Source organism: Colius striatus, chromosome 6 (genome assembly GCF_028858725.1).
Source record: "Colius striatus isolate bColStr4 chromosome 6, bColStr4.1.hap1, whole genome shotgun sequence".
Taxonomy (NCBI): domain Eukaryota; kingdom Metazoa; phylum Chordata; class Aves; order Coliiformes; family Coliidae; genus Colius; species Colius striatus.
Genome location: NC_084764.1, coordinates 7,541,391 through 7,783,357, shown reverse-complemented (window position 1 = coordinate 7,783,357; position 241,967 = coordinate 7,541,391). Strand labels below are relative to the sequence as shown.

Here is a 241,967-nt window from a genome sequence, read left to right as displayed (position 1 = left end):
ATAAATATTCCATGCCTTGTAACATGGTTGTTAAGCAAGCCAGCCTCCCTCTTCAGGCCAAGAATTATTCTAAGTTGGTGTTTAGAAACTGTCAGTCTTAGACAGCATTTGCTGTAGTTTAAAATTCTCATTTGATGAGGGCAGTCCAGTTATTAATGCTCAGTTATGCCTATGTTTTAACATCACTGATGACCTGAAGGACAACCTGTTGAGCCATTTCAGTCCCTGTGCTCTGAAATGGGGCTGAATTGTTTGCCTTGTATATCAGACACTTGTAGAAGCAGCTTCTCTACCTAACACTCCATATACAGCTTTTGAAACAGTTTCTTATTCTACAATGAGTGAATGTTAGTAGAAAGCTTGCTTTGATTTCTTATAATATCTTCACTTTCACCCCAGTTTATAGAGAAATACACTTTTGGAGTATATTTGATGTTAATTCCTCATGTTTGAATCTAAGATCTGGGCTCTGTGATGTATCTCCCAAGCATTGGTGTTGAAGGAGGCAGCCACTTCCTTTCCCATTTACTTTCTTTGGGTCCCTGGAGCTCTGTGCACATCCCTGTTTGTGTGCCCAGGTTTGGCAGTCCTGACAGAGTGGTTTTCCTTCACCAAGGGGCAGCACTGATTTCTCCAGGTGTTTGGACAGGGCAACACTCCAGCCTTTATGAGTTCATATAAGCTACATTTATTTCTACTGTGTTAAGAGTGTTCACGCTGCAAGGGAAAGTTGGAGATGGGGACTGGACAGAAACTTTTAACCCCCCAAACCTCAGCCTGTGGAAATTGCAGCTCATTTGAATAAAGCTGTGGCACGAAACTGATGGTGAGGCCCCAGTGTTTGACACTGCTGTGGAAGAACAGTTTTATCCACTTAACTGTCTTGATTTCATTTTATAATGTGAGCAAATTTGGTCTGGCAGAAGACCAAGGTTTCCTCCCCAAGAATAAAATGACTTACAAGAGAAATGCTGTAACCCGTGGAGCTCCCTTGGGCAAAACCCTTTTGTTGCTGCTGTCTGCTGTGTTCTGCTGTCTCTCATGTGTCAACTGTCGTGCTGCTGATATCCAAATCGGGCTGAGAGTGGGGAGGCATGTGGCATCATTCCTCCCTCTGTCCTGAGTGCCCTGGCTGCACTGGGAACAGTTGGCATAGAGGTCAAGTTTCTTTGTCAGCTGGGAACTTGTGAGTCCTTCCTTCCTCCCCCTACCTCCTCCCAAAAAAGTCACCTAGCCAGGTGGCAGCAGATTGCAACCTCCTGCCTGCTGGGACAGCAGGAAATGGCTTAGAGCAGAGGAGATTCCAGCCCACATCTCCTCAGGAGATCTTGCTGCAGGGATGGTTTTTTCCTCTAGGTAGAAATTTCTTCCTGAATGTGGTAAGTGGTTTTACAGTTCTCAGAAGGACATGGGCAAAAGGGAGGTCTGAGAAATCTCAAGCCTGGTGCTGTTCTCATGGCACCTAAGGATTTTTCACTAGAGACCAGGGCAACTTGAAAATGTCTGTGATTCAGCTGTTTCTGCTGTTGGAGTCAAGCATAGAAGGTAACTTATTTAGAATGGTAACTCTATAGTTAGGTTCCACTCTTTAACTTAAAAGATAGCTGGGAGAACCTTTCTCCTAACTAATTGGCAAACAGTATTTCTACAAAGATCTCTTTTCCAGTTCTGAGGCTTTCTTCCTACCCAGGACTGCTTTGACACTACAATATTCCCAGCCAAAAGCTTTTAAAAGAAAAGGTTTAAACTCAGAGTAAGAATACATCACATTAAAGGAAACTGCACTGCTGCTTTGAAAATAAAGCTTTATACCTACAGAGAGGATTTTGTGGCAGAGAGGTTGCCTGGGGCTCTTGGTTTTGCCAAGACTCACTCACTTAAACATGGAGCAGTCTGTCAGTGGAGCTGGTGCTGAGAGCTGCTTTGCCTACAGAGCACCCCTGCATTTTGTTTTCCATATTCCCTGTTTTCCTACTGTGCCTCCTGAACTGCCTCCCACAGCCTTTGCCTTTCCCCTCTCACTCCTGTTGTTTGCTCATATTTGTCTCTGGTTTCCTTGTGGAATTTTTCTCTCCTGTGCTCACTGCTGCAAGTGTGACCCTTTTCATTTTCTCTTTTTAATGTAGAAGATACAAACTCTGGGTGTACTTTTTTTCCCGTGTCTTCATTCTGAAATGTTCTTTTGTCAGCAGAGTTATGTGTGTCTCTTCCAAGAAAAGCTGAAGAGTTACCTTCCTGGAAACTGTTCATTGTCTGTGGCTTTCAAACAGATGGAGTCTACCAGTTCCCTCAGTTATTCCAAAACAGCTGTCACCTTTGCTGAAAGGGAGTGGCCTCTGGGCTCCATGGTGAGGTGTGGATGATGGAGGCTGTCTTTGGTGAGGCTGGATGGTGGCCTCCCAAGGGAATGGGCAGGATGGGGCTGTTCCATCAACAGTGTGTAGCTGTTCTGTTCAGTTCTTTTAACAGCTGTATAAACACTATTAACTACCCACATCAGGAATGGCTCTGTCTCCACACTACTTGCAGTAATCAGAATACTTGGATATTCAAGGCCAAACTCTTGGTGAGGTTAGAGTGTATCTTTTGGGCCAGCAGGTTGATCTGAGCAGACACCATTTAAAATCAATAGCAGAGTGCTGTTGTTTCTCCTCTTTAGGTTTGGTTAGCTTTAAAGCCATAGATGATTTTATTCCTCCTGTGTCAGATTTTCTAGCTATTAGATTTTCCACTTGTCATGACTGAGAGGCTTTACTATAGCTACATACAGTAATGTATAGCTGCCATGGTAATGTAGGAGGAGACAAGGGGCCAGGAAGGGCTTCAGAAACCAGTATTGTCATACCATAGTCTTGCCAAAAGGCTGTTCTCCTGGGGTTTGGGATACAAGAAGTATGATGGGTGCTGCAAATCTGTCCTCTTCAAGTGCTGCTGCTGCTGACTTCACTAAAAAGCATTTAACACCCATTTTGCCTTTTCTGGACAGAAACCTTTTCAGAGTGGCTACGAAACCTGACTCACCACGTTTTGTTTTCCAAGTGCTGCTTTTCCATCCTTGAGGTTTCCATAGCAACCTGAGGCACTGCTTTGAATTGGAGCTCACTGCTCTGGCCTCCCTACTCCTAACTACTGCTGAGATCTTGTAGGTATCATCTCCTCTCCTTGGCATGCCCAAGAGTGGGGTGATGTAGGGGCTTGTAAGGGTTATACAGGGGCTCAGCAGTGGTTGCTGTAAGAGCACTGGCCCTTCCCAAGGGCCATTCACTCTGATTTACCTCATTATCCTGCCATGTAACATTCAGTACAGCTTCCAGGCTTCCTTCCAGAGCAGTTTAGCAGGCAAGTCTTTGGTGGCTTAGGCTGGGGAAGCCCATCTTGGGAGAGATGAGGAGGCCTTGCTTTCAGTAAGGAAAGTGGGAAAGGTATGGAAGAATCTCCAACAAGTGAGGAGCAGGGAGGTCTGTCACATGGCCCCCATTGTTTGGTTGAGATTTCCCAACAGAAACAAAAGCTTGGCTGTGTTTGCACAGGGAGTTTTGCTGGCTGAGCAAGACTTGGAGCAGAGTCTTCAGGTCAAAGGGATCATCCAGACAGGCAGCGCTCGCTTAGTCCTAAGTGATGCCCAAACAAAAGTTGTTTCTGCCTCTAGGTGTGTGTGCAGCTGCTTTGCTTTTCACAGGAGGGTGTTATTTATTGTGTCTCTGTAGTCCTGTGGTGGAGATGCCACATAGATACGCATCAAAGAGTGGGTTGATGTTACAGCTGATCTCTGAGTTACTGGTGCCAGTCCTCTGCCCCAGGCATATGTTTGTGCTGAGGCAGGCTGCAATGCACAGTGGCTGCCCTTGGGAGGTAACCTGGTGGAGCATAAGCCCTTAAAGCAGAAAAGAGAAAACAAGCTGCTTGGCAGAAGCCACAGGCTAGGAGAACCATAGAATCCCAGAATGGTGGGGGTTGGAAGGCTCATGCAGCCCAAACCCCTGCTAAAAGCAGGTTCCCCTGCATCAGGGAGCACAGGAACATGTCCAGGAGGATTTGAGAACCTCCTGAGAAGGAGCCTCCACAGCCTCCCTGGGCAGCCTGTGCCAGGGCTCCCTCACCTCAGCACCAAACAAGTTTCTCCTCATGTTCCAGCTTGTGTCCATTACCCCTTGTCCTGTTACTGGACACTATAGAAAAAGGTGTCACCCCATCCTCCTGACATCCACCCTTTAGCTACTTCTAAGTGTTGATGAGATCCCTTCTCAGCTTTCTTCAGTCTGAACAGCCCCAGTTCCTGCAGCCTTTCCTTGCTGGAAAGATGCTCCAGTCCCCTGATCAGCTTGTTGGCCCTGCAGTGAGCTCTCTCCAGCAGTTCCCTGTCTCTCCTGAGCTGGGGAACCCAGAACTGGGCACAAGCCTCACCATGGCAGAGCAGAAGGGGAGAAGAACCTCCCTTGACCTACTGCCTCCAGTCTTATTAATGCCTGCCAGGACACCACTGGCCTTCTTGGCCATGAGGGCAGTGTATCCCTCAGAGAACTTGCCCTCTTAGCAACTCCCTGGTCTGTTGGCAAGAGCTTCCTCGTGGAAGAGACTTGTAGAAATATTTTTCCTGAGCTGCTTGCAAACACCCCACTGGGACCTGAGCCTCTGGTTGACACTGACTGGTGCCATGATAGATGTTTCTGCCTTCCAAGGTACAGTAAGTGCCACTGGGGAGTTTCATCATGCCTTATTGCATAAGGCCACTCCCTCATTTTATGCTTCAAGGGACAAATATTGTGGCGCTCAGGGGGAGGAGAGCCCTGGACTCAGGGTATGGTGCAGAACGAGCCTAGTCTCCTGCCTGTGGAGTTTTCCAGTGCTGCAGTGAAATCTCTCCCTGCTGCAGACAGGAGAAGAGCCAGGCCCCACATGCTGCCAGGTAGGATGTCCCTTGGCCTGGGCCAGGGAACAGGGGACATCTGTCTTTAGGAAAGTATTTCAGATGTTGGCTGCGTGCTGCTCCCTTGGCTGCCTGACCAAGGGGATCAGAGGGGTAATCTTTATTGTAGGATTGCCCTTGGGCAGTCAGCTCCTGGGGCTGCCTGGGCATTCACTGAGCATTTTTATTAAAAGGAAAACACGCTAAAAGGCTGCAAGTCCTGGCTAGGAACATGGGAAAGGGATATGGCAACCTTGAGTGCATAGCCCTTAAAAGCATAGAATCATTTGGTTGGAAAATACCTTTAAGATCGGAGGTACTTGAGACACCCCCAGCACTAGTAAATCATAGAATCATTTCAGTTGGAAAAGACCTTTTAAGATCATCAAGTTCAACCACTATACGTTGGCAAGGCCCACTCACCCATGGCCCTCAGCACCTCAGCTCCACGGCTTTGCAATAGCTCCAGGGATGGGGACTCCCCCACCTCCCTGGGCAGCCTGGCACAGGGGCTGACAACCCTCTCAGGGAAAAAGCTCTTCCTCAGCTCCAATCTCAACCTCCCCTGGGGCAACTCGAGCCTGTTTCCCTGTGTTCTGTCACTCATTCCTTGGGAGAAGAGAACCCCCACCTGACTACAGCCTCCTGTCAGGGAGTTGCAGAGTGTGCTCATGTCTCCCCTCAGCCTCCTCTTCTCCAGGCTGAACACCCCCAGCTCCCTCAGCTGCTCCCCATCACACTTGTGCTCCAGCCCCTTCCCCAGCTCCGCTGCCCGGCTCTGGACACGCTCCAGCCCCTCAGTGTCCCTCTGGCAGTGAGGGGCCCAACACTGAACACAGCACTCGAGCTGCAGCCTCACCAGGGCCCAGCACAGGGGGACAATCCCTGCCCTGGTCCTGCTGCCACACCAGTGCTGACACAAGCCAGGATGCCCTTGGCCTTGGCCACCTGGGCACACTGCTGCCTCCTGTTCAGCCAACTGTTAGTCAAACAACTCTTGGTGTTAGCGCATTGGTGAGTGCTGGAGAGAGTGAGCCTTGGCTGCTGAGTTCTGAGTTCAGCTGCACTGGGTGCCAGAGCTCTTTCCTCAGGACAGTGAAAAACAACAATGGGCTTGTTTTACAGGTGGCAGGCTCAGAGCAGATTTCATCTGGCCCTTGCTGAGCAACTTGGGTTCCTCCATCAGAAAGGTTCAAGTTTAAATCAAATCTGCACATGTGCATGCAGAGAACTAAGCCAGGGAGGCTTACCTGTGGCTTTCAGCAGCAGTTTGTATCAAGTGCCCGTTTCTTTGCTTTGCCCTTTGCTGTTTGTAAGCCAGTGTCTGTTAGGTTGCAGTTAGCTGAACATTTTTTATACTGATTTCAGGGTATGTGAACTAGATTTAAGAATAAGCCACAACTCTTATCTCCACTGCCTAACTACAGCTCTGGCCTTTCTCAGGTTCCTTGTTCTGTACAGAGACGTGGATCTCTCTCTCTCCTCTTCTTGCTCTTTCCTTTCCCTTCCGTGGCATTCGATCTGAGGGATAATCATTAAGAGGCCATGTGTGCATTTCCTATAATCACCTTTTAAACAAGTGACTTGGTGCTGTAAACTAATTTCCACGGTGCATTAGTCATTTCTCCTCCTCTGAAACAGGCAGTTTAACTTCCCAAGGCCCCACAGCTGTCGAGGGGATATTTTCTGTAAAACCATGCAGCATTTGAAACGTTCCCAGCCCCGAGCAAAGGTTCCCCCCTCAGCTCCTGAGCAATGTGACTTCAGCCCTGTACTATGCAGGAAAGAAATCTGCTGGGATGATCCCCATGGCAGAGAGTTTCTGTAACCTATACCACGAGGTCACATTTCAATCCTGGGAGCAACTGAGATTAAAGTCATGATTTAAACCACTGGAGTAAATATAGGGTTTGCATTAGCGCATTGCAGACCTGACTTGGGGGATTATGTCACAGGATATTTTTTTCTGTATTGTCTCAAATCAAATCTTAAGGCCTCCTGGTTATTACCATGGTGATGTTGCTCCAACTCAGCACTGAAATTTCCCCTGAGCATTTTATAATGAGAATTAAGAGGGAATTAAGTGTTTGTTCTACCTGAAGGGAAACTAGTTTGCCCTTATGCTGAACTTCATGAAACCAGATGGGCAGTTTGGACCAGGGATTCATGTGTTAAGGTTTCAGACATCAAGTCAACCGGCCTTTTTGGGGGCAACAGAATCTTGGATCCTCTTGTCCCAGGGCAGATTAAATTTCTTAAGGATGTGAAATGCTTTACTGCCAGAACTGTTAGCTGTGTCACCCCACAGCTAACTTCTGCAGGATAGACAAGCTCAGGAGTCCTCTGAATTGTTCTGCAGGCTCTTCTTGGAGGTAGGAAGCGCTGTTTGGCCCTCACCAAGCTACAAATCAAGTTGTCAGGATCATAAAAGTTGTTGCAAATGGGGCTCTTTGAGAGAAGGGTGTCCTACTGCAGTTAGGGAGGACTGTATTGGCTAAATTTAGCTGTGAAAATAAACAGTAAAAAACACAGCCTTCTCCAAGCTGGAATGATTCAGTTTGACCAAACAGAAAATTGTTCCCTTATTAAGCTAATTGCATCTCCCAATAAAAAGACTTCAAACTAAACCTGGCCCTAAAGCTGCCTCAAGGAGCCAAAGAGACAAGAAATTGTAGCCAGATGCTTTGTCAGGCCAAGGCTGTGGATGTCTTCTTTTTGCTGGCAAGAGGTGAAGCAGCCAGTTCTGGAAACAAGGTAATGAGAGCTCTGGGTCCCCTCTGCCCCAAAGCTTCGTTGTTCTTGTGCTTTAGTCCATGTGACACAGGGCTGTAATCGCAATGGTTTGTTTTCAGTGCGGGTCCTGAAACGTCGCTGCTGCTGGGGGAGCTGGGAAGGAGGAGGGACCCTGCACAAGTGCTGCCCCAAGTGGAGACTTTCTGATGGTGAGCTCGACAGACCCGGTCCCTTTGTGTGTGCTGGACTGTGGCACAGGGGGTGTGTGTGCTGTACGTGAGCTGCTGGGGTTTTTTCAGAGCCCTTGTTTACCTCTGCACAAAGAATGTGTTTTATGACAAAATGCAATGAGCTCAAGCAAGCTGTGGATGGGCACCAGAGCCAGGGCTGCTGAGGGAAGCACAGAGCTGTCAGGCTGGAGTGATGGGCTGAGGCCAGTTGCATGAGGTTTAACAAGGCCAAGGGCTGGGTCCTGCCCTTGGGCCACACCACCCCCAGGCACCGCTCCAGGCTGGGACAGAGGGGCTGGAAAGCTGCTGGAGGGAAGGGGTCTGGAGGTGTTAATTGACAGTGGCTGAACATGAGGCAGCAGTGTGCCCAGGTGGCCAAGGCCAATGGCATCTTGGCCTGTATTAATACTGGTGTGGCAGCAGGACCAGGGCAGGGATTGTCCCCCTGTGCTGGGCCCTGGTGAGGCTGCAGCTCGAGTGCTGTGTTCAGTGTTGGGCCCCTCACTGCCAGAGGGACACTGAGGGGCTGGAGCATGTCCAGAGCCAGGCAGCAGAGCTGGGGAAGGGGCTGGAGCACAAGTGTGATGGGGAGCAGCTGAGGGAGCTGGGGGTGTTCAGCCTGGAGAAGAGGAGGCTGAGGGGAGACATGAGCACTCTCTGCAACTCCCTGACAGGAGGCTGTAGTGAGTTGGTAGTCAATCTCTGCTCCCAAGTAACAAATGACAGGACATAGAAAAATGGCCTCAAGTTGCACCAAGGGAGGTTTAGATTGAAACTGAGGAACAAGTTTTTTCCTGAGAGGGTTGTCAGCCCCTGTCCCAGGCTGCCCAGGGAGGTGAGGGAGTCCCCATCCCTGGAGATACTTAAAAAGCACATAGATGAGGTGCTGAGGGATATGATTTAGTCATGGGTTTGGCAATGCGAGGGGAGTGGTTGGACTCAATGATCTTAAAGGTCTTTTCCAGCCAAAATGATTCTATGATTTACCAGTGCTGGGGGTGTCCTATGTACCCTGTGCTGTGCTGCGTGTGCCTCCCAAGCACAGGCCTACTGACCACCCAGAAAACCTCAGGGCCTCGAGTACACCATCCCTGTCCCCTCCAGCACGGACCGGGATTCCCCATGCCATTGATAAGCCTCTACTTCCTTCCTTCTTCCTAACCGAGCTTCAAGAATATCCCTGAGTGGGCGAAGCTATAGTGGAGAATATCTTTATGGGAATAGTCTAACATTAGACCTGAGGAGGGGACAGACTAACCATTTCAGGCTCTTCCTCCCTAATGCTTTTCTACTCCACTTCCTTCTAGCTCCTCTCTATTCCTATCGTACGTTTTTCTTACGCTCGTGGGTTTCTGCACCGCTGAGGCTCCTCAGCACACGCAGCTTTACAGCGTGGTCCCAGCCCTCACTAATTTGCAAGCTTTTGTTTTTGGCTCAGTAATGCTCAGATGCTGGTTTTTGTCTGAGGATCTGACTGCGTCATCTCAAAGAGGTATCACAGAGCCCACGTGGGAATGGAAACTTTTAGGATCCTTCCTAAAAGGAAAACAAACCCGAAGTCCCTCTGAAGCAGGCGTTTAAACTCCATCAGAGGTGGTAGAACGGGGAATGAACTCCCAGTGTCTCGTGTTCTGTGTCACCCTCTGTGTCTGATGGTTTCTTTTTCAGCACTTGGCTCTGTGACGGCTGTAGGTTCACGCTGGGTCACTGTAGCGTTGGGGTGTTTGAGGTGGGGTTTCCTTTAACCTCGTGTGTGTTGAGCTGAGTTGAGGGTAGCGACCCCTGCGGAAAGCTGACGTGACAGGTCTGTCAGTGTTCTTTTACAGCCGTAGAAAACAGGGTACTGATTAAAACACACAAAAAAAGCTGTGAGATGTAGGAAGCTGAAGCATCGCTGTGGGTCTCCGGGATGGAGCGAGGCCTCGGTCACCTCTGAGGGGCAGACGAGGGATGTGCCGGGGTAAGGGAAGTGGGGCAGGCTGCCTCAGCGCCCGTGTGGCCCCGGGGAGAGGAGAAGGAGAGTCCCCGGGATGGGACCGAGCGAGCAGCCTCCCGGGCTCTGCTCCTCGCTCTCGGGGGCCTGGCTGGGGAAGGGGAGGGGAGACTGGGGGCGGCAGTATTGGAGAGACGTCAAGCGGAAGGGAAGCGCTCGGTCGGCTGCGAGTGGGCTCGGCCGCCGTCTGAGCATGCTCCCGGGGGCTGCGACGGGTATATAGCAGCGGAGGGCGCCGGCGGCAGCAGGAGCGGTTGCGCCGAGGCAGGGGGACACGGCACTCCGCACCGTACCGCTCTCCGGTCCGCTCCGTACCGCACCGCGCTTCTTCGCTCCGTACCGCTCTCCGGTCCGCTCCGTACCGCTCTCCGGTCCGCTCCGTACCGCACCGTACCGCTCTCCGATCCGCTCCGTACCGCTTCGTACCGCGCCTCTCCGCACCGCACCGCTCTCCGGTCCACTCCGTACCGCATTGTACCGCGCTTCTCCGCACCGTACTGCTCTCCGTACCGCATCGTACCGCGCCTGTCCGCGCACCGTGCTGCTCTCCGGACCGCTCCGTCCCACGCTCCAGTCCGCTCCGTACCGCCCCTCGCCGCACCGTACCGCGCTCCGCACCGCTCTGTTTTCGTCCATCCCGCGCGTCTCCGCGCCGCACGGTACCGCTGTGATCCCCGCCGGGCCGCAGTTGCCCGCCGGAGCCCCGCTGCCCGGCACGGCCGAAGCGGCGAGCCCCGCTCCGCCGGCCCCGGCCCCCGCGGCGGGCGGTCCCGCGGGCGGAGGGATGGCGGCCAAGCCGGCCGAGCTGCTGGGCGTCTGCTCCAGCTACCAGGCGGTGATGCCCCACTTCGTCTGCGTGGCCGAGGAGTTCCCCCCGCCCGCCCGCCCCGCCAAGGCGCCCAGGGGCAAGCTGCGGCGGCCGCGGCAGTCGCGCTTCAAGACGCAGCCGGTGACTTTCGACGAGATCCAGGAGGTGGAGGAGGAGGGGGTGTCTCCCATGGAGGAGGAGAAGGCCAAGAAGTCCTTCCTGCAGTCGCTGGAGTGCCTGCGGCGGAGCACCCAGAACCTCAGCCTCCAGCGGGAGCGCCTCGGCAGCTGCCGCCTCCGCAACAGCCTCGACTCCAGCGACTCGGACTCGGCCCTCTGAGGGCTGCGGGACGCGGCGGGGCCCGGCTCGGGACCGACCGGGCTGCGGGATGTTTTCTAAGAAAGCGCTTGTACCTTCGTTTCTATTTGATTGTATGAAACTGTCCGTTCAAAAGACAAAAAATAATGATCTTTTATATTCGTTAGAAGAAATGAGCTGGTTTAGATGCATTGAGCTGCTGGACTTTGTATTTATTTTTCCATTTAAACCGTTGACTGCATTAATTTAATATGTTTCTACCTGAATGTCTGGTATTATTTCCATAAAAGAGTAATAAAATCTGATATATTTGCACAGTACATCTCAAACTGTCCTTATTTAAGGGACCTGACTGTCCTTCAGCTCCTTTTACCCCTTGGAGGGCAAAAGGGATGTAAAGGCTGTCAGCAGCAGTAGCGCTTTCCTCAGGGATGCTGCACAGAGAGGTTTTGCAGTCTGTACTGTCAAGTACAAGCTAATGACTGATTTTAGGCAACTTTATTTGCTTTTTGGAGGCCTTTGTGTTAACCTGAATTGACGTTTAAGGAACGTGCATAGTCGGTTGTGCCCGAGAATTTTCATGCTTGAAGCACCTGTATATCTTTGGCTCTTCTCCCCTTTCCCTTCTGACCTGGCTGTTGTTTAGTGCTGCAGATGTGTTTGGTAGTTGGGTATGATGCAGTTTTATTCACAAGAGTGAGCTGTGGATGTGGACAGGCTTTGCTTGGCATTGAAGAGTGAGGTTACATTGATGTGGTATAGGAGAGCAGCGATGAGGGGCTTCCATGTGTGCGTGCAGGCACAGGCAAGGTTTAGTAAGATTTTCTGTCTGTGGTGCATGTGAAGCTCTCCACAGAATGAAAAGCAAGTTCCTTGACTCAGAATCTTCTCCCTGGATTTTCTCCATTCTCTTGAGATGTTTCTGTGCTAATAGTGTTATCCTATGGGAGTATCTCTCTTCAAGGCAAACCTCTGGCAGCTGAAGCTCCCCGGTGGTTAGGTTTTAGCTGACAGTGTGCTGTAGCCTCAACTAATGTTTCTCTGGTGAGATTTTTCTGGGGAGTTACATCTTTTCTTGTGTCCTGGCCTGAAGTGCAATCGCAAATAGGGATAAACAGGCTGCCGTGAGCTTGTCAGGGGAGGTAAGGGCTGAGGCAGAGGGGATGGATGGATGTGATGCAGGAGGAGATACAGGGTGCCTAGTTGGGGCTGTCAGCCACGTTCTTGGACCCTCCAGGCACCCAAGTACAGCAGATGACCTGTGTGAACAGCACAGTGGTGGCTCCCACCTCTGGGCACAACTGAAGCCTGTCTCTCAAGCCTAAAACTGAAGAAAATCAGGAGATGTGTGTGGGGAGGTCACATAGTTGTGGTCAGGACCTTCACCAACTTTCTAAGTACAGGAAGAGTTTTAAAATACTGTCTTGCAGTAGGAGGGCCAGCTGACCTCCAGAGCCAGAGGAGGCTTCTGCGTGCCATTCAGCAGGTAAGGAAACTGGTCTGGGCTCTGCCCCAGCCTTTGTTTAAAAAAAACCATTTAAACCATCAAAGCATAAAAGCTGTCCCCTGCATGGAGCCTGTGAGACAGCTCATCTCCCTTTGCATCAGACCCAGTGGCAGTACGTATAAAACCTCTGTGCACAAAGCAAAGCAGCTTGAGCTCCAGAACAGCTTTCAGCCAGGCAAATCTTACTCAGTAAGAAATAATTGCTCACCAGCAGCTGGGCTAATTTTCCTCAACAGCTTCCTAACGCTGTTACAATTCTGGGAGTGGGTTTGAAGCATCTCTGGGAACTCTATAGGGAACTCTACAGCTGTGTGCCTGAATGTTGTGTAACACCCACGGTGGGCTAAGGAGCTCTGTGTGATTCCCAGAGGCTGTGTAGCATCCTCCCGGTACTGCAGCCTTCAGGCTGCTTGTGAGCCTCTATTTTGCTCTGGTACAAATCCCTGTGATACACCAAGTGTGTGGTAGCTTCAAGATGCTGTGAGTGCACCATCCTCTTCTCTGCTCATTGTTTCTGTTAGGCAGCTGAGATCACTGGTGGGACAGGGACACCAGCAGCAGAGCATCAAGTAGCAAAGGGGCAAAATACCCACGTTGCCTTTTCTGTTTCAAGAGACAAACATAGATGTTAACTTAGAGGACAAGGAGGGGTTGAGAATCTATTGTTAGCGTAGTATTTGGGGAAAAGCCATATTCCAGTGGTCAGGCTAAATGAATAAATTTCTCTTCAGCTGTTCTTTGTTAACATTTTTCTGCTCCATCTCACAGTGAATAACATGGGAGATGCCAGTGCTAAGGATAGGTGAGCGTTTAGCTTCCAGTTATGATTGAGGGAAAAGGGTGAAAAGTCCCAGTGTGTTTGAGCTGTGTCCTGGAGAGGCCCCTCCTGAATGCAGCTGGAAAAATAAACCTTCCTTACAATCTTCCTATGCAACTCATTTTGAAGATTCCTCTTGCCCAGTTTTTTAGCAGCATGGCTATCTATCCTGTAAAGATTGCAGGAAGACCTGTTAAACTTACTTTATGGAGGGTAATGACTAGATCAAAGGGATATGAGTCTGTCACCCACTCCCTAGGCTGGAAATGTGAGTTGTACTTTTCCCTTCAGCAGTTCACAGCTTAAAAGCATCTGAACAGATGCCACTTGGGGTGATGCTCAGCATGGCAGTGAGCAAGCACAAGCATCCTTTGGCTGCACAAGAGGCAGATGGGAGCAAACTGCTCCTGGGTCTCAGAGTGGAGGGGAGAGTGAGCCCTCTGGGGAGACCTTCAGCCCTATTTCTCCAAATCTCAGGCAATCACATACGATTTGACTTCAGTGGCACCTGCGTTGCATTCTTGTATCACTTCACGTGTAAATCCTCCCATTCTCTGTGGCGAGAGCAGCGCCTGGTGGGGTGAGTAAAAAGCTTGAACTTGAAAACAATTCCTTTATTCCCTTCCTGGTTTGCATCCAATCCCCTTCAAGCTCATCAGCATCTTTCAGCTGTGCCCGTGTTGAAGTGCTGTGTTAGTGTAAAGCTAATTGTGCTGGTGCGGTGGATCTATGCCTCAGCTCTGTACCTTGGCCTGAGAAGCAGAGAGAGGATCTGAGTGGTGCAGCATCATTGCTCTCCTGGCATTAGGAAAGAATTAAAATTCCCCTGTGCATCTCATGGATGTGCTTTTTCTACCTTTTTTCCCCACAAAAGTTTTGGTTAAGTGTGACTCAGTAATTCATGCAGGATATCTGGTTGCGATTTAGTGTCCACCCCAAGGGGCTGAGGACAGTCTCCTCTCTTAGCTGTGTGTACACCATTTCTGCTGCTGGATGGCTTCTCTCATTTCTGGGTTTCCAGTGGCCCACTTGAGGTCACTTAAAGAGTGGAAGGAACAAATCTGAGAAGGTGCTTGTAATTCTGTGCTGGGATTGCAAGGATGTGTTTGCTTTAGGAGCTGGTTGAGGCTGGGGTTCCTCCTGACCTTTACCAGTGCTGTGGGGCTCATCCTGGAGCAACGTGGTGGGTAGAGTGTGGAACACTGCCCTGGGGAAGAAACACCACACAACTGTCCTTGTGTGACCTCCAAAGCAACAGTGTACTTGTGGGACCCACCAGAAACTGCAGCCTACATTTAATCATGGAACCACAGAATCCCAGAAGGGTGGGGGTTGGAAGGGCTCTCAAGCTCATCCAGCCCAAGCCCCTCTCCTCTGCCCCAGTGAGGCCTCATCTGGAGTCCTGTGTCCAGTTCTGGGCTCTCCAGCTCAGGAAGGACACGGAACTGCTGGAGAGAGGCCAGCACAGGGCCATCAAGACGCTGAAGGGACTGGAGCATCTTCCTTATGAAGAAAGGCTGCGGGAACTGGGTCTGTTTAGAGGAGACTGAGGGGGAATCTCATTAATATTTACAAATATCTAAAGGGTGAATGTCAGGAGGTTGGGACATCACTTTTTTCTGTGGTATCTAGCAACAGGACAAGGGGTAATGGGATGAAACGGGAACACAAAAAGTTCCATTTAAACTGTGAGGTAACGGAGCCCTGGCACAGGCTGCCCAGAGGGGTTGTGGAGGCTCCTTCCTTGGAGGTCTTCAAGACCCGCCTGGACATGTTCCTATGTGACCTGATCTAGGTGAACCTGCTTCTGCAGGGAGGTTGGACTAGATGATCTCTAAGGGTCCATTCCAACCCTACCATTCTATGATTCTATGTTTCTTTGAGACTTTGAGAGTTTGGTGTAAATCACACTGGGTCAGATGCCGGGTTTGGCCACACTGGTGTCAAAAGAGCTGTGGTCTGTGCTTTGGAATTGATCTGGATTTGCTCCTCTAACATTCATGCTATGTGCTTTCCTTCAGCTCCTCTGTACTGACAGGAGACTGCAGAAGCCTTTCTTCGAACCCCAAATGAGGTTCTCCTCGGTCTGATTTCAAACAGAACAAGGTCTGCTGTGATAATTTACAACTCTGTCTCAAACAGAGATTCTTTGTTTGGAAATATTTGTATTGAAGAGGTTGAAGTTATTTATTAGGAAGTGGTGAAAGGGAAGTTTTCTTCTTTGTCTTGGTTTAAAACTCAGTTGTTATGGTGGAAGATGTTTTATTTCATTTTTTTAGTTCCTTGTGAAGAAAATGACCTTTCTTGGGCAGGATGGAAGGGGACTGGCGAGAAGGGAGGGAGGGAGAGAACACAGCTCGCTTGTGAAACAGCTCTTGGCAAGTACAAACCCATGTGAAGGATGTTTATGTGCTTGTTACTTTTAATCTTGGGTTCTGGCAAGACAGTGTTTTCCCTTTGAGAAGTATTTGGAGGTCCTGACCGTGATCGTTAAAGGATCCGTTTCAGTCTCTTTTCTCAACAGCTTCTAATGTCTGAGGGAGCCTGCACTTTGCTGACTTGAATCTCAGTGAGGAAACTCAGTGAGGCAACATGTTTTTTCCACTGTTCCTTATGTAAAGGCAAACAGAAAGAAAGCAGCATCAGAAACAGGGGTTATTGCTCACACTTACTGTGCAGCATTTACTATTCAGCTAAGTTGGATGCATTTCCCCTGTGTACAGATGGCATTTTTGGGCTGGGAACACAAGCAGGGGGATTTCAAGGAGGTGTGGATGTGGTATCATGGTGAGCTGTGCATCTTCAAGGCACTCTGGGCTTTGGAGATAGGTTGGCTGGGTGGATTAGGAAAGGGTGGAAAGGCACGGGAGCACTGAAACCTGAAAGGAAACAGGTCTGTCACTTTCAGGAGAGGCAGCTAAAGCAGAGTTGTTTGGGAATGGAGCTGCTGGAGCAGACCCAAATGGTGAGGGGAGAGGCAGGAAGGAAAGAAAGAAAGACAAGAATACCCAACCTCAGAGTGAAATTGAATGTGGCCTGTCTTCCTAAGAAGGCAAACAAGAGAGCCTGTTTGTAATCAGCTTCCATTAGAAGCACCCCTGAGTTTATGCACCCTTGGGATCCAGTGAAATGCAAGGAAGCTTGTCTGCTTTTTGTACTTCTGAAGCATATTGACATTTTTATGTGACATTTTTGTTTGTTTCCCAGAATAAATGCAAGAGTTATCAACCAACTCCTCCTTTTCCCAGAAAAACAACCCAAAATAACCAATTCACCAGCTTTCACCAGCTTCAGTGGTTGAGTTATTAATTTTATGGATGTGACTATGTGTGTGTTTACTCCTGGATCAAGTGCTCCTATGTATTTTTACCACACAGAAGAAGCAAGCTCAGAGCAGGGGTGCTGGTGGTTGGGGCTCCTCAGGTTTACTGCTTGTTTGAGGACAGAAAATGGTCTCGTGCTCACAGGGAGTGCTGCTCCCAATCCTCCTCTCAGTGCACTGTGAGGCCCTGAGCTGGCTGCTTCTCTCTGGAGCTCAGCTTCACAGAGTCACAGAATGGTGAGGGTTGGAAAGGCCCCCCAGAGCTCATCCAGTCCAACCCCCTGCTAAAGCAGGTTCCCCTCCATCAGGGGCACAGGAACATGTCCAGGTGGGTTTGGGAACCTCCCAAGAAGGAGCCTCCACACCCTCCCTGGGCAGCCTGTGCCAGGGCTCCCTCACCCTTACAGTAAAAAAGTTTTTCCTTGTGTTTAAGTGGAACTTTTTGTGTTCCTGCTTATGTCCATTACCCCTTGTCCTGTCACTGGACACTGCAGAGATAAAAGTGTCACCCCATCCTCCTGACATTCACTTTTAGGTACTTGTAAGTGTTAATGATTTTTCCCCTCAGCCTCATCTTCTCCAGACCAAACAGCCCCAGATCTTGCAGTCTTTCCTCATAGGAGAGGTGCTCCAGTCCCCTGATCATCTTGGTGGCCCTGTGCTGGCCTCTCTCCAGCAGTTCCCTGTCTCTCTTGAGCTGGGGAGCCCAGAACTGGACACAGGACTCCAGATGAGGCCTCACCAGGGCAGAGGAGAAGGGGAGGAGAACCTCCCTCTACCTGCTGCCCACACTCTTCTTGATGCCTCCCAGGATGCTATTATCCTTCTTGCCTGTGAGGGCACGTTGCTGGCTCATGGTTAGTTTGCTGCCCATCAGAATTCCCAGGTCCCTCTCCTGGAGCTGCTCTCCAGTAGGTCAGTGCCCATGTGGGAGAGCTGGGAATGGCTGGGCCTTGGCTGGTGCATCCCTGCAGGTGCAGGTCTGTTGCTGTGCAGCTGTGGGAGATGCATTAGGTTGGTGAATGGAGCAGAACTTGGATTTCTTCCAAGGATAAATTCCCACCAATCGGATGTCAGGATTTATAACACTCACTGCTGCATGGGGAGATGATCTGTGTCAAAGAAGGAGGCTCTTAATTAGCTGCAGGTTCTTGCACGGAGCCCAAGCCCCTCTGGTCCAGGCTCGGCGACTGCATGCAGCCCTGGCTGACCAAGCTCACCTGCCCTTTAGGAACACACATTTTATGCTGCTCAGCAAGTACTTTGGGGAACCAGAGAGAATCAAAGTGTCCCTAGGATTTGAGGCTGAGAAAGCTGATGAATGGTATTTCCATGTTACCAGGCTTGCATGCAGCCTTCTCAGGTGTCCCATCCCTTTGCTTGGGAATCTGAGCCTGATGGCTCTCCTCCTTCTGTTCTGTAGGGGATTCCGTGGTGTTTCTGCATTAAACAGGCTTATTTTGTCAGCACAATTGGCAGTCAGGAACAGGGGGAAGGAGAGCTTCATGCAGGAATCTGAGAGAAGAAGGTGACATTGTATCTCAGCCAAACGCAGTCACTTCAGGAGCTTAGCAGAAAGGAGCTGACTGGTAGGACAACAAAGTACATGATGGCTGAGTAAGTCAAGCGAGAGAGGAGCAGCTCTTTATGTGAAGGAAAACCTGAGGTAAACACCACAGCTGAGTAAAGAGTGCCAGTCTCAGAGTTGTTTCCAGGCAGAGATGTCATTCCTCTGTAGGGTCCGTATATGACTGTGTTGGAGATATTAACGAGGACGATGTGATGGATGAGCTGTTCTGATGGGAAGAGAGTGTACAAAGGTAGGCAACAAAGCAAGAACAAGAAATTTCACCCAATCTCATCCCAACTGGGTAAATTTACAAAAGGGCAGGATGATTCTGATATATTTTGGTACTATAAGCAGTGCTTCCTTGAACAACAAAGTCCCAACACCTATGAGCCTTGGAGAGCTCTTGGTTTAGCTCACAGAGTACACAGATGCACTAAGAAGGCACTTTGCAGTAGAGATCATCAAGCATTCCAATTTCATGGCTCTGTAGGATGAAACTTCCTCCTCCCAGCCTCTAGAGTAAAGCTGCATTTTCAAGGATAGAAGTTAAAAGAAGTCAAAAGAGTGAAAACAGCTTGCAGATATCTAGGCTCTGGGTATTAGGAGTCCATGATAAATGTAACTACCAGAAAGACTTTTCAAAAAGAATAAAAATAGCTAGCATAGTTAAATAGTAGGTTAAAGAATATTATTAGAAGTAAAAAGATAACCCTGCAAAAAGCATCAGTCATGTCCAAAGGGGGAAAACAGAAAGGATCATAAATACTGGGATGTTAAATGTGAAATCATAATAAGACATGCTTAAAAAAAGATTTTGAGGAATGGCTCATAAAAGGCTAGAAGCTTCTGCTCTGAACTTTTGCAAACACATTGAAAGAAGGAAGCTTGCTAGAAAGTCTTTGGCCTGTTCTCTGAACAGAGACTAAAGTAAACACTCAAGGAAGACCTGACAATATCAGAAGAGCTAAGTCTGTTCCCAGCAACACTGTAAACTACACATCCTTGACTATAAATTCAAATCAAAGTACTGTGACGCAGCAACTACTGATGGTGAAAGAGATGCTGGAGTCATTGGGTGGTAGTCATAAGTGGTTAGAATGTTGACAATTACCAAGAAAGAAATTAAGAGCAAACAAAAAAAGTCTTTATCTGGCAACTGTTGAAGCTGACAGTGTTCTGATATCTTGAATATTGTCTTTAGGATTAATTATTTTTTAAAATATATTAAAAATAAAAGGTATCTGTACTCACTGCTGTTGAACAGAAGCAGAGTAGGACCTTTTTGTTTGAAGAAAGAAAAAAGGAAGCTAGGAGGGACATGCAGCAATTCATGTGAATTCACATTTGGGAGGATCAGTGAGGACCTTCTTAATTACTCCTGACAATACAAGACCCAGGGCAGCACAGAAGTTTTTGGACAGTAGGTTTAGAACAAATGCAATGATTGAACAAATGCTAGGTTGACCTGTTTCTTCAGGGGGGTTGGACTAGATGATCTCTAAAGGTCCCTTCCAACCTACCACTCTATGATTCTATGAAATACTTTTCCTGTGCAATGAGTAACAGAATCCCACAATTCACTGTCAAAGGATGTTCACAGAATCATGGAATCCCAGAAGGGTGGGGGTTGGCAGGGACCTCTAGAGATCATCCAGTCCAACCTACCTCCTAAAGCAGGGCCATGGTGGAGCAACAACCCCTTCCCGATGCGGGCCCAGGTCTGCAGTGGGCAGCAAGTACTGGTGTGGTCCCTCTGAGAGCGTTATTGATACTTGTTGTGGAGAGAGGTGTTCCAGGCCCTGGTGTTTGCTGCTCAAATGCTGTGTTAAGCCCGTGTCGTGGGTTTGTGTGGAGCCACTTTTTGCTGGGTAATGGGAGGGGGCTGCAGTGCTGCCCTGTAAGCAGAGCTTCTCCCAGCTCTGATGGGGGGCTGCATCTGTCCCAGCCCGGGACAAACTGGTGCCTCTGCCATCACTGTTTGAGGAGGGAAATCTGCAGTGGAAGAGGAAGTGGAAGGAGTGGGACAAGATGGAAGCATCACATGGACCCCACAGTCACAGAAGGTGGAAGGGAGGAGCAGTGCTAGACTGGAGACCCCCCTCAACCCGCAGTGAGAGAGCAGCTGTGCCCCTGCACCCATGGAGGGCACTGGTGGGGCTGAGAGTCACCCCCAGCTGTGGGTGATCATGGCCAGACAAGCAGGAGACTGTGTGGGAGGCGGCCATGACACAGGCCATGCTGGAGTGCCCGTGGGCTGCAGAGCCCCACACGGGAGGGGAGAGGAGCTGCAGCCCTCGGGATGGACACCTGTCAGAGCGGCCTGTGAGGGACTGCGGCATGTGAGGGCCCTGTACTGGAGCAGGGCAATGGTGAGGAGTCCTCCTGCCCTGAGGCGAGACGAGCGGCGGGAGCCATCAGTGAGAGACTGAGCGCAGCCCCCATTCCCGCCTCCTGCGCTGCTGAGGGAGCAGGTAAAGACACCGGGATGGGGTGTGAATGTGGGCAGAGGGGAGGGGCGGGAGAAGGGGGTCTGAAAGGGCTGCTCGTGCTCTTTGTCATTGTGTTGCTCTGTGTTGATTTATGTTTGTTATGGTTTTGGTTTTGTGATGGATTCAGTGAAGCTCCGTTTCCTTCCCCAAGTTGATCAACCCCATCTGTTCTGCCTGGGACCATCAGTGAGGAGTGAGCCCATGTCCCATGTCCTTCTATGTCCATCAGTTTATCTTCTACCTTGTGCTTGATTCCTGTGTGGGCACCCAGAGACTGATCTTAAAGTGAGCATCAGCACCACCTCCAGAACATATCTAAATAAAGTAGAAGTTGAGTGCCAGCATATGGTTCCTTTCCAAATGCCATGTTGGTCCTGCCAGAGAAAAGGGTTATTTTCATAGGCTGTAGGGTTGACGTTGCACGGGGCATGACTGGAAAAATGAAATAAATGTCCCAATAAAAAGAATCAGGCCAAATTTTGCAATGACTAACTGCACTCAATAAATGGAATTACACTGGGTGAGGAATAAATCATCCCAGGATTTGGCTCAGGGGTTGCTGCTGGAGCCCAGACAATAATAACAGGTAAACTGAGATTGTATGTGTAAGGCTGGGGCTGTGCTTTTTCCTGCTGTTACCAAATGGTGCCGATTTTCATCCAGTCCATCCTTAGCTCTCGTACAATGGGCTGAAAGCTCTGATCAATGTGTGATGCCCCCAGCTTCTGTCACACATGTGTGCAAGGTCTTGTCTGATCCTTGTAGCTCAGCTTGATGTCTTTCCTGCTGCTGCTCTGCTGCTGCTGGTCAACAGGCCAGTGAAGCTCTGGAGAGGGTCCTGACCCTCATCATTGGACTCTCCTGCTTAGAGCTCTCCAAGTCCCCTCCTTGCTTGGCTCCCCCAGGAGACCTGTGCTTGTGTTTACCTTGTCCTGTAGCAGAGACTGGCAGTCTCAGAGGATGAGCAGTCTGAGTGGGAGGCAGACTGATGAGGAAGGCTGCTGCCATTGTGCTGGTGCCTGGCATACCATGGGCAGGGGCAGGGTTCCCCATAGAAACCCCTGGGCCCAGGAGGTCTTGCTGGCATTCTTTCATGAACACTTTGTGTTCCTCTGACAGGGCCTTCAGGCTTTTTTTTCTTTCTTTTTAAAATACTGCTCAGATTTTTATAACATCTCAAATGCTGTTAAAGCAGAGAAAAGTCAGGACTTGCATACCCATTCACTGGCTCTTGAGAGCCGTCTGGATCCTGCCCATCCTTAAGGATTTTGTGGCCTGAAGCCTGCAACTTACTGCCATATCCTCTGTGAACATCTTAAACCAGTGCTAGACTTGAGTGACATAAAGAAAACCCACCTGCCAGGCCAGGCTACAGTGAGCTGCTCCTCTGGGCTTCACTGGGCTTTGCTGCAGCCTGGGCACTATATGCCAAACTCCAACCAGGGTGCTCCAGTTTGTTGTCAGCAGGCAACAGGAAGGGAGGACAAGACTCGGGACATTTAGGGACTTTGCACCTCCTGCCACTGTGTCCCTGTGAAACACCAGTTTTGGGTTGTTAAAGAGTACATGCTGTGTAGCTCCCTGCAAGCCATCTCTTTCAGCCATGCTCCTCAAAATAGAAATACGATCGTCATACTGTTTAGCTCAGCCTTCCCCAAGTACATTTTGTTTTGTGAAGCTGAGGCTGCACCTTGAGTGCTGTGTTCAGTGCTGGGCCCTTTGCTACTAGACACAGGGGCTGGAGCATGTCCAGAGCTGGGCAGCGGAGCTGGGGAAGGGGCTGGAGCACAAGTGTGATGGGGAGCAGCTGAGGGAGCTGGGGGTGTTCAGCCTGGAGAAGAGGAGGCTGAGGGGACACATGAGCACCCTCTGCAACTACCTGACAGGGAGTTTTAATGAGGTGCAAGTCAACCTCTTCTCTCTAGTAATGAGTAATAGGACAAGAGGAAAAAGGCTCAAGTTGCTTCAGGAGAGGTTTCGATTGGAGCTGGGTAAGAACTTCTTCCCTGAGAGAGTTGTCAGCCCCTGTGCCAGGCTGCCCAGGGAGGTGGGGGAGTCCCCATCCCTGGAGCTATTGCAAAGCTGTGGAGCTGAGGTACTGAGGGCCACGGGTGGGCTTGGCAGGGTGAGGGGAGGGGTTGGAGTCAATGTGCTTAAAGGTCTTTTCCAACCAAAGTGGTTCTCTGATTCTCTGATTGTAAGCTCTCTTTTGTAAGTGTTCCCAGATGAATAAAACCTGCTCTGAGGGAGCAGCACTGAGCCTGGGGAGCACAGCACCTCCTTCCAACACACCTCATCCATCACACAATGTTCTGCTTTTGCCTGCCATCACCCTGAAGTGAACAAACTTCACCCAAAGCTGTAAGGGCTCAATGTTTGCTCTGCCCATCTGCTTCTCCCCAGCATCCCCTACACTCACCACTCTGATTTACAGCCCAGTGGCTACTTTGTCTCCATAACCCCAGCAGATTCACATTTTCCATTTCGCTCTCTGTCTCTCAGCCTGATGTTCAAGTGGGGCAGCACATCAGACTCAGCTTCTTTCTTAGCAGCTTGGAAGTACATCACGGTTCTCAAAGCAAGTGTTATTTTTGCCATCTCCCTCTGCTTGTCGGTGGCACTAATCTGAAAGTGGCTGTGTCCCAGCCACTGTGTGCTTTGGCCAACAGCTCCCATCATACCTAACAGGATGGGAGCATCCTGTGGGCAGCCTGGGTGAGGGGTGCCTGTGCCCTGGAGAGAGGTGAAGCTTCTCTCTCCATCAGCCTCATTTCATGGGTCCCCTGATGCAGCCTCAGCCAGAATTGGGCCTTCCACATGCTTTACCTGCAAATACCTCTGTGTCATGCTTTGTTGCATTATAGAGATCTCTCTCCCACTGTGACAGCACATAGAATGAATTAAAAATATGAATAACTAAATATTTACTTTAAAAATGTTGTGGGTTGGGGTTTGTTTTCTTTGGCCAGGAAATTGCTTGTTTATTTTTTCTGCTGTGTTGATTTTTCTTTGCCAAGGCTAAATACTCGGTTTGGATTAGAACTGGCAAAATCTGATTTTGCCTGTTCTGCAGCAATGCCTGGTGGGAGGTGCAGCTCAACAACCCCTTCTCTTGTCAGGGGTGGGTGAAGGCATCTCATTCCTTCTCCTGAGGCTGAGCAGGGACAGTTTTGGGTGGACTCGGGTGGAAGAGCAGTGCGATATGCCCAAGTGAAAGCTAAAGTCAACTTTTCAGAATGTTCTGCTTTTATCTTTTACCAAAAAGGGAGCCATTTTCAGGAGGGGGTTGGTTTTGCCTCTTTTTCTATGTGGGAGCTGCCATTGACTGGCAGGCCCAGCACCCAGAGCCAGGTGCGAAGGCAGAGGGAGGGCTGGAAGGGACCGCATGCGGCTGCACGTCGGCAGCGGCCTCAGGTAACCTCTGCAATTGCTCCTGTAATAAACTACTCAAGTGCCTCTGTCAGTGTCTTCAGACTTTCAAAAAGACATTGTTAAGACTTTTTCTTTAATGCTGCTATAATAGGAAAGCACTATGGCTCTCTCATTGTTGGCAAAACACTGCGTGTGAGGCAGGAGCAGCCCTCGGCGCAGGCACAGACACTCGCCTCTCCTCAGGGTGCACGTTGCTCGTTCACGAGCTGTGGGGCCATGGCTCCACTTAAAGTCTTTCATTGCAGACATCTAAGCCCAGTGTGCCTCAGCCCTGTGTGCCTTTGGGGATGCTTTAACCTCATTAAAACTCTTCAAGAGCTCTGACCCTTTTGGGTTGCTCATCTAGTGTGGTTAATGCAGTCCTAGCCCCAGCGGCTCTCTCTTGGTTATAGCTCCCTGAAGATCCTCCAGCCACCTGCAAACACACCCAAACACACACTTTGTAAAACACTGGGTCCAACCTACCCGTGGTTACACAAAACACCCTCATTTTAGCCACAATTTGCAGATTTGCACTGAACACAATCCCAGAGCATCCCATGCACTTCCCTCTCCAATGCACCAAACACAAACCCACAGCTTTGTTTGCCTTGGCACTTCTTATATACACTGAACTGAAAAGGTGTCCTCACAGCACAGGGTTTGTCTTTCAAAGAATACAGCTGTCCTACATGTGCAGTAAAAGCTGAGCTGGAGAAGCAACTCTGTGAGAGAACGTGCAGAGACCGAGTGCTGCCTCCATCATGGCTTTGCTGCGGGGTGGCTGTCTGGAGCTGCAGGGAGAGCTGCCAGCTCAGCACAAAGACTCCTTGTGCTCTGAGGCTGCCATGGCCAGACCAATCTCTGGAGAAAACCTGTGCAGTAATATTTACCTGAACCACACACAAAGCTCTGCACATACATGCAGCTCACAGAAAGCCACGGGCAAGCTCTGTCGTGGTCTGCATGCCCCCCGTGCCCGCAGCACGTGTTGCAGTGAAAACCTCTCTATGAGGAGGAAACTGCAGTCTCTGGGGCTGTCAGAAATGCAAGAGTGGGAAAGGCTCCTTGGGACAGTTGGTGTACAGAGGGCTCAAACTGAAATGAGAGGCATCAAGGAGAGTGTGAGCAGCAGGTTCTTTTCCCCATCTACATTGTCCTGGTGAGGCCACATTGCTTCATGAGGGATATTAACCACATCCCTCATCACAAAACTCTCTATGAGGTCCTCCCTCCACTCTACGCTGCCCTGGTGAGGCCTCATCTGGGGTCATGCATCCAGTTCTGGACTCCCCAGTTCAAGAGGGACAGGGAACTGCTGGAGAGAGGCCAGTGCAGGGCTACCAAGATGATCAGGGAACTGGAGCATCTCTCTGAGTAGGAAAGGCTGTGGGACCTGGGGCTTTTCAGCCTGGAGAAGACTGAGAGGGAATCTCATTAACACTTACAAGTACCTAAAGAGCAGGTGTTGAGAGGATGGGGCCAGACTTTTTTTTGTAGTGCCCAGTGACAGGACAAGAAGGAACAAGCACAAGCTGATGATTTCTACTTGAACGTGAAGAGAAGCTTGTTTGGTGTTGAGATGAGGGAGCCCTGGCACAGGCTGCCCAGGGAGAGTGTGGAGGCTCCTTCTTGGGGGGTTTCCAAACCCACCTGGACATGTTCCTGTGGCCCCTGATGGAGGGGAACCTGCTTTAGCAGGGGGTTGGGCTGGATGAGCTCTGGAGGGCCCTTCCAACCCCCACCATTCTGGGATTCTGTGTGAAATGCCACAAGGATTTTTGAGGAGGGACTTTCTGACACTGGTGGCAGAAAATAGCCTCTGGTTTCTTGGTATCTGAATGTTGTATATGCATCCACTAGTAAATGGCAATTAGTACAGGAAATTTGCTGGCTAGCAATGGTGAAAGAACAAGCAGAGGGAAAAGGTGGTTTTGATTAATGTCAGTGGCACCACGAGGCACTTCTGACACAAGCCAAAAGCAGCCCTTGGCTTGCTTGGAAGGGGCCTGTGAATAACACACAACACAAGTGCTTGTTGTTCTCGAAACTGAAAACCATAAGAGGAGCACAAATAGCCCTCCAATTCCAACTGCTTGTTCTTGGGTCATACTTACTGTGTTTCAGCCATAGTATCACAAAGACTTAACCATAGGCTTTGAATTAAGCCCTCTCCAGACTGGGAGAGACAGGGGTTTCTGGAGTCTTGTCTCAGCCCAGGAGTTTGCAGTGACCTTTGAATGAACCGAAGGATTCAAGTAGTTTTTGCTGAGCCTGAGCAGGCTGGGCTTCTGCCAGGTTGGCTGCTGCTGTGGTCCAGGACAAGGCTGAGTGTGCAGGGGGCTGTTAGTACCCCTCCCCATCCTTGGAGGAAAATTGTAGGTGTGATTAAATGTATGTAAGGCTCTTGAGCTCAAAAATAAAGAACAAGAACCTCAGATGTGTTGTTCTTAGCATAATCACTCATGTACTGCTCTTCTCTCCCGTGAAACAAAATCAGAGCGGCATTATCTTATGATGCTTTGAGGTGCTCAAATATTTAGGGTTGGAAGGTCCAGGTGAAGTAGGTGCTAGTTGTTCCCAAAAATCTTGAGTGTTTTGAGGAGGACTCTTGCTGGAGGGAACATGAAGGTATCAGGGCTGTCTTTTCCTTTCTGCCTCCCATCAGGAAGGCTAAGTGGGGCAGAAAAAATGAGTGTGAGATTAGAGGGAAATGGGGCTGAATGTTATAAAGACTTGGACACTGCAGGAGTCTTTGTTGACCTGATACACAGCTGATCCAGTGACAAGCTGTGGCAGCTCTGGATCCAAGGGAAACCACAGATGACACGGTGAAAAAAGACGATGCCTGGTAACGTCAGGCCATGGAAGAACAAGAAGGGGCAAATTGGGCCCTGGGAGTTGTGCTGTGCAGATGGGCAGCATGGTAATAGATGTGGAATGCCCTCTGTTACCTGTTTCACCCTCAGTCACACCATTGAGCTGACTCTGAGCCCCTCTTTGTGCTCCCCAGGCTTTCTGCAGGGCCTTGGGTGAGCTGAGGTCAGGCTTCCTTTGCAGTTAGCTGTCCTGGGATGAGCAGCCAGCCAATAAAATCCAAAAGATAAATGATGCCTGCTCATCCTTTCAGTGTGTCCCAGCGACCTGGCTTTGTTAACAGCTGGCAGCTCTCCCTCTGTGCAACGTTCCCTGGAGACCAAACGCATCAACCCTCAGCTCCTCACGTATCAGGTTCCAGCAGACAGAGATCCGAAAAGACTTTTAGAAGAGAGATTTCTGCTCGCTCGCCGATTATTGATCTGTGCAAAGAACAAAGTGCTCTTTGTGCTGTGGGAACCCACATAGCTTTGTGTCTCTAGCAATAAAACCAAATCGTGGCTTCTGAAGCACAAAGTGCAGCCAGGGCACTGGGTAAGAGAACTGAAGCTGCTGCTTCTCCTGGGGGCCTTGCGTCTGACTTCTAACCAGGGAGTCACAGAGTCACAGAGTAGTGGGAGTTGGAAGGGCCCTCCAGAGCTCATCCAGTCCAACCCCCTGCTAAAGCAGGTTTCCATCCATCAGGGGCACAGGAACATGTCCAGGCATGTTTGGGAACCTCCTGAGAAGGAGCCTCCACACCCTCCCTGGGCAGCCTGTGCCAGGGCTCCCTCACCCTTACAGTAAAAAAGCTTTTCTTTGTATTTAAATGGCACTTTTTGTGTTCCTGCTTATGTCCATTACCCCTTGTCCTGTCACTGGACACTGCAGAGAAAAGTGTCACCCCATCGTCCTGACACTCACCTTTAGATACTTGTGTTAATGATTTTCCCCCTCAGCCTTCTCCAGGCTGAACAGCCCCAGGTCCTGCATCCTTTCCTCCTAAGGAAGATATTCCTGTCCCCTCAGCATCTTGGTGGCCCTGCACTGGCCTCTCTCCAGCAGTTCCCTGTCTCTCTTGAACTGGTGAGCCCAGAACTGGACGCAGGACTCCAGATGAGGCCTCACCAGAGCAGAGTAGAGTGGGGGGAGGACCTCATAGAGAGTTTTGTGATGAAGGATGTGGTTAATATTTTTTTCTTGATCCTGCAGGAGTGAGAAAGCACAGGTCTCTCTCCCTGCCTGCACAGATCCCTTCCCAAGGGCCTTGTGCCGGACCATAGCAAGGACACTTGATGCACCTCCGTGTACTGTCTGCAGGGCATAAGCCTCAAGGAGTAGGCTGGGGCTGGCTGTACTTCTCCTTCCACAAGTCTGATCCAAGGCTTTTCACCTGGGTAGGAGGTCACAGGAAACGACTCCCAGGAGGTGCTGATGTTTATCAATGGGACCATGTGGTTTGAGGCATATGGTACTCTCCATGGAGATCTGGCTTGTAGCAGGAGAGCTTTGCTCTGGGCTGGTGTGACAGCGATTCCAAGCCCAAACAGGATGGCTCAGTCTGTGGACTGGTATAACCTTCAGGTAATAAAGTAATCTGTCTGTATGACTGGATGTTAATGGGCCTCTATAACCAACAATGGGGAATGGTACTGTACATTCAGGGCATGTTCTGTATTACCCTGATAAGCTGCCCTATAGGGGAGGATGTGAGGGTGCAGTTGTGTATGCTGAAGAGGGGCTGAAGCTTTCAATGTGGCCCTGAAGCCTCCATACATCTCCTGAGGCTGCTGTGGTCGAAGGAGAGCAGCTCTTGCTTCGGCTGGACTCACTGGCAGGGCTGTGCTGGAGCCCCAGTGCAGGTGTGGGACGCTCCAGCTTGCTCAGCTCTGAGCAAGTTTATTATTTAGGGCATAGCCTCAGAAAACAGGATCTCTGAATTGGCTAAGTCCAGAAGCTGTTATTTAGTCACTTAATTTGTTATTTATTGTAGATCTATGTTAATTCTATTTATGTATTTCTTTCTAAATACGCTTTCTTTTTTATTTTATTGATGCATTATACATTCAGGTATCTGCTTAGTGCAGGCAGTGGAGTTACTCATAGAATCATTTTGATTGGAAAAGACCTTTTAAGCTCATTGAGTCCAACCCCTCCTGTCACCCTGCCAAGCCTACCACTAATCCATGGCCCTCAGCACCTCAGCTCCATGGCTTTGCAATAGCTCCAGGGATGGGGACTCCCCCACCTCCCTGGGCAGCCTGGCAGAGGGGATGACAACTCTCTCAGGGGAAAAAGTTCTTACTCAGCTCCAATCTAAACCTCTCCTGGGGCAACTTGAGGCCATTTCCTCTTGTCCTGTCAGTCATTATTAGAGAGAAGAGAGTGACCCTCACCTCACTGCAGCCTCCTCTCAGGTAGTTGCAGAGAGTGCTCATGTCTCCCCTCAGCCTCCTCTTCTCCAGGCTGAACACCCCCAGCTCCTTCAGCTGTTCCCCATCACACTTGTGCTCCAGCCCCTTCCCCAGCTCTGTTACCCATCTCTAGACAGGCTCCAGCATCTCAATGTTCTTGTAGTGAGAGGCCCAAAGCTGAACATGATATTTGAGGTGTGGCCTCACCAGCATGTCAAAGAAAATCTTGAATCTGTTGCACTGCCAGAGCTCAGAGGGCAAAGCTAAGGCTGAACATCCACCTCAAAGTCAGCACTTCCTAGTCCTGAAGGCCTGAATCCAAAACAGGACCCAGAATGTCTGGAGGAACCCGTTCATAACATTTAAGTGTCACAATCACACCAGCTCAAACCTACAGCTCTTTGTGGTGATCACAGAGGAGACAGCCAATTTCAAACCCAGCTCCAGATCCCAGAGATCCCAAGCATGTGCTTATGAGACCAGGCCTGGTCTCAGAGGTCTGTGGTAAACACAGGCAACATGGTATTGAAGAAGGGTCCTGGGCTTTGAATAACTGAGATTTGTAACCCTGATGGTTTTAAAAAGCAGTTCTTTTGATGCATTTAATGCCATGGGCACACAGAGGGCTCAAGAGGCCTTAGGCAAGAGAGAGGATTACTGCTCAGCAGAGTAGCACCCTGATGTAACAGGATCAGACACCTGGTTCCTTTCTGCACAGAGGACTTGGAGGCAATCTGCAGGTCTGTTCTAGGGAGCCTGATCTGAGAACGGATGTGGGTTCAAGGCAGGAAGGAGTTTTGAGACTAAACAAGGAATACAGTTTGGTTCCTTTTTCTTGTTTCCACACAGAGCTTGTCAGTAGTCTCTAGCACTCTTCTGTGCACAGAAGGACTGGAAATGTGTTTCTTTCCCGAGCAGAAACTGAGAGTCTTGTGCGAAGCCAAAGGCTGAGGCTTAAAGATGGTGATAAATGTGTTTTGAGCCATGATGATAAAATCCCAAGCAACAAGGGGGTTGGATGAAGCACCAGACTGGAGTGTGGAGTGTTTGGAGACAGTGAGGGGAAAGGAAATTGTTTGCTTTTGTGAAGCCTATGAGCCAGAAGTCTCATGCATGAAGTCTGCACCCTGGCAGCTTTGCTGGCCACCCAGCAATTTTACTCTTTCAGCTTTCCCCTCTCTGCACATCTCATGGGGGCATCTTTGCTGACTTACTGCCAGCAAGTGCATGTATAGACCTTGCTATATATAAACCAGCAGGGTCAGAGCTCTATTTTTAGCCTGACTCAAAATATTTCCCTTGCTGTGCATTTCTTGCCATCAATTTCTAGCCCTGTCTTCTTGCTGCAAAAAGTCCTGTGAGGTGAGTGAGGTCTTACGATCAAGCTGGTGGTACCAGGAAGAAATCAGTGCTATTTGACATCCCCAGCACCAGGCTCTGCCACAACCACAAGCACTCCTGCTAAAACATTCCTTTGACATTTCAGAAGAGGAAGTTTCCTGGAGAATTTTTAGCATTTAGAGTCATCTGCCCTGAAAATGAGAACTCTCACCTGTACCAGAGCCAGCTGTGGGCACAGGGGGGAGCACTGCAGTGAGCTGGGCCCCATGGGATGCTTGTCCCACCACTGTAAGCTTTTCCTGTGGTACTGGGTGTCTTCTGTGGGGCTGAGATTTGCTTTCTGCATAGAATCATAGAATGGTAGGGCTTGGAAGGGACCTTTAGAGATCATCTAGTCCAACACCCCTGCAGAAGCAGGGTCACGAAGCAGGGTTTCTCTTCTAGCTGGTAGGATTGGGGAGTACAGGGGAAGAGCAACTCATTTATCTTCTGTGTTTGGTGCCGTGCAGTGGTGCCTGTCATGCCTTAAACGCTTTTTGAGAGCCATCATGGCAGTTATGAATGAAGTGCTGCAAAGCAGAAGGATTTCATGGAATTTGCTTTCTGCGTTGGCTTTTCATCTTGACAAAGCCAGGCTGCCTTTGGAGGCATTTGCAGTACAGCTGGTGTGTCACTGCTGCTGTTTAACCTGGCTGCATGGGGACAGGATGTGCCTGACCTAAAGCTGGAGAGGGACAAAACAGATAAGCATAAAAGGGAGGGCTTGGCTATCACTGTAACTCAGCCCTCAGGCACAGCTCTTGCAATTTGACTGTAAATCTTCTGCTATTTGAGGATTTCTTTTTCTTCCTTTCTTGGCTCCTGGAAGCCTCTGGTCTGGCAAAAATCTCTGCTTTTGCTTTTATAACATTTTCCATGCTTCCTGTCTGTGGAAAGAAAAAGCTTGAAAGTGAGATTCCAGTATTCTTGGTAAGCTGGGAAAAGAGAGAGGAAATGCATCAACTATTCAAAAATTATCATGACTTTCTAGCAGCCTCATATCAGGAGGAGTTGATTTGGGAATACGGAGGCCCCACTGAAAGAGAAGCACCACAGCTTTTTTCTCACAGTGGTGGCTGATGCTCTGTGAACTGGAGGGGTAACTAACCTGTGTCAGTTGAAGCTTGGCAGAGTTATTTGTTGTAAGGGTTTATTTAACATGTGATAATCTTGTCCTTGGGAAGCTTTTCCTAGAAGCTCCATCTTGAAAATCAGTTGCCACATTACAATTTTAGTTTGTCTGCCTATCACTACGGTTCTTATTTACGTGAGTTCAGCTATTTTTAGTGCCAGTTGCAACACAAAGTTTATTATTAGTGATGTGAAACCTCAGTGCCACTTTTCTTCCAGCGAAACAGTAAGGAGAAGCAGCAGCAAGTGTTCTCCCTCGGGAGCAGAAAATGTATGTGGAAATCACATGGCCCTGGTAGATCAAATGGCCATGGCAGCATCTCTTAATAAAGTAAGTTTGTGGACTGTGGTGAGAGCTGCTTGTGTCCACAGCCACACACCAACTTCAGGAGCCAACAAAAGTGTCAATGAGGATAATGTACCACAGAGCAACTGTTAAAAATGCTGCAGCTTGTGGATGTTAGCATGATACGAGAGTGTGACAGCAATAATAGTACCAAGGGAGGAAGCTCAAGGTCAACACCAAAGCAGGCTGCAAGGGTTTGAAACATCTGAGGCAGGAAATACCCTCTGTCAGATGAAAAGCTCTTGATCAAAGACCTTTTGGAAGACGTGTTGCAGCCTATTGTCAATAGTTATGACAATGAGTGTCAAGCAGGTTTTGAAACAACCCTTTATATTTACCCATGCTATGAACCAGGCCTCTCTGTCAGTTTATTCCAGTTAACTGAAAGGCAACGGAAAACCGACAGCAATTTGTATTTCTTGTTCTTTTTGCAGGGGTTTATGTGGGTTTCTAAGCCAAGAAACTGGATGTTACATCTGTTTTTTGTCTGGGCCATGATCCCCTGAACTGGGAGTACATGCCAATGTCAACTCTTCCTGCTCACCTGCCCGTGAGACAAAAAAATGAAGAAAGAAAGGAGATTTCAGTTCAGAAAACCTGTTTGGAAGGATCCTCATAGAGCAGTCCATGGAGAGAGGAGTGTGAACTCTGGTGCAGAGATCCACAAGCTGCAAAACTGTATCAAAAGAAGGAGTGTACACAGGATCATTTCAGCACATATCTGGAGTAGGGAGGTAAGGATTACAATGATGTACAAAATGAACGTCTAATGTATCTCAGGATCCTTACAGTAACCCAAGGGAAGATATTGTATATTCATTTGTGATTCATTACATAGAATCATAGAATCATTTTGGTTGGAAAAGACCTTCAAGATTATCGAGTCCAACTCCTCTCCTCACCCTGCCAAGCCAACCACTACCCCATGGCCCTCAGCACCTCAGCTCCATGGCTTTGCAATAGCTCCAGGCATGGGGACTCCCCCACCTGCCTGGGCAGCCTGGCACAGGGGCTGACAACGCTCTCAGGGGAAAAGTTCATTAGCTCCAATCTAAACTTCCCCTGGGGCAACTTGAGGCCCTTTCCTCATGTCCTATCCCTTGTTACTTAGGAGAAGAAATTAAATCTCACCTCACTACAAGCCTGTTGTCAGGTAGTTGCAGAGAGTGCTCATGTCTCCCCTAGGCCTCCTCTTCTCCAGACTGAACACCCTCAGCTCCCTCAGACACCCCACACACAGGTATAGTTTGTCAATTCCATATTTGCAATGTCAATCTCTTTTTAACCAATGAATGTGTAAAACAGAAGCCTTTCAATGCAAAGGTGTATTTACACAGAAGCAGGAGGCTGTTTTTCTTAAGCAGCAGTACACTTGCCACCGTAGGTGCTGCATTAGTACCAGCAATTTTTGTTCCTGGCTTGCTCATTATCAGAATATCAACTATAAGAAGAAAAAGCTGGTCATGTAGGTATCTTACAGCCTTGTGTAGCCTATAAAGGGGACTGGAGACTGTAGAAAAATGTGAAAGGCAGCAAAGCTCTTGGGTCTTTGTCCACCTTAAAGAAAGCTCGCCATGGAGTAGGGTGCTCAAATGTCTGGAGGGGCACATGAGGATTTCCCACCTGTGCCATGCTTCATTCCCACCCTGGGTCTAAATCCCGGGGAGGGGAATGGGTGAAGAACCAGAGGAACCTTGAGTTTGAGTTTTGGCCAGGTCCTGTTTGCTGCTCCTATTAACAGTGCCCCAAGTGCTAATTATAATCTCCTTATTTTGCTGAGGTCAGGGCAAATGACAAAGTGGGGTGACACCCAAAAATAAGCAGCCCTCAGAATAGCCCTCTCCACATCTTCCTGCTAATGGCATCTCTGAACAAGACTGCTTGTTCCTCTTCAGACAAGCTTTCAGAGGCTATTTTAATCCATTTTTAGTTGCAAATAGCATTTATCAGAATAAGAGTGGGCTGGTCGCCAGCTCCTTCAGATCTTTGACAGCCCAGGGGAGAAAATCTCTGAAAAATAACTGAGTGTGCTTCTACTGCATGTTCCCCTGCCCAAGGGGATTTTGGGGACATAATAAGGAAACATTCATCTGATGGAGCAGAGCCAAGGAATCAATGCTTTGCTAAAACCAGTGATTCCTCTGTCGTCAACATTTGTTCCCAGGAATCAGAGCTCTCATTCCTGTCATCAGTGTGGTTGTTTTCAGATTCAGTTTAGCAATCAATAAGAGGTAAAGAGCAAGGCTGGCAAAAAAAAAATAAGATTAGAGAGCCACTCATTTCTGAGTCACTGCTTAGAACGTGACCCTGGCTAATTGTGTCCAAAATTCCTTCCTGACAGCCATCTCGTGGCAACTTGGTGGTCTCTGGTGAGTTCACCATTTTCACTGAGTTCATAAACTGCCCAAAGCTGTATTTTAGAAAATGCCATGTGGAACACTAATTGGCATTCCCAGGGAAGCAAACATGGAGCAGGTCATGAAGATTAAATTCCCCTGTTCCCTGAAAGGCATTTTGATGGCGGGCAGTGTTTGGGCAGTGTGCCCTACTGCTGCTCCATCTCAGTGGTCTGTCTCGGGTTCTGGGGCTGTCATCTTTCACCAGCTCTAAATCAGCTTTGAAATCACAGAACAACAGAGTAGTGAGGGTTGGAAGGGCCCTCCAGAGCTCATCTAGCCCAACCCCCTGCTAAAACAGGTTCCTCTCCATAAGGGGCACAGGAACGTGTCCAGGTGGGTTTGGAAACCTCCAGAGAAGGAGCCTCCACACCCTCCCTGGGCAGCCTGTGCCAGGGCTCCCTCACCTCAGCACCAAACAAGGCATTCCTTGTGTTTCAGTGGAACTTCTTATGTTCCAGCTTTTGTCCATTACCCCTTGTTCTATCAGCTGAAACAACAGAAAAAATATCTTAGGAATGGTGTGTGTGGTGGCCTGTTGCCTGATTTCCCTGGGCAAGGGGTGACGGGCAAGGGAGGAAGAAACAACAGAGGGATGGAGGGTAGCACAAGAGATCTTGGGGCCTGATAGAGGTTGATACAGGAGAAATTTAGGAAAATATTTCTCCATTTGAGTTGTCTTGCTGTCCCTCCAGCATTTGTCAGAATGACTTTGAAGGCCACTTGATCCAGTCTTGATCTGTTGATCTCTCTTGTATTCCAAATCAGGCATCTGACATGCAGATCCAAGAGGGGTTCACAAACAAGTATTCTGCAGAAGGCCTGTCCAACCTGTGATACCCAGGGCAGCCCTGGATCTATGATCCTGGCTGACATCTGCATAACAATGATAACTTCTTCACTACACTAAAGGACATGTTTGCACTTCACCAAGAACTCAATAGCACCCATCCATTTTTTGTCTCTCTCTTGCCACCTGAGACACAGCGATTTGTTTCCTGATGTGCCAAACTGGTTTGTCAGTCACAATAAACATTTCAGGGTGATATGGGAAATGACAACAAGGCTGCTAAGTTCTGCTTGCTTTATTATTTAAAAGGGTAAAGTGTGGCAGTTACAAAACTGATTGGATGTGTAGATGGAAACAAGCCTTTAGGGAATATTAGCCCATCTTATTGTGAGCTGTTTAATTTGACTAGCTCTGCAGGAGGAAAGGAGAGTCAGGTGAAGGCAAGCAGGTAGCATATGTTTCTAATTATTGCAAGTTTGAAGGCTGACTAGACCATCCCCATGGCTTTTGTTGACCTCTATCAGTGCACTGTCAGGATCTTGTTACCTCTACATTTGTTGCCTGAAAAATGCCAATAAACATGACTTTCCTGTTGAGTGACCTCCTCTCAACATCGATAAGGTCAGTTCTGCTTTCCCAGGGAAATACAGCTCCTTTAGCTTCTTTTTCTAAGGGTTCCAGCAAAAAAACAAATAGGAGCTCCTGTCAAGTATGTTTCAGATGTGTTTAGCTGTCAGGTGGGAAAGTCTTTAAACTTTGCTGTGTGGAGAGTGTAGGGTGACTCATGCTGCTGCAGGAAGCTGGGATGCTTCTGCTCACTGCCTCCAAACTATTTGTCATGAATGTGGAAGAGTTTAGGTCTGATGAAAGTCACCATGCTTATTTTCCCTGCTTAGGCTTCTCCTAATATTTTTAGGTGGGTCTTTAACTAACCAAACTAACCATGAGCAAGCAATGTGCCCTCATGAGCAAGAAGGCCAATGGCATCCTATGGGGCATCAAGAAGAGTGTGGGCAGCAGGTTGAGGGAGGTTCTACTCCCCCTCTACTATGCTCTGGTGAGGCCTCATCTGGAGTCCTGTGACCAGTTCTGGGCTCCTCAGCTCAAGAGAGACAGGGAACTTCTGAAGAGAGGCCAGCACAGGGCCATCAAGAGGCTGAGGGGACTGGAACATCTTCCTTATGAGGAAACGCTGCAGGACCTGGGGCTGTTCAGCCCGGAGAAGACCTCCTCAACGCTTCAAAGCACCTACAGGTGAATGTTGAGAGGAGAAGCCAGTCTTTTTTTCTGTGGTGCCTAGGGAGAGGACAGTGGGTAATGGGAACAAGCTGGAACACAAAAAGTTCCACAGGAACACGTACACAAACTTCTTTGGAATTGAGGTGAGGGATCCCTGGCACAGGATGCCCAGGGAGGGTGTGGCGTCTCCTTTTTGGGAGATTCCCAAACCCACCTGGACCCATTCCTGTGTCCTCTGATGGAGGGGAACCTGCTTTAGCAGGGGGTTGGGCTGGATGAGCTCTAGAGATCCCTTCCTACCCCCACCATTCTGTGGTTGTGACAGAACCTGCAGTCTCATGGATGGGGCAGCTGCTCCTGGCTCACTGCCCCGCTGCCTTGGCTCTTCCCTCCTTGGTGCCTTGCCTGTTGTGCCAGCTGGAGCCTCAAGGAAGCTGCTGCTGATTTACGAGTTCAATAAATATGTCTGGTGCGAAGGGAGATGAAAGCGTCTCCATCTCAGGTAGGGCTGGTGCCAAGAGTGCTAGAGAGCAATCCAAATGGTTGCAGGGAAAGCTGGAAGGGCCATTTAATAGCCCTAGCAACAGGTTTGAGTCACAGAGATGCCCTTACAGCCACGCACTCCTGCATTTGTAGCCTTCAGTGCCAACTGCCTTGTCACAGCCATTCCTTCTCATTACAGAGGTGGATTTACCCTGCTGCAGATTTGCCACAAAGGTCAGTTTTGTTCCATGTGTTATGTAGTAAAGCTTGGGCACCCTCAGGACTACTAAAAGTGCTGCAATGCTTTTAACTGTAGAGTAAAGCCATCTCTTTCACCTGGGCTCAGCTGTATTCTCTTACCTGCATTTTCAGGGGTAGGTGCTGCTTGTCACTTTAAGACATTGAATTTATTGTAGTGTATTTAATATTTGGAATTAACGGAGGTTAGTGTCTCTGCACATCTAAAACTGGTAGTTAATGAGTTAAAACTTGAGTATGTGTGGGGAAAACTTTATAGGCCAGCTGAGAAGGGGATGAGCTTTGCTAGAGTTCACCCTTGACTACATCATCTTCTGCAGAAGGCCTCTATTGTTGTGTTGAGGAAATGCTGAGAGCAGAGTGTGAGAAGGAAGGAGGAAGCAAGCAGGGGCTTAAGGAATAAAGGGAGAGAAAACCAGAAAGGAGGCTTGAAGACAGGAAACTGGTGGAGAATGTCAACTCTTTACACCCAGAGGGTTGCAGAAACAAAGGGAAGGTCCTACCTGAGTAACTAGAGGAGTGAAGTCTATGTATCAGGGGTGTTGTACTTGTCTTTGGACACTTGCATAAAACTAGAGGCAGAACTTTTCTGGCATTGCAGTCTGGCATCAAATATTTCCCATCATCATTTCCTGCATTTCCCTTAGTTGAAGTCAAATCCCAAGACGGAGGCAGTATAAGGACTGTGTGTGTACACGGGGGGTACAGAAATGAGTAAGCAAAGCTCTGCCCTGAGCCCTTGAAGGGGCTGTCCCAGCAGCAAAGTTTGCTCTTTCCCCACCAAGCTAGAGCTACATTTAGCATCTGCTTTCCCACCCTCTTCTTCTCCACCCTCTTGTGCAGGGCACTGGGACAGAACAAACAGTCTTTTGGATGGGCTTCAAGAGACCTTTTAAGGCTGTGGGGTTTTTGCTTTATAGCTGCAATTTACTGGTAAAATTTGCCTGAATTATACAGTGAAACAGGTTCAAGAACCTCTATTTTTAGTCCACCTCTAAACAAGTGCAAGAATTACTGCCTGTTCCTCCTGTGTTCCTCTGTGGCCCCATCCCTCACCAGGGCTGCCGGCTTTCTGTGCCAGGTAGCTGTCTGGTGGCAGGAACAGTTAGAGAAACAGGACTATTTAGTCTCAGAGAAGCCATAACCTGTTTTATCAGACTCAAGGAAAGCTAATCAATGCTCCTGATTCATCACAACAAAGTGATGTGTCATTAACTAGCAAGTCCAGGCTGCTTTTGGATCAGGATGGCTGAAAAATGTGCAGGCTTATAGAAGATTGTTGACCAACAGAGAGCACGAGGTAAATGTAACCATGAAATACAGGAATGTTGGGAGAGGGTAGGTGGGGGTGTGTGGACTGTTTACATGGTGATGTATTTGTGAACACAGATATTTAAAATGCACGTTCCTTGCTGTGAAGAGCTGTACTTGAGAAATCATTTGCAGTCATAACAAGGACTGTAACTGGCCTGAGAGTATGTTAACTGTGGCAGAGTTCTTTACTCCACTCTCTGTTTAGATAAAGCATGTATGTGCTCCCTCTCTGTTTCATATACAAATTCACGTGGCATCCATCCCAGGAAACTGATGGTCTAAGCTTAGGACTAAAGGATGTTGACTGTGGCATAGGTGGGAATGGCTGGAAAGCACACAGGAGCCTGCCCTTGTGAGACAGTGATTACCACAAGCCCACTGTCCTAATCCCTACCTGTATTTCCTCTCCTTGTTTGACCCCATCTCCAGCAGGCATGAAACAACCCTGTAGCATCCTTAGAGCTGGCTGCCCCAGGAAGAGTCCTGTGAAGCAGGAATGGCAGACTAGACCAGCAGACTAGACCAGAAATCACAGAATCATAGAATCACACAATGGAAGGTCCCTCCAGAGCCCATCCAGCCCAATCCCCTGCCCAACCTAAGGCAGGTTCCCCTCCATCAGAGGGCACAGGAATGTGTCCGGGTGGGTTTGGGAACCTCCCGAGAAGGAGCCTCCACACCCTCCCTGGGCAGCCTGTGCCAGGGCTCCCTCACCTCAAAAACAAACAAGTTTTGCCTTCTGTTTCAGTGGAACATTTTGTGTTCTAGCTTTTGTCCGTTCCCCCTCGTCCTATCAGTGGAGATAACAGAAAAAGTTTTGTCCCACCCTTTAAGTACTCGTGTTAATGAGGTTCTCCACTTAGTCTTCTCTCTTCCAGGCTGAACAGCCCCAGCTCTCACAGCCTTTCCTTATAAGAAAGATGTCCCAGTCCCCTGATTACCAGAAAGTACATGTACCCTCTCCCAAATTCAACCTGGCTGTCGCCTCTTCCTCAGCAGCAGAAGGAAATGAAGATCTTTGCTGCAGCATCCTTACATACACCCTTTTAGAGAGAGGATATTGTAGGCTCTGCAGAAGCCATAAAAGCAGCTTTAGCCTCCTCTCTTAGTACAGTGGTGTTCCTTGGACATGCAGGAAATGTTCAGCCACCTTGCAAAGTTGCTTCATTACTTGTTTGGCTTCCTGCTGCTGGTTTCACTGCTGAAGCTGCTGCCCAGGCTGCTGCTCTGCTGGGCAGATCCCCATGGCCAAGGATGACGGTAGATTCTGGGCAGGGAGGGCTTGGCTTTGGCTGGCTGGACTGTATCCAGGGCACCTGTATCTCACTGTCCCTTGATCTAGATCAAATCCCTGTGGGCTAAAAAGTTCTGAAGCCTGGGTGGAGCGGCTCTCAGGGTGAGCATAGCAGGGCCCATGCAGAGCTGGTTTCAGGGGCCATTCCTTCCCTTTGGCGAAGGAGGGAGGTTTTAGCACATAGAGGAAGGTACACATGGAGTTCTGTTGCACTGGGAGGAAGGTGACATACTCCTTGAGAGCCCAGGGCCCACAGCCCCTTTCCCTTACATCTAAGTTGTGAAAAATTATGTGTAGGTAACTGGCAGAGCAGCTTTGCTTTCTGTCTCTGGGAGACTGCTGAGAGCACAGCACAGGCCCTGTCCTCCCTTCTGCAGGCAACCTGTGAAAATCTTTCCTCCTTTGGCCGTTTCTTGTGCCTCACTTTTCTCATGCTGGCTTCGTGAGCAGGGTGTGAAAGGATAGGACAGCCTTCTCTTTCAGCTTGCACAGCCAACTGTGTCCTGTGCCTCCCCTGAAGAAAGCAACAGGCCCCAGCAGTGTGCATCACAGCAGCGTGACACAGGGCAGTGTCCTGGGTGGGAAGTCCTGGGAATGAGTCTCAGGCAGACAGCTGCCTCTCTGCTTTCTACAGAGCAGCATCGATGTGTCTCTTGCTGCTCTTCTGCTCAAAATCTATTCATCTGCAGGCTGAAATGAGAAGCAGCTGGGGGTTGTTTGGGATTTATTTTAGAAAAAAACCAAACAAACCATCTTCTGTAAAGCATTATTGTGTTTGGAGTTCCTGTTTCCTTTCCCATCTGTCTGAGGAGCTGGGTTTGTAAATCTCGTGTCCTCACTCCTCTGCTTCAGCGGGCAAACACCAGAGGATGTTCCCCCCCTCCCAGGGCTGCGTGCAGGGGAGGGCTTGGGCAAACTGTTTGTTAGTTGAGTATGTTTTCATCTGCTTATGGTTTCCCTCCCCCTGAAGCTCCTAGCTTGGAGCGAACGCAGAAGTCTCAAAGCAAAACACTGCTGAAACACCATCTGGTTTCACATCACAACAGCTTCCCAGCCATTTCTCTGCCGCCCTCCCTCGCACGCTGCAACTGAGTTATTGCTGGCACCAGCACCAAATGGCTGGTTTGGTAGTGTTATGTTCCCACAAAGCCTCTGCAAAGATGCAAAAGCACAAGGCTAGCTCTGAAAAGCCAGTCAGGGTATACCAAAAGGCTTTTAGCAATCTCTAGGTTGGAAGTTGTATACCTTTCTTTATTGTGTTAGATTTCACAAAAGTACACAGCTCTGCCTTATCCCTTCAAACAGAGGGGCCAGAAGCTGCTCTGAGTGGCACTAAAATGGATCTGGATTTACTTCATTTTGGATTTATGCTCAAGTTGTGCAGAAAAGGACTCCTCTTTTTGTTGTTGTTGTTTTCTACAAATGTCCTTTCTCTTTCCTTTGATTGTTGGTGGCTACATGAAGGATTTCCTCACTGTGATTTTCAGCTTTATGGAAGAAATCGTGACTTGTAAAAAAATCAGGGTTTGCTTTCATTTTGTAATTTCTGACAGTAATTACATTAGCTTCCATAACACAGCACGATTTGCCCTGATGCCTTTCAGTCCTTTCAGAAGTCTTTGCTGTTCTTCTGGGGAACTTTGTGATTATTTGTTCTGACAATGAATCTCACCCAATAATTTCTGCTTCAGCATTTCTGGAGATACAAAGTAGCCTTTGAAGCCCTTTGGCCTTCAGTTCAAGGCTTCAAATTATAGGAGCTCTACCCCATCACTAGGAAGGTTGTTCTAATGCTGAATGGCTTCTGCAGAACAGGGCTCCCTGTAGTTCATCTGAATTTGCTTGGCTTCTGTTTCCAACCACCACATCAAATTATATTCCTGGATTGTTTTGATTTTTTCCACTCTCTGCCTGATTAAAGAGGCTTAATGTTAATAATTTCTTCTTGTGCTGGTAATTATAGACAGTGTTCAAGTCATCTTTTGACCTTCTGTTGGATAAACTTGGATTGACCTCCTTAAGTTTCTTGCTAGAAATATGTTTTCCAGATGCTGAATTGTTCTTGAAGCTGAGTCCTGAACTCTTGACAGTTTCTGGGTTGTTTTTGAACTATGAACGCTGACATACAAGCACAGATTTCTCTTTCCAAGCTGCTGTTTCAAAAGCACTGTATACTGAGGTAATGCCACCTCTGCTATTACCTGATACTCTCCTACTTTTAAGTCCAAGAATCACATTTGTCCAAGCAACACTATCACATTAAGGGACTGTGTTTAACTGGCCACGTACCGTGACCCTTGGGTAGAATCAGATTTGTAATCATCCTTTACAGACGCTTCTCTGCAAAAGTCTGTCTTCCACTGTGCACTTGTAACCATCCCCTTCCTTGGCTACCATGTGAATGATACCAGTTTGGATGTATCAACCCCACAAATGAATTTGTTACGCTAGACAGTCTTCTAGGTGGGCGTGTAGAGCCAAGCATGCTCCTTGTCTTTCCAAGCCCACCACTTCTGGGTCATTCTGTGAGCAATCCTAATTTTCCAGTTTGTTGTTTTTACATGAGAATGCCAAGTGAGGCTGTAAAATACCTCCTGATGTAAACATGCTGATACAGTTATCTACACTAAATAAACCAGCCATCTCACCAAATATGGGACCATGTATGTTGCAATAAGACCTGTTCTCATAAAAAGATATGCACATTTTCTGGAGAGAAAGGAGAATCTCTGTCCTGGGAGATACTGAAAACTGAACCAGACAAGTCCTGACTTACTTGATCACCTAATCACACTTGTTTTGGGTAGGAACTTGGAGGAGATGACTTCCTGAGGTCCCTTCCAACCCCTATATTTTTGTAATTATATAATTGTGTGATTAATTAGGTTACAGTTTTGAATAACTGTCACTGCTGTCTACAGTCACCTTCCTGCATTTCACCCCAATGACAGGGTAACTGGAATAGGCTCTACAGATTTAAATCTCTCTTATACCAACATCTACCTAAAGAACTCCATGTTTGTGGATGAAATAGAGAGCACTTCATTAGCAGATAACATTCATGTCAGATACAAAATGAGTGTGCTTGTTAAAGGTGTCTTTCTCTGCAGGCTGACAATGTGATGGAAGGTGTTTGCTGGGAGCTGCGTTTCCTGGGGGATGTGGCTGGCACTGAGGTGCTTACAGAGATTTACTGGAGCCTCTCTCTGGTCAGAGACAACCAGAGACTGTGGCTGGGCTCCTGCAGTCCCTGGAGCAGGACTACTGGGCTGGCAATCTCCAGGAGAGGTCACTCCTGTCTGCCAGAACCTGCTGGAGCCAGACACGGAGCTGTCTTCTCCCAGAGCAAGTCCATAACTGTCACTTCTGTGATGCATGGTGGGATGGTAGGAAGGTAGGTCATCTCTTGAAGGCAAGGGAAGGTGCTGTCCTGTTGCTCCCCAGTCTGCCTTTCCCATCCTGGATGCATCCAGCAATATGAGAAATATCAGACCTCTTATTTTAATAATTGAACATTTCTAAAGCTTCCTGCTTTTAATTTCTTCACAGTTCCCTTCCTAAATAGCGTGAATAGCCATTCTCAAGCTCCTGTTTTATTCTAATGCTCAGTGGTAACTTGTGATCAAACACGATTATAGAATCTAATTTAGAAGACATCTCTGAAGATTACTTGGGCCTTCCATCCACTCAAAAGCAGGACCAACCTCAAAGCCACTATGGGTTGCATGGGGCATATCTGTTTGATTACTGAATATCTCCATGAATGGTGATTTCACAGCCTCTCCAGGTGCATGTTGCACTGCTTGATCACCCTCATCGAGATTTGGGTTTGGGGTTAATACCTAAGGGAAATGCCCTTGTTCTGTGCTGTATCAATTGAATGTAATCTTGTTCATAGTATCATAGAATCCCAGAGTGGTGAGGGCTGGAAAGGCCCTCCAGAGCTCATCCAGCCCAATCCCCTGCTAAAGCAGGTTCCCCTCCATCAGGGGACACAGGAACGTGCCCAGGCAGGTTTGGGAACCTCCCGAGAAGGAGCCTCCACACCCTCCCTGGGCAGCCTGGGCCAGGGCTCCCTCACCTCAGCACCAAACAAGTTTCTCCTTGTATTTCAGTGGAACTTTTTATGTTCCAGCTTTTGTCCTTTACCCCTTGTCCTGTCCCTGTAGACAACAGAAAAAAATGTCGCCCCATCCTCCTGACATCCACACTTTAGGTACTTATGAGTGTTGGTGAGGCTTTCCAGGCTAAACACCCCCAGGCCTTGCAGCTTTTCCTCATCAGAAAGGTGTTCCTGTTGTATCCTTTATTGAGATCTTCTATCTATTACTATCCAAGCATTCCCTTCCACTTCCCAGATCAGCCTTGCTGCCCTTCCTGAAGTGTCTGAATTGACAGGGACCAAGCATGTACTCCCTGGACTTGAGGCAGTCTGACAGCAGCTCTGCAAGCGTGCTTCATGTCCACAAATGTGCTCTGGTGCTAGAGAAGAGAAGCAAAATGGAGGCCAGAGGCAGGTGGGATTGCTAGCATGGACCAGAGAGGCCTCTGTGGGGCTGCAGGCCTGAGCCTGTGCCTGCAAAGCCCTTTGACCCCCCCACCCCGTGGCATGGCCATGGCCCTGTGCTCCAGCTGCCTTCCCTGTTTGTATTCCTCCTTGTGGGTTCCATTTTGCATCTGGAAGTTTGAGTGGGCGGCTTGTAGTTTCTGTACACTCTGTTCTTTTCGTGGGTTTGGTTTAGTCTGTGTGTGACAGGTTGTGCTTTGCAGAAAGGGACATGACTGTCATTGAATGGCATCATCCATCTAAATACTTGGTTTAGCTTTTACACCAGAACATCTGATGAGGTATGAGCTGACATCTTCTTTTCTTCGTCTGTTTAGAGGAAGTCACGATGTTTTTTCAGGGGAATCTTTATTCAACAATCTGAAGATATATAAACAAGTAGATATTTCCTCTGTTTTCCTTTGTCAGATTGTCAAAATTTTCCCAGGCTGCTCTGGTTTGTGCCTTTCACTTGTTATTGCTTCTTTCGGATGACAACACAGAAATGAGTTGACAGGCACTGGTATCTGAGGCAGTGAGTTGCTGCAGGGAGAGAAGTGCTCATCTTCAAAGAAAACTTTGCATTGGGTGAGTGACTCTGCCACAGAGCAATGGTAACTTTTGTCCAAGGGTATTCATATTGCCCAAAGACACAAAGAGCCTGAAATAGCTGCCACCCAGGTCTGCCCTTTGTGGCTGGGAAGGTGTGCCTGGGTTTTATCCAAGGGATATTGGCTATGCTCAATCATGAACATGTGCTGACTTCTTTATAAAGTCACACTCCTGCCAACAGTACAAATAGCACAGAACCTTCCAGACACCTGAGTGTAGGTCCATACTTTTGTAGTGTGCATCTGTACTTCTATTCTGCTCTCATTTACACTTTTATTTCAGCACTGCAAAATGTGGAGTCAGTAAAAGGCAGCTCAAACCCAAGGTTGCTCAGTGGTTTGTTTGTTTGAACCCAGTCAGCAATTTGAGGGCTGAGTGCAGGGAGATGACTGGGAGAGCTGAAGTCTGTCCAGTCTTTGACTTTCAGGATCAGGCTTTAGCAAATCACAGCAGCTAATGAAGGGGAAGCAGGAGGGTAAGCCTGGGACATGCATGGTCATATGGTGCTGATTTGAGCTTAAAGCAGCAAAGGGTGTGGAGTGAACAGTGGCTGGTAATGGTTGCACTGGTGTAGCCATGAGATGGACTCTTGGCTTAGGCATAGCTTTTCCCTACATTTCAAAAGCCTGTGTGGTGAGTTGGAAGAGATACGGGCTGTGAAAAGAGAGGAGAAAGGTAGGGAAGAGCAGATTATGAGTGCACTGAAAATGGGGTCGGAAAGGAGGAGAGAAATGCTGAAGTGGTACCAGGTCCCCCTGCAAAGGGAGAGATCAGGTCAGTGAAAGATTTCCTGTGTCACTTGTTGAAATTTGTGACAACATCCAAGTCCTTCTGAATATTATTTGTGCATTCAGACACAAGGGGACATGAAAAGAAGCCCAGGTGTGAGTATTTTGACTTGTCCACTTCTCTTGTCTCTTCTACTTGTCCTCCCTTTGTCTCTCAGCCTCATACTATGTCTGAACACAGCTGGAGGACGCCAAACTGCTGCACTCAAGTCCTGGGTAGAGTAGAGAGCTGGCAGAGAGCTGTGCTACTGGCAGCCTGCTGCCTGTTCTCCTGGAACATTCCATGAAAGGTGAGGCCTCATCTGGAGTGCTGTGTCCAGTTCTGGGCTCCCCATTTCAAGAGAGAATTCTGTGATTCTGTGAAGAGTGACAGAGAGCTGTTGGAGAGAGGCCTGCACAGGGCTAGAGAAGAGAAGACTGAGGGGAGACCTTATCAACACTTACAAGTACCTGAAGGGTAGGTTTCAAGAGGATGGGGCTAGTCTTTTTTCTGTAGTCCTCAGTGATAGGACAAGGGGTAATGGGCACAAGCTGGAACACAGGAAGCTCCATGGGAACAGGAGGGGAAACTTTGGTGCTGAAATGAGGGAGCCCTGGCACAGGCTGCCCAGGGAGGGTGTGGAGGCTCCTTCTCGGGAGGTTTCCAAACCCACCTGGACATGTTCCTATGGCCCTGATGGAGGGGAACCTGCCTTAGTGGGGGTTTGGGCTGGATGAGCTCTGGAGGCCCTTCCAACCCCCACCATTGTGTGAAAGGACACATCCATGAGAACAGTGCTGAAGCACACCAGGCATCCTCTGATCCAGGCAGTTATGTGCATGAGAAACTGGTGACTGAGAAGGGATTGGAGAGTTGTGGGAATGGATATATTAGGAGTGAGGGGAGAGAGGGGTGCACTGTGTGTCTTTAGTTGCTTGAGGTAGCCAGGAAAGCACTCAGCAACTACCTTGCTAACATTCACAGCAGATGCCAGTGTTGCCTGGGGATCACAGGCATGGCCGTTCCTCTGCCTACCTTTGGTATCCCTTGTGTGACTATGGATGGGAAGGAATAAAAGCCAATGGCACACATGTTCTCCTACATGTAGGAGAGGAACGTTCTGAAGCCTCCCACAGTTACCTGGCAGCTGCCTGACAGCATTTTGTCTCTATAGAGGTGGATGTTGGGTTGAGAGTAATGTTTGCCTGTCCTGGAGGTCTTGGGTATGTTATGTGATGCTGAGACCAGGCTGAATGGTGTGGGGAGTCCAGTGGGTCCTGTCTGATGTGCCCAGCATTGGAACCTGGGTGCAGTGGCTTCTATCCGGTAGGGTGCCCTTTAATATGGCACTCCTGCTCCCTTGGGCTGGCCATCAAACAGCACTGTCTTCCTGGAGCACCCAGGGGAATGTCTCTTGGCCTTTATTGCTTCCACACAGGAGGAGACACCTTCCTGGTGCGGATTCACAGCCAACTGCAGTTCACAGCGTGCGTCAGCCTGTTATTGTTGTGACACTGCTCATGTACTTCCTCCTCTCACCCACAGCCTTTCCAAGGGGAAGCTGTGATAATGACAGGACTTCTTGTTCTTTGTCACAGAAATTGAGTATAATTGCTCCATTTCAGCAGCTTTAAGAAGTGCAGCAAGGGAACAGCCTGGATTCTTTCTTAAGACATCAGTCATCTGAAGCATTTGGTAGATGGCACATCAGGGCTGGGAAATGACTCAACTGTCTTTGTTAAAAGCAATCTGGGCTCTGGGAATAAAATTAGAGGGAGAGAGCTGAGGGGGGTGAGGGAGAGGAGAGGAGGCTTGAGCAGCAAACAGAGATGTTGTGTTCTGTGCTGTTGTTGTAGTACAAGAGTTGCCCCTCACCAGAGCTGCATCTGAATCATCCTTCCAGCCAAGCAGCTCTTCACGAGCCACAGTGGGAAAGGCCAAGGTGGCCTGAGGGGAGAGGAGGCTGGTGAGTGCAGCTGGGGTCAGCTGGGCTGTAGCTTCTTCATGCATGGCTGCAAGTAGTGTCATTGCTGTGAGGGTGCTGGGGAGAGCCCAGAGCTCTGTCCTAGGCTTCTGAGAGGTGTGGAGAGGTGAATTTGCTCTGACATCTGCCCAGGTCACATATACCTTTTGCTTTCAGCTTAGTGTTGAGATCTCAGCAGAACCACTCAAGCATCCCACTGCCCCAAGATGGGCTGTCATTAGAGGAAAGCCCCTTCGAAGAGAGTGAGGATTGCCATGAACTTGCATAGTCTGCAAGAACTAGCTCCCCGTTCTCCACTGACATAGGGTACAGGTGAACCTTCCGCCAGGCACATCTTTCTCCTGGTGTGTTGCTTGACAGGCTGCAGCCTTGGTCTTGTCTCACCATGCTGGGAATACCCAGCTTGAGATATTCCTAGCCACAAACCACTTCTCTTTCTGGCTAGGCTCACAGAAACCTGATTGAGTTGGTGTTGCCTGCCTCTTGAGTCTTTTCAGGTCTTGTGTGACAAGCTGCTGATGGCAAAACAAGCTGCTGCTTAGTGGGTGTAGCAGGGACTGGCTTTGTTTGTTTTTCCTGCTGCCAAGGTCTTGCTTATCTAACCTCCATTTTAGTTCTGTTCTGCATGGAAATATTTATGCAGCTGGGGCAGAGGCCCTTTTGGTTTTAACTCTTCTAAGGTTGAACTTGTAGAAGAGAAACTCTCTCATAGTGTCTGTCTCCTTTCTGCTGGATGAAATGTGGTGTTTGCTACAGGGATTGTAGAGACAAGGGCAGTCAGTGAAGCCTGCTCTTCCCTCGACCGTTATGAGCCCTGGTAACATCTTCAGTGCATTTACATATCTACTTAAATGCATCCTGTGCAGCTAATCCAGGCCTTCTTGGTCCAAGAGTCACCTCCATGGCAGTAACATCCAGAGGCTTCAAGCCTGGTACAAGACGATGGCAAGAAAGAATCCCTACTCTAAAGACTGCTCAGAGGTATAGGTGCCACCACATCTGGAGGCCTCTTAAGAGCACTCTGATGTGATCTAAGAGCAAGGCTGTAGGACATCTTCTGAACTGTCTCGTGCTTGGGCATATTTTTTAGGCTACTCTGCAGTCAGGCTGGGGACTATCTGTGAGGTCATGCAGGCTGTGCTGCTTGCTGGTTTCATACAGTCTGTGAAGATGCAGCCACGTGTCTAGGAGGCTCAATCACTTTGTCCTGCTCTTTCTGCCTTTACTTTGGGTACCAGCATCCCTGGCTGCCAGCAGAGACTTGGCAATGGCTGTTGTGTCAGTGAGGACCTGATGGTCTTCATGTGCTGCTGTGACCACTTTGATTGTGGGTTCTGAGGTGGCTGGGTTGTTTTTTCCTAAGTTCACAGAGAATTCAGTCCTTTGCAGAGCATCCTCTGCCTCTCAGGATGTTTACTGCAGTGTGAGATCTCAATTGCCCCAATGCTGTGAGTGCACCAAGTACTGTGCATTCCTAGATGGTACTGTAAAAGGATGCAGAAAAGAGATTTTTTATATATTGCTGCCTTTTATTGTCTCACAAGGTGCTGCTTTGTGCTTTTGTTTAAATACTCCAGGTTCTACATTTGCTTTGTTCAGCACAGTCTGTTCAACACAAGTCATTTGTCAGTGGTTAATTGGAACATGGGTTTCCTTCTTATCAGTCCTGTGCTTTTATGGGCTGCTCAGGTGCCCATTTCCAAAATAAAGCTGATCTCTGTGGCTCCCCTCTGAAAAGTATCTACCTATGCTAAGTTAGGACTCTGCAGTAATTTAATGAAGGGCTGCAGAGCTGTCCACTGCTGTCTGTGATGTGAGTGATGTGTGTTGTTGTTGCTCACTCTCAGATAAATTTGCTGTCCCTATGCAGTGTTGAGCACCAGTGATACTGGAGGAATAAACCCAACTCTGGTAGTTTCAGTCAAGAGCTACTGAAGCCCTGGGCTGATTCTAATATATGGGAAACACAGAATCACAGAGTGGTGGGGGTTGGAAGGGCCCTCCAGAGCTCATCCAGCCTAACTCCCTGCTAAAGCAGGTTCCCTTCCATCAGAGGCACAGGAATGTGTCCAGGTGGGTTTGGAAACCTCCCAAGAAGGAGCCTCCACACCTTCCCTGGGCAGCCTGTGCCAGGGCTCCCTCACCTCAGCACCAAAGGAGTTTCTCTTTGTGTTTCAGTGGAAGGTTTTGTGTTTCAGTGGAAGGTTTTGTGTTCCAGCTTTTGTCCATTACCTCTTCTCCTGTCACTGGACACTACAGAAAAAAGACTGACCTCATCCTCTCAACACCCACCCTTTAGTTATCACTGATGAGGTTCCCCCCCTTTTCTTCTCCAGGCTGAACAGCCTAGGGCTCATAGCCTTTCCTCATAAACTGTTCCAGTCCCCTGATCATCTTGGTAGCTCTGTATCAGTGTTTACACATACCAGTGTTTCTGAAATGAAATTTTACAGGATTTGTGTTTCACAGGAAGCTGACAGACCTTTTTATGCTGGTCTGAAATTGCATTTCAAGCTATTGAACTTTTCTGCAAAAGGGGAACCCTGCTACTCAGCTAGCCTGAGATCTTCCACCTTACTCTTACTGAGATTTTGAGTGGATGTTGCTGGAAAAGTTGTAACAGCCACTGTATTCCCAGGTATTCTATTGCTGTATGAAATACAGTGCGTGCTGAGGTTTTACTGGCACACAGGCTCTGGAGGCACCTTCACTGGAGACTGAATACAGAACACAATGGGCCATTTCCAAAACTCTTTGCAAGGAAGGAAATTGTTTCACAGGCTCTGATAAGGTATTGCTGTGTTCTGTCTCTCTCTACAGAACAAGTTTGAAGCTGAACAGCAACAACAACAAAATGTTAATACTTTCTTCCAAATTTGGTCACAGGTATATTTAGTGCTTCAAAACCCCCCAAACAGCCCACCCCAGAAAACTGAAACCTCTAGGGAAGTTTGACTTTCACCTGAAGAAACCCTGTGACCCAATTCTATGCAGTTTTATCCTGTTACAGACTGAAACCAGAGGTGAAATACTGTAACTAAAGCCATGGTGTGCCTACCACCTTCATTTCCAAGTGGCTTCACTGGATACTGAAATTACACTAGCTGTGGAATGCTAGGTTTCTCTGTGCAGCAATTTTGCTGCCCACAAGTAAACAGAGCCTGAGATCTTAATGAGGTGGAATTCCAAGAACTGCAGTCCTGCAAGGTCTGCAGTCCTGCAAAGCTCGCCTGTGTCTGTCAGTATTTACCTTCTAGATCAGATCTCAGGTCAAGCTGGGAGGAAGGTGTTAAAGATTCAGGTCCTGACCTAGGGACAGGCTGACTGGGATTGAGTCAGCTGCTCTGCCATCAGTTTTATGTGCAAATTTGGGCAAACAGTTTTATTTTGCCTATTCTTGGCTCGTCATTTTCCAGGCTGGAGCAGTGTTGTACCTTTGTCTCTCGGGGGTGGGAACACAGCACAGCTTGTGAGGCACTTGGTTGTTACTGCTTTGGAAGTTCAGTAAACCCACCTGTTCTCCTGATTACGCAGATGGCAAAGGCAACACTGGGAGTTGGCTTTGTCTAAGGCTGCACTAGAAATGCTGGACCAATCAGCCTAATCTGAGAATAACGTGTCCTTATGCCAGATCCCTTTTTTGACCATGCTGTTGCTGGCACTGCTGTGCTTGGCTTTGCATCTGAGGTGCTAAGGAGTTTCCCCTAGGGGAATAACTGGAGGTAAAATCCTCTAGTTTCTGTCCTTTACCAGCTGCAGCTTTTTTTTCTGGAAGTGTTTCAGATCAGCTCAGTCATTAGACTCTCCAATTCCTTCAAAAAAGGTTTGTTTTTGCTTTCATATACTGACAACACGCTGATGCTTGTCACTTGACTTGGCTGCACAGCACTTCCCATGACCCTAGTAAGATATTTTGGAAAGAACATTGAAACAAGCATAAGCTGTCCCTGAAGGAGAGCGTATCCAGTAAGTGTGTGTTGCAAGTGCTTACGTCAAGGAAGCTAGAAAGCTGTGCGGAACTGTTCTCTCCCTCAAAAGCCTCGCCATGGGGTGATTTTCTGAGATGCTGACTGCTGACACAAAAGGACCTTGATGCTATTTGTGCCAGATATGTTTGGCCTTCCCTCTAGGATCTATGGCACCTTCATAGATCCCACATGCCCATGGGAGAGAGAAGGCCTTTGCTCCCATCTCTTTGGGAGAGATCAGCGTTGCATATCTGCCTGGTACTGTGCAGTTTAGGGTTCTGCCACACAGTTGATTTGCCGTATTCAAAGGTTACTGACCAAGTTGCAGGCCGCCAACAAAATGTGCATCCACTTGGTCACTGACCACTGGATGCAAAGCTATGAGAGAAAGAAAAACCAGAAACATGTGCCTTTTTTGCTCCATCTTAGAGGATTTTGTTTCCTTGTTTGACAAAGATGCAGTAACTGATTGATTAGTCCAGGTGAAAATAAGCAGGTTGTTTCAGCTCTCTATGGCTGCAATGTAGATAGACCCATGTTTTTAATGCTTCTGTAAAAATGATGTTTCAGATTGTGATTCAGGCTGGGATCCTGAGAGGAACTGGCTACCAGTTACTGCTGGGGTTTCCAGCTCACTCACTAGGGCAGAAGAGGGTGAGTGAGAATCATGTCCAAGCCTCCTGTTGGAAAGACTGATGCCTAAATGCTTCAGTCACCAGGCTCTTGGGCTGTGCTATCTCTGTTATGTGTTTTGCTAGAAATGGGGGGATGGCTACAAAAGAGAAGCCTGGAAGACATATACAGCATATCCAATGGCTTCCTGATTGGGATCATCAGGGGGATAAGCAGATAAAAGTACATGTTCTTGAGGATTGAGTTTGGGATTGCCTTGTACATGGTAAACACCCAGTTACCAGGGCTACTCTGCCCTAGGTAACAGGCCCCTCTAACCCTTTCCTGCTGCTCTACATTTCTAATAACTCCAAAGTTAAGAGTGGTTCCACCAGCAGCCCATGCAGTACCACCTCCCTTCTGCAGCCCCAGGAGCAGTCTCTGCTCCCTTGGGAATACAGCCATTTCATCCGATTCCTTTGGCTCTTGTAGAAAATGCCCCCCAAAGGAAATTATTTCTTTTCCACCTAATAAAGCATTTCACTTAATCTGAAGCCAAATGTTTTCAATTTGCCAGATACTCCAAAACATGTCAGTCTCAGGGGGACCTGCAGCTACACTTCTGTTTTGGGTGGGTTTTTGAACCCCCCTCATTCCATGACGGAACAAAACAAATTAATTAGTGCCTCAGCCCGCCTCATCTCATGCTAAAGGCAAGGAGGAGAAACTCTGGCAGTGCACAGGCAGCTGTGCAAACTGCACCCAGGCTGAGGGAAGCACTGAGGCTGGCAGAGGGATGGGGGGCCACCCACCACCCCTGAGCGCTAGCTGGTGTTTGTGAGGGTGAGTCCCTCTGCCTGATTGCTTCCCAGGGGAAAAGAGTCACCCTGTGAAAGGAGAGGGGAGTGGCTCATAGGTTCAGGGCTGTCCCCAGGCGAAGGGGTGAATTTTACAATATCTCTCTGTCCTTCAGGCAGTGACACCAAACACTTCACGTGCCCTGAGGTCACTGAGTACTGAGCCACTGTGCTGCTCCTTCCGAGGTATCTGTCTTGCTTGAACAGTATTGTGGATTGTAGCTCCTGCTGCTGTGACAGTGACCTTCCTCCAGCCACCAAAGAATGTGTCCAGGGAAGGACATGGTGACAAAGTGGCCTCACTTTCCCCTCCCACCCCTTGCAGCTGCTGCCTCTGGCTCTCTTGTTTCCCAGCAACTCAACCTGCAGTCATGATCCCTGTGTGTTATGGAGATACCTTCAGCTCTGCCTCCCATGGCAAATCTGTGACTTTACTCATTGGTCTTTTTTCTCCTGATCTGTTTTTTTGCCCCTCTCCTCACAAGGGCTAGATGAGGGGAAGGAGGAACAAGCTGTCGTCTAGCAGCACAGGAACATCAAACTGCAGCCACAATCGCACTTACCAAGCACATAAAAGCCCTAATTTCTCTGCCAATGCACGGTCCCCATCCAGAGACAAAGCCTCTGCAAAGCCCTGCTGGCAGCCACCCCAGACAGAGACATCTGTGTGGCACATCCCTACAGGGGGGTAGAGCAGAGAGGATGGATGATACATCTCTACTCTGCAATTAAGGCTCTCATTTTGTCATTTTGATTCCCTGCTCATGGAAGTCGGCAAAGCACTTTGCTTTTCCCCATCTCCCACCCTGGCTGCCATGCTCTGCATGCTGGGGCACTCCCTCCACCCCCTCCCCCTGTCCTCAGCTGCTCTCGCAGGCCTGGGTGACCTGTCAGCCTGCACTCAGTTGAATGATGCATCTCTTGCTTTCCCAGCCGCTGGGAGACCCAGGACACTGCTGCTGGGAAATCCATGTGTGCAGCCTTTCTCTGAGGCATGCTGCAAAGGCTTAAGGATGTTTGTTTGCTGTGTGCCTTCAGGAGTGCCCACATCTTTCCCTGCTTTTTGCTAATTTTTAATATTTCTGGGGGGAGATGAGTCTTCTCTTTCTCTGTCTGGGATGTACTGTACCCTGCTGCAGGCCTCACATTGTCACCACCTGCCCTCCCAGCCCTCCCCTTCCACCTCCCTGTGCTGCCAGGGCACTCCCAAGTGCTAAACTCTGAGCAGACAAACTGAACTTGTCCCGTCACTTGACACTACAGAATGAAGTGCCGCCTTGTCCTCTTGACATCCACCTTTTAAATACTTTTAAGTGTTAATGAGATCCCCCCTCAACCTTCTCCAGGCTGAACAGCCACAGTTCTCACAGCCTTTCCTCATAAGGAGGATGCTCCAGTCCCCTGATCATCTTGATGGCCCTGCTGTGGCCTCTCTCCAGCAGTTCCCTGTCCTTCTTGGGCTGGGGAGCCCAGAACTGGACACAGGACTCCAGATGAGGTCTCACTAGGGCAGAGGAGAGGGGGAGGACAACTTCCCTTAACCTGCTGCTGACACTTTTCTTGATGCCCTCCAGGATACCACTGGCCTTCTTGCTCATGAGGGCACATCGCTGCCTCAAGGTTAGTTTGCTGCCCACCAGAACTCCCAGGTCTCTCTTTTCAGAGCTGCTCTCCAGCAGGTCACCCCCAGCCTGTCCTGGTGCAGGGGGTTGTTCCTCCCCAGGTGCAGGACTCTGCCCTTGCCCTTGTTGAACCTCATGAGGTTCCTCTCTGCCCAACTCTCAGCCTGTCCAGATCTCACTGAATGGCAGCACAGCCTCTGGTGAATTAGCCAGTCCTCCCAGTTTGGTGCCATCAGCGAACATGACTGTTGCATTACACCAGCATGCATTGCAGGTTTTCTCTCTTCTTGTCTGAGAAGTGCTGCTGTGCATCCTTCCTCCTAGTGCACTCACGTACAAAGATCATCTCCATGCAGAGCTGTATTTCTCAGCATCCTAAACAAGGAGTCACCAGGCAGAATGAGTCACTGGTGCAATTTTCCATAGTTTAATCTAAACTTTTAGGGCCTGATTTCATTATGGTTGCTTACATTGAGTGGTTTCTTTCTGCCTGCTGAAGTTAGCAGGGTTACTTGTGTCACTTGGGGGCAAGTTTTTTGTTTTAAAAAACGGGTTGGCTTAGGTCAGGATTCAATTAAGGGAGTGAAGTGCAGGAAGAAGTAAGTGCTGGACAGGTAAACAGAGCTGATGGTGAAAGATGCCTTCACATAACCTTTCTTCTGTCATGTGTACTTTTATGTTATTAAGCACTGGAGCAGTTCAGTAACTTCAATGAGCTCTGGGCTGCAGCACATGGGCTGGCATGGAGGGAGGTGGAGAGGTGGGATTGAGTGAGCAACTAAGAAATGCCATGTCTCCCTTGGAACCATCCAGTTTTCTGGAGAGCACAGAGTTGGATGCAGTGCTGTTCTTTTCATTTTCTTTCCCAATAAATCCTTGCTTGAGGAAAGGAGTAAATCCCCCAGACAACACAGCTGAGCACTCCAGGAAAAGCATTTAGATCTTTGAAATTACTCAAGCACCTGATGTCCTTTCCTCACACGCCACAGAACGGATCTCTGATGTTTCCCAGAAGCACAAATCATTCCTTTTCCCTCCTATCCCTTCTGCTAAAACAAACACAGTCTCTTTGCAGAATTTCTTTGTATCCTGGCCATTCTGACTTGAAATATACTCTTGTACTGAAGCTTTCAGACCTACTGCACTACCTGATTTTTCTTTAGTTATGTCTTCCTTTTTTTTTTGGTCTTTTCAGTTAAGTCCCTTTCACATCCATAATAAAGTCATCCTTCTGCTTATTTTTGCCATATTTGCAGACTTGCTAGCATATCTGTTTTGACTCATGCAAATGGCAGTGCCAGCTCAGCTCTGACAGCCTACTTGAGTCCTCTCTCTCCTGTTTGTTTTTCTTCTCTGAATTCCCACTTAGACGATGTCTCATGGGTAACTTGCTACCCACAGCTGAGCCAGAGTATCCCAGAGGACATCACCCACAGATCTCAACCAGAAGGATTGCCCCATCTCTCTCCTTCAAGACATGATGTGTTTTCTCAGATTCTGTCCAAAAAACTGTTTGCAGAGTAGCATCCCTTCCCCCACTGCCACAGATTTAGCTTTTTCAGGATTAGCTGAGGAAGGCTTTGACCCTGCCAGATCTAGAACAAGGGACCCCTGGGGAGAGCAAATCAAGTCCTGGACTCCCGTGACACTTGTGCCAGACTACTGGCATGTCAGGTTGGCTACTGTGCTCCCCAGTGATCTGTGTCCTACTTCCTTTCCTTCCTTCCTTCATCCTTTATGCTCTGTTCCTTTTCTCATGGCAAAAGCAGTTCAGCCACTTCTTCTTGAGTTGGAAACTTTTTAAGTTCAGTTCAATCTTCCCACGCTGCAGAGGACTTTTTTCCCCGTGCTGGCTGTGATATCACTCTGTATGGAGTCCTTTCTTTTCCTGTAACCCCTGAAAGTGTGGGTAAAATCTAGAGCATATATTCAAATATTTTGAGAAAGCATGTAATAATTAAAAAAACCCTAACAAATGATTACCAGAGGCTTCAATGTTCTAATTTTCAAAGAAATTAGATAACAGAGTAGGTCAAGAATATGCTTGCCCTGGTGCTTAATTTTCCACTTTCTCTATGTCCCATTTCTGTAGCTTTTCATCTTCCTAATAACTAATCTCTTGGGAGTAAGGATGAATCCCTTTAACTAGTGTCCAGACCTGGAAGGCCTGGAGTAGCTTTTGCAAGCATTAGCTTTATCTAACAGCATAATCTGTGTGAATACTCTCTCTGGCAACCCAAGTAACCCATAGGGCCTCACAGGTTGTTATTTGTAGTGGAAAGTGTTGAGGTTAAAACCTGCATTTCAGATTGAATGTGTCCTGGTTGTTAAGCTGAGGCAGATGGGTGATGAGTAAGAGTTGCCCTTGCACATCATCCCAGCTACTTACAGGCACTGACTGGTATTTTCTGTGAGGCAGTAGCAACATGGGTGAAATCCAGAGTGGAGAAGGAGAGCAGAAGTGAAACAGAGGACAGGCTGTGTTGTGAAGGATAGACTATAAAAGGGAAAACATTTCCCACTTGATCTAGCACAAAGTGAATGAGGGGTGACAAGGAGGGTGAGTGTGACCAGCTGAGGTCTCTGGGTGGTGCCTGGGGCTTTGCAGGTCCCTTGAGGACAGCGGCTGGTCCCACTGCCTCTTTGGCTCTCTGTGGACATGCAGCTGGAAAAGTCTCATGGGCTACTTGGGCTCCATCTGCTCTCTGTTTATACTGTAATATACTCTGCAGGGCCACACGGGCCATGCACCCATCAAACACTGAGTTTCTTTAGAGCAAATGTGCCTCATGACTCAGTGTGCTGTGCTGCATGACACAGGCATAAAGCTGCCATCTCCTGCCAGAACCTCTGCTGGCTCAGGCCTGCCCTCAAAATGCAAAAACCTCGAAAAATGTTTGTTCTTCTTGGCGTCTGGTGTCTTTGGACATCTGACACAGAGCTGTGGTGTGTAGGTGGTGCCTTATCTTCTGCAACAGAGTGCTGGGGAAAGGAGTTAAATCCAATTGTTGGCCGGTCACCAGTGTGTTCCCCAGGGCTCAGGACTGGGGGCTGTTTTTTTAATTAATGATGTGGATGAGGGGATCAAGTGCACCCCCAGTCAGTTTGCAGATGACACCAAGCTGGGCAGGAGCATAGATCTGCTTGAGGGCAGGAAGGCTCTTCAGAGGGCTCTGGCCAGGCTGGAGCCATGGGCTGAGGGCAATGGGATGAGGTTCAACAAGGTCAAGGGCTGGGTCCTGCCCTTGGGCCACACCAACCCCAGGCACCGCTCCAGGCTGGGGCAGAGGGGCTGGAAAGCTGCTGGAGGGAAAGGGCCTGGAGGTGTTAATTGACAGTGGCTGAACAGGAGGCAGCAGTGTGCCCAGGTGGCCAAGAAGGCCAAGGGCATCCTGGCTTGGATCAGCACTGGTGTGGCAGCACCAAGGTAATGAGAGCTCTGGGTCCCCTCTCCCCCAAAGCTTCGTTGTTCTTGTGCTTTAGTCCATGTGACACAGGGCTGTAATTGCAATGGTTTGCTTTCAGTGCGGGTCCTGAAACGTCGCTGCTGCTGGGGGAGCTGGGAAGGAGGAAGGACCCTGCACAAGTGCTGCCCCAAGTGGAGACTTTCTGATGGTGAGCTCGACAGACCCAGTCCCTTTGTGTGTGCTGGACTGTGGCACAGGGGGTGTGTGTGCTGTACGTGAGCTGCTGGGTTTTTTTCAGAGCCCTTGTTTACCTCTGCACAAAGAGTGTGTTTTATAACAAAATGCAATGAGCTCAAGCAAGCTGTGGATGGGCACCAGAGCCAGGGCTGCTGAGGGAAGCACAGAGCTGTCAAGCTGGAGCCATGGGCTGAGGCCAGTTGCATGAGGTTTAACAAGGGCAAGGGCCTGGGAGTGTTAATTGACAGTTAATTGACAGTGGCTGAACATGAGGCAGCAGTGTGCCCAGGTGGCCAAGAAGGCCAATGGCATCTTGGCCTGTATTAACATTGATGTGGCAGCAGGTCCAGGGCAGGGATTGTCCCCCTGTGCTGGGCCCTGGTGAGGCTGCAGCTCGAGTGCTGTGTTCAGGGTTGGGCCCCTCACTGCCAGAGGGACACTGAGGGGCTGGAGCGTGTCCAGAGCCAGGCAGCGGAGCTGGGGAAGGGGCTGGAGCACAAGTGTGATGGGCAGCAGCTGAGGGAGCTGGGGGTGTTCAGCCTGGATAAGAGGAGGCTGAGGGGAGACATGAGCACTCTCTGCAACTCCCTGACAGGAGGCTGTAGTGAGGTGGGAGTTGTTCTCTTCTCCCAAGTGACAGGACAAGAGCAAGAGGACTCAAGTTGCTCCAAGGGAGGTTTAGATTGGAGCTGAGGAAGAACTTTTTCCCTGAGAGAGTTGTCAGCCCCTGTGCCAGGCTGCCCAGGGATGTGGGGGATTCCCAATTCCTGGAGCTGTTGCAAAGCCATGTAGATGAGGTTGCTGAGGGCCATGGGTTAGTGGTGGGCTTGGCAGGGTGAGAGGTGGGGCGAGGGGGGTGGATTTGATCTTAAAAGGTCTTTTCCAACTGAAATTATTCTATGACTCTATGATATTTACCAGTCTATAGAAAGCTAAATGTCTTAGAGGAAAGGTTGCCCTCACAGAGGGAGGGCCTCAGGTCACTCAGAGATGGGGCTGAGCTTGCCAAGTTCAAATACTCATCCAGGACTTTGTTATGGCTCTGATGCAGTTGTATCTGGAAGGAGGCTTTGGGCAGGTCCTCTGTGCTTGTTCTTCTCATGACTTTCAGGTGCCTTCCTGAACTCTGACCTGAAATTCTAGGTCAGAGCCTCTCTCATGAGCCAGCCCACCCATGGAAATGGGAGGGAAACTCTCGACATCTCTGCCTGCCTGGATATTTACTGAATTCTCCAACACAAAATCCTCTGAGGGAAAAAAACCAAAACAAAACATCTCCAGATCTCTCTGCTCTGCACTTTATTTTTTCCTCTCGAAACAATCAGACTTGATCAAAGCATAACTCAGTTTAACAAAGCATTTGTGAACTTGAGCAGACCTGATCTTTGCTGTAGTTTGTAATGAAATCCCAAACCTTTCCTTGCTTGGTTCCAGGCTGGGTTTCTCTCAGCTGCTGGGTTCAAAGCAGATTAAACCAGTTGGGCTTAATTGCTGCAGACGCCATAGTCTGTGCAGTGGGATGCAAAGTGGGAAACAGACTTTCACCTCCTCTTGACAGAGAAACATGAGAGGGGTACAGCATCTCCAAAGGGCAGAGGGTTTGGATGAGAGTCACAGGGAGTTTGGGGGGGAATTCTGGTGGAGCTGGATTTGCACAGGGACCAAGTGCATTCCTGGTGTGATGTTGTTGACGTCAGAGCCCTGTGCCTCTTTCTGCATTGGACCCTCATTTGTATTTTCCTGAGCTCATATGGCCTGGCATCTGGTTTGTGCTTTTGTTACTGCAGCTGTTTGCTGGTTTGGCTGCTTCAATGATTCCCCCAGGCCCTGGAAAACCCACCCATGAGCCTGTCTCTAGAGATCTGCAATTGCTCTGTTACTCACACGCTTCCCAGATTGGCTGCCTCTCCCCAGACTAATTCATCTGACTAATTATCCCCTTTGTTGGTGCTAGTTTCTCATGAATGCAGAAATTTGGTCATTCCAATTTGTTCTATTCTTGAAAATTCCAAAGTCCTCAAATAATAATGAATAGAAAAAGCCTTTTGTTGATTCTAATTCAGTAGTGAGTAGTGGCAGCCCCTCCGACAGACCTGCCACGTGAGGCTGTCTCTCCTGCAGCAGAAATTGGGCTGTTTCAGGGAAGTTGGGCAGGGGGCTGCCCTGTTGACCAGTGCTGCAGCAGGTACCACAGAATCACAGAGTCTTAAGGGTTGGAAGGATCCTCGAAAGATCATCCAGTCCAACTCCCCTGCCAGAGCAGGATCACCTAGAGTAGGTCACACAGGAACTCGTCCAGGTGGGTTTTGAATGTCTCCAGAGGAGCAGACTCAACAACCCATCTGGGCAGCCTGTTGCAGTGCTCCCTCACCTGAACAGTGAAGAAATTCTTCCTTGTATTTCTTTAGAACCTTTTGTGTTCCAGCTTGTACCATTGCCCCTTGTCTTGTCATTGGCCATCACTGAGAACAGCCTGGCTCCATCCTCCTGACACTCATCCTTTACATATTTTTAAATATTAATGAGGTCACCCCTCAGTCTCCTCTTCTCTAAGCTGAAGAGCCCCAGCTCCCTCAGCCTTTTATCGTATGGGAGATGCTCCACTCCCTTCATCATCTCTGTGGCCCTGCACTGAACTCTCTCCAGCAGCTCTCTGTCCTTCTTGAACTGAGGGGCCCAAAACTGGACACAATATTCCAGGAAGGCTGGAAGGCTGGAAAGCTCCTGGAGGAAAAGGGTCTGGGGATGTTAATTGACGGTGGCTGAACAGGAGGCAGCAGTGTGCCCAGGTGGCCAAGAAGGCCAAGGGCATCTTGGCTTGTGTCAGCACTGGTGTGGCAGCAGGTCCAGGGCAGGGATTGTCCCCCTGTGCTGGGCCCTGGTGAGGCTGCAGCTCGAGTGCTGTGTTCAGTGTTGGGCCCCTCACTGCCAGAGGGACACTGAGGGGCTGGAGCGTGTCCAGAGCCGGGCAGCAGAGCTGGGGAAGGGGCTGGAGCACAAGTGTGATGGGGAGCAGCTGAGGGAGCTGGGGATGTTCAGCCTGGAGAAGAGGAGGCTGAGGGGACACATGAGCACTTAAGGAATTGTAGTGAGGTGGGAGTTGTTCTCTTCTCCCAAGGAATGAGTGACAGCACAAGGGGAAATGGGCTCAAGTTGCACCAGGGGAGGTTTAGATTGGAGCTGAGGAAGAGCTTCTTCCCTGAGAGTGTTGTTGGCCCCTGTGCCAGGCTGCCCAGGGAGATGGGGGAGTCTCTATCCCTGGAGCTATTGCAAAGCCGTGGAGCTGAGGTGCTGAGGGCCATGGGTTAGTGGTGGGCTTGGCAGGGTGAGGGGAGGGGTTGGACTCCATGAGCTTAAAGGTCTTTCCCAACCACAAGGATTCTACGATTCTATGACTAACTCCACTGCCTGCAGTAAGCAAATACCTGAACGTATAATCAATACAATCAATCAATACAATACAATACATCAATAAAATCAAGAGGAAAATGTATTTTAAAAGAAATACATAAATAGAATTAACACAATCAATTATAAATAACAAGTTGACTGACTAAATAACAGCTTCTGGACTTAGCTGGTTCTGTAATAATTCAATGATTCCACGATTCCTGCATTGCTTCAGAGGACAGCATGAAATGCTTTTACATGGTCACCAGGTAGCACCTTGTTAATAACCACATTCAACTACAGAGAGTCCTTGTGCTGTTTACGTAAGTCTCTGCTGGATTTTTTTGCATTCTCACAAGCACTTTGTCTCAAGCAAGTTCTCAAGACAAGGGCTGCGTCTTTCCAATTCCTGCGGAGCCATCTGTGCAGCTGCACTCTGCAGCGTAACTCAGAATCCTTTGCTTCAGCTCAATCTGTTTTGCTAGGGAGCAGCAACTGCTGTGCGCAAGGGGGACAGTTTTACATTCAGAGCTTTACACTGAGTGTTCTCTGGGTCTTACCTATGAAAGTGAGGTCGTTAAGTATGCCTAAATATTCTCTTCCAAGTTGAGCTTATGTCTGCCTGCTCATATCCCTACTCACCTGCTTTCTTTCTCCTAAAAGCACCATTTCTTTCTATCCTTCTCTATGTTTTTACATGGATAATTTTCCAATCTTTCTTAGTATCTCCTTCAATATTTTCTATTTTATTTTGGCTGTTTCTTTTGAAAAAGAAAACTGAGCACAGTTATTTCATGGGTTAGCGATGGGCTTGGCAGTGTGAGGTGAGGGGTTGGACTCAATAAGCTTAAAGGTCCTTTCCAACTGAAACAATTTTATGATTCAGTTTGTTAGGATGGACTACTATGATTCCCATAATTCTATTTGCAGTATTACCTTTGTGATCTTTTCAGCATGCCTAAAGATTGATTGGTTTTGACCACTGCTGAAACTTGAGCAATGTTATCACTGAATCATTTGTTAATTGGTCATTTGGTAATTGTTGCCTTTCTTGATGTCAGGGGCAAATGATGTGAACCCATTGTCTGTGCTGACAATGACTGCCTATGCCAGATTTCCACCTGCTGCATATTTGCTGAAATAAGCATTTTGAATTTAGCTGGATGAGCATTTTTATCCCAGTATCACCTAATCACGGGGAAATGGAAATATTATATCAGCACCTATTTATGCATTTCTGAGAGCAACACCTAGACGTTCCTAGCATTCCATGCTTTCTAGGAGGACTATGACTACGGTGATGTTTTGGTTTCCTGGAAAGTAAGTAAAGCTGTAATTCCCTGAAAGCAGATAACACATTGACTCAAAGTCCATGAAAATGTTGTTATCTTAAGCAGATCCTTTTTGCTTCTGTCATTTCCTTGATTCTTTCTTGAGGCCACAGGGATCGAGTTCTCATCTGGTGGTCTTCAGTGACAGATCTTAATTGTGTTCTTAAGGGGCATTCCTGTTCCATCCAGAAACCACCACCACAGCTGTCATCTCATTGACCACATCACAGAATCACAGAATCTTGGGTTGGAAAGGACCTTGAAAGATCATCTAGTCCAACCCCGTTGCCAGAGCCAGGACCACAGCAGAAAGAAAAGTGAAGCTTGAAAGTGAACAGATGAAAGTTTGCATCCTTTCCTACTTGCCTTAAGCATGATGGTCTAAAAGAGATGATTTTATACCTAAGTATATCTAATTACCTCAGTGGCTCCTCTTGGTAGGCCTCTGTTAGGTTTCTTCCTCTATATTGTGGGAGATGCAAAGTGACTTTTGCTCAAAGTATTTGCTGTGGTTAACTGCAGACAAGACCTGGGAAGCCAGAGTCAGATAAGGGTGGGAAAAAAAGACCAGTGAAATATGGTCATCCAAAAATGGATTCCTACAAGTGGGAGATTTCTCATAAAAGGCCACACACTGTTGCCTGCTTATTCCTGTTTGTCTCCCTGGCTGGTATGAGGTTGTGCTGCAAAGTAGAGCTTTTTCACGTTCTCTCCTGTGGATCATTTTTCTCTTGCTCTGCCCCCTTCCCCCAAACTTGTGTTTGAGTTCAAGCTGGACACAGCAGGAGAAAGAGTTGAGTTTCCCCTTCCACTTCCCCCTCTAATCTCTCATCTCTTATTTATGTCTGTAGATATTTTGTTTTACTTGATGTACATTTGCCAGAGAAATGCTGGGCCCAGCTCCAAGCAGTCTCATTTCCCTCTTCCATCTTGAGATATTCCAGGCCTGAACAGCATGAGCTTGCACAGTTAAATATTTAAGAGAAAGCAGTGAAACTGTGTCACCAAAAATGTTTGAATATCTCTCAGAATAAAATGAGATTATTTAATATGTGCAGAAAAAGATGCAACACACCTTTTCTACAAAAAGACTTGGAGCAGACTGGGAAAAGCCTATACTTAAACTACCAACTGGTATGACCAGCATAGCCCCTCACTTGAGTCTCATATTAGAGGTGAGATACCATTATATTCAGCTCATTTGTAACTCCAGACCACTGAAAGACCACAGTCTGGTGGTGACTTGTCAGTGCTGTAGGGTCCCAGGCCCCTCCTTGCACAGATCAGCTTCTTTCACTGAAGATCAGCATCCTTGTGTTTCTTCATCTCGTTCCTCTCTCAGTCTTTCAGTGCTTTCTAAAAACATGGAAAGAAATTATGGCAAAGCACACTTCATTTGGAGTATAGGCACCATACTGGTCATCTTCACTGAGACGAGTGTCATGTCCTGCTATGAGTTCTGAATCTGGCAGCAGTGACTGCAGAGGCTTCAGACATCTCTAAACCTCTCTTAGAGGTCAATATAGAAGTTTGCCAGAGGTTACCACAACCTGGAGGAGTAATGATCTTCAGAAGAGTAGCAGAGCAGACATTGTCTGCCTTATTAGTTCCAGCTAATCTTGCCAGAGGCTGTGAACCAGAGCCCAAAGGCTGAAAAACATACCAGAGGTCTGGAGTAGCTTCTGAACATTAGTGCTTGTATGAATCAAGGTCCAGATTGGACATGTCCACCAAAGCAGCTCATTCTCCTCTACTGTCACATCCTGGACCTGATGGCAGTAGAGGAAATTGAAAGCAAATGGTATTCTGGAGAAAGAGGTCCAGTTTATCTCCAGTGATTCTGGAGTAACTTCAGCTGTCTCATCCCTCGTGTCCAGACAACAAGGCAAGATAAAGAACAGCTGCCTATATGCACTTGCCCTGCCTGGTAGTGGCTAAAGCATGCTGCATCTTCCAGGGGCCTCTTGCCCTTCATAAAGGCTTATTAACACTTCTCTACAGGAGGAAGGACAACACTGTATTAAATCAGTTGCCTATCAGCTGGCACAAGGCCTTGGAGTGGTTTGAGAGAGGGAGGACAAACACTGCACATATGCTTCCAGCTTTTGCCTGAGGCATGCTCAGCACCATCAAGTGTCTCTGTTTCTGGGTTACAAGAGGACTACAAGTTGCACAGACACAATATCTTTGCACCAGCCAAGGCCTAACATTTTACTCCTTAGGTCATCAGTCTTATGGGAAACATCTGAAGCCTGGTCATGTGTGAATAAACATTCCCAGGGGATGAGAGGAAGGGCTGAGCCAACAGTGAACCAGCTCTCCTTGCCAAAGTCTGGGTTTGTCTATCAACTTTGTGGTTGTGGTTCTTAATGCCCCATCTCCATGGAAGTCAGCATTTGGGTATTCACAGTGAAATAATGCAATTCTAGCTCCCATGTTTGTAGCATGAAGCTAGAAGTGGAGTGGGTCTAAACTCACTAACATCCTGAAAACTCACCAAATTCATTATTAGATGTGAAAAATTAGAGCTTTCAGGCAAGTCTGGAAAAGGGGAAATCAGGGTGACTGGTTTTGTATGTCCGATAACTTAATGTATTGATAATAAAGTCTTCAGTGGAAAACAGATGATGGGTTGAGTTTCTGGTTTTATTAATTGACATGGGGGATACACAGACTTTATGGAGTTACAGAGTGATGTTTATATGAACATACCTATTTTTCTTTGTACTGAGCTGATGGAGAAAAACATAAGCAAGCTGTAAATAAAGAAAAGCTTCTTTCATCCCTCCCTTCTTGCAAATTGGTCTGTCAATAACTATGATTGGTTTTGAACCAAAGGCTGGACCTTGACCACTTAATCGGGGGATCACCTGCACTTTTTCCCCAGCTTCACTTGGGGGCATCTGGTGTGTTCTCCACATGTGACAGGCACATGGCTTGGAAGGGAGACTGCAATGATCTCTCACTCTTCCCCTAGAGGTTTGGAGCACAACAGAGTGCCTGGTAAGACAACACAGCTAAGAGGTGACTCCTGCTTTGGTGCACGAGGTCTTCCACACCAGTGCCTTCTGCTCCTGGAGACATGTAAGTGCTAGATGATGCTGCCTCCTGGCTACCAAGCAACCACTGCCATTTAGCAAAGCCCCTGCCTCCAAGGTCGATGACACGGGTGAGATTTGGATGGTTTCACACCTAGCTTCTGCTGTTAAAGCAGGTTAGTATTAGCTTAAACATTGATGCTTTCTGAAAGGGTTATCCTTCTGTCTGTGGGCAAAGAGGTTCAGAGCAGACTAATGAGGAGAGCTGGTCTGGAAATCTGTGCTGTCTCTCTGAACATAACTATACCCTGATTTATCTCTTGTTTGCATATTTGAATTTAGTGAAGTTTATGGAGTTTGGTGGAGATAGAGTGAATGCATCCATCAAACTGAAGCAGCCTGGGCATAGGCAGAACACATTTCTATGTAGGCTGCCTCTGCTTGCCAAAATATTTCTTGCTTCCAATTGGAAAAAGGCACATTTCCTTGTGGGACAAACAGCCTGCTTCAGTCGTGACCTCTTGGCCAGCAACAGACTTAATGATTTTTCTGTGAGTTGTTTGTCATTTCTAAATAGCCGGCTTGAAATGTATCTAACTTCGTTGATGAAAGTTGCTGTAGTTTTGGTCACTTCTGAACCAAAGCAGTTCCAGTCAAACTGAAAAATGGGAAAGAAGAGCGAAGATAGATGGCGATAATGGACCATCAAAGGGAGCTCTGTGTGTGTCTTCCTTGGTGATTAACCATCAGTGGATCTAAAACTGCAGAGGAGAAGGGATGAAGAGACATTACTTAGCCAGTAAGATAAGTTTTTAAGGGTAGACTTAAATTTGAGTTCATTAAAGTCTCTTGAAGGTGGGGAAGATACTACTGGAGTGGACAATCAGACAATAACAGGGTAGAGTGAAAGGCTGAGAAACTGGGAGTGTGATGTCAAGGCTGTTTGTTAAGCCTTTGATAGTATTACAGGTGAGATCGTGTTTCTTCTCTCCCACCTTGATTTACAAGGGATGGACCTTGACACTCCAGCCTTAGTTATAGACACCTGACTCAAGGTCAAGGCAAGCAGCTCACACCTTCAGTCCCAGTGCTCTCCCTTTCCTTTCCTGTGTCACCTGGGAACGGCCCTGAGCACGTTCCAGTAGTCTGGGTGGGACTGGCCTCTGCTCAATTTCTGCTGCATAACTCACATAGCATAAAAGCAATTCCCTTCCTGCAGTCTTGTCAGATGCATCAAAGACTTAAATAGAGACTGAAAACAATTCTTTCATCTTTTGCAGTCACCCAGCAGTTTCAAGCTGTGCCACGATCCCAAGGTAGCACAGAGAAACTTCCCTTTGGCAACTGAGGATGACATGGCCCTTCTGGCTGTGCTGAGGGCACAAGCACCCTGTCTCAGATCACTGGCACTGCACTTACCTGCTATTTGTAAAAGCTGCTTACAAAACCAGAGCAGATTCTTTTGCTCTCACCACATATCATATTTGGAAAACGATGTGAGCATGTCAGCAGCAGCACAGTCTGGCTTTAGGGAGGCTTAAAAGACCCTGCAAAGGGTGCTAGGCCTCAACTTGCCAGAGATTTATTAGCTTTGGAAAGCAGGGTCTCGAGTATTCCCTCTGGGATGGGAACTTGCTGTGACAGTCTGAGGTTAGGAGGTGATCTCTGCAGATTTGCAAGGGCTAGAGGGTTTCTGAAGTTAGGGGCTGGAGAACATAGTTAGCATTGGCATTCGTCAAGGCACTGATGTCTGATTGTTATTGACATCTGGACCAGCTGAACAACTTATCACTTAGAGAAAGTATTTTCTATAAGTGTTTTTAGAACCTTTTGTGAAGTTCCCTTGAATGAATCACCATTTAACAACAGCTCAGTAAACATCACACTCTTAAAGCTCTTAAAGAAAAGGTTTGCTAAAATCTGCAAAACAAACTCTGTTCTTTTCTTTAAAGCAATGAAACCCCTGTCAGCCTGTGAGGAATCATCTTTCCAGAAATTTCTAGCAATAGCTGTGTTTTCTGCATGTTCTCTTCCACTCAGAAGGCTCACACACAATGATTGATGACCAGCGCACACGCTGCTCTTTAAATACTTCAAGGAAGGCACTGTGACCCTAGCCAAGGGCATGAGGATATGGCCTCTGATTGGCACAACCTTGCAAGGGGAGGGAGGGTGATTCTCACACATGATTTTCTGAGAGCTCCTCGATGCTATCTAGGTCTAATGAACACACCTGACAAAGTAAACAAACACAAAAGAGAGCACTTCCTCGGCCTTTTGACCACAGTTATAACTGCAGCTGTGCCCAGGGACATATGACAATATCTGACTGACTGTCAGCCAGCCTGTTTCTATTTCTACCAGCAAAGCCCACAGGTAAGAGCAAAATATTAGTATCTTACTCCACTGTGTTTTGCTTCAGCTGGAAGATATGGGGATATATTTTTGTTTGCTTAGGCAATGGATAGAGTTCATTTCTGGGGCATCCTAGTTCTGGTTAAGTGATGCTGCTGTCGTTGTGGAGCACTGAACTTGCAGCAGACAGACAATATCTGTTGGTGGTGCTTCTCCACACAGGTTTTTTTTGACCTGTGACAAGTCAATGAATTTCTCTTAGATGTAAAGTGGAAGCAAGTTGTATGATTGTGTTATAAGGTGACAGTCATAAACACACATGAAGCATTTGCCTGTTCTATGGTCGAAAACCAGATTGGGATGACCAACAGCTATATTTTTAAGAGTAATTTTTTTTCCCCTCTGCCAGCTTTTGGAACTGGACCAGTGTAGCAGGATGACTGTTAGTCAACTCATCATTATTTGGCTGGTACACACTGGGGAGTACACCCTGGAGACTGAGATGGAAGAGCTGTACATTGGCTCACACCAGCTGAGGATCAGCTGGTCTAATTAGCTTTGTGGCAGTCTCCTGGGTGGGTCTGCACCACTGTAATGCAGGCAGTGATCTCACCACAAGAAGTGGATGAGATCCTCAAGTGTGATGTCCCCTGTACTCAGCTTCGGTGAGGCTGCACCTGGAATACTGTGTCCAGTTTTGGGCTCTTCTTTGTGCTGGAGAGGATGCAGAGATGGGCTACCAGGCTAGTAAAGGATTTGGAGCACATTTCATATGAGGAACAGCTGAGGGATCTGGGGCTGTTTAGCCTGGAGAAAAGAAAGCTCAGGGGAGACCTTCTCGCTCTCTACAGCTACCTGAAAGGATGATGTTGTGAGGTGGGGGCTGGTCTGTTCTCCCTAGTAACAAGCAGTAGAACAAGAGGAAATGTGTGCCAGGCTGGATATGAGGAGGAATTTCTTTCCTGACAGGCTTGTCAGGCATTGGAACGGGCTGCCCAGGGAGATGCTGGAGTCACGTCCCAGAGGGTGTTTAAGAGATGAGTGAATGCGGCACTTAGGGAAATGGTCTAGTGGTTGATAGGGCTGGGACAAAGGCTGGACTTTGATCTTAAAGGTCTCTTCCAGCTGAAACGATTCTATGTAGGAAAAGGGTGTACTTAATGATGGCCTGATGAAGGAAGGAGAGGAAGAGGTGAGAAGAACTGTGTAGTTCCAGTTCCTGGAAAAAGCAGAACAAACGAGCCATACGTAAGCATGTAGAAGTTAACAAGGTGATAAGTCACAGGTGCACAGGCCTGGCAGGGAGAAATCCTCTCAGAGCAGTCTGCCTTTTGTTTTTTTCTGACAGAAGAGCCAACCAGGGAAGAAAAAGATGTCCTCTATTTCAAGTTGGGCAAGGTTTGCCATGCTTTTTCATGATAAACCAGCTGCAGACGTACACCCCAGGTGAAACTCGTGGAATACAAGTGCACAGCCCTGTGGCAAAGCCTGTTCCCTGAACAGCCCTCAGAGAACCAGGGAGGGAGCAATGAGGGGTCTACCAGTCAGTTAGGCTTGTTACTAATGGCTTCATAAGTGCAACAGATATAATGCTTATCAAAAGTGATAGCAGTGTCAGGCTGGGGGTGTGTAAGCCCAGGGGAGAACAGGGTCAGGATTCAAAGGGATCTTCAGGCATTGGAGAATCAAATGGAAAAAATCTTTGATGTGGACAGGCACAAAATAGGAATTAATAATCCACTACAGAAATACAAAGTAGGCAAAGGCTTGCAGGACAGCAGGTAGGAGAGGAATTAGGTTATTAGGGATAAGAAAAGTGTTTCCAAATGGCTTGCTACTGTTAAGAGACCAATGTTATCTTAGAACAACTGGACACAAGTATAGGGGAACCTGCTTTAGCAGGGGAGTTGGACTAGATAATCTCTAGAGGTCCCTTGCAACCCCCACCATTCTGTGATTGTCTCTGAAACAGTCTCCTTTCTCTGCTTAGCACTTTGCCTAATTGTGGGTGCCAGATTTTCCAAAAGATGAGTTTAAGAGAGTTGAGAGAAGAAAAACAAAAACAATCATAAGCCTAGAGAAGATTTTCTCCACATGATACTGAGTTTGTCAGGAAGCAAAGGCTGTATTTTAGCTTCTCAGCTTGCTGTGAAAGAAAGAAGACAAACAGTTTTCTGCCTCAGTGATAGATGGAACAAGAAATCTCCTGTACAGCTTATATTGTAGCAGGGAAGATAAGAGGTATTAGGAAGCCTTTCTTATGCCAAATGTAATGAAGGACTGAAGAGGTTGCTTATGTAGGCTGGAGTCTTTACTGGGAGATTTAAACACTTTACATCTTCCAGGAAACACATCATGGTAGAGCTGCCACAGGTAGAGATGGAAATAACAGAAGAGAACAACCCTCATAATACAGCTGTGAGACAAACCTTTGGGCAGAGAAGTTTTTCTTCCAGTCTCAAGCTACTGGTAATCTGCTGTGGAACTGGGCAGTGTCCCTGCCAGTCCATGCCAGATCAGCAGCAGAGGCAGGAGAAATCTCTCAACAAGAAAAGGAGAAAAGAGGTTCTTGGCAGCCCTTTTAGTAACAAAGCTAGCAGCAGCACCCACCTGACTTTGTTGACTGTTTCTGCCTTATTTTATCCTCCAAATACTAATAACATGCTGCATGAATGTCAGTACAAGAGGATCCTCTCCTCGGCTTCAAGTGTCTGGGGGCCACCAGGTTTGAAGGGATTTCAGGTTTCCATGTGGGAAATTGGAAGGATCTTCAGTCTTGGGAGAACGGATTTCCATCCTGACCACTTACATGTTTCTTTCTCTGATCATATTTTTGTATCCATACTATACTGTGAAGGGAAGATCACACAGAACCAAAGATAAACTCTTAATATCTACTTAAAGGTATCAGATCCTTGTGCTATTCTGACTTCTGCTTATGCCCCTTTCCAGACAGTAATTAATCCAACATCGTTGTCTGAATTTTGATGTTAGCATCAAATTTCTGCTAGTCTTACTTACAAGTGTATTTTGGGCAGCTCAAAAACCTCCCTGTCATTCATTCCCTTGCACAGCCAGACAGCAATGAATTCCCCAGCCTGCTCTCAGGAAGTTTGTATTAAAATAGTATTCAAAACCTGGGATTTCTTTTCTGTGCCACATCAAGTTCAGATAAACAGAGCACGGCTGGATGAAGCATCACAGAATTGTCCAGCTTGGGCAGCTGGTCTTAAGCAGTTCAGCAAGACCAATGTTGTCCCACAGAGTGTCAGGCTGTTTCCTGAGCATGCTGGTAGTTGCATAAGGACAATCAATGTTCCTGGGAGCAAGTGCTGACTTTTTAAGGGCAACATCACTGAAACTCTTGCACGAGATGGAGAGAATAAGGATAATAGGCCTCCAGCTCTCATGAATTGACTACAAAGGAAAGCTTAAAAAACCCCAAACCTAAACCTATTTAATATCAGTTACTAAGAAAAGATAAACAGAATTGGCAATATGTGAGGGGAAACTTCCCCTTTTGAGGATCATGCTTGGTTCAGGGAAGCAGAAGCTGAGCACAGTTGAGCTGGATGGGTACACTGATGCTGCCTTTGTAGCTCTCTGATTCAGGCAAGCAGTGATGTGAGTTTTGTGGCCTCGGGCACAAGGCTACCAGTAAATGTTACCATCATTTGTTATTCTCATGCCTGGCAGAGCAGAAATGGATGGTCAGGATGAGGACTATGATCTGCTGTCAGTGCAGCAAGACTGAAGCAGAATAGCTGCAGGGCTCAGGCATGTTGGGATTGAGTTGCACTGGCAGAGCCCTGTGAAAGCCTAGGGTACCTGCAACCGTGGGTGCTGTGGGATAGCACTGCAGCTCTGTGGCAAAGCCTTATTTACCCTGTGTGGCTTCCCACTGTACACAGATCATTTCTCCTGCAATTCCAAAAAACTACACTGACCCTGCTCCAGTTAGAAAAGACTCAGTAGGAGTGAACAAGTCTTGCTGGGGGCACATTAGAAGTATCCTGCTTGACTTTTACTCATGTTACAGGAAGCAAGAACCCTATTTCAGCTCCTGAAGTTATTTTGGGCAGAAGCAGTATAAACTCCTTGCTATTATAAATGAAATTACAGAATAATTCTCACCCATGGTTTTATCTAGAAATCTAACCCCGACTGTTTTGTGTGTCAGACTGAACATGGAGGTCTCTGTGTCCATGTCTAGCATCAGACAAGGGCCAGGTAGCCTGCTCTCTGCCTTGCTTTTTGGCTTTTCTCTTGTAAGGCAAATGGTGACAGATCCCAAATCCCCCTTTCTTTACACTAGAGGGACAAAAAGTCTTAGGGCAACTGAAGAGCATGGTCTAGCCAGCCACAGAGAAGGTGATACTGGTGTTTTAATGTGATTCCTTGGGGAATTTTAGCTCTTGTATTTACCTCAGTAGAGCAAATTCGGTGTTGGCATGTCCTGAGTCTGTGGAGCAACACACATAGCCCTGTTGTTGCCATGTTCCCAAGCCTATTAGCTACTGTTTCAATATCTCTTTCAGGTTAAAGGATAATACCATCAAAATGCAAAGCTTTCGATGATAAAAACAGTGACCTTATCAAACTGAGATCTTTGCGATCTGCAGATGTGAGTTTGGAGGCTACAAAAGGGACTGAGAGGTTCTTGGCTCCATGTCTGTGGTTCTGAAATGACCCACGTTCTTTTCTGGCAGCAGATAAGGAGAAAACATTTGCATGTCTCCTTGCAAAGAACTCTCAGTGCAGAGCACAGCCAGCCCAAGAAGCATCAGAGGCCAAAAAAGAAAGAAGCCAAACAAATAAATATACATGGCTGGCTAATGCAAACAGCATGACAAGAGGGAAGCAACATAGAAGGATGCTCATTTTCCAGCCAGTACTTATTTTCCTTTATTCTCTTCAAAGTGGTTTTTTCCCCACAGTCCTCTTCCTGCACTGAGGACCATGAAGAAACTGCAGAGGTCACTTTGTCAGCTGCCACACCATGTGTCCTTCACAGTGAAGCTTCTTAGGATTTCTTTCTCTAGGGTGATGCAAAGTGTTAAGAAAGGGAAGATTTCAGGCAGCTCTGCAAGGAAATCAAATGTACATGAGAATCTGCAAACGATGAGTGCCTTTGCTTGCCAGGGCCACGAGGTGCCTGGCACACCTTGGCAGAGGGATGCACAGGGTGGGAAGCACTGCAAGAACTTCCTCTGCATACAGTATAACATGTCAGCATCATGTGGGAAGTTAAATTTATTTGCTGTATTAAAGATCTTGCGTTTGAGGGGTTTTGTTGGTTGTGGGAGGAGAGGGTCGCCACTGTTACTTCACCCTGAAGAAGTCTCCTTGCACTCGGTACTAGTGAGGCTGCAGCTCGAGTGCTGTGTTCAGTGTTGGGCTCCTCACTGCCAGAGGGACACTGAGGGGCTGGAGCGTGTCCAGAGCCAGGCAGCAGATCTAGGGAAGGGGCTGGAGCACAAGTGTGATGGGGAGCAGCTGAGGGAGCTGGGGGTGTTCAGCCCAGAGAAGAGGAGGCTGAGGGGAGACATGAGCACTCTCTGCAGGAGGCTGTAGTGAGGTGAGGGTCAGTCTCTTCTCCTAAATAACAAGTGATAGGACACGAGGAAATGGATTCAAGTTGTGCCAGGTTTATATAGGAGCTGAGGAAGAGCTTCTTCCCTGAGAGGGTTGTCAGCCCCTGTGCCAGGCTGCCCAGGGAGGTGGGGGAGTGCCCATCCCTGGAGCTCTTGCAAAGCCGTGGAGCTGAGGTGCTGAGGGCCATGGGTTAGTTGTGGGCTTGGCAGGGTGAGGGGAGGGGTTGGACTCCATGAACTTAAAGGTCTTTTCCAACTGAAACAATTCTATGATTCTATGAAAACACAGACCCTGTCGCTCCCTAGTTAACTGTGGTGCCCTTGTCAGTTTAGCAGGAGTGCAATCTGCAATTTGTCAGCATTTCATCTGTACCATAGAGAGTTATGAATAACAGATACTGTATTATGGCAGCTGAATCAATGGGAATTCAGGTATCTTTGAAGAAGGTAATTGGCCCCTCTTCTTTTTTGGCCTGTCTGGATCTGAAACTGCAGAAGCAGGATTGGGCATAGGAATCTCAATCCATTTCCTTTCTTGAATCCCTCTAACAAATGAATTTTGACAATTGGCTTGACTTTATCTCTATTTGTTACTGGTCACAGGGCTAGCCAGTACATTAAAAACACTCAAGCCAATCAGCCTGAGTCGACTCAACATGAGCCACCAATGTGCCCTCGTGGGCAAGAAGGCCAATGGCATCCTGGGATGCATCAAGAAGAGTGTGGCCAGCAGGTCAAGGGAGCTTCTGCTCCCCCTCTACTCTGCCCTGGTGAGGCCTCATCTGGAGTCCTGTGTCCAGTTCTGGGCTTCTCAGCTCAAGAGGAACAGGGAACTGCTGGAGAGAGGCCAGAGCAGGGCCACCAAGATGATCAGGGGACTGGAACATCTTCCTTATGAGGAAAGGCTGCGGGAACTGGGGCTGTTTAGTCTAGAAATGAGGAGACTGAGGGGAGATCTTATTAACATTTATAAATATCTAAATGATGTGTGTCAGGAGGTTGGGACATCCCTTTTTTCTATAGTAGCTAGCAACAGGACAAGGGGTAATGAGATGAAGCTGGAACACAAAAAGTTCCACTTAAACATAAGAAAAACTATTTCACTGTGAGGTGAGGGAGCCCTGGCACAGGCTGCCCAGAGGGGTTGTGGAGTCTCCTTCCTTGGAGGTCTTCAGGACCCAGCTGGACATGTTCCTATGTGACCTGATCTAGGTGACCCTGCTTCTGCAGGGGGGTTGGACTAGATGATCTCTGGAGGTCCCTCCCAACCCCTACCATTCTATGATTCTATGAATCTGGGGAATGAGATGCAGTCTGTTTTGTTCCATCTCTGTCCAGGGTGTCAGCTCAGGTCCACAGAAACTAACAGAATTAAGGGAGTTTCAAGTTGTGGTTTGTCCCATAACATGGCAAAATATCATATTTCTTTATGCTATCTATCAAAGTAGAAAGATGGAAGAATGTTTTTGTCTCAGTGCTCTGTTTGCACTTTAATTCCATGCTCCAGTTATTGCAAAGAATTTTTACCAGTGTCACCTCTTAGGAACCTGAGCTGAGTCTGCTCAAATCCTTTAACTCCAAGTCAATATGGAAACAGGCATCAGATGGTTGTGTTTTTGGTCACAGTGCTGCTGGGCTTTAAGTAAAGAACTGCCAGCAGATGCTACACATGATGGAATCCCAGAATGGTGGGGGTTGGAAGGGCCCTCCAGAGCTCATCCAGTCCAAGCCCCTGCTAAAGCAAGTTCCCCTCCATCAGGGGCACAGGAACATGTCCAGGTGGGTTTGGAAACCTCCCAAGGAGCCTCCACACCCTCCCTGTGCTCCCTCACCTCAACACCAAACAAGTTTTACTTCATGTTTCAGTGGAACTTTCAGTGTTCCAGCTTTTGCCCATTACCCCTTGTCCTGTCAGTGGACACCACAGAAAAAAGTATTGCCTCATTCTCCTAACATCCACCCTTTAGGTGCTTATTAAATGTAGGAAAGTTCCCCTCCCTCAAGTCTTCTCTTTTCTCCAAGCTAAACAGCCCCAGGTCCTGAAGCTTTTCCTAATTAGATTCTCCAGTCCCCTCAGCATCTTGGTAGCCCAGGACAGTAACCTTCCTGTGATCTACAGCACTGTAAGAGTCAAACCAGCATCCTTTTCCACGTCAGAGGATGTTGAAAAGAGTTGTGTTTTATTTGCCTGCAGCAGAAACTTCCTTATACACTGACCTGTGGAGAGCCATGTACTGAACTTCCAGAAAACAGGCCTGCTGGGCTTACTAACCCTGCAGTTAAATCTCTCCCTGATGCCTGCATGGCCTGCTAAGGTCCCCCTGCTTGCACGTGTGCCTTCCTACCGCCGGGTTTCCAGTAAAACCCGAAGTAGGTTGCACACCCGGCTGAAGCAGTGTAGCTGGGGCTGGAGCACCCTCTGCAGGGGCTGTCCTCCATCACCACGCCGGCCACCCAGCTGCCTGCCTGGCAGGAGGCGTGCAACGACCTCCCGCCCGCCTCCAGCCCACCACCACCTCCAGCCCACCCCCTCGTATGGATGGGCATGAGCCCTTTTGGCCAGAGAGGTTTTGCTTGGCAAATCTTCAGCGGTGGGAAGTGCCAAATGCTGTCTCTGCTGGGAGGGGATGAGGATGGCTTCCCCTGGGAGAAGGGCAGAGCTGTATGACTCTGGAGGTGTTAACCCAAACTGCTCCTCTTGGCAGCATGAAGGCTTCCCTAATCCTGAGGCTTTTAAAAAAAGTATTGCTTTCTTTTTTTAAAACAAAGCTGCTGTAGTTACAACAAAAGAGTTTATTGTTGCCGTCTGACATTTAACTGAATTGCAGGGCCTGCATTTGCCTTTGTGGAAGTTTTCCCTTCCCAAACCACTGTGATGGATGTCACATCTCCCAGCTGAAGGCCCAGTATTCTGTGGGCCCCTTCTGCTCAGCTTCCCAATCTGCTGCACAGAAACAGGCATTTCAGCTTCCAGGGCTTTAATTTTGGTGCTGTGACCGTGCCATTGAGTAAGACTCCACACCTAATGGAAATGTACTTTAAACATCATCGCTTACAGGCACTGTGAGGAGAGCATGGTCACCTGCTGCAACGTGTAGGCCCAACGCTGCTCTCTAAGGTGGAGCTGGACACCCATTATAAACAAAACTGAACAAAACAGTGAAGCTTAACACAGTTTTTAAAGGGGGTATTTTCAGGATCGTGTGTCATGGCTTGTTAGGAGTTGGGATACACAGTTTGCTCAGGGAAGGAACGGCCTGTAACTGTGGCACTCGGCTGTCATCTGCTGAGATGAAACCAAGGCATGACATCCTCTGTGAATAAGGACGGAACACTGTGGCAGCGTTTGGTTTGCATTCTTCAGCTTGCTGCGTGAAAAGCAAAGGCAGAGAGGGGTTTTTGTCAACAAGTGTTAAAAGAATTAGCTTTAGATACATCAAACTCAGTGGCATCTACTTGTCACTAAAACAAGTGTCCAAAGCAGTTCAAAAGTCTCTGTTTTTGGTTCTGCAGTTCTCAGTGGCTTGCACTGTGCATGTTTCAGCCTTGCACTTTGGGAGCACAGCCCCTGCTAGTCCTCTTTTCCTGCAGAATTGGAAAAGCAGCTCAAAGGATCATGGAGATGTAACAGTGTGTGATAGGTTTGTTCTTGACACCATGCAGGCCTGGAACACAAGTGCAGGGGAAGCTCTTAATTTCATTTTTAAAGAACAACAAGTTTCCGCTCCACTTGGCATAAGAAGGTGGAAACAACTGACCCATGAACATGATTTATCAGTATTGTTTTATGTCATTAATCCAGATTCTATACCTTTAAGTAGCCCTTTCTCAAGCCAGGGCATATGCTGAGTTACTTTCGAGATGCTCTACTACTTCCTGTCTAAGTTACGGCCCTCAGGTCTAACAGGCTGCAGCCAGGTTTCTTTGAAAAGCTGTTTTAAAAGGCTATTCCGTGCTGCCTTTAGTCTATTTTTATTTACTGTTAAACTCTATCCTCAATAGCTCTATCCATCATGGCCTGGCCTTTGTGTACTCCCGCACACAGTCAATGTAAACGTCCTTATGAAATTAAAGCTTTATTTGTAGAACACAGAGTGCCATTCCTGTGGGGGAAAGAAAACCCTGAGAAAGTAAAAGCACATCTTTCTTCTGGGGGTGCAGAAGTACAAACACTAGTTAAGCAGCTTACTATCTGACAATGAGTTATTAGGCAAGGCAGTGCCATTTCTAAAGCTAAGGCTTCCCCGAGACAGCATCCAACGTGTTTCACAACATATCATGAAGGTTAAGATGTTTATTTCCATTTCACAGTCTGAGAACTAAAATCATAGTGGCTGCAAACGACTTCTTAAAATGCAGAGGAGTGTCAGTAAGAGTTGGATAAAAACCCCACAGAGCTACCATGAAGCAGATCTTTTGATCTAAAAGGGAAATCACTGATCTGTTACGTGCTTCACAACCTGTGCACTGGCCCAAAGACCCGTGATACAGGATATGGGCACAGCGTGTTGCATTCTGTTTTTCTTCATAAAGTACTGTTTTTACGTTCATACCCGCTGCCTTAGAGATCTGTCTTTAGGCCACCGTGCCACTGAAACTTCCAAACCGATGGGCCATGGTGCAACGCGCTCTGTCCTGCAGTGTGGCCTGGGGCCACCTTCACGGCTGATGCAGCAGGACAGCTCTGTGAAGGCTCCAGTTCTGCACTGACAGATCCCTGTAGGGAATCTGACCTGGTGATGTACAGGGAAAGCAAGAAATCTTGCCTTTGCTGTTTGCAGCCCTCTACCCCATTCAGGCATGTAGCAGAGGGAGTACCGGGGAGGATTTGCACTTTGCCACCAACTCTGTAACGCCTGGTCCCTCCATCCCCGCTGCTTGCAAAGCTCTACAGCTATGAGAAAAGACGGTCCAACAGGACGCACAAGCTCTTTACCGGTGTCCCGGGACCGCAAGCAGTGCCCTGTCCCCATATCCTGAGGGGCTGCCGGGGCAACGGCGGACAGCGCCTGGAGCTGCACCCGCCGCCGCCATCCCGGGCCCGGGAAGCAGCTGCGGCGCCGGGAGCGGCCCTGGGCCCGCCAGCACAGCCCCCGAGGGGGAGGCACCGCGGGCACGGCCGTGCCGAGCCGTGCCGGGCAGCGCCGGGAGAGCCGGGGCCGAGCGTGGTACGGGCCGGCACAGCGCGGTGCGGCGCTGCCCGGGGGCGGGGCGGAGCGGAGCGAAGGCAGGGCCGCGCCGGGCAGAAGGACCCTGCGGCGCTGCTCGGAGCCCGGCGCGGCCCCGGGCGCGCAGCGAGCGCCTGGCACGGGATAAAGTTATCCCGGAATAAGGCCGCACGCATGTGCGTCACCCCGGATGTGAACATGCCGGCCCGGCTCCCCGCTAGCTCGCTCCGCCCGGCTCTAGCGGGTGGGCTGAGCTGAGCCGAGCCGTGCCGAGCCGAGCCGAGCCGTGCCGAGCCGAGCCGAGCCGTGCCGTGCCGGCGGCCCTAGAGCCGGCCCGGGGCTGGGGGCGGGCGGGGCCGTCCGGGCGCCCTCCAGGCCGAGGTGCAAGCCGCCCATCTCGGCGGGGGGCACGGCCCCCCGGGCCGGGGGCAGGGGCCGGGGCAGGTGCGCAGCCCGGGCCGGGCCGGGCCGCGGGACCCCCGGCGCAGCCCGCGTCGGGAGCTCCCGCGGTGCCGCCGCCGCCGCCCCCTCCCCGGCCCCCCTCGGCGCCCCTTCCCGCCGCTGAGCCGGCGGGGCCGGGCAGGGCGGGGGCCGAGCCCCCGGCGGCCGCCTGCCCCGGAGCGATGGATTTTCGGGGGAAGAAGTACGAGCGCGGCAGTAACTGGTCGGACCCCGAGGTGGTGGAGCTGCTGCAGCTCTGGGCCGATGAGTCGGTGCAGATGGAGCTGGAGAGCTGCCTGCGCAACCAGCACGTCTTCAACCGCATCGCTGAGGTGCTGCGGGAGAAGGGCATCCACCGCACGGGCGACCAGTGCCGCGAGAAGATCAAGAAGATGAAGCTGGAGTACCGTCGGATCAAGGACAACAGCAAAGCCCCGCGGGGCGGCCGGACGTGGAAGTTCTACGAGGTGATGGACCGGGTGCTGACCAGCCGGCCCGCCCTGGCTTACGGCTCGCTGAGCGGCAGCGTGATGGCTCAGCAGGTGCTGCAGGGCAGCATGGTGGAGACGTACCACCACCAGTTCGCTTCCTCAGCCCTGCCCTTCGCACACCCCCAGCACCCTGAACTGATGGAAATCAAATGTGAGGAGGTGAACTCTGATGAGCACTGCTTGACCCCAGAGCCCCCACCATCCATGTCTTACCAGCAGGGCTCCCCTGAAGAACATGAGATGGAGAGAGCCTTTTTGGAGAGGGCCCAGAACGACTCTCCCATCTCCAGGGTGGAGATTCCCATTGAAACCAGTGTTTCACCTTCAGGTAGGGACAGCCTTTTACATTCCAGCATAAGGTTTCTGCCTGATTTCCCAGAAAGAGAGATTTGTTGTCTTTTTGGGTTTTTTTCTGGTACAAAGATTAGACACCTGGTCTTCTCACTGACGTTAGAGTCCTTACTTCTCCACATCCCAAAAAGCTTTTGAAGTAGAAGGCTGTTGTCAGCATTCATGATATTCTGACCAATTCCCCAAACATATCTTGCTGCAGGTCAATAAAATCTAAAATTACTCTGCTAGGCTAAACGTTGCATCTGAAATCCAAAGGGCTGGCACGTCTCCTGTGAGCCGGGCTAGGCACTTGGGACTAGATTTCTGCAGCTGATGCTGACAGTGCTTCCTTTATTGAAAAATAACCCAAAACTTACATGGTTTACGGTAGCATTTGAACATCACCAGGGCTGTCTGTGATCCTCATGCAGAATTGTATCAGGAGACCCTCTTTTGCCCATGGTGAACCTGCAGGTGAAACTTACCTCACCTTCTTTTAAGATATTTTCTGGATCTAATCCTTTAGGACAATATCAAGAATACCTGGGAATACTCATTGCCTGGATTTCTAAGCTATTCTTAGGACCTGAAGATGTTTTAGGAGATGGAAGTGCATCTGGCTGTTGCTTGACTGCCAGGAGTGGGACAGTCTGGAAATCCTGTGGATTTCAAACCAATCTAGGACTGAGTGATGGAAGAACACGGCATGATGGGGTAAAAGAGAGATGGTAGTGTGAGGTTCATGTCTGAGATTGGGAACAAATGCTGTGTCCTCTTTGTGGTGGTGGTTGTGCAGTTAGTCTGGTGAAGGGAACTGGTGATCCTTCAGGTTAACTCACAGGTCAAGTACCAGGGTGCCAAATGTGTGAAGGTAAAAACAAGCTTCAAAACACTTGCAAACTTCAAGATGTGACAAGTTTCCTTTGGGTTTTTTTGGAACATCTTGTAATGAAAGGCTGCAGGACATGAAGCTGTTTAGCCTGGAGAAGAGAAGGCTGAGGGGGGATGTCATTAACGCTTATAGGTACTTAAAGGGTGGATGTCAGGAGGATGAGGCAACACTTTGTTGAATCCAGTAACAGGACAAGGGGTAATGGGCAAAAGCTGGAACACAGAAAGTTCCATATGAACAGGAGGAGAAACTTGTTTGGCTGTTGAGGTGAGGGAGCCCTGGCACAGGTTGCCCAGGGAGGATGTGGAGGCTCCTTCTCAGGAGGTTCCCAAACCCTCCTGGACATGTTCCTATATGACTTGATGGAGGGGAACCTGCTTTAGCTAGGGGTGTTGACTGGATGAGCTCTGGAGGTTCCTTCCAGCCCCCACCGTTCTATGATTCCTGTAAAACTCTACAGTAGATGGCAGGGTGTTTCTAGAAGGGGCAGGGGCAGGCAGTAAAGCACATCCAAGCCACTTTACTCACTGCACCTTTGCTTTTTCTGCCTCCCTTTCACACACTGGCAGGTTTCAGTGAGCCCAACATGTCAAACTCCTCGCGGATGCAGAACGTGGTTCCCCGGCCTGGCTTCTCCGCCTTGCACCGCCTGAGGAAGAAGCGGAAAGGGCAGCGAGCCAAGGACCCGCTGGATGAGCTGCTGCTGAAGACGCTGGCGTCGCAGCGGGCCATGGAGGAGCGCTTCCTGCAGCTGGAGGAGCGGCGCTTCCAGCGCGACCTGGACGCCGAGGAGCGGCGGATGCAGCTGGAGCAGCGGCGGTTCGAGCTGGAGCGGGAGCACGAGTTCCGCATGTTCAACGTCTTCGCCCAGATGCTCAGCATCCTGAAGCAGAGCCACAGTGGCTCCTCCTCCTCTGTGGCGGTGCCTCGGGGCTTGGACTTCAGCCAGGCGCTGTCAGAAATCACGGGGATGGGAGGAGGAGGAGGAGGAGGGGGTGACCCGCATGACTTGAGGGCCCGTCCTCTCGCTGAGAGGAGGGTCGACATGCAGGGCTTCTGCAGTCCCAGCGACTTCCAGAGGAGCCCCTACCTCTCTGCCCGTGGCAACATCGCCAACATTTTCTGTGGCTCCACTGAGGAAGGCTACAAAGCTTATCATGCTGACAAGTACGATGAAGACAAGAACCCCAATGTGAGTGAGAACCTCCGAGTGTTTTCCTGGCTAGAGGTTTGCTGACAGACGGGCTAAAAGTGTGGAGGGGGGTTTGGGTTGGGTTTGTTTTTGTTTGATCTCACTAATACCTGGTGGGTCAAGCTGTTTGTTTGAGGAAGAGAAACAAAAAGTAGCTTTGCAGATCATCTGTGTAGCGAAGATGGAGCTCGGGTTTGCACTTGGTTCCTCTGTCATGAGCAGTAGCAGACCTTGAAAGATCTAAAACAAGAGCTCCCTTTCTTTCTCTTTTCACCTCATCGCTTCTGTTGTCCACTGAAGACCATCTCTGATTCAGATTATCAGATTCTATCAGGCTGTTGCAGGTGCAGGAGGTACAGCAGCTAAGGAGTAGACTTTTTTATCTATTTTAAAATCACTTTTCACTAACACTCCACTTTTTCTGCCCGTTTACGCTCGGCGGCTCGGCTGTAAGTAGCTCATCATACCCCCCTTGTGGCACTGAGTGAGAGTGAACACTTCACTGCAAATTACTCCCGAGTAACAGGTGGAGCTGAGACAAAGGATGATTTATGTGTGGATTGCTTTTAAATAGACCCCATGTTCAAGTACGGGACTACTTGAAACTTTAAAAAGATTTTATTAGTTTAGTGTTGGGCTTGGCAGTGTGAGGTGAGGAGTTGGGCTTGATGATCTTAAAGGTCTTTTCCAACCAAAGTAATTCAATAGTTTTATGATTATTGGCCCTGACTTTAGTCACACTTTGTTGGGGAGGTGAAAACTAGGTTTTTAAGATAGAAAAACTCAAGTGAAGTTTTTGATATAAGGTGCATTATTAGGCACAAACTGCTGCTTCCACCAACTGCTCTCTATGTAGGAGGCAGCTTTTTAAACAAATAATGCCTAAAATTGGACTTGGACTTCAGTAACATCATAAAAATGCAGTTGTTTAGGTTTCCTTTGGAGAATTTATTGACACAGTCTCTCCCAGTAGTGAAAATGTGCTGGTAGCTTTGAGCTCCTTGAGATCTAATGGACTGCTAAATAAGTGGGGCCAAATCCTAAACCTGGAACTGTAGGGTCATCTCTCCAGAGGGGAAAATGTCGTGTTTTAACCACCTGTTTATGTGATTTCCAAGCAAATCAGTGGAGTGCAGTAGTAATGACTGACAAACAAATGCTTTGAGATAAATGTATCCCAAACTTTGTCTAAAACTGCTGCAGATGGGTAAACCTCTGTTTTCTCAGACTTGGTTTAGGATTTAGTTTGCAGTTAGATATATACCAGTGGGTGAATTCAAGATTGAGTGAAACACCTTAATAGAAACCATTAGTATATATTCATTCACAGACAGTTCATTGACTAAGAAGCTGAGTGCCTGGGATATATATGTAAACACACACACATAGATACGTGTCTCCAGTTATATATGGTGAAGTTTATATGAACTGTGCTTTGACTTACCCTTGCTAGGCTTTCTGGAGGCATTTTAGTCAAGTGATATTGAGGTGGTGTATGCAGATGGTTTTTGTGTCTATAAATAATAATTTCTTTCTTTTTCTAGGGTATCATAAACTTTGGCACCAGTGAGAATAAACTCTGCTTTGACCTGATGTCAAAGCGGGTAAGTCCTGTCCCAAAATGAAGCACTGAATTGACTCTGGAGTTCCTCCTCAGTGCTTCCACTTTCCTAAAGCTATTGCTGTTGCTCAGGTTCCTCTGGTATAGTGAATTTTTGTTTGGTTGGAAGTCACTTTTGAATCCAGCTGTTTGTACTTGTATTTATGTTATTCTTCTAGGAGGATAGGAACGAGGGTGTTTTGCTGTTCCTCTTCATGATGAGCATGTACTTGGATCAGAAAACTAAACAGAAATAAGATGCATTTTATATTCTCCTTCTGGCAGTAGCTAATTTAATACAGAGGCTTTGAAATTAGTTTTGAGGTCTATTACATTTCAAGGATCTTCACATCTTTGTACTATAAAGTCACACGATTTGGATGCCCAGTTCTGAACTGACCCCCAAAGTGCCAGGGTGGCAGCTCTGGAAATCTCTTGGAAATCAAACTAGGTCAGCTGCTACCTCCTCACTCCTACCACCAGGGACATGCACAAAACACGTGGCACAACTCCAAAAGGAGAAAAAGTCAACAGAAAACACCACCATCGTGCCATAGGGGAGTGTTTCTTGATTGAAGAATCACTGGCCGGGAGGACAAGTGGCACTTTCTCCTACCTGAAGTTGTCTGTGGGGAGGGAAGGTGGCTCAGGGTCGGATACATTGGCCTCTGGGGTTTATAAAGTTCACAGTTGCTCCCATTCCACCGGTTCCCACCCTCAAAGTGTTCCTTGTTTTATTTCTGCCCGCCACTGCCCTGCCTGGGGGACGCTACCCCGCCACGGCGCCTTCCAGCTAAAAGAACAGGTAAGGCAGAGCTGCTGCCTGCACGAAAAAAAGGGGCCTTCTAGGATGTGTAGGTGGTACCCTTTCCCCTTAAAACTAACCCCGAGCCTGCAGGAAGTAGTGCAGAAGGAGACTGTAGTGAGCTGCATCTTAATTAACCTCATTAAGGAAATGAGTTAAGGCTTTGTCAGCCATAGTGCGATGAACCACAGCGCTGGTGGCAACGAGCTGAATAAAGTTATTATTACCAGCTTCTCAGTCCTTGGAGCCTGGAGTTCCAGTGTGGACACACTGAATGCAGCACCAGCTGGGGTTGGAGACAAAGAATTTGTTGCTGTTTGAGGCGATAAATACTTGCATTACTTTATTCTGTGGAAACAGTACCAGATTTCTCTCTTCAGATTTTGACCCTTAAATGAGAGATTATTTTGTGGCAAGAAGTCTCAGGTGGTCTTCCTTTCAGTTGGCCCATCTGGTTGCCTTAACCCTGAATGCATTACCTTCAAGGCTTCTCCTCTTTATTATGGCATAGTAAGTTTTGGCCAAGTCTACTGATGTGTTTTATGTTGCATTCTCTAGATAAGTTTAGGAGACCTAGAGATCTAAGGAGGCACAGTTCATGCTTCATAGGCTTCAAGACTATCTACAGCTGAATAAAGGAACTTTAGTCCTATAATATCAGGTTGTAATTCTGCCTGGGATAAGGACAATGTCTTTAAACTCCAGAGCTTGGCACTGGTTGTTAAAACACTAGACCAGAATGTTGTGGTTTTGTTGTTCAGTGAGGAAACTTCCACACTGCATGTTGAATTTCCCTCCTCCCTTGCACTGTCACCCACATGTCCTGTGTCCCCCCTCCTCACCTTTTTTAACATGAACTCATAGATTCAGTTGTGATTAAGTATTTGGAAGGCACATTGTGTGTTATATTTGTTTATACCTTTTTGGTTTGTGTAAAGTGTCCTCTTCTCACCTTGCAACTTCGTAGAACTGGCTTCTGAGAAATCCTGAGAGCCTTGAAAATATGTAGATAAAAGCAGTGTGCATACTTTAAGTACAGACATTGAAAAGGTCTCCACTGTTCAGGTGAATCTGTTCTGGAGATCAGAATGAACTCCTAATAGGGAACAAAGTGTCTACCCTGGAGAAGAAGCAGAAGGTAATCTCATTCCCCCCCCTGTCTTTTGAAAGCTTCAACACTTAGCAAAACTTACCAGAATTATAGATCTGAAGGAGCTGCAGTAGCTTGCAGCTGAGACAGAAATGAAAGCTAGAATTTGTTAATAAAATATTATCTGGAAAGTTTGTTAAAGAAAATGCATATCTGACTGTGAGTCACAATCCTTTCCGTCTCTTTCTGACAGCCTAGGAATGAGCTTTCACAATTGGGACTTGCTTTCCAGCAGAAAGCTGTTGTCCTCAGAGCTTGGGAGAAATGCTCTGAGACTGCTTCATTTGCTGAGAAAGTCTTCTGCAGGCATCTTGGTAACAGGCATCTCCTGTGGTGCTCCTTCTGCATCCTTTTTGTAGAGCTCTGTGCAGCAAAGTTTTGGCTGCAGTAACTGAGCAGAAGCCCCGTACTTCACATAACCTGAAGTATCACTGATCAGTTTGTTGGTTGTTGCTTCTCCAAGCTGCAGTAATTTCGACGGTCAGTGGCTTTCTCAGTCCAGTTTTACAGATGTTGAAGTTGCAGGTGTGTGTGTGTGTGTCTCTGTGTGTCTGTGCAGGTACGTGCCTGTACCTGGATCCCATCTCTCTCCATGTTTCTGATATCAGTGATTGTGCTTTTAATGGTGGTTCTCGTTGCTCACAGCTGACACAGACTGATATGAATCTGATGGAGCCTCCATTGCTTCAGTATCCTGACTGGAAGGGACATATGTTGTAAGTCCTCTCTTCTCTGTCATGCTTCTCTTTTTGACTACTTGCCTTATAAGCAGAATGGATGAATACAAACCTCTGCACTCACTAGTTAAAACTTTTCTGGGTCATCTAATCATCTTCTTCTTTGCATAACTGTAAATCAGCTGCCCTGCCAGTTAACAATCCTTTCACGTGGGAGAAGATGCAGATTGTCTGAAGCAAAATCACTGAATGCATTAACAAATTGGGTAACTCCAAACAGTTCCTTTGGTGAACACTTGTGGACTTTAGTCCTTCTCTTCTGTGCCTCCATTAAAGCTTATTGGAAGTGTGTGCACCGTTACAGACGTTACCCGTGACACCTTTGCTGTCCTGTTTTCTAGTTGTTTTCACCAGACTTTACTGTGCCCTGGCTTTATTTTTACTGTTTACTTTTATTTCTTACTGTGCCCTGGAGCTGGGGAAGCCCAGCCTCTTGGAGAACAAGCTGAATCGATATTTGCTTTTGTGTTTTCTCAGTTTACGGGAGGAAGTGGCTCGGTTTCTGACCTATTACTGCAAGGCTCCTGCACCTCTTAAGGCAGAAAATGTGGGTAACCCACTTTCAGTTGGTGTCTGTTCTAATGTGTTGCCATTTGTTGTCAAACAGTTTCAGCTTCTTTTTCCTTGAAACAAAAGATTTGGTAAGGTGACAGCCTTTTATCATGTAATGAGACTGATTCATAGCAATTTCGGTAGCTTCTGACATAGCTTCAGTAGCTTCAGACAGAACACTTCAGGTCTACTACATATATTTGCTTCATGCTTTACTTTTGTGTGTGAGCTCCTCATGCCAGTGCTTTCAGTGAGGCTTTTTGTTTTCACTTCTTTATTCAGCTCTGGGACATTCTGTGCCCGTATCCCTCAGCTTTGACAAAGAGTGCCCATTGTGTCGGTCGAGTTTAATTTAGTCTCATTCTGCTGTTACACCTCAGGACAAAAATCTGTCGTTGAGCCAAGAGTAGTTTTAGCCTGTAAAACCAGAGCTTTTCAAACTTTCTGCTGGGAGGGAGGCATCAAAACCCAGGGTCTCTTGCAGGACTTGCTGACTTGGAGAGAGAAGCAGGCCAGGCGTGGGTGGCTGTGGAGGTCAGGGTGGTCCTGCCTCTGCTGAGCACTGGAGGCAGTAAGAGCTGGTGCAGCCATTCCTCTTCTGGTTGCAGTAATTCAGCAGAAGCTCATACTTCACATCAGCTGAAGTTACCATGGTTCAGTTTGCTTATCCCTGCTTCTCCAAGATGGCAGATTCAGCCTGGTACTTGGAGTGAAACTCATGGAGTCAAAGCAGGAGGCAAACCTGCTCCAGTAGTTTCCACTTCTGCACGAATTTGGCAGGAGATCAGAGCTGCTGTTACCACAGAGAGATAGTAACACTTATTAGCTGATGCAGAGTAGTTTCATTTTCTAGCAGTTCAGAACTGCTCCCCATTTTTTTCCTTACTTAAAGCCTACTCTTTTTCTAAATTGCTTATTAGAACCAAGAATGCCACCGGGACAAAAATGTCTCTGAAGCAAAGAACGTGATTAAAGTTGTTTCTGGTAGAAGTGGGATTTCAGCAGAAAAAATCTGGGAGCATCCATGCTAGAGAATTGGGGAGAAAATGTATTTCAGTGATAGGGTCAGAAATGATTATTTATCATGTTGTTTTTCTATGGACAGATTTGTCACTAGCCTCTCTCTCTCTTCCATAGGTGATTGTTTTAAATGGTTGTGGCTCGCTGTTTTCTGCTTTAGCTACAGTCCTTTGTGATCCAGGGGGTAAGTGGACAGCTGGAAGATCTTTTTAATGTTTGGTTGGGCTTTTTTTTTCTGGGAAATAATGTGTTAGTCTGTTTAAATATTGCTTGACAGGAGTGAAATAGTGGGATTGGCATTGGCTTACCATAAAGTTATTGTTTCCTGTGAAACTGTGCTCTGAAATTCATCATCTTCATGGTCTGCAGATGTCAGGCACTCATACTTGATGTCGTGCCCTGTCTGCCTTCCCTGTTCTTGTGGTGCCCTCTTTTAGTCTGTTAAGACTAAATGTGACCTATATTCTCATGTTTACCTGGGTTCTCCAGAAGATTAAAGAATCAATGTAAAAATAAATTGGAGGGAAAGGCAGTAACATTGGAGTGTTTCCAGAGGGCACAGCTGTAAACCAGCTTTGGTGTTTAGCTGGAGTGCATTAGAAGAGAGAGGAGGACTGTGACCTGTTGATAACCAGTTTTGTTTCCTTGGTTCCAGAAGCTGTTCTGATTGCTACTCCCTTTTACGGTGATATTACCCAGAGTGTCTTCCTCTATGGTAATGTCAGGCTGGTGTATGCCTATTTAGACAGTAAGGTAAGAGCTGAGGGAAGGGAATGCCAACTTCTCTAGTTAGAAAACAATTGTTACTGAAAAATGCCAAGCTTTAGGAACCTCTGAAAGCAGTTCTCAGAACAAGGACAGGCTACAGCCCATGGACCTGTAGCCAATTTAATGCTGGGAAACTGGCACATCATTTGCAAGAAAGTTCTTCAAGACCATAAATCTGGGATTCCAGTCTCACGCTTTATCTTGTGTTCCAAAAACAGCTCTTGAGAGAGAAAACAAATGACCATCTTGAGTCTTGAAGACTGAAGTGTGTACTGTCCTACTAAAGATGGTCCCAGGGTGGAGGAGCAGATGGAGGTCTTGCATTGTTTTAGTTATTCAAGAATAACCAGAGAATTCTGTCTGTGTGGCAAGCCTATGCTGAACACATCTTTGATTTTATTTGTTTATTGTAGCCTAAAAGGATAAGCAGATGGTTGCTAGGTCATTATTGGGTTTTTATTTTTCCTTTGGGTGAACATTCTCAGAGGATTGGCTCAAGGCAGGCTCTGTTGAAAAAACTGGGCCTTCTTTAATCTTTATGATTTCTTTCAGATCACTGGGACAAGCACTCGGCCTTTTCAGCTCACAGTGGACAAACTGGAAAAGGCCTTGCGGGATGCCCGGGCAGAGGTGAGTTTAGCTGAACTTCACGTTACTATTTAAATCTACAATATGTTTAGGATGGCACATTCCAGAAGTGGCCTGAAGATCCAAACATTGCCAAACCCTAGCAGCAAGCTTTCCTGTTGTCCTTGCTGGCCACCTTGAGAGGTGGCTGCTGGCAAATCCCTATGTGGAACGTCACTAAAAAAATGTACTTGAGCATGAACTAAAAAGTGAGGACTACCCAGGGTTTCTCCTTCAGGAAGTCACCCCAACACTGACTGCTGTGTGCAGCAGTGCAGGTGAATCCAAGAACACTGGGAGGGAGAGAGATGTAAACCTAGAAGATAAATGCAGATGAGTATCATGTTTCTGAAAGGTTAGTCTGTAAGGTTTAACCTTATCCTAAACCCTATATGTGCATCTTTAGATCATTACCAGCTCTGACATCTCCAGCCAAGGATGCTCTAAATGACAACACTTTGCATCCCCATAGCTCAAATCCCTGTCTTTCTTGCCTCACTGCTGGGCATTCTTCAGTATTTTGTCACTTCCTAATTGCTTGATACAGCTCATTGAAGGTTCTCTTCGATGCTGAGAACATTAGTTGATCAGATGGCAACAGTTGTGGCCTACTCTCTCTTTTCTAAACCATAGATTCACTCTGTAACCTTTTCCTCAGTTCACTTTGCAAGTGATGTAACTGTAAACAAAACAATCTTAATTTGTGGCCACAAGTTTTCTCATACAAAGCTAACCTCTGAATTGAAAAGTTGTGGTGGAAGCTGAAAGGGAGTCTTGTGTTCACACTCAGTGCTCAAGTGGAGGGACTGAAAATTAATCCCCTGATGAGCACTCCCTTAATACAGCATTATTTGTGTTCTGCAGGGTGTCACTGTAAGGGCCTTAATTCTTCTGAATCCCCAAAATCCCCTTGGGGACATCTACTCCTTGTCAGAGCTACGGGATTACCTGGAATTTGCTAAAAGGTATGTCAGTTTGGAAGGCAGAGGCATCCCCAGTAGGATTCCAGGAGCTGCTGTCCCACTTGCTGTCCCTGAATTTATCTCTGCATATCTTTTAAGTCGGGCAAACAGCAGTGGGCTTAAGAGAGAAGGGAAGTCTGGGGGTAGGGGAACATGGACCATGCAGTCATCTGGAGTGGCAGAGTAAGGAGTGCAAGTTGTATTTGTTGGTAGGAAGCTGAGTTCTGTCCTTCTCAGTTTCCCTGTATGAGCAAAGACAAAGAAATAGGTGAATATGGGTTCCCAGTGTCATCACGGATGCTCTCTGAGGTTCAGGTTCTGTGAGACTTTGAGAGGATGATGATATGGTACATACAGGAACTAATTCTCACTAGTGCATTGGAAGTGACTGCATTTTTATCTCATTATATGGTTGCAGTGGGTGACAGGTGAACATAAATCACTCCAATGTACACGCAACAGACCTTCTGAGTTGTGGAAAAAGTGCTGCTGCAAAATTCGATGTCCCTCTCCTTTGTATAAAGCCTGAATTTGTCTCTGCAGCTTCTTGTGTAATCTCCATTTTGTCCCTTTGCAGACATGAATTGCATGTGATAATAGATGAGATCTACATGCTGTCAGTTTTTGATGAATCGGCCACGTTTCACAGTGTCCTGGGCATGGACAGGTAAAATCAGCTCCTTCTTCCCCTGGCCATCTTCCAATGACAGTTCAACATGATGCCTTGCTGAGAACTTGTGACTGGAAGTTAAGTCATGAGCTAGCAAATTCCGAATCTGCCTCATGCTGGTTTCTTTTGTTTCCTTTTTGTCATTTCTGAATGGCAAATGCATTTTGTCAAGTGCAATCCAGCAAGTAAATATGATAGCTGGTTTTCTGCTGTGGTACACTTTTCAGTGTGTGCATTGGTATGTGCTTGGGGCAGCCCCCAAAATGAGAGACCTTTTTTTTCCCTTGTTGAGAGTGAGGCTTTTCCCCTCATCTAAATGTTGTTACTCTTTCCTATGTTTCTGTTGGTGCCCATAAAGACTTTCTGTTGCTGTTTGCTTTCTTTTTCATATAGTGGTCCCAGATCACAGTGTTATTACAGACTGGAGAATGGGGTTTATTAGGTATTGCTTTAATGAGATGAAACACTCAAATCTCATCTTTTAAAAATATGCTGTGGATTGTTTCCCGTCATTAGTTTGTTTTAACTTCTAGTTATCACCACTGATGCTGTCTCTCTTTCTATGCTCAAAGAAATACAATACACTTGGTTAAGTTGCTGGGCTTGGATGTACAACCTTACAAAATACTGGGGTCTGGAAAAAAAAAGAAAGCTACTTTTAGTGCTCAGTAAATACATTGGCACAGGCCTGACTTGTAGCATTGTACATACAAGCTTTGTGTGTGCAGGAAGTCTGTGTGTGGAAGAAAGCACTGGCAAGTATCTGTATCTCTGAAAGATTTAAAAAATCATGTCTAAAACTAGTTCCAGGGCATTCCTGGCTTCTCAATTGGAACTTAGGAGCTGGATTGAATTTAGGAGGTCGGATTTGAATTTTCCCTGCTTGACTGATATTTCTGTGCTGCACTGTCTGTCACTGTGTAATGCTGCCTCTCTGTCTCTGCAATGCTGCACTGGTGATCCAAAAGCTTCAGCACCTATGACACTAATTGCCCATCTGCATCCTTCCACATACAGATTGCCTGATCCCCAGCGGACTCATGTGATGTGGGGAATAAGCAAGGTGAGTGCTGGTTGCCATTGTGGCTTCCTGGCTGCTAGGGCTGGCCTGGTGAGCTCAGGTTCCTCGTGCATGAACAAGGCAGTAGAAAGAGGATCCTGGTCTTCCTGTATATTCTTGTCTCTCTGTGTCTTCTGCAGGATTTTGCTGTCTCTGGGATTCGTTTTGGTACTTTGTATACAGAGAACCAAGATGTTGCAAATGCAGTGGCTTCGCTGTGTTATTTCCATGGAGTTTGTGGACCTGTCCAGCACAAGGTTGCTCAGCTGCTTAGAGACAGAGGTGAGTGAGCAGCTCCATGGCTGCCCTTGTGTGTGTCTGGGGAACCCCTCCCCTTACTTTCCAGAGTGACCTCCTGGGTGACATGGGGCTGACAGTTCTGCAGAAAAGGACCATTTTTGCAGAGCTCCCGATCAGCAGAATTAGAGGAGCAGCTTTGAAGAAGTGTGATAGCTGTTTGTATAGAAATAGCCAGCGTTGAGCAGAACCAGCTGAGCAGAAATGAAGCACACAGGTTTGTGGGATGAGGATTGCTAGCTTTGCCCTGGATGGAGTGCCCACAGTCCACATCAACTAAGAGCTATTATTGGAGTGAAACGTCCTCAGGAAGGTCAGCAAGATATTCTTATGCACAGACATGAAACTTCTAAACAGTTCTTGCTCCTCCTTCTGCTATTTGAGGGAAAACAGGAAACAAAAAAAGGAGGTGAATAGTGAGAAGGAAAAAAAAGCGCTTTGAGTGTTTTGGAAACTTCGACGGATCTAAATTCTTTCTCAGCTGGTGATTTATTTTGTGTTCTTTAACTTCTCCTTCTGCTCAGACTGGATCAACCAGGTGTACCTGAGGGCCAACCATGCCCGCCTCAAAGCTGCCCACACCTTTGTGACAGACGAGCTGAAGACACTGGGGGTTCCCTTCCTGAACCGCAACGCCGGCTTCTTTGTCTGGATTGACTTCCGAAAGGTTGGTGGCCTTAGGAAGGGAGGCAGCCCCTGGGATGAGCTTAATACTGTGATAAACATTCTGTGTTAACACATAGCACTCTGGTGAGCAGAGGGAAGGGCTGCCTGGTATTTCTATCCCTTCTTTTCCTTTCGTTTGTCTGCATTTCCCTCCTTGCAGGAATCTTACTGCTCTCAAGCCACTTTCCTCCCCATTTCTTCCTTTATATCAAAACTGCCGTACTCCAGAGGTAAAAGGTGTCTCCCCTGGCCTTTGCAGACCTCATGGGAATCACAAATTCATGAGGATCTCAGTGATTTAGCATACATGTTACTAACCTCTGGCCCTTCTGCTGACTCTCCTAGTACCTTAGGACAGGCACGTTTGAGGAGGAGATGCTGCTCTGGAGGCGTTTTCTAGACAACAAGGTCCTCCTGTCCTGTGGTAAAGCCTTTGAATGCAGCGAACCTGGATGGTTCCGCATCATCTTTGCTGACAAGACTCACCGGCTACAGTTAGGTGAGTCATGCTTTCCCCTCTTTTTCTCCCCACCAGGACTTTTGCAGCACTGCTTCCTCCTCTCCTTTATCCTGAACTTATCCTGTTACCATTATCCTCTTGTCTTTTCTGCTTTTCTTCTCTTTCCTCCCATCCTCAAAATCTTTCTGGCTCTGATGGATTTCATAGAATCACAGAATCCCAGAATGGTGGGGTTGGAAGGGCCCTCCAGAGCTCATCCAGCCCAACCCACTGCTACAGCAGGTTCCCCTCCATCAGGGGGCACCGGAACATGTCCAGGTGTGTTTGGAAACCTCCTAAGAAGGAGCCTCCACATCCTCTCTGGGCAGCCTGTGCCAGGGCTCCCTCACCTCAGCACCAAACAAGTTTATCCTCCTGTTCATATGGAACTTTCTGTGTTCCAGCTTCTGGTCATTACCCCTTGTCCTGTCACAGGGCACTGCAGAAAAAAAGTGTTGCCCCATCCTCCTGACATTCACCCTTTAGGTACTCGTAAGTTGATGAGATTCCTCCCTCAGCCTTCTCTTCTCCAGGCTGAACAGCCCCAGATCCCACAGCCTTTCCTCATAAGGAAGATGCTCTAGTCCCCTGATCATCTTGGTGTCCCTGTGCTGGCCTCTCTCCAGCAGTTCCCTGTCCCTCTTGAGCTGCGGAGCCCAGCACTGGACACAGGACTCTAGATGAGGCATCACCAGGGCAGAGGAGAGGGGGAGGAGAACCTCCCTCAACTTCCTGCTCACATTCTTCCTGATGCATCCCAGGATGCCATTGGCCTTCTTGGCCATGAGGGCACATTGCTGGCTCATGGTTAGTTTGTTATCAACCAGAACCCCCAGGTCCTAGAGAACACTTGTGGTTTAAACTAATCCATTACCTTTTCTACCACCACAGGTATGCAGCGGATCCGCAAGGTTCTGGAAGAGCGAGAGCAGGAGATTCTGGCTGAGGAGAAGGAGCAGCCTTGTCAATCAGATCAAGATGGCAAAGCAGACAGCACAGAAGAAGTCCTTTTTGTGTCCCGCCACCAGGAGCCTACCTGTGCCACCAGCTCCAGCCTGGGCGACCTCATCGGGCTCCTGCAGCAGCAGATGCGCTCCTCGGACTGGCTGCAGAAGAACACGGCCGAGCAGTTTGCCCAGGAGAAGACCGAGATCTACGACGTGTTCAGCAAACTGGTGGGGAAGCAGTAGGGGCTCAGTGTGCCTTCAGGGGGCTTTCCTGAGCAGTGCCTGACCCTGGGCCCCTAACGCCTCAGCAGGGACTTCCAGCAGATAATGGATGTTCTGTATAGCGAGAGAATGACTTTGTATAACTCCCCTCCTCCCCACGCTGCTTGAGATGTCAGATTTGTATTATATAGGTACATTCCTTGGATGGGGTTGAGGGGGGGTTGGTCCTACTGCTCCCCTCACTGCAGCATCATTGTATTTTGTATTTCATTTCTAATGAATATGCTCTTAACTCTCTTACAAGGTCCCATGGTGTCATTTATTTTTTCATGCCTCTTATTTCAGGCTTTTCAGGAAGGCAGACACTCGATGTGCTTAAAATGTGTCAAGTTTCCTGAGTGATGATCAGATGTCATTAACTATTTTGGGGCCAGAAGACCACTGTTTTTGCAAAGAGGTGTTTTTGTGAGACAGAAGCCAGCATCAGCCCTAAGTTAGCCTCAGCTAAGGGTCAATGAGTACCTGTACAGGTTCATCTGCATGAGTGAGGCTCTTTGGACTGTTGACTGAGCTAGTCTGAGGTCTGTGAAGCTCTTCACTTGGAGTTGTTTTCCAGTCTAACCTCAGATCAGACAGCACCCATCACCCTAGGGCAGTGAACTGCCCAGTTTTGTTTCCATCCTTCTTTTTTCATGTAAATAAACAGGATCCATCAGCCTCTTGGCAGTGTCCATGAGAGAGCTAAGAATGGAGGGGCAATCAAAAGCAGACATTTCTTCTACAGCCTTACTGTTCCTGGAAGTCATCCCTTCTGGTCAACAGTGAGGGATGTTGGCAGGATAACACAGAGAATGCTGCTTCTGCTGCCACAGGTTTCCATGGTAGCACCTTCCACCATTACCAGGGTAATTAAGGCAATTTTTTAGCTGTGTTTGCCAATCTGCAGAGGAGGTTTTTGACTAAACAGTATTCTTCAGTCTCCTTCCTTTCTTTTCCCTTTTAAAAGACACTGTTTCCTGTACGAAGGTGATAAAGTATTTCAGCTGGAAAGCTTCTTTCACAGGCACAAAGCTCTTTAATTTCTAGTACTATAAATTTTTAAGTATCTTAAAGGAATTTAAGCTGGGATTTTTTTTCCTGCATACATATTAATCCAGAGTTCAAGGAAATGACCCGTGAAAACTGAATGGAAGTGCCTTTCTTCTCCTGAAATTTGTTCCAATGCTAACCAAGTTTCATCCTGGTTGCACTATGGAACCTGTTTGTATAATGAGTTAGAGAGGGGAAAGATAAAAGTTAGGCTAAGTTCTGTGCTGTCAAAGCAGTTGGAATTTGCTGATCACAAGTGGAGAACCACCATCTAGTCTTCTGATCAAGCCTCCACTGTGAGAGTGGAAAGGAAGGAAAAAAAAATCCTTGGTCCCATGAAATCTATGCACCTTGCTCAGATCTCTGCTCAGTAGGTCATTTAGGAGAAGGGTTGCATTGAGAATTAACAGGAAATTCGGATTATCCTTTGGTTCAATCACTGGCTCTTCATTCATTTTAGTTGCTCTGCGAAGTGGGATGTTGGTGATTGGTGGCTCACAGCGATACCATTGTGGCTGTGTTGGTTCAGTTCCTGGACACTGCTGATTTGGGCAGATGGGCATGTCAGAGTGAGTGACAGAAGCATGTTATAAACCAACTTAACTAAGGTACAGGCAGCAAATAATTAATAGTCCTGCACTTTGGTGAGGTGATGGACAGTGAGGAGAGTGTGACCAGTGGCTGAGGACAAGCTGGTGCTGGATGTAGCAGCTGTTAAAAGGAACTGGTCCCTCTCTCAGATGCCAGTGATGAGGCAGGACTGGGAAGGTGACTGGGAAGATAATTGATAGTTACAAGCATCAGATTTGCTTATTAGTTTGCCATTTGTCCATGTACAATCTTCATAAGTACATTCTTTGATTATTAGAATTTCCTTTCCATTTGCTCTTGAGTCTCCACAAGCAAACTGTGGCACAGGACAGCTCTCCTGAACGGAATGGGAGGTGTGACGTACAGCCAGCCACAAATGGACTTAACTGGCTTGCTCCCTCTTCTTTATCCAACCCAAGGAGGGGCTGAGCAACAAAAACCTAGGGAGAAAGCTCTTTGAAATGAAGAACCAGGTAAGACTTTACAGGCATGAGTTGAAATGGTACATGAGGGGATTCCTATCACAGAGTCATTTAGGTGAGAAAAGATCTTTAAGGTCATCATGCCCAACCATTAACAATCTCAACCCATTAATTACTCCTCATTTTCTCCTCTTTCGGTGTTTTGGTCACTCCTGTGATTGGAGTATGTTTCACATCTGTTTACTGCTGGGAAAGTGGGTTTATTGCTCTGTCTGGGTGTGAGAGCAGCTCTAAAGCACACCTTGCTGTAGGAAAGAGGGTGTAACACACTTTCAGAACCCTCACAGCTAAGGTCATATGGCTCATGGTCACTTCCAGCTGAGCTGGCTATAACTCACAATAACAGGACAGACACACACTTTGTTGCATGGGATATTTTTCCCATCTTTTTTTCAGGTTTAACACCTGCCTGAGGACATGGCCACTGAGGAACAGCTTGGGCACAGAGACTCAAAATCCAGCTGGAAATGAGGCTGGAGAGAAGTGTGATGGGGTGAGTCTGCTGTTGGAATAAACAACAGTCTTTTTGACTGTACAGACCCCATTGATTACAAAAATGGCCTTTATTAGTTGTAAATAATTGGTGAACACTTAGAAACTCCTGTATATACATGTATAGAACTTAAATCCACTCTTACTTTCTGACACAAGAAACACAGGCTCTGCCTGTACAAATAGTTTGTTCCTTCTGCTACCTCCATGTTGGATGTTTTCTCTGTTCACTGTTTCTCATCATAATTATTACTAATGCTCCACATTTCTTTCTTTTACCAAACCTATCAAGCAACAAGCAAGCAGAGCAGTACCTGAAATGATGAAGTCCGTCAGATCTGTATGTTTTTAGATGGCTGCATTTCAGCAAAAATAAAACATGCCAGCAAGATGGGTTTGTAACACTGCACTGGACCTTTGTTGCTCAGGTCCACCCTAATCCAAACAAGCTGAAAAAAACCCCACTTTGCATAGAAATGTTGTACTCAGATTATCATTAATTTGAGCACAGACAGGATCCTGATGGTTTCATGGCCCCTGCCATGTTCCAGTCTCTCTCTCTTTTTCCCCCCTTCTCACACTACTCCAGAGAAATGTTCAGTGTTTTTAGGCTAGAGGTGGGAATTTCCATAGAGACTTCCCTAAGAGACACTTCAGATCTGCTCCTGAGGGGAGGGGGGAATCTCCAAAGTATGCACATGTGTGTGACTGCAGTTAAGCAAACAGCATAGGTGGGGCCTGTTGCAGAAAACATTTGTGAAGGCTCATGCATGCTGAAGGAATGAATCTGGGAAGGTGAGTTTACCCTTGCAGATCCCAAGCAAAGTATCTGTCAGTGAAAATACTCACTAATAATTCCTCTCTGCCTTAACTGAAGAGGGGCAGCTGCTCAAATGTACTGTGTGATAGGGGGTTTTATCTAGACAAATGCAATTACCTTAATTGTTGTCTTTCTCTATTGGAAGGCATCCAACAGAGCCTACAGCTGGGCTTGCTGCTGTGTTTTTCCCCTTGTCCCCATAACCACCCAGCTTCTTAAAACCTGCCTCAAGGTCAAATTATCATTTCTACTGAAGATTCTTCTGCAGTCCTCCTCCAGTTCCTTGGATACAGCATCCCTTTGTCACTCTCATGCTGCCAACACAGCGGTGATTTCATTTCAGCAGGTAGATGGTGGCACACAAGGGCTGGAGAAAAAGAACCCTTCCTTCTTGTGGATAAAATACCTTCTGGGGAGGAAGCTGCATGAATCACAAACCCCTGAAAATCTTGATATCTGAAGTATCCAGGTGTGCAAAAGGGTAAAGCTGCACATGCAGCCATTTTTGTAAGCTTGGCTGACTTGAGCAGGAGGTGGTTTTGGTCCTTTCTGAAGCAATTCAGGCTGCATCATAAAGAACGGGGCAAGGTAACCTACAAGGACAAATGTACAAAGTGATGTCTATTTCATCTGAGAAAATCAGAGTTGCCAGATAGACTCCTTCCACATTCCAATTAATGCTTTATTTATTACTGACTTACATAAACCACTGGCAACTGACGGATGGCAAGACTCTGGATTATCTGCAGCTGACAAATGCACTGAAGAGCCCGAGGTGCTTATAAATAACTCTACTTTTTGTCCTCAGTTTGCCGGGATGGGTTATTTTTAGCAAACAGCCAGTCGACCTTATCAAAATGGAGAATCAAAAATAGTCTGGAAAAACACTGCAAGGAAAGGCTATTTTTAGCCCTCTATTCCCTGCTGCTCTCCAGCAAGGTCTGATGGCACAAGCTCGTGCGCGGAGGGCTCAGTTATTCTCGGCGGAGCCTTGTCGTGACCTGTTCTTTCCCTGAATACTTTGCTGCAGAAAACATTCAATTGATTAAAGATTAATGCATCTGCAAACCGTGACAGCTGAAAGCTTTAGGGAGGGAGGAGAATGCACACTGGCAGAGCATTTCTATCTGTGTGCTTCTGCCACCTTACAGCTTGTCTGAAGGGAGGGAGCACTCGCCTGACTGAGACCCCTCATATCTCACACCCTTCAGTGGGAGCTAGAGCAGCAAACCTCCAAAGCACATTTATGTTTCTTTTTCCTTTTAAGAAGGGGATAGAGGATGTTGAGTTACAGATGCCTGTATTGACCAGCACCATCAGTCACAAACCAGCAGCACTGGACGTGTACAATGGGCTGGTTCAAGAGACAGATAAACCCCTGCAATTGGCTGCTAGAGACAGCTTATTGATCTGACTAATTATAAGCTCAACTGATATTAATAAGGGTATCATTTGGTTGCAAGGCATAAACCAAAAGAGTGAAGCAAGGTAATGACCTGGCTGTTACAAATACCCTGCTTTCCCTTCTCATTCTAGAAACTTTCATTTAGCCTAGCACCTTACACATGAGTAGCAGCCATTAAATAAGCTTTCAGAAGACAAAATTGAGCTGTGATTGATTTTTTTAGTGCTGGTATGCCACAGGTTGAGAACAAGGTGGAACTTCCCCAGCCCTCCCCTCCAAAGCCATTACTTTCCCCCCTTCATATCTGCCTTGTAAAATGATCTCCTCCTGTTCCAGAGGTGTTTTCAGAATATGCTGCTGCCAGCACTGCAGCACCAATCATCTCACATGCAGCTGCTTTACAAAGGTGGAGATGCAGCAGCAAAAAGGCTCCTGGAGCATTTCTTTCTCTTCTATATCATCCCAGCAGAAAATACATGATGCTGTATGCAACAGCAGGCAAATGGATGGTGTAGAGCCCTTAAAAACAAATTCCCAGGTGACCTCCATCCCCCCAAAAATTGTCACACAAGGCAGAACATAAAAGGGCAAAGCAAAGGGACATGAAATATCTGACTTCTCTTGTGCATTTATAAAAATGGATAGCCTGTTATCCAGATGCTGATGAATATTTTTACAAGCTATAAATGGCAACCCAGAGTCTAAAAATAGAGCCTGTGCTGCAGACTTGTCTGGCTTAGCTACATCACTGGAATATAAACACGCTCCCTGATGCGCTTTCAGGGGAATCTCTATCGAAACAGACTACAGCCTCCATTTTTTCATGCTATTTTGAAACAAAACAGCTGATGCTGCTTGTATTTCTGTAATTCTAGCTGTTCATAAAATTGCACTGCTTTCTAAATTTTTCTACAGGGGTGGAACAGCCTCTGTATTTCAGCCATGACAGATCTGCTGCCCTTTCCCCCCACCCCAGCAGAGCAGGGTGGCTGGGAAGGCATCAGTGGGCTCTGCAGGCTGTGCTTGGTAGCCCCTGGCCACATGTGGCCCAGCCAGTGTTCCCATCACAGGACAGGGCTGTGGCCTCCCTCCCCAGCTGGGTCACATGCACACCGATGAGTCCCATGGCTACAGAAATACCAGCAGCCCCAGCACATGAATGCTGCCCTTTTCAATTCACAATATCAGACACAGTCCCTTCACCCTCCAGACGGAGAGTTCCTGCCTGTGAACACAGCAGTGTCAAACTGATGGGTTAAATCCAGAAACATTATGTGCTCTAACAAACCCCAGTAACTTGCCCTAGGGAGGAGGAAAAAGACAGTTCTAGTGCTCAGAAAGGAGGCTGTAAGGTCTGCAAATCCTTTCTGTTCCTGGCTTTGAATGCCACGGACAGGTAGCAGTCAGTCTGAGAATGCTGCATCACCTGCTGTGCAACGTGTGTGAGAAGAGGTTGAGAGAAAGAAGCAGCAGCTCTGCAGTGACAGTGCTTCTCCTTTCTTGTGGGAGCACCAAGCTGTCTCTGTGCGTGTGTGTGTGGATGCCTTGGCAGGAAGCAGTTTTCCCAAGGGCAGGCAAAGTGAAAAGGAACAAACCCAGTGCTGACAGTCACTGAATCATAGAATCCCAGAATGGTGGGGGTTGGAAGGGCGCTCCAGAGCTTACCCAACCCACCTCCCTGCTAAAGCAGGTTCCCCTCCATCAGGGGGCACAGGAGCTTGTCCAGGGTGGTTTGGGAAGGAGCCTCCACACCCTCCCTGGGCAGCCTGTGCCAGCGCTCCCTCACCTCAGCACCAAACAAGTTTCTCCTTGAGCTCCAGCTTGTGCCCTGTTATGCCTTGTCCTGTCACTGGGCACTACATAAAAAAACTGTTGCCTCATCCTCCTGACACCCACCCTTTAGGTATTTGTAAGTGTTTATGAGATTCCCCCCTCAGTCTTCTACAGACAAAACAGCCCCAGGTCTTAGGTCTGCTCAAGGACACTACACCATGTCTGTGTGAGAGAGAAAGGCTCAATTTAGAGCAGGGAGAGGTACAAAGACCCCATCCTTTCACACACACATTATGGGATAATAACACCATCCCCTCACCATTGTACATAAGATACAAGTATATGAAAATGGAGACAAGAAAAATCAAAGAGGGGAATCATACATTTCAGGCCAGCAAAAGGTGACACCGTGAGATATAATTGGTAAGAATCTTTTAACCAATCAAAGATTACAGTATAGGAGTAGAGCTGCCTGCCTTGTATCCCAGGCAGCAGCAAGCCCGTAGCAGCCTGGAGATGCTTCTGGAGCAGAAATCAGGTGACTGCAGTAAGAGAAGTTAGCACAGCAGGATGTTGCTGAGCTCTGGTAACTCCATGGCTGCATTCCCAAGAGACATGAAGCTTTACAAAACAGCCCATACTTGTCCTCAGACTGGCAGGAGAGCCAGGAAACAGCTGAGAACTGTTCACAGGTGTGAGATATAAAGTCATCTCTGTGTGTGTTTGTGTTTGTATGGCTTTTTTCTGCAGAGGGTCAGTTTGCCTACAGAGTCAGCTCCTGTTTTGGGGAATGAAACCAATGTCTGTGATTGCCACACAGGTGGAGTTTTGTGCAATACATTTGTCCTGCTTTGCCTTCAGTCAGGAGAAAGGTTGGTTCAAGTTACTCTTCAGAGGGATTTGGGAAAGGTATGAGCTTGAGAAAGGTGTAGGTTTGGGCTTTTTCTTAAGTGATCCTGCAGATTGAAAAGAGACGTGTGACCCAAAAGTCCTTGGTCAATGAGAAAGGCCGCAAGCAGAGCTGGGAGAAAGTGAGCCAGGAATGTAAATTAGGGAAAACTAGGGTAGTGGCAGCTCGTTAGTACAAATTTGGTACACCCAGATAAACACACACACACTGTTCCAGCACTCTTGCTGGCAGAAGTGTCCCTTCATCAGGAGAGGCCTTCCCAGACCCTGCAGATGAGCTTCAGTCACTGCAATGGGGCCATTGTTGTGCCATGCTGTGCAAAAAGTCACCGGCAAGCAAGAAAACTCCCCAAAGCAGCTTCAGAGAGGAGGGAAGGGAGAGGAGCCAGAGTGGGGAGCCTGCAGGGGGCTGAACAGAGGGAGAGTGGTGCTGGCTGGAGTGTGAGGGAGAACCATGGAATCATTACAGCTGGAAAAGACCTTTAAGCTCATGGAGTCCAACCCCTCACCCTGCCAAGCCCACCACTACCCCATGGCACTCAGCACCGCAGCTCCACGGCTTTGCAATATCTCCAGGGACGGGCACTCCCCCACCTCCCTGGGCAGCCTGGCACAGGGGCTGACAACCCTCTCAGGGAAAAAGCTCCAGTCTAAACCTCCCCTGGGGCAGCTTGAGGCTATGAGGAGCAGGCAGGGCCGTCGCCTGGAAACGCCTGCAGTTGGGAGCACAGCGCTCCTGCTGCCCTCCCTCGGGGCTCGGTGCCGCGGCGGGTGACGAAGGGCCGGGCCCGCCGCCGCTCCGCCCTCCCGCCGCGCGGGGGCGGCCTCGGGCTGGCGCGGCCGGGCCGCGGCGCTCTGTGTGGCGGGGCTCGCGGGCTCGGCGCGTGCGCGGGCGGCCGCTGCCGGGCCCGGGCGGCGGCGTGAGGGGACGGAGGCGGCGGGAGCCCGCCCGAGCCCGCGCCCCGCGGCGGCTGCCGGCAGCGGGCGGCGCGGCCCGAGTCACTGCGGCCGGAGGTGAGTGTGCGGCGGAGCTCGACCTGGCCTGGCGCCGGGCCCGCGGCCTGAGCCGGGCCGGACTGGGTTGGGCTGTCAAGGGCCTGACCGGCAGCCTCGGCCGTCCGACGCTCCGACGAGCCGCAGCCCCTCGCCCCTTCCTTGCCCTCTCGCCCCTTCCTTGCCCTCTCGCCCCTTCCTTGCCCCCTCGCCCCTTCCTTGCCCCCTCGCCCCTTCCTTGCCCCCTCGCCCCTTCCTTGCCCCCTCGCCCCTTCCTTGCCCCCTCGCCCCTTGTCCTTCGCCTGTTGCCTGCTGTCTCCTCACCCCTTGTCGCTCTCCAGCTGCCCATTGCTCGCTGCTGTGGATAAGCAAGGAAAACCCTCGGACCAACCTGAGCCCTCCCGATGCAGTGTCACACCCCCCGTGTCCCCCTCCATCCATCCCCCCCCGTCCCGAAAGACATCTGTGTGCACTTTCGCTCCGTCCTCTGATTTTTGTGCCGCCCCTTCAGCGGCTGTGTCGTATTTCCATTACCCCCGGTACACCAAAGGCCGACAGACCTTGTCTTGTGCCTGCAGGTTGCCTAAGTGAACGGTGAGTTGTGTCAATGTGGTTAAACGATTCCATGAATGGAGAATTGCGTTGCATGGAGGTTTTCCACCCTCCCAGGCTTTGGGTTTGGACGACTTTGCTGAGTGACTCAAATCCTTGCTGCTAATGTGTAATGTCTGTCACCATGTAAGTGGTTCTGGTGCTTGATCAGCAAGGAGGAATTACATGGTTAACAGTCAGAAGCTTGTGGTAAGGTCTTAACTATGAATCTGGTAGTAATGTAGTGTTCTGGCACCTATCCTGATAACAGCATCACAGGTATTGTTTTGTGCAGCAGGCTTTAAAAGCTGTCTCCAGAATCACAGTGTGAATGTAAATTAATGGAGCACCTGTTAAAAGTAGAATATTTATTATTCCTGAGATTGTTTTTGTCCTGCTGTAAGTGCAGTCACTTTGTGCATTAGCTACCCCACAGTCTTTTGTTAATAACCACCAAGTAAACATAATACAATCTGTTATAGAGCTCATTTAATTCCTTATAGATACTTGTTTTAGTCATGGTCGTTGTCTACTGACTGTCAGACTTTCTTGCTCCCAAAGCAAAAAACTGTCTCATTTGTCCTGAAGGAAAGCACAAAATGATTCCATCCACATTCTTCTTCAGGAAAATCTCCCTTACTACATTTCACAAGCTCCCGCTCTGGAGAGTTCAGGTTGGAATTATTTTGGCTTTTTGCATGCAACAAGTAGCTGGTTCTTCAGTCTGTAGTTAATATAAATTGCCTCTTGCTGGAACCACAGTTTGGCATGGAAAAATCTGTCAGAGAAATGTTGACAGTTGTGTGACTCCATGATATCTTATATCACATCCTCTTTTTCACTACGAGTACTGTTCAGGCTACAATGAACTAGTATTTAAAGGTTTTTCTTAATGTGGCTGCAGCAGCACCTCGTAGACCACTTTTTTTTTTGCCCCCAAAGGCATATTAACAGAGAGAACAAATTAATTCCTTTCTGTTTATCATCACAGAATTGAGGGACCTTAAAAGCTCATCCAGTCCAACCCCCATGCCAGAGCAGGACCACCTAGAGTGGGTCACACAGGATTGGATGTGATGAGGCTTCTCAAAAATTCAGTTGGAAAGAACTTTTGCATCAGAAGCAGTATCATGATACAAAAGTCATGCCCTGTTATAAGCCAGGGTTATCCATCCAGGTTGTTATTCATAATTTGTAGATGAGCATTCCATTTTTGCATTAGTACTCACTATGATTATACTGAGATGTAGATGGAGTGGCACTGTAAAGACTTGCTGCTTCTGTAGTGTATGAGATTTGTTCCTCCTCCTTACTGTGTCCTCTTGTGCCTCGGGATTGTTCACTGGCCAAAATCGTTCCCTTACAGCCAGGCCCAGCGGATAAGCCTCAGGTTGTCGTTGCCAAGCGATGGTCTCAGTTGGCATCATGTGTCCTGCTGGGACACATGAACATCTGAAGAAATTTTACTGTAATCTGCCAAGGCAAAGAATCTGTTAACTGAATGTTTCTTCTCTGTTGTAGGGATGAGGGAGCCCTGGCCCAGGCTGCCCAGGGAGGGTGTGGTGGCTCCTTCTCAGGAGGTTCCCAAACCCACCTGGACATGTTCCTGTGCCCCCCGATGGAAGGGAACCTGCTTTAGCAGGGGGTTGGGCTGGATGAGCTCTGGAGGGCCCATCCAACCCCACCATTCTGGGATTCCTCTGCATTGTGATAACTGTGTATCTCTTCCAGAGTTTGTCCTAAACTCCGTCTTCATCTTTCCTAGAGACAAGAGATAATTGATTCCATTATGTGTGCGTCGGCCAAATACAACACCCGGGGTCCAGCCCTCATCCCGAGGATGAAAACCAAACACCGCATCTACTACATCACCCTCTTCTCCATAGTTCTGCTTGGCCTGATTGCCACAGGAGTGTTCCAGTTCTGGCCTCACTCCATTGAGTCATCCAGTGACTGGACCATTGAAAAACGCAGCGTCCACGATGTGCCTGTGGTCAGGCTTCCTGCTGACAGCCCCATTCCTGAGCGGGGAGACCTCAGCTGCAGGATGCACACCTGCTTCGATGTCTATCGCTGTGGCTTCAACCCCAAAAACAAAATCAAGGTGTACATCTACTCACTGAAGAAGTACATGGATGAGTACGGGACGGCGGTGAGCAGCACCATTTCCCGGGAGTACAACGAGCTGCTCACAGCCATCTCTGACAGCGAGTTCTACACCGACGATGTCAGCCGGGCCTGTCTCTTCGTGCCATCCATCGATGTCCTCAATCAGAACGCGCTCCGCATCAAGGAGACAGCTCAGGCCTTGGCACAGTTATCCAGGTACTCGCTATGTGTGAATGTCACAGAGTCCAAGAATGGTGAGGGTTGGAAGGGTCCTCCAGAGCTCATCCAGCTCAACTCCCTGCTAAAGCGGGTTCCCCTCCATCAGGTCACACAGGAACGTGTCCAGGTGGGTTTGGGAACCTCCCAAGAAGGAGCCTCCACACCCTCCCTGGGCAGCCTGTGCCAGGGCTCCCTCACCTCAACACCAAACAAGTTTTTTCTTATGTTTAAGTGGAACTTTTTGTGTTCCAGCTTTTGTTTGTTATCCTGTGTTCTGTCCCTGGAGACAACAGAAAAAAGTGTCACCTCATCCTCTTGACATCCACCTTTCAAACACTTGTAAGTGTTAATGGGATCCCCCCCGAGTCTTCTCCAGGATGAACAGCCTCAGCCCACAGCCTTTCCTCCTCAGAGAGAGGTTCGAATTCCCTGATCATCTTGGTAGCCCTGTACTGGCCTCTCTCCAGAAGTTCCCTGTCTCTCCTGAGCTGGGGAACCCAGAACTGGACACACAGGACTCCAGATGAGGCCTCACCAGGGCAGAGGAGAAGGGGAGCAGAACCTCCCTCGACCTGCTGCCCAGACTCTTCTTGAGGCCCTCCAGGATGCCACTGGCCTTCTTGCCCATGAAGGCACATTGCTGGCTCATGTTTGATTTGCTGGCTCAATTTAAAGAGCATGAAGTGGAGAAAACTCAAGGCAGGAGGGGAGGATGCAGTGGGTTAATGCCAGCACTAGGCTTTGACAGAATTTGCCATCCATGTGTTGAGAACACCTTTCTGATCCTTGTCTGCTTCTTTTGCCTTAGATGGGATCGAGGCACAAATCACTTGCTCTTCAATATGCTGCCAGGGGGGCCACCAGATTATAACACTGCCCTTGATGTTCCTAGAGACAGGTATGTGCTTTGCTGTGTTTGAATGTGCAAGCCTGTGTTTAAGTGCCATTAAAGAAGCAAAAAGCTCAGCTGATGGCAAAGGATGTTCTCCTTGGCCTTTACAGAGCTGAAATATGATTTCCTCTCTTTTCAAAAAGTAGAGAAGTCCCTGTCTTGTACAGGACAAGTGTTTGCTCTTGAAATCTGGCAACTTTATGTGGGATGTGGCTTACAGCATTTGCTTTTAACTGTTGGCTTTGCTGTAAGGATGGGGTATCTTGAGGTCAGTGCTGGTGAACCTGAATGCATTATGGAGTGTCCCATTTGATGCACATTAGCAGTTCAAAAGTGATTGTAGCTGCAGCTTCCTGATAGAAGTCAGATGCTCCAAGGGCACTTTAAAGCAGCTGCTTTGCTTGACAAGGCTGTGGTGAACTTCAATACTTTTTGTTAACTTAACAATTACACTGTGTTAGTTAATCTGACAAATGCTCTTAGTTATCCTCTGGCAAGTGTGTTTTGAAGATATTTGCCAGAAACTTAAAAGGCCTGAATCCCCAGCTTGGTTGTCACTTGCAGAGTAGTTTGCTTTTGAAAGAGGAAGGGAGGTTGTAGGGCAAAGAAAACTGAAATACGAGTAGGACAAACTTCAGCTTGGATGCTGTTACTGAACACGTTCCTGCTAGATTAGCCTGTGTGTGCTTAGTTGTGCTGAGTTAGGTCCTGTATAGCCTGTCTCTCTCTTGAAAGTCAAGGTTTAACTTCCTGCTGCCAAATATTAACAAAATCTTGCCTGAGGTATGGGATCTTTGTAAAGATGGTTGTGTATGGAGTATATCTTGATTTCTTTGCACCAAAGTGGATTTAAAACATCCTGTTTTAAAACCACAACATGTTATTTTTTCTGGACTTCTTAAAAAAGTAAGTTTACTGCTTTATTTTACAGTGAAGGCTGTAGTTTTTCACGTCTCTGTATGAAATGGGTTTTGGGTTAGCCTGAAGAGGGCAGTCAAGCATCATTCTTGTGTAACCAAACCTGTTAATGTGTTAGGAAATACGTGTGTTTCCTATCTAAGGGTCGATGGTACTTAAGGGTGATTTCATTTGACAGTGCTCTGTTTAATGGAATGGATCGAGTGTTTGTGGATGCCCGTGTCTATCAAAGAAGTGGAGTTATTAATTTCATGCACTAGATTTCTTACACTACACTCTGGTTTTTAAAATGTTTTTGTGTTAAAACTGTTTTTTTTTTTAAACAGTTTTGTGTCAAATGTCCATTTATATTTGGCCTCTGTGCCTTGGCTTAATATGCAGGGAATGTATTATTTTGGTAGGTATTTTCTGTTAAAAAAATCAGAATCTTTTTTGGCATACAGATGCAGTTGTACCTTGCCTGACTGCTTCACTCTGCAGCTGTAATACATAACAGGGAGTAACAGTACTTGGGGAAAAAACGGAAACGACTTTTTGGAAGCAGACAACAGATTGTATTTAGGGTAGCACAGAGCCCGTCCTACAGGTCACAGGAGCACAAGGGAGCTGTGAAAAAGTCAGTAGTATGTGGATCTAGTCCTGCCAAGGGCCTGAGTGCTGCAGTATGATCTTAGAGACCTTTGGGGATCTTAGTTCATGTCTAACAGAACACGCGACCTGGATTTGTTCTCTCAGTTTGACAATGTCGATGCATGTTAGGGAGTGAGCAGCTGACAAAGTGGGAAGAATGGTTGGTTGTAGCATCACAGGGTGAGAGGCTGCAGCTGCAATAAATGGGTTTGAATGATTGGTCTGAGCCCTACCAGTACAACTCCAGAAAGACTGTGGGATTTTGTGGATTCCTCATCAAATGCTCAGGTGACATTGGTGAAGCCTGCAAAGGGAGCATGGCCTTCCCTCTCTTTTCAGTGCCTCTTGGAGATTGTACTTTGCCAAACAGTAGTGGATCATGAGGTTTAATAGAGTTCATTTGCTGCAGAAAATGAATCCAGGTAAAATAAGGCCTGATACATAAAGGGGAATTCAGTTATACAACATTTTTACATCTGGAAAAGTCTTTGGCTAAGTTACCTCACGAAGGGGTGGATTGTTTATTCAACCTTTAAATCCAGTTTCCAAAGACAGCGTAAAAGCACTTTTATTCTGTGGTTCCAAAGATGGAACTGCCTTGTGGGCATGGAGGCCATGTTGCTGGTGTTAGCTGCCATAACATATGTAATCTCCTGCCATGGTTATTTAAAAGTGAAGCTCGTTATTATTTGTTAATAAGTGCCATTGAATTTGGTACAATAGTGAGGATGAAAGGATTTCTTTCCTACCCTGTAGCTGTAGAATTGAACATATGAGCAAAGATACTTTTTCATGCTGCTTCAGTTGATGAATTGGGTTTCAGGGACTTGTGAAGTTTGGCAGAGAGCTGCTGCTAATGGCAGCTGGGCAGAAACATTCAGAGTACAGACCAGTTGGGGCACTTCCTGGAGAGAAAGAAGGAACCATAACTGAAAAGTTACTCAGGAACAGGCTCATTCCTCACTAATCAATGCAATTTAAAGATTTTTGTCTTGAGTACATTAGGAGTTAATATCTCTACTCCATTACTGCACTGTACAATGAAAATATGAGTGGAGTTATTTAACTGGTGTTGGTTCCCTGTGGGTTTATTTAGGTAAAAGTCTGCACGACACACACCTGCTTTCTCAAGGCTGATGAGGTGCTGTCACGTTTTCCCCGGATCCAATTAAAACAATCTGGTTGTAGTTTCCCAATTAGGGAGGGAGTCAAAAGAAGAGGAGGGGGATATGAGGTGCAAGAACAGCAACACCTGAGCCAATTTTTTCCTCCCTGTTTGTAACTGAGTTAATATGGGTAAGACATAGAGCATACAGCTTCAAGGGTGAGACCTAGTCATAGCGGTATTGTAGGTGTCACCAAAGAGAGGGGCATTGGAAAGGAATCCAAAATAATCACTTGATTTGAAACATAAATTCTCACTCAGCACCTACTTGATTTATCATCCTGTTCTCGAGTTGGTTTCTGCTTCTACCATGGTTTGTGTTCTGAGTGAGGAGTAACAAAAGACAAGTTGTTCTGATTTTGTAATTGTCATCAAGCTGAAATGCATCTCTCATCCAGAGCCTGGGAGTGTCAGAGAACTTCTTAAATGACATTTAGGGCTGCTTGCTTGACTCCTTGGGTGAAGTCACATTTATGGCAAAGTGTGGCCATGGGTTTGAACACTGAACAACTGTGCTGCAGGTCAGAGCAGGAAGGGAGGTATCCCATGGGATGTCTGATGGGATTTAGAAGAGGCAGAACATGCTGCTGGTTATCTGGGGTGTCGTGTTCTCATGGGAAGAAATGATGGCTCTTGGATGATAATTAGGGATAACAATAATCTGCTGTGCAACAGCTGTGGAAAACCTGCTTCTCCAAACACTACACTAAGGATTTCATTCAGTGATAACTGAAAACAAAGACATCAGCTAATGGCTTGTCAGTGCCTTTTCCAGTCTCACCTTGACGTTTTGTTCTGATTGCTGGTGAGACCTATGCGTGCCCTGATCTGAGCTGTAACAGCGTGCAAGCTTGTAATTGCCAGGCTTTGGCTGTAATCATAGCTGCTACAATGGGTACAGGTCCTCAAGATCTTTTCTGTAGTGCCTAGTGTAGTGGTGGATTTGTGTTCTGCTTCTTTCCACAGTAAAGGAGAGAAACTGGAATTGGAGAAGGATTTATCTCCAAACTACCTTTTCTGGTACCTTAAGTAGACTCAGTATCCCTGGGGGAATTTAAAGTATAGCCCACTCTGCTGTTTGGTGACAAAGGACTGCAAGTGTGATCAGCTGTTTGAGAAGTCTCACAAAAGAAGCTGAACCTAAGCTTCTTTTGGAAATGGGGTGATGTGTTCATGGTGCTACTTGGTCACTGGCCATGAAATGTCAACTGGAAAGATGATGCCCTCTACCTGTATGTTTCAAAGAAGCTTGATTTGGGATAGGAGATTGTAACAAGCTCCTTTTATTTTTTTGTTTCTGGCATTGTGGATATTGCATTGCTTTCTCCTGTACACATTGTTCTCTTCTGTTTCTTAAAGGTCTTCTGTGTGGCAAAATGTTGTCTCATCTAGGAAGAGCCCCAAATAACTCAGGGTCGTTCTGTTGGGAGATTGAATTACGTGTTCATTTCTCAATGTTTGATGATTTCCATGGTGTCTAGTACAGTGTCCCAAGCAGCCTCTGCCATTAGAAGTTACTTTCAGAACACACAGAGTTCTCATTGTCATGTTTTCTGTTCATGGCAGGTTTTTTTGTGTAATGGAAAAATGAAATGAATTTCACTAGTTTGTGTGATATCTTTGAACATACAATTACAAGTGATTCCAGTGTGCCAGAGTCACTGTAAGCTGCCAAAATACTAGGTTATTGTACCTGGACTTGGGTCTGAAATATAGCCTGTCTTTAACACTTTGAAAGCTGTGCTGTAGCCTGTTTTAGTGCAGGCATCAAGGAACATGTTAACTAGTATAAATCATTAATAATGCATTTAAGCTGAGGGAAAAACTCATCTCAGAGGATGCATCTTCTTGATGTTCTGCTAATGACAATCTCTCTCCAAGTTCCAGTGGTATACTTACTCTATCTAAAGTAACTTTCTTGTGTTTTTTCAGAGCTCTTCTGGCTGGTGGAGGCTTCTCCACGTGGACCTACCGGCAAGGCTACGATGTCAGCATTCCTGTTTACAGCCCCTTGTCAGGGGAAGTGGATCTGCCAGAAAGAGGACCAGGGTAAAGCAAGTCCCATGAACTGGACCAAGTTTATCACTTTTAATATTGATGCTGATAAGATATAACTGTAGCTACTCACTTGTTGGTGTAAGAGTTGCTTTTAATAGCTCTTGCTGTTAAAATTCAGGATGGTTGCAATGCTAATGGCCTTTGCTCTTCTGCCAATGTGTGGTTTACGTACAAACCGAGGATTTTTTTTGGAGGATTCTGTTTTTCCCACTCCAGAAACTGAACTGTGAAATGTGAGAGCATGGCAGTGCTTCCAGTAGAATTAGATTCAATATATCCAGTGAGCTGACAAGATATTTCAGCTATAATTAAAAGTAATTATTAATAGTTGTGGTTTCTTTAAAGTGTAAGTAAAGCAGGGCAGTCATTCAAAGCAACACAGAGTACCTAATGGTTTCTTCAAACAGTTTATTTTAGTGCACTTAAAAGCAAAGTAAGGGCCAAAGATCACTATTGCAATGATAAAGAAGTGTGCTGTACCTCCATTGTGACTTTGAAGAGACAGAAGGGATCACAGGGATCAATGTGATCGCCTCAGGTAGTATCAGCCAGCCTAAACTTCCAAGAACAGGAGGGGAGAGGTGATCTTTACCTACGTGTGTCTTCTGGATACATTCTCCATAAATCAGTTCAGGTGTTTTTGTGGTTCTGAAGTCCTTTCAAAGCGAGATTGAGAGTTTGGAACAGAAGCAACCTGTCAGTACAGCTCTGAAGGCAAGAAGCTCTTGTAGAATGCACCTTAAAGGGCTTAGTGGTATTAGCTCATGAAAAGCAGAGTGAGACCTGATTTGGTTATGGGAATATGTATCTCCAGAGCTCAAAATGCCTTTTTAAAAGTAGTGGAGTAAGTCATAAACACAAACAACCTCCCTGACCTTGTAGCAAGACAAGTGGGAAATAAAGCACTAATTTTAACAGGGAATGTAATTGGCCTTTAAAATCAGCTACCCTGGGAAGAGGTGGTTTCTCTAATCCATTCATGTCTTCAAAACAAGAGTAGGTAGAAGTATGGAAGGTATGTTTTAATTGATTGTGAAAGACTACCCTTTTAATATTTTATAAACCTCTTTATTACACAGCTGAAAACGTTTCACTATAGCAAGGTCTTACCTCTGTTATGGTTTAAAAGATGAGCAGACTGAGGCAGTGGGGGTAAGTGATGTGTCTGCTGATTGTGAAGGTCCAGTTAAGAAATGCAGAAACTTTAGGCACTTTTTTCTGACAGGATCCTGTAGAGAATACATATTATTTAAGATGAAAATTATGATTTAAAGGGTGTCACCATGATGGGATAGAAATGTAGTTGTACTTTGCCTTCAGTTTCTTCTCTGGTTAGGGCAATTCTCTTGCTGTTGCTCTGGGCTGCTCCAAGTAAGATACATCAGGACACACTTGTGCAGGAGAGCTTTGCTTTGCTCACACCCTTTATACTTCTGCTTGTGATGCTTCTGGACCAGACTTGTGTAGGGACATCTGTCTGCATCCCAATTGATTCTTCATAGATCTCAAGTATGATTACAGTCTGTCAGAGAGTGAAAGAGCGCTTTGTGTTTCTGTCTGGAGAGCACAAACGTGGTGATAGACTTCAGCATCAGAACTGATGGTCAACAGAGACACAGGCATGTTTTTCGTGCCCTTGGAGTCATGCTAAATGGTTTTAGCATGTCTGGTTTTAGCTTGGGCAAGGTTAACTGTTACGTGGAGGCTGATGCAATGCGTAAGTCTGCGTTCAGTGAAGCTGTTGGAGCTTCCACACTCTTAAAGTAGGATTGTTTGTTGTTTTGTGGGGTTTTTTTGATGTAGAACAGACTGTGGTCTCCAGAGTACCATCTAGTAGCCAGTTAGCTTTACTAATGAGAAAACATTCCCAGTTTTTTTTGCTTTATGCTGGAGGAGTGAGACAAAGGAACGATGCTCAGACTTCAGGCTTGCCTGGGACAACGGATTACGTTCCACTACACCACTGGGTTATGTCCTGGCAGCTGGGACATACCTTCTTTTGTAGCAAGATTTGATAGCTGGATGTTGAGTGTCACAGGATAATCACAATTTCAAGTAAAATTTGGTTTTAAACATACACACAGACAAACCTTCATAATTTTTAGCTGCTTATAGGCATTCATTACCGTTATTCAAGGCAAAGCCTTTTTTCCTCTTACAGAGAGGAACTGAGGGGTTTTGGTTTACTGTTCTTTTTAGTTGTATTTAAAATATTTTAAATCCACCTCTGCTAGAAACATGACTTCTGTAGAGCTACTGGTAGCAAGAGTTAGAGGCTGGAGGCTTGGGAAAAAGAATGTCTAAAAGGAATTCTGTGCAAGTCTCATCTGTTAATTGCAGCAACTAAAGTAACCAGCAGGAAAATGAGTAGAAGAGGTGAGAACAGCAGTAAGAGAGGTCTGACTTTATAAAGAAAGTGTTTATATGTGTTTTCAGAGCTGTAAATTAAAGATAGCTGTAAATTAAAGATAGGCCTCGTGTTTCCTGTGTTTTTTGGCAGCATGAGGGCAGCCACTCGCTGTGGTCTCCTTTCAGTGAGGAGTAGTGGGGTTTGGTTTCCTTTTTAATCAGGTCAGCTAAGGTAGATGAGGATGAGTATTACAGTGTAAGTTTTTGAAGCAGTAAGCACCTAATTTGAGACCATATTTCCATGTGTTTTACCTGCAGTATCAATTAGTGTCTTGAAAGGCTTCAATATGAAGGCCCATTTGAAATATTTATGGTTTTTGAATGTGGTGGGAGCTGAGAGTAAATAGGATCAGCTTTCAGCTTTGTCCTGGTAATGGTGCCTTTATGTTGCCTGAAAGGGCCAGAACTTAATCACTGCTAATGAGATGAGTTTGTCTTGTTGCTGCTGTCACCATATCAAGACTAAATAAGCACAGAATAGCTGAATTGTCAGTTTAGCATTTTATTTTAATCAGAATTAGTGAGCAAATGTATGGGATGAGAAAGTAGCAGCAGCATTCATGGCAGCACACAAACACCAAACAAAAGAAAAAACAATCCTGGCAGCAGCAGCAAACTATTTTAATATGTAGCTAAATGATGTTTATTTCAGTTCATAACAGAGGTTATAAGGCAGGTGCCTATTCTGGTACAATAAGCATTCTTTCCAAGCACAGAGGTACTCAAAGTTGTAATAATGCTGGGCTACATATTGTCCAAGATTTGATTCTATTGCATCATTATACTCTGTCTGAAAATATGGTCTTGACAGTGTGAGCACATTTAAAGCTCTGCTTTCCCAGGATGGAAGGAAAAGTGTTGTAAGTAAACTCAGGGTGCTGTCAGGTAACTTGGCTGTGGTTTTTCAGTCCTCGCAGGTATTTCATTCTGTCATCCCAAATGGCCCTGCACCCAGAGTACCGCTCTGAGCTGGAAGCTCTTCAAGCTGAGAATGGGGAGTCAGTGCTGATCCTGGACAAATGCACAAACCTATCAGATGGGGTCCCTGCCATTCGCAAACGCTGTCACAAGAATCAGATCTTTGATTATCCTCAAGTGCTTCAGGTAAGGCTGTCTCTCCTGCAAACTTCTCCTTGGTGACTGTCTTAGGTGTGGAGCTGTTCCTGTTTACAGAATCACAGAATGGTTGGGGCTGGAAGGGCCCTTCTGAGCTCATCCAGCCCAGCTCCCTGCTAAAGCAGGTTCCTCTCCATCAGGGGTAACAGGAATGTGTCCAAGTGGGTTTGGGACCTCCCAAGAAGGAGCTTCCACACCCTCCCTGGGCAGCCTGTGCCAGGACTTCCTCACTTCAACACCAAACAAGTTTCTCCTCGTCTTCCAGTGGAACTTCCTGTGTTCCAGCTTGTGCCTGTTACCCCTTGTCCTGTCACTGGCCACAACAGAAAAAAGCGTTGGCCCATCCTCTCAACACTCACCTTTTAAATACTTCTTCAGTCTCCTCTTCCCCAGGCTGAACAGCCCCAGGCCCTGCAGCCTTTCCTCGTCAGAAAAATGCTCCAGTCCCCTGATCATCTTGGTAGCCCTGTGCTGGCCTCTCTCCAGCAGTTCCCTGTCTCACTTGAGCTGGGGAGCCCAGAACTGGACACAGGACTCCAAATGAGGCCTTTTATCTAAATTTGTACTTAGTCAGCTTTCTGTCTCTGTTTTGGAGCTGTTAAATTTATCTTAGCTTGGACATTCTATCCCAGCTTTATTCTTACTGTGCAGTTAAACTGATACACAGACTGCACTGCAGTTTGAAAACACTGCTTATGTATAACAACTTTATGAGCTTGGTCATGGTGGTCTTCTAGTTACGTATGACAATGGCATCAAATTCTAAGAAATGATGCAAAGATACTGCCAAATCCAGCAGGATTGGGAGGAAAAACATTTGGAGGGCAGACCAAATCATTTGCTTTAAAATTAGGAAAGAACATTGGAATTTTCTCCCTCCAGAATAACTGGTGTGAATTTGGGATTGATTTCTCACCTAAAACAGTCCAGGCCTTGCTAGATGAAGCCTGGAACAGAGGGTGGTTTTGTTGATTGGAGGGAAGATTAAAATGAACTTTAGAGAGTTTGTATGTGGATTTATTTTAGGGGCAAAAAAGAGTGGCACACTTAAAGGGAGTATGTGCAGTGTGGTAGTCAAAGCCTGCCAAATTCTCTGTGTAGCTCTGACAGGCTGAGTTAGGCAGCTTGGCAGCATGCAGCCATGAAAACTTGTAGGTGAAATGTGTTTCATGGCCTTGGCCCAACTTCCAGAGGCCTTTTGGTTTGTTGGTGAAGGTAACGCTAGATAGTGTTCTGAGAGCCTTGTGTCTGTTCACTAACAGAGAGGTGCTTTGGCATACAGTGCGGTGAAATGAGCTGTGCCACAGCCCACCATGCTCTGGCTGTGCCCACCAGCATGTAATCTGGCTTGAACTTCAGGAAACGCTGGTAAAATAAACAAACAAGCTGAGGAAAGGCAAAGTTTCCACCCCTCCTGTTATGTTTTGTAGGAAATCTGTTTAAAATTCCTTGTGGAGGAGGGGGAGAGGGAGGAGAGAGTCACTCTGAGTCCTAAAGTTTCAGCCAAAAAGAGGAAAAAAATAGAGTTGTTTGCTTTATTTCTTTAAATACAGACTGGATTGGTCAAGGATAGCAAATCAGGGAATCTGTATCTATATCTTGCTCTATATGATAACTGAAAAGAGAGCTGGCACAGGCTGAGATTGTTAAAATACTTTCCTTTGCAGAGCCCTGCATCTCCCTTTGGAATGTCTGGCTGATAACAGTGGTGATGTGAGGAGATGTATTTATAGTAACCTTTGTCTAGACAGGAAAAATGGTTATCTGGGCAGATGAGCATTTCTGTCCACATCTGGGCTGCTTCTTTTTTTCCTCTCCCAGACCTTCCTAGAGTCTCTGCCACCTGCTGCTGTGTAATCTAGTGAGGCAATGGTTAAAATGTGTTTTCATTCTCTCTGCTCCTTCCATTCCCCTTTTCCTTCTCTTCCTGTCTGAGAGTGGGGGAAGGGGGTCTTCAGTCACAGCCCATCTTTTGCAGCTCTGCCTTCACAGACTTGCTACTAGACAGCTCTTGGGCTTCTGGGTTGCTAATGCTTCCTGTTTGCAGTCTTCTCTTGGATGAGATTTTCAAGCACTCTGTGGGTATGAGCGCAGGTCTTTTAGGAAACAAGGGAAGAGCCAGCAAACCCCCTTGTATTTCCTAGTTCCAGTTTGATGTTTTGCTGCCCCGCTGAGCCTCATGGCTCCTTTTCCTCAGGCCACAGAACACAAGCTGGAAAGATGTTTTCTTATCTCTGGGAGCCCCTGTATCAACTTCATTATTTTTCTTTCTTAGACTTAGGGATAATACTGACTTGGGCTTTTGCCTTGTTTGTGTAGCTGAACTCTACAAGCATTTCTTTTGCAATCTTGAATCTTTAGCAAGGTTCCTCAGTGTCAGTGAGAACTAAAGACCTTCTTTACAGAGTGAGTGCCGCTTAGTCAAGAAGTCTTCTCTAAATTGCAGTTTAAACTCACGGCTTTTTGTTGTGGACACGAGCAAGTGGATTGTATTCTTAACTTTTTATAGCTTTGAAGCTCCCTTTTGCCATCTTCCTTCTGCCTTAACCCCTTCAGAATAAGTAGTATTGATTTCCTTGTAGGTGAGACTTTCAAGAGGAGGAATCTTTGGGGTTTTTGTTACCCCTAGAAGTGCATTGCCCAAGACTGAACATGTTGCTCTGTCTGAGGTCTTTTATTACTGACAAGAGTGAGTGGTTCCTTCAGGTCTCTTAGATTGTTTTTTCAACAGCTCAACGTTGCTGACACATGAATGCCCTTTGTTTTCCTGTCCTTTTGTAGGAAATGTCATTTTGTGCAAAGCACAAAACCTGGCCGATTGTTTCATCCTTTATGTTTCTGTGGATAGTTTTGGCTAAGTGCTGAACCCTATAGGTATTGGTATTTTTTAGTCAATTTATCTATATAATGCAAACTCTAATCCTGTTACCCATTACACTTGTTAATCCTACAAAATCACAGGTATTGTCAGATCTCATAAGTATAGTGTTAATTCTGATGCTTGGTGAACTAAGGGACTCATTGACTGTTGTTGCACCTAGGAAAGATTATTTGAGCCGTCACTGTTTTACCTGTGAGTCACTTTTATAGCTAGTTCTCTAACTATCATTTATGTAACAATGAAGCCAATGAGGGCTTTATCTAGCCCATGATATCTTAATTTGCCTACAAAAATACTATCAAAGATATCAAATACCTTTTAAAGTTGAGATACAGAATCTGTTACATCTCTGCTATGTGTAGAACTGGATTGCCCTATCACAGAAGAAAATGAGGTTGGCTTCATACATTTTGTACTCAATTGGTGTTAATTGTTGCTCATCTTGTTGTGTCAAGCTTTTAGAATGTTTAGCCTGTTTTCCTGTTTGAATTTTCTTAACTGGAATTCTGAAGTTTGGCCATAAAAATAAAGCACAGAACAGCCCCATTAACTGATTTTTCATTTATCCACTTATGATATTTTTGAGCCTCTGGAAGATGAAGTTATGTAATTATTTTGCATTAACTAACAGTTCAGAATGCGTTGGTTGCATGGAGCAAGTCTGCTTTCTATTTACCATTTTTTTAATGAGGGGGAGGGCAGGAAAGCATAATGCATATATTCATACATATACACACACACAGAGTATAAATCTAACATTTCCTTTGTTTTCCTCATCCGTGTTGGATACCATTTGTTGGCAGGAGTCTACATTCTGTGTCGTTCTCCGTGGAGCTCGCCTGGGACAGGCTGTGCTAAGTGATGTTCTTCAAGCTGGCTGTGTCCCAGTCATCATTGCTGACTCCTACATTTTACCTTTCTCTGAGGTTCTGGACTGGAAGAGGTCTGTACCCTCACGCTTGTACATCGAACCACTGCATCAGAGGCTTTGCTTCAGTCAGAGATTTGAATAGAATCTGTGTGAGAAGTCAAGTGTACGGGGGGTTACAGGAAGTAGAATGCAGAGTAAGAAACAGGTAGTCTTTGCCCTTGATATATTATGCATCAAAAATTGGAGAGGAAAATAAACAAGACAGAGGTGACAGCATTTGGTTATCCTGTAGCCAATCGTATTTTTTTCTAAACTTGCTTTATTGTCTTGTGCTTGGGTTCATTGAGGACTGGTCTCCATTCAAGCTCTTTTAAAGCAAAACATACTCTACAAATTTCATCACATGAATGCCACATTCTCTGCATTGTGGGATGACTCCTAAAGTCATCTCAGACTGAAAGATGGAATTGTTTTGTAGCTTAATAGACTGTCTTAAGAGCTCAGATGATTTTTTTCATGCATGCAGTATGCCTGGCTGTGTGATCTTGGGATAACACGTACAAGACTTGCTCATTTGTATACATAGCTCTGTATATGCTATTACTGTTTGGTCCCTCCAAAAGTCTCAGTGGACAGCAAGTCAGTGGCAATGCAGAGATGAGAATTCAGGATTTCTGGATCTGTCTCATCCATATTTATTACATTGTCTGTATAGATCAGTCCACAGACTTTTGTGGCATTATCTGTGGACAGACTGGGGGGACAGAAGGGTTTGCTACTTAACAGCTAATTACACGGAGAGAAAACTGCTGCTGTCTGCTAATACCTTATGAATGTGTTTTGTTATAGCAGGAAAAGATTCTGATTTGGAAAAGCAGTTGACATCTTTGAACATAGAACTCTTTTCTTCTCATCGTTTGTTTTCTGTTCTTCTGCTTATAGGGCCTCTGTTGTCATCCCTGAGGAGAAGATGCCTGAAATGTACAGTATTCTGCAAAGTGTCCCCCAGCGGCAGATCGAAGAGATGCAAAGACAGGTGAATTTTTCCTTTCACAGAATCACAGAATGGTAGGGGTTAGAAGGGACCTTTAGAGATCACCCAGTCCAACCCCCCCAGCTAAAGCAGGTTCACCTAGATCAGGTGGCATAGGAATGTGTCCAGGTGGGTCTTGAAAACCTCCAAGGAAGGAGACTCCACATTCAACCTGGGAAGCCTGTGCCAGGGCGCCCTCATCTGAACAGACTAAACAGCCCCAGGTCCTACAGCCTTTCCTCATAGGAGATATGTTCCAGTCCCCTGATCATCTTGGTAGCCCTGTGCTGGACTCTCTCCAGAAGTTCTTTATCGTGCTTGAGCTGGAGAGCCCAGAACTGGACACAGGACTCCAGATGAGGCCTCATCAGGGCAATGTAGAGGGGAAGGAGAACCTTTCTTCATGGTTGGAGTGTAGGTTCATACACTTGCCTGACTCTGAATTCTGTTGGAATGCAGAAGCATCCCTTCTACTCTCATGTTAATATTTTGATTATTCAACCCTGTTCTTTCTTTATACTGAAAATATGGGTTCAACATGACTTTTCAGTGTTATACATTGACCCATCACTGATACAGCTGAATGTGTTGAACAGCAGCTGTTAGTCTACATTACCCATTGAGTCAGGAGGTTAAGAGTATTGCAGGTAATTGCAATTGCAGAACACTACTTCATTTAGCAGACTTCAGTTGCTCAGAGTGGATTTTCTCCAACCTACTATGTTAACATACATGCTGCTGTGAAATATGTTAGAGGATCTTTAGCATCCACAGTGATCAATGTCTTCCCATTCTGAGTTACAGCAGATCTCCTGAAATGTGAAACTGAGGTTTTGACTTATAGCACCTAAGCATATATTTTTATAAGGTAGGAAGATAATGTTCTCATTGTTTTTCCTGGTGAGAAGCTGAGGCATAGAGCAAGTGCAGAGATGGGTATGCAGGGAAGAAGTAAACTGTCTTATCTCAAGTGATTTTTAAAGGCCCATGGGATTTCTGTAGTCAAATTTCTGCAAGAATTACAAAGACATATTTCTCAAATCCCCAAAGTACCCAATTGTAGTGACAGAATCATTTGTGGTGTGGTCCTTGTAAAAAGTGACCCAAGTTGTGGTTTTTGAGGGTATAACATACAGGTCTAGTTATTTCTACCTAGATAGTGCTATAAGCTGCACAATGTCTATTAATACTAGATATGTGTGGGGAAAAGGGAGTCTCAAATTTAGTGAAATTTTCACACCTGGATCCTGTTGCCAGTGCCACTTCATTTTCTGCACAGAGAGTGCAAATATGTCAGCAGCCATCAGGGGTCTCCTTTCACTTGAGTCCCTTCACACAACCAACCTGTTTTAGTGGGGCCTACTGGCAGCACCAAGCTGCCACAGGGGGTGGCAGGTGAAGAGGTACCTTTGCTGTTACAGCTCCTAGGAACAAGATTTTTATTTAATTCTTTTTTTTTTCCTCTGACATAGAAATATTAAAAGTAGGGCGTTTTGCCTAGTAAAGCTTTAAAACGGGCATTAATGATCTGTTAAAGTGAGCATTGGTGGTTTCTTGTCCTTTTTACTAATATCATAAAATAATCTCGGGATAGTGTTATTCTACAGAGAATGTACTTGACATTATGGACAGCTTAAACAGCCAATTTAAAGTGTGAAGTCAGGAAACAGCACTGGTTTCTAAAAAAAACCTGTGACAAACAACAAAAGCAGCCACCCAAAGAAAGCTCCAAACTTTCACAATGCAACAAGTGAGTAGACTCTTTCCTTAATTCAGGTGGTCTCTAAGTAGTCTACATCATCTGAGCTCCATACAATTAAGTTAAAAGATCAGATCTTTTAATGCCCAGAATGCAGTTCTGCTCTGCCTGGAGTGACTCTCATTGCATTATACATGGCCAGCAGTAATCAGACCATTTCTGGGCCCAAAGCATCACTGAGCATATTGGAAGCTGTCATTCTGTTGACTGAAGGTGGGAGACATGGGGTTTTTTTCTGAAGCATCCTCTCCCATCTTCTTGCTTTTGTTGAGGATGTAGTCATGTGTTGTGGTAGTAAAGAGTGTCAGCATGAAAGCACAAGGTTCTTTTTCTTTGTGAATTATTTGTGTCTGCATCTTGAGGATATGTAAACATATCCTCATTTTGACATTTCCTGTCCTGTCAAACTTATTTTTAAGGTAAGCAAAATCCCACTGTAAGCATCTGTGAAATTCTCTTGCTGATACTTCGTTCTGTTCTAGCTATTCAACACAGTGAAAAGGTACTGTGTGAGCTACCAGTAACCCAACTGCTTTTCCTCATTGATCAGTACACACCAACATTCCACCTGTGCTACAGATTGCTGTTTCCTTTCTCCTCACAGTAGGGAGCAGTTGAATATTTATTTGCTGTCTTTCAACTTAAATGATTTGAGAAAGCATCTTAGGACAAAGTGTCTTCCCCGTTTTTTTCAGTGTCATCATTTCTGGGACAATGTGCAGTAATTAAGGAGTAAAGATTCACAAGATAAGGCAAAAGGGATGATAGGAGAAGACAGTTTGAAGTGTGAGGAGGTTTTTGAGGAGGCTGGTGCTGAGGGGACTTCAGAAGCAAAGTGAGCTTGTCACAAATGCAAGACTTTTTTTGTTTCTCAGGCAAGAAATTATTAAAATGAAACTCAACTAATACCCATTTCTAGAACAAATCTCCAAATGATCTAGAGTGCTTTATACATGATTTCAGACGTGATCTGTAGCAGTTGTTTATTCTGCTTACCCATGGAAGGGTGACAATAGCTTCAAAATATTCTGGCTTTGCAAGTAACTCACATTTCTCAGTAGTATTTAAACCACTGTCTTTTGCTGCTTCAACTTCCAAGGTCTGAGAACTCAACTGATGTACAATATCTTGATGCTTGTTTTCTGTCAAGTGGAAGAGGACTGACTGAAACTGGCACTGTGATCTGAGGAGGTTTTTTCCACTCCATTCTTGTTTCACTGAGCATTATTCTCACCAAGATGGAGCCACAAATAGATCACAACGATCATGTTCTTTCTTGGTTTTACATCACGAAACACTTGGAGTTTGATATAACGTGACATTAATGGTCCACAACTGATGTTAAAATGAGGAAAAAGGGATCTTTACAAAGAGCTCTTACTGAAGTGGGTATGAAAATCGTTTTATAACGTTTCGCTGTTCCCTTTGCAGTCGGGATGTGTTTAGGTTTAACTTCAAACCCCGTTTGTGTTGAACAAAACATTCCACTGGGGGAGACAATGCATTTTTGATAAAGACTTACTGAACATGTGTTGCCACTACCTGCCAGTTAACATACCTTTTCAGTAAATTAAGGAACTCATTGACATATTCTGACATAGTTGAGATCCTTTTTAGCCAAACAGAGCAAATCCTTACTTTAAATGCCTCCTATCAGACTTTCTATGTCTGATAAACCTTGTGGGATAAGAGCCTTGCTGTCCAACTACTTTGGTTTCAGTGGTTGTCTTCATTATGACATAATTCTTATCCCTAGGTGGAAAACCTCATAATTAAAGCAGTTTTTGTTGTAAATGTTAGCTTGACAGTTTTCTTTGTTGGTTAGGTACTCTTTTTGTAGTAATTTGTTGTAGTTGATTCTCTGGAGATAGTGCATCAAGGTTAAAATACATGTATATACATATATAAGTATATATAATTTTTGTATACTTACACACACACATACGAATTTGGGGTTTTTTTCAAGGTGAAATAGATTGTCTGCTTTTAATGAGTGTAATTTTCTCTGTGCTTAATTTTTGTTTTGTTTCTGGAGGTTCTTGTAGCCATAGACTTGCTGGAGAGGAAGGCTCTTAAACAGAAGTCATTACACTTTAAAGTATATGAGAACTCATATTTGAAAATGTTTCCTTACAGCTTGCACATTGATCACACAATACTATCATGAAGAGGATGAAATACAGGGGCTTTAACTTTGGACTAGTTATCTGCTGGGATCTATGGCTGATGTGACCTGTGCTGTGATTTCCTGTGATACAGTTTTATTTTACTCAGTTCTTTTGTCATATGGTACGTGTATAAACCAGAGAAGAGGTTTACTGGTTTGAGCAGAGCTGGAATGTGGGTAATCAGAATTGATTTCTACTATCCTGCATCATACCTTGATTGTGCTGAGATGTCTGGAGATGAGCCATATTAACTTGGCACTTTTATTGTTCAAACTCACAGCACGTTTTGCCCTCAACCATTCCTGGTTCAGTTTGCTGCCTAAGATGTGCCTAAGGGAATAATTTCTGTGTTCATAGTCTCACCTACACTGATGTGAAAAATTGTTGCATAGTTGCAGTACTACATGTACAGCCTATGTCCATAGAACTGGAGACTAGCATGTGATAGCTCTTATAAACTCCAACGTACTGACCATCAAACAGAGCCTCTGCTAGTTGAGCTGCCAAAATTAATAGCAGTCTGGATCAAACTTATGCATCTCTGGGATTGCTGTCCTGTCTGTTTTCTACAGTAATGTTGTCATTCTCCTTTGCTTTGAAGCTTCCTTGAACCATCCCCCTCTCACAAATAGTTCCATATGGAGTCTGAAACACTGGCAGAAGTGCCCAGAGGCAAGTCGATCAGCAGCTCAGCTGCACAGCTACTGATCCAGCAGACTTGGTGCTGCATCTTTATGTTTTAATTTCTCTGCAGCACAAACCAGCAGCTGGCTAGCTGCAAAGTTTTGTGAGTGGAGAGGCAAGGAGTAGAAGTAAACTTGTATGATAGGGAGGGAAATTGGAAACTTTGTCTTGCTCCTGAAGGAGAGTGAAATAGGTAAAGGAAAAAAAGCAAAACAGAGCTTTGCTGGCATTTGCTTATCCCATACCCTGTATAGTTCCCCTCTCAACAGAGACTGTTCTGCTTTGGAACCCTGTTAATCTCTAGAAACAGACTTCATCACTGTAGTTGATAGATAAATGTCTTTAACTTGCATGATAGTTTTACTCAATTTATATCTGGACCTCCATGCCTATTTTCCCTTCTTGCTATGAGATGAATCTGTCTGTCTGAATATGAAGGCGGTTTTCCTCACTAAATAGCAACATTCTTGGAAGGCTTTTAACACAGATGGGCTCGTTAAAGCATAGGACTGGAGTATGAAAGTACTCTGCAATAAGAGTAGAGGAGTTACTCCTCTGTTTATTCAGGCATTCTTTCTCACGGAACAGATTTTAGGTAGAGAGTTTATTTTCAAAGGAAAGCTTTGTGTGACTATTCGTTTTTGACTTTATAACACTTCCCACCTCCCCAAAGTAGAACTTTTTGAACTAATATCTGGTCTGGCAGACTGCGTGACTTTGTGCTGTCTCACAGTGCGAGAATGAGGAGCTACTCTTCTTGAGTGCAGGAATTCTTTTCATCCTGGGTTCCTGGGGAAACAAGGGTATGATCAGATAAAATGTGCCTGCTGATTTCTGTTACAGCCTGATTTCAACCAAACTTACAAGGAGGTGGAGATGTTGGAGGTAAAGAACGCCATAGAATTAGGTAGCTGTGTAAAAGGTACGCACTCCAGAACAGGGCAGCTTTTTAAGGGAAACTGCAACTCAAGCTAACAGTAATAGGAGAACCCCTTGCAGTTACCCCTTATGAATGATTCTGCTTTGGAAAAGGTTTTCTTTGGAACTGACACATCTTAAGCCAAGGAAATTCAGGTACAGCGTGAGCAAATGGTGAAGTGACAAAGGAAACTCAATATACAAAGCAATATGCAATTGAAATCAGCCTTCACATAGGCAGCCATGGCCTCCCCACTAGCTGCACTCCCTTGGAAAAGAGTTCTTAGAGCTGGAATAAATAGTTCTTTGAAAATATAAGTTCCATTGTCAGTTATGATCAAAAATAGTAATAGAGTTTTGAGAAAAGAGGTAGAGAACAAAATGGGAAATACTATGCCACTGCCTCAGTCTGTTGTATGTCTGCACTGGATGGTTCTCCATCTTAAAAAAGATAGAATACAACAAGGGTGATCAACAGTTTCATGAGAAGTGTGATTAAATAGTCTGATGCTCTTCATTTTGAAAGTGAATGAGGAGCAAGAATATAAAACAAGTAAATACAAGTAAAATAAGAGAGTCGTAAAGTGGTGAGTGAATGTGACTGTAGGATGTTAGATAAAACTCACTGGATGTTTCCCTTGTATTAGTGGGAATCTGCTATGAAAAAGTCAGAAAGGGAGTGTTATTTTCTCAGAACTAGTAGGTAGTCTGTGGGACTCACTGCTACAGCATTTTGTGTGGGCAAAGGGTTTTTATTGGCATAAAGGCTGGATGAACAAATGTAGAGAGAGAAAATCTGGTGAAGGTGAATCCAAAGATAGACCCTCTGGCTTAGAAGTTCCTGAGTTGCAGACTGCTGTAAGCTGGAGAGTACTTTGGGAAGTAGTTGCTTATGTTTGCTGTGTCTGTGTTGGGCAGCACCTAAGCTACCTGCCATGGACCACTGTCAGTGACAGAATAGGGGAGCAGAAGGCTCTTTGGTTAAACCTGATACAGTCACAGAGATGCAGCTTCAGGACTTGGGGTTGCAGGAGACCTTGGTATTGAAATGCTTCGTGGAGTAACCTTGTCAAATCATCAGTGGTGTTTTTAAAATGCATCTTAACTTCACTGGCTGCCAGATACTTCAGTGAAAGGATACTGACTGAGATGTACAGTTTCCTCCTTTGTACAGATGGATAATTCACTTTCTTGAAGCCCTACAAGATACTCTTTCAAACAGTGGCCACACAGCATTTTTGGGTTTTATTAATTAAAGTTTTGCATAATCACCACTTCTTGTCTTTTCAGCCTCTGTGGACAACTAAAAGCTAAAAAGAGAAGCAATCCAGTTTAAGAAATGTGGGTAGAAAACATATAGTTTGCAGTGTTTGCTCCCACAGTCAAGATACCTGGGCAAGCTATTGTGGTTTTTCTGGTGCGCATCCCATGTGCCTCAGCCCTGACCTGAAGAAAAGTTCAGATTCCAGGTCAGAGCTGAAGACACATGCATAAATCAATGACTTGTTTTAGTGCCACGTTAAAACAACATGAGTGGCTGGCTTTTCTGACCCCTCCTCCCTTTCATTTAATGTGCTTCTTTGGCTCTTCCTTAAAGAGGGCTCTGTAGAGTAATTTCAGCTCTTATCAGCTTGCTGACAGCTATATGAGCCTTTCTGCTGGCTCCAGGCAATCGCTGCCGGCGTGTGAAACATCCCATCCTTCCAGTGAAATAAGGTCCTGGCTAGAGTTAAGGCAAATGGGTGGTGGAGTTTTGTTGTGGGTGGTGCAGCCCACATAAAAGAGATGGGATTTAGTTCTCGTTAGCCAATTAAACAACTTCATTTCAATATCTGGGCACCCAAGCTCTTTGAGCAGAGTTGAATTTTTACAAGTTCTTTTAATGAGAATATTCAACTTCCAGCTGCAATCCCTTCCCTGATGGGGGACAGCTTCTGTCTCTGAGTTCTTTAGACTCATCATTATCAAATTTAGATGAACTTTCATCTGTCTGCCATTCCTAGCATTTGAAGGAGTGTGATTGGAGAGACTAACCCAGCTTTAATCCTCCCAGAGTGCTTCAGCGGAGCTCCGGGTCCCCCATAAATGTCAGGCCTGGACAATTTGCCATCTTATCAGATGCAGTGAAGTTAATTCCAACCCTCTCACCCCTCCCCCAGAGGAAAGATTTGTTGCTGCAAACAGCAAAGGAAAGAGAAAACTTTTTCCTGGCTTTCTGCCAGGATCACCAGGGGAGTTGTAGAATCCTTGGCATTTCTATATGAGACTTTCATTGCTCCCCCCTCCCCTCTTCATCTCTTGTGGAGGGTATCCTTATCCTAGGCTTATTTTTTTTTTGCTGCCTTCCCCCTGTGGTCTGTCCTGCCTTGTGGCCTTGCAGAATGAAGAAAACTGTTTTTATGCTTATTGTTTTCCTGAGTGGTCTTTGTGGCATCTCTGAGATAGAGCTCAGAAATCTGAGAGCAATCAGCACGTCAGTGGATAATTTTTACAGGATGCAGTTGTGCTGGCTCTGTATCTGGGTTTGCAGCCTCTAAACAACAAAAGGTTAGACTCCAACTGTGAGAGGGAAATTATGCTGTTTTAAGAGAATATTAGTTTTTGATTTTCAAGATTAGATTTTAAGAGTCTGTATTTTAAGAGTCTTTAGGTTTCTGCAAAGTGGACTTTGGATACTTACCCTTTGGAGATTGCTTTACACAGCATAAATAGACTACAGATGAACCCAGCTGATCCAGAAATGGAAAGGGTGTGTACTTCTTTTAGAAAGAATATTTGCAAATATTCTGTGTCATTCACCTGAAGCAGTTAGCTGCAGATGAATGGATGAATAAGTACCTCTCCACTTATTCCACTCATTCTTTGTTACTCTGTGCTCTCCTGCTGCTGCTTGCTCTGTACCACGGAATATCTCTTTATCAAATTCCATTTACCCCTTTGTTAGCAACAGTGTTACAGCTTTAGCATTTACCTATTTAGTATCAATACACTGCACTGCTGTAGTAAATTGCCTGTGGGTGTATTAAGTAGTAGTGAATACCCCTTGGTCTTGTATCCATTTTACTGGTGAGTAGGCAGAGGCATAAATGACTTATGGAATGTCAAATTATAATATTATGAAAGTCCTGGATACTGTTGTGACTAAATCAAACATATCTTACAACACAGAAGAAATGTTTGTCTTGTAATATACAAAAGTTTTACATGTTCTATAGACACAATCTGCTGCCAGGTAGTCTTTAAATGGTTTTTCCTTTAATCTTTGCCTGTAAATTGTGCAGATACATCTAACACTTTCTTACATGCCTGTACACAGGGAAATTATGTATCTTTGTTACAAATGAGCGGTGCTAGGAATATACTGTAATGCCCTTCAGCTGGCAAATGGTGTAACCTGTATTTGAGGGTTGACTCTTTCTTTTCCCCTTTGTACCTCTTTTTTTTTTTCCTTTCTTTTTCCATTAGCTGACAACTTTGAGTGCTCTTTAGAAGTGAAAATGTCACCTGGCATTAGTTGTCTTCATATATTCTGTCCCACTGGCTTAAATCTGTACAGGTGCTCTGGAGAGGAGGATTATAGAGGACGTACATATTCCAGGCTGCTAATAGTGGGATAAAGGATCATGGGTAGACATTGTTAGATTAGGGTTAAGCATAAGAAATACTCTTTACTGCAACTGAACTCATCTGGTAATGGAATTCTGGTCCTAGGGGATCCACAGAATACTTCCATCTCAGTTTCCCCACACAGCACAGTGTACGGTAAAATGCTTCCCAGCACTGTAGCAAGCAAAAGCAAAGAGACCATGTTATATATGTATTGAGGGGAGGGGGAAAGCTCCTCCTTCCTCCCTTTTTTAATTGTTCAGATGAAGCAAAAGATGAATGTGGAATAAATGCCAAACGTGGGTCAGCGATATACTTTCCATCTTTAGGGTAGCAAGGGCTTCTGTATCAAGCTTTAATGGTTTTCTTTGAGATTACTTTTCCTTTTTACAACATTTTGGCTTCATGCAGTAAAGAATATTCCCCTTCAGCGTGCTCTTTGAGGTGTTTGCCAAGGAGAAGTAAATAACTCTTGTTGTCCATGTAAAATTATCTTCAGCTTGTTCCATTGCAGTATGACCACCACATATTATTATCACAACCAGCAATTATTAATCACTTTGACATACAACCATGCTCGGTTTGAGTCATGAAGGACGAGGTATTGTTGTATAGCTTGAGCTAAGATTTTTAAGGTGTGGAGATTAAAAAAGCAGCACCATGTCCTAAACTGACTTTTTTTTTCCTGTAGGTGTGGAAAAAACCTCTTACGAGTTCCATGAAGAGAGTTCCTCTCTTCAGTTTTTGCCCCTACATAAGTCAGTAAGATGTATTTGAATTCAAGTGATGCTGGCAGTACCATCTGTGCTTAAAGTTGTCTAATGTGGAGAACTGTGTGGTAGTGTATGTTTATGCTTATATAAAATAGAACTACACAGCTTACAGAAAACAGAGCAAACCATGTCTTCATCAAAAGGGCAAGTTCTTTTTGGTATAGAGCTTAAGCTCTGAAATTGAGGTATGTGCTGATTTTTGACTGCTATAATATGGTGGTAACCCTACCTAGATTTCTTTTTTCTTGCTTCAAAAAGCTGTCCTTTCATGTGTGTGATTGGCAGTGGGCTTGCTTTGTGTTTAGCTTCTCTAATCAAGGGAATTTAAGCTTCTATTCTCCCTGTATTAGTACAGCAGTCATGGGAAATCTCAAACAAGACAGATCTTGTTGCAGCAGTTGACACAAATAAAAGCAGTTGTGCTTTTATTTATTTATTTTTGATGCTGGATGCTGATTAAAAGTTTCCAAGCCTCCTTTAGCCACATTACAAAGCCAGCCAGCAGAGAGCAGGCCAGCTGCTGAGGAGGGGAGATGCTGGTGGACATAGGACAAGATCACAGTGGGAAGCATCAGTGTGTGTAACTCAGAAAGCTGGGAAAGGTGTAAACAGATCCCCAATTTATCTGTAGTGTGGGCTCTCCAAACACTGTTTTATTGGCCAGTGGCTCCTGCTTTACTAACCTCTAACCTCTCCAGTGCTCAGAGGTGCTGCTCACCAGCCAGCCTTGTCTTTGAACCTCCCTTGGCTCCTGCCACCTCAAAGGCTTGCAGTCAGATTCCTGTGTTTTGCTTGGGACCTCACCTCTCAGCAGGATGCCTGCAGCAGGGAAAACCGATCTACCCTGAGAACATAGACATATTTGAAGGCAATACCCCTAGGACTAGAAACCTATTGCTTTCAGTTTCAGGACCTGTCCATCATTTGTCAAGAAATGTGGCTAAAATGTCCCCCACTCTGCTGCACCCCCCAACTTGTGGTTGTACAGTAGTTGAATATTCCTGCAATCACATACTTAGATTTGCTTTCTGTTATTTTTTAGAGTGTTGTCAAATCAATGAGAATGTAAGTCTAGATCTCTAAGTCTGGATTCATGTTTTTAATTGAGAAGTGTGCAAAGGGCAAACTTCAGGATGACACAGATCCAAGTAATTTTGACTGCTTCTCCAGTTAGGTGTGCCTGCCCCTTCACAGAAATAGCTTGCTGAAATGGAGTGATCAGGGAGCCCTGCAAACTCCTGGAAACTGGAGGGAAGAGAGTGGACTAGTTTTTGTGTCTGCATAGTCATAATTATCAGTGCTGATTATGTAGATATGAATATCTGGAAGCCAGAGTAGGCTCTACATTACTCTCTTATATCTGTGTTATGTCTGTGGTGTCAACACATGTCACTTGCCTGCAAATAGGAAGACAGAACTGAAAGCTCTTTGGGAGCAAAGGTAATTCAGTAAATAGTAGCCACTTGTACATTAAATGTTTTTAAAGCTCTAAGTGCTTTATGAAACTACTTTTTTCTCATCCTGCTGCTTTCTTTGCTGTCTCTCTGCTTTCTGACAGAATTCCCAGCCACAGCTGAGAATGGAGTGATTCCTTGCTGCTCCTCATGCTGATAGCTATTTGTTGGCTCCATAACTGTGAAAGGTACTTTGGCAGTGGATTTGTAGGGTGCAAGGGCAGTAAGTCAGGTTTCCTGACTGGTGCAGTGTTGCATTTCTGCAGCAGAGTTGTGAAGCTGACATACTCATTAATCACAGAAGCAAGTTTGAGGTGTAGAAATACATGGAGGGAGGGGAGACCAGTGCTAAGTGGTATTTTTATCTATCCAAGTGTTGAGATCTTGCTGTTTTTAAAGCTACATTACCATCTGTAGGACAAGGAATAGCAGAAATCTGTACTTTGAGAGTCAAGGTAGTGCAGGATTTAAAAAAAAAAATAAAATGTTACCATTTTATGAGAGAAAATGAGAAGTATTCTGTTGAAAACAGCTTGAAAACTGCTTGCGTCATACATCTGAACTAGAACTGAAGCAGAACAAGACTTTTGTTCAGAACAGAAGATGAAACCCTTAAACCTAAACAAACAAAGCACACCCAAAACAAACAAACAAACTGAACCGCCAAGCCCCTACAAATTAGGTGAAAATATGGAAGCAAGAACCAAAATTTTAACAGATATGCTTCAAAGAACCATTCTCATATATGCATAGTATGTGGTGTTGTACATACAGATTCCTAGAATTGATATAAGTGATTCTTTTCAGAGCACCAAAGAGGAGAATCTGAGGAAGGCTGCAGTGTAAGAAGCTTAAGATTAATATCTGAGCTTGCACTAACATTTTCCTTTACCCTTAGCTCTTATGAGCCAGCATTTGTCAAGTGGCTTACAGCAATAAAACAGAGAGGCAGGGGAGAAGTGAGTTACTCCCAAGTGGCTGGTATCTGAAGGGTAAGACTAGCATTTTGAACTCTGACCTCTGTCCCCTTATGAATTGGCAGCTTCAAAAAGAAAAAACTCAAGAAATTTGGATAGTGGAAAGATTTAGTTTTCGCTCTGTCGTTGAATCTGAAGTAGACAAATATGCTTGTTTTTATGTCTGAAATTAGTACGGTGGAAGATGTTCAAACAGGTGGTTAAATCCACCTTCTGCTTTGCTTTAGAAGATCAATTTTGGTTTTATTACAATAAAAAGCAGCAGCACAAAATGTCTGTCTAGAATCTCTTTCTTAAAAATAACAGGATTGCAATGATACAAATTACTGCTTTGCTTGCTCATCCTGCAGAGGTGTCCTGTAATTAAGGAATACTGCTCTATTGGCCCCTCATAGAAGTTGTATAAATTAAATAGATGAATTGGATATTTTCAGGGCTTTAGTTGAGAGTCATATATAGCTCAGAAACAAGAGTTGAAAGATGGAATGAAAATTCAGAAACAATATTAAAAGAAGGTTGTCGTGTTGCATTAGAAGCAAACCTTAGCTAACTGGAAACAACTATTTGTGCCCTGTGTTGTCCTACTGCTCATTCCTTTTTCCTTTGTAGTGAAACTTCTGGTTTGAGCTTTGGGAAAAGCTCAGTGTTAAATTATGGATTTGTCTGCATCTGAACTGAGCAGTCACCCTCAAAAGTGCAATTCCTTGTTACTCCCATTTTAGCTTTTACAAGTGTCATGCTGATGTTAGGAGCACTCCATACAATGCCCACACTGCTGCTTTTCTTGGGTAAGTCCTTGTTGACAGATAACCACCAGCTTAGGTCAAGTCTGAAAGGTGCTTTTAATCTGATCTTCTACAAAAGATGAAAATAATTTGGAATACTTTTCAGTTTTAGGCAAGTTAGCATGATTTTACCAGTGTTGCATTGATTTAATGGTTTAACTCTTCAAATTCCTACATCAAGGTCTCTGTATGTGGACAAGATTCGTAATTTTAACTTTGAGATTCCAATTTCTAAAGATGTTGCCTCCAGCTGGGGGTAACTGTACTGGCAGCCCAAAAGTGAGCCAACTTTTCAGAGCAGGGCTCTTATTTTTTTTTGCCATAGACTGAAACAGATAAATTGTTTTGGAAAAACTGTGGCCTACATTCTTGTTTGCTCTCATTTCAGATCTTTGGGCCTCTCAGGCAAAATGAGAGGGCCAGGCCCTCAGGTCATTTTTCAAGATAAGACTTCAAGGGGGAGAAGTATCATGGCCCACAGCTAGTCACTTGCTCTGTCCTCTCATGCTCCCTTAAGAGCAAGATGACTTGTTCAAGTGGCATTTTAAGGTACCAGAGCTCTAACTTTGTCTCTGAATGACCCTGTTATTTTTCTGCACTGATTACAGAGGGAAGAATGAGCCAGACAGCTTTAGGTATGTTGAACTTGACGGTGTGATATTGCTGAGGGTCCTAAGCCAAATAAGCACTGTTTTGGGATTTTTTTAAACTCCATTTCTGACCACTTTCTAGAAACATCAAATCACTGTCTTATTCTTAATACTTGAAAGTCTTCTGAGACTTTCTCATAAGCCTGTGAAAGAAACAAAGTTGGCACTGGTTTAGCTGACCCAGCTGCTATCATCCTTAATGAAAAACTGTGTATTAAAGGTGATCTGTATGATCAGCAGAGAAGTTGTTGGAACCGGAAACCAGCTGTGGAAACAGTGGTCCAGAAAGAGAGGGCAGATTACAATGCATAGGCAGAAAAATGTGATAATTTGGGGCTATAAGGTCTTCAGTCTGAAACCAAAATTTGTCTTGGGGAGCTTTTTATCAAATACTTGTTCTTCCAAAAGAGGAATTTTCCCTCTCTCCTGTCCCATTTTAACTTGAGGGGAGTAGGAGGCTTGACAGCTCAAGCTTGCTGTCTGATTACTGTATGTTATCAGCTGTACTCATATGCCTCTTTAGTATGGGACAAATATATAATAATTCTGTTTATTTTGAACCTCAGTAGCCTGTCTCATCCTACTGTACAATGGAAGGAGGCTGGAAGGAGGAAGGTGGTTGCTGTGACCAATTATAGCAGCTTGCTTGATGGACAATCACTTGTTAGGTCTCAGTAACTTAAAAAAATTGATTTTATTACAGTAACACATGTAACTTAAAAGCCTGACGGTCTTAGTTGACAACTTCCATACCTAGAGCTCTTAGATGCACAGTAAAGCTGAAGGCATTGCTTGTAATATCTTTTGTATCTCTGCTGAAGGTACTCATTGTGGCAAAGGGTTGCTGCAGTCAGTCAGTTTGGGAGTGCTGGTTAGCTAAATATGAGTTTTATTAGTTTAAGGTTTCTTTTTATAAATAATAAGAGGGGTTAGTCTTTTTCTGGTTTTCTCTCCACCTCAGAATTTGAAAGGTCTAGAATAAGTCTCACAACATCTCTCTGAGGCGAATATTACCCATACCTTTGACAGGCTGAAGTAGAACCAGGAAATCAAATTGAAGTCAAGTGCTTTTTTTTCTGAAATAAGTAACAGAACCAGGATGAAAAGTAAGATCAGCAAGTGTCCAGGCCAGTGCTGCTGCAGCAGCAGCTGGGCCATGCTCTTTTGTCCAGACTTTCCTAAACTCGACTGGTCAAGGGAGTAAAAACCAGGAAGATCAGGAGCCATCGAGAAGAGAAAGCACTTAAGTAGAGTCACCCTAGGCAGTGTGAAATGGTTAGATTTCAAAGCCTTGTAAATCTTTTCAAGGCATTTTGGAAACACTGAACTCCTGCAGTGGGGCAAAATCTTACAGCATCATGGCGCCTGACCTAAAAGCTGAGAGTGGTGGTGGTTTATGGGCAGTTAACTTTTACTACTCCTCTGCAAACCCTGTTTTTTCCCCCTTTTGCTGGCTTTGCTGACTCCCAAATCCTGGGCTGCAAAAAGACAGGAGGCTAGAAAGTCCCTTTCATGGACTGTTTTCCCCTTGATCTGAATGTTACAGAAAGTATTCCTTTCCTCGCCTCATGCCCAGTGTTTTTCTTCTCACAAACGAATCAAAAGATTTGCATTGATCTGCACTCTATGCTGCAGCACCATTAGTGGCATTAACACTAGAACTTACAAACATAATATGAATGGACTCTGTAACCTGATGCTGTGCTGGCTTGTAAAGAGCTTATAAAGAGATGCTAGGCCCCCAAGTGTGTTTATTTCGAAGGAAAATAACACCTTACCTAAATAAATGTTACTCTCTGTGAGCAGGCTACCCGATTACTGCTTGCTGCTGCCTGTTGTCTCTTGTGAAAATAAGTGCAAGTGCTCCCGTCTCAAGCTCTTTCCAGTATGTACTGAATGTTGTCAATTTAGTTTCTTTGTAGTCACTTGAATAAAACCCCGGAGCTGAAAACAAGTGGAATGGAACTTTCAGGTTGGATGCTTGCTTACTTGGCTGAAGGAAGACAAATACTACCAAGAGTTCTGAGGAAGAAAAATTTTCTAACCTTTTTCTTTGGTCTTATAGGTACTGGTAGTGCTCCTCAATGTTTACGTACCTGTTTGTAGAGGTGAATTAATACTTTCACATTATATTGAACAACTTGAGCCTTTACAGAAAGTGGTGGGTTTTCATGGCTGCTCTAATGAGTGTCCAACAGTTGAAAGTGGAGTGGGGGAGAAGAAAGGGAAACGGTTTAGAACTACTTTCTGGCATGGCTGTTTGTGACGTTGGTCTGCAGAACTCACTGCTTGGAGAGAAGGAAGAGTTTGGCCTGTTCCTTCAGTCCTTGGCTTCCATGCTGAAGCAGTCTTGGCTTTGTATAATTTTCTGAAGAAACTGGATTCAGGTGAATTAATTTTACGAGGAATCTATTTTATCTTAAGAGATTCTGGTCACTTCAAACTCACTGGGCAACTGGATAATGTATTTCTGTCAAGTCATTCAGTGTTCTACATTTGACACATAAGGCTGTTACAGAAAGTAGTACTTTTCTGTCTTTCATCTTGCACCTATCCTAGATTTTCTGTTTATCTACAAATTTAGAAGGGGAAGAGAAGCTGTGTTTCTTTACTACCTGTTTGCAGTTCCTGGGGAGCTATACAACCACACCAAGATCCCACAGGTTAACGTTTATTCATCTGTGGTGTTTTGGCAGTGGCACAAAATACACCTTTGATCTCTATTTACAATTTAGTTTGCCCATGCCTAAGCAATATTTAGGTATATACAAAGTCAGCATTTTCTCCCAAGTCTGTGGTCCACATACCATGTTGCCTTTAGAAGATTCTGAAACCTCATCAAGCAGACTGCTGGGATACTAGAAGTTAATTGCAGTTCAAGTTGAAAGCAGTGATAGCCTGACCATGCCATAGTTGTAAATGGTGTATAATGAATGCTATGTGGGAGACAAGATCTATAATTATGGACCATTTCTTTCAAGATCCTGAAAGGCTTTCAGGTAGCTCTAATTAGTTGTGTTACAATTCCCATATTTTATGGACACGACCTAGTGTATTAAAGCTTCTCTCAGGTATATAACCATTAGTCTTTTGAGTTCATAGATGTGGGAAAGAGAAATGGACAGCTCATAAAAACTGTGTAAGAATACTTAGAGAGTTGGCATAGGAGTCAGGAACAGATACTTCTTTTTTTATGTGTGTGTCTCTTTGCTGGTTTTTCATTTTATTTTATTTTGGTGATTCTCCTGTATCTCAAACATGCTCATGGGATTTTTATCTGCCCTAGGTATTTTTTACATCCCAACGTAGGCTTTTCAAGCACACCAAATAGAGCAGAAAATACATTTCAAATGGAGTCAACATACATCTTCCCAACAGAAAACTTTCCCAAAATGCTGAGCATGCTGAGCAGCAGACAGTACCGAGCCATGTTAATCAGTTCTGCTTTATAAAAGCAAACAAGGTGGGGAGGAAGTAATGAGACCCTGAAACATCTGTTTGGAGACTTTGAATCCCCTTAGAAGGTTTTGAGTTCTGCCTTAAAGAAACACAACTCCAAAAAATTACAGCTGACTGTGGGAACATTTTCTAGCTCTTTACAAAAAATTAATTACGTAAATATTAGTCTATAAAAAGTAAACTCCCTCTGCCCTCTTCTCCAGTTTTGCTTCTGGTATAAAGGTGTAATCTTGTCTGACATTGCAAGCATTCCTTGTGCGATGAGAAGCTAGAACAGATCCATCCTGGTTCTGCTGAAGGAGGAAAACCAACTTGGATTCTTATGAAGACAGATAATCATACATATTGCAATTCTAATAAATAATGTTAGAGTTTGGTATAGGAATGTTGCATTGAGTAACAATTAAATACACAGTGCTGTGTGTGTTTCACACATTAGCTTCATAATTGCTTTAGAAAGTTATGTGCTAAAAGGATACATTAAATGTATCCTTCCTACTTAGTGCTGCTTGTAGCAGTGGTTCTGAGCTGCTGTCTACTGTGAAAGTGAAATGTCACATCTGTGGATTTACTCTTCTTTATTTAAGATACTTGAATAAAGAAGTTGACTGTTTTGGTCAATTTTAATTCTTAATATTCTTCTGATTTTCTTTTAAAATGAGATGCTGCTGAGTTCTGAATAATACATTTTTCTTAAGAAATGGGGCATGGGGAAAGGCATATTTACTTCTTTGCTTAGTGTCTTTTTGGTATTTTAGCAAGGCAAGCATTATTTACACTTACCTATTTATGTAACTCTTCTGCTTTCACAGTTGCATGTAATACTCATTTTGTTCTAATGTTGGTAATCGGCCTATTATCCAGCTGTTAAGTCCTACCAGGGGGAGAAGTAAGGAGAGGGAAGTGATTCTGTTCCATAGTGAAATTGCTTTGCAGTCTCTGAATGACAAGCTCTGTAGAAGTGTAACTTTAGGACATATTCACCAGTGTCCTTAATAAAATTCTGAAATACTTAGAAGTAGGAAAGCTTATGGTTGTTAATGTTTCCTCACAATAAAAGTAGTGCTCCAGAGATCACTTCTCTCTTTCCTAGTTTGCTTTTATTAATTCTAACATGGATTTTTTTAATCTTAAATATTTATAGAACTACTCTGAAGAATCGGGTTTACAGACTACCCACAGAGTAGAGTTTTAGAGCAGTACTTCAGCAATGGGTCTTTAGTTCTGAAATACCACAGTTTATACTCAGATTAAGCTACAGGGTAGCATATGCTTGAATATATGTGAGTTTGCTTGCAAATTTGCATCTTCCCTACTTGTAACCTTTCCTGTTACATAGCCTGTTACGCTCCAGCATGAAGTGTATATGTAGGACTTAGTCTTTTCCTCTGTTAAAAAGCATTGACTGCAGGGTGAGACGCACTGGCAACTTGTTAACAACAGTTAATAAACCACAGTTATTTTTGGTTCATCTTGAAGTCTTTACCTCCAAAAACTTGGTATTTCTTCAGTAACTTAATATGCTGAATAGTGTTATTTAACATTCTTATAGCATGTGATTAAAACAGGCCTGTCCATAGAGCCTTTTTGCTCTTTAAGGAATTCATGGTAAGAGTAAAATAGCACTTGCCCAAAGTTTCATGTTTTCTTCAGTTGTTCTATTCTGGCTTTGAAAGCTTCTTAAGCTTTCACTTAATGAAAAAATGCATTTTGTTTTAATTATTCTACTACCTAGGTGCAAACACATACTGTTGTCATTGATACTGAGCCATAGGGAAATTACAAATTAAATTGTTCTGGATGCTTCGAGGTACTGGGAGTCTCCTGAAGAAAATTTGTGTTGAAAAAATTCATATCTCTTGGGCCAAAACTCTTCAACTACATTAATTGGCAAAGCACGTTTCTTTCTGGGTTGGATTGAGTCCTACAGGATCATTTGATGATTCTAGGCTTTCAAGAAGTACATTTATGTCTCTAATAGAGAAGCAGATAAGTCAGCAATTTCATTGCCAAAACCCTGCTTCTCTTTCAGCATTTGTGTCTTAACACAGAAACTGGGACAAGATTAAAATTTGCCATATAGGACCTTAACTTGAAAATGTCTCATCTGTGAAATTCAGTGCATCTGTGTGTAAGAAAATCACATGCTTTATTTTAGCAGTGTCACACTGACTGTGTTATAATTAATAATTGTAACAAACTGACACATACTTTTATGTAAAAATCATAGTATTATATACATAATATTTAGGGTTTTTGAAGACTTGAGAAGGTATCAGTTTGGTGGGGTTCGTGGACACTGAAATTCTCTAGTTTATCAGCTGTCTCCAATATTGATGTTAAAAAGTAACTTCTAAGTTCTATCTTTTAGTCTGCGTGCTTTTGTTTGATGATTTAGCTGGAAATCTGCCCTGGAAAAACAGCAATTCCGTCTGTTCTGTGGTTAAACTGTTTTTTACATTTTTCAAGAGTAAAACATATTATAAAGATATGAAAGGAACTGATTCCTTCAAGTATTCTCATTCTGTTTAACAGCTTGCAAAGTAATGCTGCTGCTTCTTTTTATTGACTGCAAGTCCTGGGTTTTTTTGAGGGCAGGGTTTGAGTTTGAAGCCTTCAGGTTCTATGGAAATATCCTACCTACCATGAACATGCCTCCCAACTTAATTTACCTCTGACATGGGAGTCTGCATGGAACAGATCATGCATGGCAAGCCAAAATTGATTACCAAGCACTGGACCAGTGCAATATGAAAGTGAACTTTATTCTCTTTACAGGCAAGGTGGTTCTGGGAAGCATATTTTCGCTCAATGAAAGCAATTGCTCTTGCAACTCTTCAGATTATCAATGACAGAATTTACCCATATGCTGCCATTTCTTATGAAGAATGGAATGATCCCCCAGCTGTGGTAAGTAAATTCATTTGGTCTACTCATAAAACAAATTGTGGGTTTGTTGTTTTTCTCTTGTATGAAAGGTATGTGCTGTGAAACTTGGTAATAATTCTGTGTATGTCTGTGTGTGTATGTGTTGTGTTGGTAACTTACACAGATGAAGCTAATATATTTTATGACAACTGGCAAAATAACTAGCGGTTCATTTTATGTCCTGGCACTGAAATGCAAACTTTAAACTTTTGCTATTGCAGACACTAAATTGCTTGTTTATATATTTATTTATTTTTCATGCGTGCACGCACACACACTTCTTTATTTTCCTTGACTTTGGTACTCTTGAAAATGAATAACTGCAGTGGAAACAGTTGGCGGAAATACTGAGGATCTTAAACAATCTCAAAAGCTCTTTCATGTAATTCTGATGAAATAGCTAATTATTCCTACAATTTTTTCCTACAATGCCTACAATTTTCTCTATGTTACTTCTACCTCGTTTCTTTTATACCAAAACTGATGATCAAAAAGTTTTGCTGGGTTTTGTTTTTTTTTTTCCCTCTTAAAAAAAAAGCAGAAAATTCATCAATTTCACTTCTGTTTAAAAACAACACTGGAGTATTAATTAACCTTCTGTACAAAGCAGCTGGTTTTGATTTCTTTACTATATAAAAGCCTGCAGATGATTTTCACTCATAATCAGTTAATTTTCTCTGTGTCAAAATATAAAAAAATATTTTTGTTTCACTAATAAACCCAAAGTTGTTAACTATGTCTCTTTATGGTGCCTTAGAGTGAGTTTCTCTGAAAGCTGTGGAGGAGTACTCAGGAGCGGAGTGTGTTTTGCTTTAAACTCTTCAGGCCAATACAGCGTGGATAGTTGCTGGCAGAGTTGGAAGCTTGTTGCTGAGTTTCAGAAGATGATTTTCTGTTGCCTAGCCAAAGGCAGTTATAGTCTACTGCTGTCATTGCCTGGAGGGAAAACATGGCACTTGCCAGTATTTAAGGAAGAACTTAAACTGCACAGGAAGTTTGGATGAGAGAAAGGCTGTAGATGTGGTCTTCATGGATGTTAGTAAGGCCTCTGACAGACTCCCACAGCATCTTCCTGGATAAATGGACTATCCATGGATCTACTCTGAGATGGGTGGAAAACTGGCAGGTGGCGGTGCCCAGAGAGTGGTGGGGAATGGAGTTAAATCCAGTTGTCCAGTCGTCAGTGTGTTCTCCAGGGCTAAGTGCTGGGGCTTGTTCTATTTAACATCTCTATCAACGATGTGGATGAGGGGATCGAGTGCACTCCCAGTCAGTTTGCAGAGGACACCAAGCTGGGCAGGAGCATAGATCTGCTTGAGGGCAGGAAGGCTCTTCAGAGGGCCCTGGCCAGGCTGGAGCCATGGGCTGAGGGCAATGGGATGAGGTTCAACAAGGCCAAGGGCTGGGTCCTGCCCTTGGGCCACACCAACCCCAGGCACTGCTCCAGGCTAGGGCAGAGGGGCTGGAAAGCTGCTGGAGGGAAAGGGCCTGGGGGTGTTAATTGACAGCGGCTGAACAGGAGGCAGCAGTGTGCCCAGGTGGCCAAGAAGGCCAAGGGCATCCTGGCCTGGATCAGCACTGGTGTGGCAGCAGGTCCAGGGCAGGGATTGTCCCCCTGTGCTGGGCCCTGGTGAGGCTGCAGCTCGAGTGCTGTGTTCAGTGTTGGGCCCTTCACTGCCAGAGGGACACTGAGGGGCTGGAGCGTGTCCAGAGCCAGGCAGCGGAGCTGGGGAAGGGGCTGGAGCACAAGTGTGATGGGGAGCAGCTGAGGGAGCTGGGGGTGTTCAGCCTGGAGAAGAGGAGGCTGAGGGGGAACATGATCACTCTCTGCATCTACCTGAAAAGGTGGGGTGGAGGTCAGTCTCTCTCATAATGAATGTTAGGACAAGAAGAAATGGGATCAAGTTGTGCCAGGGGAGGTTTAGATTGGAGATGAGGAAGAACTTTTTCACCAAGAGGATTATTAAGCATTGGAATGGGCTGCCCAGGGAGGTGGTGGAGACACATAGATGAGGAGCTGAGGGACATAAGTTAGTTTCGTGATTGGCCTGGTAATGTGAGGTAAGTGGTTGGACTTGATGAGCTTAAAGATCTTTTCCAACCATAATGACTCTGTGTACTCCACACAAAGGGGTACTTCTTAACACCTTTAGATTACACCAGCAAAACAAGCATAGTGAAACACCTGGGTTCTGTCCTATACTGGAAACCTGTCCATTTCTGGGGAAGCTCATGTCACTCTGAGCAACAAGCAGGCTCCTTTTCTTTCTTTTCTTTTTTTAATATATACTTGGAAAAAATATTTCTATTAGTCAAAAATATTAGGACCTAGAGGTGGAGGAGGTTTATGAGCAGAGATGGCAACATACAGAACAGAACTTTGAAACTGTGGAGGAACACATGGCAGTGATAGAGTACTAGGGCAGTCCAAGGAGTAGGCAGGAATATTGGATCAATGTGCAGTTGCACAGAAAAGTTTGAAGGCTGACTGCGATTAAACAGGCTGGAATTCATCCAGGATGTTGGAGTTAACACCTCGTATCATGCCTCTCTCATGCCACGAATGGTCAGTTCCTTGGTGGTTTTATGTCTCAGTTGAAAGAATTTGATGTTTATCTTCGTCTAGGAAAATTGCTTAATATGTGCATGAATTCATTTCTTGCTTCAATATGAAACAGAAATGTCATTAAAAGTTCCTTTACGGGCTGTGTAAGCTCTATATTAGCCAGCAACACAGAGTGCTTGTGACCCTTTCTCAGAGGGTCAGTTAAAGAAAACACAGTTCGGCTCGGGAATTGTTCAAAAGCAGTTAAATTTGTAGAACAGCAGTACACAACCCTGTGATATCTTTAACTGGGGATTTTGATAGCTACTCTGAGTGTGTATGAAGTTTCCTTCCACCAGGCTCTTTTTTTTTTTTTTTTCTTGTTTAAGCCAGCTAATCCTGTTCAGTTTTGACCCTTGTTCTTTCAATTGAAGCAAATAACTGGAGCCTTCTCCAATTTATCTTTTAGATTCTTTTCCCCCTGTGAATGTATTTTATCTGTTTGAGGTGACAGCATATTACACTTGTGATCTATAGGGGAGCATATTTTTCAGGACTCAGCTAATTTCTAACTTCAGGCAATTTAGAATCTGATGATATAGATACAATATCTGCTGGATTACTAAGTCAATAAATTTAACAGTAGTTATTTTTTAAGATGATTGCACTAGTTGGAATTCCACAGTTGCTATCTGCTTGTCAGGGGAATAACGATCCACTTGAGACTGAGTTATGTTTCTCACCTGAGCTGGTGCCTGGTGTCCACCCATAGCACTGTTAGAATTTCTAACAAGCATGAGTGAAACTTTATGGTTGGAAATATGTAGAAAGAATACAGAGAAGCTGTAGGCAGCTCAACAGAATGTGCAGAGGTGTGATCACCATTTTAAAGCATGGGGCTTACTGCAATTAATCAGAGATTTTTGTACAAGTCTGGCAGTAGAGCTCAGACTCCTGTGCTCTGAGTTATGAGATTTTGAAAATGAGAGCCTGGATTTGCCTGTGGAATATTCGTACTGAAAATGTCAGCTTTAATGGATTGATGGGCTTACTTGCCCAGAAATACAAATGCACTTTTCTACAGAAGGGATATCTGTCTGTGTAAGATCATCACACAGAGGAGAATGCTTACCTAGAAAGGATCTTTGTCTTTTACTTACCTTTCCTTGGTTTAAGGTTTCTTTTTCTCTCTAGGGGTTAATTTTGCTTAGCATGTTGTTAGGATCCTAAGAAGTAAGAACAAAACAGTAAAATGTCCTTTTTGCTAATTGCTTTGCTGCTCAATTGTTACAATTGCTTCTGGTGCTAAATGAATAAAAACATGATTTCCACAACCTCATAACTTTCCAAGGTGCATGTTTTACTCTGCATTTTGTTGAGCTATTGCAACGTCATGAGTTTGCCTCCTGTTTCGAAATGCATCATCTGATGTAGCATTACTGCCTTGTGTTATTTTGATTATAGTACAATAGAATTTAACAGATTACAGCTTGTACGTATGCTGGATAAGATATTTATTTGGGCCTGAAATAATTAATTGAGTAAGTTTGTAACAAAAGCACCTATGAAGAGAAAGCCATTCACAAAAGGCCACATGAAGTTTGATATCATTTGCAAAATAGGGCTAGTAGGCACTCTGGCTATTTTCTGAAGATTTTCTCTTTGCTTTATTGTCAACTCTGATACTTCAAATTAGGAATGAGGACATATCTGCAAGTGTAATGATATTCACATTCTCTTTTCAACAAAACTGCTTTCATTTTTATATCTGAGGGAATGACTGTTGTCTTGGACAGTCAGCATGAAAGTGACATTCATGCATTTAAAAAGTGAGGTGTGCTCATGGCTGGATCTACATATCACGGGATCACAGAATGGTAGAGTTTGGAAGGGGCCTTTAGAGATGATCTAGTCCAACCCTCCTGCTAAAGCAGGTGCATCTAGATCAAGTCACACAGGAATGTGTCCAGGTGTGTTCTGAAAACCTCCAGAGAAGGAGCCTCCACACTCTCCCTGGGCAGCCTGTACCAGGGCTCCCTCACCCTCACAGTTAAGTAGTTTTTCCTTAAGTTTAAATGGAACTTTTTGTGTTCCAGCTTATTTCAATTACCTCTTGTCCCGTTGCTAGATACAACAGAAAAAAGTGATGCCCCAGTGTCCTGACACCCATGATTTAGATATTTGTAAATGAGATCCCCTCAGTCTCCTCTTAAAAGACTAAACAGCCCCAGTTCCCGCAGCCTTTCCTCATAAGAATGATGCTTCAGTCCCCTGATCATCTCAGTGGCCCTGCATTGCCCTCATTGCCCTCACTGTCTCTCTTGATCTGAGGAGCCCAGAACTGGACACAGGACTCCAGATGAGGCCTCACCAGGGCAGAGGAGAGGGGGAGGAGAACCTCCTTCTACTCCTCCTTCTGGCCACACTTTTCTTTATGCCTCCCAGAATATCATGGGCCTCCTTGCCCATGAGGGCACATTGCTGGCTCATGGTTAATAATCAACCAGGACTCCCAGGCGCCTCTCCAGCAGGTCACCCCCAGCCTGTACTGGTGCATGGGGTTGTTCCTTCCCAGATGTAGGACTCTGCACTTGTCCTTGTTGAACCTCATGAGGTTCCTCTCTGCCCAACTTTTGGTTGGTCCAGATTGCACTGAATGGCAGAACAGTCTCTGGTGAATCAGCCAGTCCTCCCAGTTTGGTGTCATCAGGGAACTTGCTGAGGGTACACTCTGTCCCTTCATCCAAGTTGTTGATGAAAACGTTGAACAAGACTGGCCCCAGAACCGATCCCTGAGGAACTCCACTGGCCACAGGCCTCCAGCTCAATTCTGTGCCATTGATCACCACCCTCTGGGCTCTGCCATTCAGCCAGTTCTCGATCCACCTCACTGTCCACTCATCCAAGCCACAGTGCCTGAGCTTTCTGATGAGGGTGTTATGGGGGACAGTGTCAAAAGCCTTGCTGAAGTCAATGTAGATGACATCCACTGCTCTCCCCTCATCCAGCCAGCCGGTTATGCACTCATAAAAGGATATCAGGTTGGTCAAACAGGATTTCCCCTTGGTGAAGCCATGTTGACTCCCACTGATTTTATACACAGACACACACAAACACACACACACACACACAGATATATATATATATAACATCTAGACAAGTTTTATTCCCTCTTCCCAGATATTTCTTAAGTCTCAACACAAAGAAACACCAGCCCACCTTGTGTTGAGTCTGTAGTTTCCCAAACAAGAGAAACCACTCAAAGCGGGTATTGTTGTCAAAAGAAGCAGTCCTGCACTCTCGTACAGTTGGATGATGATTTATTTCTCTATGTTCTACTTTCTTTTTCAATTTTCTTATTCACTTGTGAATTAACCAAAAGAATTTTCCTCATGTAAAAGTTACCCAGCGGATGCCAAAAAAAAGGGGAAGGGAGGATGATGGTGATGGTGCTGCTGCTGGAAGACTGCTTTTGTTAGTGTTAGTTTGGCTTACATTGGTTCAAAATACTAGTGAGCTTGTTGCCTGAGTATCTTCACCATAGTGTGGATACAGGAGAACTAGGGGAGGGTGTTTTTCCAGCCAGAAAGAGTATAAGGTACAGAGAAGATAAGTGCACATGCAGGCAGTTCCATACTTTGTACACTGCATTGAGGAAGTGATCCAAGCAGGTTTATGTGGGTTGACTGAAGACTGTTGACCTTTTATAAAAAAACCCCAATTATGGTATAAAGCAGATTGTTTTCCTCTTCATCCACTGTCCTGTTGAGGAAGTGGAAGACTGGTAGCATATAACTTGCTAATACATTGTGGAATAATACTTTCAGTAAAAAGCTATTTCCTCCTTTTAATGAAGAAGGGCAAATGATGGTTTTGGGGCCTGAAATTCATTCCTGGACTACTTGAGCCCTTTTTAAAGGTTTCAGACTGTCTTTTGTTGTAAGCATGGGAGTTTAACACCTTTTGTATTTCTGGGTCCAGCCATTGTCCATTAGGCATGGACAATCAGTCACGTTCAAGGCAGGCAGAAAATGACTGCTTCTGCCTGTGCATTCAGATGGTTACCAGTCTGGGCTGGATTAGAGCTAATGACCTGTGTTTGAGATCTGATCTCTTATCTTCAATTAAGTACTTTGTTATGCTCTAATAGAGGTAAATTACTTTCTCACTTGTGCTGCTTTGTAGTAGGTTATTTAAATTCTCCTCTTACTTTACCTCCTATTTTGCTAGCATATATGAATTTCTGAGAAGGGAGTAAGACACGGGTTTTCCAGATTTCTCTGGTTGCTTTTGTTGGAATTCTTTCAAGCCTGTTTATAATGTAGACCTATAAAACATTAGAGGGTTGTTTTTTTTCAGGGGTTGCTGTTGAGCTCTGACCTTGGATGATACAGACCATAGTTTAATAATCACTTGAGAATATCACTATGCTGAACAATAAACATACCAGATTTAACTTCTCCCAGTGAGGCAGAAAACTGCACCATCGTTTGAACTGAAATAGCTGAATTAACTTAGTGCAAAAAGTGCCATTCATTTAGCAAAGCTTAAGTAGGATATTCATTTACAGAATACTTTGTGGGCTTCTGCCAATTACCAAGCAGTTGACACTTGTTAAACTATTTCTAAGCTCTTTGACTAGTATTTTACAGCCTTTGGTCTCCAGATGTTGCCACTGTTACAACTGTACTTCTATCATAGTACTATTTCTCATCTTCATTAAGCAAATATTAACATACACCTTTTAATTTACCTGTGAGACCAAGCTAGCAGTTTTCTGGGTGATGGATATCTGGTATGTTTTTTTCCATTGAACAATATTAGCTTTCCGTTCTTGCTGTATTTTCAGCTACCTGTAAATCTTGCTTTCTTTACAATCCCAGAATTGCACAATGGTGGGGGTTGGAAGGGACCTCCAGAGCTCATCCAGCCCAACCCCCTTCTAAAGCAGGTTCCCCTCCATCAGGGGGCACAGGAACGTGTCCAGGTGGGTTTGGGAACCTCCTAAGAAGGAGCCTCCACACCCTCCCTGGGCAGCCTGTGCCAGGGCTCCCTCACCTCAACACCAAACAAATTTCTTCTCATGTTCCAGTGGAACTTTTTGTATTCAAAATTATGTGTGTTACCCTTTGTCCTGTCCCTGGAGATAACACCTAAAAAGATAGCTATTATTTAATGTACTAAATAGATTTCAGTTTATCAGTATGTTTTTACAGTGTTGATATTTTGGGCAACTTGAGTATACCACTTGTATCCAGCTGTAAATACTGATTTGTTTATTTTTTTGTCTATGTGTGTGTGCAAAATGAATTAACAATTGTTTTTTTAATTTACCTGCCCAAAGATCAGGAGTCTTCTCTCATGCAGTGATAGGTAACCTCACAGTTACCCTATGTTGTGTGGCTAATACCTAGTGCATAGGTCTATTTCCATTGTAAATTATATCCTTTGAGGAATGACCAACACATCTCTGCATCTGGTCGACAGAATCAGAAACTGGATTTCATACATTTAACATGAGTGGCATTTTAGTTCTCAAAGCTACACATAACCATTCAATGCCGACAAGTTTTAGGTTCTTTGAGAGCTTTTTGCTTTGTCTCTGGTTTACAAGAAGGCACCTAATAGCTGTACAAGTATGAAACATGTTTTTAATCTTAGCAAAGCTGATTTTGAGATAACACCCAAAGAAAAAGTTTGACAACCAGAGGCAAGGGTCTTGTCATTGTTGTTCTTACCTCGTTTCTTGCACTGCCTGATGCCTGCCATGACTTCATAACTGTGCAACTTTAGCATATGTAACTATTAAAAAATCTTGAAATGATGGGACTTTGTTGCTTTGGATTCCACAAGTCATCTTTTCAGTACTCCCTGCCTTTTCTGGCTTTGGGAGCATGAAAGGTATGTTAAGCTCCATTTTCCAAATTCAGATTGTGTCATACCCTGGAGGTTTTGTGTTGGGAGCTGCTACTCTGACTTATAACACCCCCCTTACCCCAATAAAACATGAATCCTTTTCCTGGTTCTCTTTAAAATTGTTTGAATATTCTTATTAAGATTGTTACTATAAAATGTTCTTATTATTCCTATAAAAATGCAAGAGAATTGATGGAGGGATTTCAAAAAGCCTAAGTATTATGGCAGCTGTAAATATGAAGTCAGCTCTAGATAATTCTCTCCTGACTACAAATATATTCCTTTGACGCCAAGATGATCAGGGGACTGGAGCATCTTCCGTATGAGGAGAGGCTGCGGGAACTGGGACTGTTTAGTCTAGAGAAGAGTAGACTGAGGGAGGATCTCATTAATATTTACAAATATCTAAATGATGGGTGTCACGAGGTTGGGGCATCCCTTTATTGTATCAACAGGACAAGGAGTAATGGGATGAAGCTGGAATACAAAAAGTTCCATTTAAACATAAGAAAAAACTCTTTTACTGTAAGGATGACAGAGCACTGGAATAGGCTGCCCAGGAATGTAGATGATCTCTAAAGGTCACTTCCAATCCTGACCATTCTATGATTCTGTGACACATTATTGAAATTTAGGAGTTGAAGAGATGAGACTGTAGGTGAGTCTCTATATCAAAGAGTGTGTTCAGCCAATAGATTGTGTCAGAAGAGCTCAGGCAGCCGATTAGATTTAAGCAGCTAAACAAAAGAAAGATGCTGTGTAACTTAGAGTTATGTGATGTATTTTTGGCCATCAAACTACAAAGGAACAGGTAGAAACTTGTGTGTCTTGTGAGTGATTTTTTTTTAATTTGAGGAGGATTTATAATCTCCATCAAAATGTGAAACGGTGGCCACTGCAGCTTGGCTTGTGGTTCTGCAGAGTGGAAGCACTATGGTTGGCTCTGGAGAAGTAGAGAGGGTTAATTCCTTTGGCTTTGCCCTATGACCACTTTAGGATGGGAAGCATGATGAAATACTTTCTCAAAGTGTTCAATAGAAACTTATCATGAATAATTGGAGCAAAAGAGAATAAATCAAGGTTGTTGTTTTTTTTTCATCTGGCAACTCTTAATTGAAACCACATTGAGGTCAGATTGATATTCAGAGCAACCCAGCTGAAAAAGCCTTACCCACAGAGGCAGAGGATATGTCTATGTTTTGCTTTAGATGTGTAGAAGATCTGCATAGCTACTGTTCAAGTTCAGCATAGTGTTGTGTTTACCTCTGTGCTTTTAAAAGATGATGAGTTGCTCTTGTTCGAAGTCTGTGGTTTCACTAATACGTGGTTACAACAAGGAGTCTAGTTGTTGAAAATAAAATACACAGAGGAGAAAGGCCACTGTCTTGTTCACAGGAACAGTTAAATTCTATTCTTCTGTAGTGCTGTTGCTGAGTTTTCCCACTAAATGATAGCTAAGTTCTTGACCCTCTATAATATGAAACATCTTACATAGGCTTGTTTTGCTAGAGGCTGTTCTGTGATGCAGTTTGTCATGTCTACTGTGCCTTTCTTCAAGCTTTGTTCAAAGTTACTCAGTGTACACTCAATTAAGAATTTTTTGGGTATGACCCTGTCTTAAGTTATGTCTGATATTTTGCTAAAAACTTTGAGCCTCGCTGCCATTTATTATGATTTGTCTGTTCTCAGTCCAGTTCTGTTCACTGATGTTCTGAAGCTCTCATCTACCTCACTTCTGTGTCCTGCTAAGAACGGGCTGTTTAAAACTTCTCTGCTAACTTGAACCTGAAGACTTCACTTCAAATTTGACCTTAAACATCCTACATAATTAAAGAGAATGCAGCTCCCTTGATACCTTGTCCTTAATATATTGACTTTTCCCAAAATAGAATCAAGTCGGTTTTAGTGACCAAGAGGGAGGGCAATATTTGGTGTATGTGTAGGAAAGGGAGGTGCTTTCTTTTTAAGGCATCATTACACATGCACACTGGTGGAAAGCATGCACAGGACAGCTGCAGGAGTCTGAATCCTTCTGTGTATACATACCCATTCCTGAATTCTCCTCTCTCCCCAGCTTCAGGCTATTCATAAGTTCTCACTGACATTCAAGTCGCAATACTTTGGATTTTCATGTGACCTGCAAAGAGGTGTCAGGCAACTGAGACTGTGAGATTCAAGTGACATGAGATTACTCTTAGGAAACTGGCATTTGAACTTGATCCTTTTTGCCCATAAAAATGATTCACAGCAAACAACCTATTAATCTTAGATTAATTATTCTGGCCCTTCTAATGATATTAGCTGAGAGGGTGAGAATGAAGGGTTGTCTTATCCATAGCTGAGTGTCAGCACTTTGTTAAAGAAAGGTGATGGATGATCAATCCACTCTTACCGTTTGCTCTTCTCTCTGAGAGTGAAAGTTCCTGTGGCTTTCCATCAAGACTGTTAATAAAAATAGGACTGGAGCAAATGTTCCTTAACCACTTGGTTTCTTGAGCAGTGACTGGGAGAACTCATCCCTGTGCCATTATCCATTTCATGCTTTCCTGCCATAATGGAGATTTAATTAGGTCACTGTTGAATTAATTGCCTGTATGGTTTGCTTTTCCCGAGCACAAATCTGGAAGACTTTAGCAAATTATGGAGGCTTGAATTTGCCCGATTTCCTGCAGAAAGTGGGGTCAATAGGTCTCAGACTGTAGACACGCTCCTCAGGCAGGCAGCAGGGGGTTGCCTTTTAATGGCACTTGAGAGATGTTTAATTGCCTTTTGGAAATGTTTTCTCTCAAATGAGAGGCATGGTTCTCCCCTCCATTAGTGTGTGTCTACAGGCTTTTCTCTCCTTCCTTCATCAGTAGATGCATAAGCAAAATACTTTGAAAGTTACCTTATTTTTGCTAAGTTATAACCAGAAGGGGAGAATTTTCATGCCTTTCTGAAAGCGGTACAAGTTGGAATTTAACTAAGGTGCCTAAAACTGAGGTTTTTAAGAGAAAGCACCCTAATTTTTTAGGCTATGCTCACACATGTGTATCTGGGGTTGTTTTCTGTAAGTACCTAAAATAGTCTTAGATGATAGAGAGAAAAACTTTTTTCCAAGGATATTATAGCAAGTAATTTGTTAGGAAGTGCTGTGGCCAGAGAGGAAAAGTTGCTAGAAGTAAAACCTTCCAAGTGGGAGCCATTAATTCAGATGGCAATATTCAACCGTAAGTAGTAAATACTGCATTGTCCAGAGATGACCAGTTATTGCTTCTTGTAGGGCAGAAGCATAAGATTTTCTTGGCACTCTGCTGAGTGTTATGTTAAACCTCTGCTTCAAGTATTAATGAAAAGAGGTTTCTGAAAGTTGTTTCAAGAAGCTGCTCGACATTACAAGGGTCATTTGGATAACAGCAGTCTCGGGGTGGGGGTTGTGGAAATCAGTCTGTAAAGCCTTAATGAGATGGATTATACTCTGGTTACATTTAGATTGTGATTTGCTGTAGGAATTATTGAAGTTGGAGCAAAATCAGAGGGCTGTCCCCATGTACCACCAGTCATCTTGTAAAATTAGCAAAAGTATGTACAGAAGGTTTAATTTTGGAAGAGGTAATAATCTGAAAGCAGATTTGTCTCCACAAATACAAGTTGCTGAAGTAATGGGCATATATTTCTGGAATGAGTGTGTGTAGTCCTCTGCTGTCACAGGTAGCCAAGTCCTTTTCATGAACCAAAGTTCCACATTATACTATTTCTACATTATCCTATTACTCCTATTGAGTAAAATCTAGAACCTTCCACTAGGAACCTCACAAAACAGTTTATGTTGAACGCTGTTTATACCAGACCTGATAAAGTCCATGTAGGTGAAGACTAGTGCATCTTTCCAACTATTTCAGGAAAACTACCAAAGAGTGTTACTCTTCCTGACAGCTCCTTTCCTGGAACATACCCTTAGCCCATCCTGGCCAAAACAGTGTGCCAATGCTGCACTCAGCTTTGTCTCTTTTCTGCTTCATATATTTCTCTTCCTTCCAGTCTTGATGAATTTGTAGAAGGAAATCATATTCACTTTTTTTTTTCCTTTACCAAAATGGTCCAAATATGGTGCTCTCCTTTAGTAAATAGCTGCTCTATTCTCCTTGCCCTTGAAGTTATTTTAGTTAGAGATGTCTAACCACACCTGAGGCAGGTGGGTTGGGGTGGGTGTTGTATGAAGTAACCCAAAGACTAAATAAGGAAATGGAGAATGGCAAAGTTTATTTCCTGCAAACACGAGCTGGTAACTTTGAATCTGTCAAACTTGCTTTCCTCCTGATACAAGCAGACTTATGTATGAGTTTAGCTGGAGATTCTCACAGTACTTCTGTAAGCTGCTGGCAGTTACTAACCTCTTACGAGTGTTCATAGTTTTTACAGGCTGGGATTCAAGACTTCCCTGCAAAGCAGCATCACTCAGTTTCTGCTTTCCCAACTCCCCTTTTCACCTCGTCCCAAAAGGTCTTGTTTTTCCCTTTGCTTGTCTGTCCGACCCCTGCTTGGAACATCAGCTGGAATGGAAAAGTTGAGGCTGAAATGCCAGTGCTTTCATTCCTGTCAAATAGTCCCTTTGCTTCTTCCTCCCCCACCTTGTTGGCTCCAAAGGAGATTGGCACATTCAGTGAGAATTTAGTTCTCTGTCTTGTCTTTTGCCAACTGATTTGGCTTCCTTACGCTGGTAGTGTATTGAAGTGAGACCTTTAAAGTCTTGAAAGGGATGTCCCAGTTAAAATCCACGAGATGTAAATAACTCTGAAATTCATCTTTCAATCTCATGTCCTTTTTTTAAAATGGAATAGTTGGGTTTTTTTCACCAATGAACACACAGGGTTTTGTGGAAGCTGGTACATTGTTACTCTTACTGCCTGCTTTTGCCTCTTTTTTTCCTTGGGCACACATTTTATGCCAGTTTGGTTTTGCTGCTTCTGAAATTGTAGTGCTGATTAAGTTTCTCTTTATTAAGTCTTGACCATAAAGGTCTCAAAACAGTGATTAGTAAATGAGAACCCTACCATTCTGTGATTCTGTGGTATTGCTGGGGTTCAAAATTCACCTTGGCTTTCCATCTCCACAAATCTATCTGCTTCTTCCACTTTATTTTTTTACCTGAAGCCTCTCTTGTTTGCAGTGTTAAAGGAAAATTAAATTTAAAAAGAGATTGAACTAAAGGTCTTGAGAAATTGCTTAAGTCCAGTTTTGCCAGAATTGGAGAGTCAATCTACCTGATCTGAGCAAATCTGATGGTTAGATCCTGGCTGCATGAAGTAGTCCTTCCTGAAATCACCCTCCTGTGATAAGTCACTTGACTTGTTTTCTTGTTTGCCTTCACAGAAATGGAGCAGTGTGAGTAACCCGCTCTTCCTTCCACTGATCCCACCTCAGTCCCAAGGTTTCACAGCCATAGTCCTCACCTATGACCGTGTGGAGAGCCTCTTCCGAGTCATCACGGAGGTGTCTAAAGTGCCTAGTCTGTCCAAATTGCTGGTTGTCTGGAACAACCAGAATAAGAACCCACCAGAAGGTAAGACCTCCCTGGTAGATGTGTCAGGGGAGGGTGAAACTGGGGTAGGGATGCCTGGTTGCATCTCTTACAGAATGACCAGTCTTCTGCTTCATTAATGTCTTTGAAATCTATTTCACAGTTACTTTCAAAGTAATAATGTTAGGGTTGGGGCTTTTTTGGTGGCACTAGTTATGAAAATGAGAAAAGCCAAGGTAGATTAAAAGGGAAAAAAGGGTACCAGTGGTGGTGCTGCTAACTTCTGAATCAAAGGGAACAGATGCAACAGCTCAGTAACATTTCTGTCCATTGGGGAGTTGTAAGGAGAGACCCTTCTTTGATTTGCTGGCACTTGGGTGTGTTTCTCTGTAGAGATTCTCATTGTGGTGAATACAACTTCTCAACTGTTTTCTAGGGCAAAAGCGGTTCAAAGCAACAGCAGTAGCTGGAATGCTTGGAGCTATAAAATAAGTGAATATTTTGACTGATGAAATGAAAACTTGGCACATTTTGGGTGTCTGACAAGAATTTCTCAAACCAGCAGAATGTCTTGTGAAAGTGCTACAGCTGGCCCAGTAAGACAAGACATATGTGCCTTTTCAGCAATGTGTCCATTGCCACACATATGCTGCTATGGTGCTCCTTATAGTCTTCATGAGTCAGTTTGGTGAAGCCTGCATGAAATTTTGTATTGTTTTAATTCATGGTTAATCTAAAATAGGGGCACATTTACACACCTTTTCTCAAATGATTTAAATGTATAGATTTTATTGTCAGAAGATTTGATTTCAGAAGTATATCAATGACTCCAGTGTGAACTCGGTGCTGTAAATCTCAGAATTAATTGGTTTCTTTTTCGATAGCTGAAGTGGGCTTTGCTGGTCTGGGTATCTGCTGGCCTGGCATGCTGCCATGCTGTATTCCTTCATGCCTCAGTCTCAGGCTGCCCAGTCCTCACAGCTTACTGTCTACGTTTTCAAAACCCAGTATACTAATCCCATGTTTCTCTGTCTCCTCCCCTATGATGCTGCTGCACGCACTGTGGCTTTTCTGTCTACCACCAGTCCCCTTTTTTCCCCCATCCCTGGGCTGTTTGCTGCATGAGACCTTGCTGCTCTCACTCCTCTCCCTGGTCCTCAGCTGAAAGCATAGGTCCTGGCATTGGGGAATTCCTGTATGAAATACCCGTGGAGCAAATAGGAGAGCCGGGAGACATTACCCTCTGTAAGGGAAGGCAGCTGGGCTTGTCCTGTGATAATCCTGTCCAGTGCCAGACAGTCACTCATTGCTTCCTAGGACAAGCTTCTTCCAACTTCTGAACACTAGTACTAAAATCATGAGTGTTGTTCTGGGCAATTAAAGCCTCCTTATTCTTGATTAGATACTGCAGATATGGTAGCTGTAAAGGAATTTGTTTCCTATGTGCTTCAGATATGACTCTCTCATTCTCAACTGAAAACGTGGTGATTTTGTGAGACAAGAAATGTTGTCTTCTGGGAATATGTGTTCAAAAATCCACTGTATTGTGGATGCTTCTGTCTTCTGTAGTGAACAAAGTGTGTCATTAGGCCTCTCCACTTCGTAATTCTCTTTTCAGAGGCTTCAGCTGCTGCAGCTTTGCCACCCTTCCAAGTTAGCTATTCTGCATAGCAGCAAGATATAACATAAAAGTTAATCCCTGACCACTTAGCTCCGTTTACCATCTTCTAACAGCATTTCAGAGACAAGCTATTGCTGCCATACACTTGGCTCATTTGCCATTCTGGTAATTTGCTCCAGTTTAAACCAGCATGGCTTTATTGTTTGCTTTAAAAAGTAGTCTAATACTGCTGTGCTACACACCTTCAGTTTAGCAATATAGTAACTGTTTTGCAAGCCTTTAGAGTGAGAAGTGTTGCATATAAATTGATGATAACTATAATTTTTGCAGTAGGATGTTTATCTTTTTTGTTCTAAAAGCAAAAATGCTTCCTCTTATATTCATTTGTGTGAGCACTGAGTGCAGGTGGATTTAACCCAAATGGATTGTTTCCACATGTTCACAATGTGCGAAACAGAAGAGTTGAAGCAAATAAGTTGCTGGAATGATCTTTTTTTGTTGCATCATTCCATTAATCTTACATTTAGAAATTCTGGAAAAATTAAGTGTGTTTTTCTTTTTTTTCTGCATTCATTCCCACTGACTCATAAGTTAGTTTAAAATAGAGACAAAACAAAACTACCTTTGCCTGTACAACTTGACATTGTGGATTTTAGAGCACAGTGGAAAGCACACAGAGTTTTGCCCTTACATTAGCCTAAGCATTGCACTGAAGCAAATAACTATTTGCTTCTAGTGTCCCTTGTCCCTTTATTGCTGTTATAAGCATTGTAATCTCTTGGCCTATGGCGAGAGAGAGGTCAGTTTGATTAAATTAGCTTGTTTTATTCCAGATCCATGCAGGGCATTCCACTTGGCTCTTCAGCCAGTCTCTTGTTCAGTCTGTCTATTAGTGATCTTAATCCTTGGACTTCAAAGCTTCTGCCGTTTATAGCCTGTTAAAGCCAGGAAGTTTCTGATGGATTAGAGCAAGGAATGAGTTTGAAGTTTGTAATGTGCACCACTGTCACTGATAAAGTCTGGTTTATTACCCTACAGTAGTATCTGCACTTTTATGGCTATTCACTTTTAATTGGTTATAGTAAAGCTGAGGTGCTTAACCTCCTGGAGCATCAAGTGCTGTATTTCCTGGTCCTTTCCATGTCAGGGCCAGGATTTGGTACAGAAGCAAATCTTGCCTTTTGTCCTTGCAACCCTTTGTGTGTTTTGCTTTTGCATGTGTGAGTAGGAGGACTGGGTGAAGGACATCAAATTGTCTTCCTTAGGGTGATTATGTGCAGAAAATTGAGAACTGGATTCAGCCCTCCTGGGATACAACTGCCATGGTGCCACACAAATAAGACATGTGACTGCTCCTTTCTTTCCTCTGTCAGTGACCAAAAAAATCCACCAACACTCCAACCTGAAAATATCATGGTTATCAAACCAATATGTATTGAAAATAGAGGGAATATGGCTCTAGAAAAGGGAAGTTTTGAAGTACATGCAAATTCTAAAATGACTGTGGGTTTTTGGTTCGTTGCTTGGGGTTTTATTTTGTGGGTTTTGCTTGTCATATATTTGTACTAATGCCTCTATGTAACAAAACTCAGCAAACTATGGACTTAAGAGGAAAACAGAGTAGAAGTGAAATAGTCTATACTGTGCAAAATCTAAGATGCTTTTTTTTGGGCAGAGAGGAACCTCACGAGGTTCAACAAGGGCAAGTGCGGAGTCCTGCATCTGGGGTGGAACAGCCCCATGCACCAGGACAGGCTGCGGGTCACCTACTGGAGAGCAGCTCCAGGAGAGGGACCTGGGAGTGCTGGTTGATAAGAAACTAACCATGAGCCAGCAGTGTGCCCTCGTGGGCAAGAATATGCATCCTGGGATGCATCAAGAAGAGTGTGGGCAGCACAGTGAGGGAGGTCGTCCTCCCCTTCTATTCTGCCCTGGTGAGGCCACATCTGAAGTCCTGTGTCCAGTTCTGGGCTCCTCAGCTCAAGAGAGACAGAGAACTGCTGGAGAGAGTCCAGCACAGGGCCACCAAGATGATCAGGGGATTGGAGCACCTTCCTTATGAGGAAAGACTGTGGGAACTGGGGCTGTTTAGTCTGTATATGAGGAGACTGCAGGGGGATATCATTAATATTTACAAATATCTAAAGGGTGGGTGTCAGGAGGTTGGGACATCCCTTTTTTCTATTGTATCTAGGAACAGGACAAGGGGTAATGGGATGAAGCTGGAACACAAAAAGTTCCACTTAAACATGAGAAAAAACTCTTTCGGTGTTGAGGTGAGGGAGCCCTGGCACAGGCTGCCCAGAGGGGTTGTGGAGGCTCCTTCCTTGGAGGTCTTCAAGACCCACCTGGACATGTTCCTATGTGACCTGATCTAGGTGACCCTGCTTCTGCAGGGGAGTTGGACTAGATGATCTCTAAAGGTCCCTTCCACCCCTACCATTCTATGTTTCTGTGCTGCACCCCTCAACAAATGCAACATTCCGTAAGATAGAAGTTATTTTTTGCTTTTCCTTAGCATTTAGTGATGTTTGAGTGAGCAGAGGTACTTGTCAGCATGACCTGACAATGAGCTAGTGGTGATATCTGTCAGATGAACGGTGAGACTGAATTGTAGTCATTCTGTCATCAGTGCTGCTGAGCATCCCTCTACACAGGTCAGGGGCTGTAGTTCATCTCAGCTGCTGCCCTGTGGAATGGTCACAGGTGTGAGGAAGTGTGTGAGGTGTACAAACAAACTCCTTCAAAATCTAATGCAGGTGCATCTCTGATATGACTGACAATTTTTTTTGTCACTTTGGTAATGCACAAGGTAAACAGCTCAGAGGGCAGCAGATTCATTGAGAACTTGGCTAGAAAATCTTCACCCAAATAACCTACAGAAGTATAAAGTTGGAGAAAATGTAACTTACACATATATGGGCTAGAAATCAGTAGCAAATTAAAGACTTTTTCCTTTTGTCTTATGAGTTTGCAAGGATCACTCCTTAAAATGTTTGACCAGGTGTGAAAGTCAGACCTCATCACTTTGCATTTCCTTTAAAATCAGTGAAAAGAAGCAAGCACCTCCATCTAGCCTGCATTAGGAGTTTAATTTAGGTCAAACAAAACCATCCTTCCAGAGGTACCCTTTCTTCCTCCACTGAGTAGGAAGAAAACACAGGGCACAATCTTAAAGGACTGGTCTTTAATCACTTGACTGTTTGCTCTGAGTTCCTACTTGTTTTATTTACCATGTGAAGGACACATGGGCTGTTTTAGCAGGTTCTTGAGAAAGAAACAAAAATGAGCATGAAAAATAATGTTTTGATGCTTTTTCTTGGGCTGATAGTTCCTGTAACTGGGACACTAACCAGACACAACTTGTACCTGCTGAGTGGGGTCAGCTTGTTTCTTACTGTTCCTTGGTTTCCGTGTCCATAAAATGAAGGCAACAATATTGTCTTAGATAAAATATTTTGAGATCTATAGTTTAAAACTGCTAAGTAGCATAATTCATTATATTGTTATTAGGTAAAGAGTGAGACTTTGAATCTACTACTCTAATTTACTAATCAAAGTAAAATATCAATGTACTAAAATAGAAATAATAAAGGAAACTGCTTAATCTGTTTAATCTGAGTACCTTCAAAACATTTACAGTTATATTTGTATCTTGACTATATAACCAACAGATTAGCAAATTGTTTCCATTTTACAGCTTTAGAAACTGGGGTACACGGCAGCAAAGTCTTCACCATCACTCAGTAGTTGACTTCACAGGGAAAGGAATTGATTCAGTAATGTTATGCTCATTGGCCTTTGTTTTGCTTGGTTGAACACACTTGCCATACTTGGTATTTGAGAGATATCATAGACATCACAGAAGGGACCCTAAAAGATCATGAAGTCCAACCCCCCTGCCAGAGCAGGACCACCTAGAGTAGATCACACAGGAACTCATCCAGGTAGGTTTGGAATGACCCCAGAGAAGGAGACTCCACAGCCCATCTGGGCAGCCCCCTCCAGTGCTCCCTCACCTTAACAGCAAATAAATTCTTCCTTGTATTTCTTTGGAACCTCTTATGTTCCAGCTTGTACCCATTGCCCCTTGTCCTATCATTGGACATCATTGATAACAGCCGGGCTCCATCCTCCTTTATGCATTTGTAAACTTACCCTTTATGTATTTGTAAACATTAATGAGGTCACCCCTCAGTCTCCTCTAAGCTAAAGAGCCCCAGCTCCCTCAGCCTTTTATCATGAGGGAGATGCTCCACTACATCATCTTGGTGGCCTTGTCCCTCTCTCCAGCAGCTCCCTGTCCTTCTTGAACTAAGGGGCCCAGAACTGGACACAGTATTTCAGATGTGGTCTCACGAGGGCAGAGTAGAGGATGAGGAGAACATATGTGTGAAGGACTGGAAGCTTTACTGTGTGTTTGGAGAACATTGCTGAATCTTTGCACCAAAGCAGGAACACTGCTTTGGGTGAGACTGGGAACCAAAGTTCTAATCTTTTGGTTTTGAACTCGAAGTATGAGCAGTGGCTTAGTGAAACAGCAGAGAGAAAGTATCACATGCAATGATGATTTTAATCTGGAACTCTAAGGCATTATAGAATCATTTTGCTGATCTTGAGTGTTCTCTGGATTTTGTGAATTTGATCTCTGCTCTGCATCTTTGAGTTTTGTATATATTCTCAGCTCTGTAGGGTGTACAAATTTCCTCTTGTCCTGTCATTCATCACTGGAGAGAAGAGAGCAACTCCCACCTCACTGCAGCTCACTTTCAAGTAGTTGCAGAGAGTGCTCATGTCTCCCCTCAGCCTCCTCCAGGCTGAACACCCCCAGCTCCCTCAGCTGCTGCCCATCACACTTGTGCTCCAGCCCCTTCCCCAGCTCTGCTGCCTGGCTCTGGACACACTCCAGCCCCTCAGTGTCCCTCTGGCAGTGGGAGGCCGAACACTGAACACAGCACTCGAGCTGCAGCCTCACCAGGGCCCAGCACAGGGGGACAATCCCTGCCCTGCTCCTGAGGTCACGTCAGTGCTGACCCAAGCCAGGATGCCATTGGCTTTCTTGGCCACCTGGGCACACTGCTGCCTCATGTTCAGCTGCTGTCAATGTGTGGAGAGTGAAAGGGTTTTTTGGTGTGTGAGCATGTTCCTTGAGGTTATAATGAAGTTGCCTCTGTCTTGTGTCCCTTCTCTTCTTTATGTCTTTTGTGTTATTCTCTGGGAGTCATAGATGAGAAATGCATATTTAGAAAATGAGGACTTTTGCAGTTCTGCATCTGAGTGTTTTCAATGGGAATGTCGTTACGACACTTTTTTTGATTCTGCAGTTTGTGGAAATCATCTTAAACTCACAATTGAAAAATTTGCTGAGAGATGCTGACTTTCAGAACTTAATGGTGGGATTGTGGGCTGGCCAGAAATACAGCCATGTGTGCTTGTTAGGGACCGTTAACCCACTTAGAAGTGGAAGCTTCATTCAGCAAAGCTGGGAAACTGCTGATTTTGTGTTTAGAAGACCACATGCTGTTTTCTGCAGGGAACTCCTGCAACCAGTGCATCAGTTGTACTAAAGAGCACAAAGTGCCAGGAATGCCCTGAGTCTTGTTGCCAAAGAGCAAGTATAAGTGTTATTCAGACAGTCTTGTAATAATTTCAGTACCACATGCAACAGGAGCTGCCTGTCATTCTCTTCAGACTCTGTATATACATATTGATACACTCCAGAGAGCTTTATTTTCATATTTTACCTCTGTCTTCTACTGCATCACAAAAAGTCCTCACTGGTTTTAAAAGAAGTGAGAATAATTCCCAGGGAGACATGTTTTTACTTTTGTATGCCTAAAGGTTCTCCTATCTCTGCCATCTTGTCTTGGGCTTCTTTTGTCTTTCTCATACCTTGTTAAAAAGGAAGCCTTCAAGAAAGCTTGAGAGGGACTTTTTACAAGAGCCTGTAGTGATAGGACGAGGGATGATGGCTTTGAACTGAAAGAGGGGAGATTTAGATGAGCTATAAGGAAGAAGTTATTCCTTGTTAGGGTGGTGAGACCTTGACCCAGGCTGCTCAGAGTGGCTGTGGCTGCCTCATCCCTGGAAGTGTTCAAGGGCAGGTTGGATGGGGCTTGGAGCAGCCTGGGCTAGTGGAAGGTGTCCCTGCCTGTGGCAGGGGGTTGGAATGAGATGATGATGAACTTTAAGGTTCCTTCCAACCCAAAGCATTCTCTGAATCTGTAAAGTGGCACAATGCCCTCTTAGTTTAAGGCCACAGCATATGCTTTTACCTTGGTTATAGTAAAGTCTACTCAATTAAGAATTCCCCCTATATATGTTTTGTTTCTCGTAACTTTCCCAGCACCACCTGAAAGTTTAAGGTGTGGTACTATAGAAGTGACAGACCCTGTCTCTGACTTCTCTGTAGGCCACTTTCCTCCTATGTGTAAAAAAGTACAAATACTCTTCTTTTGTAGTTTTTAAAATACATATAGACAGTTTTAACCTTCCTGAGAGGTTCTACACCTTTGCCTTCTGAGGTAGCTGTTGTCTTTTTATTATTATTTACTATACATTTCTTTCAGCATTCCTGCAGCAGGGCTAATTTGAGTAGTTGGATCTCTGAGTGGAGTCGTTTTTGTGGTGGTCATTTTTGCCCAGACTGACAAAAGTTGTTAGGGGTCTTTATGTCATGATATCTCCCATGCATTTCCATCTCTTGGAGGTACAGCAACCTCTCGTATCAGACCAGCCTCCAGGCAGCGAGTCATCGTATGCTTGCTTTCATTTTTCATGCTGCAGAGTGAGTGGTACGCCTAAGTTTTCTAAATTCATGCAAAATGCTCTTAGTTTCTGTTTGTCAATATAAGTTCAAATTCGGAAATTTTGTGTCATGTTTCTCATCTGGAGTCCTGTGTCCAGTTCTGGGCTCCCCAGTTTGAGAGAGACAGGGAACTGCTGGAGAGTGGCCAGTGCAGGGCCAAAATGTTGAGGGGACTGGAGCATCTTCCTTATGAGGAAAGGCTGCAGGACCTGGGGCTGTTTAGTCTGGAGAAGAGAAGGCTGAGAGGGGAATCTCATTAACGCTTACAAGTATTTAAAAGATGTTTGTCAAGAGGATGGCGTGGCAATTTTTTCTGTTGTGTCCCGTGACAGGACAAGGGGTAACGGACAAAAGCTGCAACACAAAAGTTCCAATGAAACATGAGGAGAAACTTGGTGTTGAGGTGAGGGAGCCCTGGCACAGGCTGCCCAGGGAGGATGTGGAGGCTCTTTCTCAGGAGGTTCCCAAACCTGCCTGGATGTGTTTCTGTGCCCCCTGATGGAGGGGAACCTGCTTTAGCAGGAGGGTTGCACTAGATGATCTTTAGAGGGCTCTTTCTGCTATCCCTCCATCTGCTTTTAACCCCCGCCATTCTGTGACTGGGATGTTGTGTGGTGGGTGGAGTGTCACCAGGACTGTGACATCTGCGAACTCTGGATTGTGACATCACATTCCTCACTGCTTACATTTGGACACTGGCTGAGTCTGTCCTCAGCCTGATTTGTGCATGTCTTCCTGGGAGATCTGAAGAATCAAGCCAGGGCTCTGCCAGGGCATGCTTTGGGGGCTGCCATCAGCAGCTCTGGGTGCCCATCCCACAGTCATTGCCTGTGTTGGCCTGGCCCTGCCTGTCTCAAGCAGCTGAGCAGTGAGGAGCACACCTGCAGCAGCAGAGGTGAGCTGTGCAGGGAAACATCCACCCATGGTGGCTGTGGCTGATGGGGCTTGGGAAACTGGGAGGGGTGTCCTTCTCCAGGGGCCTGGTGCAGATCTCCCTCTCTTTTGCAGCGCGTGACACCTTTTGGCAGCACCAGCAATGGCAGACAAGCCCTCAACCTCCACTGTCCTCTGTCCTGCAAGGCCAAAGCCTGTGGGTGGCCTTTTGCCTGGAGACTGGGCAGAACTTTTCAGGAAGTGTGAGTGCCTTATGTTTCCCATTGTGCTCTGGCTGCGCCGGCAGCTGAGGAAAATATATGGGGCTCAGTGGTGGCTGGTAAACAAAGCAGAAAGCAACATCCTGTGTGTCCTGTGTGAGTGTGGACCCGATGAAGATGTCATGGTCCAGAGGCTGCAGGGCCATCTTCAGGGATCAGTGGAACTGCTGGTTCGTGGCATCATCAACAAAATTGCGAACCTGTGTATCATGAATGCCTGGCGCCTTTGCCATGCTCTTAGCAAGGAGGACTGCCCTGCAGTGAACTCCATCTCCAGCAGCCTCAGAGTCTGCAGCTCTGGCAGCTTCTGCCAGGAGAACCCCTCCAGCATCCACAGATCTGGCAGCTCCCGCCTGGAAAACCCCTCCAGCATCCACAGATCTGTCAGCTCCCACCTGGAGAACCCCTCCAGCATCCACAGATCTGGCAGCTCCCGCCTGGAGAACCCCTCCAGCATCCACAGATCTGGCAGCTCCCGCCTGGAGAACCCCTCCAGCATCCACAGATCTGGCAGCTCCCGCCTGGAGAACCCCTCCAGCATCCACAGATCTGGCAGCTCCCGCCTGGAGAACCCCTCCAGCATCCACAGATCTGGCAGCTCCCGCCTGGAGAACCCCTCCAGCATCCACAGATCTGGCAGCTCCTGCCTGGAGAACCCCTCCAGCATCCACAGATCTGGCAGCTCCCGCCTGGAGAACCCCTCCAGCATCCACAGATCTGGCAGCTCCCGCCTGGAGAACCCCTCCAGCATCTGCAGCTCTGGCAGCTCCCGCCTGGAGAACCCCTCCAGCATCCACAGATCTGGCAGCTCCCGCCTGGAGAACCCCTCCAGCATCCACAGATCTGGCAGCTCCCACCTGGAGAACCCCTCCAGCATGCACAGATCTGGCAGCTTCCACCTGGAGAACCCCTCCAGCATCTGCAGCTCTGGCAGCTCCCACCTGGAGAACCCCTCCAGCATCCACAGATCTGTCAGCTCCCGCCTGGAGAACCCCTCCAACATCTGCAGCTCTGGCAGCTCCCGTCTGGAGAACCCCTCCAGCATCCACAGATCTGGCAGCTCCTGCCTGGGCAGCTGCTCCAGCATCTGCAGCTCTGGCAGCTCCTGCCTGAGCAGCTGCCTGAAAATCCACAGCTCTGGCAGCTCCTGCCTGGGCAGCTGCTCCAGCATCTGCAGCTCTGGCAGCTTCCGCCTGGGGAGCTCAGACTCCAGCTGGGCCTCCTCTGGCAACCTTGCAGACAGTGAGTGGGAGGACCAGTCCAGCATGTCAGAATACAATGATGTTTGGGGTGCCAGCTGCTACTTGCCTGTGGCTGGGGAGCAGGAGCAGCCCCTGGAGGAGGTGGGTGAAGTGATGGTGGATGGCCCCTCTGCCCAGCGCAGCAGCTGCAGCTGCTTCACTCCCAGCTGGGCCAAGCACTGCTCACTCACGAAGAGAGCCCAGCCCCCGGATGCTCCCTTGCCCTGCAAGAGGGTACGGTGGCAGTAGCAGCCTCTGGCAGCTGTTTAACCAGGACAGAGGAAAGAATTTGCTGTTTCTTCAAACTGTTTTTGAGAATTGGGAAGAAGTTGTGATGCAAAACTGCAGCAGAAGGAAGGACTGAGCATGAAAGTAAAGCATCTCTGCAGCGTCATAATCTCCTGTTTGGTTCAATAATTAGTCAATTAAAGAAGTTAAACCCTCTTGCTTTCCAACCGGCTTCAGATAATTCTGTGTGGCTGGGGACAACTGGGCTTTTAACTCCTGAGTGATGTCCAGTCAAACAGGTTACTGTGACCAGGTTTCATGTGTGCTTGGGATCCTCAAGTTCTCTCCAGTCCCTGATGGTCCTGCCTTTTAGAGCATTGTGTAGTCAATAAGTTCCCAGAACTGCTTTGCACGCCCACGTCTCCCACTCTGTGATGGGTCACTTGCCCAGCACAGTCACTAGAGGGTCCCTGTCAGTTCTGAAGGGTCTGAGCACCTCCATGTGTTGTCCTTCAGAATCTTGTCTTACTTGGCTGTCAGTCAACCCTGGGCTCGGGCACATGCACAAAGGACTTGGGCTTTGTTCTCCGAGATGACGGGATGTAGATATGAGGTGTTGGAACATGTCCAGAGATGGGCAACAATGCTGGTAAAGGGTCTAGAGAACAAGTCTTCTGAGGAGCAGCTGAGGAAGCTGGGGATGAGGGAGAAGACATGATCACTCTCTGAAACTACCTGAAGGGGAGTTGTAATGAGGTGGGAATCAAACTCTCTAGTAATGAATGAGAAGACACGAGGAAATGGGCTCAAGTTGTGCCAGAGGAGGCTTAGATTAGACATTATGAAGAACATTTTCACTAAGGGGGTTATTAAGCATTGTAACAGGAGACATTTGAAAGACACATAGATGAGGTGCTGAGGGATACGGTTTAGTTCAATGATGGGCCTGGCAGTGTGAGGTGAGTGGTTGGACTTGATCTTAAAGGTCTTTTCCAACCATAATGATTCTGTGATATTGTCTAATTTGTGTAACTGAATTGCCATGGTGATGAGGTTTCAGTGGTTAAATTATTCTGCCAGCAATGGTGAGGCATTTTTCTAGTCTCTCATATGCAGACACCAAGATCTGTGGAGAAGGAGAGCCAAGAGGTGCCCAGGCACTGGAGCAGAGATTCCCCTGTGACCTGTGCTGCAGCCCACGGTGAGGCCAGTGTTCTCCTGCAGCCATGGAGGCCACAGGAGAGCAGAGATCTGCTCTCAGCCCATGGAAGGCCTCACATCGGACCAAGTCAATATCTAAAGGAGATTGTGACAGCATGGGAAGCTCATGCTGGAGCAAGTTCATGGCAGGACCTCGGGACCTGTAGAGAGAGGAGCCCACTCTGGCCCAGACTTGCTATCAGGGCTTGTGTTCCCGTGGAAGACCCATGCTGGAGCAGTCTGTACCTCAGGCACTGTTTCCCCCATGGATGGGACACATGTTGGGGGTCAGTGAAGAGTCATAGCCTGTGGGAAGGACCCACATGGGAGCAGTTTGTGAACTTTCTCCCATGAGAGGGATCCTGCACTGTACCAGGGGAAGAGTGTGAGGAGTCTTCCCCCTGAGAGGGAGGGGACAGTGACCATAACCCCCATTCCCCATCCCCCTGTGCTGCTGCAGGGGAAGAAAGGGAAGAGCAGAGGGGTAAGGGGAGGTGTTTTCTTATTTCCCTACACTGTTTTGATTGATTATTAATAAACCAGTTCTCCACAAGTTGAGTCTGTTTTGCTCATGACAGTAATTGCTGAGTGATCTCCCTTGTCCAGTTTAGAAATGGGAGTGATATAATGACTTGGTGGGCACCTAACACTCAGCCAGGGCTAAACCACCACTACTTTCTCCAGTTGCTTGAAGTTATGTGGCATTTTTCTTCCTGTGTAGGTCTTTGTACATGTCAATCAAATCTTCTTTTTTTTCTTGCAGTGAGCTAAGCAGATTCATCTCCAGGTTCCACCATAAGGTGTTTTCTCCTGCCCTCAAATAACTTAGACCTGGTTATTTCCTGCACCATTTCCAGCATTTTAACATCCTTCAAAAATCAGAAACACTAGAACAAAACACTCTTTTAGCATCTGACTCTGCATACAGGGAAGATTACCCTCCAGTCTGCCCCATTTCTAAGTACTTATCTACATATGCATTAATCCATTGTGCCCCAGCAACATGGTGAGAACTAGTCTCTACTTTGGCTCGTTAATCATCTTCAGCAGCTGCTTTTAGGGGAAAAGTTGCCTTCATCCTAGTGTTTAACTGTGTATCGAGTTGTGTCAGTCTGGTTTTTATTCAAATGCATCTAGTTTATGAAGCAATCCAGAGTGCTCTGTATGACTTTCTTGTCCTTACTATTAATACCTCCAGACTTTGTCTCACTTGCAAATTGATTGCACAGGGAAGTTTTATATGTCAGACCACTGATAGAAGTGGCTTCAGGCCCAGTGCAGTTCTCATGGACTCCACTTACCACAGTCACAGAATGGCTGAGCTTGGGAGAGACCTCAGGAGAGATCCTGTCCAATTTCCCTGCTCAAGCAATGCCACCTCAAGCAGGTTGCACAGGACCATTAGATGGCTTTCAAGTAACTCCAAGGATGGAGACTCCACCACCTCCCTGGGCAACCTGTGCCAGTGCTTGGTCACCCTCACAGTAAAAAAGTGTTTCCTGATCTTCAGAGGGAACCTCCCGTGTTTCATTTTGTGCCCATTGCCTCCAGTCCTGTCACTGGGAACCAGTGAAAAGAGCCTGGCTCTATCTTTGTCTTCCGGTATTTGTGCATATTGATGAGACCTTCCCTGAGCCTTCTGTTCTCCAGACTAAACAGTCTTAGCTCTCTCAGCCTTTCCTCACAGAAGAGATGCTCCAGCCCCTTCTTCATCTGAGCCCTTCATGGCTCTTTGCTGGACTCTCCAGTGTGTGCCTGTCCCTCATTCACTGAGGAGCCCAGAACTGGACACAGCACTCCAGGTGTGGCCACACCAGTGCTGAGTAGAGGGGAAGGATGACAAAGTCTATCCTTAGACACAGAGAACAACTTATGAATTCTCTGAGCAGTCACTTTTTAGTTGTTTTGATGTCTGTTCACTTATTTTTCATGTCGTGTACAACTGTTATCTCCTTCATTTCAGCAGTATAAGAAACTCAGGTATTCATCTGGTGTGAATACATCTCAAGTATTGACCAGGTTCGTTAACTGGTCTTAGACTGATAGACCTCCCCTGGTGAGGCTTCATCTGGAGTTCTGTGTCCAGTTCTGGGCTCCTCAGCTCAAGAGGGACACAGAACTTCTGGAGAGAGTCCAGTGCAGGGCCACCAAGATGATCAGGGAACTGGAACATCTTTCATACGAGGAAAGGCTGTGGGATCTGGGGCTGTTTAGTCTGGAGAAGGAGAGACTGAGGGGAGATCTTATTAATATTTACAAATATCTAAAGGATGGGTGTCAGGAGGCTGGGACATCCATTTTTCCTATAGTAGCTAGCAACAGGACAAGGGGTAATGAAACTATTTTTTGATGAATTGGTGCTTTTGGGATGCATGTAATAATGACTTCTGTTAAGTTTTTTGCTAGTTAATGTATCTGGTTAAATATGTGCATTTAGAATTAATGTTTTAATGTTCAGGCCTTAACATTTCTTTTAACTTGGTGCTCTGTACTTATGCCTGCAGTTATACTTTTGTAGGAATCGAAGAGGATTTTAAATGTTCTTTAATATGTGCAAAAGCCTGCAGAAACTGTTAATGTGAGAGATAAGGTGCTACGTGGTAAACACGTAACAAGAAATGGAAATTTAGTCCCATTGATGGGTGAACTGGATACAGTTTTTTATAGACAATTTTTTGTTGTTGCTCCTGGTTAAATTTGCTTCGTGAATTTTCATCATGATGTCCTCCATGCTTCAAGGCACATGGAGAATCCTTTTGCCTTTATCTAGCTCAAGTTATCATTCTGACTTAAGGCTTTGAGATAAATTACTCATACACAGAATCTACCCCTTAACTGTTAGTAGTGATAAACTTTTTAGGTGTATCTAGATTTTTAATTGATACAATAATATTTCTTTTCCTCAGTACTCGATGGAACTAATTCTTCTGCAGAGCCTTTATGACCCTAGACTTGCAGCCAGTGATTGTATAGTTCTGTTTCAAATTCTTTTAAATAGTTGCAGCTGAGTAAAACCTCATTTTTTGCTGTGTCCCCTAAAGCAGTATATTGTGTCACTGCCTCTAGTTTATGTGATTATCACTGCTGTTTCGGGCAAGCTATCCTCTATATAGCTGTCTGGGAAGATCTCTGGAGAGACCAAAAGAGGGAAATGCAGCTGAACTTCAGTCTCTTGCCTTCATATGCTTACATCTTTGCCTAACTGAAGGTCAGGTGTTGATTTGCTGTTAAGAAGCTCCTGTTTAGATGTTGAAGGGGAAAAAAAAGGAGTAAAAAGGAGCTGAGACAGATGTGCAGACTTGTTCAGAAGTATAATATGTCTTTTCATTTTTCTGTCTAGATTCCCTCTGGCCAAAGATTCGTGTTCCCTTGAAAGTTGTTAGGACAGCAGAAAACAAACTCAGTAACCGCTTCTTCCCATACGATGAGATTGAAACAGAAGCAGTGTTGGCTATTGATGATGATATCATTATGTTAACCTCGGATGAACTCCAGTTTGGCTATGAGGTAAGAGAATTGGTTCTTTTCCTGTCTCTTAGGCTATCCAATTCAATTTTCCGTGTGTATTTAAAGTGGAGGAATCACTGCACAGTCTGCTGATTCAGGTTGTTGCATCTCTTTACTGTAACAGCTCAATGCTGACTGAAATATTTTTACAGATAGTCATTACTTTATGGAAAAAAACCTGCCAGCTAACAAAATTTTCAGTAACTGTCACAGTAATGCCAAGAGACTCCAGAAAACATGTAATTAGTGTAATGGAAGCAGTCTGGAGACTGAACTGCTTTCTTCTTAACAGTTTCAAACAGTTTTCAGGCATACCAGAAGTGCTGTCCAAGTTAATGAGTCTTGATGGACAAGACAAGGTTCAGAGATTAAGTGTTGGTAACAGAGGAGGCCTCTTGAGGACGTGCCCAAGTAAAGTGGAGTGCAATGAAAAGAGGAACTGAAGAATGTCAAAGAGGGGACGTGTGTATAATACGCTTGAAATGGCAAAGCTTCAACAGCTGCTGTTGTAATGAGGGTATCGACAAAAGGCAAGTTTGTCCAAATCAGTTACCCATGGCAGCACAAAGAGATGATAGTCTTCATAGGCATTTGATTTGCTTGTTAAAAAGTGCATTTGCTTAAAGCAACACTGTTGTCTTCCTTCCAGAACTTTGGTTTGAACGAGTTCTTGTTTGTTTTCCATTTGTAGTTGAGTATCTAACACAGTCCATGATCTGACATTGCTGTTATGTGTGAGTATTCAGACAAAGGTGCTCAATTTGTATATAAATCAGAAACATTAGAAAATGCAGTATCTTTTAAGAAAGGTGGGAATCCATTTAGTCACACCTGCAAAACAACACCAGACTTTGTATACAAGAGCTAGAACGTGTAGCTGTTACCTATATTGAGTGGAATAGTGAAAACCACTTTTCTAAAGGCTAGAAAGCAAACTAAATGTGATAGTTGTCTCATTTTTACCAGTCTTAAGTGTAGCTGTTAATACAAGAAGATATTTTTTAAGATATTTTGGAATTGTGTCTCTAAAGTTAGTGTACGTGTGGTAAAATATGTCTGTCTCTCCCTCTCAAGTGAAAGAGACTGTTAGCAGGTAACGAGCTTTTGGAGTCAAGAAATGACTTGTGGTAATGTAAGTCTGCTGATGTAATAACAAAGATGTTAAGTAGTGGAGACAGAGGTTTAATCTATCATGTGTGTCTCCAGAAAGGAAATACTTTCCTTGCCAGGTTAAGAGTAACGGGTTACTACATGAAGTGTGAAAGATGGAATGAAGAGAAGGCAACCGAAGGAAGGAGGTTTTTTGGCACACGGTGCCTTCTCTGTGCTCCCTTGTCTACACTGAATGTTTTAAGCACAGCACTGCAATAACAGAGCAATCAGGCGTTGGCAGTTCTGCAGGCTGACTTCCTCTTGTCTGTGTTGGTGCTTATAGCTACTGGTTTTGAGGGTGAACTGGTGGGATGAAAGACAGCAAATCCATAACGTGCATGCATGATTTACACAATCCTGCCTCCATGTGCAGGATTTTCATCGAGCTGTCTCTATAGAAATGCAAATAAGTTTCATAAAAACCCGAGTGACTGTGTAAGTAGTTCCAAATGAATCTCTGCTACTGGCAAAGTAGGCTTGGAGGGTTTCAAAGCAGAGATTCAAACTGCAGCTGAGCTTCAGCTGTGTCAGCCAGAAGTCGTGAGGAGTAGAAGCGTGGTGCTCGTGTGTCTGAAGCATTAATTTAAACATCCTCGGTAGGGAATATCTGTAACTTCATGTGTATTGAATCCGGTCACTTAGGCAGGAAAGGGTTATCCTCATAAAAAAACCAAACAAGAGGCAAAGAAAAGTTGACTTGAAGTCCTCCGTAGTCAGTGTGATTAGGTGGCAGTTGGGACTTACAACTCTTCATCTCCAGGTCTAGGCTGTGCTGTGGCTAATTTATGGGCCTTCTGTGGACCATATGCATTGGTTGCAGGCACTATCTGAGTAACAGTCCTTATGCAGTCTGAATGTAACTGCTTGGACGTGAAATTGTTTAGTCTGGCAGACTAAAAACTAGTGCTTTTGCAGTTTTACTATAAATCATATTCCTTTTTGATTCTGGGCATTCAGCTTACTACACAGCCACATCAATGGAAAATTAAAATGCCTTATTTTGCAGCTAGTTGAGACAAACCCATGGGTAGTCTGAATCCGTAGACTTTGAGCTCGCTTTGTCCGTGTGTGTGTTTGTGTCCCCATGAAATAAATTAATAGCACTGTCTTTGAATACAGAAGCACAGCAAATTATTTTATAAGTACACAGTTTTCCTCACATAAAAGATGGCTGATGGAGGTTCTACTCTCTGGCACAGAAATCACGGGATGAAGATTGATCTTTCTGTCCCTGAGTGTCCGTAACTTGCCTGACAGGCCTGAGCTGGCTCCCAGATGTTTAAATCATCTGCAGCCTGTGATAATTTATTTATCTGTTTATGTGTTTTAACAGAAAAGTATCTCTCAAGCTCTTGACTTGTTTGCAGGGGAATCCAGAGGGAGCAGTAGCAGCGTATAATGTTACTAGAAAGTTTTCATTTAGAAGTATGTCTGCTTCTGCTTTGGTCGTAAGAAGGACTGGAAACGTGACATTCAGTAATTTTCTTTTCTCCTCCTGCCATCCTTGAGATTTTACATTTAAACATGTGGCAAAACCCCCCTCTGTCACAGACTTGTCTGAATGTATAGAGCAAGCCTAAAAAAACCAGGAAACTTTGATCTCTGTACACTTTCAGCCATAAAAAATTATAGTAACACTCAAAGTGTCAGACGTTTTTTACTTGTTAAAAGTGAACTATTATGGTACAGTGATTTATGGCATTGCGTAAATCTATTGGAGCAAGCAGAAAAATAGTCCCTGTGTGCTGCTGTATTAAGGTAGCAGAAGAATACTCATGACTTTCTGACTTTGAAAAAAATATTTCTGTTAAGTTACATGATGAAATCACAGGCATGACTTGGAGCACTGGTGAAAAAAAAAACAACCTAGTAGGGCTAGACAATTTTTTTCCCCTACTTACTGACCGTTGCTGTTCACAGATGGAGTATCAGAGAGACCCAAGAAAAGGAGCTTAAGAAAAATCTTTAAAAAATCTTTTTGGGGATTGTTATAATCATAACAAATTAAAGCTGAATCATTGACTGCTCCTGAAGTGTTTGTTGTTTGGGTGCAAGGCTGCAAGCACAGAGGTGTTGCCACCCTCGAGGCAGATGGCTTAGCATTTCTGTCACCTTGAAAAGTGGGGATAAGCTTCCACGCATGAACTTCAGGAAGATTTCACATTATGACTCACAAAGTATTTCTATTACAGCAATGATAGAAATAATCTAAATTGGGATTATTGCTCAGAGTCCATGTTTTTTTGTGCATGGAAAATACTGTTTGTGTTTTTTCTCTTGGAAGCTTTTTGCCTTCTTCTAGCAGATGACCTTACACTGTCTCAGAGCTGGTTTTCAGGGCTTCAACTCTCTGATGAATTGCGTATTTCATAAAGTTTTGATGCCTTATCTAGAAGAATTCTTCCCTGACTGTTAAAAATCTATTTTTCCTCATTCTTCTGTAGGAGGAGTAATAAAACTCTTCTTACCAAAGGACTTATCCATGGGTAGCTGCTGGCTACATTCAAAACTTTTCATCAAACCAGTGTTACTTTATACATTGTGTTCATGTGACATACTGATTGACTTTTCATGGGCTTTGTGTTTACGTTTTGCTTTGTTTTTCAGTAATAGCATAAGCCATGCCTTTCAGGACAGGGGCAGAGTTAAGAATGGCTGAGGCTCTGGGAGGAGAGAAGGAGTACTGATCAGTGGGGTTTTCTTTCATTCACAGAGGATAGTCAGCATTTTATTCTTACAGTGTTGCTGTGGTAGCTTTGGAAATGGTGTGTGTTTTTCTGTTTATTAAATTAAAAATGTTCTAGTTGTAATTAGCCAGTTCCTGAAGTCGTTTGTGACTTAATATAGTCTAATAAATTTGATGCATAAATGTTGGAGTGTGTTCTGGAAGAGAAAGTGCTTCTCTGTCCTTGGGGCCTATGGAGAGTGAGTTGTGGCAGCTGTTCTGATGGCCCAGCGAAACAACACACATTGAGGCCAGGAGGCAGAAAGAACGGTGGAGAGGTGAGGCTGGAGGGTGTTTCACGTGGGGAAGTTGACTTGGAAACCAAATTCCTATCATTTTCTCTTGGTGTCTCTTAAAAGACTTAAGTAAAGCTACCGAGTCAGAACTTCTCTTTGACTTTTCACCTGGGAGACGCTTCATCCAAAAATATTTATCTGCAGGGTTGTCTAGCAGTCATTGGAATAGTGTTGTCCACAAAGCAGCATACCTCCTCCTCACTTGGCAACATGTTTCTCCTTGGATATATCCCTTAACACTATTAAATCAGGGCTCTTTAGTCTGAGAAAGCTAATAAGATCACTGGCTAAAATGGAATGTGTTCCTAACAGAGTAATAAATTCTAGGCAGCCATCAAACAAGAAAATGGATAGTAGTGCAAAATGGATAGTAGTAGAGTAGCATAAGAATCATTACCACTATTTTTATTCTGAAAGCTTCCTTATAAGCAGTAGCTGTATATATTAATTTTGGCACAAAAGCATGTGGATGGATTTGGGCAATGAGCTGGATGCAGCTCTTTGGAGGCTTTCCAGGAACTACCATTGAATGAAGTAGTGATGAACATTACCAAAAAAGCCAAGCTTTTCCACTGACTTTTAAAGAATTGCTTTTAAAAGGAATCTTTGTTTAAAACAACCAAGTTATTCTTAGGTGCATTGAACTGATAGTTTTCAGAGGCCAGAGTCAGGGTAGGGTTGAGCTCTACAGTGGTACAAAGAAATCTGTATGAGTGACAATTATTTTATATCATTTGGACCTTTGAAGATGACACTGAGGGCAAAAACTAGAAGGGAAAAACCCACAGAATCCATGTTTCTGTGAAGGCTCTGAAGTCCCTTGGGAAGCAGTAGCTGAGTTTAATCTTTCTTTCAACTGCTTCTGATACATATGCCTTTCCCTCTACAAAAATTCTTAGCCCAGTATGACGCTGATCTGTAGTCCTTGTGTCAGATCCTTTGTTGAGCCTCAGTAGCTTGCATGGTTGTACTTAGCAGCAGCTAGGAGATGGGCATTTTAATAGTCAGGTTTCAAAGAAAAAAAAAAAAAAGAAAATGAAGTCATTAATTTTTTGAGTCCTGGAGAGCAGGAAATAACGTTTTGGAAGAGGGAGTGACCATACCTTTGGTTTTATGTTCTTTATTAATGTTTTTGATATCATGTCAAAGTAGGTGTCTCAAAGCCTCACTGGCTTGCCTGCCAAAAATCTGTATTTTTTCAATTAACTGATGGCACCAACTTGTAACAACATCCTATGACTTCTCTTCCTTGAGTTCCAAATCATCTCTGCTTTCAAGAGCTCTCTGTTAGAGCATGGTCCTGTCTAAATACTGTCCTGGTTCTTGTGCCCTAGAACTGTCTGGAAAGATTGATTTCTGGATAAAGTACAAGTTGGGGAGTCAGATGATCTGGTTCCCATTCTTGTTTCTTGTATGATTTTTGGCAGGTTTCCTCATCTGGATGTTTAAAATAATAACTGCTCTCATCGTGGGATTCTGAAGCGATATTAACTGACAGCAATAAAATGTGCTGAGATGTATAGATGAAAAGGCATAGAGTAATGCAAAATCACAGACATGCAGTAACTTCGAGCTGATTGTTTTATCATACTTGAACCAAACACTCTCACAGAGTCCTTATAGCCCAGGCCTCCCAACCAAAACATCCTGACCTGAACTGCACAGGGTGGTGAAATTGCAGAGAACATGTTCTTTACTGCAGATTCAACTATAGGCATCCCCTGCCACTTGTACTGAGAAAAGAGGTTTGCTGGGGAAGTGATTGTTGGGGATTTGTCAGAGATTTTGGTGTTGATGATCCTGCAAACACAGTGAAATTTGTGTATGTTGGTTGATACACTACCTGCCTGAAACAAAAACCCTTGTGACCTAACCCCATGTGTCGGAAGGTCAAGATCTGTATTCTTCCAACACGCCTAGCAGTTATTTAGAGTGATTTGTCTGCAAATAATACATATAAATACTAACATCATTACTGACCAACAAAAAGACAAACTGTATTTAGCAAGCAAATAGTGTTTAGACCCTCCTAAATAATTATAATCCTTTTTTTCTTTCTCTCCTAACACAAAAATTATCCATGATTTAAAGTGGCCAGCAGTGTGGAGAACTGAGGTTGCATTAATGATGCCCTTCTCCTTGTTCTTGTCTACCGTGTTTGATCCTGTAGTCAGCTGCAAAATAATGTATGGAGTGACGAGGATGGTATCTTGATTGTATCCAGCTGTCTGGAGCAAGTCAAGGGCAAAGAGGCCTTCCATGTAGCAGTAGATCCATCCAAGAACCCACTAAAAAGTACCAGAAATATTAAAATATAAGCCTATTTTAAGCCTATTCCTATCAAAGGAAGCAGATTGGTTAACTCCAAAGCCAACTGTGAAAGTAGTTAGGTTGTAGCCATATCTGCTGAATTTAACATCAAAAGTTCCTTTTTAATCGTGCTTGGATTTAGCTAGTGGTAAAACCTTTTGGAGTAGTCAGTTGTATTTCTCTACACTGAGGAAGCTGGTATTGCTTTAGTGGCCTTTTGTTCTGGGCCATGGCTTCACTGAGGTGTAGGATCCTTCCAATGCAAGCTTGGGCTTTTCATGCTTCTTCGAAGAGCTGAAGTGATCTTTGCACTGCTGTAGCTCTGCCTTCCCAAAGCATACGTGTTGCACGCACACACTGGTGTTTGCTTGCTGTGCAGGCCTGCTGAGCAGCGTGCCACACCGTTTTTGCCCCCAGGTTTGGCGCGAGTTCCCTGACAGATTGGTTGGATATCCGGGCCGCCTGCATCTGTGGGACCACGAGATGAACAAATGGAAATACGAATCTGAATGGACCAACGAAGTTTCAATGGTGCTGACTGGGGCAGCGTTTTATCACAAGGTAATGTACAGCCTGTCAAATGCTAATGTACACCAAGAACCTTTTCCAAAGAGCTGTATGTCTCTCTGCCATTGTTCTGTGATTGTTTTGTGTTTCCTACAAAAGAGAAACAATTGTTATTGAGGTGGACCTGCTTTAGCAGGGGGGTTGGACTAGATGATCTCTAGAGGTCCCTTCCACCCTCTACCAATTCTGTGTAATTGCAAACTTTCCTTGCTGTGAAAACAACTGCTTTGTCCCTGCCTGTAAAATAACACTGTTGCCTTCATGAACTTACAGAAGAGCCCTTGCCAGTTTGTGTGACCTGTAACCACATAGCAAATTTTGCAGTGAATCTATAACTAGCAGTTTAAGGAAAGAGAGCTGATTGTAGAGAAATTCGTGTGCTGGTCAGGAAAAGAGTACTTATGCCATTAAGCACCCCAAAATTATTTTCTCTCTGCTAAACTAATCCTTGACTGAAGGCAGTATCATGTGAATGTACCTGTCCCAGAGGGGAAAAAGGATTCTAGGGCAGGAGTTAGCAGGGCTCATTGATAGAGCTTTAAACTAGTTTTGAAAGAGGAGGGGGATATAACTGGACCTGCCATGAATAAGCCCAGGGGAAGCATGCCAGGCCTTGTAGGAATGTGAAATGAAGAGCCAAGGGGTGTTTTTGAAGATTCAGAAGTCACAGAAACACCTGAGAAGCACCTGGTGGGAAACAGTCCCTGCACTCACAAAAAGGTGTTGGGATCATTAGCTCATCTGAAGTGCATCTACACCAATGCACAGAGTGTGAGCAACAAGTGGGGAGCTTGAAGCCATGATGCAACAGGAAAACTATGACATAGTGGCTATCACAGAAACATGGTGGGATACCTCTCATGACTGGAATGACACAATTGATGGCTACAAGCCCCTCAGGAGGGATAGATAGGGAAGGAGAGGCAGTGGGCTGGCCCTGTGTGTTAGGGACTGTTATAAATGTTCAGAACTTAAGTATAGTGATGATGGGGTTGAGAGTGTTTGGATTTGGTTAAGGGGCAAGGCCAGTAAAGTTGATTTTGCTGTGGGAGTCTGCTATAGACGTCCCATCCAGAGTAGTGAGGTAGATGAAACATTCTATAGGCACTTGGGAGAAATCTTGCAGTCACTTGCTATTGTTCTTGCTGGGGACTTGAACTTCCCAGATATCTGCTGGAAATACAGCACACCAGAGAGGGAACAAACCAGGAGGTTCCAGGAATGTGTGGAGGATAACTTCCTCACACAGCTGGTGAGTGAACTGACCAGGGAGAGTGCTCTGCTGGACCTCTTGTTTATGAACAGAGAAAGTCTTGTGGAGGATGTTGCAGTTGGAGGCCGTCTGGGGAACAGCAACCGTGAAATTATTCAGTTCTTTATTCATAGAGATGTGAGGAGATGGGGCAGCAAAACTGACACTTTGGACTTTCAAAGGGCAGACTTCAGCTTGTTTAGGAGATTACTTTAGAGAGTCCCTTGGGAGTCAGTTTTGAAAGGTACAGGAGTCCAGGAAGGCTGGACACTTCTTAAGAAGGAAATCTTAAAAGCCTGGGAACAGGCCATCCCACTGGAGGCAAAGAAGACAGGCCTGTCTGAAAAGGGAGATTTGGCTTAAAATTAGAGAAAAAAAAGAGAGTTATGGCCTCTGGAAGAAGGGACAGACCACTCACAATGAGTGCAAGAATGTTATTAGGCTACGTAGGGAGATAGTTAGAAGGTCAAAAGCCCAGCTAGAAGTCAAACTGGCTTTAGAGGTAAAGGGCAATAAGAGAAGTTTACCTAAATAAATGAACAATAAAAGAAAGACCAGGGAGAGCCTCCATCCCCTATTAGATCCAGAAGGAAATTTGGTATTAAAAGACAAGGATAAGGCTGAGGTGCTTAATGCTGTCTTTGCCTCATTCTTTAGTAACAGGAGCATTTCTACTGTGGAAATTCAGCCCCCAAAGCCAAGAGACAGGGGCAAGGAGCAAAATGTCCCCCCTACAACTCAGGAGGAGACTCAGTGACCTGCTGCTCCACATTGATGTGCACAAATCTATGGGGCTGCATGGGGTACATCCTGGAGTGCTGAGGGAACTGGCAGGGGTGCTTGCCAAGCTACACATATACAGGACAACCAGGTGGTCAGTCCCAGTCAGCATGGGTTTATGAAGGGCAGGTCCTGTTTAACAAATCCAATCTCCTTCTATGACAGGGTGATTTGCTTGTTGGATGAAGGAAAGGCTGTGGATGTTGTCTACCTTGACTTTAGTAAGGCATTTGACACTGTTTCCTACAGCGTTCCCTTAGAGACATTGGCTGTTCTTGGGCTGGATGGGCAGACACGTTCCTGGGTGAAAATCTGGTGAGATGATTGGGTCCAAAGAGTTGTGGTCAATGGAGTTAAATCAGTTGGTGGCTGATCATGAGTGGCTCGGTACTGGGGCCACTCCTATTGAACATCTTCATCAGCGATGTGGATAAGAGGACAGAGTGCACCCTTAGTAAGTCTGCAGATGACACCAAGCTGGGTGGAAGTGTTAATCTGCTTAAGGGTAGGGAAACTCTACAGAGAGATCTAGATAGGCACTAGGCCAAGGCCAATGGCATGAGTTTCAATAATGACAAGTGCTGGGTCCTTCACTTGTGCCACAGCAACCCCCAGCAGCTCCAGGCTTGGGGAGGAGTGGCTGGAAAGCTGCCAGGCACAGAGGGACCTGGAGTGTTGGTTGACAGCAGCTGAACATGAGCCAGCCGTGTGCCCAGGGGGCCAAGAAGGCCAACGGCATCCTGGTCTGGATCAGGAACAGTGTTGTCAGCAGGAGCAGGCAGGTGATCATTCCCCTGTACTCTGCTTTGGTGAGGCTGCACCTAGAATACCGTGTCCAGTTTTGGGACCCTCTCTACAAGAAGGACATCGAGGTGCTGGAGAGGATCCAGAGATGGGCTACCAAGCTAGGAAAGGATTTGGAGCACATCTCAGATGAGGAAGGGCTGAGGGATGTGGGGCTGTTTAGCCTGGAGAAAAGAAGGCTTAGGGGAGACCTTCTTGCTCTCTACAACTACCTGAAAGGAAGCTGTAGCCAGGTGGGGGTCGGTCTGTTCTCTCTAGTAACAAGCAATAGAACAAGAGGAAATGGCCTCAAGTTGCACCAGGGGAGGTTCAGGCTGGATGTGAGGAGGAATTTCTTTCCTGAAAGGGTTGCCAGGCGTTGGAATGGGCTGCCCAGGGAGGTGGAGTCACCATCCCAGGGGGTGTTTAAGTGGGTAGATGTTGCACTTAGGGAAGTGTTCTTGTGTTTGATAGGGCTGGGACTTGATGATCTTAAAGGTCTCTTCCAGCTGAAACGATTCTGTGATTTTGCCTGCAACCCACCCTTAGCTGCCTGCTGTTGAGTGACTGGAGCATTTCCAGTCCCACAGTTACTGTATTTAAAATTATCTTCTCTCTCCCTCTGTCTTGCAGTATTTCAACTATCTTTACACTTACAAAATGCCTGGAGACATCAAGAATTGGGTGGATGCTCATATGAATTGTGAAGATATTGCCATGAATTTTCTCGTGGCAAATGTCACTGGCAAATCGGTCATTAAGGTGGGACTTTTCTGCAGTTTAGCTTTGCACATTCTGAAAACATGATGTATAGGCCCTTATAATTTTCTTTAGCAGACTTCAATATATTGCTTCATCTCCCTTTTTCTCTCATTTGCCTCTGGTATGGTGCCTTGTAGAAATGCCCTTTCACTAAAACTTTTACGCTAACTGGGAACAGAGAATCGGTTTTTACCAGTTGTTGCTCATGGTTATTTCAGCCATCTAAATGAGGTATGAAAAAGGTAATTTAATTGATGGCTATATATATATGTGTGTATACACACCCACATACATATATTTTAACTATCTGAGATCACTAGAGGAAAGAAATTGCCAACTGTCCGCAGCTCGCTCTGTCACGGCCTGGCAACAGCTGATTTATAGCAATGTTAATTGCAGGAATGTTAATTGCGAGATCAGCTTTAAATGAACTTTTTTATCCCTGAATTAATTTCCTGACATGTTTCGACACGTTTTCAGGTCTGGACATTCACTCTGTACTTTCGTTTCAGAGTTATGTCAACTTGGAATGAGATTTAGAGGCCACCGGGCGTTACTTCAATTAGCGAGGTCCATTTTCCCATCTGTCCATCATCATTTACTGGGTCTGGTGGCTGCGTTTCCTAGAAAAGTCTTTAGAAGATAAAGTGTGTGTTTTTGCTAAAAAAAGGTTTTTGAGCTGCTTGAGGGCACAGCAGAGCAATTTGGCACCTCTGTGCGATTCGGGGTTTGCCAGTCAGCTATTAACTGGAGCGAGCAAAAGAGCGCCTGTTGGATTAACGTGACGGTGAAGTATGGGAAGCTGTATTTCATCGCTCTTATGGCTGCAAGAACAAATGGTGTTTATACAGGGACCTTGGCAGTGAGAAAACAGTCATTAAACAGGAATTAAGGAGCTTGTCATCGCCACTTCTTTTCGGTTACAGAAGGGAAAAAAAAACCCCTCCAAGCCGTTTTTATTGGGCCCCTGTGAGTTTTGCAGTCAGCCGGGCCAGATGCAGCTGAATGGAGGGGCTTTTTTTTTCCCTTTTCTTACAAAAAAATCAAGTTTAACTCCCTCCCCCCCCACCCTCAACCCCCCCCCCCAACTTTTTGAGACAGCTCAGCTTACACTGCAGGCATGTTCAGAGGTATCACACTGCTCTCTGTGCGAGGAGATTAATGTCCCTTCTGTTGATGCTGGCTGATATCTGGCATGCCTTTCTGCAGGTGACCCCGCGGAAGAAGTTCAAATGTCCGGAATGCACAGCAATTGATGGGTTATCACTGGACCAGACACACATGGTGGAAAGGTGAGTGACCACCTTTTATTCCTCTGATTGCCTTGTTCTGATCCTTGGAATCTTATCCTGTGCCTCATTAAATTAGGATCAAAAACGGTCACTGATTATGGTTTTGTAAGTTACCGATTTTGAATGAATGCCGCGTGGATTTGATCAGCGTAAGTCATTCTTGCAGTGGGTGATGTGACACTGAAAAGTGGGGAACTGCAAGAAAGGACTTCAGAAGGACATCATTTTTAGCAGCTTTGCTGTGAAGCATATGGGATACCTATATGAAATCCGGGTTGCTGGCAGTACTTTCGGGAATACCACATTTCTGGTTTACCATGGAAAATCAACTGGAATGATTGTGAGATTTTGATTTTAAACCAAATAGTTGCTACCTTACCAAAGAGTACCAAGGTTCTAAATTATCAATAGTGTTATTTGAACTGATCTTTTGTACATTATCTTGCCTCCAAAGACCGTGAAACACGTTGCTTCCACTAATGAAGCACTAATTTTTTAACAATGGCAACATTGTTATATTTGTGTGAAAATTCAGTTTTTAAATGAAATATATGTTTGGCAAGGCAGTGAATGCTGAGAGTGAAATACTGGAAGCTGGTAAGTAGAAGAGTTGTATTCCCTGCTTTACAGGAAAATGTCTTCCCAACCTTAACCAAGACACTAAACTTTCCTCTGCCTTGGCTTTTGGGTGTGTGAAATAAGGGAAAGTTTCCTCACTTTCACAAAGCTGTTCAACACCCATGTTTGAAAAGGGCTGTCAGAAAATACTGTGCATACTAATTTTTAGGTGGAACTAACTTGAGATCTAGGACTGACAGAGGCATTGCACCTTAATCCTCTTGGGCTGTCTCATCTCACCTAGAAGCTTTGGGAAAAATAATTTGCAGGCATGGAATGGATGGGGTGAGTAGGCAGGAGTAGCCACAGTGCTGGAAAAAGACCACCAGAAGAGGTGACAAAATGAAAAGAAACTTGATATGCATTTAAAATAAGTAATTTCAGATTTGCACTGAGACACATGGCATGGTTATATTGCCAGCTGTCATGTTAACAGTGGGCTTTTTTCTGTCCTCCTCTGCAGTACTCGTAGAATTGAAAATGTAGCTCTTTACTGGCTTTTTAGCCATGTAAATGAGATTTATTTATTGTAATATATGTAGGGAAAGAATGCAGAACTGGTTAGTAGGTTGGGGGTTTATTTACAAGAAGAGTGCATATTTACAGGAAGAGTTTGATATGTAAACATACATTACACAACACACACAAACACATAGTTTGATTACTAACCAGGTATCGTTACTAACCAAGTATCCTGATATCCTGACATGCAATGATTGTGGGAAGCAGGTTGAGGGCAATTCTATTCCCCTTCTGCTCTGCCCTGGTGAGGCCTCATCTGGAGTCCTGTGTCCAATTCTAGGCTCCCTAGCTCAATAGAGACAGGGAACTGCTGGAGAGGGACCAGCGCAGGGCCACCAAGATGCTGAGGGGACTGGAGCATCTCTCCCATGAGGAAAGGCTGCAAGAACTGGGGCTGTTCAGCCTGGAGAAGAGAAGGCTGAGGGGGGACTTTGACAATGCTGATAAATCTTGAAAGAGTTAGTGTAAAGAGGATAAGGCCAGTCATTTTTGTGTGGGGGCCAGTGACAGAACAAGGGATAATGGGCATGAGCTGAAACACTAAAAGTTTCACTTAAACATGAGGCGAAACTCCTTTGGTGTTGAGGTGAGGGAGCCCTGGCACAGACTGTGCAGGAAGGGTGTGGAGGCTCCTTCTCTGGAGGTTCCCAAACCCACCTGGACACGTTCCTGTGCCCCTGATGGAGGGGCACCTGCTTTAGCAGGGGGTTGGGCTGGATGAGCTCTGGAGGGCCCTTCCAACCCCCACCATTCTGGGATTCTGTGTGTTGATCATGCCAGCGATTGAGGAGTGTTATGGCCAAGGTTAGTGACAAAGTATTAGACAGGAGTTAAAATAAGGCTGGATTAAAAAAAGGAGTTTGCAAGACTAAAGTAAAACATATCCCATGAAAATGGTAAAAACTATTCTGCAGAAAACTTCTTAAGGAAGGGCCTGGAAGCTTTGTGGATCTTAAATGATAGCTGAAGGGGAAGCATGGGAGGTTGTGGAAATTTTGGTCATGAACTAGGTCCTTATTAAGGTAAACACTACAAAAAGAGAAGATGAAATAGTACTTTTTGCTCCAAAGTGCATTATTATGCAGGGTAAAGTTCACATTTCCATGCCTAAGGCAATTCTTTTATCCTTGGAGTAAAGTATCATTGACAGTTTATTGAGAACATGTTTAAACTGTTACTTTACTTCTCTCTAGTTTCCAACAGTGGAGATGACTGAGTTGTAGGAAATGTTAGATTGATTGCAAATCCACATGCTTTTATTTGCAAGCCAAATAAAAGTACATGCTGGGATAGAATTTGACTGCAGGAATAAAACTGGGAAGATAGGACATATCCAGTTTGGGTCTATTCAGGCTTCATTTTGAAGGTCACTGATGTCATACTGCAACTGCATGCCTGCACCTAATACCTTCTCACCATGTGTGGTTATTATCTACCTTCAATGTTAAGGGAGTTATTTGAAAATCTGGAAAGGTTTCTTGTTTTTTTTACTCTTCTGAGGTAACTATTCATTTTAAATGATAAGTGATAGCAACTCTCAGAGCAAATTTTACTAACTTGGTGAGTAAGGCTTTTATGGTTCATATCATAGACTCATAGAATGGTAGGGGTTGGAAGGGACCTTTAGAGATCATCTAGTCCAACTCCCCTGCAGAAGCAGGTTCACCTAGATCAGGTCGCATAGGAACATGTCCAGGTGGGTCTTGAAGACACAAGTATACACATATGTGTGTATATGCACACATTAATTGTTTTCAGGGTCAGAAGAGAAGCTGAATGGGATGCATCAAGGAATCATTGTCATATTATAAAAGAACAGCTTTGTACAGACAATTTTACATCATTGAGTACCAAGAACAATACCAAAAAGCCATTACCAGCTTCACTTGCAGCTTCCCAAAGTGCTTGACTCCTTGCTTTCTAGCATTCTGAAATAGCAAGCAGGTAGTCTGAGCTAATTTACTTGCCTGTATATCCAGGGATCAGCCTACTGTTTGTGAAACAGAGTTGTCATGGGCATGTACAATGTTTAGTGTTGGGTTTCTGGTTCAGAAATAGCAGAGAGATGCCCAGCAACTGCCTGATGATTGTTTTTTTTAAAGTGTAAAAAGCTTTGAGAAGTCAATCGGGGAGAGCTGTCCACAAGGGACATTTAACTAACCTGTGAGTTCTGCTGGGCCTTTTGACACTTTCAGCAGAGACGAAAGAAAGATGGTGCAGTTGAACTGCTTTTGATCAATGCTGAAGGATATTTACAGCAAGTGATGGCAAAGCCAGCACTGCTGTTCCTTCTGCTGTATAATTTCTCTGAGATAAATAAAAGACTTGATTCCTTGGGGTTATTGAGCTCCGTTGTTAAAATACATTAACTAAAGAGAGAGATGAACCTAGAATCCCCTTCTTGCCTACATTGGCCTTTACATAGAGTCACAGAGGAAGCTGTAGGAGGATCTCATAATCCCTGTATTTTACAGATGCTGTTTGAGTAGCAACCTGCCTCTAACACTTTTGCATCTGGCTCTCAAAAAGGGGAAAGCTCTGTAAAATGCAGCCTGTATAGTAAATGCAACACAGGGCTGAGCTGCTTCTGCAGCAACATTAGCAGCAGTGTCTTATTTAGGACATGTAAGTATTTGTTAAAGTCAAAACAGGAAGCCATTCTCTTAAGGGGCAAACTGTCCAAGTAACAGTTGGCCAAAGGTGCAGTTACCTTGACAAAAAATATTTGAGTGATAAGGGAGAGGAAACTGATTTAGAGACACCTTAAAGGACAGGAGGTTCATTAAGTCTGCTAGTGGCTACAGGGCTCTCAGTTTCTGAGTTCATACAATCTTAGCTCCTTGTCAAACACAACTGCATGTTGTTGTGAGGGTGAGAAAAATAATAAGGGGTTCCTGGAGGCAAACATGAATTTGAAAAACTGTCAGCACAGTCAAGAAAAACACCTTTCCTCCATATTAAGATGGCATGTTACATTCTCTTGGCTACCTAGCTTTGAATGTATAACCTTCTAGATAAGCTTTCTGGTTTATGTTGTCCAAAAGTGGCAAAGGCTTTAGAATTTGAATGATTTAGTTCAGGAGATAAAATTTTTTGAGAAGAGGTGACTTTCTTTCAAATAAGTTCTGTGACTTGTGAGTGATACATTTCTTTCATCTAAAAAAGCCTGGGTTTGATCTTCGAATTTGATAGTTCCTGAGGACTAACTTTTCTGGTTCGGGATCAGTGATTAGAACACACTGATTTTTGCTTTGTCATTTCCTTATTTTGTTAATTTCTTTTAACAATGAAGTGGCTTCTTGGTGAATTAAGGTATTGTACTGATGTGCTTGAATGACCTTGCCATTCAGAATAAGTTTGGATCTAGAAGGATTCCATCTTGATATTTTCTCACAAGATCTCATCTTTGATTTGGGACTGGTCAGTTTTGGGATTGGGATTTGGGAAGAGGCCAGTTTTGTCCGCACTTTCCACTGAGTTTTGCTTTTTGCCCTGAGGGTGCTGCGTAGTTGTGGCTGTGACAATGGCTGCTCTGATGTGGCCACCTGCCTACCAGGCCGCAGGCTGAGATAACGAATGCATTTCACACAGGCCACCAAGCAGCTGTTACATTACAATGTCTTTCAGTCATTACTGTCAGAAACGGGATTTGAACCAGTAGACCAGAAGTATTTTTGTCTTCCAGAAACCAGTGAGGGACAGCAGCTGTGCAAACTTCTCACACGCATCTCCCAGTGCATCTACCTCCCTCGCCTGTGGGGTTTGGGGTTTGCCTGCCATGAAACTTCTGTAATACACACAGCCTGGGTTTGCAGTTAGCCACGTCTCTGGCTTTGTCTGAAAATCAGATGTGTTTAAAGTATTTCATGTTGGGCATCTTGTGAAGGCAACAGAAAGTGTTCCTGGAGAAAACACTCTGTTCCCTTTCTCCACATTACTGTGACCTTTCTGTGCCCGGGGTCCAAAGCTCACCCTCCCCTTGGGTCACCTTACTGCAGATGTTGGATTTGGGTCTCTTCACCTCAGTCCTGACCGATGGCTCCTTTGCTGTTTCAGATCTCTGGCTACCCTGGAGCAGTGTTTGTGCCAGGTCTGGAGGTTGCTTCCCACTGCACGCAGTTTCTTCTTACACTCACAATTCCATTTCATTTGTTTCCTAGCACAAAGATTTGAATCTGAAGGTAGGAAGAAGTAGGGGGGGATGAAAAGGTAGCAGAAAGTGAAACAGCTGCATTTAGCTCTATAAATATTTTACTTAGGTATCACCCCATGTGAAGTAGTTTTCTGACACTTTTCTCAGGCTGGAAAATGGCCTGAAATCTGACCATTATATCTTGAGACAGCTCTGTAGAGATGCAGCACTTGAACAACCTGGGCTTTGTGTTTTCCAGTCACTTACTCTAGTTAAGGAGGGAGTCAAGGGATGGCTCAGAGGCTGAAGAATTAATTTTGAAAAGCAGTCTTGCTGTCCCATCTACTTCAAAAGAGTATTTGGGGCAGTGTTGAGCAGTCCCCGTCACAAAACTGTCACACTCAGTTGGCGTGATTGACCGGGTCTGCTGAGGAAAATTATCCTGGAGCCATAGTGACCCCCTAACCCTTCAGAGGGGTCGGGAGAGGGTGCAGTGGTTGGAGAGTGAGAGATGCTCTCGGACTGCCTGCAGCACAGCAACCTCTGTAAGCTGAGTCAAAGTACTCATTCCTTTTTGTTATTTTTCGGTCTCCAGACTGACCTGGTTTGGTGTAGCTGTCTCTGTTACGTGTTAGGGACTGTTGCCGTGATTCTTGGGGACTTGGGTTCTTAAAGCTATGTTATAAAGTGCTCAGGTGACTTTAGCCGAGTGCTGGCTGAGGTGAGAAGAGCCACCTTCTCCCTGCCTCGTTTCCACACGTACCGTGCCATTCAGACAAAGAGTTAAGCAGCAATTTAAGGTTCAACATCTGTTTGCTTGTTTTTTGAAGCACGTGGCTGTTCCCTTCCACAGCATTGCTCACACCTGAGGTTATTAAAATTGAAAGAGTCATCAATGGTCAGGGTGGGTTTTTTATGTTAATGTGATGCCTTACTGCTGGACATCTCTTTATTTAAAATAGACAAGGAGAATAAACTAGTTGTCTTCATTTTATAGTTTTAATTCAGCTTCTCTTTTAAGTTACAGTACAATGGTTGCTGCCTGTACACTGGTAACAAACATTTTGTCAGTGGAGCTAGGAAGGTATAAACATGAGGCAGGTTTGTATTTGTGGGAAAAGACAGAGGTTCTGAAGAGCCCTGAAGAAAACAGACTGGTTTTAGAACTCTGTTTTCACAGAGGCTTGGTGTTTTTTGCAAAACCTTTGTTATGAGCTAAATTGACCCAACAGTGGCCCTTTAAGAGACATGTTGGCAGTTAATCTGTTCTGGTTTACAGCATGTACATTGCTTTAAGAATGACTGGAATTCTGGGGGGAGGGAGAAGGGAAGCTTTGACCTCCATGTGCACATGTGCTGCTGCCAGCATCGCCTTGCTCGTCTCTGTGATTAAATGGATAAATCAAAGAGCACCAGCTTCTTTCCAGTTCTCTCTGCAGTGAGGCTCTTTTTTATTGTTATTATTTATTAGTAGGCAGCTTGGCTGAAGTACTTCCCAAGCACAGAAGGCGAGGCTTCTACCAGTTGCGTTGGTGTGGGAGCTGGTAGGCAGCCTGCTTTGAGAGGTTCTTAATTACATTGCTTTTCCTTTCACCAGGTCTGAATGCATCAACAAGTTTGCCTCTGTCTTTGGGACCATGCCTCTGAAAGTGGTGGAGCACCGTGCTGATCCTGTCCTGTACAAAGATGACTTTCCTGAGAAACTGAAGAGCTTTCCCAATATTGGCAGCTTATAAAGGCAGCTGACAACCCGGAGCGATGAGTGGCAGCTAAAAAGGTGTGATGAGGCCCTGAAGAAAACAAAGCACTAAAGAGTGGGTCACATCTGAGGGAGATGGGAGTTCACGTTGTATCCTGGTATGTTGTCTTCCATTTACATTGCACAAAGGCATAGTGGAAAGCTGAACAACTGCTGCTCTGTGGCTCACAGAGGACTCGAATCGATCATGGGAAATGTCACACATGCAAGCTTTCTCCAAAGGAAGCTGTTGCACCTGGAAGAGTGAAACAGCATCTTGCTCTCTGCCGTCTGACTGGCACCACTGACCTCTCCTATCAAGTGTGCTGCAGCCCTCTGGTTTGTAAGCATCCATCCCTCCAAAGAACTGTCTGCAACACAGAGCTGCTTGCTTTTGGGAGGAGCCTATTGCCTGTGGGATTGCTGGGCCTCTGTCTTTTGAGCTTAATTGTTGGTTTAAGTAATTGTGTATCAAACATTTTCTTCTTCGTGGTGAGACAAATGTTTGTTTTCTCTCTTACAACATCAGCAACAGAAATCTCTGTGTTTTCACAATGTTTAAAGGGCAAAGCATTTTGTGTTACTGGAATCATTTTGATGCAAATTGAGACAGGCCAGCTGGGAGACCGGTCTCCTTGGTCTCCTTCAGAGCAGACACCCACATGACACAACTCCCAAATGCTGAACCTCTTTTACCAGAATAAATCTCAGGTTTTCTGCTGCACCCATGCAGGAGGCTGTGGCTCTGTGTCTAGTTGTATTAGACAGAAAAATATGTATCTTTTTGTCTTAAGTATATTTTTCTCATTTTCATTCTCAAAGCAGCAGTCAGGTTGCAGCTTGCATCATAGCCATAGGTAGCAGCAGCAGTTATGAAGTACGTTTTTTCACATCTGAATCCTCTTCAGCAAGCAGTAGGTTGTAGTACTGATTTGTAAAACAAGTTGACAGAAATCCCCAGTTACAGCTTCGACCTGCAGGGATATGTGTATGTACAAGGCACTACTAATGCACACTTACAAACTGCCATTGGTGGAAAAAAACTGTGGAGGCTTTGCCTGTAATTTAAGGAACCCGCTGGCACAGGTTGCCACTGAAACATACAGCTTTTGGAGAAGCTTTACATTGGAATTACTTCTCAGTATGGAAGTGAACCTGAAGTATAATGTGAGAACATTAGAAATAAAACTGCCTGGACTGTTACTCTTGCCCTTTGATATTAGAGATCTGATCCCAAGTTGGGCTGAGAAAGGAATCTCATCTCATTTCTAGCTCCACTGATAAAAGGTTTGTTCCCAGATAAGGGTGATTTCACTGTGTTTTGAAACCTCCATTCCTGCCAGTTGCAGACATCCTACTTGATGGGCCGTTTTTCTGCTATGCTGGGAGCAACCTTTTTGCTCAGATTTTGCCAAACCCCAAACAATAGGACAAGTGTTAGGCATCACACAGTTCACCCCCCCTCCTAAGCTGGAGACCCAGCAATGACAGAAACCAAATGAAAGTCAGGCTAGAAACAGGAAACATCTGCTCCTATTTGTCTCACCCCCACTAAGACTTATCTTATTGCCCAATGCAGTGATGTGCTGTGAATGAGAATCATATTGGAACAATAGCTCTAAGGGGATGCTTCACTTCATAACTCCCCTGGGATGTGCCTGTAAACTGTATCAGCCGATTCTCTGGGAACCTTTAATTACTAGTAAATGGGAGGGGTTTTGGCTGCAGTCTTTGTGTCATTCCTAGGTTGCTGTGGGAGAGGGTGTTGAGGAGCTGTTGTAGGGACAACAACTGCTGTCTGCACAGGGAGTGTCAAAAGGTAGAGGAAGGTTTGTCACTCGCTGTTTCTCCTTTGCAGCCTCTCATGTTCATTCATATGAACCTTCCTTCTGAATCTTCCTGTTGATTTGTGTCCTGCTGCTTGAGCATCAGGAGATACTGGCATATTTCCCTCGAGGAGTTTGCTTGCAAAGGGTAGCTGTGACAGTGCAGTAGTCACTGCAGTTTTGGCTGTTCTTTTGGGGCTGATCTCAAGCTTGGCAGGCCTTAGCAGTTTAACTGAGTTACAACATCTTCCTGTCATGAAGCTGCTGTGGATTCTGGGTTCTTTCTCTGTAAGCCAGTAAAAAAGTGCACGTTTTACAGAGAATCTTAAAAGACAAAGTGGATTTAGAATAGTTGGAATATTTTTAGGTGGGGACAGCCTAACCAGCCCCTCTGAACTGTGTCTCAGGTCAGTAAAAAGGCAACAGGCCTTGCGCCTGCATCCAAAGCAGCTCAGTGGGATGCCCCTACCACAAAATGTCCCTTGACCCTTTTCAGTCATGTCTTGTCCTTTGGCTTCTTACAGTTGCTTTCACAGGGCCATCTCATTTAGGTGGCAATTTGTCTGTCTTTTGTGCCATGGAGAAAATTGGGCAATAGACTGTAAAAATAAAAAGAGTCAAATGTCCTACTTCCCCTTTATAATTGTGGTGTTCTTGATGCAAAATCTATTACCTGTACCTCTGTGTCTGATTTGAAATGGGTTTGTTGTCAATCTTTAAGATAATGTTTAACTTTTCATTGTATATATGTTATCAAAAAAGGGTTAATATTGGTATATTAAAAAGTCAATCCAAGGAGTGTTTGTTGTATTTATTTTACTTCTGGGGTGGCACAAGGGTCTCTGCTCCCAAGTAATGAGTGATAGGACAAGAGAAAAGGGCCTCAAGTTGTGCTAGGGGAGGTATAGTTTGGAGTTGAGGAAGAGCTTTTTCCCTGAGAGGATTGTCAGCCCCTGTGCCAGGCTGCCCAGGGAGGTGGGGGAGTCACAATCCCTGGAGCTATTGCAAAGCCGTGGAGCTGAGGTGCTGAGGGCCATGGGTTAGTGGTGGGCTTGGCAGGGTGAGGGGAGGGGTTGGACTCGATCAGCTTAAAGGTCCTTTCCAACCGAAACAATTTCATGATTCTCTAAGGAAACATGGATGCATTTATGAGGGAGAGCTGCAGGGACATGCTGTTTCGCTGCATAAATCTGTTTTAAGCTTGAGTATCCACACAGCATGTTTTAGAGAGATCCATCAATGTTTAGTCTTTCCCTCAACTGGAGCTGGATGGGGGATGGAGTTGGATGGTTCTCTTTGAAGTAGGAGTTTGCTCTGCACAAACTCATCCAGTCACTTTTTTGGGGAGAGTAGTTGTTACTCTAATTTTCTGCCAGGGTTTGACAGTAGCATTTATCTTGGAGAAATAAGGAACAGATCCTTTCTCTTTTTGTGAAGAGAGGTTAAAGGGGTTGTGCTCTTGGGTAAAGAGCTTTGTCTGAGTCCCAGAGCTGGCGGGATCCAGAGGGGTGGCAGCTCTTTGGGAATCTATCCCCACGGAGCGAGGCGGGTGATGAGCCGGTGCCTGCCCTGCCACTCCCGGGAAGTCTCAAGGATACATTTTTAGCATCACCAACTCTCCCTCCGCTGTGTTGACTCTTTCCTTCCTCTGCTATCCCCTTACAGGACGTGCCAATTCAAGCCCTAATGTTCTGAATTACCGTCTCCTGCTCTTGAACCTCCTGCCACCCGTCGTGCCGCCGCTGCTGCCGTTCAGATAACTAGTTTATCTCTGTCAATTATCAGTTCAAGGGCCTTTTAAACTCAAGGGCCTTGGAGGCACAGATATCAAAATAATTGCGAGGTGGGATTAAAGGGATGCTGAATACTTCTGACTCATTTTGCTTTCAGTCTGTATTGGTGAGTGGTGAGCACTCTGGAAAAAGAGCTATGCTGAGACACATGGCAAGGGATTTTAGGTTGGGCAATTTTAATGTTAAAGATACCTTTTAAGATTTAGCATAATGAACGTCTGGTACCCTGGGTATTTCTCACAGGTAGAGCATCTTTTGATCAGGAGAGATCTCAGAATGCTTAGTGGGTCCAGCGCAAATGTGCCCTTTCATGTGGAAGCTGCTGTCATAACAGAGCTACAGCACGATACAGGAAAGACAAACTGCAGTTGACAGTGCTGATGAGAAAATGGATTTTCAGTGCTCTAGCCAGAGATCAGAGTGAGTATGAACTTTTTCATCATTCTTCTTAAAGCCTGCTTGTTTAATTTTTCCTGGAGCTGCTGCAAAGTATCTTTTGTACACTGAAATGTAAACTACAGGTAGTTCTTGCAATCATGCATAATCCCCTCCCTGTGCTTAAAGCAAGAAAAAATCCTTCCTGAAAGTTGGGTCAGATTAAACGTATGTTCAAAAATGAGCTGGCTTCAGTCTGCTCCTGAGGAGTCAGGCATTGCAGAGCTGATCCTAGGCAAGTGTTCCACTTGTCTCATCTCTTTAATTTTTAGTCTGGGGAAAAAATAATTTCTGTCCAAAACTGCCAGAAAACTCTGAACTCGGTGGCTTTTTGCTTCTTTCTGAAAGTTACCCCATGAGCAGGTGGTGATTTCAAACCTCCTGCTAACCTTGGTCTGTAGACAACAGTGTTTGCTCAGCAGAGTAACAGTGAACTCTTTTGCTTTACTGTTGAGTCGTGAGCCCTTCAGTTGTACCTTGTGCTGTTGGGAGTGTCAGTTGTTGTTAGGATAGCCACTGCTGTGGCTGAGTGCAATAAACTGAGCTTCCCGGTCCTCTTGCTCGGGTGAGGCCAACGTGGAAGTGGAGACGGGGAGCTGGAGAGAAGCTCTCCTCTGCTCTAGCCCTTAGGAGCTGTGTGGGTAAAACCAGGATTGACTACCAGTGTCCCAAGCCTGTGTTTTTAGCAGGAGGGACACGCTTTTGTCTGAACTGGGGATTGTTTGGAGTTTTGAGTAGCTCAGTCCCGAGGTGGAGCACCGTTAGCCTTGACTTTCAGCGTCAGCATGGCTTCAGCTCGCCCTGGCTTGAAGCCATTTCAGTGACATTCCTGGGGTGCTCTGTGTAATTTCAGCCTGATGGAAATGGCTGTAATGCAGTCCCACCTCTGCTGATCTTCAGGATTCCCCTGTTTGCAGTTCCTTGTGGTCGCTTTGAAAGCGAGTTATGTTTCCCATTAAAGGATAACAGCGACAATTCGAGGCAATTAAGTGGAGTGGCATTGACCAGGGAGCTTCCCAAAGGAAAACAGTGCAGCTCAAAGGTTGTCCCTACAAGGCTGCCTGTTTGCTGTCTTCATTTGTCTGGAATAAGATGCAGTAATTCTCCTCCACATTTCCTTTGCTTATTCTAAATGCCACTTCACTTGCATGAATAGGAAGTGCTCCTGCTCCAGACAAGCAGGACAACCCTGCAGTGACTGCAGACTGAGATCAGTGCAACTTGGTCATGATTTCGTTAGGTCTGTGGACTTGAATCAGTGCTCAGTACCAGACTGTATGCATGCAGCGAGGGAGACACACAGCTAGGACTGGTAAAGGGAAAACCAGGTGTCTCTACAGAGAAATAATCCATGTTGTGACTATTTCTGCAGAGTTGTAAGAAAAAGAGAATACCAGCTTAATGAGTACCATCACATCTGTTTGATTTTTAACCTAAACTTTAGGTGGCAAGGGACTGGAAAAAGGTGAAGGCTGGACCATTGGACCAACAAAGGTGTGAAGGATTTGGGATATGCAGGCCTACCTCAGGTTTTCCATGTGTGATCGAGATGTGGATGCTCTTGACCCAGGTGCTTTTTTTTAACCTCTTCTATCCCCCCACCCCCATTTTGTGTAGCACTAGGAACCTGTAAAACTAAAAGCCAAAGCTTGGGACTGACTGAAAAGTGCCATTTAGTGTTCTCTGCCTGCCCAGCATGAACATCTCCTGCTTGCCAAGTGGTATCTTGGAATACTCTCTTGGGAAAATACCTGAGGTGTTAAGGCCAAAGGCTCCAGGTTCCCTTTGGCGTGTCCCTATGGCCAAGAGCTCGAGAAAATGGCCACTTCCAGGCCTCAGCCAGGTGCTGGACACAGTTAGTGCTGGGTGCCTTCAGCTGAGGGCTGACAGGAACAACACCTCCTTTGCCACGCTTCACACAGACAAGCAAGGGAAAAGCTTCGAAGCAGAAAGGGACCGTAAAATGAGATGCAGGAATTCGGCAAGGCTGCAGCAGAAGGAGCAGATTGCTAACTCAGAGCATGTGTCTTTGCCCTGTAAGTTACGAACTGAAAAGCAAGAGAAAGTGGAAGATCCTTTCACAAATAATAAACACTTGTTTGTCTCAGATTAAATGCAACACCTTTACATGTGTGCTGCAGCTGGCCGGGAGCAGATGCACCTTGCGTGGCTGTTGCCTTCCTTGCCAGCCAGGAGGTTATCTTACATTCATCTGCTTAAAGGTTAATAACCTGCTTTTAAAAAGAGGCAGGGGGGGGAAAGGCAAATCTCTTTAGTTTATGGGAAGAAAGAATTGTTTTTCATTAAAACTGCCCGAACTTTGCCCTGCCTCAGAGTAGGGTTCTCTGGCAGGGGAAGGAAGGTGTTAACCAGGTGCTGGAGCCGCATCTCCCTGAGAGAAATTGTTCCACGGGTTTTAAACAGCTCCTGTAATGCCAGTAGGAAAATGCAGCTTCAAGAAAAAGAATGCACGTTTCTAATCTGGGTCCTGCCACTACTTCAGAGTTTATAGAGGGACTTTTTAGCTCTTTAGCTAAACATTCAAGCCAGGAACAATTTCTAATGTAAAGCCGTACAACCAGGATGTTACTGAAGCTGGCTTTAGGCTCTCAACAGCCTGAATTCTGCCAACATCTGGAGAATCTGGCTTTGAGAGCCTGGGGAGGGAAGGAATTTTTCCCCTACAAGTGAGAGGAATGGATAAGCTTGCAAAGGCACCTGCATTATCCGTTTCTTTGTGAGATGGAAAACAGCCATCCTCCATCTGCACTGAGCTGGTGATCCCAGCCAACTGATGGAAAGGCCAGAGGGGCTCTGTGGGTCTTGATGGTTTGTTGACAGCAGCTGAGCACCTTCTCAGCTCTGCCTGAACATGAGGGATGCTTTCCAGTTCACTCAGCACTTCAAGCTGCTGGTGGTTCTGTGGAGGCTGAAGGTAACAGAGTCACAGCTGAGTTTATTCAGAGAGTGAAAGCAGCAGAAAGGGCTCTCCCAGAACCCCCTTTTCCACACACTGGGATGGGGCAACTTGGGGCTCAGACAAGGCCTCCCCTCAGTGTGGTAGATGGAGAAGCCCCAAGATCATCCAAACCCTGAGCAGCATCCAAACTTGGCAGAGACACAGCTGAGGAGAGGGCAGCTGAGGTTTGGAGGCCTCTGCCAAAGCAGAGCTGGGAGGTACTGGACCTGTGAGAATGTGAGAGAAAGGGGCACTTTTAGAGGAGGGAAGGTTCCCCAACTGCCAACCCCAGGTGTGTTTTCTTTGGCCTTGAGGAGACCTGAACATGACTGTGCTGTGTAAAAGCAGTGGTGTGCCGTGGCACGAGGGGATGGGTGGCTGAGGCTCCCCAGCTCCATGGCATCTCATTGCCAAATCCCTTCTCCCTGTGTCAGCCATGGTGGATTACCTGCTGTCTGCTTGGGAAGGGTTGGGAGGGCCACAGCTCTGCCAGAAGCAGCAGCTCCTGAGCAGTGAGCAAGGGAGACCATCCCTTTCTTTTCCCTGTGGCCACAGTGCCCTCTCTGCTGGCTGGCAGAAAGGTGAACATGAGTTGAACATGAGCCAACAGTGTGCCCAGGTGGCCAAGAAGGCCAAGGGCATCCTTGAGAGCACTGATGTGGCCTCAGGACCAGGGCAGGGATTGTCCCCCTGTGCTGGGCCCTGGTGAGGCTGCAGCTCGAGTGCTGTGTTCAGTGTTGGGCCCCTCACTGCCAGAGGGACACTGAGGGGCTGGAGCGTGTCCAGAGCCAGGCAGCGGAGCTGGGGAAGGGGCTGGAGCACAAGTGTGATGGGCAGCAGCTGAGGGAGCTGAGGGTGTTCAGCCTGGAGAAGAGGAGGCTGAGGGGAGACATGAGCACTCTCTGACAGGAGAGTGTAGTGAGGTGGGGGTTTGTCTCTGCTCCCAGGTAACAAGTGAAAGGACAAGAGGAAACAGCCTCCAGTTGCCCCAGGGGAGGTTTAGATTGGAGCTGAGGCAGAACCTTTTCCCTGAGAGGATTGTCAGCCCCTGTGCCAGGCTGCCCAGGGAGGTGGGGCAGTGCCCATCCCTGGAGCTATTGCAAAGCCGTGGAGCTGAGAGAGGAGGGGTTGGACTCGATGAGCTTAAAGGTCTTTCTCCCCTCTGTGTGTCTGTTCCCATGCCGGGCTGCTGCCTGGGGACTGTCTCTGCCCGGGAGCGGCAGCGGCCCGTGAGCTGCCACCTGTTGTTAATCTTCCCCGGGCTAATCCACCCCGCACTGCCTCAGCAGTTCAAAAGGGCACTCGCTGTATTTTTTTGCCAACTTCAATTAACGTGAGATTTCGGAGGCCTCCCTCTGATCGTGTTTCATCTGTCACGAGTCAGGAACAAACCAGGCAGATTGCAGCTGAGAGGAGAGGAGAGAAGAGAAGGAGTTTATTGCAAACCAAAGCAGCGGCCGGCAGCGTGTGTGCCCGTCGGCCGGGGCGGCGGGCGAGCGGGGCCCTTCCCGGTGCCACCCCTCCTTCCAACCCGCGCCCAGCAATTCCAGCCCCATCCCCTCTGGAGAAAGCAAAAGGAAAACGCTCCAAGTGCAATAACTTAACTGGAGAGGAAGTGAAAGAAGAGCCAAGCTGCAAGGCTGTTTGTTCTCTTTTAATATTCTGCTGTAATGAGCTGGTAATACATGGCTGCGTAGGCAATAACATTGCGTGGCACAAACCTCACGTGGCAACACTGTTAATGATTTTTTTTTAAGTCTTTTTTTTTTCCTGAACTTTTAAAACCCTTTTTTTATTCTTTTTCTCTTTTTTTCCTGTTAATATATTCTACCCCAGGCCGTTAAGCTAAAGAGAGAGGAAAAACAAATCAAGTTGCATTTATACAAGGTTACAATATTTTACAACAAAACAAAAGAACCCAATAACGTTGATTGAGGTTTGTTTTCTTTCTTTCTCCCAGTCTCTCTTTCAAACACTGCACACCTAAACCGATATATTATTACACATTGAAAAACTGTCCTTCAAAAATCAGTAGTACAAAAGTCCTAGCTCTACCTACCTACCTAGCTATGTGTGGGGATGGGGGACGGGGGTGGGGAACCGTGTTACCAGCAAAGAGTTCAGGGGGTGCAGGGCCGCTCCCTCGCCTCCTCCCGGCTCCCCTGGGGAGCTGCAAAGGGCTGACGGACCCTCCATCCCATTTGGGTTTCATTTCTCCTTCGGTCTGTTTGCTTTTTTGCTGTGTCAGTCAGAGCAGCAAAATAAACCACGGGGCTCTGCCTCCGCTTGAGGGGAGTTTTCCAACCTTTTTCAGGAAACTACCTTTTTTTGCCTTTGTTTGTTTGCAGAGCGTTTTACACCGTGCTGCTCAGCCTGAGGCTGCTCTGGGAATCTGGGAAATGCACCTTCCTGCCCCAAATCCAGAGCTGGGTGCTGTGTCCTCATGGCTGTTGGAGATGGGGATGGGGATGCTGTGTGTCCTGCAGCTCTGGGCCACCATGCGTGATGTGCTGCTGCCGTCCATGGCCTTCCCCAGCGCCCTGCCCACGGGCAGCACAGAGGGGCTGTTTCTCCCTCACCTTCCTATCTTGGGCCTCTTCCCCATGGTCTCTGCCCACGTAGGTGTTGAGGCAGTGAGACCTGAAGCAAGGAGGCAGCAGGAGTGTGGCCGTGGGCTGGAGCTGGTGGTGGGCAATGCACACGGGGCTAAGCTGGACCCCGTCTTGCTCCTCTCCATAAGCTTGTTCAGGCACAGCAGCCCTGACTTTGGACCCTGCAGGTCCCAGCAAGCCCAAGCCTACCAGCTGCTTGTAGGCAAGGTGTACCTCCAAGAACTTGGCAGAAAGTGGTACCCAGCCGCTTTCAACCTGTCCTGCTCTATTTGCATCCTCCTCATCTCCAAGCTCTGGGATATCACTGAAGTTTCAAAGCATGGGCAATGTAGGCAGCCCCTTTGTTGGGGCTGCACAGCCAGGGCCAGGACTGCTCAGGAGAAACGTTTGAGGAGAGGGCAAGGGTGGGTGTCTGGGCATCTGGGACTCAGACATTTTGGCAGTGGCTGGGGATGAAGCTTCAAAGGCAATGCAAGCCAAGCCAGGGGAATCACAAGTCAAGGGACGGATGGGAGTGAAATACTAAATAAGAAATAAATAGAGAAGACAGTCATAAATAGAGTTGAAAGTTATAATAATAATTAAAACAAGGCATCATCGTGGTAACTTGAGATTGCAAGAACAGCACTGACCCTGTCACCCTCAAGAAATGCAGTAGCTGCAGGTTGGCTAGATTAAGATACATATATATATAAGTATATATATATATATATATTTATAGTATTTCTTGTTAATTTAACAGCTGCTTAAAAAACCCCTTTTAAATTAATTAAAATGTGTGTAAATACAGATGCACATAGCTCAAAACCTGCCTTGAACAGCTGCTTTTGGAGGCTTGTGAGGGGAGCACCCTGCAGCCTGGCCTGGCGAGCAGCGGGGCTGCTGGGCTACAACCCCCTTCCTCCTCGGGATGCCCTCGGGGAGGCTCATGGCTGGGCAGCCTCCAGAGCAGGTCGGGTGAGTCCAACATGTGCTTTGCACGTGGGTTTTAAGCAGGGGCCGAGCCTCTGGAAATGCCAAGTCTGCTGCTCTTCTAACAGGCTGGAGGATACAGCACTTAAATCTTCCCGCCTAGTTCAACAGCTCAGGTGAAACCCTGGCCCTGTGGAAATCCACGAGGAAAAGCTGCCCTTTAACTCCAGAGGGGAGGGCAGCTGAGCTCTGGAAGGGCTGTGGCCCTGGCTGGGGCTGCCCTCCGCTCCCACCGGCCCTGGCCCTGTGTGCTGCCCGCTCAGTGTTTAGGCTGGGCTGTAAGTCCTGGCCGTACGTGTGGTGGTTAAACGTGTGCTGGTTCCCTGTGAGTGCCAAGGAAGCATTTCTGAGGAGAGAAAAGAGACTTCTTATTGCAATAAATCCCTGTCCATTGCTCTAGCAATATATGTATCATTTAGGTACTATATGGCAGTCTGGGCACTAGAGATGTACTTGTGCAGCTTGTTAACCTGAAACCTGACATTTGGTTGCAGCTTATTTGGAGCACTAATCTTCCTGGACCTTGAACTACAAGATGCCCTAACACTGAGCATGAGGAGGGAGGGCAGGTTGACACACACATTTTTACAGGAGAAAAATCCTGTAGTTCCCTTGCAAATCTCGGGGGTGAGTCCCCAGCTGACCTTCAGCTTCTCCTTGGTGATCATTCAGGGGGGTAAAAGGATGTTCCAAAATTATTCCTAGTGCTACGAGATGGTTGGAAAGCTTGTAAAAGATTTAGCCTTGCAAAGGAGATCTTCCTTAACAGAGTTGTGCATCGCTGGGGGGAAAAGCAGGGAGGCACATTGGCACAAGGAAGGCAGGTTCTGAGGTCCCCTGGGAGGCGGAGAGAGGATGTGGGGCGGCTGGAGATGGGGCAGCATCACCTGGGCCAGCCTTGGGTCCCTTCCTGGCCTCCTCCCTCTGCCACCCCCTGCACGGAGCGCTGCAGGGAGGACTGTCCTTACCCCTATGTGACCCGAGGAGGAGATGTGTGAGGACTCCCATGGCCTCAAGCAAGCGTGGCCCTGTGCTAGAGCTGGAGCTGTTTCTCAGAGCAGTCTCTGGGACCTGTGGATTTACACAGCCACTTCGCTGCCCTCCCAGAGCTGATGTCCTGGCATTGAGAACAGCAATTCCTGAGCCACTGAAAGGCAGAGAGAACGTTTTGCTGCCTCAGCACTGGCCACGACCATGGGTAGCAAACCCCAGGCCCTCCCTGGGGCAGCAAACTGTGCTGGGAAGCTGTTGGCATCCAGAGGGTCAGCAAAGGCTCCTGACGGGATCGTACTGTGCCATGGTAGGAAAGAGAGGAATCCCCTTCACAGGCCTCTGCAGCTCTGTGCTTCACCTCAGACTGTGAGGTGGAGGAGGAAGCAGGGTAGAAGGAGGTGAGCTAACCTTGCCTTTTTGTAGCCTTGGGTGTCTTCCTAACCCTGTTCCCCGCTCAGCTGTGGGAAGACGTGGCTCCCGCTGAGAGGACAGGAGCAGCCTGAGAGGTGTCTCTTTGCTGGTGCCAGAGTCCCCATCCAGTCCCCTGCCCAGGGCAGAACTGATCTGAGCAACACTGTCGAGTAATCAGGAGTGGGATGTTTGTTTGGAGTGTGTCTGTGTTTACGGGGGGGTGGTGGGGTGGGAGAAGCCGCTGAAATACCAGCGGGCTCCCGCTCTTTGGAAAGGCAGAATCTGATGTCAGAAAGAGGAGCGGGGAGAAAAATCCCGCCCAGGTTACAGGGGAGGTGGTGAGAGAGGGGGCGCATCCCAACCCAGACCTCGCCGGGAGCGGTGCCGCTCCACAGCCTTCCTCTCCCCGCCCGGAGCTGCCGCCTTCGTGCTGGAAACGCTCCACTTACGTTAGCATTATGTCCTTTACACGCCTTAGGGTAGCTAAAAGTGCTGCATTCAGATCCCCGAGGAGGCAACTGCTGTCTGGAGTCTGAGGGCTGGGTCTCTGCGTCTGGCGGGCGCTGGGCCGCAGCCCTGTCATGTCGCCCAGGAGATGGCGGCGCTGTGCTCCTTCGCCTTCATCCTCAGGGCAGCGATGCTGGAGCTCTTGCGGTCCGGCTCGCTGCTCAGCTCGTAGCCGTTGAGGCCGGGGCTCATGCCGGCCGTGCCGAACAGGCCGCCCATGTGAGTCTGTCCCACGGGGCCGCCGGGGCCGGACACGCCGAGGAACTCGGAGACGCTGCCGGCCGCGTGGGGATGGCCGTGGGGGGACATGCAGGAGGGCACTGGCTCGCAGGGCACCACGCAGGCGGGCACGGGGGAGGCCGCTCCGTTGTTGCCGATCCACGAGGGGTTCTGGATCTGCGGGGGGAGGGAGGGAAGCGGTGTCAGGGCGGCCCCGTGCGCCCGGGGCGGCCGGGGTGTGGGACAGTGGGGTGCTAGTCAGCCCTCAAGCCAGGCAGTCCTGTCCAGAGCCTTTGTGCCACAAACTCACAGGGCAGCAGGACTGTGGCCCTCCTCTGCCATAGTGTCTCTCTGTCCATCTGTTCCCCCTCACAGCCAGTTGTTTTTGGACCATAGAGTCATTATGCTTGGAAAAGACCTTTAAGCTCATTGAGTCCAACCCCTCCCCTCACCCTGCCAAGCCCACCACTACCCCACGGCCCTCAGCACCTCAGCTCCACGGCTTTGCAATAGCTCCAGGGATGGGGACTCCCCCACCTCCCTGGGCAGCCTGGCACAGGGGCTGACAACCCTCTCAGGGAAAAAGCTCTTCCTCAGCTCCAATCTAAACCTCCCCTGGTGCAACTTGAGGCCATAGGCAGTTTTGGAGCAGGGATACTCTCAGCACAGGAAACCTGATGTCATCCATGCTGTTTCCGTGGGTCTACCCACTACAGAGGGCACAGGCAGAAAGAGATGCTGCGAGATCTGCCCTCCTGGTTCAGCTCAGGGCAGCTTTCCCAGGCAAAGGCTTTTGTGGGCCACGCAGCCCTGCTTGTCCCCAGCTGCCTGCAGCCTGGATCTCTTCCCTCCTGCAAATCACTTTTCCTTTTTTTGGATGTCGAGGGCTGGGAGAGGAGAGCAGTACGGAGGGAGGGAGCAGTGTAAGTTACAAAGGCCAGAGAAGGGAGTGCTGAAAAGGCTGCTGAGAGTGTCCTCTACTTGGAAAAGCTGCTTTGGCGTCTCTCAGCTCTTTCATAAGGGCTTCTTGTTCAGTTGGCAGGAGATGCCAAGCAGGAGAGAGGTTAAAGGCTCCTGGCTGAGCAGTACCTGCCAGACGGGGAGAGGACTCCCAGATCTGTGAGGACAAGTTGGGTTCAGAGCCCTGCACCTGCAGAGCTGTGCTCTCGAGCCAGTTCTGTGGGGTGGGAAGAGAAGTGGGCAGGATGGAGGGGCCCAATGACTGCATGAACACCCCAGCAGTGTTGTGAAATAGGGGCTGCCCCAGTGCTTAGGAAGCTGCTGTGGTGGAGAGGTCTCCCAGGACCAGCTGTGTCATCTGCCTCCTGGGCCAGGGCAGGAACAATTTCAACTCCAACGAGGCTGCTCCCACCCTTCCTTTGGAGCACAAACCCACAAGGCCCTTGGGGAGCAGCCGCAGACGTCACTGAGTGCACTGTGGGTACTGCAGCTGGGAGGTGCCTGGCAGAATCTGCCAGGGGAAAAAAAGCTGTTGTCCAGCTGCCTCAAGAAGGGTCATGGAAACCTAGGCATGGCAGCAGGAAGCCTTCCTGAGAACTGATGGCTTCTCTAGGTATAAAAGAGTCACAGAATCACAGAGTGGAGGGGGTTGGAAGGGCCCTGCAGATCTCATCCAGCCCAAGCCCCCACCAAAGCAGGTTCCCCTCCAGCAGGTCACTCAGGAACGTGTCCAGGCGGGTTTGAGAACCTCCTGAGAAGGAGCCTCCACACTCTCCCTGGGCAGCCTGTGCCAGGGCTCCCTCACCTCAACACCAAACAAGTTTCTCTTCATATTCCAGTGGAACTTTTTGTGTTCCAGCTTGTGCCTATCACCCCTTGTCCTGTCACAGGACACAACAGAAAAAAAGTGCCACCTCAGCCTCTTGACAAACACCTTTTAAATACTTGTGTTAATGAGATTCTCCCTCAGCCTTCTCTTCTCCAGACTAAACAGCTCCAGTTCCTCCAGCCTTTCCTCCTCAGACAGATGCCCCAATCTCCTCAGTATCTTGATGTCCCTGTGCTGGACTCTCTCCAGCAGTTCCCTGTCCTCCTTGGGCTGGGGAGCCCAGAACTGGACACAGGACTCCAGATGAGGCCTCACCAGGGCAGAGAGGGAGGAAAACTCCCCTCAGCCTGCTGCCCACACTCTTCTTGGTGCCCCCCAGGATGCCATTCTTGGCCATGAGAGCACGAGGGCGGGTTTTGGGCACTTTGGAAGTTTTCCACAGCAGTGGGAAGTTGGTGGGCAGCAGCACACGTGATGGGAGAAGGGCAGAGTATGAGTTTGTGCTGCAGTGGCTGCACTACGCCTGCCTTCAGGCTGGCAGCCCCAGGCCAGGGCATGAGGGAGCTACAGAACTTGGCCTGAGGGCAAGTGCATGAACCCCAGAAGCGAAGCAGGAGTTTGGGGGAGACTAAGAGCAGAGGCAGCAAGCATCACCGGGACAGAGGGGTAGGGTAGGGCAGGGCAGGGCAGGGCAGGGCAGGGGGATGTGCTCACCTGGGCGTAGTTCTCAGCGCGGGTGAGCAGGGGCAGCTCGTAGGCGGTGGAGAAATGGGTCCGGACCTGCTGCATCTGGCCGAACCGCTCCCTCTTGCGCCACTTTGCTCGCCGGTTCTGAAACCACACCTGGGGAGAGGGTGAGAACGTGAAGGATGGGGGATGCTGGCAGTGGCTGGGAGCCCCACAGCCCCCGCTGAGTTGGAGCTCACAGGTGGGACAGGGACAGGGCATTTTGTGTCCCACCTGCCTGGGGAGACACACAGCTCTCGCCTCCCACGGTCCTGTGTGCCCTGGGACAGCCCCACTGCCTCACAGCCTAGACTCAGCATTAGGCAGCCTCAGAGGAGGAGTGGGAACACATCCAGGTGTGCCAGTGTGCTGGGGCTTTCCCCAGACCCAGTCCTGGCTGTGAGATTGCCACTGGCTCCGAGTCTGAGTTTCTCACTGAACTCACAGTCGTATTTGTCTTTCTGAAAGAAACCCCTCCAAGGGAACACCCCGTCTCAGCTGCAGGAAAAGACAAATGCCCTTCCACAGCGTGGTGTGTCCTTGCTTTACAGAGAGCCTTCTTTGCAGAGTTTGCAGCTCTCTGCTTCACAGTGCTGCTCAGATCCCTTCAAGGCAGAGGAAACACCAAAACTCTGTTTTCTGCTCTTATTTTTACTGGCTTGACATCAGTGTGGATTATTGCACTGTTGTCAGCACCATTGCTCCTGATTTGCATCAGCCTATGAGAGATCAGAGCCTGGCCCAGCTTCTTCAAAGCCTCTCGAAGCTTGTGAGTCAGGGAAACACATCAATCAAGAGCTGCTTTGAAGGCACTGAGAGATGCAGGCGATCACCAGGGGCTGGGGTGTGCGGGTCACGCCAGTGCATGAAAGGAGCAGTCCTGGAGCCGCTCCGTTCTGCTTTGAGTTTTACACGGTGACTAGTGGAGCGGTGGGGGCCACGGCTAACAAACAGCTTGGCCCTGCCTGTGGGACAGCTCTGCTGCTCAGTGGGCAGCTGGGGAACCAGAGCCTGCGTGGGAAGCTCGGGAAGGTCTTTAGAGGACAGCGGGCGCAGGGGGAGGTGGCAGCCTGGCTTTAGGGGCACAGGAGAGCCATGGCATTCACAGACGGTGCCAGCCAGTGCAGCCAGAAGCTGCTATAGCGAGAGACTGGCCCAAGGGGCTGTGGTTTCTGATCCGAGCTGAGCTGCTTGCTTGTGCTGGCAAAGTCATTTCAGACTCTCCTGCTTCAGTTTTCCCCCTTCCAGGTGCAGCCACCTGAGGTTAACCCCCACCCCCCCCCACCCCGCTACGAGGATGCTCAGCGGGTGCAAAGAAGCCCCATCAGAAAGGGGTTACCCCACGCTGCACGTGGGGAAGGTCCTCCTGGAGCAGGTTGGATGCCTCAGGCATCCTTCTGCTTTTCCTCTACCTCCTCTTGGCACAGCGGCTCCGGCCCAGCTGCAGCCCAGTGCCGGGGCTGGGCCGCATCACGCCGCTTTGATCTGTGCATTCCCAGCGAGCGGCAGTGACCCGGGGCCCTGCTCGGGCAGGGGAGGCCCCGCTGTGCACAGAGGGTGGAGGGCAGGTAGGGAGCAGAGCGCCGGACATGTGCCGGGCATATGCGGCCGTTCTGCCGCCCGGAGACGGCCCCGGCGGCCTTCCCGCGGCCCTGCGCCGGGGCACATATCGTGCTCGGGCTCCCACGGCGGAGCCCGGCGCTGCCACGCAGCCCACGGAACCACCAGCGTGTGGTTTGGGCACCGGGCGGCCGCGGGGCTGCCAGCAGCCACACTGATGGAGCCACGGGGGGCTCCTGGGGGCAGAGCAGGGAGCCCAGCACAGGCTCTGGCGCTGCTGCTCCTCGATTACGTATTGGATTAGAGTCATAGAGTCATTTCAGTTAGAAAATGAAATTAAATGGCCCTCAGTGCCACATCTACATGACTTTGGAATCTCTCCAGCGATGGGGTCCCCCCCACCTCCCTGGGCAGCCTGGCACAGGGGCTGACAACCCTCTCAGGGAAGAAGTTCTTACCCAGCTCCAATCTAAACCTCTCCTGGCGCAACTTGAGGCCATCTCTTGTCCTGTTATTCATTCCTTGCAATGAGAGACTGCCTCACTTACAACCTCCTTTCAGGTAGCTGTAGAGAGCAATCACTCCCAGCCTCCTCTTTTCCAGGCTGAACGCCACCAGCTCCCTCAGCTGCTCTCCATCAGACTTGATCTCAAAGTCTTCAGCAGGCACAGGTGGAACAAAATGGTTTAAACTGGCAGATCCCAAATCGTAATCCCCACACAGCTGGTGGGCTGGGAGACTCTGGCAAACCATCACATTAGTCTGAAAATCATATAATGGTAGGGGTGGTAAGGGACCTGCAGAGCTCATCCAGCCCAAGCCCTGCTAGAGCAGGTTCCCCTCCATCAGGAGGCACACGAACATGTCCAGGTAGGTTTGGGAACCCCCAGAAAAGGAGCCTCCACACCCTCCCTGGGCAACCTGTGCCAGGGCTCTGTCACCTCAGCACCAAACAAGTTTTTCTTTATGTTTAAGTGGAAGTTTTTGTGTTTCAGCTCATGTCCATTACCCTTTGTCCTGACACTGGGCACTACAGAAAAGGTGTCACCCCTTCTTCCTGAGTGTCTTCAGTCCAAGTGCTGCTGCTGGGTGCACCAGAGGAACACCCCGGGGGCTGGCAGTGAGCCACTGCTCTGAAATGCCTGTGACAAGGTTTGGATCTCTTTTCTAAAGTTCTCCCTTCCCCTCTGGTCCAAGTGCTTTTGAGATGCTCGGTATCTTCCCGTGGGGTTTCTCCAGCCTCTGCAGTGCTTTGCAGGCAAGGCAAAAATCCAACTAATCCCAAGTATTTCCTTGATCTTAGAATTCTGACACCTGCTTTTAAAAAGCAAATCTAAAGCTGTCAGCTTTTGTCAAGAGAGGCTGCAGCGGGACGGGGCTGGGACAGCAGAGGTACAGCGTCCGCTGGGGTGGGGATGGAGCCTTGGGTGCGGGGAGAAGCCGCTGCTGTGGGCTGCAGCTCAGTGTTAGCAATTACAGAGGTAATGTAGGGCAATGGCATGGATCTGACTCCTGCAGACAATGCTTTGATAAGCCCCGATGTACCAAATCAGCCCTATAAAAATCTACAGGAGAGAAAATGTTTCATGTCTCCATAAACATCCAGCCATATGCTGGTACCTCAATCCATATGCCTCGGCAGCTGACGTGCCGTGGCGGGTGAGGAGGCCGGCAACGGCCAGAGATGAGGCAAGCAGGAGGTTCCTGCCCTGGCACCCGCCCCTGCCCGAGCCCTCTGGCCAGGGCTGGATGGTTGGAGATGCCAAAACTGCACTTCTTCCTCCAAGTTAAAGGAAAAGGTGTTTTCCCCTCTGTGCCACCACCACCCCCGGCGCGGCGCTGAGGCTGGAGCTGGTGTGCCTTGGTGCTTAGCTGGTGGGAGCCATGGGGCCAACTCCAGCCCGGTGCCCAGCACCCTGTGCTCAAGTCTCCCTTGCTGCAGAAAAGAGTTTCCCACCTTGCTGGAGCCTCTCACACTCCCACTCACCCCTGGCAGCAGCCTCTCTCCCTGGCCCCGCTCCCTCTGCTCAGCCTCAGTCTCCAGGTCCCTATCCCTCTGTGAAAGGCCAGGCCATCTCCCCTCTTCCCAGAGATGGCCACCAGCCTTTTGCTTTCCAGCCTGCAAGAACAGAGCCAGAATTCATTCTTGAGTGCTGAAACTGGACACCATTTTATCAGTGGCCTGGAATGGGAAATTGGAGCCTGGGATGAGAGAATTGAATAACTCGAGCTTGTTTTCATTTCATGTTTAATTTCCTGCAGGCTTAGCTCAGTCTTTCCGCTCCTTCCACCAGCCTCCCAGGGTTTTATAGGGGAAAAGGGATCAAGATATATTACTTCTTTCTTTGCTTTGCTTTTTTTTTTTCCCAGGCGGTGATTTTGCTACGGCAGAGTTTGACATTTCTCTCTCACTTTCAAGCCCCCGCCACATCACAGGGTCACCGCCAAAAACATTTCATTAACAGTCCCAGCAATCATAAGGCTGGCTCGGAGGGGGGCTGGCTGAAGGGTTATATCCTCTGGCTGCAAAACCTCCCTCCTTCCAGCCCCATCACTTTCTCCTCTGCCACAGTGCCTCAGGAGGCAGAGACACAGACCAAGAAAGATGAGCAGATGGGACTGGGCTGGCACGGGCCTGGGATCATAGAATCATAGGATGGTGGGGATAGAAAGGAGCTCTAGAGCTCATCCAGCCCAAGCCCCTGCTAAAGCAGGTTCCCCTCCATCAAGTCACACAAGAACGTGTCCAGGCGGGTTTGGGAACCTCCCAAGGAGGAGCCTCCACACCCTCCCTGGGCAGCCTGTGCCAGGGCTCCCTCACCTCAGCACCAAACAAGTTTCTCCTTGTGTTTAAGTGGAACTTTCTGTGTTCCACCTTTTGTCCATCACTCCTTGTCTTGTCACTAGCGACCACAGGAAAAAGTGTCACTCCATCCTCTTGACATATACTTGTCAATATATACAACAAATACTTGTGTTAATGAGGCCTGCTCTCAGTCATCTCTTTTCTATGCTGAACAGCCCCAGTTCCCACAGCCTTTCCTCATAAGGAAGATGTTCCAGTGCCCTGATCATCTTGGTGGCCCTGCTCTGGCCTCTCTCCAGCAGTTCCCTGTCCCTCTTGAGCTGGGGAGCCCAGAACTGGACACAGGACTCCAGATGAGGCCTCACCAGGGCAGAGTAGAGAGGGAGCAGAGCCTTCCTCGACCTGCTGCCCACACTCTTCTTGATGCAGGATCCCAGGATGCCATTGGCCTTCTTGGCCACGAGGGCACGTTGCCTGCTCATGGTTAGTTTGTTATGAACCAGAACTCCCAAGTCCCTCTGCTGCAGCTACTCTCCAGCAGGTCACCCCCAGCCTGTACTGGTGCATGGGGTTGTTCCTCCCCAGGTGCAGGACTCTGCCCTTGTCCTTGTTGAACCTCATGAGGTTCCTCTCTAACCAAGTCAATGTGTGTGTGTGTGTGTGTGTGTGAATATGTGTGTCTACCGTGTTCCTCTAGTGCCATCACCTCAGCCATGTGCTGCAGCCCTGGATAAGCTGGAAGAAGCTCAGGCAGTTGCTGGTACCAAGCAAGAGATCTTCCTGGGGCTCTGCAGGAAGAGGAGGAGGAGGAGAAGAAAAAAAGGGATATGTATGCTGGGGAGGACCCACGTGAAAACAGCACCTGCTGTGCACCCTTGCAGGATGGCTGTCGAGCCCCAGCAGCCTCTCCCTGCCTGGGTGGCTCTGCCTCTGCCCACGGCTCACACACGGCTCATACTTCAGTAAACAGGGATGAGCAGCAGCTGAATAGCACCTGGCAAGAAGGAATCAGGTTGTGGGGGACAGGCAGGACAAACGCTTCACTGCAGAGCAGGAGGAATTAGTTTTGATGTTGGACATCAACACTGACAGCTGGAAGCCAAAGCAGAGAGAGATGGAGCCGGAAAGAGGGCCAGGCTATGGGATACCATCACTCCACAGCAGCACAGCCCTGCCCGTGCCCACTGCTGCCTGAGCTCTTCTCCAGGCTCCTCCATCTCCAGCAGCTATTTCACTAGTGAAGCATGAGCTTGGGAAAGAGATGCAAATCCCCAGAGCTACCTCTTTCCTGTCTGGCTCTGTCTGTGCTCCTGCCTGAGGTGTGGTGACTGCTTGCCCTCTGGGCCGCCAAGGAAGCTGGAGGGGATGCCCCCAGACAAAACCTGGCTCAGCTGTGGGAGGGAGGGAGCAGTGCACCCCAAACCTGCTGGGCACCTCACCTTCCCAACACTCTGCTTGGCTTAGTTCAGCCTTGCAGGCTGGCCAGCATCCCAGAGATTATCCTGGGTCACTCACCATGCTTTAGAGGACCGTCCCTTCCTTGGCAGGGGCTACTGAGCTCCCCTCAAAGCCCATGGGGTTGCAGTAGATGCGTGCCCATATGTCCCACAGCACCCAGAGCCCCTGCCAGTGTGATGGAGGGCATCTGAGTACATTGTGGTTATTTAGCTTGCAGGAAGAAAGAAGTAAAGGGCTTGTAGTTTCTGCCCTCCTCCTTGGCCCTGGCTGGTCCTTGCAGCAGGTGTTGGCTTCACTGTCGGTCTCTCCGGGCCTGTGCCTGCTCCTCGGCTGTGAGCTCATGGCCCTCAATGTTGCAGTGCTGGCATGGGGATGTCTCCCCACAGCAGACCTGCCCAGACAGGTGGGAGGCCAAAGCCAGGCCTAAATAAGCTGAGACACAACCCAGACACAGGTGTTAGGGTGATTCACTAAGGCCCCAGCCCAGAAAGCCTCTCTTGGGGAATGAGTAGCCCTGTGCCACCCCAGGCTGTGTCCCTGTTGTTTCCTGGGGCTGCCATCCTGAGGGATAGAGCTCTTCCCTCCATGGCTGGGGGCAGGAGTGAAATGCAAGTGCTTACCCCTTTCCCTCTGAGGCAAGCACTGGAGTAGCTAGCCCACTTAGACAAGTCCTTTGGCTGCTCCATTACACAAGCCCTGTGGTTGCCTTCCCAAGTGAGAGTGTGGGCTGGCAGTGGCAAAAGGAGAGAGGTTATTCTCAGCCTTTATCTCAAGGCAGGGTGAAACCCCTCCAACCTGCACCCTCCCTCTGCCAGGTCTCCTGGCTGCCCGGGAGGTGCTTCTGCCATTGGCCTCAGTGTTATCTGGTGGAGAAAAAGCTCCCTGAGATTGTGGGTTATACATTAAGGACTTAGAATCGCAACAGCTGGAAAAGACCTTTAAGATCATTGAGTCCAACCACTCACCTCACACTGCCAAGCCTATCGATAAACTAAACCATATCCCTCAGCACCTCAGCTATGTGTCTTTTAAATATCTCTAGGGCTAGTGACTCCACCACCCCCCTGGACAGCCCATTCCAATGCTTAATAACCCTCGAATCTAAACCTCCCCTGGTGCAACCTGAACACATTTCCGTGTGTCTTATCATTCATTACTGGAGAAACTGACCCCCACCTCACTACAGCCCCTTTTCAAGGAGTTGCAGAGCATGATGGTGTCTCCCCTCAGCCTCCTCCAGCCTGAACACCCCCAGCTCCCTCAGCTGCTCCCCATCACACTTGTGCTCCAGCCCCTTCCCCAGCTCCTCTGCCTGGCTCTGGACACGCTCCAGCCCCTCAGTGTCCCTCTGGCAGTGAGGGGATGGCCTCTGCCTGGGCTGCCCCAGCTCTGCCAGCCAGCCCTGTGCCCTACCTGGGCCATTCCCAGCACCTCATTCTCATTCCTGAGCCAAGGGAGTTTCATGTGCTGTGCACTGGTAACCCTATGCTGTGCTTGGCCTCCCTGGAGACCCCACCAGTGCTTGTGATGTGTCCCTGGGAAATCCAAGGCAGCGTCCCGTGGCAGAAGCAAAGAGCTGATGTTTGTAGCAGTGCCCATCCCATGGCACACAGCACATGAGATCAATGAGAATCACATCACTTTCAACTGAAATGCAGCCTGAGGAGAAACAGCTGGGAGGCAGAAGAGTACAGCAGCCCTGCAAACCAATGTTTAGGCAAGCAGACAAGAAAAGTCCTGCAGCCAGTTGAAACTGGAAGTAAATGTACAGACTAAAATGGACCTTAAACTGACTAAAAATGGACAAGGATGCTGGCCTGATTGCTTTGACTCTTTGCAACAATGACTTGCAAAGGTTAGAGCAGAGGGCAAGCCAGGCTGCCTGGGACCTGGCGGTCCACCTGCCATGAGAGATGCAATCAGATGTCTCTGCAGGCCAGCTATTCTTGATGCCAGTGCGGGTTCTGGGGGTGCTGGGCTGATAAGTGCCTGCAGATGGAAGCAACTGGATTAGCTGGTCTGGAGAATGAGAGCCTAAGTGGGACCTTGGATGGCCATCAACACACGAGCTGCAGATGTCTGCTCCAAGTGATGGTGCTCCTTTTTTTCTCTGCCAGACCCCTGTATCAGTTCAGAGGAGCTGGCACCCGTGTGGGCAGAGGCTCTTTGACTCCCCTGCTTGTCTCAAAGTGGTGGGAGCACCTTTTTGCTCTGGGTCACCAGGCTTCGTGCAGACTCATGCCTGCTCAGCCAAGCAGGCAATGGGAGCTGTCTCTCCTGTATCACCTCATGCTCCATGGCATTGAGCATCCTGCTCCCCTCTGCCTCCCTTTCCTGCCAGAAAGAGCCCATACTGTGGGAAAACCTGCTCCCACCTAGGCTCATGAACCTGTCTCCCCTCACTGAGTCTCTTGAAGATGGTAGTTTATATAACTAGCTTCAATTAGGGTGGTGGTGAGGCTTACTAGCCTGCTGCCCATTCAGCCCAAGGACAATGGTCACTGGAGCTCAGGACACCAGCCCAAATAAAGGAGCTGACCCTCATGTCAGACAGGGGCTTGTTTGCAGCTTGCCCACCCCAGGCCATCCTCCGTTACCTGTACACGAGCCTCGGTGAGGTCTGTCCTCATGGCTAGCTGCTCCCTGGCATAGACGTCTGGGTAGTGGGTCTTCTGGAAGACCTTCTCCAGCTCCTCCAGCTGGTAACTGGTGAAGGTGGTGCGGTTCCTCCGCTTTTTGCCCTTGTTGCTCTCCGAGTCGGCCTTGTCCATGGGGCTGGGGAGGTCCGTGCTGGCCCTGTCCTGGGGCACTTTCACCCCGGCCTCCTTCACACTGAGGTAGCTGCTGTCCATTCCTGGCGGGTCAGAGCTTGGCTGCAGGTCGGCCTCTCCCAAACTGCTCTCCTTACCTATTTGGGTGGGAGGGTGAGGAGAGGGCAGGTTTGAGCAGGGTGGGAAATGGGGGGGAGAGAGAGAGAGGGGAAACATGTAAATCTTTCCACCAGTTGATTGGTTTAACCAATTAAAGCCAGACATGGCACCCTACCACAGGCAGAGGCTGACACCACGCTGACAGAGACCCAGGGGCTGCCCTGGGTGCAGGAAAGCTGCCAGCCTTGGCCTCATAGGGTGCTGGGGTGCAGCTGGAGGGAGGCATGGGCTGTGTTCAAGGGAAGAGGTGGTTGTTATGGCACAGAGGCTGATGCCAGCACGGCTGGAGAAGGGGAAGTTGGGGTGAGCTCTGCCAGCTCCTCTCAGTCCACCTCCAGGAGCCAGGGCGAGGGATGAGCCCAGCATGCTGATAAGCACACGTGACAATGAGACCCTCCTTCACCCTTCCACCATCCACAGTGGGAATAAAGCCCACAGGGCACCAAAGCCCTTGGTCCTGGCCACGGGAGAAGTCTCTGAGGCCAGCGGGACCCATACCCAGGCCACGGAGGATGGTCCCAGTCACCTGCTGAATAACACCAGCAGAAAACCAGGGACACACAGCAGGCATGTGGCACTCAGAGGGGTCTGTTTTCTGCTCGTGCATCCCCAGACAACAGCAGTAGTATTCCTGGTTGAGAGCCCACGTGGAATCACCCCAGAGCCTTCTGCAAGGACATGCACAGCTTTTGGCAAAGAGGCCATGAACAGCCCTTACTGCCAAAGCAAGGGCTATGGAAACACCCTGGGCAGAGACAAATGAGAAGAGCCTGACAGCATCCTAGGAGGCTCTTCCTGCCTGCCTGCCCTGAGCAATTAATAATTAACAGCCCAAGATGTATGAGAGCAGTACGGTGAAGCAGGAGGTAGATGTTTCAACCACTGCACCAGCCTGGTTCCTCTGTGAGGCTTAGAAGCTGAGGGCAAAACCACCCCTGATATTCTGTAGCTGGGCAGATGTAACCCCCAGGCACAGGCAAAGGCACTGTGATGACATGTCTTCCCCTGCCCACCTCTTGCCTCCAGTGACAGTGGTGTCCCCTTCTTTAACCAGAGTGCTGCCGTACCAGCAGGCCCCATGGCTAGTGGCCATGGCTGTCCCTTGCCACTGCTCTGCTCAACAGGCTGTCCCCAGACCAGAAAAAGAGGGATTTGTGTGAGCCACTGCACAGCCCCATGTCACACCTGTCTACATTTCTGACTGGTACCTTTAGACAAACAACCATGGTAGCTTTGCTCAGCTCCTAGAGGTCTGGGAAGGAAAGGTACAGTGGTACCTCCTACCCATGCTCTCCTTAGCAAGCCAAGATCATGCCAACTGGCTAAACAATTTTTTCTTTCCAAAAAAATAAATCCCATTAGCCTATTTTTAAACATTCCCAGTCCAGCATCAGTTGTTCTGGGAAAGATGTCCCCACTGGGAGCACTCCCCCAGCAGTGTCACATCCAGGGTCAGTAATGCCAGCTCAGGCATCTTAGCCCACGTCTTTGGAAATCCTCATTTTTTCCAGAACTGACCCCTCATTACAACATCCTTCCACCTAATCCACTGTGTATGTACAGCTCAGCGCTTCTGTGAGCAGCTCTGTCATGGCTTCACAGCCAACAGCCCATGAGTGGGCTCGTGAGAAGGTGTCCACATCTTTGCCCTTTTCTCACTCTCTCAGCTGAAAGGCTGCACTGAGGTGATGGGAATGAAAGCAGGAAAATGAAATGTAGGCACAAGGGCAAGGAAGGCCTGGGCTTAAGCTTTGGAGGATAGCTATGAAAAAGATTTGAGAAAAAAGCTGTCCAGTTAGTAGAGAGGAGTCAGAGGCAGACCTGGAATGAAGGCACTGGGGATGCAGGAGCCGTCTGCCACAAACACCCTACTGTGTCTTCTGATTTATTTCCTTCTCTAATGCTGCTCCCTCAGGCTTTTGAGGAGCCTCCTGTAAAGCTCAACAAAGCCTGATGTTGCCTCTCGTTGCTTTGATCCACACGAACATTTTGCCAAGATTTATGCTCCCTGAGTGCCAGGACTGGTGCCCAGGCTGGTGACTGCCACCCTCCTCCTCTTGGGGCCTGGTGACTGCCACCCTCCTCCTTTTTGGGCCTCACCTCCCCATCTGGCTGAGGGGGATGCAGTGGCACAGGCCCATCCACCCAGAAAGGGCTAGGACAGTGCCCTGCCACACAACCTGCCTAAATCATAGCCCATGGCCATGATATTCAGCATTTTCACAACAAATGGTGATAAAACAGTTCCAGAAAGTCTGCAGCAATGGACTCCTGTCTGTGAGAGTCAGCAGAGAGAGAGAGAAATAAATGGAAGTATCCCAGGGATTTTTTTCCCCTCCTTTCTTTCTTTTTGTCTTATTTATGATGTCAGGAAGCTGAGTACATGTTCCCCTGTGCCTCTCAAACTCCCTAGTCCCCTGTGACTCGAGCAGCAGCAAACACAAGACCCGAGGCCTTTTCTTGGGAGCTCTGCTCGAGTGGCTCAGCTACCTGGGGAAGGGTCAGCACAGACACACACACAGCCTCAGAAAAGCTCCGTGTCTGATCAGATTTCATTCAGTGAATTGCTCAAACTGCAGCTGGGAGCTGGGCCTGGGAGCTTTCAGCAGCCATAGTTTTATCTCCACCATAAGCCATCACCTCCCAGGACCCAGCAACCATAACTGTGGCAGTGGAGAGGGAGGGAAGGTTGGTGCACATCCACCCTCAGTTGAGCATCCAAAGAGGTAATCCTCATTCCCTAGAAATAGGCTCCCTGACCTCCAAACAGTCATGCTAACAGGCTGGAGTGAAACAAATTGCATACATCTGCATATGGATAGGCCCAGACTTCCTGTAACTGGAGATGGCCTCAAAGTTTGAGTGCAAAGTTTGGGGTGTCTGTTTCTAATCAAACCTACAGAGACCTTGAGTTACATACTGTGAAGATCTCCATGAAAAGGAGGTAACGTGAGCATCACTGCACCCTTACAGGCCTGACAGGACTGCTTGGTGCCTCCTCCACTGCTTACAACTCCATCCTTGCCTTCACAGCAACAGAAGGAGGATCTTTTTTGGCTTCTCACACTTACACCTTGCTCTCCCAGTGCCCTGGCTGCCTGATAGACCATAAGCACTTCCAAGACCTTCTCCAAGTCACAGAGAATCATAGAACCATGGAATGGTTTGGTTTGGAAAGGATCTTAAAGGTCATCTCATGCCATCCACTCTTTCATGAGCAAGGACAGCTTCTACCAGACCAGGTTACTCCAAGTCCCACCCGACCTGCCCTTGAACACTTCCAGGGATGGGGCAGCCACAGCCTCTCTGGGCAACACATCCCAGTGCCTCACCGCCTTCACAGAGAAGAACTTTCTTACAGCTCATCTAAGGAAAGTCACCCTGTGTCAGGTGCCCATGAGAAGGGATGGCCCAGTACAGCTGGGCATGTGTGTGCCCAGCATGAAGCCCCTTCTTTCTGAACAGGAGAGCTGCCTGCATCCTTAGTTCACCTGGAGGGGATATACCTTTCCACGTCTGTTCTGGGAACCCCACAGAGGAGGCATGGGATGCAGGAGACACAGTGGCCACACAGTGAGCCCTGAGGACACCCAGGCATCCTTTTCCTCTGCTGACACCTTCCTGGAGGGAAAAGCCATTTTAACCATACCCTCACAATGCCTGGGTTCACAGCTCATATCTGCTTTGGTGGGGGGTGGGGAGGAAAATCTTTTATCCATGAAGTTTAACTTAGAACAAAGTCAGCTCAGTGCATCCACACAATAACAGAGGATGGGACATTTCAAATCCACCGCTTTGGGCACAGCTTGAAAGGATAGGTCTCCTTTGCAAAGCACACGCATGACAAGCCACAGCTCCTTCATGACAGACTCCTTCATGTAGATCCTGTGATTGCAGTCCCACAGACAGCAATGTGGCCAGCAGAAGCCAAGGACACAAGCAGCACAGGGCTGTTTGCCTAGGGCTCCAGGCAAAGAAGCCTGCAGGATCTTAGCATTTTTGATGTGCTGAGCTAGCTCCATCTCTTCCATAGCTGGCCATTTCATGGTGCCTCTCCCTGCCTGCACAGACACTCTTTTCACAGCAATGATGATTTTTTTTAAAACCCCATAAATCTCTAGAGCAGATGTTTAAATGAAGACTTTTAAAATCCATTTCTGGCTCTTAGTGTCATTCTCTCAACTCTTGCTTAAATACTAAAAGTGCTAAAATTTTGCTTAGATCAGGTTTGGGCAGTGTACTCTGTACTTCTTACCAAAGGAGATTTGCAGCACAGCCCTGCACACCTCCAGGACTCAGTCAGCCACAGTAACCTTATCCAGTCCTTGTGATCTTGCCTTAACACATGCTGAAGCCACTATACTTGTTCCCAAGCTGTCTGTTGCAGCTTTCTGCCTCCTTGTCTGTCATTGCAGTCCAGAAAGTCAGCAACACCTATCATTTAAAAAATACCCACACTTTGGGTTATATGGGATAAAAAGAAGCTGCTGGATTTTAGGCCAAATATAAAAGCCCAAATGTTGTGGGGCATTTTTGTTCAGGGAGTCAGCACCCTTGCAGTCTGCAGGTGTAAAAAAGAGTTTAAAGACAGAGAGAAGACCCACTGTTTGGGGTTTTTTTCAGCTGAATGGGGCATCACTGATTTTATTAGCAATGAGCAGCAGCTTAATCATATCTTCACTCTTGGGCCCAACTGAAGTGGAACCCTGTGCACATTCCATCTCACACGCAGGCAGCTGCAGTCTACATAAGACACAAGCCCCTGGCACGGTTCTGGAAGATGCAGTCACCCATCCTTGCTGCTAAGCACAAACTGGCTGGAGCATCTGCTCCAGCTGCTGCTTCCAGCATCTGCTTTAGCAGGGGGGTTGGACTACATGACCTCCAGAGGTCCCTTCCAACCCCCACCATCATGATTCAATGATTCTATTTCCATTTCAGCTCTGGCTGAGGATGGACACATTGCCTCCTGCCCAACCTACCAGTGGTTTTCTTCAAGAAGAGACTTGTTTTTCTAATCAGAGCACACAGCAGGAGCAAAGCTAAAGCCTGGAGCGAAGAGGCCTCAAAAACTCCTGTTCCTGAAAGGCAGCCACTGGGACAGTGCCACAAGGTGCTTTTGCTGTCCCTGCAGCAACCACATACCTGAACTCACTGCTTCTATCTCCACTCTGTGTGCCTCACAGCTGCTTCCCTGGGAGTCAAAAGCACTTCAGCCCTTAAATCCTCTTTTCCCATGCTGGATACACTCTCCTGGAGTAAATCACTGTGTGGGTTTGGTGAGAGACAGCTCGATAAACATAACTCTGAGAAGTTTACGTCACAGCAAGCCTGAGGAACACGTGCCCCACGTGTGTGCCCGCCAGTGTGTTATTTGTTTGTGGAAGTTGCTATTCCTCTAGCTTTGTTTTTCTGAACTAGCTTTTCTTCTTTTCTTGAATACAAACATCTGCTTTTGAGGGCAAGTCTTGCTGCATTGTCTGATTAAGCTGAACTCACACACCCCGTGGCTACTTGGGGAGAGCTCAGCATCAGCTGTGCAAATGCAACACGTGCTGCTTGCTCCCCTTTCATGTTATTTAAAGGACATTAAACAAAACTGGCTTTTGTATAAACAAATCAGGTCTGAAAACTTCATGTAGAAGCTGTGGCTGGAACAAAAAGGCACAGTAGATGCCCCAAGTCCTTCCTCATGTGGCACATTCATCTGAACAGCAGGAAAGAGCTGACTGGTAAATTCTTACGGTACAAAAATGCTTCTAGCAACCTGCTGTAACTGTAGCTGACTTTCTGGCTCCCAGAACGAGACCCAGGAAAAGAGGAAGGGCAAGAAAATGTACTGTCATCATCCCCACGGGGAGAAAACACAACTGCTCAGTTCTGAACTGATGCTGCATGTGAAAGGAGGTTATTTGTTTATGCCCAGTACTCTAGAGCTGGGCATCTTGGTTCTCTCTGATGAACCCACGAATTTCTTGGTGAGCTGGCTCTCTCCTCTCTGCCGAGGTTGCAGGGGATGACACGAGGCCTTGGGGATGTGTTCTGCTGTGCCAGGACTAGCCACGAGATGGCTTGGCGAGTGATAGTGGAGGAGGTGACAGTCACCTCAGTGCTGCCAGACCCCCAGTAGATCCCACACAGGGCTGAGGATGGTCAGCTATGGCTTTGCAACTCGCCTGGCTACCTGTAAACTCCTGCTTGAACCTATGACAGGCAACATGGGTCAGCTACTGCATTTGAAACAAACAGCTGGGAAAGAACTGTGGGTTTCTGCTATGTCCTATTCATGTCTCCACCCAAAACAGTGAAACAAAAGCCACCTAGTACTTCTGAACTGAGATATCCCCAGTACTTGCCTGCCAGAAAAGATGGACAAGGCAGGCAAGGATGGGAAGAGGGTTTGACAGCGCTTTCAGTTTCCTTTTGGCTCTGATTTTGGTACCTTTTCGACAAGTAGTCTCTTCCTTCCAAAACAATCCTGCATTGCCTTGCCATGGCCACGGTTGCCTGAGGGTCTTGGCTTTCCTCAAGTTCCTCAGAACCAGATGTGAGCACCTAACTGCTCTGAAGACCAGGCTGAACGCTGAGTAAGACAAAACTATAAACAGCTCGTGAGGATAAAAGAAAATCAGCACCACTAACACAGGACAAAGTATTGAACAGAGTTGTCTCGGTTGCAGACTCTCACAGCAACACAGAGACCAGTGGCTGTTCGTTGGGAGTTAAGCCCAAAAAGGCCCACAGATAGTGTTTAAAGTAGCCGGAACTCCCAGCTCAGTGCCCTGAGATGTTGTGAGGGCAGTCCCTGTATCTGCAGCAGGGAGAGGCAAGGGCAGGGGAGCTCTGGGCTGCTGGCAGGCAGTGCCCTTTGGTGCCTGTGGAAGGGTATGGAGCACAGGTCTGATGAGGAGCAGCTGAGGGAGCATGCTCAGCCTGGGGAAGAGGAGGCTGAGGGGAGACGTGAGCACTCCCTACAACCACCTGACAGGAGGCTGTAGTGAGGTGGTGGTCCATCTCTCCAAGTAACAAGTGACAGGACACGAAGAAATGGCCTCAATTTGCTCCAGGAAGGTTTAGATTGGAGCTGAGGCAGAACTGTTTCCCTGAGAGGGTTGCCAGCCCCTGTGCCAGGCTGCCCAGGGAGGTGGAGGAGTCCTCATCCCTGGAGCTATTGCAAAGCCCTGGAGCTGAGGTGCTGAGGGCCATGGGTTAGTGGTGGGCTTGGCAGGGTGAGGGGAGGGGTTGGACTCCAAGAGCTTAAAGGTCTTTTCCAATCAAAATGATTCCATGATTCCATGAAATGCTCAGCATTTCTCAGAGGTGAGTGATAGATGAGAGGGATGCAGGGCTGATGGCTCACTCCAAAATAGAAGCATAAGCCTCCCCACTAGGTGCAGAATATGTGTTCATCTTAACCTCACCCATGGCCTTGGGCCACTGTGAGGATCCGAAGAGACCCCTTGCCTGAGCACTGCAGGAGAAAAGCAAGGAAAGGGCTCTTTACTGCAAGTCATCATCTCCTCCAGGACTTTCCCCTACAACTTCCACCCAAGGCTGTGGGTGCTGGTGAGAAGGCATCTGCTGTGTCAGGGTGAGAGGGGGAAACGAGGCACCAGCACAACCTTCCACGTTCACCACACGCCATGAGAGGCACCCACAGTCGCTGGGTACGACAGCAGGTAGGAACCAGACACCTAGTCAGAGGAGAGCTGAGGGTTCTTTGGGGAAAGCTGGTGAGGGAAAACTGCCTGAAGGGAGTTGAGCCTTGCTCTGGTGTCTGGCTATGACACAGTTTAATTCCCTGCTGCCAGCTCGGAGAGTGATTCACCCCACCTCATGTGCCTGTGCCTGCCCGGACAGTGCTAACACCATCCGTTGGTTGATGGGTCCGTCCATCTGTCTCTCTCTCTCTGCATTCTTCTGTCTGTCTGCTTTGCAAAAGCAGCCTCCTCTCAGCAGAGGCAGCAACGCATTGCTGAAGTTCAGCTGCCTCCCAGAGGTGACTTTCCAGCTGCCCGTTTTGTGCTGCTGGTAACAAGAGCTGGAGCTGCAACCTGAAGTCACGGGCAGAGCAGAGGGGCAGGAGGAGGGTGGTCAGAGCCATTTTGTCACGAGCCCAGCAAGAGCTCAGCTGCCTCTGAATTGTGGAGTCCTGGTTCAAATTAGTGACAGATAAACTTCCAAAGGCTCACAGGCAGCAGCCAGGGAGGCGTCCGAGCAGCCCCAACACACCACTGCAGCGTTTCTGTGCCCCTGGACTGCCCTTACACCTAAAGGGAAGGGTTTTCTACTTCAGACAATCCCACAAAAACCCTCCCAGAACAATTCCCGTGCTGCTCCTCACTCTGCCTGGGTGCCCCTGGGACAGATAAGCTGAAGAGATGCTGTGGCAGCCCTGTTGCTACCCAAGTACAGCACGTCTCAGGGGGATTTGGGTGCTACCACTTCTGCTGGGAAATGGGAAAACAGGAGTGATGGGAAAGCTGGAGTCAAAACAGAAAACACCCAGAACTGGCTGCTCCTCACTGACCCAAGGAAAGGGCTGAGTTTAAACACTGGGCCAAAGTTTGGGTCAGGTTCTTTAAGAAAATAGCTCTGCAGTCCTTCAGTTTTATACAGCTGATGAGTAGAGAAAGGCCCAAAGGAGGGAAGAAAAATACTCAGCGTTCCCCAAACCTGCCTGTTCTTGGAAGCACAGCTAAAACTTATTTCCATTCTGCCTGCACATTGCAAAAGTCAAGGTCAGCCAGGTCTGGGAATTGTTCCTACAAGCACTAGGCTTTTAGAAGTATTCCAGAAAAAGAAACCAACAAAAACTAAAAAAAAAATCAGGTTTCTGGCTACCAAACCCCCCAGTTCACAGTCACTGGGGCTGGGTGACAGACTGGCACCAGCTTTCACTGGCAGAGGGGAAGAGGGCAGAAAAATCACAAACTGAAGCAAGAAGCAGCATAAACAAACTGGGAACTTGCCAACCAAGAAGGAAGACAAAATAACTAACAGCAAACCTGACAGCAGCAGGTTATTCCCCTCCAACCTCTACAGCCCTCCTTGCGCCATTGCCACCCGCTCCAAAACATCTCCTGCTGTAGGGCCATGAGATGGGGATGGTGCCACAGCCCCACGGGGTTTTCCTGATGAGGAGATGCTGGAGACGAGGGAGAACACCCCACATCAACCACAGCCTGTCCCTGTTACAGCTGGGAAGAAAGGGTAAAGAAAGGGAAATCCATCTAAGACTGACTTGCCTGGAAACTCCAATTGCCTCTTCCACAGTCTAAACAAATATTTAAGTCCCTGTTACCTTATATGTGTCCTCAAAGAGGGTCATAAAATGTCTACAGAAAGGGCTCCATTAACCTCTGCTGCCCTGTGTTAGAGGCACACGTTTCAGCTCCAGTTAAACTGAAGTTTAATCAGCTCATGGTCTCTGTAGGACCCCTCCAGCCCCTCCCCTTGCCCCAGTCTGGCTCCAGGTCTACGTCCCCCACTGGCATTTGCCATGAAGAGCAGCTACCAAGGTGGGAACCACTAGTACCACTTCAGCTACTCTCCCACATTTCTTTTTGGGGCGATGAGGAGGAGGGAAAGATCATTTGACACTCTCCATTTTTCTCCTCAGCCTCTAGCCCCTAGCTTAGTGCACTCTTATCTCTGGAGGGTTAGCTCCACATCCTCTGTATCACAGGGGACTGAGGTGCACGTTCCCCATGGGAGCCAGAGAGTTTTTTGAACTATACCAGTCACTGACACAAGACACTGTGCTCAGGGAAATACTGGGAAACCCTTCTTGCTTAAACCTGGTGTAAGTGCAATGCTTTCTTCATGCAAAAAAGGATACATGTGTAGTTCAATAATCTCCTCTTAACAAAGTTCTGCTGGCTTAACAGAGAGTAAAAACAGTACTACACATCTTGGCCAGTTACCCACACGAGACATTTGTGCAAGAGCCCGAGCACATGGTTTGCAAAGGAGATGGATGAAAATGATTTACAGGAGCAGTGAGGCAAAGGTTTATTGATAATGAGGCACTAAGAGGAAATGGGATGAATGTGCCTGAGTAACTGAATAATGAACAGTAGTCGCAGCCAGCAACTGAAGTTTTTCATTTTGAGCTGAGAGGAGCAAGAAGCAGGGCAAACGATAACTATTGAGAAAAACACCCAGTAGGTAGTACTGGGGAAGGAAAATATCCACTGAAGTGCTCCTACTTGCAAAAGGGGAGTGTGGATTGCTGAAAGGGGAAACTGTGCCTGTAAGCTCTGAATGCCACGCACTCCGAGGTCAGGGAAGGGAAGGGGGATTTCATTTCACTCTTGATGAACGCTTCACCTTGCTACACATTTAATTTTCACCAAAAAAAAACCACCCTACCAAAACCAGGAGGAGGTTTGCATGAGCTGGGAGAATTTGACCTTTACTTTCTTCTCCCCTATTATGGTTCACATCCCACTCCTCCCTGCTGAGTGCCCGTGCCCTGACCACGGGGCTCTGGCCACTGCATGTGGTGGTGACCAAACCAGCATCTGGATCTCTCATCCTCACCTGCAGCACTGAACTCCTTTAGAAAGCTGCTCTGGGACCAGGTTTTTCTGGGGACAGACTGAATGTTTGCCCCTTGTGCAGCTGCGGATGGCACCTGAATTGGTGTGGAGGCACCAGCCTCTGGCAGCTGCGGGGGGCCCCCAATTACACTCAGTGCTAACACCAAACCTACCTACTGTACACAACAGGATGAGCAGGAAGACCTAGTGTGTGAAAGGCTTATTTGTGCCTTTCCTCCTATTTCTTTCCTAACATACTTATTGCTTTCTGGGCCTTCAGATCTTACACAATGGACTCTCAGCCCCAATGAATAGTTCTCTATTTTCTTCTCATCGCCCAGCATGTGAAGGCAGTCCTTACTTTGTGCACAGCATCTACATCTACACCCTGCTCAGCAGTGTCCTCTGGGCTTCCCACAGTCCCCACTGAGACATGCTAGAGGGTGGTACTGATGGATGCCTGAGCCACAGTGAGCCCCGTGAGACGAGGCACTGCTACTGCTCAAGTGATATGGATGGCAAACCAAGACACCAGGAGAGCTACTTATGATCACTCTCTACAGTTCCTGACTCTTAGTCTCTACAACTACCTGACAGGAGTTTGTAGCAAGGTGGGGGTCAGTCTCTTCTCTCCAATAATGAATGACAGGACAAGAGGAAGTGGGATCAAGTTGTGCCAGATAAGGTTTAGATTAGAGCTGAGGAAGAGCTTTTTCCCTGAGAGGGTTGTCAGCCCCTGTCCCAGGCTGCCCAGGGAGGTGGGGGGTCACCATCCCTGGACCTATTGCAAAGCCGTGTAGCTGAGGTGCTGAGGGCCATGGGTTAGTGGTGGACTTGGCACTGTGAGGGGAGAGGTTGGGCTCAATGAACTTAAAGGTCTTTTCCAGCCAAAGTGATTCTCTGATTCAGGAGCACACCAGCAGCTCTTGATACATAAGCCTGAGTTTTAAAGAGTACTTAGCATTGACTAATAGTCTTTCAGCTTAGAGATGAAGGTCCCGTCAGCCTCAGCTACGCTGCTCAGATGCCCTGAATCATGCAATACCTTTGCCACCTAGTCTCAAGCCCCAACACACATCCCAGCCTTCAGATCAAGTTTCTGCCACATCCAGATTTCTTATCCCAGCCTTCTGCTGCTTACCCAGATACAGCTTTTCTCATGTCTGTAGTTACATCAATGTGCTCCTCTGCTTTGCCTGGGTTCAAGCAAGGCTGGTCCATCTCCTGGGGTAAACGGCCACTGCAAGAAGAGTGAGCTCAGACCTGTCTGGAAACATGCCCAGAACGTGGGAAATCTGCAGCGTGTTTAGGTGTGAAAATCAAAGCTGTCGCTGCCGAGTGAGTGAGAGCCACAGGACCTTAAGGCTTGCTCTTAAATCATTTCTCAGAGGAAAGGCTCATTTCCCACCCAAAGCCCAGCTCCACTGTAGGGCTGACCATCTTGCACCACAGAACTTGGGGGGGAAAAGGACATTGTCAGATTTCTGCCATGGAGAAAACAAGCAAGTGCTTAGTTTTAGCTACATTCTTGGAAACAGCTTAATTGATTCAGATGAACTTTAAAAAAAAATAAAGTACTATAAAAACAGCCAGAGGCAAAGAAGTGCTGTGGGAGCTTTTAGGCCAAATCGTTAAGTTTTGATTAAGTTAGAAGCAACTGGAGGCAGGATTTTGGTAAGGAGTGTCAGACAGTAGACACAAACAACAGTGCCTCTGGTAACACACTTCCTAACAGAGAACAAACAAAAATCATGACTCTTGGAAACAGTGAAGCTCCTGGAGCACCACTAATTCTCAGCAGGACTGGATGATTATGTGAAAGATGATGACCATGAAAACCAGCCTAAATTAAAAACTGTATCCACATCAGCTGAGCTCATGCCCACTTTTGTGTTTGTTTCCAGTTAACATTCCAGGATGGGATCATATTGACATGAGTGACTGCAAATGTCAAGTAAACATTAGCAAATATTTACAGAGATCATCTTTGGGAACTCGTGAAAAGGAGTATTTGCCCCAGAAACCTACTTCTTCCAGCGATGCTCATCCAACCAGGGAGCAGAATAGACTCTTCATAGAATGGTTTGGGTTGGAAGGGACCTTAAGGATTATCTAATTCCAAACCCCTGCCGTGGGCAGGAACAGCTTCCACTAGACCAGGTTGCTCCAAGCCCCATCCAACCTGGCCTTATCTCATGTCCATCACACCCCACACAAACACACACACAAACACACACACACACACACAAAATCTGCTGCCCGATGATTACTCACAAACATCATCCCAACAACAATCCTGGGGCCCAGATAGACCTGGAAAAATCATACCTTGCTCACAATTTGCAAATATCACGAGGGGTGTTTGTCCCCCCTGCCCACTGTCACCCAAAACATTCCCTCAGACAAGCCCTTGTCTTGGGAGATTTCTGGCACACATATGGGCATCTGTGTGCTGACACCACCCCCAGCACAGGACTCTCCTTAAAGAAGACACCAGTGCCACAACGAGAGCTTGGCTGTTCAAAAGTTGCCTTTTCTAGCAGGCTGGGAAGCAAAGGGAGGCCTTAATGGCATGTGGAAAGAGCAGCTGCAGGCAGGATGGCCTAGAGAGGAGAATAAAACACACAATCCTAAAACACGGGCTGGAATCAATCTGTGTTGAAAGCACTGGTCTGGAAGGCACATATTGTTTCAGAGTTTCCTAGCTGAGATTAAGTGAGATCCCTTTTCACCTGCTCCATCTTCCTCTGCTCATTACAAATAAGCCTATCCACAAGGGGCTGGGAAGAAGGAAATCTGGGAAAAGTGGATAAACACTCATTTTTTTAGGGTCACCAGGCACTGGCTGTCCTCTCCTTCCCAAAGCATCCCCAGCTCTTGGGCTCAGAGCCTCTGCAAAGAGAAGTGCTGGGGAATGCAGTGGGATGCCTTCTCATCTCAGTCTAGGCTTCCCACACGCTGTCCTCTCAGACCTATTATCCCATCCTCGACTTGGCTCGTGACCTTGCAGGCTTCACAAGAGGCAAACAGGTCTGTATGGGAACATGTGATTTCTGCTGCAATTCATTCTGCTCAAAAGGCTCTGAGGGCAAGTGATACAGCCAGATGTAAATAATGGGGCTCCAAACTACAAAACCCTTCAGTGAACACGGTTATGGGGCCGAGGTTTCCAACAAGCCAGGGCTTCAGAGCCAAGGTTTTAGTGCTGGAGGAAACTGTGGGTGCTTTCCACCCTGAAGAAGGGGTCAGAGAGTCCCTGTGCTGTGCCTGCCAGTACTGAGAGATTTGCTGAAACCAGGGACTCTGTTTGCAGCTCATGCCTTGTTTTCCAAAGCAAAGCTGCAGCTTCCTGAATTGCCTTAAATCACACCATTCTTCCCCAGTGACACCTCCTACAGCTGGTGAAGCTGAGGCTTATGAACAGGGATAGCACGACTGCTATACACAGTCCAACTTCCTTCCAACTGTATTACACACTGGAGTAAATAACCTTCCTCTGTAAGTAACTCCTTCCTAAACTCCCAGCTGAGAGGGATGTGTGTGTGTGTGACTTTGTGAAGAACACGATCTGACAAATGGAACAGAAAACTTTGGTGCTCCACCTCCCGTCAGCTGACGGACTGTGACATTCGGGCGCTGCGCTAAGAAGCTCTGTAGGTTATTATCAACCAGTGTGTCATCTCTTCATTTAATGGCTCTTGCCCCCAGGAGAAAACTCTGCCAGGGGAGTTGAATTTGGGGTTGGGGGCTGTGGAGCAGAGCTGCCAGCCCGGGAAAGCTGTGGCCCTTTGCTCAGGGCATGACAGGGTGAGGAGCAAGGAGAGATAGCCCTCCATGGGGCTGCCATCCTCACTGTGCTGCTGGAGCCCCTGTCACCCCTGTCCCCCGCTCCAGGCAGAGGTGACAGGGGACATCCTCCCCCTGCTCCAGCCTGCTCTGGAGTGTGTTTTGAGCAGCCTTTGGTGTCTTCTGCTGCTGGTTTTGTCAGCTTGCCTGTACTCACACTGCTGCGTCAGTACTTCTGGCACAGGGATGAGCAAAAGGGTACTGCTTGGCTCACCACCACCAGGTTGGCACAACCATTCCCTGCTCAGCCTCCTGCCAGCAGGACCCAGACCCATGGACCTGCTTCATTCCAGACATTTTGGGAGGAAGACCATCAGAGCAATCAGTTGAACTATTGACAGGTTTGCATTGCGTTTTCCCATCAGGCCATTTCCATAGAGTCAGCTCAGGCTGACTCTGCTCCCACTGGGATGCCACTGCAGGTTTCAGCTGCTGCTCCCTTTCCTTTCAACTCCCTGACAGGGAGTTCTCAGCATAGTTTTTGGTTTTAACAAAATCAGGCCATTCTCTATTTTTCCCCAGTAAGGAACTCCTTTCTGTCAGATTCAACATCCCCAGCTGTGTTCTTGGTTTTCAGGACCCACTCAGTTCCCCTCATAACTCCCCTTTGGGCCAGGACCCACTGGCTTCTTTAAGTGTTAGTGCAAGTCTGTGGTCACTGCGACACACCATGGTTGATCTGCTTTGGGTTCCTAATCTCTGTCTCCATGAGATGAGGAATCAGACGGGTTTCTACACATAAGCCTACATCAGAAAATGGGCCTGTTGCCTGAGGCAATACTTGCAGTTGTTTTCCTCTAGAAAAACCTGAGCTGTTCCACTCGGTTTCTGCTGAGGCCAGAAAGGCCAGCCCTGTGCATACCAAATGGCCCAAACTGATGAACTCCTCGCAAGGAGTGTGCTGTGTTTCCTGGCTGATGCCCAAGAAGGAGAACTGGAGTCAGACTGTACTTTCTGCTCCTCTGAAAGTCATTGTAAGCAACAGAACAGACAAAAGGCTGTATTAATCCTGGTCCTTTTATCATTCTCATGTATCTGGGGAGGGGATTCAGTTGTCCACTCACAGGTTTCTGGTGCCGTGCAAGACACATTAAGGCCTCTCAGATGCTGACATGGGGCAGGCAGATATCAAGGTCTTGGGGAACAGCACTGTGGACCCAGCAGTGCAAATGGGTGCATCTTGGCCAAGTGTCATTGCTGTTGGCTCAGTGCCTCCTCTGAGCACCACCCAAGCTTTCCCTCTCCACCATCCACAGGACAATAGGTACCTCCCCCTACTACATTTACCAGCACCTGAGAAACCTGCTGAAAGACTTTGGCCTCAAAGTCTCTGCCTTATCGCATGCTCTTCATGTCTAGGTCCCCAAATATGGTGAAAAATTCATCCCTTAGAAGCTTGGTTGCAAGCACAGCCTCTTGGTTCCTTTTTGGGTAAGCTTCAGGTCATCTTCTAAAGAAACCCATAGCTACCAACAAATATTGTCTGGCAGATTCCATCTCAGGCAAAGGCCCAACAGCATCAACAGCGATGAATGGCAGCACGGTCCCCAGGAGACATTGCTGAGTAGGATTCCTCCTCATCTTTGAGGACTCACTTTTGAAATACAACACATGCAAGAAATGCATCCCATTTCCTCTCGGAATTTTCCATCATCTGCCTGCATTTTTCTCAAAACCAGTTCTCTCTTGGCTTGACTAAAGATTTTGCAACCTCAAAATGTCCAATGGTTTTGCCACCGTAAGGAAATCTCAGAACCTCTTGAGTGTTTCGGGTATAATGAGCTCTCATGAATACTCATCACCCATTGTTTTATTTCCCCATCTCCTATGCAACATTTCATCTTTAAATTCCAAGCTTTCCCACCATGACCAGAGAGCTTTCACCCTGCTCCTCTGAAGACAGCCTATACTCAAGAGCATGCACAGTTGCCAAATGAGGCTTGTTGGGGTTTTTTTTTCAGTCACACCTTGTTTGGATACCAGGAACCTTTTCAAGGGACAATTTTAGCTCCTTGAACTCCTCTCTTGCAAACCTACATCTACTGAATGAAGCAGAAGCATTTTCATTTCTACAAACTGCGGAAGGAATGACAGAAAAAAGGATTCAGTCTAAATCTTTTCTTGCTGTCCTGCTGAGGGAGGTGTCTGCCCCCGAAAAAAGACATTTGAACAAGCTGGGAGAACTAGCTTTTGGTGGCTGTGGTCTCAACCCCAAACTTTTGCCACCAAGATGAAGGAAAAGTGAATTTCCAGTAGAGCGTCAGTGCTGTCCCCATCCCACAGGCACCCCAACTCTGTTCAATGACAACTCCTTCAGCTCTGAAAATTCCCAGCCACTCTCCTCCAGCCATCAAGGTAGCCTTCTCTTCTCACGAGGAGCATGTGGACCTTTTGCAACCCTGGCAAGGCCATAGCTGAGTCTCCAGCAGCAGGATCAGTGCTGTGCATGGCCAGGCAGGCCGACAGTGCCACGCTCCCTCCCCTCACATCAGGGAAGTGCCACCTCACCACCTCTGGCTAAGTGTTTGCCCAGGGTGACTGTTATACCTCTTTTTCAATAGGTCACCTTGTTCTGGGTTCAGATTAGCATCCTCAAGCTCATGACAGTCTGTTTGTTAAACATCATCAGCTCCTGCTAAAGGGTCTTTCCATATGCCAGGATACTCTCAGGTATAACGCAGGGACTGGCTGGGCAATATCTTGATCTCTTCTCCCAAGTAACGAGTGATAGGACAAGAGAAAAGGGCCTCAAGTTGCACCAGGGGAGGTTTAGACTGGACCTGAGGAAGAAATTTTTTCTTGAGCGGGTTGTCATCCCCTCTGCCAGGCTGCCCAGGGAGGTGGGGGAGTCCCCATCCCTGGAGCTATTGCAAAGCCGTGGAGCTGAGGTGCTGAGGGCCATGGGTTAGTGGTGGGCTTGGCAGGGTGAAGGGGAGGGGTTGGACTCTATGAGCTTAAAGGGTTTTTCCAACCATAACGGTTCTATGATTCTCTGATAGCTGCTCAGTTGCTCTCTTGAGCGAGGGGTACCTTTCAGGCAGAGACCCACACGACAGTTTGCTATGGACTTGTGCTAACACGAAAGCCATCCACTGCCTCCAGATATCCACTGTGCAGAACCAAAATGAGACTAGTGAGGCACATCCCAGATATTATCTATTAATGGTAAGGCACAAGCAGCCTTTGATTAATACATTGCACAGCAAAGCTCTTTCTGGCCTGTTTTTCTAACCAGGACAACAGATGAGGTCAAAGAACTGTTTACAAGCTCAAGGAGACAGCTCAGAGGCCTGCCCACAGAGGCAGGCGCCACAAACACCGCCCAAACCTCTTTCTTTCACATGAGCCACGTCCGTAAAGGCAAACGCCACAGGATGAAAGCCCTGGTGCTCACTGACCACGTCCCAACCACAGTGATGTACAGGCCCAATGTTAGTTCATCTCCCACCCTGACCACGCTGAGCACTTTCCTAGATCACAGCGATCCAGTCTCCTGCCTGCACTTCTCCCCAGCAAGGACACTTCCCACAGTCCCTGCCTTCCCTCCTACCCATGGGGCTGGCTCCATTTTGCATTGTCCCTCTCTGTCTCATTTCAACAACCAACCGCAGTACCTGAATGAGCATCTGCCTGCTGTCTTGCTGCCTGGCTTCCTCCGTAGCTCTCCCTCTGAAGTGACCCGCTGCCAAACGGAGGCAAAAATGGTGTTCAACCAAGAACCCACATTTTTGCCACCAAGGCCAAGGGGATTTCCAGTATAACTAGCCACCAAAGTACCTCTCCCAGAAGCAAATGAATTAAAGGCTACAAGGGAAGAGAGGAACTCTCTGAACACCAAATCAATATCCATCCCTGGGCACCACGGGGCACCTTGCTACAGCCACAACTCTTAATGTCAAACCAGCATCACCCAGCTTTGCATGTGCAGCTCCAGGTCCCCCTGTTTCCTGGGTTGAGTTTGGGGCTTTCAGTGGATTTTTATGAGGCTGTGTCCTGACTAGCCATATATTTATAACAACCCTTCTCGCAGATATTCCCCCTCCCCATCAGAGCTGCACTTAACTGAGCAGTTGTGCTCATGTTTGATGTTGTAGCCAATCCCCCATTGCTCTCTATCCTGCATAATTGCCTTTTTCTAATAGCTTGAAGTGGTTATGAACTGGGTAGAAATACTGTTCTGTCTAGAATAGGACTTTATACCTGTATAAAGCAACCAGCTTCTCTCTCTCCTCCAGTAGCAGCTTTCTGAGGTCTGTTCAAGGGCTGAAATGAAATATTTAAGCTCTGCCATAAATCCCACAGCTTCATGGAGTGTTCCTGGCCTCCTGCACAATCTGCCTGAGTGTCTAGCAATTGGTCCATGGGCTATTTATCTTGGAAGTATTCACTGGCATCTGGAGACATGAGGAACACAAAATGTCTGCAGGTCCTTTGCCAATTTAGGTGGGTCTGTTCTTCCTCTTGCCTTCTAGCATTTGGCTGTGTCCTGTCTAGCTCAGACTGATATCTGGCTCCAATCTGCTTACGAAGGTTCAGACCAAATCTTGATAAGCCAGGTTATGTCTATAACACAGTGCTTCTCAGCTCTCAGGTATGGGTCCTTGCCACAGCTGTGCTCCTGACTCTGCTCCAGGATGAGGTCTGGGCATGCACTATGCCAGGGAAGTCTGGAAAAGAACCACATGGTGCTCCAGAATATCCCAAAGTCTCCTGAACCAAAGAACAGCACAGCAGTCCAGGCTACAGAGCCTACTTCTGCCTCATGGGTTGGCCTCAGACTCTTCTCTGTGAACAAGGACTCCCATCTGGATCCTCTTTTCCAACAGACACGTGTCAGCCTCCTGTGGGGTCCTTTCTTGAGCAGCAACGCTGGTGCTGGAGAAGCCCAGTGCTGTGGGCATCCCTGTGCTCATGTGACAGAGCTCATGCACGCACACTGGGGATGGTCAATCCTACAGTTGACCCAAACCCTGCCTGGCACACCCACAACCAGCAGGCTGGTACCCTGCTGAGCCTTTGGTTTCCTCTGGGATGTGCTTTCCTATTCTTTCAGAAAGCTAGTTGTGGCTCAGGCCTCCTATCAAGTTTCAGGCTGAATAACATTTTCCCATTTCCCTTGGTTTGTGAAACATCTTCTGGCTCATGTCACTCATGTTTCCCAGCACCTCGTGGAGTCAGGGTCTGGCAGCTGGGCCTCAGGTCTCTCTGGGTACTGTCCCAGTACAGAGTCACTCTCTAACTGCTTTCAACCCTTTCTGGGAAAATTCCTGATACTGCCTTCTCTCCCTGTACACAATTTACAACTTTGTTTTGATTTGGTTTGATTCTGGTGTGAATTCCTTTCTCTTCCCACGGCTCCTGAACAGGTTATATGCATCATCTTTGTCATCTGACCCCTCTTGCACCAAAAGAATGAATATAGTTCCCCTTTCCTTCTTTGGAAACTGCATTTTACCCCGACACCAGCACTGCCTCTGAATCAATGAGGTTCAGACGTACCCACACTCCTGAGGAGGCAGCTGCTGCTACAGGGGAAAACTGAGGGGACACGAGAATTTCTTTTCTGCAGCAGTGCTTGTACACAAAGCCTCATCTCCCTAAGCACAACAGCAGTCAGATATTAGTTATTTTTGAGACATTACAAGTGTCCTTTATTTCCCTCTGCCCAAAGTGTTTGTTCTGTCTCCTCCTCAGGTTCCCGATTGCCCACTGATAGCACTTCCCTGATGGGCCTCGGCTTTCTGTTGACTCCTCATCTTTGGTTTTGTAGTGTTTTCAGCCTTGTACTGAATAAAGGTGGTTGCTATCTTTGTAAGCACCGCAGAGTTTTCACTCAGCTTCAGCAGGCAGCATGTCTATCAGTGACAAAACCAGGCACCATCACCAGCTAAAATCCCACTTGCCTTACAACTAGTAACCACAGTTCTTGCCAATAAAGAGTACATTCAGAAACAACACCGATTCAACCATCTGTTTTCAGACAACAGATTAACTGCAACAGGATAAACCCTTAAACTGCATCTTCACCAAAAAAACCCACCCAAAGCTACACCTATCAGATGTAAAGAGCCACTTAACTGCTGAGTTAGGCGATGTAATGGTCTTCGATGCAGATAAGAAGAGACCACAGCTTATGACATTTCAGCTTGTCATGGCTAAATCCTGCTGAGACTTGAAGATAGCAGCTACTGTGTGTTGAATCACAGCTATTCTCAACAGAGAGATAAAGAATTTGGTGCTGGTGCATTCATACTTATATAGTTCATAAAATCACTTGCAGACCACCTTCCCTAACAGTGCCAAGTCTGCTCATCGCCCACCCAAGACAGCTCCTCATCTTCTTCCCCTGCCTCATCTCATTCATCTCTGTTCCCTCCTCGCTCCATCCCTTTCCCCTCTTCCTCACTGACCCATCTATCTTGCACTTGAAAAATGGCCCTGGAATTACAGTGGTGATTACAGTTGCCCTTTCACATCAAGTCTATTTACGTGGCGTTCAAAACACAAAGACGACTCGTGAGCGTGAACGAAAACGTGGCCATGCAGAGTCACCACTACGTCTCACAATACTGATTCACCTCAACTTACACAGATAGCAGAGTGGAAGTCATTTAATATATGCAAGCAGCTTTCCTGCTTTACTCGTGAGCTTTCATTTACAGGTCCAGGCAGCTGAGAGACATGTAACTATAGTAAATTATACTTTATTCATGCAAAGCGTTCCCATTCATCTCTTAATAAATGTTTCTCAAGTCACAGGGGTCTTGCATTAACTGCTTCACCTGCTCCTAGCCCACAACTATTTCCCTTTGGAAAGTGTCTCTACATGGACATTCATCAGACCTATGCTTTCCACGCTGATTAGCAACTGAGAGGGGACTTTTTTGTTTCCCAAATGTGTGGGAGGAATTCCTCAGCAACACACAGCTTTTGGAGCAGTCATTTCTCAGCATCTTCTGAAGAGCAGTGACCAACTCATATCGTGTAGGTTGCTCACGATGATGAGTTGCTTTTCAAAGACAAGCCCATTAATGTGGATTTGCAGACTGAGAGACCTGGGCATAGAACACACCAATTGCTACAGCTTCTTGCTCCAAATAATGACGTGGCTATCAGGAAACCTAAGTTCAGACTCCCCCAAAAATCAAACACAGGACTACTACTTTGTGAGTTTTCCAACTCTGACAGCAGAATCCTACTCGAGCCTGCTGAGAGCCTCCTCTAACAGCTGGACTTGATGATCTTAAAGGTATTTTCCAACCTAAATGACTGTATCTCTGACTCTGCCAGAGCCATGGCCCTGGTAAGGTCACCCTGGTGACACTGAGCAGCTGCAAGCCTCACCTTGCACAAGCCACTCACAGGTTCCAAGCATCAGTTGCAAAATGGGAAGAAAAGTCCTTTACTGCCACGGGATGCATCACACCTTCTACCCAAAACGTGCTACAGCTACCCAGATGCCCTGAACTAGGTAATAAAAGCTGCTCGAGGACTCGAGAGAGTGCAACTGGCTGAAGAGCCTGGAACTGAGTGACTCGAATGGACAGGGCTTTGCCTGGAGATGTCCTTTAGCAGCAGACCTTGGCTCCAAGCCTCCTAGACACCACCTCCCTCTTAAAAGGGAAACTCATCATGGCTTTGAAGGCAGGGCTTGGAAAAGGCATAAATCTTGACGATCTGAGGGACTGAAGCCTGCACATTAGCTCCCCTTAAACTTGGGAGGTTAGAAACCACAGCCAAAGAAATCTCTTTTGATTCACAACTTGTTTTGAGCAGTCACCCATAAAGCAGCCAGTGAATCATCACTCCAGCCAGTTAGTCATGCAACCGCACTGCATGTACACTCCAAAGGCTGCACAAAATAAACAGCCTGCAGCTCCAGATAACACACACACGGCTCCTTCGCGCTATCTGGCATCAGCATATATTGTTAATAGGACTCCTACACCAAAGCCTGAGGAAAAGATGCGTTAAGCATCTCCAAATCTCTCTCCCTCACCGCCCCCTCCCCCAGTCAGTATTTTTTTCTCGGCTGCTTCGCACTGTGACGCTTTCAAAACAAATTAAGACTCGTAAAAGTTTTAAGACTCTTCCTTTCTCTCTTTCTGCACCCTTGCTGCTAACGTCCCGCTGGGGTTACAAGCGGGCGCTGCAGAAAGTGTAGGGCTACAGCGGAGTTAATCCCGATCGGCAGCGGACAAGTCGAAAATAAACAGCTCTAAGCGCGGAAAAAAAGATCCTCCTGCAAGGCGGGAGCGGCAGGAATACGGGGGAAGGGAGGCAGGCTCCCGGTCCTTCGACACGGAGTGTTATAAACAGCTCGGGTCAAGAATCCTATCAAAAAGCCTTGCAGCCACATCCACCGTCCAAGTCAAGAGAAGCGCAAAACACCTTTGGGAAGAGCCGCGAATAAATCCTCCAGCGCAGCCGGGGTGAGGAGCGTGAGCCCTACCTTCGCGTCCTGCTCCCCGAGGAAATCCCGCAGCTTTCCGCGGAGGCGATCCCGCACCTCCCAGTGTCTGTTCAAACAGAGGCTTTAGCCAAACTCCCGGCGAGGGAGCTCCCTCCCCTCCCTGGGAGGGTGCCGGAGCCCGTGAATGGCAGATCTGGTGGCCCTATTGTGGAAAAGAGAGGGCGATTGCCAGGGCGGCGTCAGCAGCACGCCGGGGCCAGCAGCCGAGCCGAGCCGAGCCAGGCCGGGTCGAGCCATGGCCCCGAGGCCCCCGGGCAGGAGCCGCCCCCGCCGCCCCGGGCCGGCCCCGCCCCGCTCGCCCGCTGCTTCTCCCCGCCGCTCCGTCCCTCCCTTCTCGCCCCCTTCCCCCCTGTGTGTACTCTCCCTTGGGATGAGAGGGGCAGCAGCTCCCCGCAGCCCGGGTCCCGTTCCTCGCCGCGGGAGAGGAGCCGAGATCAAAGCTGAAGGGAGAGGGAAAGGGGACGCAGGACGGCCACAACCCTCCCAAAAGCCCTCTGCACCCCGCGGCCGGGCGAGGGGGCAGCGACTGCCCACCCCCCGCACACACACTCCCCCAGGCGGGTGTCGGCGCGGTTCCCGGTAACGCTCCCTGTACCGCCGGAGCGGTGCGGAGGGAACGGCATCGCCCTGCGAGAGTCCCGCGGCGAAGAACACGGCCCCAGGTACCCCCTTCCCGCCCCGGGCTCGGAGCTGCGGCTGGAGCCGGGGGAAGGGCGGGGGAAGCGGGGAGCAGACGCCGCCGGCCCTGCCCGCGCACGGCGGGCTGCGGCAAAGCCCATCGGCGGGGGCTCCGGGCGGCTCCGCGGGGAGCCCGAGCGCCTGGCAGGCAGCTCCTCTCACGGGAGGCCGGGGCGGGGACGGGAGGGACACACACACCGCCGGCGAGCTGGTTCCTGCCGTGCCTGCAGTTCACATTACATTAGGGGGAGGAGGAGAAATACATTAAAAGTGTCAATAAAAAGAAAAAGGCACGCAGTGATCCTCCGAGTCCTACGGCGGCGGCTTTCCGCCCTTCTGTTAATAACGCGCTTTAGGCTGCACTTTTTAATTTGCTCGCTAAATAAAAGAAATGGTCGTTATTTGCATAACCCGGCGCTTAAAGAATTTCCTCCGTTACAGAAAGCCCGTTTCCTTTGAGCAAACATCCCCATCACATTCGCCTTCTCTCCTTAAAGGATTTTTTCCCCCCCCAGCCCGTATTTCTAGACGGCAACAGACGAACGTATTTGTGTGGGTACAGGGCTATACGCATACAGATGTTTCCAGACATATAACTTACTCCAGCTCCACGCAGTAGAAATAGCAACTCAGATCACTGCAGCACATAAATCATTCGAAAGCTTTTTTCCCTCCCTCCTAAGCCAAGATATATAACCTGTTCTGAAGGCTTTTATTTAAGATTTCGGCTTTAATAGCCGGTGCCGGTCTGCGGGATAACCCGTACCCCTATTTACGGCGGGGAGACGGGGGGAATGGAGGAGGGAAACTCTGCAAGGCCGCTGGCCCCATCGACGAGCGGAGCCGGGAAGCCTCGCCAGGACCCCTCCCGGGGCTGGAGGACCCCCGCTCAGAGCCAGAGGGACCCCCTCATCTCCCCGAAGGTGCCACAGAGAGCCCGCCCGAGAGTCAGGGCCGCCCGGTGCCACCGGCGCTTGCCAGCACTTCGGCGACTGCCGCTCGGTGTATTTACGGACGCAGCTCTCCCGGGCCTATATTTATCCGTACAATGCGATGAAAGGGATGAGATCTCGAAATAGAAGCAGAGAGCAATAGATGGCAGGCACGGGCTTTTTATAACTCGAAACGATTTGTTTATTAAAGACTTAAAATTAAATGTTTTAAAAGGCGGGGGGAACTCACACATGACGGACACAAACACCCTCTCCCGCTGTGCCCCTCGATGGACGCAGCTCCGGGCGTGGGGGGAGAAGCCGTTTTGGGGGCCTCGGGTGGGGTTTTTGTGCTTGTTTCGGGGTTTTTTTTCCCCTTTTTTTTTTAGGGGGGAAATATTGTTTTTTGGGTTTTTTTTTAGATCGAGACATAGCATCCCACCACTCCCATCCTCCTCAGCTCCGGGCACCCGGGAACGCGGGGAGGTATCGGTCCCCGTTGCCGCCGCGCTCCTTCTCCCACTGCGCATCGCACCCTGCGGGACCGGCACCGGAGCAACAGTGGAGGCTCGGCCGGGGCAGCCACATCCCCCCCACCCCGGCTTCCCCAGGGAAACGAACCCTCCAGGAGCTCTCCCCGTCCTTCATGCGGTGTTTGCTGGCCGCCTCCACGCCCGTTGCGGAGAAGAACGGCAGTCACGCACGCCGAGGATATTTACCCGGGCTCGGTGATTCCCCGTTCCCTTTAGCCGGGAGTGGCTCTTTAGCCGTTTGGGAGAAGGCGAGAGGCTCCTGCTGCTGCTGCTGCAGTCACTCTGCGCAGCCCTGATCTGGCTGTTATTAGCGAGTTTCTCTCTTCAATCGTTAATCGTTATTATTATTGCCATTAATTATCCCCGCGGATTCATGTGTCTCTTATTACAGCGCATCGCCCGTAGCCACATCACAAAGGGTTCTCAACGAGGGTCTCGCCGCGCGTCCCGCTGAACTCAAACCCAGAGCCTCGCTTGAAAATAAATTGAGGGACCCCCACACACACCCTGTCGGAGTCAAGGAGGGCGATACATTTGCGTGGCTCTAGCGGAGGTTCTAATGTGTCACCACGGGCTATGCCGGCGCCCTGGGCTTTGCAACGCACAGAAACAAGAGAGACGATCACCGGGGAGAGGATGACGGGGCAGGGCGGCCGCGAAGGGCGCCCGGGGCTCCCGGGAGGAGCGGGGAGCTGGTCCCTCCCGGCCGGGGCCGCTCGGTCTCACCTTGCCCTTGGCCGTGGGCCCCGGGAGGCCCCGCGGATGCGGAGCGGGCCTCGGTTGTCCACCCGCGCGAAACGGACGGGGGAAGAGACGGAGAAAGCTATCGACTAAGCCCCGGCCAGAAGAAGGACGAAAGCAGCCCCAGCAGGAGTTACCTGAGGGAGGGGGGTTGTGCCACCCGGGGGGGGGACAGAGACAGAGCGCGGCCCGAGGTGGGAAGACAGGATCGGGCCCTTGTCCGTCCGGGCGGGGAACGAGCAGCTGGGCTGTGTTTGCGGTCCCTGGGCACGGCTGCCTCCCGAGGACTCTTTGCTCGGGAAGGGATTCACCTGAGGAGCGGGGAGCGATCCAGGCGGCCGCTGGATCCGGGAACAAGGAGGGAGGGGTGCGGGGACTTGGCTACACGCAGGGAGTGATGGACGGCACGCCGGGGTTTGGGAAATGGGCAGGGAGAAGGCCCTGATTTAGGGACTCCCCTGAGACCCCGTTGTCCCTGCCCGGTGTGGTTACGGTGGTCCGGCGGACGGGGACACGACCACCCCTCCCCGCCGGCACTGGCAGCCCTCTCCGCCATCACTGGGAGGGAGAGAAAGACCCGTTTACACTTTTCCTTCTTCGAGGAAAAAAAAAAAATAAAAAGTGAGTGTTTTATTTGTTTGGTTGTTGGCTTTCTTTTTTTAAATTGAGGTGGGGGTGCTGGGGTTTTGGGGGGTTGGGTTTTGGCCTTCCCCCTCCCCTCCCTCCCGCAAATCTCCTCGATTCCACCAAAAAAACAGAATTTTAAAGCCACAGTCGGAAACGACAGGAAAAACGATCCCATTGCAGACTGTCCCGCCGAGCGCCAACGCAAGGGAGTGCCTTAATTGTCGCTAATGACCCGCGGAGAGGATGCGAGTGGGTTATCTGCAAGCCGGGCAGAAATCAATTAGAGGGGAGTGGCGATCAGGGGAGAAAGTGCGAGACAAGAAAGTAGGAAAGACAGTTAACAGCGGAAAGCGAAAATGTCGATGCAATTTTCCAGAAAGTCTTCCTCTGAAACAGAGCCCCGGTAGAGAATATTCTGCGCATCCTGGCGGTGCGGGCGCTCTTTCTGCCCCTGTTTACCGCGGGTTTCTGCGTTCTCAGGAGCTCAGCGCTCCCAGGGAGCGCACCGGCGCCGCTCAAGAAATTACCCTTCAAATCACCGCAAAACGTAACAGGGTGGGGGAAAATGTGACTTCCCCGGAGGGGAAACGCAAAGCCCAGACCCGTCTGGGAATAAAGCTATGGGGGGGCAGGACAAGGACCCCAGCCCCGCGTAGCGGCGGCGGGATGGGGCTGCCCGCGGCCACGGCGGAGCCGGTCAAGGTCTCCTTGACCCCGGGAGGACTTGTCCAGCCGGGCAGCCACCCCCCTCCTTCACCCCCCCACCGTCCCCGACAGGCCCTTTTCAGCCCCGGGCGTCTCTCTCTGGTTCCCCCCCCCGCCCGCCCCCCAACACGTTCCACCGCCTCCTCCCGGTGCTTCCCCCACCACTCACCGTAACAGGAGACCTGCAAAGCTCCGTTGTGGCCACTGTTCTCTTGCAGCTTGATGTTGCTCTCCGGGGGGGTTTTGCAGGGGCCTCGTTGCATATAGAGGTGCTGCTGCTGCGGCGGGTATTTGTTAAAGGAGGCTGGAGCCCCGGCGGGGCCGGGAGCCTGCCCGCTGCCATCCAGGGACTGACATTCCTGCTGGCTGTAGCGGCTCCGGCACTTCGTGCTGCTGTCACCAAAGCCTTGTCCTTTGCTGGCCAGGAAAGTAGGGCTGAACTTGTCACTTGCTTGAAATGCCCTAAAAGGCGAGGAGCCTTCTGTGCCCTGGGAGGCTGCGTTGTAGTAGGAATCCATGGCAGCCGGATCACAATAAGAAACACAAGTATCAGCATTCATTCCTAAAATTAAAAGGCCCGAGTGTCCTTAATGCGCTTGGAGGGGCACCAGGAACCTCTCTTTCCCTCTCGCTCTCGCATACACACACACACACAGTCACAGCTGGGCCAGGGAGCTCTAAGAGGATTCAGATGTTCCTGAAAGCCGACCAGATCTCCAAACCCCCTTAAGATCTCGCACAGTAAAAGGGTTTTTTTTCTTTCCCTCCCTCCCTCTCTCTCTCACACACACACACGCTTGCCCTCCGTCTCTTCCTCCAAACTATCTACAAGCTAAAGAGGTTCTTCTCCCACTTCCCCCCACACATAGGGAAAAAAGGAAAAAGAAAAAGAGGAGAAAAAAAAAGAGAGACCTCTCCCCCAATTAATATGTAGATGATGACAGTGGAGGGGAGGGGGCCCAGGAAAGGGGGGGGGGGGATTGGATGTGTACGGGGGGGTGTGGAAACAAAGAGGGAGGGTGGTCATATCTTTTGCGTTTAAAAATACCCAAACCCACAACCCAAAACGGCCCCAAAAAGGCCTTATTATTAAAAAAAAAAAAAAAAAAAAAAAGAAAAGAAAAGAAAATCACCCAGATGCCACGGGAGGGATCGATGCGGGACCGCGCAGGAGGGAGCACCGCGGACGCTTTAACGGGGATGAGGCGCTC

The 241,967-nt window shown here is 46.9% G+C and overlaps 4 protein-coding genes across 5 annotated transcripts; 3 read left to right on the top strand and 1 right to left on the bottom strand.

Annotated features, from left to right (window-relative positions):
• Window positions 1–10,098: 10,098 nt before the first annotated feature.
• Window positions 10,099–11,308, top strand: C6H11orf96 (chromosome 6 C11orf96 homolog). The gene has a single exon (XM_061998312.1). It carries the CDS (start codon window positions 10,647–10,649, stop codon window positions 11,007–11,009), a length of 363 nt encoding a protein of 120 aa, XP_061854296.1. The 5' UTR covers window positions 10,099–10,646; the 3' UTR covers window positions 11,010–11,308.
• A 57,405-nt stretch (window positions 11,309–68,713) lies between these two features.
• LOC104556051 (1-aminocyclopropane-1-carboxylate synthase-like protein 1) lies at window positions 68,714–95,706 on the top strand. Of its 2 annotated transcripts, none has more exons than XM_061998003.1 (15): window positions 68,714–68,753; window positions 82,221–82,843; window positions 84,388–84,447; window positions 87,044–87,114; window positions 87,613–87,682; window positions 88,825–88,891; window positions 89,363–89,460; window positions 90,028–90,105; window positions 90,967–91,067; window positions 91,642–91,731; window positions 92,752–92,797; window positions 92,935–93,076; window positions 93,616–93,758; window positions 94,103–94,256; window positions 95,148–95,706. In XM_061998003.1, the coding sequence occupies exons 2-15, from the start codon at window positions 82,238–82,240 to the stop codon at window positions 95,444–95,446; spliced, it is 2,025 nt and encodes a 674-aa protein (XP_061853987.1). In that variant the 5' UTR covers window positions 68,714–68,753; window positions 82,221–82,237; the 3' UTR covers window positions 95,447–95,706. The 2 variants fall into 2 exon arrangements, with proteins under 2 accessions (XP_061853987.1, XP_010198051.2); XM_010199749.2 differs by lacking the exon at window positions 68,714–68,753 and adding an exon at window positions 80,086–80,754.
• An 8,207-nt stretch (window positions 95,707–103,913) lies between these two features.
• On the top strand, window positions 103,914–192,302 carry EXT2 (exostosin glycosyltransferase 2). Its single transcript, XM_061997974.1, has 14 exons — window positions 103,914–104,000; window positions 106,336–106,895; window positions 107,707–107,796; window positions 112,436–112,552; window positions 115,879–116,074; window positions 119,771–119,910; window positions 120,781–120,874; window positions 140,883–141,014; window positions 154,846–155,035; window positions 170,586–170,752; window positions 177,653–177,796; window positions 181,251–181,379; window positions 182,589–182,671; window positions 189,541–192,302. Exons 2-14 carry the CDS (start codon window positions 106,360–106,362, stop codon window positions 189,677–189,679), a joined length of 2,157 nt encoding a protein of 718 aa, XP_061853958.1. The 5' UTR covers window positions 103,914–104,000; window positions 106,336–106,359; the 3' UTR covers window positions 189,680–192,302.
• Window positions 192,303–202,261: 9,959 nt separating this feature from the next.
• On the bottom strand, window positions 202,262–241,316 carry ALX4 (ALX homeobox 4). Its single transcript, XM_061998543.1, has 4 exons — window positions 240,926–241,316; window positions 213,345–213,655; window positions 204,912–205,040; window positions 202,262–202,585 (listed from the first exon to the last, which is right to left on the bottom strand). The coding sequence occupies exons 1-4, from the start codon at window positions 241,314–241,316 to the stop codon at window positions 202,262–202,264; spliced, it is 1,155 nt and encodes a 384-aa protein (XP_061854527.1).
• Window positions 241,317–241,967: the final 651 nt, after the last annotated feature.

Coding starts and splice junctions, on each gene's coding strand:
- LOC104556051 (XM_010199749.2), top strand. CDS start 80,118: ATGGATTTTCGGGGGAAGAAGTACGAGCGCGGCAGTAACTGGTCGGAC. Junction 88,892..89,362: donor AGTCCTTTGTGATCCAGGGG/GTAAGTGGACAG, acceptor CCTTGGTTCCAG/AAGCTGTTCTGATTGCTACT. Junction 90,106..90,966: donor TGCGGGATGCCCGGGCAGAG/GTGAGTTTAGCT, acceptor TGTGTTCTGCAG/GGTGTCACTGTAAGGGCCTT.
- ALX4 (XM_061998543.1), bottom strand. CDS start 241,316: ATGAATGCTGATACTTGTGTTTCTTATTGTGATCCGGCTGCCATGGAT. Junction 213,656..240,925: donor TTTGCAGGTCTCCTGTTACG/GTGAGTGGTGGG, acceptor CCACCCAAATAG/GTAAGGAGAGCAGTTTGGGA. Junction 205,041..213,344: donor TCACCGAGGCTCGTGTACAG/GTAACGGAGGAT, acceptor CCCTCTCCCCAG/GTGTGGTTTCAGAACCGGCG.
- C6H11orf96 (XM_061998312.1), top strand. CDS start 10,647: ATGGCGGCCAAGCCGGCCGAGCTGCTGGGCGTCTGCTCCAGCTACCAG.
- EXT2 (XM_061997974.1), top strand. CDS start 106,360: ATGTGTGCGTCGGCCAAATACAACACCCGGGGTCCAGCCCTCATCCCG. Junction 106,896..107,706: donor GCCTTGGCACAGTTATCCAG/GTACTCGCTATG, acceptor CTTTTGCCTTAG/ATGGGATCGAGGCACAAATC. Junction 119,911..120,780: donor GAGGTTCTGGACTGGAAGAG/GTCTGTACCCTC, acceptor TTCTGCTTATAG/GGCCTCTGTTGTCATCCCTG.